General features: G+C 43.5%; 3 protein-coding genes across 7 annotated transcripts in view; 1 reads left to right on the top strand and 2 right to left on the bottom strand.

Annotated features, from left to right (window-relative positions):
• Nucleotides 1-71,493, top strand: part of PTK2B (protein tyrosine kinase 2 beta) — a 236,739-nt gene extending 165,246 nt beyond the window's left edge. For 2 of the 4 annotated variants that reach the window (XM_077489227.1, XM_077489228.1), the window contains 25 exons: nt 285-425; nt 1,996-2,070; nt 3,674-3,775; nt 4,247-4,361; nt 8,180-8,219; nt 8,887-8,936; nt 9,048-9,098; nt 17,579-17,676; nt 19,228-19,312; nt 19,862-19,962; nt 20,935-21,050; nt 22,412-22,512; nt 25,458-25,547; nt 25,949-26,153; nt 31,270-31,378; nt 33,484-33,558; nt 37,560-37,685; nt 37,829-37,990; nt 39,770-39,895; nt 42,115-42,153; nt 50,940-50,967; nt 53,072-53,118; nt 54,857-55,000; nt 57,820-57,900; nt 66,144-71,493. In XM_077489227.1, the coding sequence (XP_077345353.1) occupies nt 285-425; nt 1,996-2,070; nt 3,674-3,775; nt 4,247-4,361; nt 8,180-8,219; nt 8,887-8,936; nt 9,048-9,098; nt 17,579-17,676; nt 19,228-19,312; nt 19,862-19,962; nt 20,935-21,050; nt 22,412-22,512; nt 25,458-25,547; nt 25,949-26,153; nt 31,270-31,378; nt 33,484-33,558; nt 37,560-37,685; nt 37,829-37,990; nt 39,770-39,895; nt 42,115-42,153; nt 50,940-50,967; nt 53,072-53,118; nt 54,857-55,000; nt 57,820-57,900; nt 66,144-66,359 (2,523 nt within the window). In that variant the 3' untranslated portion in view covers nt 66,360-71,493. The remainder of the gene's footprint in view (nt 1-284; nt 426-1,995; nt 2,071-3,673; nt 3,776-4,246; nt 4,362-8,179; nt 8,220-8,886; nt 8,937-9,047; nt 9,099-17,578; nt 17,677-19,227; nt 19,313-19,861; nt 19,963-20,934; nt 21,051-22,411; nt 22,513-25,457; nt 25,548-25,948; nt 26,154-31,269; nt 31,379-33,483; nt 33,559-37,559; nt 37,686-37,828; nt 37,991-39,769; nt 39,896-42,114; nt 42,154-50,939; nt 50,968-53,071; nt 53,119-54,856; nt 55,001-57,819; nt 57,901-66,143) is intronic. The other 2 variants (XM_077489230.1, XM_077489229.1) reach the window with 2 other exon arrangements.
• Nucleotides 71,494-83,090: 11,597 nt separating this feature from the next.
• Nucleotides 83,091-248,328, bottom strand: CHRNA2 (cholinergic receptor nicotinic alpha 2 subunit). 2 transcript variants are annotated; one of them, XM_077489225.1, is made up of 7 exons: nt 248,005-248,328; nt 230,117-230,440; nt 170,526-170,677; nt 151,523-151,567; nt 122,506-122,615; nt 112,326-113,364; nt 83,091-83,666 (listed from the first exon to the last, which is right to left on the bottom strand). In XM_077489225.1, exons 2-7 carry the CDS (start codon nt 230,184-230,186, stop codon nt 83,541-83,543), a joined length of 1,542 nt encoding a protein of 513 aa, XP_077345351.1. In that variant the 5' UTR covers nt 230,187-230,440; nt 248,005-248,328; the 3' UTR covers nt 83,091-83,540. The 2 variants fall into 2 exon arrangements, with proteins under 2 accessions (XP_077345351.1, XP_077345352.1); XM_077489226.1 differs by lacking the exons at nt 170,526-170,677; nt 230,117-230,440; nt 248,005-248,328 and adding an exon at nt 125,686-125,772 and having other exon boundaries at nt 151,523-151,554.
• Nucleotides 248,329-279,483: 31,155 nt separating this feature from the next.
• Nucleotides 279,484-288,358, bottom strand: part of LOC143989186 (uncharacterized) — a 223,147-nt gene continuing 214,272 nt past the window's right edge. Inside the window, exon 3 of the mRNA XM_077489224.1 lies at nt 279,484-282,101. Within this exon, the coding sequence (XP_077345350.1) occupies nt 281,945-282,101 (157 nt within the window). The 3' untranslated portion in view covers nt 279,484-281,944. The remainder of the gene's footprint in view (nt 282,102-288,358) is intronic.

Below are 288,358 nucleotides of genomic sequence, written 5' to 3'. Positions count from 1 at the left end.
CCCACCCTTCCTCCATACAGCAGCACTGGGAGAGAGAGAGGTAGGACTGGAGATGTCCTGCATGAACATGAACTGACAGCAACACACAGACAGGAAGGGGAGCAGAGAGGTGACCTCATCAGTCTGTCACTTCTCCTTCACTCGTCAGTCACAGGCTGCGGCTGGAGTGGTGACCTAGCTTTGTTGAGTAACAGCCACAGAGAAAAGTTTTTGTTACGACAGGTTTACTTTAACTGTGTAAATTTAGGACGATCATAAGGCCTGTGTCTCTGTTTTGTGAACAGCCCAAGCAGTTCCGTAAGATGATCCAGCAGACGTTCCAGCAGTATGGCTCTCTGAGAGAGGAGGAGTGCATCATGAGGTTCCTGGGCACGCTTTCCAGCTTCACCTCCATCGACCAAGAGACCTATCGCTGCGAGTTGGCGGTGAGTTCCTTCATGACGCAACCAGACAGTGCACTCATAAGAGAACCAGGTTAGGAGAAAAATATGGAGGCACCTTATGAAAAAGATAGCTGATAGCTCCTTGGCTGTCATACTAACTCTCTGACTCTCCGAATTTTCTGAATCTCTGTTCCAACGCAAGTTCTGACTCCAGGTGATGCACATTTTCTGGATCAGTATCTTGGAAAGCATTGAAAACAGAAGACCAGTGTAGTGCAGGCCATCAGGCTCTGCTAATCTCCTCTGGGTTCTCTTCCTATTTGGGTGTCCAAGCAGCCAGGCACACAACAACTCGGATAGTCTCACAACTCAATGACCAGGCAAGGGATGTACTTTTATGCTTTAATGCTTGTTGAACTTGGTTGGAGTGCAGGGTAGGCTTTGGGATTTTTCCGAATTTAGTGCACAAAGAAACCAGAGGAAATTTGTTGCCTTGTCTACACTCTTCAGGATGATTCCCCTCTTGGCAAAAAATGGGGGGGGCAGCCACCCTGGGACTCCAAGCGAAGGAAAGGTCTCAACCCAACAGCCCTGGAGTAGATATCAAAAGCAGCAATCTCTAGGATCCTATATTCAGGACTATACTCACAATGTCCCAGTGTAGTTAGATGCCTCCATCCAATATTGACCAGACACTTCTCCTGTAAGTCATCAGGTCAGATCCTCAGTGAACCCCCTTGATTTGTCTCCAACTGCTTCCAGTAAATAGGCCCTCCCAGCTCTCACTGAGCTAGGACCTCGATTAACTCCTGCCGACTTCGACTTCACTGCCCAGAAGGGCAGCAGCACTTCAGGCTGGGATCTTCTCCTCCTGGACAAGAACCTGGCTGCTCCAGGCCTCAAGCTATTTATGCACCCCTCAGCCACCTACTGGGCATTCTCCCTCAGGAATTGGCTTAGACCACCTAAATATTCAGGCAAAGCGTCTGCCTCTTCTAATCCACTACATTCTAGAATCCACTAGAAAGCAGGGAGAAGTAGTTGAGCCTTAAGCCAGTGAGACCTAGAACAGCAAATAATAATTAACACACCGCTTTAATGTTTACAGAAGAGCCAGAGAACTCGATTTACCTAAGCCGCTCTAGCAACTTATTCTAGGAGGGTGCTGCACCAATATAATAGCAGTGTAGTTTATTAAGTATTTCTTGATGAATGTGGAGGAGGTGCTCCTCTGCATTTTCTGGCCAATGATTACTAATACTGGAGACGGTCTTGGCTACAGTAAGGCGTCTATTTATAAAACATTTGTTGGACGATTGTCACAAGAATTTGTCCAGGTTGCATGAATTGTTTCCTTTTTGTTATCAGCTCCATCTATTGGCTAAAATGTGGTAAATTTTACTGAAATTCCTCAATCAGCTAGATGGAGCTGGCCATTGTTTGATAAATAGGACCCTTAATGTTAGTGTAGAAACGTTTCTTCTTCGGGATTCGAAATGTCCACCTTTAAATGATTTAATGGTTCTAAAGGAGATTTGATAATGTGCAAGTAAACCAATGAGAATCCCTTTAGCTAATGGAATATTAAGTATTTATTGTTTTCTTTCACCAGCAAGGGTGGAGCATTACCGTGGATCTGGTCATCGGCCCAAAGGGCATTCGACAGCTCACTACCAAGGACTCAAAGGTGACCCAAATTCTACCACTGTATGTATAATGGGCCATGGAAAGAATGTGGACCCTATGCATGAATTCAAAGAGGTTTACAGGTGCTTTATTATGGAAGGAGTAGAATCATCCAGCAATGCAGAGTATTCCAGGAGAGGAGAGTTATAGAAGAAGGAGTAGAGTCCTCCAGCAATGCGGCGTATTCCAGGAGAGGAGAGTTAGATAGAGAAAGGAGCAGAGTCCCCTAGCAGTGCAAAGTATTTCAGGAGAGGAGAGTTGAATAGAGGAAGGTGCAGAGTCCTCCAGCAGAGCGGAGTATTTCAGGAGAGGAGAGTAAAGCCCCATACACATGATCAGAAATTCTGCCAGCAAAAGTCAGATGAGAGAGGAGAGTTATAGAAGAAGGACTAGAGTCCTCCAGCAGTGCAGAGTATACCAAGAGATAAGAGTTAGATAAAGAAAGGTGCAGAGTCCTCCAGCAGAGCAGAGTATTTTAGGAGAGGAGAGTTATAGAAGAAGGAGTAGACTCCTCCAGTAGTGCAGAGTATTCCAGGAGAGTAGAGGTAGAGAAAGGAGCCAAGTCCTCCAGTAGTGCAGAGTATTCCAGGAGAGGAGAGTTAGATAGAGAAGGAAGAAGAGTCCTCCAGTAGTGCAGAGTATTCCAGGAGAGGAGAGGTAGAGAAAGGAGCCGAGTCCTCCAGTAGTGCAGAGTATTCCAGGAGAGGAGAGTTAGCTAGCGAAAGAAGAAGAGTCCTCCAGTAGTGCAGAGTATTTCAGGAAAGGAGTGTTAGATAGAGGAAGGAGCAGAGTCCTCCAGCAGTGCAGAGTATTTAAGGAAAGGACTGTTGGATAGAGGAGGGAGCAGAGTCCTCCAGCAGCGCAGAGTATTCCAGGAGAGGAGAGTTATATAGAGGAAGGAGCAGAGTCCTCCAGCAGCGCAGAGTATGCCAGGAGAGTTGAGTTAGATAAAGAAAGGTGCAGAGTCCTCCAGCAGAGCAGAGTATTTTAGGAGAGGAGATTTATAAAAGGAGTAGAGTCCTCCAGTAGTGCAGAGTATTCCAGGAGAGGAGAGTTAGATAAAGGAGCAGAGACCTCCAGCAGTGCAGAGTATTTCAGGAAAGGAGTGTTAGATAGAGGAAGGAGCAGAGTCCTCCAGCAGTGCAGAGTATTTCAGGAAAGGAGTGTTAGATAGAGGAAGGAGCAGAGTCCTCCAGCAGTGCAGAGTATTTCAGGAAAGGAGTGTTGGATAGCGGAAGGAGCAGAGTCCTCCAGCAGTGCAGAGTATTTCAGGAAAGGAGTGTTAGATAGAGGAAGGAGCAGAGTCCTCCAGCAGTGCAGAGTATTTCAGGAAAGGAGTGTTGGATAGCGGAAGGAGCAGAGTCCTCCAGCAGTGCAGAGTATTTCAGGAAAGGAGTGTTGGATAGAGGAAGGAGCAGAGTCCTCCAGCAGCGCAGAGTATTTAAGGAAAGGAGTGTTAGATAGAGGAAGGAGCAGAGTCCTCCAGCAGCGCAGAGTATTTCAGGAGAGGAGAGTTTATACCTGTGGAGACACATTTGGTACTCAGAATATCGATTTTATAATCCATATCACAATCAGTGACAGAGATCTCTTTGCCTCCATAGCCCACGTTCCTGGCAGAGTTCAAGCAGATCAAATCTATCAAGCTTTCCCAGCAGGACGATAATCGGGCACTGCTACTGCTGGGGATCTCAGGGTCCCCCCAGGTAAGCTTTTTTGCAGTTAAAGTCCCTACATATATTTCACATCATCACAATACCTTCTAGCTGCTAGAAAGCAAGCGATTGGCTAAGCATGTAACATGCACACCCCATGCCAACCATGAGCAGCCAGAGCAGGAGGGCTGGGATTTGGCACTTCACCCATTCAGTGGCATGTTTTATAGTTGATTTTCTTAGAAAGCAGCCACAGCCTGAGTAGATACATAGAAGAACTTTGTGTGGAAGCAGCAGCCTCTCTGCGGAGGTCCAACACACCCCTTACTGAGTAAGAGCTTTTCCAATCAGTAAAGGTCACATTTCCTGCTGAGGGGGTGTATTGGGCCTCTTCAGAGGGACCGCTGCTTTCACACAAAGAGCAAGGGTCTTGTATGTTTTAGGTTATCACTTTATCTGTAGATGTGAACTGACATTGCATAAAACTAACACAAATCCTACACTGTTGTGTTTGTGGAGCAGCTAAACATCAAAACCCCTTCATTAGCCGTGGCTGAAAACATGGCCGACCTCATAGATGGATACTGCCGGCTCCAGAACGGGTCTACAGGGTCGCTTATTGTCTATCCTGGAAAAGGTGAGAACACCTATGAAATATAGTCCCCAGTCTCCAACCTCTCCTATGAAGTGTCCCCAATCTCCAGTCTCTCATATGGCATGTCCCTAGTCTCCAACCTCTCCTATGATGTGTCCCTAGTCTCCGACCTCCCCTATGACATGTCAGCAGTCACCAACCTCCCCTATGACATTATGTCCCCAGTCTCCAACCTATCCTATGACATTATGTCCCCAGTCTCCAACCTATCCTATGACATTATGTCCCCAGTCTCCAACCTCTCCTATGACATTATGTCCCCAGTCTCCAACCTATCCTATGACATTATGTCCCCAGTCTCCAACCTCCCCTATGACATTATGTCCCCAGTCTCCAACCTATCCTATGACATTATGTCCCCAGTCTCCAACCTATCCTATGACATTATGTCCCCAGTCTCCAACCTCTCCTATGACGTGTCTCCAATCTACAGTCTCTCATGTGGCATGTCCCTAGTCTCCAACCTCTCCTATGGCATGTCCCTAGTCTCCAACCTCTCCTATGGCATGTCCCTAGTCTCTAACCTCACCTATGACAGGTCCCTAGTCTCCAACCTCTCCTATGGCATGTCCCTAGTCTCCAACCTCACCTATGACAGGTCCCTAGTCTCCAACCTCTCCTATGGCATGTCCCTAGTCTCCAACCTTCCCTATGACCTGTCCCCAGCCACAACCTCTCCTATGGCATGTCCCTAGCCTCCAACCTTCCCTATTACCTGTCCCCAGCCACCAACCTCTCCTATGACATATCCCCAGTCTCCAACCTCTCCTGTGACATATCCCCAGTCTCTTACCTTTCCTATGACATATCACAGTCTCCAGCCTTTCCTATGGCATATCCCCAGTCTCCAACCTTTCCTATAACATATCCCTAGTCTCCGACCTCCTCTATGACACGTCCCCAGTCTCCAACCTCTGCTATGACATAATGTCCCCAGTCTCCAACCTCCCCTATGACATTATGTCCCCAGTCTCCAACCTCCCCTATGACATTATGTTCCCAATCTCCAACCTCCCCTATGACATTATGTTCCCAATCTCCAACCTCCCCTATGACATTATGTCCCCAATCTCCAACCTCCCCTATGACATTATGTCCCTGGTCTCCAACCTCTCATATGACATGTCCCCAGTTTCCAACCTCCCCTATGACATTATGTTCCCAGTCTCCAACCTCCCCTATGACATTATGTTCCCAATCTCCAACCTCTACTATGACATTATGTCCCCAGTCTCCAACCTCTACTATGACATTATGTCCCTGGTCTCCAACCTCTCCTATGACATGTCCCTGGTCTCCAACCTCTCCTATGACATGTCCCCAGTTTCCAACCTCCGCTATGACATTATGTTCCCAGTCTCCAACCTCCCTATGACATTATGTCCCCAGTCTCCAACCTCTACTATGACATTATGTCCCTGGTCTCCAACCTCTCCTATGACATGTCCCTGGTCTCCAACCTCTCCTATGACATGTCCCCAGTTTCCAACCTCCGCTATGACATTATATCCCCAGTCTCCAACCCCTCCTTTGACATGTCCCCGGTCTCCAACCTCTCCTATGTCACGTCCCCAGTTTCCAACCTCTGCTATGACATTATGTCCCCAGTCTCCAACCTCCCCTATGACATTATGTCCCCAGTCTCCCACCATCACTGTAGAAAGCAGATAGACATTTCCTGTTGCATGTCTGCAGTCTCTGACAGCTCTCTGTAGCATTACATTTGCTGAATTTTATGTGTGGCCCTTTGATGATGTCAGAGGCCACACCTGGGCCCCCTCTATATTAAGAGTTGACCACCATTGCTCTAGTGAAAGATCATATACAGTGCCTTGAAAAAGTATTCATACCCCTTGCAATTTTCCACATTTTGTCATGTTACACCCAAAAACATAAAAAAAAATTATTGGGAAAAGTTTTTCCACATTTCTTACAAATACAGTAAATATGTGAAAAGTGTGGCGTGCATTTGTATTCAGCCCCATTGATTCTGATACCCCTAACTAAAATCTAGTGGAACCAATTGCCTCCAAAAGTCACCTAATTAGTAAATAGAGTCCATCTGTGTGTAATTTAATCTCGGTATAAATACAGCTGTTCTTTGAAGCCCTCAAAGCTTTTTTTAGAGAACCTTAGTGAACAAACAGCATCATGAAGGCCAAGGAACACACCAGACAAGTCAGGGATAAAGTTGTGGAAAAGTTTCAAGCAGGGTTAGGTTATAAAAAAAATATCACAAGCTTTGAACATCTCATGGAGCTCTGTTCAATCCATCACCCGAAAATGGAAAGAGTATGGCACAACTGCAAACCTACCAAGACATGGCCGCCCACCTAAACTGACAGGCCGGGCAAGAAGAGCATTCATCAGTGAAGCAGCCAAGAGGTTCATGGTAACTCTGGAGGAGCTGCAGAGATCCACAACTCAGGTGGGAGAATCTGTCCACAGGACAACCATTAGTCGTGCACTCCACAAATCTGACCTTTATGGAAGAGTGGCAAGAAGAAAGACATTGTAGAAAGAAAGTCATAAGAAGTCCCGTTTGCAATTTGCGAGAAGCCATGTGGGGGACACAGCAAACTGGTCAGATAAGACCAAAATGGAACTTTCTGGCCTAAAAGCAAAACTCTATGAGTGCTTTCACACTGGGGTGTTGGGGGTGTCGTCGGTAAAGCAGCGCTATTTTTACCGTCATTTTAGCGGCGCTATTCGGTTGCTAGCGGGGCACTTTTAACCCCTGCTAGCTGTCGAAAAAAGAGTTAAAAGCGACACAGCAGCAGCGCTTTGCCGGCAGTTTGGCGGCACTGCCCTTTGATTTCAATGGGCAGGGGCGCTTTAGAAGCGTTTTTTTTTTACCGTCCTGCCAGCGCACAACTCCATTGTGAAAGTACTCAGGCTTTTACACTGGAGTGACAGGAGAAGCTAATTTCTTCAGCAGGGACAGGGAAACTGGTCAGAGTTGACGGGAAGATAGATGGAGCCAAATACAGGGCAATCTTAGAAGAAAACCTGTTAGAGTCTGCAAAAGACTTGAGACTGGAGCAGAGGTTCACCTTCCAGCAGGACAACGACCCTAAACATACAGCCAGAGCTACAATGGAATGGTTTAGATCAAAGCATATTCATGTGTTAGAATGGCCCAGTCAAAGTCCAGACCTAAATCCAAGTGAGAATCTGTGGCAAGACTTGAAAAATGCTGTTCACAGACGCTCTCCATCCAATCTGACAGAGCTTGAGCTATTCTGCAAAGAAGAATGGGCAAAAATTTCACTCTCTAGATGTGCAAGACTTGCAGCTGTAATTGCAGTGAAAGGTGGCTCTACAAAGTATTGACTCCAGGGGGGCTGAATACAAATATACCCCACACTTTTCACATATTTATTTGTTAAAAAAATTGGAAAACCATTTATCATTTTCCTTCCACTTCACAATTATGTGTCACTTTGTGTTGGTCTATCATATAAAATCCCAATAAAATACATTCACCTTTTTGGTTGTAACATGACAAAATGTGGAAAATTTCAAGGGGTATGAATACTTTTTCCAGGCACTGTAGACATGGAGCCCCTATGTGTACAGAACCAAAGAGGCCCCAGAACTGGACTGCAAATGATAGGCATGCTTAGGGCGGTATGCAGCAGCTCCAGCCATGCATTCATGTTTATAACAAAAACACCAGAACCAGTGAAAACTGTAGATACCATATAAGACCATATAAGGAGTTTTACCCAAATTCTAGAATATTCCCCTGGTCTTGCTTTGTGTTCTAATTCCCATATTGCTGTTTTTCCCCTTCACAGAGAATGAGAAGAGGATCAGCCTGCCAAGGATCCCCACTCAGTAAGAACAGCAATATGATCTACATTCCATGTGTGTCTTTTACTGTCATTTGAAGCTGAGCTCTGGGCGGATATAAATTATTGCATTATTGCAGCTCTGTAATCATTAATACTTCATGAAATATATCTTTTAAATACAAGTACCTGAATTTGACCCGATGTTAGCCTTTGCAGTCCTTGTACAGCTGGGCTCGGACTGGAAAAGGGAGAAGCAGCACCACAAGGAGCCAAAACCATATGATACTCTTGGTACTTGAACGTGTTGCTGCATAAATGTCCACTAGATGGCAGTGCAGCATATAGTCAAAATTCTATTTTTTTTTTAGGCAAAGTTTAGACATTTGGCAAGGTTGCCGTGCCTCTAAAAAGCGATCTGTGTTCAGACCGCTTTTCAGAGGCATTTAGCAGGCAGTGAGAGGCGATATTGTTGCCTGTTTTAACCCCATAAATGCCACACCACAACACAGCAACTGCGTGCATTACCTTGAATGGCTCTAGGTTGCTACTGGCAGGCAAATATGATGGGGAATCATTTTTGAAGCCTTTGTTTTTAAAACCCCACCCCCAAACCGTGAGTTGAAACAAGCCCTTAGTATTTTTTTCTTTATTGTGTAGTGACCATACATCATGTTCTCATGAATAATGCAGAACTCTACATTGCTGTACAGGGATGTCCCCGAGGAGAGGAGGTCACGGCTGGAGGAGGGGAGCAGTTTTGGTGAGTTGTCCTGTAGACAGGTTCTCTCTTGGCTTGTCCCACTGTCTCTGATAGGAAGACACATCCATCCTGTAAGAACGAAGGTGACAACTGTATTCAATCTTGTTTCAGAATCTGACATTTATGCGGAGATTCCAGAAGTGTCGGAGCAGAAGTCTGCCGGTACGTACAAGAAATCTCCACTAACTTCTGTAGACCAAAGCTGTAAGATGATCCATCCAAAAGTGTATGTGTGCTATAGAACAGCCAACCATCTCCTAGAAAAGATGGCGCTTAAAGTAGATCAGGAACTCAACGTGGATCTCAACAATCACTGCTCTCAGATGATGGTTTTGATGAAGTTTACTTTCCAAACGTTCCCATAGACACACTCCTAAACCTTGTGGACAGCCTTCCCAGAAGAGTTGAAGCTGTTATAGCTGCAAAGGGTGGGCCAACTCAATATTGAACCCTACGGACTAAGACTGGGATGCCATTAAAGTACATGTGCGTGTAAAGCCAGGTGCCCCAATACTTTTGGTTATATAGTGTATGCGTGCTATAGAACAGCCAACCATCTCCTAGAAAAGATGGCACTTGAAATTGTTCAGGAACTCAACAATCTCTGATCCCAAAGACGGTTTTGAAAGTTTCCTTTCCAAGCATTCCCATAGACACACTCCTAAACCTTGTGGACAGCCTTCTCAGAAGAGTTGAAGCTGTTATAGCTGCAAAGGGTGGGCCAACTCAATATTGAACCTTACGGACTAAGGCTGGGATGCCATTAAAGTTCATGTGTGTGTGTAAAGGCAGGTGTAACAATACTTTTGGTTATATAGTGTATGCGTGCTATAGAACAGCCAACCATCTCCTAGAAAAGATGGCACTTAAAGTAGATCAGGAACTCAACGTAGGTCTCAACCATCACTGCTCTCAGATGATGGTTTTGATGAAGTTTCCTTTCCAAACATTCCCATAGACACACTCCTAAACCTTGTGGACAGCCTTCCCAGAAGAGTTGAAGCTGTTATAGCTGCAAAGGGTGGGCCAACTTAATATTGATGTGTTGGTGTATCAAAGGGGTAGTAAACGGCGCACACCTGCTACTAATATGTGCAAAATGCCAATCAAGAAGAAATCCAGTAATAAAATACCGCAAAAACTAAATACGTGATGATCCGTGGATAAAAAATTATTTCATACCTAATACAATGTTATTAAAAAGTGCTAGATACAATACACTAGGTGTTATTTATGAACCCAAAAATTACAAAAACATAATGACACAAAGACCAAAAATATATATATAAATTCAAATGTCAAAATCGCATTCCTATGTTGTATGCGATTTGGAAATCGCTGAGTGGAGCTATATTGCACATGTATGTTAAAATCCAGCAGCAGAAAAATATAAGCAAAAAAATCTCATCAAATTGCAATCTTATACTCCGTGCGATTCTAAAATCGCTACGTGGAGGTATGACGTAAGTATATAATGCAAGTCCCACAGTAGGATGTTATAAGCGAAGAAAAAGTGAAAATCAGAAAAAACGGTAAAAATGTCTTTAAAAACGAAAGTGACAAAAGTGCTTCAGTGCTTCAAAATTTCCAGGATGATGACCGGTGCATTAATAGTAAAAATTCTCACTCACCAGCTCCCCATCCCCGTATGGGGTTAATGCGCCTCCACAGTGTGAGCCCCTGTGTCGCTGCTTTAAAGCTGATAATAAAGTGGGGCAGACATAGTGTAATCCAGTTTAAAATGTTTATTTAAATGTTTAAAATCGCTACTCACATATGTAAAATGGAAACCGGCATTACAATCATTCAAAACGATGCTGTGTGTTTGAATTCGCCGCCAATACCGCTGTGTACGAGTGGAAACACCTGAGGCCACGCCCTACGCGTAGAAACAAATTTATATATATAAATTCAAATGTCAATGCGATTTTGACATTTGAATTTATATATATATTTTTGGTCTTTGTGTCATTATGTTTTTGTAATTTTTGGGTTCATAAATAACACCTAGTGTATTGTATCTAGCACTTTTTAATAACATTGTATTAGGTATGAAATAATTTTTTATCCACGGATCATCACGTATTTAGTTTTTGCGGTATTTTATTACTGGATTTCTTCTTGATTGGCATTTTGCACATATTAGTAGCAGGTGCGTGCCGTTTACTACCCCTTTGATACACCAACACATCATTCACCTTTCGGGGTGATTTTAATAGGTAGTGGCAGCCCCTGTCTTCACCACTAGGGCACTTACTCACTTATTTATTTATTTCATTTTATTTTTTATTTTTTCATTTTATTTTTCACTTCTTAATCACTTTGAATACTTTTTCACTCCACCACATTTTATCATTTTAACAGATTTAGGGTCCATAGCGCACCTTTACACCTTTTTGACCTTTTCAACTTAATATTGAACCCTACGGACTAAGACTGGGACGCCATTAAAGTACATGTGCGTGTAAAGCCAGGTGCCCCAATACTTTTGGTTATATAGTGTATGCGCGCTATAGAACAGCCAACCATCTCCTAGAAAATAGGCACTTAAAGTAGATCAGGAACTCAACGTAGATCAGGAACTCAACAATCACTGCTCTCGGATGACGGTTTTGAAAGTTTCCTTTCCAAGCATTCCCATAGACACTCCTAAACCTTGTGGACAGCCTTCCCAGAAGAGCTGAAGCTGTTATAGCTGCAAAGGGTGGACCAACTCAATACTGAACCCTACGGACTAAGACTGGGATGCCATTAAAGTTCATGTGTGTGTAAAGGCAGGCGTAACAATACTTTTGGTTATATATTGTATGTATGCTATAGAACAGCCAACCATCTCCTAGAAAAGATGGCACTTAAAGTAGATCAGGAACTCAACGTAGATCAGGAACTCAACAATCTCTGCTCCCGGATGACGGTTTTGAAAGTTTCCTTTCCAAGCATTCCCATAGACACTCCTAAACCTTGTGGACAGCCTTCCCAGAAGAGTTGAAGCTGTTATAGCTGCAAAGGGTGGGCTAACGCAATATTGAACCCTACAAACTAAGACTAGGTTGCCATTAAAGTTCATGTGTGTGTAAAGGCAGGCGTAACAATACTTTTGGTTATATAGTGTATGCGTGCTATAGAACCTCCAACTATCTTCTAGAAAAGATGGCACTTAAAGTAGATCAGGACTTCTACAATCTCTGCTCCTGGTGACAGTTTAGAAAGTTTTTCCTTTCCAAACATTCCCATGGACACTCCTAAACCTTGTGGCCACCCTTCCCAGAAGAGTTGAAGCTGTTATAGCTGCAAAGGGTGGGCTAACGCAATATTGAACCCTACGGACTAAGGGTCCTTTCACACGGGGCGGATCAGTTCTGATCCGCCCCGTGGATATCCGTTTGCTCAGCGGGGATCACTCCGTCGATCCCCGCTGAGCAGGGAGATGACAGGTCAGTCTCTGCACACTGCGCAGGGACGGACCTGTCACAGCGCCGCTCTCCCCTATGGGAGATCGGATGACGACGGACCGCAGTGCCCGTCGTAACCCGATCCGATCCGCAGACGGATGGAAAAATAGCTTTTTCCTCCGTTACACTTTTTCGGATCGGAGCGGGTCGGATGTCAGCGGACTTGTCACCGCTGACATCCGACGCTCCATAGAGCTCTATGGAGCACCCGTTCAGGTCCGCCTGAAAAACTGACAGGCGGGCCTGAACGGGACGTCAGTGTGAAAGGGGCCTAAGACTAGGTTGCCATTAAAGTTCATGTGCGTGTAAAGGCAGGTGTCCCAATACTTTTGGTTATATAGTGTATGTGTGCTAAAGGAACAGTCAACCACCTTCTAGAAAAGATGGCACTTAAAGTTGATCAGGAACTCAACAATCTCTGCTCCCGGATGACGGTTTTGAAAGTTTGCTTAGAAGAGTTACAAAGTAAAGATTGAAAAGCAGAGAGAATAATGCTCATGGAGGTTCTGAGCATAGCGGGTGTACTAGGGGAACCTAGTGTCAAAAGTGGGGGCTTTTAAGATCCAGTCCTCAAACAGTTGCCATGTTGGACCTCCAAAAATACAAACATTTTACATATCAGCACATTCTCTTAGGAATTTATAAACAAAACACTTAAATACAAGAGACATTCAATTCTGTTATTTTGGAACACCTTATCAGCTTGACCACAACCCAGACTCTTGCTGCAGAGCATAAAGACTAACTATCTTTACTAATTACAGTATATCAAGACATTGCATGAAGAGAACAGCAACTTGTTCTAAAAAACATACACTATATTGTCAAAAGTATTGGGACACATGCCTTTACACACACATGAACTTTAGTGCCACCTCATCCTTAATCTGTAGGGTTCAGTATTGAGTTGGCCCGCACTTTGCAGCTATAACAGCTTCAATTCTGGCCTGGCTCACAGTCTCCACTCCTTTTCATCCCAAAGGTTTTCTATTGGGTTGAGGTCAGGACTCTGTGCAGGCCAGTCAAGTTCCTGCACTCCAAACTCGCTCATCCATGTCTTTATGGACCTTGCTTTGTGCAGTGGTGCTCAGTCTTGTTGAAACAGGAAGGAGCCATCCCCAAACTGTTCCCACAAAGTTGGGAACATAAAACTGTCCAAAATGTCTTGGTATGCTGACGCCTTAAGAGTTCCCTTCGCTGGAACTAAGGGGCCAAGCCCAACTCCTGAAAACCCCCCACACCATAATCCCCCCTCCACCAAATGATTTGGACCAGTGCACAAAGCAAGGTCCATAAAGACATGGATGAGTCAGTTTGGGGTGGAAGAACTTGACTTGCCTGACCACAACCCGATAGAACACCTTTGGGATGAATTAGAGCAGAGACTGCAAGCCAGGCATTCTCATCCAACATCAGTGCCTGACCTCACAAATGCGCTTCTGGAACCGTGTCCTGTAGTCTGATGAGACCAAGATAATAAGGAGCGAGGTTGGGACTTTGTATGAAGCATGCAGTTAGGAAGCAAAAATACACTATATTTCTTTAGTAATGTTATATTTATTTTAATATTGCACATGTATACACATAAAAGGCACAGATATACATCAAAGGCACAGTGTTTCTTAATTCACCTTGATATATTACACGTTCATCCAAGTATACTGAAATTAGACACGTTGCATAAAGTAAATAAATCTATGTTGTAAACACATGATTGCAGCATTTGGATCTCGGCGCGTTTCGTGGCTATGCATAATAGATGTCTACAAGAGATATAGTAAAACAAACAATAAATCTGACTTACATAAGAAGAGGGGGAGGGAAGGGAAAAACCATCCACCCATACTAACAGGCCGATTATGGGTGAAATGTGTGGTAGCGAGCACTTGGGTTATTGAGGGCATCGTCTAGCATGGGAGCTGAGGCGGCACAACATATGGCACAGCAGCAGGAAGACATGAGAGAGGGAGTGTGACTGAGAGGATGGTCCTCACCAAACAATGGTGATATAACTCAGTGAAGCATGGTGGTGGGAGTACCATGGCCTGGAACTTGACTAGCCTGGACAGAGTCCTGACCTCAACCCAATAAAACACCTTTGGGATGAATTAGAGAGGGGACTGTGAGCCAGACCTTCTTGTCCAACATCAGTGCCTGACCTCACAAATGCGCTGGAAGAATGGTCAAACATTCCCATAGATACACTCCTAAACCTTGTGGACAGCTTCCCTAGAAGAGTTGAAGCTGTTATACAGTATCTCACAAAAGTGAGTACACCCCTCACATTTTTGTAAATATTTTAGTCTATCTTTTCATGTGACAACACTGAAGAAATGACGCTTTGCTACAATGTAAAGTAGTGAGTGTACAGCTTGTATAACAGTGTAAATGTGCTGTCCCCTCAAAGTAACTGATTAATGTCTAAACCGCTGGCAACAAAAGTGAAAATGTCCAAATTGGGCCCAATTAGCCATTTTCCCTCCCCGGTGTCATGTGACTTGTTACTGTTACAAGGTCTCAGGTGTGAATGGGGAGCAGGTGTGTTAAATTTGGTGTTATCACTCTCACTCTCTCATACTGGTCACTGGAAGTTCAACATGGCACCTCATGGCAAAGAACTCTCTGAGGATCTGAAAAAAGGAATTGATGCTCTACATAAAGATGGCCTAGGCAATAAGAAGATTGCCAAGACCCTGAAACTGAGTTTAGCACGGTGGCCAAGACCATACAGCCATTTAACAGGACTACCAAAGAAGTTGAGTGCACCTGCTCAGCATCATATCCAGAGGTTGTCTTTGGGAAATACGTATGAGTGCTGCCAGCATTGCTGCAGAGGTTGAAAGGGTGGGAGGCCAGCCTGTCAGTGCTCAGACATTACGCCGCACACTGCATCAAATTGCTCTACATGGCTGTCATCCCAGAAGGAAGCGTCTTCTAAAGATGATGCACAAGAAAGCCTGCAAACAGTTTGCTGAGGACAAGCAGACTAAGGGCATGGATTACTGGAACCATGCCCTGTGGTCTGATGAGACCAAGATAAATGTATTTGGTTCAGATGGTGTCAAGCATGTGTGGTGGCAACCAGGTGAGGAGTACAAAGACAAGTGTGTCTTGTATACTGTGTGTGTGTTTGTGTATACTGTGTGGCCCCATAATCTCCTATTGCCCGGGGGCCCCATGAGTTGTTAGTCCACCCCTGCCTACAGTCAAGCATGGTGGTGGGAGTGTCATGGTCTGGGGCTGCATGAGTGCTGCCGGCACTGAGGAGCTACAGTTCATTGAGGGAACCATGAATGCCAACATTTACTGTAACATATTGAAGCAGAGCATGATCACCTCCCTTGAGAGACTGGGCCGCAGGGCAGTATTCCAACATGATAACAACCCCAAACACACCTCCAAGATGACCACTGCCTTGCTAAAGAAGCTGAGGGTAAAGGTGATGGACTGACCAAGCATGTCTCCAGACCTAAACCCTATTGATCATCTGTGGGGTATCCTCAAACAGAAGGTGGAGGAGCGCAAGGCCTCTAACATCCACCAGCGCCGTGATGTCATCATGGAGGAGTAGAAGAGGACTCCAGTGGCAACCTGTAAAGCTCTGGTGAACTCCATGCCCAAGAGGGTTAAGGCAGTGCTGGAAAATAATGGCAGCCACACAAAATATTCACACTTTGGGCCCAATTTGGACATTTTCACTTAGGGGTGTACTCACTTTTGTTGCCAGCGGTTTAGACATTAATGGCTGTGTGTTGAGTTATTTTGAGGGGACAGCACATTTACAATTTTATACAAGCTGTACACTCACTACTTTACATTGTAGCAAAGTGTCATTTCTTCAGTGTTGTCACATGAAAAGATAGAATAAAATATTTACAAAAATGTGAGGGGTGTACTCACTTTTGTGAGATACTGTAGCTGCAAAGGGTGGGCCAACCCAATATTGAACCCCTATGGACTAAGACTGGGATGCCATTGTGTGTGTACAGGCAGGTGTCCCAATACTTTTGGTAAAATAGTGTATCTGTGTGTGTGTGTGTGTATATATATATATATATATATATATATATAATGTGTAGATATATATATGTGTGTGTATGTGTGTGTATATATATATATATATATATATATATATATATATATATACATATATATATATACTTTTTTTTTCTTTTATGTATATATAATGTGTGTGTAGTAAACATATTTACAGTTCTAAAGATGCATCAGTTGCAAAGGATTTCTGTCTGCTTGTTTCTTGCAAAACTATAAATCTTCCAAAATCTGGCGCTTTTTTCATTTTTTTTAAGCTGTAAATGGTGGTGTTTTGCTGTCACCTGGTGGTTATTGGCAGTATTGTAATATAATATGTAGAAAAAATATATATATTTTTTTTTAGGTACGCTAAATCAGTTAGGGGTGTATTTATAAAATATCGACATAGCAATAAGCCCGGTGAAAGTGCATGCACATGTATTCTGTGCAAATCGGGAAATAGAAAACACATGCCCTGTGCAGGCCAAATGTTTTTTCATTGATTAAAAACACAAAATATTTCATTTGGTTACTAGATGGTGCTAACTTCTAGATTGTAAGCTCTAACGAGCAGGGCCCTCTGATCCCTCCTGTATTGATTTGTATTGTAAGTGTACTGTCTGCCCTCATATTGTAAAGCGCTGCGCAAACTGTTGGTGCTATATAAATCCTGTATAATAATAATAATAATAATATCAAAGGAATAATACTTAGAGCCATCTAGTGGTCAGATTAGGTATTTTCAGTTTTAAATGAATAAAAATCAATTGTTCAGCTCAGGATCTAGCCTAATAACATTGTTTTTTTTTTTTTTTGCTCCATTCGCACAGAACGAAAGTACATGCACTTTCACTAGGCTAATTTATTACTATTATTTTTTTTAATAAATAAATACACAATAATGGTTATTTGCCATAGCAGCCTATATTTTTTGGCAAAAACTTCCAAAATGTGCAGATAAAAAAAAAAAATAAAACATAAAAATAAAACAGTCACATGGCTGAATTATGGAAACGCACACAGTGAATTGAGAAGGATGTTCCCTAAATACACCAGCTTCATACTTGGATGGTTTTAGTGGTGTTGCCTTGTTGTACTCACCAATGGACGGTCAATGGATCAGATACAATGATGGTGTGTTGCTTGTTCATGCAGGGATTCGCTACACAATCAGTCGGGATGACGTGGTGCTGGGCAGGATCCTTGGCGAAGGTTTTTTTGGAGAAGTGTATGATGGTGTATATAAGAATCAGGCGAGTATTTCTTTATGGCAGCTCTTCTATACTTTCCTAGGAACATAGATTGGATGTAATAATTCCTGCACACCTATAGATTCCTATCATAAGAGTCCTAGGGGGATGGGCAGGATACAGAGTAATGGCGGTGTACTTTGCGTATAGCAGAACTATGGTTATATTAGCGCCAAGCTGTATTTAAGGGGTTAGTACACCAAAAACATATGGGGGGTTTTTAGCAGCCAAAAGATTATTCAAAGATTTTTAATTAAAATATTTTATTGTATCAAAAAGAAATTTGACAGTTACATAAGAGTTGTGAAAAATTGTGTTCTGGCATTCACATGAAAATGACAAAACCACCCATCAAGATGAACATTTATATGTAATTTTAGTAAGTTTGCATTTTATTGCCAAAGAATGATCTTCCACATAGAACGCCTACGCGTTTCGACCCTTCTAATTGTGGTCTTCTTCAAGGGGGCATTTTATTCTATGCGGAAAAAAAAGGAATTCTTTTTCATTTTGATAATCATTTGATTTACTTTCCCATGTATTTAATCGCACAAAATGGAAATAGAGAGGTTCCCTCATGGGTTTTTTTTTAGCAGCCAAAAGATTATTCAAAGATTTTTAATTAAAATATTTTATTGTATCAAAAAGCAATTTGAGTTGAGAGGTATAAGAACATAAGGACACTGTCTTACCCTGAAGGGTCCCGGTGTGCTTGACTAGGGCCAATTTAGATGGGAGCCAATTAACTTACCAGCATGTCTTTAGAGTGTGGGAGGAAACTAGAGTACCTGGAGGAAACCCACACAGGCACAGGGAGAACATGCAAACTCCAGGCAGATTGTGTTGTGGTCGGGATTTGAACCAGCGACCCTTTTGCTGCTAGGTGAAAGTGCTAACCACTAAACTAGTTTGCTGCCCAGTTAGACAGTTACATAAGAGTTGTAAAAAATTGTGCTCTGGCATTCACATGAAAATTACAAAACCACCGATCAAGATGAAAATCTATATGAAATTTTAGTAAAATTGCATTTTATTGACAAAGAATGAACTTCCACCTAGAACTTCTACGCATTTCGACCCTTATAATTGTGGTCTTCTTCAAGGGGCATTTTATTCTGTGCAGAAAAAAAAGAATTATTTTACATTTTGATAATCTTTTGATTTATTTTTCCATGTATTTAATCGCACCAAAAAAAAATGTATATTTACCAATCAAGACAATGGAAGAGAGAAAAACATGTCCTATAGCCAGAGATTTCTTTTAAAAGCAGCCCATTCCAGTAATCCCAAAGACATTGATGTATCGTCACCAGTCACCACACATCAATGACAACACATCAATGACGACACATCAATGACGACACATCAATGTCTTGAAGCTGCAGCAAGTCACATAGAGCCCACCTCATATCCTGGCATGGGGACATCCTTTTGTTAATTACTTTTATTTAAATATTTTATTATCATGCAGATGGGGGAGCGAAGGAACCAAGGATGACAAAATATAAGCAGATTCAACTTCAACTTTAATGAAATCTTCTTTTCTTATCGTAGAAGGGGGAGCGACTCGGTGTGGCGGTGAAGACTTGTAAAAAAGACTGTGCAGCGGACGTCAAGGAAAAGTTCATGAGCGAAGCCTGTAAGTACCCCAGTGATCACGCTATACAGTGTAACTTTGTAGCGAGTCATGAGGTGAGAGGCTGCTGCAGGTTTGGACTGATCTGTGTCAGGCATTTGTGAAAGCACTGCACAGGCACCATGAGTTACATGACCTTGTCACCTCTAAGTTGGCATCTCAGTATAGAAAGTATATGGTGATTCCCGAACAAAAATGGTGCCGTCCTTCTGGAACGGCACCACCATCATTCCATTTTATTGCACAAAACTTCATTTGTAAACGTATTTGATCTGGTGTCTATGGATTGCATGGGTTGTTACCGATATGTGGTGAAAATTTCATGTATATATATTTGCATTGTTATTAGTTTTTACTAATTTTAGGTGCAGCATTGGTATAATTTCAACAACTTGTTTTGTTAGTATTGTGGCGCCGACATCCAACACTTTCCCCCTCACCTTTAGAAATATATTTACGTAGAAAATGGTGACATTTTCGATACTTATTTTAACCGCTGTATACTGTATATACATTTACTTTGTATCATTGATTCTTATTTTCCATTGATAGATCTGATGAGAAATCTGGACCATCCACACATAGTAAAACTCATTGGCGTCATTGAACAGGACCCCATATGGATTGTAATGGAGCTGTACCCATTTGGAGAGGTAACGGTTAATTACATGGTGTTTGGCATCCATAGGAGATCAAAGTTAAAGGGCCACTCCACAAAAAAGTGAGATTGTACCTATAGGAGTTCAGTGGGCACCTGGTTTCTTATATGTTCCTCCAACTTTTGTGTTCCAGAGCATCCCGTTATATTCACCATAATATATACTAAAGAAAAAAAACAGCAGGGCTGGTGGGAGTCCCTCATAATGGGCACAGCAGGTGTACAGACCTGGGGTCCCAGCACAGGGCTGGTGGGAGTCCCTCATAATGGGCACAGCAGGTGTACAGACCTGGGGGCCCAGCACAGAGATGATGGGAACCCCTCATAATGGGTATAGCAGGTCTACTGACCTGGGAACTCAGATCAGGGATTGTGGGAACCCCGCATAATGGGTACAGCAGGTGTACAGTCATGGGAACTCGGCACAGGGAAGATAGGACTCTCATAATGGGCAGAACGGGGGGGTGTAGACCTGGGAACTCAACACAGGGATGGTGGGAACCCCTCATAATGGGTATAGCAGGTCTACTGACCTGGAAACTCAGATCAGGGATTGTGGGAACCCCGCATAATGGGTACAGCAGGTGTACAGTCATGGGAACTCGGCACAGGGAAGATAGGACTCTCATAATGGGCAGAACGGGGGGGTGTAGACCTGGGAACTCAACACAGGGATGGTGGGAACCCCTCATAATGGGTATAGCAGGTCTACTGACCTGGGAACTCAGATCAGGGATTGTGGGAACCCCGCATAATGGGTACAGCAGGTGTACAGTCATGGGAACTCGGCACAGGGAAGATAGGACTCTCATAATGGGCAGAACGGGGGGGTGTAGACCTGGGAACTCAACACAGGGATGGTGGGAACCCCTTTAAAATGGGCACAGCAGGTGTACAGACCTGGGAACTCAGCACATAGATGGTGGGAGCCCCTCATAATGGGCACTGTGATTTTCTTTTTCTGCAGCTCGGCCAGTACCTGGAGAAACACAAGAACACCCTCCAGGTCATCACCATGATCAACTACTCATTACAGATCTGTAAAGCTCTCGCCTACCTGGAAGGCATAAACTGTGTCCACAGGTAACACAAAAAAGTAAAACAAAATCTGCTATTTACCACATATGAGTGGACACGCCAGGGAAAGAGCCCATCTTACGGTATGAGCAATGCCTAAGGTGAAGCTTTCGAAAGTAGCCAAGTCTTATCATATCTTATTGGACCATCTTGCAGTGTATGAGAGGACATTCTAGGGAATACGGCCCATCATACAGTTTGGACAACACCTTAGGTAAGGGTTCTTACTAGCCTTTGACAGCAGCCAAGTCTTATCTTATGAAACCATCTTGTGGCATACAAGGGGACATTCTAGGGAATGCGGCCTATGTTATGGTATGGGCAACTCCTTAGGTAAGGGTTCTTCCTAGACTTTGACAGTAGCCAAGTCTTATCATATCTTATAGGACCATCTTGTAGTGTATGAGAGGACATTCTAGGGAATAGGGCCTATCATACAGTTTGGACGCCTTAGGTAAGGGTTCTTACTAGCCTTTGACAGCAGCCAAGTCTTATCTTATGAAACCATCTTGTGGCATACAAGAGGACTTTCTAGGGAATAGGGCCCATCTTACAGTTTGGACAACACCTTAGGTAAGGGTTCTTACTAGCCTTTGACAGCAGCCAAGTCTTATCTTATGAAACCATCTTGTGGCATACAAGGGGACATTCTAGGGAATGGGGCCCATGTTACGTTATGGGCAAACGCCTTAGGTAAGGGTTCTTCCTAGACTTTGACAGTAACAAAGTCTTATCATATCTTATAGGACCATCTTGTAGTGTATGAGAGGACATTCTAGGGAATAGGGCCCATCATACAGTTTGGACAACACCTTAGGTAAGGGTTCTTACTAGCCTTTGACAGCAGCCAAGTCTTATCTTATGAAACCATCTTGTGGCATACAAGAGGACATTCTAGGGAAAGGGGCCCATCTTACGGTAGGTAAGGGTTCTTCCTAGACTTTGACAGTAACCAAGTCTTATCATATCTTATGAAACCATCTTGTGGAGTACAAAACTACATTCTAGGGAATGGGGCCCATCTTACGGTATAGGCAACACCTTAGGTGAGGGTTCTTAGTAGCCTTTGACAGTCGCCAAGTCTTATATCTTATGAAATCAGCTTGCTGCATACAAGAGGACATTCCAGGGAATGGGGCCCATGTTACTGTTGGAACAATGTTTTAGGTAAGGGTTCTCACTAGCCTTTGACAGTAGCCAAGTCTTATAATATCTTATGAGACCATCATGCAGCATATGAGAGGACATTCCAGGGAATGGGGCCCATCTTACAGTTTGGGCAATGCCTTAGGTGAGGGTTCTCACAAGCCTGTGACAGTAGCCAAGTTCTAGGAGAGTTTGGTAAGCTTCTTGTCTTGTCTTCTCAGGGACATTGCTGTCAGGAATATCCTCGTTGCCTCACAAGAATGTGTCAAACTTGGAGACTTCGGCCTTTCGCGGTATATTGAAGATGAAGAGTATTACAAAGGTCAGGACTTCCACCAGATCATAATCTATATAAAGACAATTAACTAAGGCTTGAAAAACTCAAAAAAAATAGAGGACACCTATTGGTTCACTTCACTCCTTTATATGTCACATTGTATCCCCACTGAGGAGATTTGCCCTCTGTTTGTTCTGTCACCAAGAAAGAAAGTGATAGGGAATCCAAAAATTTACAGCTACACCTGGAACAGGAAACCAGGGGCAATCTTCCAATGGGGGCACCTGTACTGGTAACAAGTCATAGGTGGGATTTTCCCTAATTTCAGGAAGTGACTTACTACCTATTGTATCTTTGGGGACTAGACGTTAGGGTAACTCCTTCCGATAGACACAAAGACTGCAATAAAAATAAAATAATTAAAGACATTCAAACTATTTGTACACTAATTAAAGAAAACTTTAATGGAGTCACGCTTTAAATTCTGCTTTAAACACCCTGCTTGTCATGACTATAGTATAACAGATGTTGCCTGTTCTGCTAACCAGCCACCCACTCCATACCTTTCCCCTTCCCATTAAAGGAGACCACACCTTTTTGGAGTAAATTAGTGGCTGTAGCAGCCCCTTTATTAATCAAATCAATAAATTAACATATAAACCAAACATCTCAAGAAACATCTGTTAACTGGAAAACTGAACGTGTTGGTCTTCTGCAGGACATTACCCCTCCCCACCCCATTAACAGAACGATCAACCATACACTGCGGTCGTACTACACTGTAAACTAGGCCTCAAGCTGACATGCTAGCTCAAAGACAACCAACTATTGACCGCAGTGCACCCATTCACCAGATTCCATATAAACCATAGTTATATGGAATATCACCAACGAGCCCATATCTCCAATGGGTCCCGCATCACCTTCTCTGTGGGGGGGGGGGTATCTTCCTTCACCTGCACCGACCAACACCCGCCAACCGCTACGGCATCCAGCAAGCCAAACCGCTGTAAAGTAAAATAAGTTAGCACCTACGCACGGCACCCCAATTTTCTCAGGGAGGAAGGGTGGGAATCTTCTTCCTTCTCCGACTGACGCTGGGGCGGGATGACCGCTCCGTTACTTCATCCTGGCTCTGCCCCCTCCCCCCCCCCCAGTCCTATCACCTATCTCCACGTCACTTCCCTGTTATCTCCACTCATGCCAGCCCTGCTCCTATGTCTTGGGTCTTAGCTCCGGGCTGTTCTTGAGAGGACTGGGCTAGGGACAGTGAGGACAGTACTAATATGATATGTTGACCTGGTGGCCTTGACTGGAGATACCTCACCATTCAGACCTTAATCAGAATGGGACCTACAGTCAGTGACACATGGTGGGTGTTGTATACGTATGTATCTGCTCCCCATTCAGACCTGTAATAAAAACTGGCAGAGGGAGGGAGGTCTTCCAGTACTGACTACTCTGAGGCTCTGAGACTGCCATTTTCAACCTTTTCCAGGAACTTTTGAATTAACTTTCCGATCTTGGGGAACCTCTGCTAAAACTTACATCTACAACTCATGATACATTAGTGTGATGGTCAGTGAGAAGTATGCTCCTTACACTTGTGGCCATTGGGAATAATGCCCCCCTTACAGATGGCAACGATACATGTAGATAGATACGTGTAGCAATAAACCTTGTTCATTAGGAAAGCCATTACTTTTGACCATGCCCACCAATCACCGTGCCACTATGGTACTTTTGCTAGCCTACAGCAATCCGTCCTTACCCTATAAGGAACTCAACCACCTCTACTCACGGTGAAGGTTTTGAAGGCTTATTTAGAAGAGAAAAGTTCTAAAGTTAAAAGTAAATATTAGAAAGTGAATGTGGAGATCCTCAAACATGGCAGGTGACTTCATGATTAGGGATGAGCTCAAAATTTAGTCCAACACAAGTTTAAAATGTGTAAAACGTCACTTCCAGGTCCTCGTGTCACTTTCCCTAGGCAGTATGGCCAGGAAATAAGCGAATAGAGCAAGATCTGATCTGTCTTATAGACCCTTGATGTCTCATTAAAAAGAATTTGTCACAAAAAAAATAACACATAAGGGACTTTTTGTCCCATATGTGATGAAAAATAAAAGTTAGTAAAAAAATAAAATAAAAAGTGTAAATAATTAAAGTTACATCCAAGCACTCAACCTCCTCCCACATACATGCAGGTATAAATGTAAATGGACCCATTGGGGGGGGGGGAGGGTACCTATGCACAAAAATATTGATTGTGCTGCACATGTTACACATTACTACACGTGTCAGAGTGAGTGCAATAATTCTAGACCAATTATTAAGTTAAAGTGAAAGTCCAACCTATTCCTGAATAAGCTTAAATCTGCTCCCACACTCCTTCTAAACCCTATTCTATCTACCCCGTGAAAGGAAAATGTCTATACTTACCTATTCTGAGAGCGACCCAGTTCAGTCAAATGATCTCCCCAGCAGTTGGCTTCAGTGAAGACGAGGAGAGATTGCCGGCAATCAATGCAGAGCCTGGGCGGTGATGTCACCCATAGACCCATATGTGGTAGCTGTTCTCAGCTGTCCCTCCTCTACACTGAAGCCGCCGCTGACAGCTGGTCATGTGACCGGAGCACCCTCAGAATAGGTAAGTATACACATCTTCCTTTCACGGGGCAGATAGAATAGGGTTTAGAAGGGGAGTGGGAGCAGATTTAGGCTTAGTTAGGAATGAGCTGGACTTCCACTTGAACTCTAAAGTGATGACCTGTAGGGGCTTTTAAAGTGTTGCCAATATAAAATATAGTGTACTGAAGTTTGTCAAGTTTGGGGATCTATTTACTTGGAGCAACACCATCTTTTATATTTTATAGATAAAATAGGGAAATCTATTGTCTTCTTGTCTTTTTTTTTTAGTGGCGTTAAGAGTTAGATGTCTCTTGTTGTTCAGCTCTCATCCTCTCTCCTCTCTCTCTCTCTCTCTCCAGCTTCGGTAACTCGGCTCCCAATCAAGTGGATGGCTCCAGAATCCATCAACTTCCGCCGCTTCACCTCGGCCAGTGACGTCTGGATGTTTGGTGAGAAATCAGGGTCAGATGAAGTGGTCTGATCTCTAGCCGCTTCTTGGAAGCCCAGAGGAGAGAAAAGTCATGACTCTAAGTGAAGTAGGGTAGGTCATTAGTGGATTGGTGGAGTTAAGGGACCACTTGGAAGCAGGGGCCTTTAGGAAAAGAGTCCATGGTGTGGAACATAAGGTCGCTGCAGCCAATTTTATTCAAAAAAGTCAGAAACAAGTTGGTGCATTTGAGTTTTTTTCAGGTGGAACTCTAGTTATGTGAAAAGCTCACATCGTGCAGTGAAATCAGTGTAAGCCATTTCAGTCCAGTAGAGGAGTCAGTACAACTGTGCAATACGGAAGGGAAGGCCAGAGGTCTTTTATATACGGTGTGAACCCGTCTTCTATTTTTTTATGTTTCAGGGGTCTGTATGTGGGAGATTCTCTCGTTCGGCAAGCAACCGTTTTTCTGGCTGGAAAATAAAGACGTTATCAGCGTCATCGAAAAAGGAGACCGTCTCCCCAAACCTGAGGTCTGCCCGCCAACTTTCTACACGTTAATGACCCGCTGCTGGACTTATGACCCCTCGGAGAGGCCCAGATTTACAGAACTAGTCTGCAGTCTAAGGTAATCATCAATTCTCACTCCGCCATGAACAGAACCTTATGAAAACCAGAATATGAAATGAAGTAGCATGTAGGTGGGGTGCATCATGGTGCTGCAGCAATAACCTACGTAGTCCAAGTGGGATGAAAGAACTCGTACTAAAATAATGCAAAGACAGTTCACAATAAACCCGGTGGGAAGACTGCCCAACTAGGAACACTCACCATTCCAACAGCATGTAGAGCAAGTTTCAGACAAACTGACAGCCTGTTAGGAGGGGCAGAATGCCCAAGTGGGAAGATGTCCACAGAAGATGCAAGTCTTATACTTTTCCTCCTCATCAGGAACCTTTCCCTGACGCTAATTCTGTCCTTACCTGGCAGAGTACCTGTCCTTATTCTACCTACTCGTCAAGCCTGGGAGCCAGGGCCTTAAATGGGCTCTGCCTGACCCAAGATGGCTGCTAAGGTCACATAGGGTGGCAGCAAAAAATGTCATAGCTTCAACAGTGACAAAGGAAACCATGGAGGAACTATGTTCCTCTTGACTTCCTCTCTAACTGTGATACTGGAGGACACTATCCTACTGACACCAATAAACTGATGGGCTAGTCTCCCCTAGAGTCCGCTATCTTACTGACACCAATGAATTGTGGGTCTATTCAGCCCTGGGGGCCACTGTTCCATTGGCACCAATCATCTGGGGGGCATTCTACCCTGGGGCCCAGTATTCCAATGACACCAATGCTTTGAGTGGCTATTTTCTCATGGACACTAATGTCCCACTGATACCAATGGTTTGAGAGAAAGGGGACATTCTCCCCTGGGTCCCACTATTCCATTGACGCCAATTATTTTGGGGCCCTTTTCCCCTAGGGCCAACTTTTTACCAAATGATTTGGGGCTATTCTCCCTTGGGGACCACTGTTCCACTGATACCAATGATTAGAGGGTCCACTCTCCCATGGGGCCACTATTCCACTGACACTATTAATTTGGGGGACTTTCTGCCCTGTGGACACTATCCTACTGACACCAATGAATTATGGGGGCTATTTGCCCCTAGGGGTCCCTATTTCACAGAGATCAATGGTTTGGGAGAGGGGGCTTTCCTTTATTATTAATCATATACTATTTGATATATTTTTTAAAATCTATTATTATATCAGGCAAATACATTATTAAAGAGAGAAACAGTGATCACTAGGTTACAGTATATAGAAGGCATAGTAATCACATGTTTGGTAACCATGATGACTAGTTCCCAATCTCTAATGTGGACCAAAGCGGTCAGTGGCGGATGGGTTTGACAGTATTGGTTGCTAGTTGTTAAAGGGAGGATATTTATAAAGGTATCCTAAGCACAGGGCATCATGCAGAGTGATATGGAGAGAATCAGTCTGCTGCTTCTCTTACACTGTCCAATCACAGGCTGGGGGAAGAGTAAGACCTGTAAGTGTTACCAAACTCTAGCAGAGAAAACTGAGTCTCCTTGTCTGCTAGATAGGGCTGTGATATGTGTGAATCTCAAGGCTGGATGGACAGAAATTGAGTTTCGCTTTAATGGGCTTGCTGTGTGGCTCCATCACACATGGTTCCAGGCCGGGCCATCTGGTATGACGTTCATCCAAAAACTGAAAGCCTGAGAGTCACAAGGATTTATGATTTCTGGTAGACGTGTAGCTCGGAATAGCAGTGTAATATTGTTGGTTTATAAAGATAATTTTTCAAAGTGTATGGAATGTCGTCATTTGTATTTGTCTATTTATGGCACAAAGATTGGATGCTGCATTTTCTGCCCCTCGCCATCGCTGATTGTAAATAGGCCGCCATCAAATGACTGGAATAATGACTTTGCCAATGCGATGATCGATGGCTGCAACATCATGGAAAGAGAAGATGGAGATGGAGATGAGAGAGAAGATCAGCAATCTGTTTCCAAATATAAACCTTCACTATGTCATTAGACAATACATGGAGCATGCGTCTTTCATTAAAGAGAACCTGGCCTGGGAGGCTTACTGTATGTAGGCTGCCATTGGTGCTCTTACCATCTCAAATGATAGTTGCCTGTCCATTGGTTTTAAAACCTGTTTCAAATCTTTCTGACGGACACGAGTCCGGTCGAAAAATCAGTTGGTCTGTATGCTATGCTAGATGCGGATGAAAACCGACGCTAGGGCAGCTATTGGCTACTGGCTATGAACCACCTTATTCTAGTCATCACGTTCAAATCCGTCGGACTTTGGTGTGCTTGTGTGTGGCCAAGTCCGTTCATTCGGAAAGTCAGTCGGAACTCCGCTGAAAAGTCAGTCGGGAAGACCAGCGGACCTAGTCTACCAGAAAGTCTGGTCGTGTGTGAGTGCCATAAGTTGCTGATCTGTAATAAGCATGCAGAGATACAAGATGTGAGTTTTTTTATGCTTTAGGGCTGGGATCTCCAAACTATGGCCCTTGGCCACATCCGACCAACTACAAGATTTTATATGCCTATGCCCCCCCCTCCCCCCTGCAAGGGTCAGTGGCTTGTCCCTGCGCACAGATTGAGGTTTTAGATCAGCTGTTAGAGGCTGCTCATGGTCTCTGCTTTGACCTGATGTAAGGGGGAACTTTGGTGTGGACCATAATGTGAGAGGGTTCTAATGGTGTAAGAGGGACCATAATGTAAGAAGGGAATCTAAGAGGAACCCTAATATAAGGAGGTCTCTGATGGGAACCCTGATGTATAGGAGGGATATGATGTAAGGGGGACCCAGATGAAGGGGAGGGGACTATGGTGGGGACGCTAATGTAAGGAAACTTCTGGGGACCCTGAAGCAAGGGGGGACTCTGATAGGGACCCTGATGTAAGGGCGCTCTGATGGTTACCTTGATGTAAGGGGTCTGTAATGATTACTCTGATGTAAGTGGGACTCTGAGAGGATCCCTGATATAAGGAGGAATCTGATGGGGACCCTAATGTATTGGGGGAAGTTGATGTAAGCAGAACTCTGATGGGGACCTTGATAGAGGAATGACTCTGACATAAGGGGGGGCTTTAATAGGGACCCTGATGTAAGGGTGTATTCTGATAGGGACCTGATGTAAGGGGTGCTCTAAAGTAAGGAGGCCTCTAATGGGGACCTTAATGTAAAGTGGATTTTTTTTTTTTTTTTGGCCTGTGAATATTTGTAAAATATACAATGTGGATCTTGTCCTGAAAAGTTTGGAGACCTCTGCTTTAGGGCGCATCCAGCATATACTGTATGTAACATTTTACCAGTTTCATCACACCTTTGGAAACAGTAAGGTGAGTAGTAGGGGATGTATTTAGTTGGAGTTTTCCAGAGAGAACATATTGAAAGCCCCTGGTTGTAGAGGTCTAGATCTTTCACAAGTCCAGCTTGCCCACTGCCTTGCCCAAGCATGTGACTTCATTATGAAGACAAAGTTGGACCTTATCCAAATATTCACAATGGTGTTTATGAGTCGCTGATCTTGCATTCTTATTTAGATCAGGTACTAATTCTACCTTCACTTGCTGCATGTTTTTTTCCAGGCCAGTGACTCAAAAACCTGAATTTTTTTTTAATGAATACTTTTACATGGTACAGTAGAGGATGTCAATGCACAGTCTTGCCACAAAGAGTTAATTCACCTCTGAACAATCCTTGTCTTTCTTTAGTAAGATAAAAAAAACTACACACAAATAAGTTTGTGTCCCCACATCCCCCACTGCTGTGACTGACATCTGATTTCTTTAATCTCGTGAATGGAATGAAAGAGAGGGAGTGTATTATGATTTCAGCTTCTCATCCTTCCTCATTTCTTCTCCAGCTCTCCCAGGATTGGCTGCTCCACACCTCAGCATGATTGGAAATGCTGAAGTCATGTGGTGCCTTTTCTGAGTTAAGACTGGATGTTACTCAAAACTCAGGAATAGGGGAGTAGGAGAGTGGGTGGGGGGTCTTGTGACATCACGACCCACGAGCTCCAGCAAAGAGACCCACACACCGATTCCAGAGTTTTGCGGGGCTCTTACTGCTGAAGGGGGACACATTTTCAAGGTAGGGATACATGCAGGAGGCTTGCCATTAGTGCCATTAGTTTATACTGGGTGAGTGGTGGGTTTACATCCACATTAAGGTTTCTTGGCTGTCACTTTGCAACTCGAAGTTTCAGCTCCCTCCATAAATTCTCTATAGGATTAAGTTCTAGGCACTGGCTAGGCCACTCCATGACCTTACTGTCCTTCTTGTTGCCTTGGTGGTATGTTTTGGGTCCTTTTCATCCTGGAAGACCCATCCACGACCCATCTTCAGTGTTGCAACTTCTGTGCGATTTGTTGACATTCGGCGCACTAATTTCCTCTTACTATTTATTTGGTTGAACTTGAATAATTATGTGGTGCATTTCTTAAATTGGTGTTCCATGCAACAGATATCTGGGGCCACACCATTAGATTATCTGGCCCGTTGAGTTTAGATGTTTCCAATTAAGGGTACTGTTAATATTGCAACATCAGATTGGTGAAGGCGCTTTTCTGTTCTGGCATGACTGTGCCTCTTTGTACAAATACATGGTTTGGATAGTTTGGGTTGGAGGAATTAAAATGACCTTCAGAGAGAACTGACCTCGACCCTACTTGAACACCTTTGGGAAGAATTGGAATGCCAATTGTGATTCAGGTCTTCTTGTCCAACATCAGTGCCTGATCTGAACCCTACTGAACACCTTTGGGATGAATTGGAACGCCAATTGTAATTCAAGTCTTCTCGTCCATCATCAGTACCTGACCTTAAGAAATGCTCTTTTGGCTAAATGGACACAAATTCCCACAGACATTACGTACAATTGTGTGCTTCCAATCTTTGTGGCATTAGTTTGGTGAAGGCCCTTTTCTGTTTCAGTATGACTGTGCTCCTGTGTATAAAGTCAGCTCCATAAAGACATATGACTGTGCTTCTGTGTACAAAGTCAGCTCCATAAAGACGTGGTTTGACCATTTTGGTGTGGAGGAACCCAAGTGGCCTCCATGGAGTTCCAATTTCCAATGCTAAAGCTTATATAAGATTTTAGTGATTGTGTTAATGTAAGAAAAAAAATAGAACATGACCACCGGGTACAATCTAATATTCTCTATTACTATCCACCTACAGTGACATCTACCAGACAGAGAAAGAGATAGTGAGGGATAAAGAGAGGAATAACCGCCTACGGCCGCCGAAGATTATTGAGCCTGTTCCCATGCACGAACCACCGCCAAAGGTAAAATCGACAAATGGGTTCATAGAAACGACAGCTTAGTAGTAATCTCCAATCTATATTTTGAAGCCCAACTAGTGTCAAAACAGAAGGTATTCACATGTCTCAATCCATTACACATCTCAAAAATAAGAGGAGCCAACATCACTGCTTGGGTCCCAAGCCCTTCTCCATAGAAGCCATGGTTTCCATACACTGCACTGATGATGGCCAAAAAGCCTGAAACAGTTGTATGCGGTATAGAATAAATGGCTCTATAATATTGGGCTATATGTATTTGTACCATACAAAAGAGGTTCTGGAAATCCATTTGGCTGATGGAACCTAAAGCAATGATTTGCATTGCTCTGTCCACTGGCCTAAAATTAGGAATAATCCTCTTATTTTTCGATATATGTGATTGAACAAGAAATGTGAATAAGTTCAGTGTTATGAAGACTTTCCAATGCTACACACTGATCCAATTGGAGGCTTTTGATTCTTATAGGCCCTTCTCGTCATAACCTAAAGTATATGGTTTTTCTGTCATGTTGGGTCCCAAACCCTACTCCATAGAAGCCGTGGTTTTCATACACTGTACGGATGATGGGCAAAAAGCCTGAAACCGTTGTATATATTCTGCAATAAATGGTTTTATAACATTACGGTAGGCTATATGTGCCTGCATGGTTGTATTGTCCTGTTTTTAGTTTTCAATTAAGTGGAAGACAAAAACATTTCATTACCGTCTGTGGCCCCAGTTTGGGTAAATTCTCCTCTCTTTCTATGTGGTCATTGAGGAATGAAGAGAGGGGGAAACTTTCCAACAAGGACAGATATAAAAACCTGAAAGAGGTTCATACCCTTCACCATTCTATTGAAAAATATAAAAATTAATTTTGGCTAGAGGTCCACCTCATTTCTTTTTGGTTTTTGGTGCCAGTTGGCACCAATTGGGAAATTTCTCCCCTCATATTCAGCCTGAATTATCACATAGCAAAGGGGACATTTTCCAAGGACAGCAAAAAAAAAAATGACTGAAAGAGGTTTGTACCCTTCACCATTCTACCAAAACAGAAGCTTTTTTGGCTGGGGATCCTCCTTGAGTTTCTATCTGGGGAGATCTGTCCTCATTTAATTTTAGTTTTTTGGTGCCAGTTGGTAAGTTCCCCCCTCACTTTCTGCCTGATTGACCACATAGGAAGTGAAGGGGAAACTTCCCCCAAGGACAGAAATATAAACCTGAAAGCCATTTGTGCCCTTCACCATTCTTTCCAAAAACAGAATTTTTGGGGGCTTAGAGGTCCTCTTCATGTCTGGGGTAATTTGTCCTCCTTTCCTTTTTGGATTTGGTGCCAGTTGGGTAGTTTTCCCCTTACTTCTGGCCTGAATGACCACATAGCAAGCGAGGGGAAAACTTTCCAAAAAGGACAGCAATAGAAGCCCGAAGGAGGTTTGTACCCTTCATCATTATTTTTTAAAACATAAACTTTTTTGGCTGGAGGTCCTCCTTATGTCTCTATCTGGGGAAATTTGTTTTGATTCCCTTTTTTGGTTTTGGGTGCCAGTTGGGATTCTCCCCCCTCACTTCCTGCCTGACTGACCACATAGGAAGTAAGTGGGGAATTTCCTAATAAGGACAGCAATGAAAATCTGAAAGAGGTTCATACCCTTCACAATACTATCCAAAACAGAAACGTTTTTAGCTCTTTGTGTCTCCATCTGAGGAGATCTGTCCTTATTTCCTTATTGGTTTTTGGTGCCAGTTGGTAGGTTTCCTCTTCACTTCTTGCCTGAATGACCACATAGAATGTATCCTTCACCATTCTATCCAAAAATAGAAAAAGTTTTTAGATGGAGTGTCTCTCCGGAGAGATTTGTTCTCATTTCCCACAGTGTCAATGGGACGGGAAAGTCTTCCCCAGTTTGTCCAAAATTAAAAAAAAACTAAAATTTGGTTAGCTGGGGCTCCACCTTAAGGCACTGGCATGAAGCAGACATTTGTAGTCTACTGATGTAAAATATGACATTGAACTGTGTTTGAGAAGATTTGTAACATTAGAAATTACTTTGTAACTTTTTACAAAATGTGTATATACAGTTTATACCTGTATATTTTCTTTTTTTAGCCAAGTCGACCAAAGTACAAGGCAGCTGCACCTGGGAACTTGGGGAATTTACTGGCACCAAAACTGCAGTTTCAGGTTAGTATCGGCCACCATTAATTTATAAGAAGACCAAATCAATTTACTGGTGGTGCACTGGATGTCCGTTCTGCTGTCCCATGTATGTCTGGCCAAAATAAAATCTGTGAATTTCTGCAATATATGTACATTTCCCTATGTGTTGTTTTTTCAACCACTTAAGACTTGGGTGCTATTTTAAAATGGTGGTCCCTGTTAGGCACAAACCAAGTTTTCCAGGCCTGGTGGCACTGTCCTCTTGCACTCCTGCTACAGTATCTTTCAGGCAACTCCTGCTGGACCAGGGCCGTGGCCCACCTGTTGACCCGACGGGGCCCAGCCCCGATACTGGGATACTGCCTGTACTCCTTTTCTCGGAAGCCCTACCTCCTCTACAGCAATTTTCTTCTGTGCTTGAAAATAATCGGTCTGCAACACCACCAGCCATGCTCCATAGTGACTCATCACGGTGGGTCGCTATAAGGATGGACAGCAGCTGGTATTTAATTTCTTGCTGTTCAGCAGCACTGACGTCATTAGGATGGAGAAATATGTGGCCACAATGAGGGCATGAATGTGTCATTTGCTGATAAGAAGCCGCAAATGTAAAGACATTTCCGAGTTAAAAGGAAAACCTTATCGGAAAGTGTCCGGTGCCCTCACCGATCCTCCGAGGTGTAGAAGTGAATTTCTGATGAGTTCCACTTCAAAGACTCAAACTCCTGGCAGTCTCCCTAAATGTCATTTATTTTCAATTAGTGGTACGGTGCCCAACGCGTGCTGTCTCCATGGCGTGATGGTAATCGGGGGGGGGGGGGGGGGGGGGGAAATAAAATTCAACATTAAAGCTGAAAAAGTTAACAAATGCCGGAGGACCATGATCTGTGACCTGCATGTGGATGGTAGTAATCTAATGGCCAGGGACTCTGTCTTATCTTAGGGTACCCCTAGAAATTGGACAGCACCAAACTAATACTAAATGTATTTTTTTTATTTTTATTTAAATGACAGGCATAACTGGATTATTTGGTGTTCTTTTTATCTTAAAGGTTAGATTTTAGATGCAAATATTTTTAAGTCAAACGTTCTTTGTGTCTGTAATAAACCAGTCTTGCAAGAGACGGCCGTTGACAGAATTTAATTTTTTTAACATGTTTCAAACATAGCTCTAACGTAGCTCTAATCCCTAGCTAGGTCATAATATTATTAGTAAATTGTTAAAAAGATATTTTAATAATGATAGTCAACCTTATTAGCTTTTGTGGTGTCCAATTCATTATTAAAGCTTACCAGTGGCATTTGAACCCACATAGGTGTGCCTCCAAGTCCACCACCTTAACCACTTGGCCATCTTGGCTTTTGTATAGTGGTAGCATATACTTGGTGTTGAGTAAAAGAAACTCTAGGGCATTCTTTCTCAATCTTTTCAACACAGAGGAACCCTTGAAATAACTTTCCGATCTCAGGGAACCCCTACTAATAATTAATAGGTATAGGAGAATTGTATGGGATTTTTAAAGGTTCAGAATAAGGTACAGAGATCTCAAGGAGTAGTATAAAAGGTTTTATTAAAAGACAGAATAAAAAGTTGTTAAACAATTATGGCAAGTACGTTTCAACAGAATTTTAGGAATACAGCACTTTGAAATGGAATCCCCAACATGTTTCGCCCATGTTTCAGGCTTCTTCAGGGGATGCTGTCCAATAGTGGTACAATCCCTCTATTGAGAAAAAAATATACATATAGTAATCGCATCAAAAATCTATCTAACCACTTAAGGACTGCCTCACACCGATATACGTTGGCAGAATGGCACGGCTGGGCACAAGGACGTACAGGTACGTCGCCCTTTAAGTGCCCAGCCATGGGTAGTAAAAAAATAATTATTAATAAAAATGCCATAAAACTATCCCCTATTTTGTAGACGCTATAACTTTTGCGCAAAACAATCAATAAATGCTTATTGCGATTTTTTTTCTTTTCCCAAAAATATGTAGAGGAATACGTACCGGCCTAAACTGAGGAATCTATTTTTGTTTATAGCGCAAAAAATAAAAACCGCAGAGGTGATCAAATACCACCAAAAGAAATCTCTGTTTGTGGGAAAAAAAGGACGCCAATTTTGTTTGGGAGCCACGGCCGCGCAATTGTCAGTTAAAGTGACGTAGTGCCGAATCGCAAAAAGGGGCCTGGTCCTTTAGCTGCATATTGGTCCGGGGCTTAAGTGGATCATATAATATACATACACTTATTTATTCACTCCTTTTAGAAATTATTTTTCAATACAAAATGATTTTAACATACATGTGCACATTCAATTCGACGACACCATTGCTTACCCAAGTCTCTTGAAATATTGTATACTATGATCAAACCACTATATGGGTCAAGATGTCTGCCAGCGTCAAGGAAACCATGAACTATAGGTGACCATGGGGGGCATTCAGGGACCAGCTACAATAAAAAAATTATAATTAATTACTTTCAGTGTCAATAAAATTGGAATGAATCTCCAGAAGAAGAAAACAAGTATATAGAGAAGAGGTCAACTTCCAAAACTAAGTTTTGCAGTGAACTCAATACCCAATATAGACTGTCTGCGCAGTTCATATAAACATTCATATAGACAAGAACCTGGCGTCTTGCAGTAGCATATGTGTCCCTGTGGTTTCAGCAGCGTTTGATGGCTGGAACAAGCGGCCTTAAATACCCCCCATCCGGCCAATCAGGCCAGATGCAGATGAAAATGCCGTGCCGTGCATGTGCAATCTACGTCACATCCACCGCTTAACCCGTCGCCTCTGGGTCCCAACGCCCAACCCAAGAGAGGACAAAAGGGCTCCATCTGATGGTCGGAGGGGGATAGTCCCTCTCAGGGCAATAATGAGCTTTAGAACAATTGGAAAAAAAGGGGAAGACAACGAGAGGCACAAAGACAGCATGGTGAACCGGGCGTTGTCCAGAAACCTGGATCAAATGCCCTGGACGTCCATATGGTCACCCCAGGTGCTCAATGGCAACCCAAGCAGCAGGCAGATTTTCCCATCGCTAAACAAATAATGTTACAAATAAAAAAAAGGAAAAGGAAAGGAAAAGAGAATGGGTTGATTTTAAAGGGGCAGAATAATGTCGTCAAAAGGGAAAGAGCACATATATTTACAATAATCTTCAAAAAATTTTCAAGAAATTCATAACAAGGTAGAGTAACAGTTCATAAATAATTATTATAATTATTCCAGGTGGAATAAGGATGACCAAAAATCGGGTCAAGAAGAAAGATAAGGAGAGGCAGTAAGGGGACAGGGTGAGGAGAAGGGTTTGTGGGGGGACGAGGAAGGGAAGGGGGGAAGGGGGAAGGGGGGAGGAGAGAGGAAAATGCTGTATCCATAAAATTGTGTTAAAACGTACTTGCCATAGTTGTTTTTTAACATTTTTTTTTATTCTGTCTTTTAATAAAAGCTTTTATACTACTCCTAGAGATCACTGTACTTTATTCCGCACCTTAAAAATCCCATAAAATTCTCCTATACCTATTTAACCAAGGGATGTGGTGCTAATAATATGTGGTTTGCCCGTGGTTATAAAGTCCATTCTCTACTAAAAATTACTGTATCTACATCTCATGATACATTAGTGCGATGGTCAGTGGGAAGAATGCTCCTCACACTTGTGGCCATTGGGAAGAATTACCCCCTTACATATAGCTAAAAAGATCACTGGTGTCAATAGGCATTTATCTGAGAGGCAAAAATTGCTCATTGTTCAATGAACCCCTGACAACCTTTGGAGGAACCCTGGTTGAGAACCCTGCAGGGTTTACACAGAGCCAAGGGTTTCCTTTATGAAGTCTAACATCGTTCAGATTTTTTGTTGCGTCCAGCCCTAAACACTTATGCTTGGATGCCGAGCCGCTTTTGCTACATTTGTGTATTCGTTGTGCTTGCTTGTGTATTACTGCTCTGTCTGCACTTACCAATGCTGCTAATTGTCTGTGTCTGTGCCCGCACCTTTTCCTGCACAGGTGCCCGAAAGTCTGTGTGCCAGCTCTCCTACGCTCTGTAGCCCCACAGAGTACCAGTCTCCAATTGACTCCACTCGCAGCCCACCACTCCTGCGCCATAGCATCATCAAACGTCGTAGTATGAGGGTAAGGCTTGCATGCTTTGCACTCCCATTTTGGTGACGAAGGGTATTTTAGCATGTGTGTGGTCTGTTGTGGTGACCTGGCCATCAGTTGGTCTTCAATGTTTGGAGCTCAGTGTCTTTCATTTCTATCAACGTTTACTGAAGGAGGAGGACTTTGTGAAGCCCAGTAGCATGGAAGAGGCTCAGAAAATGTGGGAGAAGGAAAGAGCCAAGATGTTGCAGGTCATGAATCGCCAACAACAGCAGATGTTCGAGGATAACAAATGGCTGAAACATGAGGAGCAATCGCTGGTCAACAACCTCAAGGTGCGATTTATAGATTCTGTATTGCATTGTCAGGCTTCCTTCCTATATTAATTGAAATCGTGAAATGGCCAACTTTTTGCTTTACTGCATTGCTGCATTAACATTTGAAAGAGGATTTGGTTGGAGTGATGTTTTGATATAAGGAACTTCATCGGTAAAGATGATGTGGAGAACTGTAGGCTTAGTTGTGTTGCAGTAGAGGTTAGTACCAGTCAGTACATGGGCTACATTTTATATTTTACAAAAACTGAGCAGGCCTGAAAAAGAATGCATTTTATAAATTAATAATTATAACTTAAATGAATGAATAAATGCCCTTCAAGAAATAACTTAACATCATAGTCCCCCTTTCACATCAGAAGCCTCCACCAAAACTTCAGAGCCCCCCTTGCATCAGGGTCCTCCTTTTACATCAGAACCCTCCCTCCCATGAGGGTCAAAGTACCCCCTCCCATGAGGGTCAAAGTACCCCCTCCCATGAGGGTCAAAGTCCCACCTCCCAGGAGGGTCCCCTGTTCACATCTGAGCTCCCCTTTCACATTGAAAGCCTCCTTCATATCTTCAAGTCTTGAATATATGCTGGCACTTCGATAAAATCCACAAGCAGATAGCCCTTTTTTTTTAGAAGAACAACGCATAAAATCTGCACAAAAAGGTCAACGTGTTGGGGATGTTAGGCCTTTATCATGACAGTCTCTACAGGGCTCACAGCAGCTGACTGCCTGAGCACCTGTGTATACATTCGGTTTGATTAGGGGAGGCGGTAGCAGCACTGTGTGTTTTGCTTCCTTCATATCAGAGTCTTCCTTTCACGTCAGAGCTCTCCTTCATGTCAGAAGCCCCCCCATCACATCAGAGCCCCCCACATCAGAAATCTCCCATCACATTGGAACCCCCTTCACATTAGAGCCACTGTGTTTCCCTGGCTCTGCACTCCCTCTTGGCTGAAACAGGACTGGCATGACAGATGCTTCTGGGTAGAGGGGAGGGGGATCAGTGAACAGATGTCCCCCCTTCCTACTAAGAACCCAGAAGTTGATGTTTAAAATGTCACTTCTGGGTCCAGCTGTCACCTTAGGCTCAATAGCGGACAGGGGAGACATCAGGGGTCTAAAAGACCCCTGATGTCTCTTTAAAGGGAAAAAAGAGAGGTGGAACTGTGCTACGGATTTATATAACCCAAAAGGTGCCTTTTTGTATGCTGCGGGGTTGGAACGATTTATTCCACCCGTGGGTGGGATAAAATATAGGAATGAAATCTCTTTAAAGGGAATCTTTCACTAATCTTTCACTAAAAGAAGCATCACATTGGGGAATTGCTGTCCCCTATGTGATGAACAATAAGTTAAAAAAGTGTAAGGTTACACTTAAGCAACCCTCAAAACTTTTTTTCAGTCCCCCCACACACACATACAAAGGTAAACACATGCATTGGGGGCCCCTAATCATGAAAATGTTTATTGGACTATGGTGGTCATTTAAGTAGGCTTTGATGCTGGAAGGTTGCTCGAGCGTCTGTATCAAGTAACCGTCATGATTGCCTCTCACAATGGTCATATGAGTCCTGCTGGCTCCCGCTCAAAAGTCATGACGCTCTCAGCACAGAACCTCAGGCACAGAACCTTAAGCCACCGTAGGCTCTAACGGTGGTCACACGGCCATTAAGAGATTAAAATGAATAATGGTTTTGGGTCACGTTTAAATTTTGTTGTATTTTGCATATTTTAACACATTTTTGTGATTTTAATGTAACTTTTGTTTTAAAAATGTAAAAAACAGAGGGAATTTAACAGAGAGATGCAGCCAAAGCACAGGATTCATGGGTCATTGAGTGCCTCTACTCACTTCCTCTTCCAACTGACACCCACCGAACAGACAGGAATTGAGGGAAATTCTGTCCAATGGGTACAAAAAAAAACTTATTTTTTTTCGCACAATAGGCAAAACTTTTTTTTTTTAATTTTGGGTAGAGTAAGGGAGAGTTATAACCCATGCATTTTTTTGTTTTTTTTGGTTGCTATTAGTGTTCGATTGGGGAGATTTACATTCACTTCCGGTCCCAAAACCAGGAAATTATAGGAAAATCCTGCAAATTTGGGAAATCCCTTGGGGCCCCCAGGTCACCAGAACTGTCCCCATTGGAAGATTTCCCCTCTATTAGTTCTTATTTTCTTTTCAAAATTTTGGATTTTATTTTTACCTTCAATAGTAATTGTAAATGGGACTTTTAGAGGGCAGCCAAAAAAAACCCAAAAAAAACCATAAGAGGTGTTCTAATACCTCTTTACTCTATCCAAAAAACAAAACAAAAAAAAGTTTTGCATTTAGTGATACTTTTAGTTTTTTATTTTTTTATTTTAGACATTACAAAAAAATGTAATTGATTTGGATTTTTTCCCTTTTTTATTTTTATTTTTTAATTTCGAATTATGTGTTGTATTCATTTTTGTGTAATAAAACATAGGGATTAATTCTTTTTGCTGAAAACTGGAGAGTGGAAAATCTGGTACAGCTGTGCATGGTAGCCAATCAGCTTCTAACTTTAGCTAAAACCTGGAAGCTGATTGGTTTCTATGCAGAACTGCACCAGATTTTGCACTTTTCAGTCTTAGTAAATCAACCCCATAGTGTTTTATGCTTTGAAATTCATTGGTTATTGTTGTTATTTGAATAAATATTAAATCCCACACTTAGAACCTAGACTGTGGCTGCTGCCTTACCCCAATTCCCTACCAAAGGTGGAGAATATAAGTAAAATGGATAGAAAGCGGTATGGGTGGTGCCACCCATACTTCATTAAATCCATTTTATTGGTGTTATTTACTTATTACTTAGGTCAACCACTGGCATATCTCTATTAGGCACCATTCACCTGTTGAAGTTCTGTATTGAAGGGTGGTTGGGTTTGTCCTTGGATGACCCAACATTTTTTAATTGCTGGTCTTTTTTTATATATATATGTATAAAATCTCTAGCCCCTGTAATACCATCTCTAGATAATTTGCAGTATTTCTTCCCTTATGGGGCTCCTTTAAAGTCCATCCCCAAAACCAAACGCACCCATTAAGGTGATCAAACATGAGACACAGCTGATGAGAAGGAGAAGGAGAACAGATAACGGTGAAGCCCAATTTACTTCAAAAACCCAGCTGTGTCTGCTGAATTTCTATGTATGACCCTTCACCCTTCCAAGATTTGCAGAGCTTTGAGGAGCTTAACAAGTAGGCTATCCGGCTCATTAATTAGGCGGTTGGGCTCGACCTGTTCCTTACGTATTCCTGGTCTCCAGCGAGCACCCTCGTTCCTGGCTGCGTTTAGGATGGACGGAGAATGGAGGGGCATGTAATTGCCTGTGGAATATTCAATCAGCTTGCTCTGATACGGCGAAAAGACCGCAATTCTGAGTCGAGGAAAAAACATAGAAAATCTCTGAATCCCTGAGGACCTAGCTGACTTTAGAGGTGAAGTTTTTAAATTATAGGGGTCAGCGCAGACTGAGAACGGAGCTTTATAATACATGATTAAAATCTGTCATGGTGCAAGGCATTGTACAAGACGCAACTGCGCTCGGAAAGGTTAAAGGAAGCCTGAAAAATACACTGGACTGGCCAACTGCCTTCTAAAGGCATTTTCTTAGAAGGATAGCATCACGTACCTTCATGGGAAATCTGAGATGACAAGGACAGCCTCTCTTACTGCTCCAGTCCAACCACCACTGGGTAGGAGGACAGGAAGTGTAGGGATGACGGAGTATCAAGTGCACGTTTTGTGTCCCTAGGACAGAAAATGAAGAGAAAGAAATCTCACCAACGGGTCAGCAGGTTAAACTATTCCCTACACTATTAAAAAAAAAAAAATTGGGGGATTTTGGTAAACCATGAAAAAGAATGAGAAAACAAACTTTAGAATGATTATATAAGACATGATCAAAAGTATGCAGGTCTGAAACCTCATCTCCATCATACAAGTCCATGGAGATGCTACAGAAAATCCCATTACTAACCAGGGTATGGTGACTTGAACAGCAGGATTGCATAAATAAATATTTATATAAAACACTGCTCATAGCATTTTTTTTCATTCAGGGTAAAACAGTACTTATATGTTCTATATTTTGTCTTTAGGATCAAAATCAGAAGAAGAGTGAAAAACCACCTGAATTAGTAAGTATTCATTTGGACTTCATAAACTTTCTGTAACGCCAACACTAACCCTCCCTGTAACCCCAACACTAACCCTCCTTGTAACCCCAACACTAACCCTCCTTGTAACCTCAACACTAACCCTCCTTGTAACCTCAACACTAGCCCTCCTTGTAACCTCAACACTAACCCTCCTTGTAACCCCAACAGTAACCTTCCATGTAATCCTAACACTAACACTCCCTGTAATCCCAATAGTTGCCCTTTCAGTAACCCCAACACTAACCCTTTCAGTAACCCCAACACTAACCCTTCTTATAACCCGAAGCCCTTATACACACGGTCGGAGATTCCGACAACCAAATCCGTCGGATTTTGTCCGTCGGATTTTGTCAGATGGATCTTGTCCGAAACTGTTGCATACACACGGTCAGACAAAGTTGTCGGAAAATCCGATCTTTTAGAATGTGATGACATAATTTCGTTACGATGGGACTACGTTCAGGCTAGTAGCCAATAGCTTTGATGTAGGAATTTGATCTGAGCATGCGTGGCACTTTGTCCGATCGGAATTCTCTACACATGATCGGAGTATGTCCGATCGGAGCAGTTTGTCGGAAAATATTTCCAGCAAGTTGGAAAATTTGGTCTGACGGATATTCCGACTGAAACAGTCCGATGTATACCACACACAGTCGGAATATCCGACAAACCACTCCGATCGGACACATTCTGACGGAATCTCCAACCGTGTGTACAAGGGCTAACACTAACCCTCCATGTAACCCTAACACTAACCCACCCTATAACCATGACACTAACACTATCTGTAACCCCAACACAAACTCTTCCTATAACCTTAACCTTCCCTGTAACCCTAACACTAACCCTTGCTGTAACCCTATGGCAGAAACCATGAAATCAGACCGAAGGAAGTACAGTTAAATCACATATGTTTAATAATAAAAGTAAAAGAACAAACGTAGTCAAAACATAGCCAAAGTTCAGTAACCGGAACAGATAGTCCGCCAAGCCAGAAGTCAGGGATCAAGGTAGTGGAACAGCAAGCAGGATCTGGAGCCAGAAGGGATGTCAGCAAAGCCAGTCTTTAAACAGGAACGCGAGAGACAGTTTTTTGTGATGTGACCAAGGTGAAGGCAGAGATCCTCTGGCCTAGACGGCTTAAGTAGGCAGGACTGACGAGCAGGACCAACAGCTGAGTAACTGTGGAGAGAGATGGGAGCTGGCAATTAGCCGACAGCTGAGAGGCCAGCTCATAGAAGGAAGGGCTGAGCCCAGCCCTGACACCCTAACACTAACCTTCCCTTTAACCCCTAATACTAACCCTCCCTATATTCTCTAACACTAACCTTTCCTGTAACCCCTAACAATAATCTTCTCTGTAACCCCTAATGCTGACCTTCCCTGTAACCCCAACACTAACCCTCCCTGAAACCCCAACACTATATCTCCCTGTAACCCCAACATTAACCTTCTTTGTAACAGAAAACTAACCCACCTTTATGTAAACGTATCCCTTATTTTTCGTCCTCCCCTATCCTGTATAGGGATGAGCTCGGTGTTCGGCTCAAACACATGTTCGACTCGAACATCAGCCGTTCGTCTGTTCAGCGAATTCAGAACTTTGTGGGCCGTTCACACCAAACCAAAATGGCCCACAATACACTACGCCATTGCAGTGCATTGCTGGCTCATGATTGGCCAAGCATGCACTGTGACCCCGCATGCTTAACCAATCACAGTGCCGGCAGCGAGGAGAGCCATAATTGGCCACAGGCAGGATGCCTGTGGCCAATTATAGCTCAGGGGGTTTAGTACATGCCCCACACTATATAAGGTCGCCAGCGCGGCGGCCTTGTGTAGTGTGTTCCGGCGTGCAGGGAAAGAGCTAGCTAGGCAGGCACAGTGTGTTCTTTTCTCAGGCATCTGCAGGAGTTAAAGTGGGTGTTGTGTGCCTCCAGCACAGTATACACCTGTATCTACCCTTTTATGCTGGTGTTCTCTAATACAGGCATCTGCAGGAGTTAGTGGATGTTGTGTGCCTACAGCACAGCACAGTATACACCTGTATCTACCCTTTATTGCTGGTGTTCTCTCATGCAGGCATCTGCAGGAGTTAGTGGATGTTGTGTGCCTCCAGCACAGCACAATATACTCCTGTATCTACCCTTTTTTGCTTCACTTCCTGTGCCATAGCCAAAACAGGGAGTGAGTGGAAATCCCTCCAAAGTGAAGTAATCAGTGGGTCATTAGAACTAGTGTCCCCGATGAAAGATTTCCCCTGTATATTCAGACTCACATGCCTAAAAGTAAATAAATCAATTATATATATATATATATATATATATATATATATATATATATATATATATATATATATATATATATATATATATATACATATATATATACATACACACAGTGCCTTGCGAAAATATTCGGCCCCCAACCTTTTGCCACATTTCAGGCTTCACATATCACATAAAGATATCAAATTTTAATTTTTTGTGAAGAATCACCAACAAGTGGGACACAATTGTGAAGTGGAACAAAATCTATTGGATTTTTGAAACTTTTTTAACTAATAAAAAAATGAAAAGTGGGGCGTGCAAAATTTTTCGGCCCCCTTGCGTTAATACTTTGTAGAGCCACCTTTTGCTGCGATTACAGCTGCAAGTCGCTTGGGGTATGTCTCTATCAGTTTTGCACATCGAGAGACTGAAATTCTTGCCCATTCTTTCTTGCAATTGGATATTTTAAACTTTTTTAGCAAATAAAAAACTGAAAAGTGGTGCGTGCAAAATTATTCGGCCCCTTTAATTTCAGTGCAGCAAACTCACTCCAGAAGTTCAGTGAGAATCTCTGAATGATCCAATGTTGTCCTAAATGACTGATGGTGAAAAATAGAATCCACCTGTGTGTAATCAAGTCTCTGTATAAATGCACCTGCTCTGTGATAGTCTCAGGGTTCTGTTGAAAGCGCAGAGAGCATCATGAAGACCAAGGAACACACCAGGCAGGTCCGTAATACTGTTGTGGAGAAGTTTAAAGCCGGATTTGGATACAAAAAGATTTCCCAAGCTTTAAACATCCCAAGGAGCACTGTGCAAGTGATCATTTTGAAATGGAAGGAGTATCAGACCACTGCAAATCTACCAAGACCTGGCCGTCCCTCTAAACTTTCAGCTCAGACAAGGAGAAGACTGATCAGAGATGCAGCCAAGAGGCCCATGATCACTCTGGATGAACTGCAGAGAACTACAGCTGAGGTGGGAGAGTCTGCCCATAGGACAACAATCAGTCGTACACTGCACAAATCTGGCCTTTATGGAAGAGTGGCAAGAAGAAAGCCATTTCTCAAAGATATCCATAAAAAGTCTCGTCTAAAGTTTGCCACAAGCCACCTGGGAGACACACCAAACATGTGGAAGAAGGTGCTCTGGTCAGATGAAACCAAAATCCAACTTTTTGCCCACAATGCAAAACGATATGTTTGGCGTAAAAGCAACACAGCTCATCACCCTCAACACACCATCCCCACTGTCAAACATGGTGGTGGCAGCATCATGGTTTGGGCCTGCTTTTCTTCAGCAGGGACAGGGAAGATGGTTAAAATTGAGGGGAAGATGGATGCAGCCAAATACAGGACCATTTTGGATGAAAACCTGTTGGAGTCTGCAAAAGACCTGAAACTGGGACGGAGATTTATCTTCCAACAAGACAATGATCCCAAACATACAGCAAAATCTACAAAGGAATGGTTCACAAATAAACGTATCCAGGTGTTAGAATGGCCAATTCAAACCACTCTGTCCAAAAAGATATCTACAATAACCTTAAACCACTCTACAGAGGAAACACTCAACTCGCTGAACAAGGCATTACTGCAATCAGCGGACTCGGTAGCACCAAAACGCAGGGCACTCATCAGGAAGAAAAATGCTGGATGGTTTAATAGCTCCCTCTCCGTACTAAAGCAAGAACACAGAAGAGTGGAAAGAACATGGAGAAGAAATCCCACCGAGGAAAACCTATTTAACTACAAAGGTCTCACAGAGAATTATCGGAAAGCAATCTTCAAAGCCAAAAAGGACCACTTCTCATATACAATCTCAACGGCCGCAAACCAACCACGGGAACTGTTTAGACTGGTTAATCAATCAATGAATCCGGTGTGCCTAGAACCCCCAGAAAGCGAATCCCAGGATTACTGTGACAAACTGTCGAATTTTTTCATCGATAAAGTCAAAACCATCAGGGAAACAATTTGTCAGAAGAAAACATCCAACCTCAGCCAGCAAATACATAAAGAGGATGTCTGCACCAACATACCGCAACCGCCAAAATTTTCACTATCCCCAATTACCGTAGACACCGCAAAAAACATCATTAATAAACTGCGTGACAGTACCTCACCTATTGACATCATCCCCACAAAACTACTGAAAGAATGCTCCGACATCGTGGCTCCAACCATAACCCACCTCATAAACCGATCATTCCACGAAGAGATTGTTCCCAGCATCCTCAAACAAGGCATTGTCAAACCTCTACTCAAGAAACCAAACCTGGACCCTCAGGATCCAAACAACCGTAGGCCAATTACAAGCCTCAACACCATTTCTAAGATCATGGAGAAAGCTGTAGTACATCAGCTACAACTTCACCTGGATACTCACAAACTCCTGGACCCGCTGCAATCAGGCTTCCGCCCGGGTCATGGAACAGAAACAGCTCTCCTCAAGATTTGGGATGACGCCCTCGAAGCAGCAGATGACGGAGAGCCGTGCCTCCTCGTACTGCTAGACCTAAGTGCAGCGTTTGATACAGTAGATCACAATACTCTACTCGTCCGCCTCACAGAAGTAGCCGGAGTCCAAGACATAGATCTCCAATGGTTCGCGTCCTTCCTAGGAAATCGGTCACAGACAGTGAAACTAGGAAAATTCCTCTCCGAAACTCGGGCAGTCACCTGCGGAGTCCCTCAAGGCTCTCCTTTGTCACCCGTTCTCTTCAACATTTACATTCGCCCACTCCTTCAAATCATCAGATGCTCAGATCTCTGCTTCCACTCTTACGCTGACGACACGCAACTTTATTTCCAGATCAATGAAAAAAAGATCACCAACAACAACTTGAAAACTGCCTCAAATCAATAGAGGACTGGATGACCACCAACTCCCTCCAGCTGAACGAATCAAAGACAGAGCTTCTTATCTTACACCCAAATCATAAGCCCGCAACCAAAACCTCCTGGTCTCCACCAACCGTCTTTGGGCAGACTATCTCCCCAAAGACCAAAGCGAAGAGTCTCGGGGTTATTTTAGACGCACAAATGTCAATGGATGCACAAATAGGATTTGTAGTCAGTCGATCTCACCATCTGCTGCGCATGCTTCGCAGACTCATCCCTTTTATCCCAAAGAATGACAAAGCAGTGGTAGTTGGAACAATCATTAATTCACGACTGGACTACGCAAACTCGCTTTACATAGGATTACCACAATATCAACTTGCGCGATTACAACTGATCCAAAACACGGCGGCAAGGCTGATAACAAGAAAGAAACCCTGGGAATCCATCTCTCCTTCGCTGAGGAGCTTACATTGGCTAACCGTAAAAAATCGGATCACGTTCAAGACCCTTTGCCTCACCCACAAATGCGTGCATAGAGAAGCTCCGCAATACCTAATGGAGAAAATAAATCATTACACACCAAACCGCAGTCTTCGATCAGCCAACAAAAACCTCCTCCTCGTGCCCAAAGCCCGGTATAAATCCAAGGGTGATCGGAGATTCGCTGTCCAAGGGCCTCGGCTATGGAATGCTCTACCAATCAACATCCGCCTGGAAGAAAATCACCTGGCTTTTAGGAAAAAACTCAAGACCTTCCTCTTTTAGCAGATGATCAAAGCTCGCCACAGCGCCTAGAGGTGATTCAGTTCGCATTGTGCGCTATACAAGTATTTCATTCATTCATTCATTCATTCATTCATTCAAAGTCCAGACCTGAATCCAATTGAGAATCTGTGGAAAGAGCTGAAAACTGCTGTTCACAAACGCTCTCCATCCAACCTCACTGAGCTCGAGCTGTTTTGCAAGGAAGAATGGGCAAGAATTTCAGTCTCTCGATGTGCAAAACTGATAGAGACATACCCCAAGCGACTTGCAGCTGTAATCGCAGCAAAAGGTGGCTCTACAAAGTATTAACGCAAGGAGGCCGAAAAATTTTGCACGCCCCACTTTTCATTTTTTTATTAGTTAAATAAGTTTCAAAAATCCAATAGATTTCGTTCCACTTCACAATTGTGTCCCACTTGTTGGTGATTCTTCACAAAAAATAAAAATTTTATATCTTTATGTTTGAAGCCTGAAATGTGGCAAAAGGTTGAAAAGTTCAAGGGGGCCGAATACTTTCGCAAGGCACTGTATATATTAGTTCCTTGAAACCTTCCACATTTTGTCATGTTACAACCAAAAACATAAATGTATTTTATTGGGATTTTATGTGATAGACCAGCACAAAGTGGCACATAATTGAAGTGGAAGGAAAATTATAAATGGTTTTCCACATTTTTTTTACAAATAAATATCAGCCCCCTTTTACTCTGATACGCCAAACTAAAATCTAATGGAACCAATTGCCTTCAGAAGTCAGCTAAATAGTAAATAGAGTTCACCTGTGTGTCATTTAATCTTAGTATAAATACAGCTGTTCTGTGTAGCCCTCAGAGATTTGTTAGAGAACCTCAGTGAACAAACAGCATTATGAAGGCCAAGGGACACACCAGCCAGGTCAGGGATAAAGTTGTGGAGGCGTTTAAAGCATGGTTAGGTTATAAGAAAATATCCCAAGCTTTAAATGTCTCACATAGCACTGTTCAATCCATCATCCGTAAATGGAAAGAGTATGGCACAACTGCAAACCTACCAAGACATGACCGTCCACCTAAACTGACAGGCCGGGCAAGGAGAGCATTAATCAGAGAAGCAGCCAAGAGGCCCATGGTAACTCTGGAGGAGCTGCAGAGATCCACAGCTCAGGTGGGAGAATCTGTCCACAGGACAACTATTAGTCGTGCTCTCCACAAATTTGGCCTTTATGGGAGAGTGGCAAGAAGAAAGCCATTGTTAACAGAAAGCCATAAGAAGTCCTGTTTGCAGTTTGTGAGAAGCCATGTGGGGGACACAGAAAACATGTGGAAGAAGGTGCTCTGATCAGATACAGTAAGGCCAAAATTTTACTTTTTGGCCTAAAAGCAAAATGCTATGTGTGGTGGAAAACTAACACTGCTCAGTACCCTGAACACACCATCCCAACCATGAAACATGGTGGTGGCAGCATTATGTTGTGAGGATGCTCTTCTTCAGCAGGGACAGGGAAACTGGTCAGAGTTGATGGGAAGATGAATGGAGCCAAATACAGGGCAATCTTAGAAGAAAACCTGTTAGCCCTTGTACACACGGTCGGACATTCCGACAACCAAATCCGACGGATTTTGTCCGAAACTGTTGCATACACACAGTCAGACAAAGTTGTCAGAAAATCCGATCGCACTTAACGTGATGATGTTATTTCGTTAGGACGGGACTACGTTCAGGCTAGTAGCCAATAGCTTTGGTCTAGGAATTTGATCTGAGCATGCGTGGCACTTTGTCCGATCGGAATTCTCTACAGATGATCGGACAAAGTTGTTGGAAAATTTTATAGCCCAACTGGAAAACTTGGTCCGTCGGATACTTCGACGGAAACAGTCCAATGGAGCCCACACACTGTCAGATTATCCGACAACACGGTCCTATCGGACATTGTCCATCGGAATGTCCGACTGTGTGTACAAGGGCTTAGAGTCTGCAAACGACTTGAGACTGGGGGTGGAAGTTCACCTTCCAGCAGGACAACGACCCTAAACATACAGCCAGAGCTACAATGGAATGGTTTCGATCAGTGGTCTCCAAACTGTGGCCCTTTGCTTGCCTTTATCCTGCCCTTGGAGCACTATTCCTCCCACTGATATGAGACACTATTCTGCCATCTGACACCAAAAAAAGGGCACCATTTCACCCAACGACACCAATAATGGGGGCACTAAGCTTCCCTAGGATAGCAATAATGGGGCACCATTCCTCCCCCCAATACCAAATGTGGCGATGTTTACTCCCACTGATGCCAGGACAGTTGCTACTCCTGCTGGCCACAATTCAGCCCTCCTAAAGTCTGAAGGACAATAAATTGGCCCTTTGTTTAAAACGTTTGGAGACCCCTGGTTTAGATCAAAGCATATTTATTTGTTAGAATGGACCAGTTAAAGTCCAGGCCTAAACCCAATTGAGAATCTGTGGCAAGACTTGAAAATTGCTGTTCACAGACGCTCTCCATCCAATCTGACAGAGCTTGAGATATTTTGCAAAGCAAAATGGGCAAAAATGTCCCTCTCTAGATGTGCAAAGCTGGTGGTAGAGACATCCCCAAAAAGACTTGCAGCTGTAATTGCATTTAAACGTGGTTCTACAAAGTATTGACTCCGGGGGGGCTGAATATAAATGCACCCCACACTTTTAAGATACTTATTTGTAAAAAATGTTAAAGACCATTTGTCATTTCCTTCCACTTCACAATTATGTGCCACTTTGTGTTGGTCTATCACATAAAATCCCAATAAAATACATTTACGTTTTTGGTTGTAACATGACAAAATGTGGCAAATTTCAAGGGGTGTGAATACTTTTATATATATAAACTGTATATATGAAATACTTTCTAAAATATATTTCTTTCTTTCAGGCACCTACAGAAAAAGAAGTCGCATACAGTGAGTACTATGCTATTGCCATAAAAAATATGAATGTTATACTCAGCGCTGCTCCAGTAAACAATAAACACTAATACAATATATAATAAAGTGCCTACAACGGCATAATCAATAGCATGATATTACTTAACAATATAAAGTGCTCAGTGCAATTATAGTGCAAAACAAATAAAGTGCAATCATATAGAGTCCATCCATATGGTCATATGGTGTGTTGAAAAATACACAGTTGGTGTAGATCTTGGTGACACTCCATGCTCCCCTCCTGGGTCCCCACTCACCAGCAATAATCTTTAGATGCGCCTGTTATTAAATTTGGAATGGCGTTTCCCATTAATGGCTAGGGCTGTTGAATGTGATCAGTAAATGGGTGAGAATAACACCTTCCTACCATAGATATATTAGAGCCGTCTGGTATATCCTATATCCAAATATAGTTATTACCTTCCCAACTTTCCCAGTGATCATATATCCATTTTAGACGTATGGCAATGAAGAGAAAGGGGTATATAGTGCAATACTGTAAATTTTATTCATAAAAATCCAAAATCATTACACTTGCATCAAAATTTTTTAAATTGTGCAGAAAAAAACACCGCCTTGGAATGCAAACAACCGTTACTAGGTCTCCTCATCTTGGCGCGTTTTGCACCTCCCACTGGGCGTCTTCTGAAGCTAGTGGCGCTTGTGACTGGTTGCCTTTTATGCGTTACTACTACAACCGGTAACACCCTACTACTCACTAAGTACACAGTAAAAATTTCCATCACTTCCTGTCTCCGCCGGAACCGGAAGTGTTGTTACCGCCACCGCAATATTAAAGGGGTTGTAAAGGTTTGTTTTTTATTTTTTAAATAGGTTCCTTCCGTCATTTTTTTCTGGTTCATTAAAGGGAAAACCATGCATTTTAAAGCACATTTGAAAAGTGTATTACGGTATATGAGGAGGAAAGAGGGACAGAGGGACATTGCTCCAAATCAGGGACAGTTAGGAGCTATGCAGGTAGGGGTGGTTTACTAACATAGGGGGAAACCTTTATATCAGTGCCCCCTTACATTTTTGTATTCACTCTCCCCTTACATCAGTGACCCCCCCTCAGACTGGCCTGGTGGTGCTGTCACTGACTTTCTCTCAGGTGCACTGTGCAGGGCTCAGTCAGTTGGCTCCAGCTCAGTTTTATCCTATAGTCTCCTCTCCACAGTCCACACAAGTCTGACTTCTCCCATGACCCCCATCCCGGCAGCACTCCCTCTCTTGACTCCTCTCCAGACTCCCTCAGAGACTGCAGACAGGATATGAGATGGTCAGAGACTGCAGACATGATACAAGAGATGGTCAGAGACTGCAGACATGGTACAAGAGATGGTCAGAGACTGCAGACATGGTACAAGAGATGGTCAGAGACTGCAGACATGGTACAGGAGATGGTCAAAGACTGCAGACATGGTACAAGAGATGGTCAGAGACTGCAGACATGGTACAAGGGATGGATGAATGCAGCCCACTGTACATATGAATACAGCCCACTGTACATATGAATACAGCCCACTGTACATATGAATGTAACCCACTGTACATATGAATGCAGCCCACTGTACATATGAATGCAGCCACACTGTGCATGGCACTCACCATGGCATTGCCTCGTTTAAACACAGCAGGTATCTCCCGCGGTGTGTGTCACAGAACAAACAGGAGCTGGGTCTGTGTACGGCTGTGCTGTAGCAAGGTCCCGCCCCCCTAGACCGGCTCCTGTGATAGGTGAAACACTGATTCAATGAGTGTTCTATCTACTATCACACGAGCTGGCCTAGGGGGGCGGGACCTTGCTACAGCACAGCAGAACACAGACCCGGCTCGGATGATGGTGTGAAGTTTCGAAGGAAAAAGTAAGTGAACCAACAATGCACTAGCTTAAAGGAACCTATTTAGAAAATAAGAAACAAAGCTTTAAAACCCCTTTAATAAATTCTATGCATTCAATATATATATATATATATATATATATATATATATATATATATATATACATACATCAAGTCAAGTAATACTGATAACTTGTTGTCCTGTGTGTATCATTCTGACCCATTCATTGTCTCTACAGCTGAGTTCACGGTGCCGCCACAGAAGCCTCCCAGGCTTGGAGCGCAGGTAAGTGCCCGATGGAGAAATGTGATTTAGGGTCCTACCGAAAGCAATGGACCTAGCTAAAAAGATGTAAAATAAAATATAAAAAAGTAATAAATGGCAGATTATCAGTCCTTAGATGTGGTGGCGACGTTTGTTTTCTTTTTTATTCCTCCTGATCCTGCCAGTAACACACTTCCTGTCCTTGGTGACAACGCTCACTCCCAGTATTGTATCTATGGAGGACTTTTTGTCCCCTATGTGACGAAAAATAAAGTAAAAAAAAATTAGACAAGCACTTAAAGCGGACCTCCACCGTGAAGTGGAAGTTCCGCTCATCTGATCCCTCACCCCCTCCGGTGCCACAATCGGCACCTTTCAGGGGGGAGGGGGGTACAGATACCTGGATAATCCAGGTATCTGCACCCACTTCCGGGACAAGCTAGCCGCAGACGCCCCGCCCCCCCCCCCGTTGTGTTCTGGGAAACACACAGTTCCCAGGACACAGCGGGGACCAGTAAAGACACGCAGCGCGACTCGCGCATGCGCAGTAGGGAACCGGGCAGTGAAGCCGCAATGCTTCACTTCCCGATTCCCTGACAGAGGATGGCAGCGGGGGCAGCAGAGAGACGAGCGATTGCTCGTCATCTGCCGCCGACATCGCTGGACCCTGGGACAGGTAAGTGTCAATTTATTAAAAGTCAGCAGCTGCAATATTTGTAGCTGCTGGCTTTTAAGATTTTTTTTAAAGGTGCAGCTCCTCTTTAAAAACACCTCTTTTTAAAAAAAATTTGAGCCCCCTCCCCCCACCCACACATACTGTACATGCATGTATAAATGTAAATGCATGTGTCAGGGGCACCTACATGTAAAAATGTCGGTTGTAAAGCACATGTCGGATATTGCCACGCGTGCCAGATTGGGATCAATAATTCTAGGCCTTTAGGGGCTTTTAAAGCATTGCCTATAGAAAATATAGGGGAACTAACTTGTTGTTTCACGGGTGCATGACATTTAAATTGGGTGTTAATTTATACTGAGCAAACTTATCTTTTATATGTTATCAAAAAAAATTGGTAATATATTTTGTTTTGTGTGCTCTAAAATTAATGTTACTGTATTTTTTTCTAAATATTCAAAAGTTTATTGTATTTTATACTAAATGTTTTGTGTTTCATAAACTATTGCGCTAATATTGTGTGACACAAAAATTAGAAATACCGCTATTTTATTCTCTAGTGTGTTTTCTTTAAGAAAATATTTAATGTTTGGGGGTCTTACTTAATTTTCAGGCCTAAAATAAATTATTATTTATTTATTTTTTATGCAAAAACAGTCCTGGCAGTGAAATTATAAAAATGTAGGGAAAAACCTTAATAAAAAAAAATAAAAAAATAAAAGACGTCAATATACCTATTGTTTTGCTCTGCAAAATTTACCTGTGGAGGCTACCAGAAATCCAGTGCTTTGCTAGGAACGCTGATGTGGGGGGGATTTGTGTTGGAAGGGGGGATGAGGGAAGAGGATTTGTGCTACATGGGAGCTCATACATCTTTGGGGGGGGGGGGGGGGCGCAGTTAGGTATGTTTGCCCTGGGTTTTAGATGACCTTGTCCAGGTTCTCCTGGGAAATCGTGATCGTTCATGAATTTTCCCATTAAGCTTGTCTGTGGAGGGTGGTACAATTCTCGCTCATACCTGCATGGATCATCCAATGGAAACATACTAACATGCGTCATGGTTGTTTTATTTTTCTCTCCCAGTCTCTTCAGCCGACGCCAACAGCTAACATCGATCGTACAGATGATAACGTCTATCAGAGTGTGATGGAGCTGGTGAAATCTGTCCTACAATTAAAGAACGACATCTACCAGATCCCTCCTGAGGAATACGTTGGTGTGGTGAAGGTGAGAATGGAGATCATAGTACAAGTTTATTAAAGTAGGGGGAGGCAACCCTGCCGAGGTGGAGATCTACCTCAACAACATGGTAGGGATCAAGGATCACCGGGGTGCAGCTTTAAAAGAAAATAACCAAGTAAGGATTAAAAATGACCTGTTTGAAGAGTTTAGGGGTCAATAGTAAGTAACACAGAGTGCAGAGGTCAGCAGTAAATAATGCAGGCTTAAGATGTCAGTAGGAAGGCATAGAGTTGGGCCGAACATCCCCCCGTTCGGCTCGCACCAGAACTCCCGAACATATAAAAAGTTTGGACCAGAGACGCAAACTTAGTCTATGGGACAGAATTTGAAAAAAATCAAAAGTCCCCATTTTGAAGGTTTATATGTAAGTTATTGCCCATAAAAAGGGGTATGGGGTTCCGGGTATTGCCCTGGGAGACATGTATCAATGCAAAAAATGCAAACCATTTTTTTAAAATAGGATTGTTTTTACAGGTTCAGTGATTTTAATGATTCCTTTAAATAGAGTGCCTGGGGGGGGGCCTTAGTCTGCCTGTAAAGTGGGGTATCTGTAGCATGCATGGAACCTACTGCGTAAATTACAGTATTAATACCATTAATACAAAAACGTTAAAAAAAAAGTCATGGGTGCCCCCCCCAATCCACACCAGACCCTTATCCGAGCATGCAGCCTTGCAGGTCAGGAAAGGGAAATGACTCTATAGACTCATGTTCCTACCTTTTTCAACCTCATAGTCAAAACCAACATCAGAATCAAGTAATGGCTGTGTATTGTAAAGGGGCAAGTGGCTGACACTTTGTTCAAATAACTCAGCTGACGCCTCCATGCCTGATGCTGGGGCTATGGCAGAGTAGTTGTGGATAAGGAGGTAGGATAAGCCACTCTGGCAGCTGCAGTGAACTGTGCAATAGTCTCAGCTTGGGTGATAGAGGATGAGGAGGATGCTGATGGTCTAGTAAGCCAGTCCACTACCTCCTCTGTATGCTGTGGCTGGATAGCACGGGCAACATTTCTAAACAGAGGAAATGATGCCCTGCCTGAGGACAGTCCATGTCCACCTTTGTCTGTGGACACACTTTAACTTGAGTACTCACTCCACTGACACACTACAATATACTGCAGTAAAACTGCACTGATGCACTGCAATATACTGTGGTAAATGTGCACCAATGCACTGAAATATACTGCGTTGAATGTGCACTAACACACTGCAGTATACTGCGGTAAACGTGCACCAACGTACTGAAATATACTGCATTAAACGTGCACTAACGCACTGAAATGTACTGCATTAATTCGGCAGTAAAGTGCACTAAGAAACTGAAATATAGTGCATAAAACGTTTAGTACTGCAATGAAATATACTGTGTTAAACATGCACTAAAGCACTGAAATATACTGCGTTAAACGCGTAGTAATGCACTGAAATATACTGCGTTAAACGTGTAGTAACCTAATGAAATATACTGCGTTAAACGTGTAGTAACCTAATGAAATATACTGCGTTAAATGTGTATTAACGCACTGAAATATACTGTGTTAAATGTGCACTAATGTACAGAAGTACACAGAGTTAAACATGCACTAAAGCACTGAAATATACTGCGTTAAACGCGTAGTAATGCACTGAAATATACTGCGTTAAAAGTGTAGTAACGTAATGAAATATACTGTGTTAAATGTGTATTAACGCACTGAAATATACTGTGTTAAATGTGCACTAATGTACAGAAGTACACAGAGTTAAACATGCAGTAACACACTGAAATATATGGTGTTAAACGTGCAGTAACGCACTGAAATATACTGCATTAAACGTGCAGTAACGCACTAAAATATACTGCATTAAACGTGCACTAACGCAGTGAAATATACTGCCTTAAACGTGCAGTAACAAACTGAGATACACTGCTGTAAACGTGCAGTAACACACTGAAGTATACTGCATTAAACGTACAGTAATGCACTGAAATATACTGCGTTAAATGTGCAGTAATGTACTGATATATATTCTGGTAAATGTGCAGTAACACATTGAACTATACTGTGTTAAACCTGCACTATCGCACTAAAATATACTGTGGTAAACGTGCAGTAACACATTGAAATATACTGCATTAAACTGCAATAATGCGCTGAAATATACTGCATTAAACTTGCAGTAACGCACTGAAATATACAGAGATACAGCCTTAAATGTGCACTAACACACCGAAATATACTGCGTTAAACACACTGAAATATAATATACTGCGTTAAACATGCACTAACAAACTGAAATATACTGCTTTAAACGTGCACTAATGCACTGAAGTACACTGCGTTAAACATGCACTAACGCAATGAAATATACTGCAGTATACGTGCAGTAACACACTAAAATATACTGCAGGAAACAGGCAATAACGCACTCAAATATACTGCAGGAAACCTGCCCTGACCAAATAAACTGACACACTACACTCACACTGCACCATCACTAGATTCACACTAAATGGACACTAAAGTAAAAATGAATGGTCACACTACTCTCAAACTGAACTATCACTAGATATTCTACACTGACAATAGAATCAGACTAGTATATATATAGTAGGACTATATATATATATATATATATATATATATATATATATATATATATATATATATACGGTGTATATATAGCACACTAACTCATTAGCAGCACTGAATAAAGCCCTGTTCTATCTCTCTCCACACCAAAACCAAAATGTTTTATGATGTTTTATAGGTATGCCTGTATTTTTGGAATTAGATGTCTCATTTTATGTCCTCTTTCCAGAATGTGGGGCTTGTGCTCCGAAAGCTCATAGGCAGCGTGGATGAGATTCTTCCATCTCTACCGCAGTCATCACGCACAGAGGTACAATATTTTTCTAAAGAGATCATGAAAATAGAACTTTTATGCCACGTACACACTATTGGACTTTACGGCAGACTTGGTCCGGCAGACAACAATCCGTCAGACAATTCGTATGTGGACTCTAGAAACCTAGAAATAAAACATGTTTCAAATCTATTAGTCCCATCTAAAGTCATCACGTTCAAAATGAACGGACTTTCGAACTGACTTAGTCTGGTCCTGTGTGGCCAAGTCCGTTTGTTCAGAAAGTCCGTCGGACCCCCGCCGAAAGTCCATCGGGAAGACCGTCGGACCTAGCCTGTCGAAAAGTCTGGTCGTGTGTACGCGGCATTAGATGCATGTTATTTACAAGTTTTTTTCACTGAGGGTCATTTATTATGAAGGTTAGAGTGTATGTAAAGCCAAAACAGTTTCTTTTGACAAATGTTCCAGTGATAACTGTCCAACAGGGGATTTCCCCCAGTTTACAGGATGGGAAGTAAAGGTAAAAGACTCAAATAGGACACTGATAAAAAAAACTGACAGGTTTTTTGCTTAGATAACCTAAAAATCAAACATTTTATTACCTCTACTGCAAAGAAGAAGATATGGGGGTTAATAATAATAATAATAATACATCTTATTGGTATTTTTATTATTATTAATAACAACAATAATAGTTATTATTATGTATTTTATCTGTTCTAAAAGATAAAATAAAAACAAAGATTATTATTATTATTATTATTTAATATTATTATAATTATTATTATAAGAAGTAGTAGTATTATGTTCATTTCTAGAATTATTTAAAAAAAATACAAAAGTATAATTATTATGAATTATTATCATGTTAATTTGTGTCATCTAAAAATACAATTTAAAAATGAATAACAATTATAAAAATGATGATGATGATGAATTTACATGATTATGTTATACAATTAAAAATAAATAATAACAATAACATTATTATAATGTATTGTATTATGTTCATTTCTATCATTATTTAAAAATATAAAAATATAAGCAAAGATTATTATTATTATTATTATAAGAAATAGTAGTATTAGGTTCATTCCAATAATTATTTAAAAATTAAATACAAGATTATTATTATTATTTTTATTATTATTATTATTTTATGATTTATTATCATGTTCATTTGTGTTATCCTTTAAAAATAAAATAAAAGATGAATAATAATTATAACAATAATGATGATTATAATAATGTTCATTTGTATGATTATGTAATAATAAAAATAAATAAAAGATAAATAATAACAATAAAAATAATAGTGTTGGTGTTGTTATAATAATAATATGTAGTAGTAGTATTATATTAATTTCTATAATTTAAAAATAAAAAAATAAATACAAGATTATTATTATTATTATTAATATTATTTATTATGTTCATTTGTTTCATCATTTAAAAATAAAAAAAAGAATAATAACTATAACAATAATAATGTAGTAAAATAAAAGATAAATAATAACAATACAAATAATAGTATTATTATTATTATTATTATTATTATTATTAATAATAATAATAATAATAATAATAATAATAATGTGGTTGTTAATATTGTAATTGTTTTTATTTCAAGATTAATAATATATGTTTTATTATTATTATTATTACAATTGCTATTGCTCCTAATATTGCTATTATGATTGTTGTTGTTATTATTATTTCAATAATTATTATGGTTATTATTTATTTGTTTATTTTATCTTTTAAAATAATTATACAAACAAACATAATTATTATTTTTATTGTTTTAATATTATTTTCTTCGTTAATTCGATCATTTTTATTGTAGGTATATCAAAAATACATAACAATACAAACGTGCCTTGTCTGCCCGCGCAAGAGCTGCGACTGGCAACATAAATGTACATACACAGCATAAGCAAAGGGGAAGGGCCTCCTTCTCAAATGGGTATATCCAACTTAAACAAAACATATATGCATTTTGGGGGGAAAACCCATTACTGCCAAGGTGGTCAGGACCTTTATGTCAACACCTCCTTAGTGGGCAGTCCTGACATCGATAGGCATCCAAAGAAGTCTGGAAAATCCATCAAAAGGAGAAAACCAGAGCAGAGGAGCAAGACAGGGGAGAGTGGCAAAAGTAAAATAGAAAAGAAAGAAGAAGGGTAGGGACCCGGGGTCACCCGAGACATCAGCTAGAGCCGACCCACACTTGTCAGGGGGAGATCAGGGAAGGCATACGCCAACCATGGTTCCCAGACCTTGAGAAACTTGGCGAGTGTGTTGTGGAGAATAGTAGACATTTGTTCATTTAGCATCATGATGGTAAGACGGTCCCTCACTCCCTGGAATGGGACTGTCACTTTTTTTCCAGGCCTGGGCAATCATCCTCTTGGCTGCTTTGAACAAGTAATATGTCAATCTTTGCTGATGAGTGAATAGGCCCAGAATGGGGCAGTGCTTCAAAGCAAATTTGGCCTCCTTCTGAGTATTTAAATGGAACAAGGAACACAGCAGACCAAACACTCAGGACCAGCAGCCCACCAGTCGAGGACATGGCCACCAGATATGTAGAGCATCCTCATGATGGCCACACCCCCAGAAGCAGCAATCACTATAAGTCAGATTAGCATGGGCAATACGGGCTGGAACCCAATACCACCATAATAACACTTTATATGCTGCCTCTAAAGTGGCAGTATTAAAATAAACATTTAGCAATTGAAGACTAGGCCTTGCGCCAATCTGCCGGTTCAATCTCCATACCCAGATCTCGCTCCCACTGAACCACATAGGAAAGTGAAGTTAGAGATGATCATCGACCATTCAAAGACGCATAAAGAGTAGGAATAAAACCCAAAGAACCTGGAGAGTGCTGGCAGATATGCTCAAAAGTGTTTTTCTGAAACGTATAAGAGGAAGCACGTCGGAGAGAAGCTATCCAGTGTTGGAGCTGAAGAAAACAAAAAACTCTTGACTGGGGAGCATTTTAGAATTTACAAAAAGCACTCCAGGCCAGAGGAGACCGGGTAGTCAAAAAATGGTGTACATGGGTAAAACCATGCGAGATCCACCAAACGAATGCCTGAAGCTGCTCCAGCCTGGGAGGAAATATGTTTGTTGGTAATAGGTAACAAGTGCAGAAAGGGGGACATAAGGGAGCTCGAGTACCTCACTGAGTCCCATAGCTTCAGATTATGCTGCATTAATGGGCTCAAGGCCCAAGGACCTGGTTTCTGCGGAAGCCATAAATGCCTGTATAGAAAGAGGGGCACAATTAGAAAACCCCAAGAACACCCACAATGGAACATCGGAGGAGGCGTGGAGCAGAGTCAGTTGGGAGGTTTGGGAGGTCAGATAATATTTGAAGATATGGGAAACCCCCAGGCCCCCCTGTAATCTATGTATAAAGAGAGTTGATATGGCCTATCCAAGACAGGTGTGAGAACTGCCATGACTGCTTGAGAGCTGTCAGTGATAATTAGTAAGGGATAATAATTGGCAGCAAACAGAGAGGAATAAGTAGGGGTCAATCAGACTCCAAGGTAGTCAATGGACGAGGACACCCAGTGAAAAGGAAAGTCGGTATCCAGAGAGATGTTTAAAGCTACAGATTTTTCCAGATTGATACAAAGGCCCGATATAGCTGAGAAATGCGCCAACAGGCGTAGCAGATTGGGAAGAGTCGTTAAGGAATTGGTCAAGGTCAGGAGGGCATCATCTACCAAGAGGCTCAATTTAAAGTTATGGCCTGCATACGGAACTCCAGTCGCATTTGGATCTGCCCAAAGTGCGAGCACCAGGGGTTCTACTGCCAAGAGAAAAAAGGCTGGGGATAGAGGAGAGCCTTGTCTCTTACCCCTGTAGACAAAGAAAGGCACAGAAAAATACCCGTCATATTTGACCAAAGCTGTAGGAGTAGAATATAAAGCTATCCAGGTCAGCGTGGCTTCACCAAAGCCCCAACAGGAGAGTACAAATTGTAGGTATTCCCAAGACAAGGTGTCAGAAGCCTTGTAGATGTCCAAGGAAAGAAGGAAGCCAGGGATTTTCCGATGATGTATATGGATGAGGTGGACAACTTTATGGACCTTGTTACTGGCCTGTCTTCCTGGGACAAAATCCATGTGATCCCTGTGTATCAGTTGGCACATATATTCATTGATGCATATGCTCAAAAATGTCCCTAAGATCATCAGATGCTCGTTTAGAAGGCCTGAGGTTCACTTGCATCTTCCGATGTCTTGGGGATCATCGATATATGGACCATAAGGGCATCAGATGAGGGCATCGATCCGTGTTTCAGATAGTTAAAGTAGTTGGCTAGGTAGGGAGCCAACAGGGTAGAAAATGTTTTGTAATGTAAGCCTGAAAACCCGTCCAGGCCTGGAGCTTTGAAGGGCTTTAAAGATTGAATTGCTCTGAGAACTTCAGGCTCTGGGAAGTTGGCATTAAGGGCATTGTGAGCCCCTCCTGGAAGCTTAGGAAGGTTCAGTTCACGAAAGAACTGTTTAGCTTGATGTAGAGGAAATAGGCCTGGCTTGGCATAGAGTGAGGAAAGAAACTCAGAGAAGCCAGATAAAATCTGTAGAGGATTGGAGGTAAGACCCCCCATCAGCGTCCGAACCCGAACTGGTCTATGCTGTTTTCCCACAGAGTTCCGGTTCAGTTTTTTGGCCAACATGGGCCCAGGTTTATCAGCGTATGTATAGTTACTTGTGTTTGGTCCACTGCAAAGCCTTTTCAGCTCGAGAGGCACAAAGGAGATATAAATCCATCGTCATTGTATCGCGAGCCCTCCTATGTGCTGCAGTGGGGTGTGCCTTCCAAAGTGCATCCACTGCCGCCAAGAGAGAATGAAGTTCAGTGATGCAAAGTTTCCTGTCCCGTTTACGTGGGGAGCGAGCTGGATAATGTGACCATGAACTGTAGGCTTATGGGCCTCCCACAGGGACACAGGCGAAGTAACCGAGCTTACGTTGTCAGCAAAGTATATTTGGTTTGAAAACTGGATATGCTGACAGGTGGCTTGACTAGTCAAAGGTGATTCATTAATCCGCCAATGTAAGGGGTGTTTGGTGAGGCCCAAAAGGGAAACAAGAAAGACCAAGGGGTCATGGTCAGACCATGGTGAGAAAGGGGTAGAGATCCTGCGAACTAGTGGAAGACGATGTACTTACATAAAAACATGATCAATCCTACAAAATTGGTCATGGGGATGGAGCTCCCTCCAGACGCCTATCAAACCAAGTATTTGGAGAACTGTGCACACTTGAGCCTCATTCGACAGGTCATGAGAGGGAGAAGCCCCTTGTACATATTGTCTGTCTATGGCTGAATTGAGGGCAATGTTAGAATGGCCCATGAGTAGGAGTAAGCCCTTCTGGTGTTGGGAGACCACCCTACAGAGGTGTGAGAAAAACCTGTGTTGGAATTTATTAGGTGTGTAATAGAAAACAATGGTAATGTCTTGGTCCCATAAAGTGCCCTGTAGAAGTAAGTACCGACCAGTAGGATCTGTAATCTCCAGTGCACAAGTGAAAGGAAGATTGCATTTGAATGAGATCAAAACATCTCTGTTATTTAGTTGCCAAGGCAGTATAGAACAATGGGTAATGCGGGAAGAGAAACTGAGGGTAGGAGGACTGAGCAAACCTGGCCTCCTGCAAATATACAATATTCACTTGAGATTTAAGGTGGTGGAATACCTTAGATCGCTTAAGAAGCAAATTGAAGCCATGGATGTTTTGTGAATGAATTTTTAAAAGGGGAGTAGCCATGGCGGGAAAAAGTGAAAACGCTCATCAGCAAAAGAAAGGACGACCAAAGTCCCTGTCAATAAATGGCTCATGTTCAGGTGAGGCCCAGGACCCTGGGAGAAGAGAAGCAAGGGGGCGAGGGAAGAAAAGAGAAAAAAAGAAAAGAGAAAGAGAGAAAGGAAAGAAAGTAAGACAAATAGTAGCTGTAGACAAAAAAACACCAAATAGGTGGAATGCATCCCAACAATAGAGGATGTCCAGGGGGGTAGCTCCACCACCAGACACATGGCTGCAAATGTTAGTGCAACAGTAGCTCCCATGGAGAGAAAAATAAGGCAAAAGAAAATTGCAGACTATAAATTTTGGAACCCAGCGTGCATGGGAGGGGTGGAGATAAAAAGCTAAGGGGAGGGGCCAGGGGCGGGAGGGGCCTAAGGATTTAGGATAGAGAAGGGGGTATGCATCATGGGTATAAAAAGCCCCCCTAAAAATCTGAGGGAAGAAACAAACAGAACAGTAAATGAACTCTGAGTAGTAGCAATATAGGAGAGTTGGGGGGGGGGGGAGGGGTCAGTCTCATTGCATTGCCCGCAGTAGACTTTAGGGCTAACCATTGTGAAGCAAAAAGGCAGAGCTTAGGCTTAATGATTGGGGGGGGGAACCCAGGTCAAAGAGTAAAGATCAACAGGTGGCAGCAAAACCCCATGGGGAGGTCTGCAGTGCATAGCAAAATCCTTAAATCCCAATAAGGATCAGGAAGCCCCTGTATCACAGGTACAGTCTGAAGATATGAGTTCCTTGAGGGTAAGGTGTCAATACCCATGAAATGCAGGATGAGATCACCGGTGTAAGTCAACCGCTTGCAATACATAAGTAGAGACAGTCTTCTGAGGAAGAAAATGGCGGCCATCAGGGGGCCCCGTTGAACAGGTACCTTTAAAGGGTCTTTCCGGAGCTCAGAACACGAACGTTCGCAACAGGGTAACAGTAATGGTAATAATAGGCACACAGCCAAACTCACGAAGGTCCTTCAAAGTGGTCAGTCTGGAGGTGAGCGTGGAGGGCTTGATCACGAAGGTGTGCAACAGCGAGAGCTCTTGCGGCCCGGGACCTCTGGCTAAGCTGGCTAGAGGCCCGCTGGGATCCCAAGTGCTGCAGGCTGGACCCAAACCGGAGCCTCCAGAAGGAGATGTAAGGCTTTAAATGTTGGCTGGGCCTCCTCAGTGTTGCTGATAGAAATGAATGACTCTTGCCTTGGAAGTCGCAGATTAGTCGCAAGGGGAAGTCCCAGGTACTTGATATGGCAATTCAGAATGGAGGTGAATGGTTTTAATTGGCACGTTTTCTGTAGAGTGATCTGTGAGAGATCTGAAAAGAGCTCATAACAATCGGTGCCCCTGGTAACATAGCTCTGATTTATTTCTAGCCACCATCAGCAGGGTCTCCTTCATGTGATAATAGGTGAACTTAATGATAATGTCTCTAGGGGGCCCGTCTTGTCTCTTCAGGCCCCAAGATGCAATGAATGGGGGCAAATTCAAGGCTGTCTTTGGGTATGGCAGGCACCAGTTCTTGAAACAGGACTGTCGCAGTGGAGGCGAGATCAACGATGGTCTCAGGGATACCACTCAGATGCAGGTTCCCACGACGAGAGCGGTTTTCAAAGTCGTCAAGCCGCAACAAGGCGGATGCCAACTCCTTCTTGAGGTCAGACAGATCTTGTTTGTGATTTTCTGACCATGATAGCAGCGTCCATCTTGTCTTCTAGGTCGTTTGTGTGATTCCCCAATTCACGGATCTCTTTCATGAGGTGGGTTGCGAGTTTGGTAGTAGCAGTTGATAACTCTGCCTGCAACATTGTTTTGAAGTGCCCCAGTAGCTCAGCATCCCTCAATGGTGGATTCTGTGGTGGCAGTGGATGGTGCAGTCATAGTGCTCTCAGCTTCAGATCTGCCTCACCTGTCAGCAAGGCCTGGAGGAGCTTGAGGCTCGAGGGCAGGGCTTCTGGTGAGTCTGTGGGTGGAGAGGCCTCATCTTCCGGGTCGCATGGCTTGGTGCTGGAGGAGAGTGCCGTGTCGGTTCTTCATCCCATCGGTGCGGGGGAGGATAAGGGAGCAGAAGATGGCTGCAGTGTAAGGAGAAGGCAGGATAGCTGCAGAAGGCCCAATGTGTCCAATGGGTGAGGAGCTGGATTACCGTGAGTCCATCTCACACACTGCACATGAGTGCCCCCGTTTTAATATAATTTTCAAGCAATGATGCAAATGAACATGAAAATAAAATAAGTTAATGAATAATAATAATAATTAAAAAAAAAATGTTGAATTTTTATAATTTATATTCATAAAACTTTAACTTTGAATAAGTTTCCAGAAATACAACATCATCAAAAATATTGTTATAATATGGTTTCTTTTTTTCTTTCTTTTTTTCTTTACCAACAAACTGTAATTTTTTTTTTTTATGTTTCCTAAACATCTTTCATTTTATTTTTTATCCCAGATCGAAGGAACACAGAAGTTGCTTAGTAAGGACTTAGCGGATCTGATCAGCAAGATGCGCCTGACTCAGCAGAACGCCGTGACATCGCTAAGCGAAGAATGTAAGAAGCAGATGTTGACGGCTTCCCATGCGTTGGCAGTGGATGCCAAAAACTTACTGGACTCAGTGGATCAGGCTCGAGTAAGAGCCAACCTCGCCAAGGTGGAAGCGGAGTGACTCCACGTACGACTGCAGGAAGGAACACAAGTTTCATGGAGTAGTCACTCTACTTTATCGGCCATATAGGCAGCGAGCGCTGCTAATGTGAACCTAAACCTCAACTATCGATGGGACCAACAATTCAGCTTGAGTTGTCAAATCAAACTTGAGGACACGTAAAAGGAAAAAAAATAAAAATTAAGTTACTATGAAACGTATGGGTGGCAATTTAAAGTTTGTAGAGAGGTATTTATTTTGTACAAAAAAAAACAGACTTTGACGGTACATTTTTTTTTTTTTTTGTATTTTGATCTCTACGCAACTTACCCCCAGCTTTGTCAATTTTCTCAATTGGATTGGACTTTGTTTATTGGGCTTCCTTGCAATTCCATTAATGTTTTTACTTCTTTCTTTCTGTGTTTTTAATAACTACTAAATGTATATTTTACCAGCAAGACTTTTTCTGTTCAGAAGTGTTTTTCCTGTTATATCTCTAAAGAAAAAAAAGTGTGATGCCAAACAAACTCCATGAACCATGACGGGGTGTAGTCAAAGCATTTTATTGTAGGCTAAGGTGTAAATCATTTAAAGTGACCAATCCTCACCACAAAACAAGAAGCAAAAACAAAGAGAACAAAAAAAAAAAATATATATATATATATATATGTATATGTTGAGCACCAATTTCAAAATTGTATTATTTTGCAGCTTACCCATCCTTAGAAATGGTGGCTGCATTAGTTTCCATTTTTTTCAGGCCAAGTATATTTTCTGCAAATATCAAAAAAATAATTTATGATCCTGAGGCTCAGCTTCACATGTGGGTATTACCTAGGGCAGTCTGCATGCAAATGCAACCTGCTTAGGGCTTTTCACTCCTCCAGATTAACACCCACCAATCAAGAAATTTTTTATATTTTTATAACTTCTCCTAAGAAGCGTCACCCTGCCAGGCCCCTTCCCCACAAGTCATAACGTGCCCGCATTGCATAGAGAAGGATAGAGACCCAGTGATGGCATCACTGGGTCTAAAATAAGGTATGCAATAAAAACAGGTTTTTATCTACAAATTTCACAAATGGTAAAAATAAACAGGGTCACTTATCCAGCATTCAAAATAATAGAATATATAGGACCAAGGCGCTGCTATATAAAAATATAACATTTAAAAAAGAAGGCAAAACAGTTCCAAGAGAGTAGGTTTTTTCCAGGTTAAAGCGGAGTTCCACCCTAAAGTGGAACTTCCGCTCATCGGAATGCCTCCCCCCTCCGGTACCACAATTGGCACCTTTCAGGGGGAGGGGGGGTGCAGATACCTGTATAATCCAGGTATCTGCACCCACTTACGAGAATAGCTAGCCACAGATGCCTCCCCCCCCCCCCCCCCTGTTGTGTTCTGGGAAACACGCAGTTCCCAGAACACAACGGGGACCAATGAAGACGCGCAGTGCACTTGCCCATGCGCAGTAGGGAACTGGGCAGTGAAGCCGCAACGCTTCACTTCCTGATTCCCTGACAGAGGATGTTGGCGTGGGCAGCCAAGAGATGAGCGATTGCAGGGGGCACCCTGGACAGGTAAGTGCCCATTTATTAAAAGTCAGCAGCTGCAGTATTTGTAGCTGCTGACTTTTAATATATGTATTTTTTTAAGGTGGCCCTCCTCTTTAAGCAGCGCTCAAAAAACAAAAACTCATAAAAATAAAAATTTTAATTAAGTTAAAAAAAGTATGAGCAAAAAAGAACTATTTTCAAATTATTTATTTAATATTATTTAAAATGATAAAAATTATAAAAAAAATTTAATACCCAACATCAGGACTGTCACAATTTTTATAATTTGAAATAGTTATTTTTTGCTCATACATTTTTTTTTTCACTTAATTTTCATTTTAAATTTTATGAGTTTTTGTTTTTTGAGCGCTGCTTAAGCTGGAAAGAACCTACACTCTCGGAACTTTTTTGCCTTCTTTTTAAATATCTACAAATTTCATTGGCATGTTGATGAGGGAGGAAGGAACGCTGTCTTAAAGGGGTTAAAGAAAAAAAATCCCCTTAAAGATAACCCTGTTGCCAGGTCAATAATTTCAACAGGTGGTCAGTGCAGTCAATAAGATGTAGTATAGGGGTGGGCACAGACACAATATGGATCATGATGTCATGTCATAGATAGAACATTGCAATATTGTTGCAAGAAAATAGTAAATTAATCATACTTATTTCTCCTGTTTTTCTATTGGATAACTTCCATAGTAGGAAACAATATTTGAAAAATATATATATTTTAGGAGATCCATATATCATTAGATTATTGTTGTGTTTTCATGGTGGTGATTTGTAATGTCACTTTTACAGTTCCCTTCATATCTTTCTGTATTTGTTTTTATTATTTTTTATTATATATACAGATGTTTAAATGTGCCCTCTAGTGGTCACACACTGTAGGTCTTCGACAACATTGCCGGAATTCCTTCAAAAAGACCCATTGAAGTCACAGGAATAGATATGCACTCAGACATCCTTTGTTCTAGCAAACTCCATTTTCACATTCCAACATGCGTTTTCCTGTTACGTTAGTTGTGCAAGATGTCTGAATATGTCTGTGCAGTCCAATAGGAGCCAGAGCTGCCCACAGCACTTTGTAATCCAACAGGCTTGGACAGACACACCCCTCTCTAGTCAGACACGCCCCCATTTCTTCCTCCACACTACAAGTTCATTTAAGGAGGCTTGTGCTGAGGGGTGTGGCCATTACTCACCTATGCCAGTACAGAGCACTTAAATGGGAGGGAACTGAGCAGCTTTTCCAATAGGATCAACTGGATAGACCTGTGTTCTTTTTTTCAACCTTATTAACTATGTAAACATTTTTTTTTTCATAAAAATTATAATATACAACAGTATAAGGCTATAGGAGGGGGGAAAAAATGTGAGATTCCAATTGCCACTAAAAGAACTCTAAACTCAGCCAAAAGTGCAATATTAATTTTCAAGATTTTACAGAAATATGTGCAAAAATAATATAGTGAACCTTTTTTTGTATCTAGAAAGATAATCCAAGATGTGAATATAGATTACGTTATTGTTGTTGCACAAGACTCTCTGACGCTCCTGTAGAGATAAGAAGGCAATTGTATTAATTTGACATCCCCGTCATGTCTGGTAATGGTTGTCTCCCATTGGTGCTGTGGATTATATATATATTGTTATATGTGCAGCGCCATCTAGTGGTTAAAGGGGGCAAGCTTCTCTCATGCACATTGGAGGGGGGTCCATTGGAATCCAAGTGCCATGATGTATGATGGAAAAGGAACCGCACATATATTTTTTTCTTTTTTTTGTCTCTGTGGCTAGTAAAACCACGAGGACCCCAAAAAACAAAGTGTTCATGCACCCAGATAGTGGTTGATTCTGTGAAATTGTAGTTAGTTTTTGTTAAGGGGACAATTAGGATATCAAAAGTACTTCCTAGAGCAGTGATTCTCAACCAGGGTTCTGTGGAACCCTAGGGTTCCTCCAGAGGTTGCTAGGGGTTCCTTCAGCATTGGGAAATGTCTGCCTCTTAGATAAGTTCCCACTCACACCATTGATCTTTTTAGCTATCTGTAAGGAGGTAAATCTTCCCAATGACCACACGTTTAAGGACCATTCTTCTCACTGACCATCACACTAATGTATCATGAGTTGTAGAATTCTAATTTTTAGCAGGGGTTCCTCGAGACCGGAGAACTATTTCAAGGGTTCCTCTGTGTTGAAAAGGTTGAGAAAGAATGTCCTAGAGTCTCCGCTAAAGAGAACCATTCAGGTTGACTCAGCTAGGCTTATCGAGAGTGTGTGATGTTTTGCGGTCAGACTTGATCTATTGGGCCACTTAGGGAGTGCCCGTAGAAGTAGAAGTGCCCATAGACACGACTTTTGGGGCTGGTTGGAGAAGCTTGCCCAATTTTGTGTTCCATGGCACTGGGACTGCCTACATTCCCCAAAAAACAAAGTGTTCATGCACCCAGATAGTGGTTGTTACTGTGAAATTGAAGTTAGTTTTTGTCAAGGGGACAATTAGGCTATAAAGAGTGCTTTCTAGAGTCTCCTCTCAAGGACCGTTTAGATTGACTCAGCTAGGCTTATTGAGAGTGTTATGTTTTGCGGTCAGACTTGATCCATTGGGCCGCATAGGGAGTGTCCATAGAAGTAGCAGTAGAATTGCCCAGGGACGCGACTTTCGGGGCTGGTTGGATAAGCTTGCCCAATTTTGTGTTCCATGGCATTGGGACTGCCTACATTTAATTTCATCTCTCTCCTCCATGAAAGCTTTTGGAGATACTGGCTTTCTAGGTCTATGGCTTGCTGTAGGAATTGCTGGTGTGCAATACAACTAGGCAGGAAGAAGAGTATGAAGGCACAACTTATTACAACGTCATTAAATCACACAATTTTTTTAATGAAAGCAATATAAGTATCTGAAAATAGACTCTTGTGATCCCTAACATAGCAGATCGCAGACTGGAAGAAGAGGGAGGGCCAGGGCCAAGAGTTAATCGGTTGTGTTGAATGTAAATGTGTGGAGAATAGGCTGATAGGTGGGGAGACCAGATTGAGGTAACCTTATCTGTCTTCTGCTGCTCTTTCACCATCCAGACTGGGGACTTGGAGGACACCACATTTTTCTTTAGCTGAAAGTGGTGTTGTCTACCTGGCTGTGTTGTGTGGAGGAGCCATGTAGCTTTCAGGGCTTAATGGACAGAAATGTTGGCAAGTAAAACGGCTCCCGTACATGTATTCATCTGCCAGCCGTTCTGTTTTATTGAGTAAATACAGTTGACTCAATGTGGTGGTAGGTTGACTTAGGGCTGATCCCATAAAACATAAATGAGAAAATAGGATGCTGGATCTCCTTTCATTGCCTGGTTGACTATAAGTGTTTACATTGCAAATTTTGTACTATATTTTGTTAGTGATACTGTATTATACTTTATGTTCGTTATATGGGATTGCGCTGTATCTTATCTCGTGCCTCATTTCTTCTTTGTATCAACTGACTCGGAGGCCATTTCAAAGAGATTTATGAGTAGACTGTATATTTGGGGGTAGGGTTGAAACTGATGTAAATAATTTTTACTTTTCATCTATGACCTACTAGTAAATTTCTTTATATGTATGTAAAGGTTTGAGGAATTTATTATAATTAAATATATAACTTCAACATATGGGCTCACCCCCCCCCCCCCCCCTTTCCTGCGCCTTCCTATTGACTGGTACAAAAGCCTGCCATAGTGATAGGCCAATAGAAATGGTACTAATGTCAGGTGGTTTACTCCACTTACCTTAAAGGATCTGGTCAGTGGTTATCCCAAAAATGTTATTTAAGTTCCAGATGGAGGTAGTCCCTGGCTTTTTATCATTTTGGATACCTCAAAAGTGAGATCTTCCAACCATAATTCTTGACTCTCTTCCTGTCTAACTTGAAGTTTGTGTGTCCCAGGCTCCTGTTACATTCCTGTGAAGACGTTAAAGCTTACCCAAGGCTATGTGTAGGTGCATATTACCTCCACCTTCCTGACTGCATATAAAGCCCCGTACACACTATCAGATTGTCTGCTGAGTTTTTCCTTCAGATTTACCAAAACCATATAATATGAGGTCAAACCTTAGAGTTTCAATGTGTATGCAATCAGGCAGGCCCTTTACTACATGGTTTTGGTAAATCTGAAGGAAAAACTCAGCAGACAATCTGATAGTGTGTACGGGGCTTAACAGAGCTCAGATCTGGCCATATGGGTGGTTTTACATGTTCCCAAACAATGTACTTAGAGATCTGGGGTAGCACTGGAGAAGTAAGTTCACAATGCTTACTCAATGGCATACTATTATCAAACTTTTAGATAAAGTCAGATGAAGTGTACAATGAACTTGCTGTTTCTATATAGCCATATTTAGTGAACTCAGGAGTCAAAGGGTTCTCACTATTGCTTAGGGGATTTTCCATCCAAGTGATCAAAGATCACTTTATGGGAAAAAATATGTGCCCAATTAATTGAGTTCAGGTGTTTCCAGTGAAGGGTACTGTTATTTTACAACATACAAAGACATTGTAGACAGTTGTGCTCTTCCAACCTCATGGTGCCATTTTTGGGACCAAAATGTTCCGCATGACTGTGCCCCCATGCATAAAGCCAACTTTATAAAGACATGGTTTGACCAGTTTGGTGTGGAGGAAATCAAGTGTCCTGCACAGAGCCCAGACCTCAACCCTACTGGAAAAACTTTAGACCTCAACTCTGCTGTACACCATTGAGATGAATTGGAACGCCAATTGTGAGTCAGATCTTTCCATTCAACACCAGTGCTTGACCAAATGGGCACAGATTCTCAGAGATACAGTTAAAAATTCTGGGAAAAGCCTTCCCAGAAAAGTGGAGGCTGTTTTGGCTCCATTGGGAGTGTCTCCATATTAATGTTTTGGAATGAAGTCCAATAAGCTTGTATCTTTGTGAATGCCAGGGATTCATAATGTCTACCACATGCAAGTATTGCAAAGGGTTCAAGGAACACCATACTCTGGAAGATATCTGGTCATCTACAGCCAGATTTTGCCCATGAGAAGGGCGTTGAATGGGACCCTGAAACTAATCTGCATCTTTTTTTAGAATCAGGTTCATAAGATATGGGATTTAGGTTACAGGCAGCCAAGACTTTTCATGTTTGGGAGACAATTTACACCGATAACCAGGAAGGATCTGTCACCTGAGCCTAAAAGTGGATATGTTCATGTTTGATTGAAGCATCCATTTAAGAAGTTTTCACAGATAAAGCCCAATGTGATCAATGTTGAGTTTCTACAGATATAGGATCTTTTTACATGTTTCTTTAAATGGCATTAGCTATTCTGATATAAATACGCTTGTATTGTATATTAATTGTACCTTTTACATCTGTTAGTTCTACTGCATATGTTGTTGCTATTACCGTCTGTGAATACCTTTGATTCTATGGTCTGTACTTAACATTCTTTTAAAGATTTTGTAAATATATTTGTAATCTTGAAGATGTGTCTGGTTCCGTCTCTTTTTGATTATTTGGGATATTATCATTACAGGTGTTTATTTAGTGGTAACAATGTATGCTGTGCTTTACCTATCCTGTACATTTACATCAGTCCCTGCTTCAAGGAGCTTACAATCAAAGATCGCTATCGCACATACATACTGTACATGTAGTAGGGACAATTTTGACAGGAGCCAATTAACCTACCAACATAGCATTAGAGTGTGGGTGGACACCCATGCAAACTCAGGAATAACATGCAAATGTCATGCATATAGCATCCTCACCAGGATAGATAATTATTACCGGGGAACTGTGACAACAGTTTGGGGAAGGTCCTTTTCTGTTTCAGCATGAATGTGCCCCCTGTGTACAAAGCCAGCTCCATAAAGACATAACATGTTGAGTTTGGTATGGAAAAACTTTTGTCCTACACAGAGCCCTGACATCAGCCCTACTGAACAGCTTAGGACCTCAGCCCCACTGAATAGCTTAGAACCTCACCCCTACTGAACACCTTCAGGCCTCACCCCTACTGAACACCTTCGGACCTCAACCCTACTGAACCTTTTGGACCTCATCCCTACTGAACAGGGCTTTGGAGCTCAACCCTACTGAACAGCTTTGGACCTCATCTCTACTGAACACCTTCGGACCTCAACCCTACTGAACGTTTTGGACCTCGTCCCTACTGAACAGCTTAGGACCTCAACCCTGCCAAACACCTTAGGACATCAGCACTACTGAATACCACAAATGGGTAGAGATTCCCACAAACTCACTCTAAAATCTTGTGGAAAGTCTTCCCAGAAAAGTGGAGGCTTTTTATGGGTCCATTAGGAAGGGAGACTCCATATTAATGCCCATTGTTGCCAAATGGGAAGCCCAACAAGCTCATATCTTTGTGATGGTCAGAAGTCCACAAGCAATACACATATTAGGACCAATTTATACTGGAGTGAATTAACTTATCAGCATAGAATTGGAGTGTGGGAGGAAACCCACACCAACACAGGGAGAAGATGCAAACTCCATGCAGATAGCATCCTGACCAGGATAGGTAATTATTCATAAATCATGGACTATGGGTCCTGTTTGATGGCACTTGTCATTTCTGGTCAACTTGAGTGGGCAATTTTTTAAACGGAATTATAGGCAGGTAAACAATGATCACCATTTAATACGAAAGGAAGCTGTTACATTTATATTTACACAGAACTACTGCTCCATCAATGTCCAATCACAGGCTGGGAGTGGGAAGGTGACCTAGCTGTATTGCTTAGCCTCATTGGGGAAAAAAAGTTGGGTCAACACCAGGCTGTGTTGTGTGGCAAAGTTATGTAAATCTAAGGATTGGATGAACAGGAATACAAATCCTCTGGCAGGTAACATATCTTCCCTGTATGTATTATGAAGGTGTATTCAGCTGTATTCAGTTATTCGTTTTTGTATCCTGTTGTACATTGTTCGCTGCCAGTGAATTGTGTTAGGACACAGAGGCTGTTCCGATGTTCATCTGGCCCAATGATGGCAGCTCTGCACAGCGTGCATTTGTTCTACTGCCCAGGGACCTGGAACCAAATCAGATGGTGAGATGTGGGAGCCAAATGTTCCTTTAATGAAAGAAGTCACCTCTATACCTGGTAACACAGCCAGGGTCTGCTGTTTACTGTCACATAGAATGACAATTATGCGGATAAGCAGTCACTGAAGAACACACACATAATTACCAAACTAAAATGGATTCATAATTGAGCATTCAAATTCCCACTGCTAAAATTAATAAGAGACGAAAGGAAGTTTATTCCTCTCATCTTACTCTCTTCTTGTTTGTTCCTTTTTCTTCTTCTTACTTAATTTTATTCTCCTTTTTTTTTAATTTCTTTGTTCTCCCCCCCCCCCCCTTTTTTTTCTTTCTCATTTAACTTTCTTCCATCTCCCGCTCATTTCTTCCTTTCTCTTCTTCTTCTCTCATTCCTTGTTTCCTTCTTTATTTCTCTTTTCCTTTTGTCATTCCATTGTACTTTCCTGTCCTTTGTTCCTCTTGTTTTTCTCCTTCCCTCCTCTCCTCCTTATTTCCTATTTCTATTCTTCCTGACCAACTCTCCCTCTCTTCTAGCCTCTTTTCCTCACCTCCCTCCCTTCCTTCCTTCCTTCCTTCCTTCTTTCTTCCTTCCTCCATTCCTCTCTTCTTCCGTCCCCCCCCCCCCTTCCTTATTTGCATTTTCTCTCATTTCCTTTATTCCTCTCCTCCTCCTGCTCCCTCCCTTCCTTCCTTCCTACCATTTTCCCTCCCTTTCCCGCTTCCTCTCCTCACTCTCTCCCTTCCTTCCTCTCTCTCTCTCCCTACTTACTTTCTTCCTCTCTCCCATCTTCTCTCTCCTCCTTCTTTTCTTCCTTCCTTTCTCGTTACCTTCCTACCCCCTCCTTTTCTGCCTCTCTCTCTCTCTTCTTTCCCTCCTTTTTTCATGTTCCCTCTTTTCCTTTCTTTCCTCTCTTCCTTACTTCCGTCTTCCCTCCTTCCTGTTTCCTATCCTAACATCCTTGCCTCCTCCCTTTCTTTATTTTTTAATTTTTCCTCATTTCCTTTCTTAAAAGCTACTATATTTCAAAAATTCATTACCGTCGTCCTGTAAATTTACAAAAACAATTTAGCAGAAAATCTAAGGCAACTGTGGATTTTCATGGTACGGTAAGGACTCACATAAACTTGAGTATAAAAAAAGATATAAATTTATTTAGAATCAACAAACACAATTCTATTTAAAAAAAAATCCTTGAAAGGAAATGTACATAATACATACAGATATATCTCTAAATGGAAAATCTCCACATTGAGGAAAAAAGAATGACGATCAACTTTGGCGGGGTGAACCGAAACATGCCGAGGTATGAATCAGCTTGATCGTCATCCTCTTTTCCTCAATGTGGGAGGATTTCCTTTAGAGATATATCTGTATGTATTATGTACATTTCCTTTCAAGGATTTTTTAAAAACAGAAATTGTGTTTGTTGATTCAAAATACATTTATATTTTTTTTATACTCAAGTTTATGTGAGTCCTTACCGTACCCTGAAAGTCCACAGTTGCCTGGGATTTTCATTTCCTTTCCTCCTCTTTTTTTTTTCCCTCCCTCCCTCTTTTCCATTCCTGCCTTTCTTACTCCCTTCTGGCTTCTCTCCCTTCATTTCTCCCCACCTTCTTCCCCCTTCCTAGCTTTTTCCCTGTTCTCTTCTTTACTTTCTCCTCCATCCTTCTCTTCCAAATCTCTCCCTTCCTTTGTTCCTCTCTACCCTCTTTATTTCCCTTTCCCTTCCTTCCTCACTCCCTCCTCCCTTTCTTTTTTTTTACTCCCTCCCTTCCTTTCTTTTCATTTTCCCTCATTTCCTTTCTCCATCTTTTTCTTCCCTCCCTCCTCCCGCTTTTCCTTGCTGCCTTTCTTACTCCCTGCCTCTCTCCCTTCCTTTCTCCCTAGGCTATCTTCCTTCACTCCCCCCTTCCTACCTTCTTCCTTTTCCCCTTCTTTCCTTTCTTCCTCTCTTCCTCCATCCTTCCCTTTCCCATCTCCCTCCCTTCCTTTGTTCCTCTCTTCTCTCTCCTCCTTCCTTACTTTCTCCTCCCCCTTCCTTCCTCTCTCCTTCCCTTGCTCGTTACCCTTCCTACCCCCTCATTTTTTGCCTCTCTTTCTCTTCCTTCCTCCTTTCTTTAATTTTCCCTCTTTTCCATTCATCCTTTCTATCCTCCCTTCCTTCCCTCCTTCCTTCTCTCCTGTTTCCTATCCTAACATCCTTCCCTCCTCCCTTTCTTTTTTTTCTCCCTGTCTTTCTTTTTTCATTTCCCCTCATTTCCTTTCTTCCTCTTTTTTTCCCCTTCCTCTCTCTTTTCATTCCTGCCTTTCTTACTCCCTTTCTGCTTCTCTCCCTTAATTTCTCCCCATCCCCCCCCCCCTAGCTTTTTTCCTTTTCTCTTCTTTCCTTTCTTCCTCCACCCTTCCCTTCCCTATCTCCCTCCCTTCCTTTGTTCCTCTTCTCCTCCCTTTCTTCTCTTCCCCTTCCTTCCTTCCTTCTTTAATTTTCCCTCATTTCCTTCCTTCCTCTTTTCTTCCCTCCCTCCCTCTTTTCCTTCCTGCCTTTCTTACTCCATTCCTGCCTCTCTCCCTTCCTTTCTCCATATCTTCTTTCACCCCCCGCCTATCCTCTTCCTTTTCATTTCTTTCCTCCATCCTTCCCTTTCTCATCTCTCTCCCTTCGTTTTTTCCTCTCTCCCTTCTTTCTTCCCTTCCTGTCCTTTCCCTTTCCCCTTCCTTCCTTCCTTCTATCCTCCTTCTCTTCCTGCCACCCCCTCTCCTCCCTTCCGCTCTTTCTGCGGCCTTTTCTCCCTTCCCTAGTGGTTAAAATGAAGATTTTTAATAAATCGAAATGTGTCAGGATTCAACACACGTCAAAACTTGGCTATTATAACAGTTATTATGGAACATATGTATGTGGGGTGGTTTTGACGTGTTAGAAAATATTGGGCCAACCTTGGCCATATAGATTTTTCAGCCTCAATGACAATTTCCATGTTTCAACAAAAGAGTAAAGAATATTTTTAACATTTGTGTTTTGGTGCCCTAAACATTCCAGTATGTCTTGTAATGTTTTTTTTTTTTTTGTAACAATTATCAGAAATGAGGCATCCTGACAATCAATGGACTGTATTTATTATCTGACATCAGTCTAATTATGATGTCCTTCACAAGAATTTGCTTTTGAAAAAAAAAAAAAAAAAAAAGGACATGACCCCTATACCTGTAGCATCTGGCAGAGATTCTGATGCTGGTTGAGCATGTTAGACCTGCATACTGATTACAGTATAAACTGTACTGTACATCTTCCATAGTCCTATCCGGGGTGTAGAGAAATGAAAAATGACCACTAGATGGCAGTGTTTACATGGATAAAACAAAAAAAAAACTAAACAAAAAAAAAAAAATATATATATATATATATATATATATATATATATATATATATATATATATATACACTGTGCATTGTCCTCCAAAAATTCTTCATCAAAACTGGAAGTAAATAGCAAACAACATTTAAGATGTGCTGAAGAAACTTCCTTTGTAAAATTGTGGTTGGCACAGGAATTATAAATAAATAGCACTCTGTTATATTTGTATCCCTTCCTATCTCTGCTCATTATAATCCATAAGATCTATCCATACACCAAGATACAATGTTTACTGAACTTCATTGTTCTAAAGGCATTTGTGTGCTGAAACCAAACCCCATAGAAAATGGTGGTCAAAAAATAAAAAAATAAAATACCCATTTTCTGGATAATAAGAAAGGGGGTGTCAAAAATAGCACATGTGGTGGGGTGGGCATTGCACTAGGAGACTAGCAGCAATGTATATATATTTATTTTAATTCCATTCCATGAGGAGCTTAAAGCCAAGCATTAAACATTCCCAATTCCATTAAATAACATGCCTGGAGCCCGATCCGGCCTGTGAGGAAACACATTTCTGCGATTTACTGACGGCAGCACTGACATTTACAAAGGAAAAAATATTTAAAATTGCCTGCAAGTTATATTTTCCTCCTGGGTTCTTTAGAAGCTGGCAATGAAATGTCATTTTCTGGCAATTTTAACTAAATAAAAAAAAAAATAGTTAAAATATTTACTAAAAATAAATATTTTAAATTTCCCGCAAATGACATTTTCCTGCTGGGTTCTTTAGAAGCTGGAAATGAAATTTCACTTTCTGGCAATTTTAACGAAAATATAAATATTTAGTTAAAATATTTACAAAAAAATACTTTTAAATTGCCTGCAAATTCCATTTTCCTGCTGGGTTCTTTAGAAGCTGGCAATGAAATGTCACTTTCTGGCAATTTTAACGAAAATATAAATATTTACTAAAAAAAATATATTTGAAATTGTCTGCAAATGACATTTTCCTGCTGGGTTCTTTAGAAGCTGGCAATAAAATGTCACTTTGTGGCAATTTTAATGAAAATATAAATATTTAGTTAAAATATTTACTAAAAAAAATACTTTTAAATTGCCTGCAAATGACATTTTCCTGCTGGGTTCTTTAGAAGCTGGCAATGAAATGTCACTTTCTGGAAATTTTAACGAAAATATAAATATTTCGTAAAATATTTACTAAAAAAAATTATTTGAAATTGTCTGCAAATGACATTTTCCTGCTGGGTTCTTTAGAAGATGGCAATGAAATGTTATTTTCTGGCAATTTTAACTAAATAAAAAAATATTTAGTTAAAATATTTACTAAAACTTTTTTTTAAATTGTCTGCAAATTACATTTTTATGCTGGGTTCTTTAGAAGCTGGCAATGAAATGTAATTTTCTGGCAATTTTAACTAAATAAAAAAATATTTAGTTAAAATACTGGGCATTTTCAACCCCTTCCTGCCCAGGCCAATTTTCAGCTTTCAGCGCTGTCACACTTTGATGCGGTCATGCAACGTTGTACCCAAATTAAATTTTGATAGTTTTTTCCCCCACAAATAGAGCTTACTTTTGGTGTTTTTTGTCACCTCTGCATTTTTTATTTTTTTGCGCTATGAACATAAAAAGAGCATTCATTTTGAAAAAAAAACACAATATTTATTACTTTTTGCTATAATAAATATCCCATTTTTTTCTTTTTTAAAAAAACTTTTTTCCCCTTAGTTTAGGCGGATATATATTCTTCTACATATTTTTGGTTAAAAAAACAAAACAATAAGCGTATATTGATTGGTTTGCGCAAAAGTTCTAGTGTCTACAAAATGGTGGATAGATTTGTAATTTTTATTATTTTTTTTAATACTAATGGCGGCGATCTGCGATTTTTATTGTGACTGTGACATTGCGGCAGACAGATCAGACACTTTTGACACTATTTTGGGACCATTGACATTTATGAACTGATCAGTGTTATAAAAAATGCACTGATTACTGTATAAATGTGACTTGCAGGGAAGGGGTTAACACTAGGGGTCACTGCAGGGGTTAAATGTGTGTCCTAGGGAGTGAATCTAACTGTGGGGGAGGGGACTGATGAGGGGAGGAGACCGATCAGTGTTCCTCTGTACAAAGAACATCTGATCAGTTCTCCTCTCCCCTGACAGGACGTGGATCTGTGTGTTTACACACACAGAGATCCACGTCCCGGCTCTGTTACCAGGCAATCGCGGGTGCCCGGCGGACATCGCGGCCGCCGGGCACGCGCACCTGGTCCCCATCGATGCGGTGAGTGTGCGCGCACGCCCTCTCCACAATGCCAGGAAACAGAGGGAGTCATATGACGCCACCAGGAGGGAGGAACAGTTCCTGCCACCGTCATTTTACAATACGGCGGTAGGGAACTGGTTAAATTGCTTGCAAATGACATTTTCCTGCTGGCTGCTTTAGAAGCTCAAAATTAAATGTCATTTTCTGGCAATTTTAACTAAATAAAAAAACATTTAGTTTAAATATTTCCTAAAAATTTTTTTTTAAATTGCCTGCAAGAGACTTGTTCCTGCTGACTTCTTTAGAAGCTGGCAATGAAATGTAATTTTCTGGCAATTTTAACTAAATAAAAAAACATTTAGTTTAAATATTTACAAAAAAAAAAAATATATATATATTATTTTAAATTGCCTGGAAGTGACATTTTCCTGCTGGCTTCTTTAGAAGCTGGCAATGAAATGTCATTTTCTGGCAATTTTAACTAAATAAATGTCACTTTTTCTGTAGCACATCCTGGGGCAAAAAGGACCAACATGTTTGAGTCTCCCCCCCCCCCCCCAATTGCATACCCTTTTAGCCTAGCATGGATTTAAGGGGTACCCCATTCAAACAAAATACGTGTGTGGGGGGCCCCCCTGATCATCTATGCCAAACTCTTAATCCTGGCATACAGCCTGCCTGGCAATGAAGGGGAGGGGGTGAAAATGAACTCCCCCTCCCTCCTAAACCATAAGAGGCCACATACCTCAACATGGCGATGGTGGGAAAGGGGGGGGGGTGCCCTGTGCCTGATGATTACAAGGGCCTCTATTTTAAAGGAGATTTTAAGATTCTGATAAGCCCTCAACTCACAGACCCCCCCACAAACACTGGACCAGGGTTGTGGGGGTCTTTGAGTCGAGGGCTTATCAGAATCTTGAAATCCCCTTTAAAATAAGGATCCCCCAAGATACTGCTTCCCCCTATGTGAATGAGTAGGGGTACCCCTACTCATTCACACACACACACACACAAGAAAAAATATAACCTGGATATACCTAGAGGGAGTTACAGTATGTGCAGCTAGAGAGTGTTATACGTCACTAGAGGGAGTTGTGAACCTTTAGGGGGCGTTGTGTACCACTTGGAGGAGTTAAATTCCAATAGAGGGAGTTGTTTATGACTAGGGACATTTGTGTACCACTAGGGGAGCTCTATACCACTAGGGAGAGTTTTGTACAACTAGGGAGAGTTGTGTACCACTAGGGGATTTTTGTACCACTAGGGCAGCTGTATACCACCAGGGGGGGTTGTATACCAATAGAGGGAGTTGTTTACCCCTAGGGAGAGTTGTGTATCAATAGAGGGAGTTGTTTACCACTAGGGGGAGTTGTATACCAATAGAGGGAGTTGTTTACCCCTAGGGGGAGTTGTATACCAATAGAGGGAGTTGTTTACCACTAGGGGGAGTTGTATACCAATAGAGGGAGTTTTTTACTACTAGGGGGAGTTGTATACCAATAGAGGGAGTTGTTTACCACTAGGGGGAGTTGTACACCAATAGAGGGAGTTGTTTACCACTAGGGGGAGTTGTGTACCAATAGAAGGAGTTTTTTACCACTAGGGAGAGTTGTGTACCATTAGGTGGAGTTCTGTACCACTAGGGGGGGGGGGGGGGTTGTATACCAATAGAGGGAGTTGTTTACCACTAAGGGGAGTTGTATACCAATATACCAATAGAGGGAGTTGTTTACCACTAGGGAGAGGTGTGTACCAATAGAGGGAGTTGTTTACCACTAGGGAGAGTTGTGTACCATTAGGTGGAGTTTTGTACCACTTGGGGGGGGGGGTTGTATACCAATAGGGGGAGTTGTTTACCACTAGGGGGAGTTGTATACCAATAGAGGGAGTTGTTTACCACTAGGGGGAGTTGTATACCAATAGAGAGAGTTGTTTACCACTAGGGAGAGTTGTGTACCAATAGAGGGAGTTGTTTACCACTAGGGAGAGTTGTGTACCATTAGGTGGATTTTTGTACCACTAGGAGGGGTTGTATACCAATAGAGGGAGTTGTTTACCACTAGGGGGAGTTGTATACCAATAGAGGGAGTTGCTTACCACTAGGGAGAGTTTTGTTCCATTAGGTGGAGTTTTGTACCACTAGGGGGAGCTGTATACCACTAGGAAGACTTGTGTACCACTAGTCTTATTAGTATTTTTCTCACTTTTGGGGTCTGCAATGCAGGAAGATTCTGCGGAAGTTGAGACTATGGCGAAGTATGAATAATTCTAAATTTGTAAATCACATTTCAGATGAAATAATGTTTGTAAATGTCGTTGCTCGTTATGGTCATGGACAGGTATCGGTTCCATCTTGGAATATTTCCACATCCAGATGATTGGAGATAATATCCCCGAACCAGCTCAGTACCGATGTGATGAGCTCAGACAGGACTATTAAACATTCACTCCATCAGTCAACACTGCTAAAGACATTTTGAGGCCAGATATTAAGTTTAATATTCTTTACTAAGTTGCAAAAAGATTCCTTGCTCTAAAACCGTCAGGACCCAAATATTCTGGCTAACAGATCTCACACTGACAGTAATGTTGTAGTTAAAGCCAAGGCACATGAGCCCCACAATTCTCCCCTCAATTCCCCGATATGCTCCTCATTTTTTTCCCCATTACGGCTAAAACCTCACAAAGCAATTCGAAAAATGGAGGAGCCAGATTAACTAATCTCATTCATTTTTTTTTATTCATGAGCAAAATTGCCTTGGGGAGTAACCATCCCATTGTTCCTCGGGGGCGGAGTCAGTGGTGCATGCTTTTCAAAGCCGCTGAGTCCGAGGAGCCTAAGATGTGAGCTGCATTGTCCTCCCCGACATCAGCTCTTGCTAGAGGCAGGAAATGAAGACGGGTCGAGCAATTGTGATAAAATCCTAGATCATCCCAGCCAAGAAGGGGGGCAGAAATAGTCCCACTGTTCCTAACAAACAGACAATGATGAACATCCACAGGAATATCCGGTCTATGACCATCGCCACGTACTTCCAGTCTTCTTTCACCTAGCAAAAAAAAAAAGAGATAGATGTAAATAAAAAAGACTCTTAAAAAAATAGATACAATTTAAAAAATTGCATAAGCTTAAAGGGAACATGCCACAGCATAATTTCGGGCACTTCTATAAATTTATTCATTTTGAAGGGGAAGGTTCTGAGGCTTATCATCATAGACCTGGTCTGACTACCTAGTACAAGTCACTGATGAGGAATGGACATAGAGCTAGTTAGGTTCTCATACTTGTTCCAGAAACATTTAGATATGCCTAATTAAGACACCTTGGGGTGTATTTATAAAAATGTGAGCAAAATTTAATGTTACTAGGCTATTTTTCTAGGTCGGCTGTTTTTCATTCATAGGAATAGCTTGAAAACGGGAAACTACCACATTATGGCCACTAGATAGGGCTGTTTATATAAATACTTATTTAGTATGATTGTTAGCTCCATCTAGTGGCCATTCGGTAGTATTTCCTTGATTTATGCTATCCTTATGCTGTATGTACATTGAAGATAAGCCACAGACCCTAGCTATGGGCCAGATAAAATCTTGTAATGGGCCACAGTTTGGAGACCCCTAGTCTAGATTGTTTCTGTGGCCATCATGAACACAGGTGAAGTTGCCATATTCCTAATCTGGTAAACAATGCTCCAGTGGATATCCATCTTAATTGGTAAAGACGTAGAGCTTTTGCCATGGACAGCCCTGTCCATTCAACTCCCTCCAGCATTCCCCAGGGCACCCAAGCCCCAGAGGAGGATAAACCATAAGAGGATTACACTTCAGTTTAAAGGGTTAACCCTCACCAGTTTAACACTGCAGTAGAATATAAGGACCCAATTTGGCTAAAGTGGCCCAAGTGCATCAGTACAGGCATAATGGTAAGAATTCTGCCTACTTATCGCCATGGGAAGGTACACAATCAGATAGGCCACCCCAAGCAACCAAGCCCACCCAGGAGGAAGGTGAGAAGCGGTGATGACCTCCAGTGTGCTTTATAGGATATGCTGCCGGTAAGTGTTGACTTCATCTGCATACCGTGTTTACCTGTTCATATGAAATCCAAAACTTTCTTTAGGCTTAAACATGCACCAGATGCTTCTAGGCAATGTAGAACACTGAACACCAAAGGTGGAAATGCATTCATTCCAGCAGCAAGGCGAACAATTGGTTTTATTGTACTGTTTTCATCAGTATAAAAGCTGCTTTAAAGAGGATTTCATTGAAAACTTGGCCTTGAGTTACATATTCTGTGGCAGGGAATGATTCATGTGCACTTACCCTCAATGGAATATCTGCTTATTCATTGCTTCTAAATCTCACCCAGAAGACTGGTCTGCTCCATGGGCATCTCCCTGAGCTGGTATAGAATAATGTAGACATGTATTCCTACCAGCAGAGAATATCTGAGGTTTCTTAGAATTCTCAGCATCATTAACCTAATTTGGACTTTATGTTTTTTTTTTTCTATAGGACTTGTCCCTACCACTTTAACTATATAGGCGATATAGGTATCTGTCACAGGCCAACTGATTTTGGAGACCCTCCAAACCCAGGACCATTTCTATCCCTGGGTGAGCTGTCATTACCTGAGAGTGGCAGGTTCGGGTTCAGGGAAAGAATTGATTTAACTTATTGTAGAAGCATGTGTAAGAAAACCCTGAGTCACCAGGCTTTGGATCTTGGCATCCCTGCTGCATGAGCATGCAAGAATATTGGTGTCTCATTTCACAGCAAGGAGCGACATGATATCCTCACTATATCTCTGCGGGGCCTCATTTATTCACACGCCGTAGCATAGCTAGTAGTAGTTAGCCACTTTCATCTGGGCTAGTTCTGTAACGTTGAAGACATTTCACAGCTTTCCAAGCCACTTCTTCAGCTCCCAGACCAGTGATGGTGAACCTTGGCACCCCAGATGTTTTGGAACTACATTTCCCATGATGATCATGCACCCTGCAGTGTGGTTGAGCATCATGGGAAATGTAGTTCCAAAACATCTGGGGTGCCAAGGTTCGCCATCACTGTCCAGAGCAACCAGTCTAAGCCTTTTTATCCTAGAGGAGCCATTTAAATAATTTCAAGGTCTCAGGGAACCCTTGCTAATTTTAAATCATCAGTGTTTAGTGGGAAAATTGTCCCTTAAAATGGTAATCAGTGGGAAGAATGTCCCTTACATTGGTGGTCAGTGGGAAGAATGTCCCTTACATTGGTGATCAGTGGGAAGAATGCTCCTTACATTGGTGATCAGTGGGAAGAATGCTCCTTACATTGGTGATCAGTGAGAAGAATGTCCCTTACATTGGTGATCAGTGGGAAGAATGTCCCTTACATTGGTGATCAGTGGGAAGAATGCCCCTTACATTGGTGATCAGTGGGAAGAATGCCCCTTACATTGGTGATCAGTGGGAAGAATGCCCCTTACATTGGTGATCAGTGGGAAGAATGCTCCTTACATTGGTGATCAGTGGGAAGGAGGAGGAGGACACACCCAAAGAGCTCTCTGTGAGAACCACCCATTTTTCAAGCCTGGGCCTTGCCTGCTAGCTCGGCCCAGGAATAATGCCTGATCCTGGGGGAGGCCCTGAGATGGATCCCCCTGATGACACGGGGCCCAGTGAGGAGGAGGTGGAGGATCTGTCTGTGGGTCCGGGCCCTGGTATGGATGCCAGCGTTTTCAGCCTTAAGGTTGTTAATCGCTTTAGGGCGATTGGGAGAGCGGAGGAGAAACTTAAAGTTTTGAGAGTGGAGCTTAAAAACTTCAAAGCCAAATACTTCCAGGCCTGGAGTAAGAATCGCACCGCCATGAAGCCTGAGCTACAGGAATTAGAGGAAAAAGTAAAGCAGCAAACTTTATTGTTGGGAAAACTAAAAGAAAAAAGTGGAGCATTTAAAGAAAAGTTTGAAAACGAGAGAAGGTTTGTCAGCCAGTCCTCATCGTGTTCAGTGGATCAGCCTCAGCATATGGATGACCCGGGTCCATCTGCCTCTGCTCCTCTCCCCCCATGTAAGGCCTTGGAGTCGCCGGCGGCAACCAGCCAGGGGGTTGAGAGTGAGAATGGCACCCTGACCTTCATCCAGAGGATGGAATCCCCCCTGAGAGGAGACAAGCTTGTAATGTCTGATAATCCATCAGAGGTCCCGGAGGATGTTCAGAAGAATCAGCCAGGGAATGAGGATGAACCTGCACCAAATCCCCTGAACATGGATGTTGCTGCACCCGCATGTGCTGAGACCTGTAGTTCCACTACCACATTTGCTGCATGTGTTTCACACACTGTGTCTGACACCTGCAATGTGATTGCTTCACCTGAGCCTCTCTGTGTTCCAGCAGAGCTGATTGATTCTGGTGGGGGAGGGGGTCAGAATACTGCACCATGTGCAATGGAAGCCATGGATGTGTCAGTCCAGCCTGCACTGTCCTCTGCAGAAAGTCCTGTCCTGATGGAAGAGAACAGGCCAGATGAAGATTCCACCAGCACAGCAATGGGAACTGACACTGCTGGGAAGACTGCAGGACATGTGAATATACCAGCAAGTATTAACAATGGCAGTCATGATAAAACAATGAATGTGGTGGGTGGTGGTGGTGATGGTGGAGGGGTTAATACTGCTGGGAAAAGCAAAGATGACATTTCTCTCTCTGCTCAGAGGAAAGACTCATCGATTGTACAGACCAAATCTGTACAATCGATATCTGCTAAAGATGTCTCAGACAGTTCAAAACACACAAATATCTCTTCTGCTGGGAGGAATATGGGGAGTTATGCATCTGTTGTGGGGAGTCGCACCAAGGAGGGTGGGGGGAATACTGTAAATATTGGTGGTCACAATATAGGGGGTTTTGGTGGTGGGTATAGGAGGAGGAATGTGGTTCAGTTCAAGTGGGAGGGGGAGGGGACCCCACCAGTGAGGGGGAGGGTGGCAGAGTTGATTTTGGAAATGGGGTTTAAAGCTGTGGATATTTTTGCTTTGATTTGCCCAGTGGGGAGTTATGAATTTGATTTATCTTTTGTAAAACCTGAGGGGTTGGATTTATTTTGGGAGCGACATAGGAGGTGCCAGGGCCTTTCGCAGTGGAGTGGTTTGGTGCCAAAGGTGATTTCCAGGCAGCCTCTGATAAAATCGGTGACCATCCTGGTGCGTAACGAATCCATACCAGAGGCTGATTTGATAGTATGGCTACGCCGATATGGTGAGGTCCTCACTCCACTGCGGAAGGTCCTGGATGAGCATGGGATATGGACAGGGGCCTGGACGGTGTCACTAAAACTGGGGGTGCTGGGCAATGTAGTCCAACATCTGCCCTGCTCAGCTTTTCTGGGAAGAGATCGGCTGACTATTTTCTACCAGGGACAGCCCAAAGTCTGCAATAAATGTGGTGAAAAGGGCCATTTTGCCTCTACCTGCACGCGTAAAAAGTGTTCGCTATGCCAGGGTCTGGACCACTTGGCGAAAGATTGTACCCAAATTCGGTGCAATCTGTGCCAACAGCTTGGCCATCCTTACAGTAAGTGTCCAGAGGCTTTACATAACCTGCAAGGATTGGAGGCTGAGCTGCAGAGGCTGGATAAGGAGGATCAGGCCGCTGTAACTGTTGTTGTCCCTCCTGTGTCAGTTCCATCTGTTTCCCCTGGTAATGTTGTCCCTGAGTCTGTCCCTCCTGTGTCTGTTCCATCTGTTTCAGGTTCTGTTCCCCTTGGTAATGTTGTCCCTGAGTCTGTCCCTCCTGTGTCAGTTCCTTCTGTTGCTTCAGATTCTGTTCCCTCTAGTGATGTGGTCCCTAAGTCTGTCCCCCATGTGGTTGTCCCTATTCCTGCTGTACGTAGGTCCTCCAGACTAGCGGAGGCTGCTGGGGGGGCAGGTTTAGCGGATCTTCCTTCTCAGCCTCCAGTCCCTGTCCCTCGGCAGCGCAAACGTGGTCAGGGGAATGTGGGGGTGCTGGATGGGGGTGGGGCGGATGGAAGGGTGTCCATATCCCATGTCTCACCCTCTGTTGAGGGGGATTCAGATGATGAGGGGTGGGAGACGTTTAGGAGGAAGAAAAAGAAGAAGAGGAAGACAAATAAAGTAGTTATTTCTTCCTCAGAGTCGGACCCAGGAGGGGTTCCTCCTGGTAACCCTTTTTCAGTTTTGTCGGGTGATGGGATGTCTGATTTATCTTTTTCTTTATCATCCATGGATGAGGGGGAGTCACATAGTTTGAAGAGAGCTGTTTCTGGTGATGAGAGTGTGGCAAAGGTTAAGAAACGACTACCCCAATCATCCTGATGGCAGTTCCCACTCCGATAAAGGTGGCGACCATTAATGTCGCCAGCATGAAATCTGCAAGAGCTCGTGATATTGCCTTATTTTTGCTCAGCGAGTTTGATGCCGAGATTTTATTTTTGCAAGAGACCTGGCTCAATACTTTGGCCGATGTCCATCTAGCAAAAAGGGAGTGGAGATGCGGTCCCTCCTTTTGGTCTCTTGCGGCAGAGCCCTGCAGCGGAGTTGCGGTCCTTTTTAAAACCGATATGGTAACGTGCCGGCGGGTAATTGAGGTAGAGATTGGGAGATGCATGGTCTTGGACGTCTCTGTTAGGGGGCAGGACTTGCGTCTGATTAATATCTATGGACCGCAGTCAAGATGGGGCAGGAAATGCCTCCTCACAGAGATCAAGCCCTTCCTTTTTACATCCCAGCAGGTTGTCTTTGGAGGTGATTTTAACACCATAATTAGGCCTGAAGACAGGAGAGGCTCCATAGACAGGCTGGCGTATGATAGCGTTTTTCTTAGAGATATGGTGAGACAAGCAGGCCTGGTAGATGTGCATATTAAGCACTGCCCTGGCAGCACGGGATTCACATTTCAGAGAGGGAATAGTCAGAGTAGGATAGATAGGTTTTTTTTAAAGGAGAACTCTGCTTTCTCGGCTCCTGAGTTGAGGGCGGTGGAGTTCTCTGACCACTGTATGCTGTCTGTGACTCTGAATGCCTCGGACACTCCACCCAGGGGAAGGGGTACCTGGAAACTGAATTCGGCTCTCCTGGAAGACGTAGAGGTAAGACAATCCTTTGAGGTTTTTTTTCAGGCACAGGTTTCTATTCTGGACTTTTGCAGCACTAAGTCAGAGTGGTGGGAACTTGTGAAACAAAGGGCGATTGGACTTTTCAAGGCCATAAGTAAGAAGAAGCAGCTTGGTATGTACATTGCCTACCAGCATTTGCGGAGGAAGCTTGATCGTCTTGTCTCGTATAGAGGAGATCCAGGGGAGATCTCTGAGGTCAAGTTTCTTCTTAGAAAGTGTCAATACGACCGGCATGCCTCCTTGGTTCTGGAGAGGGATTATGGAAAATATCACTCGCCTGATCCTTACCAGAACTGTAAGCAAGGCATAGCAGTTAAGACGGTCATAGGCCTGAGGGATAGTACGGGTTCCCTGGTGAAGTCCAGATCAGGGATCCTGGAGATCTTCAGATCATATTATGCAGACCTTCTGGGAAGAAAGGACCTTTGTCGGGACAAGATGGAAAGCTTTCTGGATTCTACTCCAGGATTGGGAAATGGTACATTGCCTTTGATGGATTTGACAGAACCAATTTCAGTGGATGAGGTAGTTCATGCTATAGAGAAGCTGGCTACCAAAAAATCGCCTGGGCCAGATGGGTTGACAGCTGAATTCTACAAGTGTTTTAAGTCCATTCTGGCTCCCTTTTTAGCGGAGGTTTATAACAGCTGTCTAGAAGAGGGTTCGCTCCCTCCCTCCATGAGGCAATCCGCTGTGATTCTTCTGTCAAAAGGTAAAGACCCCTCAATGATTGAGAACTGGCGCCCCATCAGTCTTCTCAATGTTGATAGAAAGATTTTGGCGAAGATTCTTTTTTGGCGCTTGTCGTCAGTGGCAGGCGATTTGTTGTCCAGTCATCAGCACTGCTCGGTCCAAGGTAGAAGTACCTTTTCAGCGGTTTTAGCTGTCCGGGAGGCTTTGGAACGATGCAGGGCTGCTGGATGGAGAAAGTACTTGCTGGCATTGGATCAGGCGAAGGCTTTTGATAGAGTCAATCACGAGTACCTGTATTTGCTACTTGGTAGATACGGCCTGCAGGGGAGGTTTATAGATTGGCTGAAGACATTATATAAAGGGGCTGAGAGCTTCCCACTGGTTAATGGTTGGGTTGGACGGCCTTTTGAGGTTGGCTCTGGTGTGCGCCAGGGATGTCCTCTGAGCCCCCTGTTATATGTATTCGCAATCGACCCCTTCATAAGAAGGCTAGAGAGTGGATCTTTGTGCGGGGTGCCTTTGGGCATTGCTGGTGTGCCACCTTTGAAGGTCGTGGCCTATGCCGATGATGTGTCTGTTATTGTCTCTGGAACGGAGGAGGCGCAGGAGGTGGTCTCTATGATAGAGCAGTACACGGAGGCTTCTGGTTCTAAAGTCAACCATGAAAAGAGTGAAGTTTTCTGGATGGGTGAGGAAGGTGAAAGCTTCGAACTTCCGGATGCCTTCCCAGAGCCCCAGCAGGAAATTAAAGTGTTGGGCATCAAATTTGGTCCTGGTGACTATGGTCATCGAAATTGGGAAAGCAGGTTGGTGTGTGCCAATGCCAAAGTAGCAAGTTGGAAGAAATGGAAGCTTTCATTGAGGGAGAGGGTTGACTTGATCAAAACGTACCTGGTCCCAATTTTTTTATATGTCAGCTTCGTCTGTATCTTGCCAGTATCTCTCTATGCAAGGGTGTACAGCTGCTTTTTCCAACTGTTATGGGGAAGTAGGCTGAACCTGATCAAACGCAATGTAACTTACCTGTCTAGGCGGGAGGGTGGCCTAGGAATGGTCAACCCAATAGTTTTCTTTTCTCTGCTGTTTTTAAAGTACAATCTTGGTAACATGCTAGCAGAGAACCCGCCGGGATGGGTGGGTATTTTTCAATCTTGTTTTAGGCCTTTTCTGCGATCCTGGGAAGATGGCGGGCCAGTGAAAAGTCTGAGAGTCCGACATGGCAAGCTCCCGGCTTATGTTGCCCCGTGTCTGAAAATACTTCGGCAGTGGCAGGTGACAGTGGAGGATATCAAGTCCCTCCCCAGGAAGCTTCTGGAGAAGAGGATTTTGGGCTCTGCTTTCAGTGTGTCACGGGCCTTAAGGGATTGCCCAGGCTCTGTAATGAGGGAAGGGTTGCGTTTAATCAATTTAGAAAGAATCCCCTTGAAGTTTAGGGATCAAGCCTGGCTCGCCTTCCATGGAAGGCTCTATGTGAGAGGGAACTTGAAGCATCGCCCTGTGGATGATCGGGATTGTCCTAGAGCGGAGTGTGTTGGTAAAGTGGAGTCTATGGACCACTTTTTGCTCCAGTGTCCCTTTAACATAGAGGTGTATAAAAGGGTGGGGAGGGCTCTAGGCATCCCCTTTTTCTATCGCATGAGTTATGCGGAGTGGGTGTATGGGGCATTCCCGACTCACTGGGATTTTGATTTGGATACACTGTTTTTAGTTAGTATAGTTGTCCGTTACTTCACATGGAATGCACGGTGCCAGATTACCCTGCGGAAGAAAGTCCTCTCTGTTGAGGTGGTGGTGCACGATATTCTGGGTGAGGTTGGGAAAATTCGGGGTCTTGAGAAGGGCAGGGAGCCTCGGGCAGTCTGGATAAGGGCGTGGAGGAATATCAGACCTGCCTTTGGTGAACTGCCCATCTCTGGGTGAGGAGCTCTTTTCTTTTTCTGGTTCTTTCACTCCCTTAGCTTTTTTTGGTTAGTATCTTCTTTTTGAAGAAGGGCTGCATGCATAATGGGTACAGGTTTGTTTCTTAACCTCACAAGTTTGATGTCTGGTGTAATGGTGTGAGTCGTAATAGGATTTATGTTATTGCTGTAAAGTATTTTTTTTTTTGGTTTGAGAGCAGTTTTGCTATATTCATTTTAATTTATGTAAATATGTATATATTTATGTATATTTATATATTGTGATTTTATGCTTAATGATTGCAAGACTTTTAATAAAGAAAAATTGGGAAGAATGCTCCTTACATTGGTGATCAGTGGGAAGAATGTCCCTTACATTGGTGATCAGTGGGAAGAATGTTCCTTACATTGGTGATCAGTGGGAAGAATGCTCCTTACATTGGTGATCAGTGGGAAGAATGCTCCTTACATTGGTGATCAGTGAGAAGAACGCTCCTTACATTGGTGATCAGTGGGAAGAATGTCCCTTACATTGGTGATCAGTGGGAAGAATGTCCCTTACATTGGTGATCAGTGGGAAGAATGTTCCTTACATTGGTGATCAGTGGGAAGAATGTCCCTTACATTGGTGATCAGTGGGAAGAATGTCCCTTACATTGGTGATCAGTGGGAAGAATGTCCCTTACATTGGTGGTCAGTGGGAAAAATGCTCCTTACATTGGTGATCAGTGGGAAGAATGTTCCTTATATTGGTGATCAGTGGGAAGAATGTCCCTTACATTGGTGATCAGTGGGAAGAATGTTCCTTACATTGGTGATCACTGGGAAGAATGTCCCTTACATTGGTGATCAGTAAGAAGAATGTTCCTTACATTGGTGATCAGTGGGAAGAATGTCCCTTACATTGGTGGTCAGTGGGAAAAATGCTCCTTACATTGGTGATCAGTGGGAAGAATGTTCCTTATATTGGTGATCAGTGGGAAGAATGTCTCTTACATTGGTGATCAGTGGGAAGAATTCTGCTTACATTGGTGATCAGTGGAAGGAATTGTCCTTACATTAGTGATCAGTTGGAAGAATGCTCCTTACATTAGTGGTCAATGGGTAGAATATCCCTTATGTTGGTGGTCAGCGGGCACAAAGCTCCTTACATTGGTAATTAGTGGGAAGAATGTTCCTTACATTGTTGATCAGTGGGAAGAATGTTCCTTACATTGGTGATCAGTGGGAAGAATGTTCCTTACATTGGTGATCAGTGGGAAGAATGTCCCTTACATTGGTGATCAGTGGGAAGAATGTCCCTTACATTGGTGATCAGTGGGAAGAATGTCCCTTACATTGGTGATCAGTGGGAAGAATGCTCCTTACATTGGTGATCAGTGGGAAGAATGTCCCTTACATTGGTGATCAGTGGGAAGAATGTCCCTTACATTGGTGATCAGTGGGAAGAATGTCTCTTACATTGGTGATCAGTGGGAAGAATGCTCCTTACATTGGTGATCAGTGGGAAGAATGTCTCTTACATTGGTGATCAGTGGGTGGAATTCTCCTTACATTGGTGATCAGTGGGAAGAATGCCCCTTACCTTGCTGATCAGTGGGAAGAATGTGCCTTACATTGGTGATCAGTGAGAAGAATGTTCGTAACATTGGTGATCAGTAGGAAGAATGATCCTTACATTGGTGATCAGTGGGAAGAATGTCCCTTACATTGGTGATCAGTGGGAAGAATATTTCTTACATTGGTGATCAGTGGGAAGAATGCTTCTTACATTGGTGGTCAGTGGGAAGAATGCTTCTTACATTGGTGGGTAGGATGCCACCTTTGCAGATGGCTAAAAAGATCATTAATGACATGCTGCTGGCTTTGTATCATTGGACCTGGAACTATAAAGAAATTAAATGAGTGGTTAATCAGCCACAGGTAAATGAACACCGAGCAACCTCTGGAGGAACCCTAGTTGAGATTGGTAGTCCTACAGCAGTGATTCTTCACTTTTTTTCAGTCAAGACACCCTTTAAAATGATCTCCAGGCACAGCATTATAAAAGGTAAAAAACTAAACTAATAGATTTACATATCTCAGCAGCAGGGCCACCCTGTGTAAAGGTGATTCATTCCCCTACCTTTGGCACATTGGTACCAACTAGTATTCTAGTGTTTCTCTTCTCCCTCAGATTCTCTCCCTTACTCAGCTAATGTAACCCTAGTGCTGACATTGGGGGATAGAGGAGAGGCAATCAAGGATGCTGTACAGATGCCTGACGTCCTCCATATCAACCAATGACATAATCGGTGGATATGGGCAGTGCCTGGCCCAAACAGCGCCCATGCTGCACAAAAAAAAAATGGGGATTTGTGTAACAAAAGGGCAAACTTAATCCATTAGCTGGCTTGTTGGCAATTTGTGGCAATTTCTATGCATTTTGCCAAGGCACTCTTGAAGAACACAGAAGGCACCCTAGGGTGCCACAGGACCTTGGTTGACAAAGGCTGTCCTAGAGTATCAAGGAGATACTCATCAATGCACTGAGACAGAAGCTTGGAAATCCTAAAGACCCAACACCCAAACACAAGCAGAGAAACTTTGTATATGCAGTGCAGTGGACTAAGAAATTGAAAGACCTATAGATTGGGTAGACAAAACAACCTCTCAACAATGGACCCAACATATATGGGCAAATTCTACAGGTCATGATTTCTGTCTTCTTATACCTTAAGGAAAAGGGACAATCTTTGGAGGACAATGGGGTGCACATTTAGGACAAAGGGGGCAACTGGTTTGCCATATGCATGAAAGAGGTCATCTATGTCAAAATGAATCAACTATCTCTGAACAGGTTGGGGTCTTCAACACCATTTGACAAGACAACAATCTGCACCTTTACCCATGAAATTCCAGATATTAACACCTATGCAGATTTCCTAATACCAACAGTGGAATTATGCAACTAGAACAAAGCGGTTCCTCAGCTTTTACACATTCCATCTTTTTATTGGGAAATCGAAATCTCTTAATTCCATGGTGACAGGATTAAGCTATTTTAAGGTGTGGCTATAAATGTTGGGGTATCTTCTTGATACTCTAGGAACTTAAGAAATTATTTGCTAAGCTACGGAACATCTTCAAAATTAGAGAATCAGTCAAAGTTATTTTATTCCAAATTCAGTAAATAATTCACCAAATCTTAAGTTTGAATCCAACTGCAATAAAGTCCATGGGGTGTAAATTAATGTTAATAGTCATATAGGGCCCTCTGGGCGACTGCTAGGCAACCTGATGTCACCCAAGTGGCAGAAAGAAGCTGGGAACACTGGTGGGGGACATTTGTCAATGCCAAAAAAGAAAATGGTTTGGGTGTTCTTCGGCTTCAAATGTGACATAGAAAGGACAAAAATGAAGGTTTAAGGGGTGCCTTGCTGTGTTATGGAACCAGCACAAATTTCAGGGGCAGCTTCAGTGACGGCATTTCCTAATAATGGTGGGGATCCTTCCACTGCCCATAACAGTTTCACAAGTTGTAGCCCTATGTAAGGATAATTTAAGTGGTGCTGCTCAGAGCTCCTGTAACATAGCCACAAGCTGCCACCCCTCCTCCTTTCTCCCTTCTATAAGCCCGAAGAAAATCCCATATAATTTAGAAAGGGCTGAAGTTCTCATTTTTTTGGATTCACCTTCTTATGAATTGCATGACTGCTCTTGGGTCTTTTTGCACTGCCAACAAAGAGGTACCTCTAGCCAGTTTACATTCTTTTGTACCTAGTAAGGGCGGCAGCTCTATTTTATTTCTTTTTTAGGAAAAACACAACCCTTTGGCTTGTGTTTCCACTCTTAAGACTGTTGGCATTGCCATCAAAATTGGCATCGTCACCAACTGTGGTGCCACTGGTCAATTTTTAATGTCACATATATGAGAGCCACAGATCTTTATAAAACCTTGCCTTCAAATTGAGATATCACAAGTAAACCTTTCTCTCCCATAATTAAGAAGCCTAAAGGGCTAAAGCTCTAATTCATTTAGAAAGACATATCCATGTGGGAAATCTCTCTGCTTTTAGGCCTGTTGGCATTGCAAACAATCTGTTGTGCCACTGGCTAGTTTTTACGCATTCATATCTCTGAGGGCTGTAGCTTTAATTTTGTTTTAGAAAGACATCTGCCTGTGCCTGAGGACTCTGCATTTTCCTGTTGGGGTTGCCATCATGCTTTAATGCCACTGGCCATTTTTTACCCTTCCAAACTTAAGGGCAGAAGATCTAAGTTTCCCGTGGCTTGTGTCTCCGCTTTTAGACCTGTTGGCTTTGCTGTAAATTTGTGGTGTCCCTGGCCAATTTTTACCTTCCCAATGCTAAGGGCTTCCAGCTCTAAGTTTTTTTTTTTTAGAAATACCGTGCCCTCTAATCTGTCCAAATCTAAAATAAGGTACCTAGCTAGCTAAAGTGTAGCGTTTACCTTCCCTTTGTAATCAACAACTCAAGCACAATTTACTAAATCACCTACCCTCTTAAAATGAGGAGGTGACTTATCCACATTCCACAAATTAATGGTTGCCATGAGGTTCCAACCAGGCTAAGTAGAGCACTGTGAGTGGGCATCAAATTTTGATGGCTGCAAATTCACCTGGAATTTAAAAATTTGAATGAATCCAAATGTTATTCCTAATCCTCACTTTCAGAGGAGCCACCAAAGTTGTTGCAAGTATATGTGGTGTCACATGAAAGTATACAATAGGTATGGGGCCACATACTGTAGATTATAATGGGTGATGTAGTGACAAAATAGATGTTGCCATAATAAATACACCATATGACAAAAAGTGTGTGTACACCTGACCATCATGCCTACTTTATGGCCAAAGGTAAGTGGCTACCCCTCCAAATAATTGAAGGCAGGTGTTCCACAGAGTACAAATAGACAATTGTGCTCTTCCAACATTGTGGTAACACTTTGGTGAAGACCCTTTTCTGTTCCGGCATGACTATGCCCCTGTGGAGAAAGTAAGCTCCATAAAGACATGGTTTTATGGCTTTGATGTGTAGGAACTCAAGTCACAGCCTTGATCTCAACCCTACTGAACACCTTTAGGATGAATTGGAATGCCAATTGTAAACCAGGTCTTCTCATCCAACATCAGTACCAGACCTCAACCTACTGAACACCATTGAGATGAATTGGAACACCAGTTGTAAGCCAGATCTCATCCAACATCAGTACCTCACTTAAACCCTACTGAACATCATTGGGATAAATTGTAAAAATGATTTTGTGACCCAGGTCTTTTCATCCAACACCAGTACCAGGGGCATCGCTATGGGGGTGCCAGAAGTGTGGAACGCACACAGGTGACACCCGCCAGAGGGATGACACCATCAAGTAGGAAGTGATATCTGACTGCGATGGTGTCACCCTCATCTGTGAAAGCACATGGATCGGCGTGCTGTCACCAACCACTTTATGTACAGCCCTGGTCACTGTGTGCACCCCAAACTAACCTGCCCAGCACCCTGCAGGGTACTGTGGCAGGCTAGAAATTAGAGAGCCGATGGGGGGTGGGTGGGGCCTGTGACACCATGTTTTACCGCACCAGGTAACACCAACCCTATTGTTGCCACTGATCAGTTCCTGGCCCTAACCCTACTTTAAGGATGAAATATAACAGCAGTATTTAACCAGGTCTTCTCATCCAACATGGGGGAGGGGGGGTAAAAAGGAGATTGCAGCAGAGAAAGATCAGGCCCTCTACCTCTACCAGAGCTGTAAAGCTGAGTAGAGGTCAAGACCGGATAGACAGAAATACAATTCCTTTGGCAGGAGAAACAGCAATTGCATTTGTATTTCATCTGTGCATTAGGCTGTTTGCCTGGAACTTGGTTTTCGCTTGTGGACAGGGCTAGACTGGCAGCATAAGGATTAAGTCATCAGCACTGCAATTTAGGGTTTGCGAGTTCACATTCTGCATTAGATGGTAGCATGATGTTTCTGGCAATTATGCAGAAATTTCTCTGGGTGCAATGATTAGGCCGGGAGCAGCAAGCAATCTGACAGATGTATCTGAGACAGCTGTGTGTGCCCGCTGACGACCCAGGGAGACAAATTACAGCGCTGCAAACATGTGGGATGGGGGGGCTATCTCCTGACTAATACCATGTAAGAAAATACCTGTTCTGGGATCAGAATTTCACAACAGACCTTCAAAGGTAACCTGCCATGAAAGAAACATGGTGGCTTCCATTGCTAACTTTTCCTCTAGGAAATGCTGCTTTCCTGGCCGTCATGTTAACTGTTTCACTTTGAGTGGCTGACCTGGAACAGGTATGCCAATAAAGACTAATTACTTTTTTTAAGAATTCTTTATATTTTTTGCAGGACTAATGACTTTGCTGTGAATTTACAGATCTGTGTACTCATTCTGGGCCAATGAGTCAGAAATAATGAAAAATGGAAAAAGAGATTGCGCTATGGGTAAGGCAAATATACCGTAGGTATGAGCTGCCTCTACCTAATATTACCACCCAACGGGTGAAATAAACTGGTGAAAAAAGAAAAAGTAGACTTGGCGCTATACTTTTAAGACATAAACAATAGTAAATTATAAATGGTATTGTGCTCCTTGTAGTTCAACTTGTATATTATACTTGTGTCAAAAAATAAAATGGAAAATAGAAATAAATATAAAAGGTGAAAATGCACAATACAAAAAGAGAAAATCTCAATAGTGACAAGTCCCCTAAATTGGGGTTGAATTTGGGTGTGATATTACCACACGAGAGAGAATGACGTTGTGGTGACAAAACGCGTAGGGCATGTCCATAGGATGCACACTCTCTACAACTAGCTGTAGCTGCCAGCGGATGTTTTTATGCTTTGGCGTTTTTACATTTATATAAATGTGAGTACAATATTTTTAATTTAATAAAATTTTTGTGGAAACGGTTCACACTATGGATACTCTTCTTTTCCATTGAGAGCTCAAGTGAAATTTTCCCAGCGGATGACAAAACGAACCCCCCAGAGAATCATCAAACAGCGACACAGGGGCTTACACTGTGGAGGCGATCCTACCCCTGCAGGGGCAGGGTATCTGGTGTCAGTATTTGGCACACGCCGCGGGATAGATCTTTATTTGTGGTCACACATCTTCTGCACAAGCTACTTTTACATTCTTTGGGACTTTTTGAACTCCTATTAGCGTTTTCTTGCATTTATATAATCGCATGTTTCCTGGCGGTTCATTGGATGGCTTCACTCTTTTGCATTATATGTATTTTTGTTACATGCACTTATGCATAAGATTTTTGTAGTGTGATTTTAAAGGGTTTTCATTTATATACACGTATATTGATAATATTACACACTTATTTTTTTTTTCCTCTCACATGCAGAAATAATTAAGCCAGAGATTTAGAATAACAGCCAGGAAAACAGCATTTTCAGAAGGAAGTCCACAACAGTAGCCTCTATGTTTCTCTTTTACTTTAAACAATCTCAATTATAAAATAATATTATTATCTTATATTCAGCACCAACAAGAATGATTATTGATTATTAATTAATAATTATAATAATTATTATTAATGATTATTGATGACCTTGTCAGAAGACCATGTCAACTGCAATAAAAAGATTCTTGATGGAAGTTCCCTTCAATAAAAAAGCTGATGTGCTCGCCTCTCTGGCATGCCCACGCCTCCTACCTCCTCGCCAATCCAGCACCAGAACAGGTGTCTCCATTGAATGACTTCTACTCAACTTCTGCTCCAGTGACAACCATAATATCCAATTTCCCATCTTGGTGACAATGGCCACCAGGGAAGATCAAGTGGTTTTTACGTTAGATCTCACATAATTAGAGACTTATTGCGATATAAGTGATTAATGAGGGGGGCTGGCTCCCCCTTAGAAAATTTTCTAGCCAAAAATCATTTAGGCTAATAGATATTCCTTAGATCCTGTAAGATCAAATGGTTTTAACGTTAGATCTCACACAATTTTAGAAATATGCCACATAAAAATAAAGATATTAGGTGGTACATAAGGACGGGTTGACCACAACCCCCCCCCCACATGGAATTTTCTGACCAAAAATCATTCAGGCTAATAGATATTCGTTAGATTCCAGTAAGATTAAGTGGCTTTAACGTTAGATCGCACATAATTTCAGAGATAATCATCATGAAAATAGAGATATTAGGTAGTTCATAAGGACGGGTTGCCCCCCCACATGCAATTTTCTGGCCAAAAATCATTCAGGCTAATAGATATTTGTTAGATCCGGGAAGATCAAGTGGTTTTAACGTTAGATCTCACATAATTTCAGAGATATTCCACATAAAAAAAGAGATATTAGGCGGTACATATATAAGGACACCGGTCCAAGCGTCAGATCTTTCCCACTCCTTCAGCTGGGGCCTTCTGTTTTTGTACCAGGCTCTGGCAGGCTGGTCTAAGCATGGGGTGTACATTTGTAGTTGAAGTGCCTGGCTCCGGAACAAGAGGTGTCAAGCAGCACAGCCTTCTGACAAGATCAGTATTGGTTCCTATGATGAGAGAGCTTTTACTGGCCCCTGGTGGGCGAAAACAGACCACTGCCAGAGTGTCAAATGTCTTGGCTTTCCCAGCCACATAGGGATGGAAGGTCAGCTTGACCAGTAGATAGTCATCATAGGGGAAGTTCTGAGTCACAATGCACCATATCTCCAGCTCTTCCAGCTTCTGCAATGGCAGGTGCTTGAGGTGCCTGTCATAGAAGTCTCTGTAGAGAAGGGTCACTTAAGCTCCAGTATCCAGAAAGGTCTTGGTGTAGACTCCCTTACTTTGATGGGAACAACAGGAGAAGGTCCCAGCTTGTCAGGGAGCATGGAAGAAGTGGTGGCCCTGTCCTGTTCGGTGGTTTGTTTCCGCACTCCTCTCTTGCAGAGATTCTGATCGGGCTTGAGTCGAAGCTAAGTTCTGGGAGTCTGGTGTGCATTGACTCTCCAACGCTGGGCAGCGTGTGTCAAAAGGAAACGGCAACCCTCTGCAAGGGTTTGGACTTCCACTACTGTCTCTTCACGTCATTGGTTTTGGAGCCAGCTGCCATAGATGGGCACCTTACCTCTGAAGTTTCCCTCTGAAGTTTCCCTCTGGCTTCTGGCACTGTGCTTCAGGCTTCACTGGGCTTGGACACACCTGTTGATTAATGTCCCACATAATTTCAGCATACCTCGGTAGGTGCGCTCAATGGCACTCCTCACTGGTACACGTGAAAATGCTCATTATCAGCTCCAATATAGACATTAGTATGAGTATCCGTGCATCGCTACCAAATATCCATAATATCCCTGTAATTATGGGTAATCAAACAATAAAATCACTTGATCTTACGAGATCTAACGAATATCAATTAGCCGGGGTGATTTTTGGCCAGAAAACTTGATAAGAGGGGGACCCTCATTAATCACTTAATAAGTCTCTAATTATGTGAGATCTAATCTCATCCTTATGTACCACCATCTAATATCTCTATTTTTATGTGAAATATCTCTGAAATTATGTGAAATCTAACATTAAAACCACTTGATCTACTGGCTCTAATGAATATCTATTAGCCCGGATGATTTTTGGCCAGAAAATTGCATGTGGGGAGGGCCAACCCATCCTTATGTACCAACTAATATGTCTACTTTCATGTGGTATATCTCTGAAATTATGTGAGATCTAATGTTAAAACCACTTGATCTTACCAGAGCTAACGAATATCTTTATCCTGAATGATTTTTGGTCTGAAAATTGCATGTGGAGGGCCAACCCGTCCTTTTGTACCACCTAATATCTCTATTTTTATGGTGAATATCTCTTAAATTATGAGAGATCTAACGCTGAAACCACTTGATCTTACCGAATCTAACGAATATCTATTAGCCTGAAAGATTTTTGGCCAGAAAATTTGTTAGGGGGGGCTTCCCCCCCCCTTATTAATCACTTAATAAGCTGGTCCGGACTGTCCTACAGGGATACTGGGAAATTTCCCAGTAGGCCGCTTGCCCTGTGGCTGCTTTGAGCTGTGGCTGCAGTGCAGCGCTCCGCTCCCTCCCTCTCTCTCGCCTCCTGTGTGTATAACGGAACTGGGTCTTTGTTTGGCGGCCGCACTGTTACAAGGTCCCGTCCCCCTAGACCGGCTCGTGTGACAGTAGATTGAAGGTTCCACCTATCACACGAGCAGGTCTAGGGGGGCGGGACCTTGTAATAGCGCGGCCGCCGAACACAGACCCAGATCCGTGATACAACGTGGGAGATATCCGCAGTCGCTGTGTCTGTATTACAATGGTGAGCCTGCATTACACAGTAAGGCTGAATGTTCGGGCACAGTGAGAATGGAATGGTGGGCACAGCGAGGCTGAATTCACAGGCACAGGCTGCAATGGTGAGCACAGTGAGGCTGAATTCATGGGCACAGGCTGCAATGGTGGGCACAGCGAGGCTACATTCATGGGCACAGGCAGCAATGGTGGGCCCGGCAAGACTACATTCACGGGCACAGACAGCAATGGTGGGCACAGCGCGGCTGAATTCACTGGCACAGGCTGCAATCGTGGGCACAGTGAGGCTGAATTCACGGGCACAGGATGCAATGGTGGGCACAGTGAGGCTACATTCATGGGCACAGGCTGCAATGGTGGGGAAAGTGAGGCTGAATTCATGGGCACAGGCTGCAATGGTGGGCATAGTGAGGCTAAATTCATGGGCACAGGCTGCCATGGTGGGCACAGTGAGGCTACATTCACGGGCACAGGCTGCATAGGTGGGAACAGCCAGGCTGAATTCACAGGCACAGACTGCAATGGTGGGCACAGTGAGGCTGCATTCAGGGGCACAGGCTGCAATGGTGGGCATAGTGAGGCTGAATTCAGGGGCACAGGCTGCAATGATGGGCACAGTAAGGCTGCAATGGTGGGCACAGTGAGGCTGAATTCATGGGCATAGTGAGGCTGCAATGGTGGGCACAGTTAGGCTGCATTCATGGGCACAGTGAGGATGCAATGGTGGGCACAGTTAGGCCGCATTCACTGGCACAGTGAGGATGCAATGGTGTGCACAGTGAGGCTGAATTCACGGGCACAGTGAGTCTGCCTTTACGGGCACAGTGAGGATGCAATGGTGGGCATAGTGAGGCTGCATTCATGGGCACAGGCTGCAATGGTGGACTCAGTGAGGCTTCATTCACGGGCACAGTGAGGATGTAATGGTGGGCACAGTTAGGCTGAATTTACGGCACAGGCTGCAATTATGGACACAGTGAGGCTGAATTCATGGGCACAGGCTGCGATGGTGGGCACAGTGATGCTGCATTCATGGGCACAGTGAGTCTGAATTCATGGGCACAGTAAAGCTGCATTTGATAGGCACAGTGATGCTGCATTGATGGGCAGTGAGGCTGCAATGATGGGCACCGTGAGGCTGCATTGATGGGCACAGTGAGGCTGCATTGATGAGCACAGTGAGGCTGAATTCATGGGCACAGTAAAGCTGCATTTGATGTGCACAGTGATGCTGCATTGATGGGCAGTGAGGCTCCATTCATGGCAGTGAGGCTGCAATGATGGGCACAGTGAGGCTGCAATGATGGGCACAATAAGGTCACATTTGATGGGCACAGTGAGGCAGCATTTGATGGGCACAGTGAGGCAGCATTTGATGGGAACTGATGAGGCTGCATTGATCTCCTGTATCATGTCTGCAGTCTCTGACCATCTCTTGTAGCATGTCTGCATTCTCTTACCATCTTTGGTATGATGTCCTCAGTCTCTAACCATCTCCTGTATCATATCCGCAGCATCTGACATCTCCTGTATGATGTCTGCAGTCTCTGAGGGAGTCTGGAGAGGAGTCAAGAATGGGAGCACCGCCGGTATGGGGGTCATGGGAGAAGTCAGACATGTGTGGACTGTGGTGAGGAGACTATAGGAAAAAACTGGAGCCAACTGACTGAGCCCTGCATTGTGCACCTGAGAGGAGGTCAGTGACAGCGCCACCAGGCCAGTCTAAGGAGGGTCACTGATGTAAGGGGGGCGTGAATACAATAATGTAAGGGGGCGCTGACCTGATATAAAGGTTTCCCCCTTATATCAGTAACCTCCCCCCCCGCCTTACTTTAGTGTATTCTTTCTGCGCAAGGTGGTCTCTGGTCAACAGAGTGCGTTTCAAGTTCCTGGTGCCCCCCTTGATGATTGACCACTGGAATTTGCACATATATATATATATATGTATATATAGAAAGGCCAGTATGGTGGCCTGAAATTATGGGAGGAGCCCGGTGGTGTATATAACCAGCCGCTCGCCCATCTTCCTTGTCGGTTCCGGTGCGCGATATCTGATACGTCAGATATCAAGGGCCGACTATCCACACCAGACGCAGCGTGCCGTTCGGCAGTTCCCGCGTTATTCGTCTTCAGATTTTGACAAACCCGTCTCGTCCATCAGCGTCCGTAGGTTCGCCGTCGTCGTACCCATCGAATTTGTCGCTACGCCTCGGGCCGGCTGTCGCAGGTAGGGCTTCGGCACCCTCTCTTTCATTATGTTTTCGATGTACCGTCACCACGCTTGTACACACGAGCCGCTCGGTTCTTTCATATCGAATGTTTCGGTGGCTTCGTACGCATGTCACTATATGCTACTTTCGACATAGTCGTTATCATTATTCGACACGTTCGATTACGCCACGTCAGGCGATACATTTTGAAACTGTTCGATTGCCCGTGCATTTCTATTTTTTCCGGTCGAATCGTTCGACTCACAACCGACTGCTTGTTACGACAAGGCAATCAGTCCTCACGTTTCACTTGCTCTGCTCGAATATGTCTCTTCATTTATGCAATTATGTTATATGTCTCATTTCATCTCGTTCAATCATTTCAGTCCCAGTCATTTCTACCGCTCCAAATCATTTCTGTCACTAGTCGCGCTCCGGCGCGAATCCTGTCGCACCTCTGGTGCACCGATTCGCTTTGAAGTGCCCCAGGGTTTGGCCTCATTTCTGTACATGCTCCAGAGACGGAATCACTCGCAGGTTCACGCACGGTCCCTGATTCTTGTCTTTGTCATGGCATACCATTTCTGTCACTTATTACGCTCCAATTCGAATCCTGTCGCATTCCTCTATGCACCGATTCGTCCTGGTGCGCCCAGCTGCTACGCCTCATTTCGGTACATGCTCCAGAGACGGATTCTTTGTAACCTACAGTCCAGTCGTTGAATCCTGTCTCTGTCATGGGACATCATTTCTGTCACTTATTACACTCCAAATCAAATCCTGTCGCATATTATTATGCACCGATTCGTTCTGGTGTGCCCAGCTGCTACGCCTCATTTCAGTACATGCGCCAGAGACGGATTCTTTATTTGCTACCGTCAGTCCAGTCATTGAATCTTGTCTCTGTCATGGGATATCATTTCTGTCACTTATTACGCTCCGATTCGAATCTTGTTGCATTTATTTGATGCACCGATTCGTCCCGGTGTGCCCAGCTGCTACGCCTCATTTCAGTACATGCTCCAAAGACGGGATTCGTTGTTAGGTGCATGGGCTCTTCTCCTGATTCTAGTCTTTGTCATGGGTTTCATTTCATTTCACCTATCACGTTCCGGTACGAATAGTCACATTTAGGGACCAATTCGTCCCGGCGTGCCCCAGGAATGGCCTCATTTCAGTACATGCTCCAGGTTCCGTTTCGTGCTCGGTCGCAAGTTTGTGGCATGGCGATTCGGGTCTCTGTCATGGCAATTTCACTCATTTCACGCTCACGTGTCGCTTCCCGCTTCTAGTCCAGTTGATTCTTCAATGTTGGATTTTTGTCGGGGGACTCTTGCTCGTCAGCCTCATTTCGAAAGAAAAGGAAAAAAAAAAAAAGAGGGAAAAAAAAAAAAAAAGGGGGGGGGGGTTTAAAAAAAAAAAAAAGGGAAAAGAGGAAATATATAGTATGTATATATGCAATAAAGGGGGTGATTCCGGGGAGAAGAGAAGAGAAAAATTCATTTATTTCTTTCAAAAAAAAAAAAAAAAAAAAAAAGGGGGTGGTGTCGCTTTTATCTCATGTCTGAAGTCTCACCTCCACTGTTAGCTGGCCTTCGTTAGGTGGGAGTCTCAAACAAACTTCACCTTCATCTCCTCAGGTCAGTCGAGTTCAGTAGGTCCAGCCTGCACCTGGTCGGACGGTGCCTCCTCAGGTAAGCATAATCATCTAGCAGGGGAAAACGCCCTTCAGCAAAACGTCCTTCGTTAAAACAGGTATTTCTTTAGCAGTCTCCAACCAGTTGTAATCCATGTCACCCCTTATAGGTCCGTATTAGGAGAAAAACCCGCATCAGAGGGCTTGTAGCCTCGTCAGACCCACGTTCTGCCACCATGTCCCAGGCTGGCAGTGAGGACCTCACGGCTCCATTGTCTCCATCCGTTTCAGAAGATGGCAGCCAAAGGGCCTTCAGGGCATGGACTATTCCCAGGCTAACAGCCGAACTGAGACGCAGGGGAGTGCCCTTTCCAGCAACAGCCAGGAAGGCAGAGCTTTTCCGGCTCCTGTTTCCTCCCCCCGCGGCGGTGGAGGCTTCTGCTCAGCAGGCCTCCTTAGGCTCCATCGCCTCTTCTATCTCGCAGCTCCACACCATGGTGTCATCCATCACGACCTCGATGTCAGATCTGCAGGGCCGAGTGGCCCTCCTCGAGACCCAACCCTCTGTTTCTCCGCCTGTACCAGCATCCCTGCAAGTTGTTAGTCCTCCTGCAGGTATCTCCGGAGGTGCACCAATAGTGTACCCATCTCATTTGGTGTCAGCAAACATCAGGAAGGACATCTTAGAGGGCAAGGACGTCAATTTGGCTTCCCTTCTGATCTCAATTCACGAGCTGGCAGAGAATAAGGCCTATACTTGGGGGGACGTATCAGTGGTCCTCAAAGCCAAGGATCCCAGATTAGATAGGAAACTCTCTGTCACCGAGTTTACCTTAGCCTTCGGCATGATGAGGGACATCATTTGCTCAGCCTCCCCTGCCAGGAGGGAGGAGCTGGATCGGTACCTCCATGTGGTAGTCGACCTGGGCTACAAGTACGGCGGGTTTTCATTTTATGACTACCACCGATCCTTCTCCGCTAAAGCAGCCGCCAGGCTCTCCCAGTTCCAGACCCCTACGGATTGGAGCACCATGGACACCGAACTGTTCTGCCGCCACTTCGCGGGGCTACGGTCCCCTCTGTGTGCAATCTGCCAATCAGCAACACATACTGCGGCCTGGTGCGCTACCTCAGTGGCAGCCCCGCCCTTCGACGGTCCGTCTACCTCGGGTACCGCTCAGGGCCTGCAAGCACCAGCTCGCCCGCCACAGACCGATAAGCTAGGGCGCCCAGTTAAGACCATGGGCGGTGCTCCGATCTGCAATAATTACAATAGTGGGTCGTGTAATTTCAGCCAGTGTAGGCTGCTCCATGTGTGTACCCAATGTCATAGAGCTCACCCCCGGCTCATGTGTGAGATCAAGCAGCTCAAAGGTCCTGACTAAGCCGGCTCAATGTGTCATGGCTTAGCGTCTACCTGTCCGGCCACCCTACCCCCTCACTGTCCACCTTCCTCGTCCAGGGCTTCACGGAAGGCTTTCACACTGGACTCATCTCTCTCCCTCACCTCACGCACGAGTGCCAGAACCTCCGCTCAGCAGCCACGGATGAACAAGCCATTGATCAACTGCTGCAATCTGAACTAGATCAGGACTTTGTCATCGGCCCTTTCGTTCAGCCCCCGTTCATCACCTGGCGAGTCAGCCCTATTGGGCTTGTCAAGGGCAAGTTCTCTAATAAACTCAGATTGGTTTATGATTTGTCAGCGCCTCATTCCTCTACGGTCCCCAGCCTCAATTCCCTTATTCCCTCTGAGGAGTTCTCCCTTAAATATGCATCAGTAGATATGGCCATCCAGGCCATTCTTAAGACAGGCACAGGTACCTGGCTTTCCAAGGCCGACATCGCAAATGCTTTTAAACTTCTTCCTATCCATCCTTCCCTCTGGTGCTGGCATGGAATCAAGTGGAAGCAGCGGTACTACTTTGCCACTAAGCTCACGTTCGGGTCCAAGAGTAGTCCTTGGCTCTTCGACACCTTCGCGCAGGCTCTTGCTTGGATCTTGTTACACGTAGTCCAGTGTCGGGAAGTCATTCATTATCTGGATGACTTCCTGCTGATAGAGCCGCCTGGCTCGCCTCCACAAGATCTGGGTAAGTTGAGGGTAGTCTTCAATAATCTTAATGTCCCCATTGCCGAGCACAAGGTGGAGGGTCCGTCGCAGGCCATCACCTTCCTCGGGGTCAGCCTAGACACTAACACTATGCAGGCCAGCCTTCCCCCGGATAAACTGACCCGCATCAGGACGGTCCTGAGGGACTTCACTCATGCCAGGACTTGTACCAAGAGACAGCTTCAGTCCCTTCTTGGTATGCTCAATTTTGCGATGCGCATCATCCCCCAAGGGCGCTCGTTCGTGTCACGCCTGTTAGCCTTATTATCCCACTCTCAGGACCCGGAGCAAGTACTCAGCCTGGATTCCGCGGCCGTTGCAGACCTAGCCATGTGGGAGGAATTCCTATCTTCCTGGAACGGAGTGTCCCTGTTCGTCCCCTCCGTGTCCGCCCTTTCACCTCGGGTGGTGACCGACGCGGCGGCCTCCACGGGCTTCGCGGCAATCTTTGGCAACCTCTGGCTCGCAGCCCCCTGGCCTCCACAGATACTGGCTATTCCTGGCTTCACTGAGACGTCCTCCCTATTTGAGCTATATCCCATTGTAGCCGCTGCACACACCTGGGGCCGCAGCTGGTCGGGCCAGACGGTGGTCTTTTCTACAGATAACCTGGCCACTGCGGAGATTGTTAATAAAGGCAGGTCCAGGTCTCTACAGATTATGTCCTTCCTGCGGCGACTGACCCAGCTCTCATTATTGTTTCAGTTCAACCTTCATTGTTCTTTTGTCCCCGGCAAGTTTAATCAGGCGGCGGATGCCCTCTCCCGCTTTAACTTTGTTTCATTTTTTGATCAGGTGCCCGGAGCCGGACCAACTTCAGCAGCTATCCCGGACTGGTCTCAACTGACCTTGGATTAGCCCCACACTTGTCAGCAGCGACTCAATTTATTGATCACTCCCTCTCAGACAATACCCGCAAGGCCTATCAGTCGGCCTGGAGGGCCTTTACTCGCTTCACATCATCTCACAATACAGAGTCCTCCCGGGTCAAACAAGTCCTTGCCTTCCTTTCCTACTGCCATTCGGACTTGGCATTGTCCTTCAACACAATCCGATTGTACTTGGCCGGGGTACAACACTTCACGTCCCTCCAAGACCCTACCAAGCCCTCCTTATTCACCTGTCACGCCGTCCGAGCTCTCATGCGCGGCATTCAGAAACGTCGGCCGGTTTCCAGCATCAAACGGCTGCCTATCACAGGCGAAGTGTTTAGGGACATGTCAGACATTCTGGCCTCCTCACCTTTCGGTCTCCATGTCAGTGTCGTCCTGCAAGCAGCCATACATCTGGCCTTCTACGGCTTCTTGCGGCCAGGCGAGTTTACCTGTACTAGCCCCTCGGCACGCATGCTGTGCAAGCACCATCTAGTCAGGTTCGAGGACCATTTCATCTTACATTTAGCGGTTTCAAAGACACAGCAGCTTGGTCCAGGTACGGACATACATCTCTACAAGACCTACAACCGCTGGTGTCCGGTTGCCGTCCTCACCCGCTTGCTGACCCTTTTGGCTGATCAACCAGGGACTGGCCCACTTCTGCCCTTTCACTCAAAACCTCTCAACACAGCCCAGTTCATGGAGCATGTCAGGATACTCCTGGGCATCCTTCACCTCAATCCTGCGCACTACTCGGGACATTCATTTCGCATCGGGGCAGCTTCAACGGCCTCCCGCCAAGGAGTCCCGGTCCATATTATCAAAAAGTTGGGTAGATGGAAGTCCTCCTGTTTTGCCCGTTATGTACCCAATCCGCAAATTGAGATGGCCCAGGCCTTTGTCAAACTTACCCAGTAACAGTCTTGGTTCAATAAAAATGCATCCCCTACCTGAGTGTTTTGCCCCCTTATTTTGGTATACCGTACGTTAGACCAGGGCACACTTTCAGGTCCATTTCAAGTAGCGAGTTTATGTTGTCCTTGTCTATCATCCTTATCCGTATCGGTCAGAGGGCTCTTCACCATAAATAGAAAGGCCAGTATGGTGGCCTGAAATTATGGGAGGAGCCCGGTGGTGTATATAACCAGCCGCTCGCCCATCTTCCTTGTCGGTTCCGGTGCGCGATACCCGCCCACCCGTCCCCTTTATCAGGCCTTCACTCTAGCATACTCCTCATACGAGGACTCATTTCACCCATTTCATATTCATTTCATTTTAAGGTATGCCCCCTTATTTTGGTATACCGTACGTTAGACCAGGGCACACTTTCAGGTCCATTTCAAGTAGCGAGTTTATGTTGTCCTTGTCTATCATCCTTATCCGTATCGGTCAGAGGGCTCTTCACCATAAATATATATATATATATATATATATATACATAAAGCCCTATGTGCTTTCATATCTGTCTTATCTATATATAATATACTCTTCAAATGTGCTTTAAAATACATGGTTTTCCCTTTCATGAACAAGAAAGTTATGCTGTTGGGCTGGTATGAAATTTTTTCCAGGGCTGGTTTTTATTCCCAGTTCGGCCCTGTTAATAAGTCTCTAACTATGTGGTTAAAACCACTTGATCTTACCAGATCTAACAAATAGCTTAAAAATGGCTAACTGTTTGGTCAATTTTTTGATAAGGGGGGGCTGATGACGGGTTAGCCCCCCCAGCAAATAACTGTTAATATCGATTCTTCTGTGTGAGATCTAACGCAAACCACGGTTGATCTAACCTGAACTAACAAAGGTCTAACAAACTGCATAAGATTTTTTGGTCAGAAACTCCACACATGATACAAGAGATCAATGCAGCCTCACCAGTGCCGTCAGATGCAGCCAGCCAGTGTCCCCATTGCAGCCAGCTAGTGTCCCCATAGTGCAGCCAGCCAGTGTCCCCCATATTGCAGCCAGCGTGTCCCCCATATTGCAGCCAGCGTGTCCCCCATATTGCAGCCAGAGTGTCTCCCCCCCTTGCTGCCAGAGTGTCTCCCCCCCTTTTAGCCAGAGTGCCCCCCCTTTTTAGCCAGAGTGTCTCCCCCCCTTGCAGCCAGAGTGTCCCCCCCCTGCAGCCAGAATGTCTCCCCCCCCCCTGCAGCCTGCCTGTGCAGGGAAGAGAGGAGAGCCACCTCCGCCGCCTGTTTGATAACAGCACCGGGAACATCACAGCTTTCATTTCAATAGTCCAATCCTGGGACGGATGATCCGTCTATCAAAGTGCCCGGACAAAGGGGAGGGGTTGTATGTGACGGCCTGGCCGGGAACACACAGCTATTGAATGAAAACTGTGAGGTTCCCGGCACTATTATCAAACAGGCGGCCGAGGTGGCTCTCCTGCACTATAGGACACCCCCATGATGGGTGGCACCGGGAGGGGGGGGGGGCTCTCAGAGCTCTCCTCACTGATGTAACTTGAGCTTTCCACCCCCTGCTTTTCAGGGCTGAGAGATCCTGTATAAATTGTGCATTTTGAATGGCTGTAGGGCAGGGATATGCAATTAGCGGACCTCCAACTGTTGCAAAACTACAAGTCCCATCATGCCTCTCCCTCTGGGTGTCATGCTTGTGGCTGTCAGAGTCTTGCTATGCCTCATGGGACTTGAAGTTCTGCAACATCTGGAGGTCCGCTAATTGCATATCCCTGCTATAGGGGAAAGAGAGATGTAGATAAATAGGTACAACGTATGGCGTTTCATCTCTGTGTATCACCTGAGGCCTCTCACTTCACTGGGGATATGTAAGGGTTTACAACCACTTTAGGTGACTTCATTTTGACCACACATTTTTCATTTTATATTCAGCCATGTCATACTTACTGAAAAGTCAGCATCTTCAGCCCTCAGGTGATCCGCTATGTAGTGAACACCCTCTAAAGCTTTTAATATACTTGGGGAGAGCAAGAAATTGGATTCGGTGTTCTCCGCTTTGTTTTGACGAGGGGTCTGGCATTGTCCCCCAGGCACTGGGTGGTTATAGTCATATCGATACTGAAGGTTATGGTTGTGGGTTGACACATGATGGACGTGACATGGCTGCAACTCCACTTCTGGCTCCCCCCACTTCTCGTCCACATCTGTCTCCATCCAATATTTAGAAGTACTGAGTTTAAGCTCTGGTGTGTCGTACTGACTGATAATTTCCCCCACCGGAGCCGGCGGCCTCTTCATGAAAAGCCATCTTGGTATGTGCTCCAGAAAGACAGAACGAACCCAAAGAGGCATCTTGTGAGTACTTGGAGATCGATGATGGACATTCAACACAAAGACAGTGATGACTATAGAAAGCGTGACAAAGATCATGGTGAACAGGAGGTACTCCCCAATCAACGGGATAACCAACGACGTGGATGGGATGATCTCTGTAATCAGTAGAAGGAACACAGTTAGAGATAACAGCACTGAGATACACAACGTGATCTTCTCACCACAATCCGATGGTAAGTAGAAGACAAGGACAGTAAGGCAAGATATCAAGAGGCACGGGATGATTAGATTAATAGTGTAGAACAAGGGTAACCTCCGAATGATGAAGTAGTATGTGATATCAGGGTAAATTTCCGTGCAGCAATCATATTTCTTAGAGTTGTATGTCCCAACGGCATTGACAATCGCCCACTCGCCACTCTCCCAGTAGTCCTTCAGGTCCACGTTGCGCTCCATGCTCTCCAAGTCAATGTTGGCTTTGTCATACGTCCAAGAGCCAAACTTCATCTTGCAGCTCTGTTGGTCAAAGGGAAAGAAGGTCACGTCGATACTGCAGGAGCTTTTGTAGATGGCAGGTGGGGTCCACTGAACCTTCCCTGTGTGGAACAGGTGCGCTTTGGTCATGTGGGTGATGGCGAACTCTCCATCGGCGCTGTGGAAAGAATAGATGTTTCGTAAGTTGTTGAAACAAAAATGTAGCGCTGACTGTACACAATTCATTAGTAGAACTAGAGGCAAAACATTTTTGGATAATGATTAAAAAAAAAAAAAGTTTTGTCCTTAGTTATACTATAACAACTAGACAATATAGAAAGAAATAATATGGGCATGAAACCTTTAACTGGTAGATGTGTTACCCGAAAAGTTCTAAAAAACGAAATAAAAATCTAAAACCAAGTTGCCATTTTCAACAGCTCCAATGTGCCATGACTGCTGGCATGGCCCCATTGACTTGAACAGACAAATTTGATAGTTGTCAACTCAACATGCTGGCGTTAAATTTGAAGCAAATCATCAAGGTCACGGTATGCAAACAACGCCCTTTGGCTGATAGTAGGCTTTCGGTGGGTGGTAAAACCACAGATCAGCTGCCTATTTTTACAGCCAACTCCTGTGAAAGAGGTCTTATGCAGGGGCGGACTGACCATTTGGCCACTCGGGCACTGCCCAAGGGCCCCGGGCCACTAGGGGGCCCCATCAGGTTTGCCAGCCTCAGTAAAACCAGGGACAGTATGTAAAAATCTGTGTTTTTTTTACATCTCTCTCTGAAATGTCCCTTACCGACATCATTTTGATCCTGAGATTATAGCTGCCCCACCTCTCCAGTACCTTCTCAGCCAATAGAAACATGTCTGTGTATACTGTGTGTACATGCATGTGTATACTGTGTGTGTGTGTATACTGTGTGGCCCCATAATCTCCTATTGCCCGGGGGCCCCCATGAGTTGTCAGTCCGCCCCTGGTCTTATGCCACTTACACAGGACCAGACTTTTCCACAGCAAAGGTGCGATGAAATGAATCCATCAGACAATTCGATTGTGTGTGGGCTCCATCGGACCTTTGCTGTCCAAAAAATCTGACGGACTTTAGAAATAGAACATGTTTCACATTTTTCCACCGGAACTTCGCCGGATCCAGTTCCTATGGAGAAATACACACGTCTGTATGCTAGTCCGATGGACGAAAACCGAGACTAGGGCAGCTATTGGCTACTGGCTATGAACTTCCTTATTCTAGTGCGGTCGTACGTCATCACGTTCAAATCCGTCGGACTTTGGTGTGATTGTGTGTGGCCAAGTCCGTTTATTCGGAAAAGTCTGTCGGAACTTCGCCAAAAGTCTGTCAGGAAGACCGTCGGACCTAGTTTGGCTGGAAAGTCCGGTCGTGTGTACGCGGTATTAAAGTTGACCTTCACACTCCTTTTGAAGATTGCATATTCTGGGGGCCCCCCCATTAACACATCTGGAAAAATGTTGGGGTTTTTTTTTTGGGTAGCAAGTACCTGTTCCATAAGGAGCTTGGTCCCACTTCCTTATTGCTTGCCTAGATGGGGATGAAGTTTGATGGGTGTTTTTGGTTCAGCACCTTATACCTTTCAGTTTTAGTAGCCTACACTAAAATTATATATATTTTTTTATTCACAGGGGTGTATATATATATATATATATATATATATATATATATATATATATATAAAAATGCATATCAGCAAGAACATGTACATTTGCTATGTGCGAATGGGGCAAAAATATATATATATATATATTATTAGGCTTTTTCCTGTGTTATTTGAATGTTTATAATTGATTTAAATATGAAAATACTGAAATTGGCCACTAGATGGCACCATGTATCCTTTGTCGCTTTCTTTGATGTAAGTTCCTTTGATGCTTAGAGCCATCTAGTGGCCAAATGTGGTATTTTTCTATTTTAAATACAAAGAAAAACATCAAACTATAGGCCTTTTTGGCCCATTTGCACAATAAAAATGTACAAGCATTTTTATTGGGCAAATTGCTATGGGATTTATTTTATAAAAACACCCCATAGGGCTTCCAAGTATGTGGTTTTAAGATAAATTCAGGGAACACTCCGGATATTTAAAGTGGTATTAAATTCAAAAACCACATTTGTTCTGTGCCAATGTGGCAAAAAACGAATATTATTCGGCTGTTTCCTGTGTTTGAATGTTTTCCGTTGATTTAAACTGGAAAATACCACATTTGCCCACTAGATGGGACTAAGTATCACTGTAAATTCATTTGATACTTTAGAGCCAATGAAAAAAACTTTTAGCTAGGACAGGAAAAAGCCTAATAACATGCCTTTCTGGCCCATTCGCACAGAACAAATGTGAATGCGAATGTGGCAAAAAAAAAATTAAAAAAATCATTGGCTATTTCCGGTGTTTGAATGCTTTTCATTGATGTAAACTGGAAAATGCCGCATTTGGCCACTAGATTGGCCTAAGTATTATTTTAAATTCTTTTGATACTTAGAGCCATCTATTGGCCAAATGTGGTATTTTTCCTTTTAAAGCAATGAAAAACATTCAACTAGCACAGGAAATAGCCTAATAACATTCCTTTTTTTGGCTCATTCGCACAGAGCAAATGTATAGGCACTTTTACCAGGCAAAATGCTATGTGATTTTTTTCTTTTATATATATATATATATATATATATATATATATATACACCCCATAGGGCTTCCAAGTATGTGGTTTTAAGTTAAACTCAGGGAGCATTTCCAGCATTTAATGTGGTATTTAATTAAAAATCCACATTTGTTCTGTGCTAACGTGGCACAAAAAAAAACACAATTATTATTAGGCTGTTTCTGGTGTTTGAATATTTTTCGTTGATTTAAACTGAAAAATACGTTGGTCACTAGATTGGACTAAGTATCATTTTAAATTCTTTTGATACTTAGAGCCATCTAGGGGCCCAATGCAGTATTTTTCCCTTTAAATCAATGAAAAACATTCTAGCACAGGAAATAGCCTAATAACATTCCTTTTTTGGCTCATTTGCACAGGTACACTTTTACTGGGCACATGGCTATGCAATTTTCTTTTTTTTAATAAATACACCCCATAAGGCCTCCAAGTATGTGGTTTTAAGATAAACTCAGGGAGTGCTCCTGGCATTTAAAGCCGTATTAAACCCAAAAATGTAATATATTGCAACTTACCAATTATTAGGTGTGGTGGCTGCATTATTTTATTTTATTTTTTTCTCACGTTTGGTTGGAAACAGTGCATATCCTTTAAGCCTTTGGCTTCATATAGAGCATAGCGGAGATCTCCTTTAAGATCTATCTGCCTTTGCCGTGTGGGTGTCTGACACACTTTACATTCCGTTGAACAATAAGCGTTGGGGACGCGCTCCTGATTTAGAACAATTATCAGGCCCATGGTGGATTTTGACAAAACCGTCTACCTCGGGTCATGATGAATGCTGGTTGGCAGAGGGTCTATTCTTGGCGAAAATTTCTAGGCGACTTATTTTAAGCAGCACGGGATCTGCGGCGGAGTCGGAAGGAACGTAATGAGTTTTTTCCGAGCGTTAACTAATTTGCTTTCGAGAGACAAAGATGTGAAAATGTTTCCTAGACCAAAATAAAATCAAAAAATCAACCCCGGGCCGGGCTCTGGAGGGCAGATGCTTTGTAGTACAAGTTACTTTCTATTTATAAGACACCCCCCACCCACCCCACAACACCACCTCCGGTGAGAGAATATTACAATCCCAGACTATTAATACTGACTGTGGAAACATCAATGTGAGATTGTGGATCAGATTCTGGGTGCTGCTGGATGGAGTCGGAGGGATGGAAAGAGAAGATTACGGGAGAGGTAGGGGGGAGGGAACCAGGCCAATGATGGGGGACAGTGGCGGCTGGTGCTCAACATTTTTAGGGGGGCGCAAACAAACTGAAAAATTCTGAAAAAAAACCCTCATCAATTGCAGCCTCACTTTGTCCATCAAACACAGCCACTTCGCCCATCAAATGCTGCCACTGTGCCCCAAATGCTGCCACTGTGCCCATCGAACGCTGCCGCTGTGCCTCAAATGCTGCCACTGTGACCATTAAATGCTGCACTGTGCCCCAAGTGCTGCCACTGTGCCCTTTAAGTGCTGCCACTGTGCCCATTAAGTGCTGCCACTGTGCCCATTAAGTGCTGCCACTGTGCCTCCCGCCCGCCGTCTGCCCGGCACTTACCTTGTCTCTAGTGTCCAGTGAGTGAGGGCAGCAGGTGGCGAGCGGTGTCTGGTGTGCTCCAAATCTGACCCCGATGTCTTCTCCTGCGCTCCTCCTCTCGTCTTCTGCAATGATTGGACGCTTGGTAGGCATCCAATCACAGTGCCTAAGATTTCAGCCAATCAAGTGACAGGTAACACAGACCTGGCAACCTGATTGGCTGAGAGGCGGGTCAGTGTTAGGGAAGCGCTTCTCTAACACAACACTGTGTAAACAGGGAACGCACAGCAGTGTGCCTGCTGTTTACCCTTTTGGAAGCCTATTAGAGCCCACGGCTCCTATCAGAGCCGACAGCTCTAACCACGAAACCCCGCCACTGTAATTCAGATGCCCGTCGCCCGACAAGGACACCTGAATAGGGGGCGGCAGCGGCGACAATAGATATGCATGAATCTATCTACTGGTAATAGAGCAGTACAGGAAAGGGGGGGAGGCAGTGCTCCCGCACCCTCTGTGTACGCACCGCCGCTGGGGGGAACATTGTCATGTCAGAGGGTCAGTCCACATGAAAGTGAGGTTTGGGTTGAACGTTATAAGAGTCTGGCTTCTTATATATCCTAGAGAACCCCTCATAATGGGCACAGCAGGTGTGTAGACCCAGGAATTCAGCATGGGGACGTTGGGAACACCTTTTAATGGCAATAGCAGGTTGCAGACTCAGAAACAAAGAGCAAAAGATGGTGGGAACTTCTCATAATGGCCACAACAGGTGTACAGACCTAGAGAAGGTAGGAACCCCTAATAATGGATATAGCAGGTATAAAGAGCCAGGGTTTCAGTGCAGAGATAGTGGGAACCCCTCATAACTGACACAATAGGTGTATACATTAGGAAACACAGAGCAGAGATGGTGGGAACCATCACCATTTTGTGGAAGTCCCTCATAATGTGCACAGCAGGTGTACAGACCCTGGAGCCCAGCACAAGGATGGTGGGAATCCCTCATAATGGGCAGAGAAGGTGTACAGCCCCTGGAACTCAGTACAGGGATGGTGGGAACCCCTCATAATGGGCACTGCAGGTGTACAGACCTGGGAACTCAGCACAGGGATTTTGGGAATCCCTCATAATGGGCACAGGAGGTCTACAGCCACTGGAACGCAGCACAGGGATGGTGGGAAACTGCCATTCCACTCCTTGACAGCGAGGTGTGAGGTTGCTTGCTAGTTCCTTTGCTCCTGTGCTTCCAGAGACCAGGGGCTAGAGTTGCTTCTCTGCCCCAGGAGGGATGCTGGATCCCGGGGAGGACCCAGGCGGGGGTCCCCTGGCTAGGCCTGTGGAAGATTCTGTGCCTGGCCAAAGGAGTGATAAGTCCCTGCCTGGCTTTAGATTTTGCTGCGTTTTGGGGTTTTTTTTTCTTTTTCTTTTTTTTTTACACTGTGGTTGCCTAGCAATCAGATATATACAGTGAAAAAAAAAGAAAAAAGAAAACGCAAACCGCAAATCGCAGCAAAATCGCGGTAAAACGCGGTAAAAAAGCGGTACTTGCGTTTTTGCTGCAGGTACATTGACTTCTATTACATGCAAAACGCTGCATTTTGCATGTAAAAAAGTCCCGACCCTTTTCAAAAACACAGAGGCACAAATATGCATTGATGTGAACATGTTCCATAGGAACCCATGTTAAAAAATTTCCCTGCATTTCTGCAAAATGCAAAATGCATCAAAAAACGCGTTAGTGTGAATCAAGCCTAATAGGGCCAAATTCTGACCAAGAAATCCAGTCTGATCTGTATTAATCTGACTCCCACGGGCCCCCTGCCCAAAGTGACTCTGTCACAGACAGTTTGTGTGCACTATTTACTAAGAAGAATTCCTCCTGCATTTATCTTAGTGGACTTAGTATATTTATTTACACATCGGATGGTCACATTGGCACCTTTTCTTGAATATCGGCACTTGCACTTTAATGCACATCAGTTTTTTCTTTATTTATGCGTTATTTCATATGTGTTGTGGCACATTCTGAAGGTGGACCCCGATATAACGGGGCACTGTAGAGGACTCTAATGTAAAGGGGGCTCTGTTGGGCACCCCGATGTAAGAGGGACTGATGGGGACTCTGATGTAAGGGGGCCTCTGTTGGGGACACTGATTTATAGGGGAACACTGATGCAGACTCTGATGTAAGGGGGGCTCTGTTGAGGACCCTGATGTATAGAGGAACACTGATGCAGATTTTGATATAAGGGGGGCTCTGTTGGGGACTCCGATATAAGGGGCACTCTGATGTAATGGCTCTTTAAAGTAAGGAGGACCTGATGGAGACTGTGATAGGAAGCCTGGTGTAAGGGCAGAGCCTGACTGGGACTATGGTGTAATGACACTCTGATGAGGACTCTGATGGGGACCCTGATATATATAAAACTGATTTTTATTTTTTTCGGCCTACGAATATTTATAAGATAAGATGTAGCCCTTGTACTGAAAAGGCTGGAGACCCCTTGCTCTAAGGTTACCATTTTTGGGCGAAAAAATACCAGCCTGATAATAAAATTGCCAAAAAGTCCAGGCCGGGTGGTAACCCAGGTAGGTGGCGCTGTAGTATCTACTGCGGCAGACTTTAGAAAGTTTGTCAGTCGACTCACTCCTGACACAATAAATATGTCATTATGAATTATTAGGCTTCCTAAGTGTGTCTCATGCCAGGGTTGGGGGATAATTGCTTTGTTATGCAAAACAGCGGCGCTGAGCCGTACTGACAGGCGTCACGGCGGCTCCCTCTGAATTGAGCTCATTATAGAGCTAAACTCATTTGACATTGGATAGACTAAAGCAATTCACAAATGCAGTTCCGGCACAGTCTGAGTCTGGATCAGGTGTGTCATGTTATATATTTGTATCATCATTGTGTGACTTGGGTATATTTCTAATGTTTATTAGACAAGTTGTATCATATGTCTTTGCTGAGGTCTTATATATCTCTTTTCAGATCTCTTTTATGTATGTGAGTCAATTAAAAGGAAAGCATAGTCCCTTTCTTCCATTTTCCTTTCCCTTCCTTTCCTTTTCTTTACCTTCTTCCCTCCCTCCCTTCTCTCTTCTCTTCCCTTCCTCCTTTCCTTCTCTCCTCCCTTCCTTCCTCCGTCCTCCCTCCCTTCCTTTCTCCCTCCCTCCCTTCTCTCCTCCCTTACCTCCTCCATTCTTTCCTCCTCCCCTTCTCCCCTCCCTCCCTCCCTCCCTTCTCTCCTTGCTTCCTCCTTTCCTTCTCTCCTCCCTTCCTTCCTCCCACCTCCCTCCCTTCCTTTCTCCCTCCCTCCCTTCTCTCCTCCCTTACCTCCTCCATTCTTTCCTCCTCCCCTTCTCCCCTCCCTCCCTCCCTTCTCTCCTTGCTTCCTCCTTTCCTTCTCTCCTCCCTTCCTTCCTCCCTCCTCCCTCCCTTCCTTTCTCCCTCCCTCCCTTCTCTCCTCCCTTACCTCCTCCATTCTTTCCTCCTCCCCTTCTCCTCTCCCTCCCTCCCTCCCTCCCTTCTCTCCTTGCTTCCTCCTTTCCTTCTCTCCTCCCTTCCTCCCTCCATTCTCCCCTCCTCCCTCCTTTTCTCCCTTCTCTCCTCCTTTCCTCCTTCCCACCTTCCCTTCTCTCCTTCCTTTCCTCCCTCCCTTCTCTCCTCTCTTCCTCCTTTCCTACTCTACTTCCTCCCTCCATTCTCTCCTCCCTATATCCTTCCCTTCTCTCCTCCTCCCTTCCTCCTTCCCTCCTTCTGTCCTCCTCCATCCCTTCTCTCCTCCTTTCCTTTTTCCCTTCTCCCTTCTTCCCTCCCTTCTCCCCTACCTTCCTCCCTCCCTCCCTTCCTTTCTCCCTCCCTTCCTTCTTCCCTTCTCCTCCCCGTTACTCCTTTCTCCCTCCCTTCTCTCCTTCCCTCCTCTCCACCCCTTCTCTCCTTCCTTCCTTCTCCCCTCCCTCCCTCTGTCCCTTCCTTCCTTCCTTCCTTTCTCCCTCCCTTCCTCCTTCCCTTCTCCTCCCTGTCACTCCTTTCTCCCTCCCATTCTCTCCTACCTTCCTCCTACCCTTCTCTCCACCCCTTCTCTCATTCCTTCCTTCCTTCTCCCCTCCCTTCCTCTGTCCCTTCCTTCCTCCCTTCCTTTCTCCCTCCCTTGTCTCCTCCCTTCCTCCTTCCCTTCTCTTATCCCTCCGTTCCTTCCATCCTTCCTATACAAGACCATTGGATGTTGGGAACCCCCCATAATGAGCACAGCAGGTGTACAGACCTGGGAACTCAGCACAGGGATGGTGGGGACCCCTTATAATGGGCACAGCAGATATACAGACCCAGGAACCCAGCACAAGGATGGTGGGGACACCTCATAATGGGCACAGCAGATATACAGACCCGGGAACTCAGCACAGGGATGGTGGAAATCCCTCATAATGGGCACAACAGATATACAGACCCAGGAACTCAGCACATGGATGGTGGGAACCCCTCATAATGTGCACAGGAGGTGTGCTGACCCACAAACTCACTACAGTGATGATGGTGGTAACCCCTCATAATGGACACAGCAAGTGTACTGATCCGCAAACTCAGCTCAGGTTGGTAGTAACCCCTCATAATGGGCAGAGCAGGTATACAGACCCAGGAACGCAGCACAGGGATGGTGGAAACCCCTCATAATGGGCACAGCAAGTGTACAGACATGGGAGCTCTGCACAGGGATGATGGGAACCCCTCATAATAGAGAGAGGGGGAGTAGATATGCAATATTGTAGTGGGTATTGTCCTTCTTTTCTTATCTTTTTCCTCTTCCTCTAGCCTTTTTGCCCAATGGATCTGCATTGCTGGCTGACATGATTGATGTCGGATCTACATTGTGGCACATTGTGTGTTAATTTAAACAAAGGCCTTTTTCTGTGTTTTTATTTAATATTTTTTGAATGACTAATCAAGGGTACTATGTAGACCTGGCACAGGGCACATTTGTATACCTTTCCTCAAGTCAATTATGGAACCCGATTTTGATCTTCTTTACTGAATAGTGTGAAAAAATAAGTGTCCATATACAGTATGGGACTGCTTTGGCTCTTACTTGTTGTAAAGGACGATGTCCGGAATCCATATCATCTCTGAAGGAACGCGGATGGACGTGACGTTATCATAATCCGCTGGGTTCCATTGGAGCTTGTAGTCATTCCATTCCTAAAAAATAATACAAGTACGGTGAATGGCATTTGAAACCTGCCTTTGTTTATTTTTTTTTATTAAAAAACATACACCAATCAGCCATAACATTAAGACTACTGACCCATTATCCCATTACAATGACATCTGGAAGTGGGCAGGATACATTAGGCAGCAAGTGAACATGTTGTCCCTGAAGTTGAAAAATGGCATCACAGTTTGTTGTGTATAGGGCTGAGGGCACCACTGAGAGCCTGAGCCGGCTGCTTCCACCCCCTCCACAGCCCAGTGCTCCAGTGAGTGCTGGAGGGGCAGAGCAGACAGCTCTCTGCTCAGGGAGCTCTGAGAACCGAGTGAATGGCAGTGTTTGATCGCTCGGTTCTCAGCCTTACAGCTGGTGGTGGTACAGATACAGCATCAATAAGTATGATTCTAAAATAAATGAAAAAATCTCATACTTCAATTTTAAGCCCTGTGGGTGAGGTGAAATGAGTAGCACTCCAAAGGAACAGCCCAGGTGTAGAGAAGCGTAAAAGCAGCTTCAGCCCGACTCCCCCCCCCCCCGACGTGCTCCCCTCCCACAGGGCTTAGTCTTATGATTGTGGGTGGGGTGAAATGCATTGCACTCCAAAGGAGCATCCTGGGTGTAGAGAAGGGTAAAATCGGCTTCATACCGATTCTTCCCAGGCTAAGTTCTCCCAACGTGTTTCGTCCCCAGGGGTTAGTCTTATGACTAAGCCATGTTAGTGGGATGAAAGTTGTGGCACTCCAAAAGAACAGTCCAGGTGTACAGAAGCATAAATGCAGCTTCAGTTCGACTCCTCCAAGGCTACGTTCCCCCAACCTGTTTTGTCCCCCCCACAGGGCTTAGTCTTATGACTAAGCCCTGTGGGTGGGGTGAAATGCATTACACTTCAAAGAAACAGACCAGGTGTAAGGAAGAGTAAAAGTAGCTTCAACCCGACTCCTCCCAGGCTACGCCACCCAACGTGTTCCTCCCCACGGGGCTTAGTCTTATGACTGTGGGTGGTGTGAAATGAATTGCACTCCAAAGGAACATCCTGGGTGTAGAGAAGGGTGAAAGCGGCTTCAGTCCGATTCTTCCCAGGCTAAATCCCCCCAATGTGTTTCACCCTCTCACAGAGATTAGTTAGAGAAGGGTAAAAGTAGCTTCAGTCCGACTTCTCCCAGGCTATGCCACCCAACATGTTTCACCCCCCCCCCCCCCGCAGAAGTAGAGAAGCATAAAAGCGACTTCCCAAGGCTATGCCTCCCAATTTGTTTCATCCCACCTACAGGGCTTAGTCTTATGACTAAGCCCTGTGGGTGGGGTGAAATACATTAAACTTCAAAGAAACAGATCAGGTGTAGAGAAGGGTAAAAGGAGCTTCAGCCCGACTCCTCCCAGGCTACTCCACCCAACGTGTTCCCTCCCACAGGGCTTAGTCTTATGACTGTGGGTGGGGTGAAATGAATTGCAATCCAAGGGAACATCCTTAGTGTAGAGAAGGGTAAATGTAGCTTCAGGCCGACTACTCCCAGGCTATGCCTCCCAATGTGTTCCCCCCCCCAGAAGTAGAGAAGTGTAAAAGCGGCTTCAGCCTGACTTTCCCCCAGACTAGGCCTCCCAATCTGTTTCATCCCACCTACAAGGCTTAGTCTTATGACTAAGCCCTGTGGGTGGGGCGAAATACATTACACTTCAAAGAAACAGATCAGGTGTTGAGAAGGGTAAAAGTAGCTTCAGCCAGACTCCTCCCAGGCTACGCCACCCAACGTGTTCCCTCCCCACAGGGCTTAGTCTTATGACTGTGGGTGGGGTGAAATGAATTGCAATCCAAAGGAACATCCTGAGTGTAGAGAAGGGTAAAAGTGGCTTCAGTTCGATTCTTCCCAGGCTACGCCCCCCCAATGTGTTTCACCCTCTCATAGGGGTTAGTTAGAGAAGGGTAAAAGTAGCTTCAAACCGACTCCTCCCAGGCTATGCCTCCCAACTTTTTCACCCCGCCCTTCCCCCCCAGAAGTACAGAAGTGTAAAAGCGGCTTCAGCCCGACTTCGCCTAGCCTATGCCTCCCAATTTGTTTCATCCCACCTACAGGGCTTAGTCTTATGAATAAGCCCTGTTGGTGGGGTGAAATGCATTACACTTCAAAGAAACAGACGAGGTGTGGAGAAGGGTAAAGGTAGCTTCAGCCCGACTCTTTCCAGGCTACGCCTCCCAACGTGTTTGTTTCCCCCACCCAGGAGTAGAGAAGTGTAAAAGCGGCTTCAGCCTGACTTCCCCCAGGCTATGCCTCCCATTTGTTTCATCCCACCTACAGGGCTTAGTCTTATGACTAAGACCCGTGGGTGGGGTGAAATGCATTACACTTCAAAGAAACAGATGTGGTTTAGAGAAAGGTAAAAGTAGTTTCAGCCTGACTCCTTCCAGGCTACGCCTCCCAACATGTTTCGTTCCCCCACCCAGGAGTAGAGAAATGTAAAAGCGGCTTCAGACCAACTTCCTCCAGGCTACGCCTCCCAACGTGTTTTGTCCCCCCAAAGGGCTTCGTCTTATGACTAAGCACCTGTGGGTGGGGCTAAAACCGTTGTCGCATTCCATCCTCTTACTTTACATGTGTGTGCACAGAGCCAGCACAGGCTTTCCTAGCGCTGGGGTCACTGGAGTATTAAAGGATGACTGCTCGGAGCGGCACTCAAAGTTAATTTATAACACAAATGGTTAACTCTTCCAGCACAGACTGCTGGAGCATGCCCAACCACACGAAGCATAAGCAGTAACAAGCCGCGTGCAGGCGCATTCACCAAGAAGGAAACATTTATTCTGAAGAGCTCACAGAAATGTTTAATTACCGCAACCCCAGAAGTATACCCGGGCCTCTTGGTTCCTTTTACTGTATACCCCTCTCACCATAAGCTGACTGATTATCCTGTCTCATTAAAACAAATACATATGTATTAAATTCAACCCTGTGCTCAAAGCTACAGAACGATTGCAGAAGATGGAAGTGTAAATGTAATTTCAGGAGACACTAATTAAAAGTTGTTGTTGCAAAATTTGCCGCTTGTTGATTTGCCTTCACCCACCCGCAGATGTGCGAAGAAGCCCATTTCACAGGCTCGTGTGACTCATAGACAACACAAGAACCGTCTGCAGCAAATTGAATTTGCGGTCTAAAAAAAAAAAAAAAAAAAAATAGAACACTTCAATTGCAACACAATAACACAATTTCTACTCTCATTCTGACTTTACTCTTTTTATCCAGCAAACAAGCTGACCTGGAGATCAAAGAGAACCTCGGTCAGAATAGAAATAAAAAAAAAACAAACAAAAAAAACAATAAATGTATACAGAGTATCCGGACTATTGCTCCATTGTGAGCTGCAGAGGGACCTCGCAAATTGCATGCTAAATTATCATCAAAATCATTAAATATATATTAAAACAGTGTAAAATTGATGTCCCCTCCAAATAACTCAACACACAGCCATTAATGTCTAAACTGCTGGCAACCGAAGTTAAATTAATAATAATATTTAATAAATAATAATATAATAATAATATTTATTAAATGTGTTTTTTAAATGTAAGCACCTGAATTTGACTTGGGTTTAGACAAACTGCAGGCATATATAAAAGACACAATTTAATGCAGCCGTTTATTCAATGAAAATAATAATTATTATAATAATATAAATATTATTATAATATGTATTATATTATAGTATATTATAATAAATATTATAATAATATAACTATAATATAAAGAGTGCATTATAAATAATATAGTAGTAATTCATTTTAGAAATATATTATTAATATACAATACAATACATATTAAATATATATAATAATATACATATTAAAATAATATACATTATAAATAATATAGTAATAAAAAATTAAGAAGTGTGTTTTTAAAATGCAAGCACCTGAATTTGACTTGGGTTTGGATAAATTGCAGGCAGATATAAAAGACACCATTTAATTCAGCTGTGTATTAATTAAAAATAATATTTAATATAATAAATATCAGTTTAATATAACTATAATGTAATAAATGTATTATAAATAATATAGTAATAATTCATTTTAGAAATATATTAGCAATATAATACATATTAAAATAATATACATATATTATAAATAATATTGTAATAAAAAATTAATAAGTGTGTTTTTTAAAATGCAAGCACCTAAATTTGACTAGGGTTTAGATAAATTGCAGGCAGATATGAAAGACACAATTTAATGCCGCTATGTATTAATTAAAAATAATATTTAATATAATAAATATTAAATATCAGGTTAATATAAATATATTGTAATAAATGTATTATAAATAATATAGTAATAATTGTATAAATATATTATCAATATAATACATATTACAATAATATACTTATATTATAAATAATATAGCAATAAATATTTAATAATTGTGTTTTTAAAATGCAAGTACCTGAATTTAACTTGTTTTAGATAAATTGCAGACAGCTATAAAAGACACAATTTAATGCAGCTATGTATTCACTGAAAATAATATTTACTATAATAAATATTAGATTAATATAACTATTATATTATAGTTATATTATTATAATAATAATTATAGTTATATTATAACATAGTAAATATTATAATAATATAACTATAATATAATGAGTGCATTTTAAATAATATAGTAATAATTAATTGTATAAATATATTATCAATATAATACATATTACAATAATATACATATATTATAAATAATATAGCAATAAATAATTAAGAATTGTGTTTTTAAAATGCAAGTACCTGAATTTGACTTGTTTTAGATAATATGCAGACAGCTATAAAAGACACAATTTAATGCAGCTATGTATTCACTGAAAATAATATTTAATATAATAAATATTATATTAGTATAACTATTATGTTATATTATTATAATAGGTATTATATTATAGTTATATTATAACATATTAAATATTATAATAATATAACTATAATATGAGTGCATTTTAAATAATATAGTAATAATTGTATAAATATATTATCAATATAATACATATTACAATAATATACATATATTATAAATAATATAGCAATAAATAATTAAGAATTGTGTTTTTAAAATGCAAGCACATGAATTTGACTTGGGGTTAGATAAATTGCAGGCAGATCTAAAAGACACAATTTGATGCAGCTATGTATTAATTAAAAATAATATTTATTATAACAAATATCAGTTTAATAGAACTATAATGTAATACATGTACTATAAATAATATAGTAATAATTAATTTTAGAAATATACTATCAATATAATACATATTACAATAATATAACTATGATGTAATATATGTATTATAAATAATATAGTAATAAAATAATTTAATGAATATATTATCAATATAATATAATACATAATACAATAATATAAATATATTACCCCGTTTCCCCGAAAATAAGACCTAGTGTGATTGTCGGTGATGGCTGCAATATAAGCCCTACCACCCAAATAAGCCCTAGTTAAAGCGGGAGTGCGCCGGGAGTCCGCGTTTTTTTTTTTTAAAAGCCAGCAGCTACAAATACTGCAGCTGCTGACTTTTAAAATAGTGACACTTACCTGTCCAGCGCGCCCGCGATGTCGGCACCCGAAGCCGATCTCTCGATCGTCTCTCGGGTGCTGCCGCCGCCATCTTGGGTATGGGAATCAGGAAGTGGAGCCTTTCGGCTTCATTTCCCGGTTCCCTACTGCGCATGCACGAGTCGCGCTGCGCAATAAGGATGGACCCGCTGCCTCTGGGATCTGTGTGTTTCCCAGCAGGTAGCGGGGGACTTTCGGAAAGGGGCGTAATCTACGCCCCTTTCCGCAGAGAGCTATCCCGGAAGTGGGTGCAGATACCTGTACTGTACAGGTACCTGCACCCCCCTCCCCCCGAAAGGTGCCAATTGTGGCACCGGAGGGGGGGAGGAATCCAATGAGCGGAAGGTCCACTTTAGGGTGGACCTCCGCTTTAAAGTCCTTGTAGGTCTTATTTTCAGGGTAGAGCTTATTTTTGCGGAAACAGGGTAGGGCTTATTTGGGGGGTAGAGCTTATATTGCAGCCATAACCGACAATCATGCTAGGTCTTATTTTCAGGGAAACAGGGTATAAAGCACCTGAATTTGACCTGGGTTTAGATAAATTGCAGGCAGCTATAAAAGACACAATTTAATGCAGCTGTGTATTAATTAAATATAACATTTCCTATAATAAATATTATAATAATATAACTATAATATATTTATTAAACAAATTACTACTATATTATTTATAATATATTTATATTATTGTATTATATTAATAATATATTTATTAGATTATTTATTACTATATTATTTATAATATATTTGTTATATTAGCAATATAATGTAATACATTTTACAATAATATAAATATATTGTAAATAATATAGTAATAAATAATGAATAATTATAACAACTAATAAATGTTTTTATTTTTTTATTTTTTATGTAAGCACCTGAATTTGACTTAGTATCAGATTTTTGCAGCCCCTGTACAGCAGAGCTCATAAGCCCGTGTACACACGGTCGGACAATCTGTCGGAATGCGTCTTATCGGACCGTGTCGTCAGATAATCCGACTGTGTGTGGTATGCATCGGACTGATTCCTTCCGACCCAATTTTCCAACATGTTGGAAATATTTCCCGACCAACTGGGCCGGTCGGACCTAATCCAATCATGTGTATAGCATTTTGATCGGACCAAGTGCCACGCATGCTCAGATCAAATTCCTACATCAAAGCTATTGGCTACTAGCCTGAATGTAGTCCCATCGTAATAAAATGACGTCATCACGTTCTGAAAGATCGGATTTTTCGCCAACTTGGCCCGACCGTGTGTATGCAACAGTTTCGGACACAATCCGTCGGACTAAATCCGACGGACAAAATCAGACGGATTTGGTTGGCAAAATCTCTGACCGTGTGTACAGGGACATAGAGGGCAAAGAGAAGCAGAAAAGGTGGGTGTGTTGCGGTGCAAGGGGCATGCTGATAAAGGGAAGACTGAAGCCGTGTTGCTTCCTCCTCTTACTGTCCAATCACAAAGTAGGGTGGGTGTGGGAATAGCTGTAAGTGAAAGTGAAACTGCAGCAGAGAAAGAACAGGGCCCCTTTTCCTGGCAGACAAAGCTGTGCTGTGCAAATCTCAGAACTGTATAGAGAGCAATACAAATCTTTTGAACAGATAAAACAGCAATTACACGTATTTCATCTCTAGGTGTAGCGATTTCCCCGGAGTCCAGCTGCAGCGTAGTTCCTTTAGCCTGAATCCATCCTTATTTACTGCTTCAGTGAAACCTTATTTGCTTTGTCTCTTTATATTGGAACGGCTCCCCTGTCCGCTCCAATCCCCAGTGCGGCTCTCAGGTAGCAACAAGTAAAACTCAACAATCATGCAACAGATGGCGGCTGCCTCTCCTGTGCCCGGCTATCCAATCGAAGTGTCTGCAGCGATTAAAGCTGAAGTTTAATGTGATTATATCTTGTCATTCCCTAGTTCCTCCGCACCCCACTCTCATTAACGTGCTAATCACAATAATAAAGAAAATCTTTCCGTTTTTCGTTACATACCTTATCCACTTGAAGACTAGGCTTTAAGCCCCCCCCCTCCCCCCCCCCCCCCCGTTTACATCGGCACAATGTCAAATTGCATGCCAAATCGCAGCCTATTGCTGGCAATGGCACTGTCACCATCGGTGCGACGCCGACTTTGCGGCACCACGCCGATTTCCAAAAGTAGTTCCTGCGCTACTGTTGGCGACTTCGGGGGCAATGCCAATAGACGTTTGTGCAGGAACCCGCACAGATGTCTTTCAAACCGCCCCTCTCCCCCCCCCCCACTCCCCCAACAAACTTGCACTGAAATGCGGGTTTGAAATTGTGTGAGTTCAGTGTGAGCTTACCCTCATTGCCAATTTTTGTTTTACAAGTTTTAAATCAGTACTAGTACAATTACTTACAACCCCCCAAACATTGTATATATATATATATATATATATATATATATATATTTTTAGCAGAGGCCCCAGGGAATAAAATCGTTGCAATTTTTTATGGAAAGTTTTATTTGCGCAGTGGTTTTTCAAATAAAAAAATAATAATAAATAAATACACTTTAATGAAGTAGGGATGAGCCTTACGTTTGACTCCAACATCAGGTGTTCGCCTGTTCAGCGAATACGGAACATTATGGAGCGTTCCCGGCAAATGTGAGCGCAACGGAATGCCCCATAGTTACGCACCTGACCGGCATGCTTTGGCCAATCACAGCACGCTCTGCTGAGAGAGCCATGATTGGCCAAAGGCACCCTGCCCAGGGGGTTAAGTCCACGCCCCACACTATATAAGGCTGCTTACACGGCGGACCTATATAGTATAATTATGAATGAAGAGAGATTAGGCAGGTTAGTTAGTGGCATGCAGGCAGTGTATTTGATATATACTGTATATACAGCCTAGTATTTGTATGTGTGTGTATATATATATATATATATATATATATATATATAGATATAGATATAGAGAGAGAGAGAGAGAAGATATATCTCTATCTATCTATCTATCTATCTATCTATCTATCTATCTATCTATCTATCTATATATATATACAGTGGGACGGAAAGTATTCAGACCCCCTTAAATTTTTCACTCTTTGTTATATTGCAGCCATTTGCTAAAATCATTTAAGTTCATTTTTTTCCTCATTAATGTACACACAGCACCCCATATTGACAGAAAAACACAGATTTTTTTTACATTTTTTGCAGATTTATTAAAAAAGAAAAACTGAAATATCACATGGTCCTAAGTATTCAGACCCTTTGCTGTGACACTCATATATTTAACTCAGGTGCTGTCCATTTCTTCTGATCATCCTTGAGATGGTTCTACACCTTCATTTGAGTCCAGCTGTGTTTGATTATACTGATTGGACTTGATTAGGAAAGCCACACACATGTCCATATAAGACCTTACAGCTCACAGTGCATGTCAGAGCAAATGAGAATCATGAGGTCAAAGGAACTGCCTGAAGAGCTCAGAGACAGGCACGGGTCTGGCCAAGGTTACAAAAAACATTTCTGCTGCACTTAAGGTTCCTAAGAGCACAGTGGCCTCCATAATCCTTAAATGGAAGACGTTTGGGACGACCAGAACCCTTCCTAGAGCTGGCCGTCCGGCCAAACTGAGCTATCGGTGGAGAAGAGCCTTGGTGAGAGAGGTAAAGAAGAACCCAAAGATCACTGTGGCTGAGCTCCAGAGCTGCAGTCAGGAGATGGGAGAAAGTTGTAGAAAGTCAACCATCACTGCAGCCTTCCACCAGTTGGGGCTTCATGGCAGAGTGGCCCGACGGAAGCCTCTCCTTAGTGCAAGACACATGAAAGCCTGCATGGAGTTTGCTAAAAAAAACACCCGAAGGACTTCAAGATGGTGACAAATAAGATTCTCTGGTCTGATGAGACCAAGATAGAACTTTTTGGCCTTAATTCTAAGCGGTATGTGTGGAGAAAACCAGGCACTGCTCATCACCTGTCCAATACAGTCCCAACAGTGAAGCATGGTGGTGGCAGCATCATGCTGTGGGGGTATTTTTCAGCTGTAGGGATAGGACGCCTGGTTGCAATTGAGGGAAAGATGAATGCAGCCAAGTACAGGGATATCCTGGACGAAAACCTTCTCCAGAGTGCTCAGGACCTCAGAGTGGGCCGAAGGTTTACCTTCCAACAAGACAATGACCCTAAGCACACAGCTAAAATAACGAAGGAGCGCCTTCACAACAACTCTGTGACTGTTCTTGAATGGCCCAGCCAGAGCCATGACTTACACCCAATTCAGCATCTCTGGAGAGACCTAAAAATGGCCGCCCACCAACGTTTACCATCCAACCTGACAGAACTGGAGAGGATCTGCAGGGAGGAATGGCCGAGGATCCCCAAATCCAGGTGTGAAAAACTTGTTGCATCTTTCCCAAAAAGACTCAATGCTGAACAAAGGGTCTGAATACTTAGGACTGTATGATATTTCAGTTTTTCTTTTTTAATAAATCTGGAAAAATGTCAACAATTCTAGGTTTTTCTGCCAATATGGGGTTCTGTGTGTACATTAATGAGGAAAAAAATTAACTTAAATGATTTTAGAAAATGGCTGCAATATAACAAAGAGTGAATAATTTAAGGGAGTCTGAGTATATACAGCCTAGTATATGTATATATATATCTGCATCCTGTAATAAAAATAAGGATGACAGGTCCTCTTTATGGAGAGGAAAAATTATCTTTTGCTTTAAAAAAAATAGTTACCTTCCTAAACCGTATGTGGCGTCATGACGTCACTTTGGTCCTTCAAGGCCATAGAGGCGAACAGAGACAATCTGGGCTCTTTTCGCCTCTGTGATCAGCAGGGTGCACCGTTGGAGCGTTTTTCCCTGGCGCACCGGTAAAAATGATAGCCCACCACTTCTGAAAGCGATCCAGCTGTTAATGAGCCACTTGGACTGCTTTCATGAGAAAGCTGAAGAAAAAAAAACACAAGGGTTATGACTGATAGCTTCAGCCATAACCCCAGTAAACCACTTGCAAACCTGCAACTTATATATACGTATTGCGGTCAGCAAGTACCCTGCAAGATAATGATTCCTTTGGCTACAAAATGCTACCGGGTCTGGTCATGTGACTATTCCAAGGCTCTTGCAGGGGAGAGGGGGTGATCGATATGATCACATGACCATGCCCTTTAATATCTCATTCCTCTATAGAACTCATCCAGGAGAGCTCTGACAGTAAATTGCTATTCAAACTCTGAGTGGTTTTTGCAAATGGAAAAAGGGGGATGGTTGGAGACACAACACTTTGATGTCATGACAATTTAAAAATCGCAGAGCCGACTGATTCTACTGCTGAGTAAGCAGCTGTGTGAATGAGACGCTCAGAGCACTGTCATCCTGTGGAGCCACCTCTGTTTTGTGTGAGGGTCCCCGTCATCCCACATTGTTCTACAGACAAGCCATCCGTATCCTCACATATCAAACATCTTTAGTATTTTCATCTGAAGTCTATGGAATGTCAGCAGAGAGAGTAAGATCAATGGGACTGAGTTTTCGCCATCATTAATTATTGCCTTACAGATGGAAATTAGGAACGTATTTTCATTGATTTACCAGCAGCCACAAAACTGAAAACACAAACCATAGCTGGCCTCTACGGGAATGTATGTAGCTCCAGACACTTGATTATATGTACACTGACCAATAGGTGGCACTCTGTCATGCTTCCTCTTGCCCACCACTTCTGCTGATAGTCATTGGTGAGCTTTAGAAGGTGGAAGGGGCAGACCAGAGCTTGACTCTCTGAAATCTGTATATAGTGGAGTTTCCTGGTGTTCGGAGGGTCTTTATCAGCTATTCTCAACCAAGTTTCCATAAAAGTCTGGAGTTCAACTGGAGATTACAAGGGGTTCCTTGTGCTGTAGCTGATTGACCTTTCATTTGATGGTGTCTGCATTTTTCTGGGGCCAATAACACTTGGCAGAGCCAGCAGCTTAACATCAAGGATTGTTTTAGCTGTCTGTATGTGTGACCACCAAAGTAAGGAAGATTCTTCCCACTGGCCACCAATGGGCATTCTTCCCACTGACCGCCAAAGTAAGGAACATTCTTCCCATTGGCCATCAAAGTAAGGGGCTTTCTTCTCACTGAGCACCAATGTGAGGAACGTTTTTTCCACTAGCCATCAAAGTAAGGGGCATTCTAGCCACTGACCACCACTATAGGGAGAATTTTTTCGATTAGACATCAATGCAAGGAGCATTCTTCCCACTGATCACCAATGTAAGGGACATTCTTCCCACTGATCACCAATGTAAGGAACATTCTTCCCACTGATCACCAATGTAAGGAACATTCTTCCCACTGATCACCAATGTAAGGAGCATTCTTCCCACTGATCACCAATGTAAGGAACATTCTTCCCACTGATCACCAATGTAAGGAACATTCCTTCCCACTGATCACCAATGTAAGGAACATTCTTCCCACTGATCACCAATGTAAGGAACATTCTTCCCACTGATCACCAATGTAAGGAACATTCTTCTCACTGATCACCAATGTAAGGAGCATTCTTCCCACTGATCACCAATGTAAGGAACATTCTTCCCACTGATCACCAATGTAAGGAACATTCTTCCCACTGATCACCAATGTAAGGGACATTCTTCCCACTGATCACCAATGTAAGGGGCATTCTTCCCACTGATCACCAATGTAAGGAACATTCTTCCCACCGATCACCAATGTAAGGAGCATTCTTCCCACTGATCACCAATGTAAGGAACATTCTTCCCACTGATCACCAATGTAAGGAACATTCTTCCCACCGATCACCAATGTAAGGGACATTCTTCCTACTGATCACCAATGTAAGGGACATTCTTCCCACTGATCACCAATGTAAGGAACATTCTTCCCACTGATCACCAATGTAAGGAGCATTCTTCCCACTGATCACCAATGTAAGGAACATTCTTCCCACTGATCACCAATGTAAGGAACATTCTTCCCACTGATCACCAATGTAAGGAACATTCTTCCCACTGATCACCAATGTAAGGAACATTCTTCTCACTGATCACCAATGTAAGGAACATTCTTCTCACTGATCACCAATGTAAGGGGCATTCTTCCCACTGATCACCAATGTAAGGAACATTCTTCCCACTGATCACCAATGTAAGGGACATTCTTCCTACCGATCACCAATGTAAGGGGCATTCTTCCCACTGATCACCAATGTAAGGAACATTCTTCCCACCAATCACCAATGTAAGGAGCATTCTTCCCACTGATCACCAATGTAAGGAACATTCTTCCCACCGATGACCAATGTAAGGGACATTCTCCTACTGATCACCAATGTAAGGGACATTCTTCCTACCGATCACCAATGTAAGGAACATTCTTCCCACTGATCACCAATGCAAGGAACATTCTTCCCGCTGATCACCAATGCAAGGAACATTCTTCCCACTGATCACCAATGTAAGGAACATTCTTCCCACTGATCACCAATGTAAGGAACATTCTTCCCACTGATCACCAATGTAAGGAACATTCTTCCCACTGATCACCAATGTAAGGGACATTCTTCCTACTGATCACCAATGTAAGGGACATTCTTCCTACCGATCACCAATGTAAGGAACATTCTTCCCACCGATCACCAATGTAAGGAACATTCTTCCCGCTGATCATCAATGTAAGGAACATTCTTCCCAATTTTTCTTTATTAAAAGTCTTGCAATCATTAAGCATAAAATCACAATATATAAATATACATAAATATATACATATTTACATAAATTAAAATAAATATAGCAAAACTGCTCTCAAACCAAAAAAAGAAAATACTTTACAGCAATAACATAAATCCTATTACGACTCACACCATTACACCAGACATCAAACTTGTGAGGTTAAGAAACAATCCCGCACCCATTATGCATGCAGCCCTTCTTCAAAAAGAAGATATTAACCAACAAAAGCTAAGGGAGTGAAAGAACCAGAAAAAGAAAAGAGCTCCTCACCCAGAGATGGGCAGTTCACCAAAGGCAGGTCTGATATTCCTCCACGCCCTTATCCAGACTGCCCGAGGCTCCCTGCCCTTCTCAAGACCCCGAATTTTCCCAACCTCACCCAGAATATCGTGCACCACCACCTCAACAGAGAGGACTTTCTTCCGCAGGGTAATCTGGCACCGTGCATTCCATGTGAAGTAACGGACAACTATACTAACTAAAAACAGTGTATCCAAATCAAAATCCCAGTGAGTCGGAAATGCCCCATACACCCACTCCGCATAACTCATGCGATAGAAAAAGGGGATGCCTAGAGCCCTCCCCACCTTTTTATACACCTCTATGTTAAAGGGACACTGGAGCAAAAAGTGGTCCATAGACTCCACTTTACCAACACACTCCGCTCTAGGACAATCCCGATCATCCACAGGGCGATGCTTCAAGTTCCCTCTCACATAGAGCCTTCCATGGAAAGCGAGCCAGGCTTGATCCCTAAACTTCAAGGGGATTCTTTCTAAATTGATTAAACGCAATCCCTCCCTCATTACAGAGCCTGGGCAATCCCTTAAGGCCAGTGACACACTGAAAGCAGAGCCCAAAATCCTCTTCTCCAGAAGCTTCCTGGGGAGGGACTTGATATCCTCCACTGTCACCTGCCACTGCCGAAGTATTTTCAGACATGGGGCAACATAAGCCGGGAGCTTGCCATGTCGGACTCTCAGACTTTTCACTGGCCCGCCATCTTCCCAGCATCGCAGAAAAGGCCTAAAACAAGATTGAAAAATACCCACCCATCCCGGCGGGTTCTCTGCTAGCATGTTACCAAGATTGTACTTTAAAAACAGCAGAGAAAAGAAAACTATTGGGTTGACCATTCCTAGGCCACCCTCCCGCCTAGACAGGTAAGTTACATTGCGTTTGATCAGGTTCAGCCTACTTCCCCATAACAGTTGGAAAAAGCAGCTGTACACCCTTGCATAGAGAGATACTGGCAAGATACAGACGAAGCTGACATATAAAAAAATTGGGACCAGGTACGTTTTGATCAAGTCAACCCTCTCCCTCAATGAAAGCTTCCATTTCTTCCAGCTTGCTACTTTGGCATTGGCACACACCAACCTGCTTTCCCAATTTCGATGACCATAGTCACCAGGACCAAATTTGATGCCCAACACTTTAATTTCCTGCTGGGGCTCTGGGAAGGCATCCGGAAGTACGAAGCTTTCACCTTCCTCACCCATCCAGAAAACTTCACTCTTTTCATGGTTGACTTTAGAACCAGAAGCCTCCGTGTACTGCTCTATCATAGAGACCACCTCCTGCGCCTCCTCCGTTCCAGAGACAATAACAGACACATCATCGGCATAGGCCACGACCTTCAAAGGTGGCACACCAGCAATGCCCAAAGGCACCCCGCACAAAGATCCACACTCTAGCCTTCTTATGAAGGGGTCGATTGCGAATACATATAACAGGGGGCTCAGAGGACATCCCTGGTGCACACCAGAGCCAACCTCAAAAGGCCGTCCAACCCAACCATTAACCAGTGGGAAGCTCTCAGCCCCTTTATATAATGTCTTCAGCCAATCTATAAACCTCCCCTGCAGGCCGTATCTACCAAGTAGCAAATACAGGTACTCGTGATTGACTCTATCAAAAGCCTTCGCCTGATCCAATGCCAGCAAGTACTTTCTCCATCCAGCAGCCCTGCATCGCTCCAAAGCCTCCCGGACAGCTAAAACTGCTGAAAAGGTACTTCTACCTTGGACCGAGCAGTGCTGATGACTGGACAACAAATCGCCTGCCACTGACGACAAGCGCCAAAAAAGAATCTTCGCCAAGATCTTTCTATCAACATTGAGAAGACTGATGGGGCGCCAGTTCTCAATCATTGAGGGGTCTTTACCTTTTGACAGAAGAATCACAGCGGATTGCCTCATGGAGGGAGGGAGCGAACCCTCTTCTAGACAGCTGTTATAAACCTCCGCTAAAAAGGGAGCCAGAATGGACTTAAAACACTTGTAGAATTCAGCTGTCAACCCATCTGGCCCAGGCGATTTTTTGGTAGCCAGCTTCTCTATAGCATGAACTACCTCATCCACTGAAATTGGTTCTGTCAAATCCATCAAAGGCAATGTACCATTTCCCAATCCTGGAGTAGAATCCAGAAAGCTTTCCATCTTGTCCCGACAAAGGTCCTTTCTTCCTAGAAGATCTGCATAATATGATCTGAAGATTTCCAGGATCCCTGATCTGGACTTCACCAGGGAACCCGTACTATCCCTCAGGCCTATGACCGTCTTAACTGCTATGCCTTGCTTACAGTTCTGGTAAGGATCAGGCGAGTGATATTTTCCATAATCCCTCTCCAGAACCAAGGAGGCATGCCGGTCGTATTGACACTTTCTAAGAAGAAACTTCACCTCAGAGATCTCCCCTGGATCTCCTCTATACGAGACAAGACGATCAAGCTTCCTCCGCAAATGCTGGTAGGCAATGTACATACCAAGCTGCTTCTTCTTACTTATGGCCTTGAAAAGTCCAATCGCCCTTTGTTTCACAAGTTCCCACCACTCTGACTTAGTGCTGCAAAAGTCCAGAATAGAAACCTGTGCCTGAAAAAAGTCCTCAAAGGATTGTCTTACCTCTACGTCTTCCAGGAGAGCCGAATTCAGTTTCCAGGTACCCCTTCCCCTGGGTGGAGTGTCCGAGGCATTCAGAGTCACAGACAGCATACAGTGGTCAGAGAACTCCACCGCCCTCAACTCAGGAGCCGAGAAAGCAGAGTTCTCCTTTAAAAAAAACCTATCTATCCTACTCTGACTATTCCCTCTCTGAAATGTGAATCCCGTGCTGCCAGGGCAGTGCTTAATATGCACATCTACCAGGCCTGCTTGTCTCACCATATCTCTAAGAAAAACGCTATCGTATGCCAGCCTGTCTATGGAGCCTCTCCTGTCTTCAGGCCTAATTATGGTGTTAAAATCACCTCCAAAGACAACCTGCTGGGACGTAAAAAGGAAGGGCTTGATCTCTGTGAGGAGGCATTTCCTGCCCCATCTTGACTGCGGTCCATAGATATTAATCAGACGCAAGTCCTGCCCCCTAACAGAGACGTCCAAGACCATGCATCTCCCAATCTCTACCTCAATTACCCGCCGGCACGTTACCATATCGGTTTTAAAAAGGACCGCAACTCCGCTGCAGGGCTCTGCCGCAAGAGACCAAAAGGAGGGACCGCATCTCCACTCCCTTTTTGCTAGATGGACATCGGCCAAAGTATTGAGCCAGGTCTCTTGCAAAAATAAAATCTCGGCATCAAACTCGCTGAGCAAAAATAAGGCAATATCACGAGCTCTTGCAGATTTCATGCTGGCGACATTAATGGTCGCCACCTTTATCGGAGTGGGAACTGCCATCAGGGTGATTGGGGTAGTCGTTTCTTAACCTTTGCCACACTCTCATCACCAGAAACAGCTCTCTTCAAACTATGTGACTCCCCCTCATCCATGGATGATAAAGAAAAAGATAAATCAGACATCCCATCACCTGACAAAACTGAAAAAGGGTTACCAGGAGGAACCCCTCCTGGGTCCGACTCTGAGGAAGAAATAACTACTTTATTTGTCTTCCTCTTCTTCTTTTTCTTCCTCCTAAACGTCTCCCACCCCTCATCATCTGAATCCCCCTCAACAGAGGGTGAGACATGGGATATGGACACCCTTCCATCAGCCCCACCCCCATCCAGCACCCCCACATTCCCCTGACCACGTTTGCGCTGCCGAGGGACGGGGACTGGAGGCTGAGAAGGAAGATCCGCTAAACCTGCCCCCCCAGCAGCTTCCGCTAGTCTGGAGGACCTACGTACAGCAGGAATAGGGACCACCACATGGGGGACAGACTTAGGGACCACATCACTAGAGGGGACAGAATCTGAAGCAACAGATGGAACTGACACAGGAGGGACAGACTCAGGGACCACATTACCAGGGGAAACAGAACCTGAAACAGATGGAACTGACACAGGAGGGACAACAACAGTTACAGCGGCCTGATCCTCCTTATCCAGCCTCTGCAGCTCAGCCTCCAATCCTGGCAGGTTATGTAAAGCCTCTGGACACTTACTGTAAGGATGGCCAAGCTGTTGGCACAGATTGCACCGAATTTGGGTACAATCTTTCGCCAAATGGTCCAGACCCTGGCATAGCGAACACTTTTTACGGGTGCAGGTAGAGGCAAAATGGCCCTTTTCACCACATTTATTGCAGACTTTGGGCTGTCCCTGGTAGAAAATAGTCAGCCGATCTCTTCCCAGAAAAGCTGAGCAGGGCAGATGTTGGACTACATTGCCCAGCACCCCCAGTTTTAGTGACACCGTCCAGGCCCCTGTCCATATCCCATGCTCATCCAGGACCTTCCGCAGTGGAGTGAGGACCTCACCATAACGGCGTAGCCATACTATCAAATCAGCCTCTGGTATGGATTCGTTACGCACCAGGATGGTCACCGATTTTATCAGGGGCTGCCTGGAAATCACCTTTGGCACCAAACCACTCCACTGCGAAAGGCCCTGGCACCTCCTATGTCGCTCCCAAAATAAATCCAACCCCTCAGGTTTTACAAAAGACAAATCAAATTCATAACTCCCCACTGGGCAAATCAAAGCAAAAATATCCACAGCTTTAAACCCCATTTCCAAAATCAACTCTGCCACCCTCCCCCTCACTGGTGGGGTCCCCTCCCCCTCCCACTTGAACTGAACCACATTCCTCCTCCTATACCCACCACCAAAACCCCCTATATTGTGACCACCAATATTTACAGTATTCCCCCCACCCTCCTTGGTGCGACTCCCCACAACAGATGCATAACTCCCCATATTCCTCCCAGCAGAAGAGATATTTGTGTGTTTTGAACTGTCTGAGACATCTTTAGCAGATATCGATTGTACAGATTTGGTCTGTACAATCGATGAGTCTTTCCTCTGAGCAGAGAGAGAAATGTCATCTTTGTTTTTCCCAGCAGTATTAACCCCTCCACCATCACCACCACCACCCACCACATTCATTGTTTTATCATGACTGTCATTGTTAATACTTGCTGGTATATTCACATGTCCTGCAGTCTTCCCAGCAGTGTCAGTTCCCATTGCTGTGCTGGTGGAATCTTCATCTGGCCTGTTCTCTTCCATCAGGACAGGACCTTCTGCAGAGGACAGTGCAGGCTGGACTGACACATCCATGGCTTCCATTGCACATGGTGCAGTATTCTGATCCCCTCCCCCACCAGAATCAATCAGCTCTGCTGGAACACAGAGAGGCTCAGGTGAGGCAATCACATTGCAGGTGTCAGACACAGTGTGTGAAACACATGCAGCAAATGTGGTAGTGGAACTACAGGTCTCAGCACATGCGGGTGCAGCAACATCCATGTTCAGGGGATTTGGTGCAGGTTCATCCTCATTCCCTGGCTGATTCTTCTGAACATCCTCCGGGACCTCTGATGGATTATCAGACATTACAAACTTGTCTCCTCTCAGGGGGGATTCCATCCGCTGGATGAAGGTCAGGGTGCCATTCTCACTCTCAACCCCCTGGCTGGTTGCCGCCGGCGACTCCAAGGCCTTACATGGGGGGAGAGGAGCAGAGGCAGATGGACCCGGGTCATCCATATGCTGAGGCTGATCCACTGAACATGCTGAGGACTGGCTGACAAACCTTCTCTCGTTTTCAAACTTTTCTTTAAATGCTCCACTTTTTTCTTTTAGTTTTCCCAACAATAAAGTTTGCTGCTTTACTTTTTCCTCTAATTCCTGTAGCTCAGGCTTCATGGCGGTGCGATTCTTACTCCAGGCCTGGAAGTATTTGGCTTTGAAGTTCTTAAGCTCCGCTCTCAAAACCTTCAGCTTCTCCTCCGCTCTCCCAATCGCCCTAAAGCGATTAACAACCTTAAGGCTGAAGACACTGGCATCCATACCAGGGCCCGGACCCACAGACAGATCCTCCACCTCCTCCTCACTGGGCCCCGTGTCATCAGGGGGATCCATCTCAGGGCCTCCCCCAGGATCAGGCATTATTCCTGGGCCAAGCTAGCAGGCAAGGCCCAGGCTTGAAAAATGGGTGGTTCTCACAGAGAGCTCTTTGGGTGTGTCCTCCTCCTCCTTCCCACTGATCACCAATGTAAGGAACATTCTTCCCACTGATCACCAATGTAAGGGACATTCTTCCCACTGATCACCAATGTAAGGGACATTCTTCCCACTGATCACCAATGTAAGGAGCATTCTTCAATATGACTACCAATATCAGAGGCATTCTTCCCACTGACTATCAATGTAAGGAGTATTTTTCCCCCTGACCACCAATGTATAGGGCCATTGGGCTCCATTCACAAAAACGATTGCATGCAGTACTTAGATGTTTTCCCAAATACTGCATGCGATCCAGAAAATGTCAATTTACCGCATAAAGCAAAAATGCTTGTTAAATACTGAATAAAGCGCAGTTAAAGTCAATTCACAAAAGGAAATACATTTTTTAAAAAGAATGTAGTAGATAAGTCGTGGTCCAGGCATGCATTAGTTATGGAACCAGTTACTGACATCCTTGACATACAGTAAAAAACATGATTTTTAAGGAGCTAGTGGCTGTCTCATCCTTAACGACGGATGTGTCATCAGCTGTCAGCGGGGTTCCCTGCTGACAGCTGAATGTAAGCAAAAGAATTGCCGGCATTTAAAAATTAAGAAATAAAAACAGGGTACGTCTCCCCCCAGTATGGATTTTGAGGGGAAACACCAAAGATTTTTTTTAAATGCCGTGCCCCCCTCAAATGCATATCAGACCCTTATTCAAGAATGCAGCCTGGCAGGCCAGGAAAGGGGTGAAACGAGTGAGCAACCCCCCTTCCTGAACCATACCAGGCCACATGCCTTCAACATGGGGAGGTGCTTTGGGGTGGGGGAGGGCCTCTTTTCCACAACCCTGGTGGGTGGTTGTGGTGGTCTGCAGGCATGGGGCTTATTGGAATCTGGAAGCTCCCTTTAACAAGGGGGGGGGGCCCAGATCCTGCCCCCATGTGAATGAGTAGGGGTACATTGTGCCCCTACTCATTCACCAAAAAAAGTGCTCAAAAAGTAAATAAAAACCCACACACTGTTTTTGACAAATCCTTTTAAAAAATAAAAAATGTCCCCCAGTGTAGATCAATCATCAATCAAGATGAACGCCACTCTGTCGATCCACAAAAAAATAAATGGCCCAGTCGATTATGTCACAAGGGGGAGGGAGTCACCCATGATGTTATTGGGTGGTCCCACCCCTTAGTTTATTTAGCGGTGGAGCTGTCAGATGGCAGGAGCCAGCGTTGGTGTGGACCTCTTTTTAAAAACATTTTTTAAATAGCGTATCTTCTGAATGGTCAGAAGTTATTAGTATGGTACCCCAAGGCTCTGTCCTGGGACCAATCCTGCTTAACTTATTCATAAACAATATAGAGATTGGGATAAATAGGTCAATCTCAGTGTTTGCTGATGGTACAAAGATAAGCAGGGCAATACCTTTACCAAAATAGAGGGGTGGGCAAACACATGGCATGGCATGAGGTTCAAAAATGTAAAGTAATGTAATTGGGGGAAAAAAATATAAATGCCAGTTACTTTCTAGGGGGAGAACCTCAGAGGGAATCGAGGATGGGAAAAGATCTGGGGGTCCGAGTAGATGACAGGCTCAGCAATTGCATGCTGCAGCAAACAGAGCCAGTAGAATATTAGCTTCCTTAAAAAAGGGATTTACTTCAGCGGTAAAAGTTTAATTCTACCACTTTACAAAACTCAGTTTCAGCCGCATCTTGAGTATGCCATCCAGTTCTGGTCTCCAGTGCTCAGAACAAAGGTTCTGGAACTGGAGAGAATCCAGAGAAGGGCAACAAAACGAATGAGAGGGCTGGAGGAGTTACGAGCAGTGCAGGCACAAGGTCATCTAGAGCCCAAGGTGAACATGCCAAATTGCGCACCCCCCCCCCCCCCCCCCAAGATGTATGAGCATTATGTGTCAGCAAAAATCCACAGAAACACTGGGCACTAATCTGCATGCTTACTTCCTAAGTGTAAATCTCCCCTCTTTCCAGTACAAATCCGCCCCCCCTACTGAATTATCCCCTCTCGGCACAATTCCCCCCTCCCCCCATCCTCCAAATGCTCCCCTCAAAAAAAAAATCAGTCATTCTAGCTCAAATCCTCTACCCCCCCCTCCCAGAACAACTTCCCCCAAATCCCTCCTCCTAGCACAAAACAAAATCAGTCATCCTAGCTCAAATCCTCTAACCCCCCCCCCCAACACAAATCCCCCTAAATCACCACTCTTAGCACTAAAGTTTCCCTCCTAGAATAATACCTACCCCCTGCCACCACCCAAATCCCACCATCCAACACAAATCCCTCCCCCCAATCTCCTTGTGGTGCCCTCTCACCTGAGGTAATACCCCAGTGCCCAGGGCAGCTGCCCCTCGTGCCCAGGGCAGCTTCCCCTCCTGCCCACCCCTTGCCCCGCCCCTGGTTACGAGGAATGACTAAAAACAATAAACATATTCTCCTTTGAGAAGAGACACTTAAGAGGAGATATGATCATAATATACAAATATCTTAATGGTGATTCTAGCATAGGGAGGAAACTATTCAGCCTCACGTCACCCAAGAAGAATCGTGGCCACTCAATGAAGGTGATACGGTATTGTTAGCAACACAGCAGTGAGTGTGCTTTTCTGGCTAACAGAAGCCAGTGTTCTAAAAAGGCTGGAAAAACGTAATGTGAACATATCACCAGGACCAGAGAGCTGGCACCTGAGAGTCCTCAAAGAAATTAGCCAGGTCATTGCTAGACTGTTATTCCTAATCTTTAAGAAAAGTTTACTGACTGAAATAATACCAGCGGATTGGCATAAAGCTACCGTACGATATTCAAGAATGGGCCAAGATATCTGGATAGATATCTGGAAACTACAGAATAGTCAGCCTTACATCAATAGTTTGTAAACTATTGGAGGGGATGGTAAGAGACCATACCCAGGAATTTGCAGAAAAGAATAGTATCATTAGTAGTATCCAGCATGGGTTTATGAAAGATCGTTCTTGGCAGACAAACCTATTAATTTTCTATGAAGAAGTGAGCTGTAATCTGGATAAAAAAAAGTCTGTGGATGTAAAGTATCTAGACTTCACCAAAGCAAAGCTAATTAGGGGAATCGAGGCTCCCAGTTATGAGGAACGACTAAAAACATTAAACTTATTTTCCCTGGGGAAGAGACACTTAAGATGAGATATGGTTGCAATATACAAATAACTTTATGGTGATTCAAGCATTGGAAGGAAACTATTCAGTCTCAGATCATGGCAGAAGACACGTGGCCATTCAATGAAGTTTGATGAGAAGCAGTTCATCCTTAAACTGCGTAATGTTTTTTTTTTCTTTTTTACTGTTGGAGCAGTAAGGATGTGGATTTCCCTTCCACAATTGGTGGTTTTAATGGGTACTGTTGCTAATTAATTAATTATAATTTTTTTTTTCAAATGGGCATGTTATTGAATACAACATACAGGGTCATGGGAAGTGGTAGTGACATAGTACACACACCCACAGGTTGAACTGGATGGGCTGGTTTCTGGTCTAGCGGTGTGTCTACGGGAATGTTTGACCATTCTTCCAGAAGCGCATTTGTGAGATAATGCACTGATGTTAGATTAGAAGGCCTGGCTCGCAATCTCTGCTCTAATTCATCCTAAAGGTGTTCTATCTGGTTAAGGTCTGGACTCTGTGTAGGCCAGTCAAGTTCCTCCACCCCAAACTGGCACATCCATGTCCTTATGGACCTTACTTTGTGCACTGATCTAAATCATTTGGTGGAGGGGGGATTATGGTGTGGGATTGTTTATCAGGGGTTGGGCTTGGCCCCTTAATTCTAGTGAAGGGAACTCTTAAGGCATCAGCATATCAAGATATTTTGAACAATTTCATGCTCCCGACTTTGTGGCAACAGTTTGGGGACGGCCCCTTTCTGTTCAATCATTACACAAACATTACACATCACACTAGTGCACAAAGCAAGATCCATAAAGACATGGATGTGTGAGTTTGGGGTGGAGGAACTTGACTGGCCTGCACAGAGTCCTGACCTCAACCCAATAGAACACCTTTGGAATGAATTAAAGAAGAGATTGCAAGCCAAGGCCTAACCTCACAAATGCGCTTCTGGAAGAATGATGAAGCATTCCCATAGACACTTCGATCAGAAAGTAGGTCCATATTTATGCCACATCCCTTGATATGATGCATCAAAACTATATTTATAGTAAAAAGTGTGGGACTTTTGAGGCACAAAATTTGAGTAAAAAATATAACATTTTATTTAATTTACTTAAAATTGAACACATAGTAATAACAGACTTAAAAAATCTATAAAATTCTCTCTTTTTTTAATTACCAACCATCTGCCTAATGGATCACCTCCCAGTTTCACCATGATAGCAGGAATGACTTAAATGTTTAATCAATTATTATGGCTGCAATATAGAAGGTAAATATTACATGCAAACTATGATCTATCCTTAGAACCAAGGTACGTGTATTTTAGCTCTTGATGTAACCCCCGGGAAGGGAAATATATGCATCTTTGGTTATAAGATAGCAAGTATATCCATGGACCTTTATATATTTGGGTGGAGAGGGGGGAGAGGCAGTATAACCATCAATAGTGACCCCACCAGCCCTTCCTTCTCTGAGCTGGCCGCTCAGCTGTCGGCTAATTGCCAGCTCCTATCTCTCCACAATGACTCACCTGTTGATAATATCCTGCTCGTCAGTCCTGCCTACTTAAGCCGTCCAGTCCAGACGATCTCTGCCTTTGCCTTGGTAACATCTATGGAGACGCTCTCCTGTGTTCCTGTTAAAGACTTGCTTGGCTGACATTCCTTCTGGTTACAGATCCTGCTTGCTGTTCTACTACGCTGTTCTCTGGCTCCCTGACGTTTTGGCTTGTCAGACTATTCGTTCTTGAACTCTGGCTATGCTTTGATAACGTTTACTCTGTTTTTTTATTATTATTAAACAAGTGTGGTTTAACTGTACTTCTGTCTCAGTCAGATTCATGGTTTCTGACAGTAGGCGAAGGCCATGAATTCAAAAGATTCAGTCAATCCACTTGTTAGTAATATTTTTTCCAGATTGGATGAGCAGGATCACCGTATGGATCATTTTGCCATGGTGTTACAAACACTCCCGAGTCGCATAGCTCACCTGGAATCTCCCACTGTGGCTGCTCCGATACAACCTGTGTTGTAGGCCGTCCCTGCTGCTGCTCCAGTCTCTGTGCGGCACCCGCCTTGAGTATTACCTCTATAAGGGGTATGTCTGGTTCTGCTCGGCTTCCCCAGCGATTTGGGGGTGATCCAGTACAATGCAGATGGGTTTTCAACCAGGTTGAGATATACTTTGGGATATTTCCCATGGAAAAGTAGGTTTCGTGATATCCTAGTTTCTGAGAGAGCCTTGGCCTGGGCAAACCCTCTATGGGAGAAGCAAAAAAAACGTTGTCTTGAGTTACCCTGAGTTTGTGGCTTCTTTTAAATGGGTATTTGACATTCCTGCACACTCCGCTTCTGCTGTCAAGTGCCTCATGTCCATCAGAGTACAAGAACTGTTGCCGATTACACAACTGAATTCCGTACTCTGGCAGCAGAAGTTGAGTATAACATTGAGGCTACTTTTTCTCATGGTCTCTCGGATACCAGGATGTGATAGCAGCCCGAGATATACTCACTGAGCTGGAGAAGTTGATCATGTTTGTCATCCTCATTGACTCCACACTCTCTTTTAAGGAGCGCTTGCGGAAGCCTCCTGTACATTTGTCTCCGAGCTTTGCATTCCCACCCTTGCCTCCCTCACCTCTCATGCCTCCTGGTACCAAGTCGGTCAGTGAAGATGAGGGCTTCACGCATCTCTCTGCAGGTGAGAGAACCCTTAGGAGGAGGGAGAGATTGTGCCTTTATTGTGGCCAGGCAGATCACTTTTTGAAGTCTTGTCCTACCCGTCTAGGAAACGGACATTAGGTGGTGTTGTTTCGTCCCCAGTTATCCAGAAGGATAAGCCCCTAGTTTTGGTTACTATTTTTTGGGCTGAGTCGGCTTTCGAGATACAGGCTGCAGGCTTGTTCATTGATGCAGCCTTTGTATCAAAGCACTCAATTCCACTGCAGCTGCGTGACACTCAACTTGCCATTGAGGCTCTTGACGGGAGACCTCTACAGCCTGCCCTTGTGACTCATGAGACTTTTCTGTTGTCCATGGCCATAGGGGCTCTTCTCCATGAGATAATCAAATTCCAAGTTATTTTCTCACCTAAGTTTCTGCTGGTTATTGGTTATCCTTGGTTACAGAGGCACAACCCCTCTTTTGATTGGCTTTGTGCTGAAGTTCTCTCCTGGTCGTCACAATGCAGTAAGACATGCTTCCAGAAGGTAGCCACGGTGCTGTGCACCTCTTCACTCTCCTCCCGGCTGGAGGAGTACCGTGATTTTAGCGATGTCTTTGAGAAAGGTCAAACTGGTAGTTTGCCTTCACACTGGTCGTATGATTGTGCAATTGACCTTCAACCTGATGCCATACCCCCTCATGGCCAGGTTTACCCTTTGTTGGTCTTGGAGGATAAGGCCATGGAAGAGTATGTTGCAGACACACTTTCTCTAGAAATCCTCGTCTCCTGCTGGTGTTGGTTTCTTCTTTGTGGAAGATAGTGGTGAAACTATAGGGGTCTCAATCGTTTCACATTTAAGAATGCCTATCTGATTCCATTGATTACAGAGTTATTTGACCGCCTCAAGGGAGCAACAGTTTTCACTATGCTTGATTTGAGAGGGGCATATAATCTCATGAGGATTAAGAAGGGCGACGAGTGGAAAACTGCATTTAATACGAGAATGGACTATTATGAGTACCTCATAATGCCTTTTGGCCTTTGTAATGCCCCGGCAGTTTTCCATGAATTTATTAACAATGTCCTCTGAGATTTGTTGCCGTTATGTGTGGTGGTTTATCTCGCCAATAGCCTCATATTTTCCAAGTCCCTGAAGAGACACCACACAGATGTCTGTCGTGTGCATCAGAAACTAAGAGAGAACAATCTCTATTGTAAATTGGAGAAGTGTAAATTCCATTGTGAACAGGTTAAATTCCTGAATTATGTCATTTCCACTGCTGGTTTTTTGATGGACCCAGAGAAACTTTCAGCTGTCCTACAGTGGCCCCAAGGTGATTGTGACTGTCTCGGACAGAGGTAGCCAGTTTGTGTCCCGGTTCTGGTGAGTCTTTTGTGCACAGGTGGGAATTCAGCTTGCTTTCTCCTTTGTGTATCGCCCGTATTCTAATTGGGTCGCAGAAGGAGGCAATCCGTCCTTGGAGAAATTCCTATGTAGCTATGCTTCTGACCAGCATAACAACTGGTCAGACCTCTTACCGTGGGTGGAGTTCGCTCACAATAGTGCCTTGAATTATGCTTCCCGATTGTCCCCGTTTATGGCGAACTATGGTTTCCAACCTTCCACGTTGCCTGACTCATTTATTCCTGCGTTAGAGGAGCATCTCTGTGGTCTTTGTTCCACTTTGGCACAAGTCCAGGAGGCTTTGCGACATGCTAATGATAGGTACAGAATCTATGCTAACCGCAGGCGCCTGCCTGTGCCTTCCTACCAGGTTGGGGACAGGGTCTGGCTGTCATCTCGCAACCTCCAACTTTGTGTTCCCTCTCTGAAGTTCACACCTCGGTTTATTGGGTCTTTCCCTATTCTTCGCAGGATTAACGCAGTGGCTTACGCATTAAACCTTCCTTCTAATATGCGTATCTCAAATGTATTTCATGTCTCCTTTTTAAAACCTTTGGTCTGCAACCGCTTTACCACCTTGGTGCCTTATCCTCACCCTGTACAGGTTGAGAACCATGAGGAGTATGAAGTACATTCCGTTGTTACAGTAGCTGGTGCATTGGAAAGGGTACGGTCCAGAAGAAAGCACTTGGGTCTCATCCTCGGATGTACATGCCCCTGTCCTCCTCTGTGATTTCCATAGACGTTTTCTCCTCAAGCCTGGTGGTCCTCTGAGGTAGAGGGGTCATTGAGGAGGGGGTACTGTCAAGGCTGGGCTCAGCCCTTCCTTCTCTGAGCTGGCCGCTCAGCTGTCAGCTAATTGCCAGCTCCTATCTCTCCACAGTGACTCGCCTGTTGATGATAATCTGCTCGTCAATCCTGCTTACTTAAGCCATCCAGTCCAGATGACCTCTGTCTTCGCCTTGGTCACATCTCTAGAGATGCTCTCCTGTGTTCCTGTTAAAGACATGCTTGACTGACATTCCTTCTGGCTCTAGATCCTGCTTGCTGTTCTACTACGCTGTTCTCTGGCTCCCTAACATTTTGGCTTGTCTGACTATCCATTATGGTTTCTGAACTCTGGCTATGTTTTGACTATATTTACTTGGTTTAACTTTTTTTATTATTATTAAACAAGTGTGATTTAACTGTACTTCTGCCTCAGTCTGATTCTTGGTTTCTGACAAAAACATGCCAAAAAGCCAAGAGTCAATGCAATATAAATGAATTAATAATGGTAAAATAAAATTCATAGACAGTACTCATAGTACATGTAAGCTAAGGAAACTAGTGAAACTACTAAACAGATAAATAGATAAACTATACTGAAGGTTGGAGGGGGAGAGGGTCCCCTCTGGGACTTCCATGCTATATATATAGGCGAACCATGAGGGAATTACCTGGGTGCACGTCACAGTCCCTGGAGAGAAGCCTTGGCATGATATGTGGAATTATGTTAATATTGATATGACCATGTATTTAAAATAAATTTTGTCACTCTGTTTAGATGGCAGTAACAAAAGTCTGTTATCTCCTGATGAAGAGGACCATGTCCAAGAAACGTGTTGAGCAGAAAGACTATGTTGTACAAATCACTGCAGTGGTTGGAATTGACCGTTTTATAACTGCATTTAAAAAAAATAAAAATAAAAGTCTGTTATTATTATATGTACAATTTTAAGGAAATTAAATAAGATGTTATATTTTTTACTCAAATGTTGTTGTGCCTCAAAAGTCCCACACTTTTTACTATAAATATAGTTTCGATGTATTCCCATAGACACACTCCTAAACCTTTTGGACAGCCTTCCCAGAAGAGTTGAAGCTCATATAGCTGCAAAGGGTATGTATATAAAATAATAAAATATAATTTATCATTTTATTTGGCCTACCTGTTTTAGCCACACATTAGTTGTCATCATTTGATTTTTTTCATCCTGAAATCAAATGAAAAAAAATTGAACAACATTGAAAAAAATAAAATAAATACATTAGTCATCTGAAAATAAATATGAATCTCGGAGTGAAGAAATATATCTCAATTGAAATCAGCAATAATCAGGTCAAACTCAACATGAGCACAGCATGTCCCCGAACATCTCACGCCTCACCTCGTACCACTGCTGCCTTATCGTCCCCGTCAGCCGGCCCTCTCTCTGTCCACCAGACCTCAGCCTTATTTATGTTTGAGGCACCCTGGTAATTGTACTTGGAGCCGGGCTTTGTGAGATCTGCATTTTTTTTTTCTCAATTCCAGCGCGTTGAAAGCATTTTTTTTTCATTTACAGCGAGGAGGAAGAGAGTGATGGAAAAAAAAAAAATAGGAAGCCCATTTAATGACTTGAGCCAGGCAGACGGGGAAAAAAAAAAAAAGAAAGAAGAATGACTTATCTACAAATTGAGGATCCCCAACCAAATATCTCATTACCCCGCTGGGTGCGCCCGGCGACATAAATAAAATAACAAAATCCTTAAAGCGTCCAGGGGGGGAGCTTATTAATATTTATAGCTGTAAAATGAAAGGATGGAAAAAGGCGGCTTCAATATTTATTATATCTGTTGATTTGTACTTGGGGTCCAGCCAAGCGTGTGCTGAGCTGAGGAGGTAATATTAATACCGGTCATTATTTATTACTTTTTTTTAATGTGTGTGGATCATTGGGAGGAAGTTACTTTTCTTGCAGTAGGCAGATCAGAGAGTGACAGTTGCAAAAGAGGATGGTAACCAAGCAACAGCGGAACTCCGGGACTCGGGATTCCTTTGTTGCAATGTAACAAGTGTCCATTAACATTGCTGTAATTGGCAGGATGAGACAACGCGAGGAGGCATTCGGTGGACAATGGATTTATCCATCGATGGAGGAGGAAAAAAAAAAAATAATAGTTTAATGCCTTGCGCTGTGATTTTGTAGAATTAGTGTTCTGCATTTTACCAACACACAATAAAAAGGACAACATAAATTAAATTAACAACAGCTGGTATACTTTAAAACGGCCTATCATATACCTCTCTGCGCCAAACTAAGACCTTCATACACCTCCCAAAATTATATATATATACTCACGTATGTGAGCCCTCTTAAACAGTGAACGCACACACGTAAATAAAAGAGTATATATATATATATATATACATATATACATGCACATATACACTTCCCTTCAAGCGGATACCTGCATATGTAATAAATGCTAGAACCACACTATATTTAATAGTAACTGCTGAGTATATTAAAACCCAGCAGAGCGGACAATAGTAGCAGCCATTAAAAATTTTATAAAAATATATAAAAAAAGGTTATACGAACAATTCATCCATATATACGAGAATATCAGTATAAAAACAGCGCTTATTTCTATAAAAAAAAAAAAAAAGTCCTTTGTAGAAGTCGTAATAAACAAAAAAAATCACTAGACAGTTCCAAAATGTGCAGATAAGGTGCCTATAGTGATCTAATCAACGTTGTAAGGTGATCAAAGGTGCTGCCAAACTTTCTTCCACCATAAACCGGGAGTGCTTCACCACATGCGATGCATACCCCCCTCGGGGGTTAAACTCACCAGACACAGCTGATAAGATAAGCCTTAAGGAGTAATCACTTCAATGGATATAGTAATATTCATATATATCTCCCTTTGGCGTTGCAGTCACAAGTAGTCCTCCAAGTATATCATAGAAATGAAACAGAATATATACATAGCATAATACTGTTTTATTTTTTAAAAGGTTTGACACATATCAGCAAAGTCACCCACTTCAATATATGCGTACATTAACAAAGAGTAACATCAGCGTTAAAATCGTGTACTTCACCGAATTAGCAATTCCAGAACCATTCACCAGTGTTCCCCTGTATACACTGGGTATCACTTCCTGGTCCGTGGTTAGCGGTGGAGCGCACACCTCACTTCCGGTAGCGTCGTGTAGGCCACGCCCTGACGCGTTTCGTCACTTCCGACTTCAACCGAGGGCGTGGCTACACGACGCAACCGGCCAATATATATACAGCCCGCCCTCTCTCCGCAAGCCAATCAGACAACCACACAATGTCCAGCCCACACGACGCTGCACATCGTCATGGAGACCGGACGTAAGCAGCCTGACAGTACAATGCGAGGAGGAACTATAGCCAAAAGCAAAAACGATCGTCGCATACGTCGCGATCTGTTAATTGCAAAGGCAAGTCAAACATTATGAACATTATAACCTGAGCAGCACATAACACAAAAATCCCTAAAAAAATATATATGAAATTACAGTTAAAAAAATATCCTCAATTTATAAATAACTATAAAACTCACAGTAAACAAGGATAGCATAGGAGGAGGATAAAAAAGGATATAAAAACATCAATTAATCCCTATATGTGTATATAGTTTAAAGCCAGAAACTTTCTATACACATAAAGGTTTCTAGATTATCTCTCTAAAAAGCGGCTCTCTCAGAGCCAGAATATATATTTTATATATCATCAAAAATATATGTATATGTATATACAACAATTCCTGCATATATAACAAAACTGCATCACATATCATCCTGAGACCAACGCCCCAGTCAAAAATGGAATCTTAATTGTATTAAAAGGAGCCGTCATCCCCAGGGTGTTTATTATCACTATGGGGTGCCATATTGAGGGGCTTCATACTAATTAGAACTCCTTTCAACACCAAAGCAGAAAATCACAGAAAAAATCGTAAGCGGAAAAGGAAACATAAAAACTAGAAATATTTAAAATCATCAACGTATTAAAACTGTTAAGAGTATTCCAAATATATTAAAAACTATTATGAATATTGCACATTTCCTTCTAACAGAGGTAATCATTCTATGCCACTCCCAATCCCCATAATCACCAGCCCTAATCCAAAAATTTAATGTTGCCTAATGTGCCAGTCATGGGGTAAATACAGTGGCAAGACACCAATCGATGTCAGAAAACCTCTCTATGTATATCATAATAGTCTATAAGAGTGGGTGTGGGTAAATCAAGATACTTTATGGAGGTAATGTCGCAGCACATGCAATACCCTTCATATCATGGATGTCTTTATTATTCAATTCGTTGATATCGAATACCCTCCCAGCCCACTAAATAATATTAAAATAATTACATTAAAATATTATAACATTAGAAAAGCAGGCTCAGTCAAAGATTTAATAGTCACTGATAAAACAATTAATATCTAGGTCGACATTTAACCCCTTTGGTGTTAGAGTGTCAACCAAATATATCCATTCCGTTTCGTGTTTGGATAACTCTCGTACAAGGTTTTTTTGTTTATTACGACTTCTACAAAGGACTTTTTTTTTTTTTTTTTTTTTTTTTTTTTTTTTTTATAGAAATAAGCGCTGTTTTTATACTGATATTCTCGTATATATGGATGAATTGTTCGTATAACCTTTTTTTATAAATTAAATTAAATTGATAATAATAACATAGGAATTTGGCTTCATGATTGCGGTTTAAGTACTGAAATCCCTGTCTTTATATTAAGCTGCTACACACTAAGGGTCTATTTAAAAAAAAAAAAAAAGTGCTGGGTGAGTGCCTCAAGCATTTGCACAGCTGCCATGAAATATTACCATAATATGTCTAATATGAATTTTCATATAATTTTCAGTTCCATCTAGTGGCCATAAAGCAGTATTTTCCTGATTAATGTACTTCAAAGAAATTCCGCATTATGGCCACCAGATGGATCTGACGATCATAGGAAAATAAACATGCTAAAACATGTTTTATTTTTTATTTTTATAAATAGTCCCCTAAATGTCTATGTGAAAAAAAAATGCAATATGCTGCAACTGCCATAGGAGCTGGTAAATTTAACTGGTTCTTTCCCAAAACAGTGCAGAGGCCACCATTCACACAAGCAACAGTCCATTCTCTCTGGCTCCATTAAACAGTTAATGCCGCGTACACACGATCGGAAGTTTTGGTCAGAAAAATCTTGGATGGTTTTTCCGACGGAATTCCGCTCAAGCTTGGCTTTGCATACACACGGTCACACAAAAGTTCTCGGAACTTTCGACCGCCAAGAACGGGGTGATGTACAACACTACAACGAGCCAAGAAAATCAAGTTCAATGCTTCCGAGCATGCGTCGAATTGTTTCTGAGCATGCATAGGAATTTTGCGCGTCGGAATCGCCACAGACGATCGGAATTCCCAATCTGAACTTTTTCCGTCTGAAAAATAGAGAACCTGCTCTCAATATTTTGCTGGCGGAAATTCCCCCAGCAAAAGTCCCATGGAGCATTCACACGTCGGAATTTACGACCAAAAGCTCTCATCGGACTTTTGCTGGTGGGATTTCCAATCGAGTGTACGGGGCTTAAGTGGTGATGGTGAGCCTTGGCACCTCAGATGTTTTGGAACTATATTTCCCACGATGCTCAAATACACTGTAGAGTACATGAGCATCATGAGAAATGTAGTTCCAAAGATCTGGGGTGCCAAGGTTCACCATCACTGGTCTAGGGCATGTCTTTCTTATGATTTATTGCTGGTAGAACCTGTAACAGGAGAGGGGTTGGGGTGGTACGGAATGCGCCAGAAATGCTGACTGGTAACAGAAGGACGCACTTCCCTTAGCAGTCTCTAAACCAGTACTGAAGGGGAAAACCTGAACTGAGACCCCGTAGGAGCAGTCTCAAAGGAAGAGCTACGGCAGGCCACCAAGAGTAGAACTGCACACAGTCACTAGGGTCTTGAGCTTGAGCTCACGATTTCCCATGGATGCTGCACGCCTCCCAGCTCCCACCAGGCACTCTTCAATGGCTCCTCCAGACCCAAATCCTTAGCTTCAGAAGTATATAGAAATAGCTCCCCCCAGCTCTGCTATAGCTGGGAACTTGATGACCAGCAGCAGACTTCAGCAGAATTTCCTCAAAAGGGCCAGCAGCCCCTGAGACAGGAAATGTCTACAGCAGGATTAGACCAGGCCGCAGACTATTTATGTTCTCCAGCCACCTACAGGGAACACCTCCCTAGGGATTGGCTGAAGCACAATACATATTTGGGCTGCCTATTTGACTTTTCCAGCCCTCTATGTTCTGGATGTTCAGGGAGCCTCTAGAGTGCAGGGGGGAACAACCAAACCTGCAGCCTGTGAAATAAAAGAACAGCCTAAATAAATCAATATCTGCTCCAATGACTGCAGAGGAGCCAAAAATGCATCCTATATTAGGAGGGTGCTACACTGCATATGTGACAGCTCTGGACCAAGGTGCAGTCTGGTGTCCCTGGAGGTAAGTTAGCATCTGTTGTCCTTCAAGGAGGTATGTGGATGATGAAGGTTAGATGTGGGTAAGCTGTCTTCGGGTTCTGGCTGTGGCTGCCAGTGCAGATTTTTTTTTCTGAAATTAAATGATGAAAAGTCTCCAGGTTTTCACCACAATTTTGGGGAATGGAAGCTCTCAATTTTGCTTGCCCACCTACAAACTCCAGTGATGGAAATCTGACCCTGGCTTCCATATTTGCCAATACCAGTTTTTGGATAGAGTGAGGAAAAGTTATAATAGTTATAATATAACCCCCATGTTGGAGGTTATTTTTCCAGTCACTGAAACCAATGCTGGGGGCCATTGGTGTGTCTACTTACACCAATGATGTTATTATTGTGTCCACTGACACTACTTCTGTAAGTTATTATTGTATCCACTGACCCCAATGCCAGGGGGTATTATTGAATCCACTGTTACCAATGCTGTGGGTTATTATTGTATCCACTTTTACCAATGCTGGGGGTTATTTTTGCATCCAGTTGCTTCAATGCTAGAGGTTATTATTGCATCCACTGACACAAATGCTGGGGGTTATTATTGTGTCCACTGACACCAGTGCTGGGGGGTTATTATTGCATCCACTGACACCAATGCTAGGTGTTACTGTTGTGTCCACTCACACCAATGCTGAGGGTTATTATTGTGTCCACTAACACCAATGCTGGGAGCTATTATTGTGTCCACCAACACCAACACTGGGGGTTATTATTGTTTCCATTGACACTAATCCTCTCCGCTGCCTTTGATACAATTGGCCACCCCCTCCTCCTCAATTTCCTTCTTCTCCATGGCTCTCTGTTGGTTCAAATATTGCCTATCTCACCGTACCTTCAATGTCACTTACAACTCCACTTCCTCCTCTCCAACTACCTTTATCATTGGTGTCCCCCAAGGTTCTGTCCTTGGACCTCTACTATTCTCGATCTACACATCATCCCTGGGTCAACTAATAACCTCCCATGGCTTCCACTACCATTTATATGCCAATGACACCCAAATCTATCTCTCTACACCTCAGCTCACCCCATCAGTCTTCTCAGGTTTCACTAATTTACTAGACATATCAGTCTGGATATCACATCACTTCCATAAACTGAATCTATCTAAATCTGAGCTCATAATATTTCCTCCCCCATGTGCCCCTTCCCCTGATCTCTCTGTCAAGATTAATGGCACAACTATCAGTCTGTCCCCACATGCCAGGGTGATAAAGGTAACCCTAGACTCTGAACTGTCCTTTTCCAATCCCTGTCCAAATCATGCCGCCTAAACCTCTGCAACATCTCTAGAAAACGCCCCCTTTTAACCAATGACACCACCAAGCTTAATTCACTCCCTAGTCATTTCTCACCTCGGCTATTGCAACTCCCTCCTCATTGGATTACCTTTACATAGACTATCCCCCCTTCAGTACATAATAAATGCTGCTGCAAGGCTCATCAACCTTACCAACCATTCAGTGTCCTCCACCCCTCTCTGCCAATCCCTCCACTGGCTTCCAAACACCCAACAAATAAAATTCAAAGTACTAGCAATAATTTACAAAGACATCCACAATTCTACCCCCAGTTACATCACTAACCTAGTCTCAAAATACCAACCAAGCCACTGTCTTCGGTCCTCCCAAGACCTCCTGCTCTCTCGCTCCCTTGTCACCTACTCCCATGCTCGCCTCCAGAAATTCCCCAGCGCTTCTCCCATCCTTTGGAACTCCCTACCCTAATCTATCCATCTTTAGACAGTCCCTGAAAACCCTCAGCTATTACCTTTTGTATCAAGTGACCCTCCCTCATAGATTGTAAGCTCTAACAAGCAGGGACCTCTGATTCCTCTCGTAGCAAATTGTAATGTAACTGTAATGTCTGCCTTTAAGCTGTAAATGGTTGGCGCTATATAAATCTTGTATAATAATAACAAAAAATAATAATTCTGTGAGTTATTATTGTATCCACTAACACCAATGCTCAGGGTTATTATTATGTCCACTGACACCAGTCCAGGGGGTTATTGTGGCATCCACTGACACCAATGCTGGGAGTTATTATTGAGTCCAATGACACCAATGTTGATGGTTATTATTGTGATGTGAATGCTGGGCATTATTATTGCATCCACTGACAACAATGCAGGGCATTATTATTGCATTCATTGACACCAGTGCTGGAGGTTATTATTGTGTTCACTCATACCAAAGCTGGGAGTTAACATTGTGTTCACTGACACCAATGCTTGGGTTTATTATTGCAGTCACAGACACCAATGCTGGGGGTTAGAATTGCAGCCACAGACACCAGTCCTGAGGCTTTGATATTGCAGTCATGGATATCAATTCTGTGGGTTATTATTGTGTCAATTGATACCAATGCAGGGGGTTATTATTGTGTCCACTGACACCAATGCTGAGGGTTATTATTTGTGTCCCCTGACACCAATGTTAAGGATTGACTTTAAAGACAATGGCTAAACCTCCACATCTCCCAGATAGAAATGTTATTGCAAGTATTCCCACTGACTGACCCATATTCAGGGATAACACCTTACATTGACCTTTCCCAAGCACAGTCCTAGCAGGAAAACAACTGCGGCCACTCACCAAAGCATTAGGCAACTGCAAAATTCCATAGCGATGGGGGTAGCTTCTCAAACTGCTGGTAACCAAAAATGGGGATGCTCCCGCTGTTTCCAACATAAAATAGGCCTTTTAGCCCTTGTACACACGGTCGGACATTCCGACAACAAAATCCATCAGATTTTTTCCGACAAATTTTATCCGAAACTGGTGTTGCATACACACGGTCGGAAAAGTTGTCGGAAAATCCGTTCGTTACGATGGGACTACATTCAGGCTAGTAGCCAATAGCTTTGGTCTCGTAATTTGATCTGAGCATGCGTGGCACTTTGTCAGATTTGAATTTTCTACAAACGATCGGACAAAGTCAGATCGGATCATGTTGTCAGAAAGTTTTATATCCAGCTCTCAAACTTTGTTGGTCGGACATTCCGACGGAAAAAGTCAGATGGAGCCCACACACAGTCGGATTATGCGACAACACGGTCCGATCGGACATTTTCCGTCGGAATGTCTGACCATGTGTACAAGGGCTTACCCTTAAGAAAGCAACAACCGCAACCCATGTTCTACTAGCAGATGTCCACCTGAATGAGCCTACAACCTTGTTGGTACCAATTGCTTTGATGCCCTCAGTTCCCTCAGTGTGTTTACAACTCGATACCGACAAATATGAACATTTGAATTGTGCTGTGATGATGCTACACTTACTCATCTTCCCTCTTATTCTTCACACAGATGTTATGGTGTCTACGGAATGGAACCAAGAGTCTCATGTTTTTTACATTGGTCCTTCTTGTGTGTTTTGTTACCAGTTGTTTTCCATTTTTGTCCCCAAGTATTTCGAGATGACATGACCTCACACTCTACGGTTTATAGCAGTCTGCAATCAGGAGGATGTTGAATTCCATTTGTAACAGCGGTTTCTTTACATTACAGGGCCATAAGAGGTATTTAGACCTTTCATTCCATCTAGAACAAACACTCAGCCACTTCTCAACTGACTCACCATCATCACAAACATGGTACTTAAATGCTGGTCAATTAATGCTAAAGGACTGAACAGCTCATACAAACATAAAGCCCTCTGAGATGACGCTTGTAAAAACCCTAGAAATATAATCGGTGTCCAAGAAACTCACTTCCAAGTTGACAAACTATCGATTTTCAAGCATAAACAATTATCTTATTGCTATTAGAGTCTGTGAAATCAATAGTACACAATAGTAAATGTATACGCTCCTAATACAAGGCAAATTCTGTTGTATAGGGGGACTCATGGGAAAAGTGGGGCTTCTGATGTGAGGAGAGGATTCTGTGATAAAGGGAACTTGCTGAAGTGATGGAGGGACTGTGACGTGATGGGGCAACTATGATGTGATGGTTAGGGGACTGTGACGTGATGGGGCAACTATGATGTGATGGTTAGGGGACTGTGACGTGATGGGGCAACTATGATGTGATGGTTAGGGGACTGTGACGTGATGGGGCAACTATGATGAGATGGTTAGGGGACTGTGACGTGATGGGGCAACTATGAACTATGATGTGATGGTTAGGGGACTGTGACGTGATGGTGGAAACAGATAGTCTTATCACCCTTTTAGCCCTGTTGACCATAGTGGTAGACCTTTATTCAGCTAATTATAGAAACTATAGTGGCCCATTTGTTTTCTGTTAGATTAATGATAATTAGTCAGTGAAGACCAGTTAATGACCCCTGACGTCTTTGAAGTAATTGTCAATGTCTATAGTGCCTATACATGGAATGCTCTGAAAACACTCCACTGCCAGCGGGATGAGTGGCTCTGACACTCCAAGGCAAACCTTTCAGTCTAAACATGACTTGTGTTATTGGCGTAAGCGATTGACCCAATATGTCACCTTTGTTGTTTTTCTTCCCTTTTCCCAGGTCATTACCTCTTTTTTTTAATATATATTAAATTAATTTTGAACTATGCTTGACCTGATACTTTATGGGAATGGTCTGTATTATGTAGACATGTGCATATCGTAAATCTGTATTATATGCTATAAGTCTCTACCAAAATAGTGATCTGTAGTCATGCTTTCAAGGGTTTTTCAACCATGGTGCCATTTAGGCTTATTTCCTGGAGTGCCGCGAGCATTAGATCTAGTTTGCTCTGCATCAGAAATGGATGAGGGGACTCTGTGATTTGGTGGTGGGTTCTGTGGTGATGGTAGACTCTGATGTGATGGATATATTCTGATAAAATGGGAGAACTTTGTCGGGGGGGGGGGGGGGCTTTAGTGTAATGGGGGGGGGGGTTCTGAGGTATAGAGAGGACTTTGATGTGATGGGCGGACTCTGATGTGTAGGGAGACCTCTGATGTGATATGGGCCTAAAACGTGAACAGGGAATCTAATGTGAAGAGAGGTCTTTGATGCTCTGATGTGATGGGGAACCTCGGACTCTGTGGTGATGGGGTACTCTGTGGTGATGGGGGTGGGGGTGGCAGACCTTTGATGTATAGGGGGTACTTTGATGTGATGGGGAGGACTATAGTGTGTAGGGAGACCTCTGATGTAATGGGGGTCTTTGGTGTAACAAAATTCAGGTGTGAAGGGGAAACTTTGATGTGATGTAGAGATCTTTGACTCTGTGATACGAGGACTTTGAAGTGACGGAGGGCCTCTGATGTATAGAAAGGACTTTGATGTGTAACGGGGGACTCTACTGTGTAGGGAGACCTCTGACGTGATGTGGGCCTAAGACGGGAATAGGGAATCTGATGTGAAGAGAGGGCTCTGATGTGATGGGGGCCTCAGACTCTGTGATAAAAGGACCCCGTGGTGATAAGGCATCCTCAGATGTATAGGGTGTACTTTGATTTGATTGGGGGACTATAGTGTGTAGGGAGACCTCTGAAGGAATGATGGCCTCTGGCACAAAAGCGGGAATTCTGATGTAAAGGGAAACTTTTGATGTGATGGTGGGACCTCTGATTTAAAGGGGGACTTCTGATGTGATGGGGGAAACTGACATAAAGGGAGATCTTGGTGTGATGGGGGAACCTCTGATGTATTGGGGGGACACTGATGTGAAGGGAGATCTTCATGTGCTGGGGGACCTCTGATGGGATGGAGGAAACTGACGTGAAGAGAGATCTTGTGGTGATGGGGGGCCTCTGATGTAAAGGGGGATCTTAATGGGATGGGGAACACTGACGTGAAAGGGGACCTCTGATGTGAACGAGGGGTCTCTTATGTTATGGGGGGCAGCCGATGTGATGGGGAACCTCTGATGTGATCTCTAATGTGAATGAGGACCTTTAATTTGATGGGGAGGTCTCTGATGTAATGAGGGACCTCTGATGTGATGAGGAGGCCTCTGATTTAATAGGGGACCTCTGATGTAATGGGGGACTTCTGATGCGAAGGACGGACCTCTGATGTGAAGGACGGACCTCTGATGTGAAAGACGGACATCTGATGTGAAGGACGGACCTCTGATGTGAAGGACGGACCTCTGATGTAATTGGGGTGACCTCTGATGTGATGAGAGGGACCTCTGATATGATGAGGAACCTCTGATGTGATCTCAAATGTGAATGAGGACCTCTAATTTGATGGGGAGGCCTCTGATTTAATGGAGGACGCCTCTTATGAAATGGGGGACCACTGATGTGAGGGGGGACCTCTGATGTGATGGGGAGGCCTCTGATTAAATGGGGGACCTCTGATGTGGTGGGGGACCTCTGATGTGATTGGGGACCTCTGATGTGATGGAGAGGCCTCTGATTTAATGGGGGATGCCTCTGATGTAATGGGGGACCACTGATGTGAAGGGGGACCTCTGATGTGATGGGGAGGCCTCTGATTTAATGGGGGACCTCTGATGTGATGGGGGACCTCTGATGTGATGGGGAGACCTCTGATTTAATGGGGGACGCCTCTGATGTAATGGGGGACCACTGATGTGAAGGGGGACCTCTGATGTGATGGGGAGGCCTCTGATTTAATGGGGGACCACTGATGTGAAGGGGGACCTCTGATGTGATGGGGAGGCCTCTGATTTAATGGGGGACCTCTGATGTGATGGGGGACCTCTGATGTGATAGGGGACCTCTGATGTGATGGAGAGGCCTCTGATTTAATGGGGGATGCCTCTGATGTAATGGGGGACCACTGATGTGAAGGGGGACCTCTGATGTGATGGGGAGGCCTCTGATTTAATGGGGGACCTCTGATGTGATGGGGGACCTCTGATGTGATGGGGAGACCTCTGATTTAATGGGGGACGCCTCTGATGTAATGGGGGACCACTGATGTGAAGGGGGACCTCTGATGTGATGGGGAGGCCTCTGATTTAATGGGGGACCACTAATGTGAAGGGGGACCTCTGATGTGATGGGGAGGCCTCTGATTTAATGGGGGACCTCTGATGTGATGGGGGACCTCTGATGTGAAGGACGGACCTCTGATGTAATTGGGGTGACCTGAGTCTGATGTGATGTGGGGGGCCTCTGATGTGATGGGCTTCTGATGTGAAATTAATTTCATCGCGACAGTTGTGTGCAACCATCCTAGACTCAGGTTTGACATTGATAAGTAACATTTAATTTTTTTTTAAGTTTTAGACTGGGGTACCTCCAAGATTTACTTTTAAAGGGTACCATGACTTGAGAAACAGTGATCTATGTCATGAAACCAATAAAACTAGTTTTAAACTAATGAAGATATGTTACCAAATGGTGTACATTTGATTGTCACCTACTGCTATCAATCCATTTGTGAAATAACATGTAGCTTACTCAACATTATTGCACTGCAATGTCACGCAGGTCAGCCTTCATTTATCCAATGCTCCATATTCCTCATCCTTTTTTGCTCCTTTTACTGAACATGACAGCCGCAGTGAACACCATACACACCAGTAATTGATAGATTACACGTGTATTGAACTGTGTAGGATTTATTTCATATTAATCACTGCCTGTTCACACATTCAGCACTCATAGATCTGCAGTACAGGCAAAAAAAGGCACGTCTCCCTTAATGTATAGCCGCTGAGATATACTATGTTAGATGACTATGGAAATTAGCGGGTAAGGTGATGTACTCAACAGCAATAGGAAAGAAGACGAATTATAGAGGTTAGTGCTCTATGCAAATCTAAAAACAATTTGAGGACTCATGCACACAGCATAAAATTCATAGCATAAAATATAAAATATATAAATAAAAGGTTAAATGTAAAGGTTGGAAACAAACTGCTTTTAAGGATAATTAATTAATAATAATAATAATAATGATAATAATTACAATTATGATTATTATTATTCAGGATTTATATAGCACCAAGAGGGTTAAGAGGGCCCTGCTTGGATAACAGAAACGGTATATACAAAAGAAATTAAACAGATTTTTTAAAACATTACGTATTGTGCCGCCTATGTTAACGTTAACTTTAATAATTGTTATTTTATAATTTTAGCATTTTTTTGTAATGTTATAAATTTTTTTAATGAAATTACATATATATATATATATATATATATATATATATATATATATATATATATATATATATATATATATATATATATAGTACATACAGGATATATATAACTATAAAGGAAAAATTTTATATATATATATATATATATATATATATATATATATATAAAATTAATGAATCAAAAAGAAGCCTCTTAAAAATTTGAAAGTCGGATACAAACTGATTTGAGGGTAATTATTAATAATAATTGATAACAATATTAATGCAGAAAGAAATAAAGGGAACGGGCCTTTAAGGAATGAACACAAATAGCTTCATATTAAAATATCATGATATGTTGAAAATAATAATAATGATAAATTGTGATAATTGATAATAATTACAAACATTATAATAAATTATGATACATAATAATAAATGTATGTAAATAAATTCAACTTTTTTTATTTTTATTATTCATTGTGGGTATTCCAGAGAAATTACATACATGATGAGAAAGGCGCCATAGAAAAGAGTAATGCTGCATGGGGATATGGCGTGACGCAATGAGCAGAAAGCGTCGGCCTTCTACCTATTCACATTCTGTTACTATGGAAGTGTATTGGCGGTATTGGGCACACAATGGTTGTTTATCCGTTTTCTATCATAGCTCCTTCTGTACTGCTTGATAACGTATAAAAAAAAAAAAAATCAAATCCTTATGTGCGGGATTACGAGATAAATCCACATTGCTGGGTAATTGTGTACACCGGACTGACTCAGAATAAAAGCTTCATTTCAAGGATTTGCCATGGTGACTACGAAACGATATGTGTTGGGAAAGTGCACTTCTATGAAGACATCAGCGTACATCATATATACTGTGTCAAAATCATCAGAACATCAGACCTCTGCTTCCACTCATACGCTGATGACACTCAACTTTACTTTCGCATCCCCGGGCAAAAAGACCATCATCAACAACTAGAAAAATGCCTCACCCTGATAGATGACTGGATGACCTCTAGCTCCCTTAAACTCAACGAATCAAAAACAGAGCTTCTTATCCTACACGCAAACCAAAATTCCCAAACCAAGACCCCTTGGACACTACCCACCATCTTTGGACAGAACATCTCGCCAAACGCCAAAGCCAAGAGTCTCGGAGTCATCTTTGAACCTTTAGAAATGACAATGGATGCACAAATAGGATCAGTAGTTAGTGGATCTCACCATCTCCTCCGCCTGCTACGTAGACTCATCCCCTTCATTCCAACAGAGGACAAAGCAGCAGTAGTTGAAACAATCATTAATTCATGACTCGACTACGCAAACTCCCTCTACATAGGACTACCTCAATATCAACTTGCGTGCTCACAACTCATCCAAAACACAGCGGCAAGACTGATAACAGGAAAAAGCCCTGGGAATCCATCTCCCCTTCCCTGAGGAGCCTACATTGGCTAACCATAAAGAATCGGATCACATTCAAGACCCTCTGCCTCACCCACAAATGCATACAAGGAAATGTTCCCCAATACCTTCATGAGAAGATAACACACTACATACCCAACCGCAGTCTTCGATCATCCAAACCTAAACCGCCTCCTCATTCCCAAATCCTGCTACAAATCAAAGGAAGAACGAAGATTCACAGTCCAAGGACCACGGCTATGGAACGGTCTACCGACTTACAGCCGTATGGAAGAAAACCATCAGGCGTTCAGGAAAAAACTCAAGACCTACCTCTTCTAAGAAGCTAGAACACAGCTGATCAAGCGCCTTGAGGCGATTACGTTCGCAATTGCAGCGCTATACAAATCATTCATTCATTCACTACGTAACACCCAACCCCAGCCAAATGGTTTTCTAGGCTTCTTAGAGATGAAGGCTCTGCGCCCATTCGACCCTTTCCAATGTGGTACTTTGCAGCCCACGTTATGTATGTTGCAGTGGACTGAGTATTTTCACCCTATAACAGGAAGTTCTTGAATAAAGACCTTCATGGTAGGATCACCAGGGACTTTATTCAGAAAAGCTATAGATTTAGAAAAAGAAAAGTGTATTGAAAGTCGCATTTGGGCTTTACCTAGGGTGGACTGCATGCAATAACATCCTGCCTAGGATCCACCACTCCACCAGGCTGGCCTCCATCCATCATCGGGGGCCAAGACAAGGGGTGGGCAGGAGGGGTGGCTGCCCTGGGCACAGTGGTATCATGTGAGGCGGGGGGGGGGCAACACAACGAGGTTAGGGGGAGGGGACTTTTGTTGGGAAAGGGAATTGGGGGAGGGGGGGAAATATAAATTGTTCAAGGAGGGAATATTTGGGGAGGTGTGCTAGGAGTGGTGTTTTAAGGAGATTTGTATTGGGAGGGGGGGAGAAGATTTGTGCTAGGAGGGGGGTTTTGGGGGTTTGTGCTAGTAAAGGTCATATGGTGGGGGGATGACTCGGGGTATTTGTGGTAGGAGGAAACTTTTTTTTTGAGGGGGGGGGGGGCTCTGTGGGATTGGAGAGAATTTGTGCTGGAGGGGTTCAGAGTGGGGAGAGGATTTGTGTTTAGAGGGGAAATTTGAGGGGGAGAGGATTTGTACTAGGAGAGAGTGAATTTTTATTGGGATGAGGGGCAATTTATGCTTAGGGGGTAAGCATGCAGATTAGTGTTCAATTTTTTATTTTTTTGGGGGGAAGGGGGGGGGGGTTTGCTGATACATAGTGATCATACATCTTGGGGGGGTTGGCAATTTGTCATTTTTTCACTGGGCACTAGATGACCTTGTCCCAGCACTGCCCATCAATATGATATTTGCATAACTCCTCCCAAGAGCAAGTCCACTGCTTACACCAGGATGGAGGGCTTGACTGGTAACAAAGCGGAGAAAATTGTTCTATGTATTTTTTTCATTTGGTTGATAAAAAATCAGCTTCTTGCAGATTAAGCCTTAGGCTCATTCACTCCATCGTGGTTTTAATACAGAGCCTTAGGCTCCAGCCTTTAGTGCTGACGGGAGACATTGGTCTTCAACAAGCCTTAACTCAGGTCCCCTAGTGCATTCTGCTGTCATTTTATCAATCAGGGCGCAGTGTAAGCCAGTTGTTAAAGAGTGAGGTTGGGAAGCCGGCCGTGGCATCCTTAACAACCGATGAGTCACCAGCTGTCAATGGGTTTCCCCCCTTTGGGTCTGGTATGGATTTGGAGGGGAAGCCCAAAACAAAATAAAAAAAACAAAAAACGGCATGGGGTCTCCCCCTGAAATCCATACCCAAACTCTTATCCAGGCATGCGGCCTGGCGAGCACCCCCCTCCTCCTGAACCATACCAGGCCACATTGCCTCAACATGAGGGGGTGGGTGCTTTGGGGCAGGGACAGCACGTGACATCAGAAGGGCCGGTGCCACCGGGTGATGTAGCCAGGTGCCGCTGCCCTTTGCCTATATAAGAAATGTCAAACCATAGAGTGAACAAATGGCGAGAGCCAAAAGCATTTTTTTTTTTCGGGTCTGGCGGGACTGAGATCGATGATGAATTTACATTGAGGGACAATATTTTTTTATTTTTGAATAAAGGGTTTGTCAAAAATTGTCTCTTGTGTTTATTACTTTTGAAAACTTTTTTTGGTGAATGGGTAGGGGTACTGTGTACACAATACCCATTCACATGCGGGGGGGGGGGGGGCAGGCAGGATTTGGAGGCCCTCTTGTTAAAATGGGGCTTCCAGATTCCAATAAGCCCCGCCACCCACAGATCCCGACAATCACAACCCAGGGTTGTTGGGAAGAGGCCCTTGTCCCCTTGGCCTCAAAGCACCCACCTCCCTTTTCCTGACCTGCCAGGCTGCATGCCCTGGATAAGGTTCTGGTGTGAAGTTTGGGGGGGACCCCACGCCATTTTTTTTTACATTTTGCCATGGGGTGCCCTTCCAAATCCATTCCAGACCCGAAGGGCCTGGTATGGACTGTGGGGGGACCCCGTGCGGTTTAAAAAAAAATAATTTTAATGGCCGGGTGCCAGAAATTGCAACTGCGGGTCATTTTAAATGTGATTTAAATCTTTTTTTTTTTATTTAGAAATTTAATTTCTGCTGTAGCTTGTTTTATGAATGCTACAGATGCGTTACTTTACAGGCACATTAAGGGGACCCCCCAGGCACTATATTTAAACACATTTTTAATTTTTATTGTTGTACTTTAAGCATAATTAAAATCACTGCTTCTGAAAAAATTATTGCTTTTAGTATTTTTTTTTTTTATTATTGATACATGTCCCCCAAGGCAGTACCCTGACCCCCATACCTCTTTTATGGCCAATTATTTGCATACAAGCCTTCAAAATGGGCACTTTAATGGGGTTTTTCCGTTCGGGTTAGAACAGTTCCCTTGTTTCGGGAGCTCTGCTGTGAACATCACATGGGGGTGTTCGGCCCGTCTCTAGTGATCATTAACCACTTTCAGACCGGACCAATTTGCTGGTCAAAGACCAGACCACTTTTTGCGATTCGGCACTGCGTCGCTTTAACTGACAATTGCGCGGTCGTGCAACGTGGCTCCCAAACAAAATTAACGTCCTTTTTTTCCCACAAATAGAGCTTTCTTTTGGTGGTATTTGATCACCCCTGCAGTTTTTATTTTTTGCGCTATAAACAAAAATAGAGCGATAATTTTGAAAAAAACGCATTATTTTTTACTTTTTGTAATAATAAATATCCCCCAAAAATATATAAAAAAACATTTTTTTCCCTCAGTTTAGGCCGATACGTATTCTTCTATATATTTTTGGTAAAAAAATCGCAATAAGCGATTATTGATTGGTTTGCGCAAAAGTTATAGCGTTTACAAAATAGGGATAGTTTTATAGCATTTTTATTAATAATTTTTTATTATTTTTTTTTTTACTAGTAATGGCGGCGATCTGCGATTTTTATTGTGACTGTGACATTGTGGGGGACCCATCGGACATTTTTGACACATTTTTGGGACCATTGTCATTTATACAGTAATCACTGCTATATAAATGCAGTGATTCCTGTGTAAATGACACTGGCAGTGAAAGGGTTAACCAGTGGGTGGCAGTGTAGGGGTTAAGTGTTCCTAGGGGTGTGTTACTAACTGTGGGGGGGTTGGGCTTTCATTTAGTGTACACTGATCTCTGCTCCAATCACATGGAGCAGAGATCAGCGTCACTAGTTGCTAGGCAGAATGGAAAAATGTTGTTTATACAGCATTTCCTCCATTCGGCCGCTCCGTGAGACGATCGCGGGGATGCCCGCGGCGATCGAGTCCGCGGGTCCCGCGACTGGACTCACGGGGGTCCCGACCAGCGCGGGAGCGCGCCGCCGGCGGCGCGCTCCCGATGGCACGGCGGCAACGAATATTGGACGTACATGTACGCCAATATGCCTGCCCGTGCCATTCTGTCGACGTACATCGTCGTGCGCTGGCCGGGAAGTGGTTAAAGCCATTTGAGTGGGTTGGCCCCTCAAAACTAACCTGAGAAAAGGGATTCATGTGCCGAAATACTTTGGCCATCATGAAGGACATTAGCAGTTTAGAGGATTGATCAGTATTTCACTCACCACATCTATGAGCTGGGCAATAGACAATCCAAACTTGACAATGACGACATCTGAGGTATTTGGTACTGGCCTGGACCATCGATTATACCCTCTGAATAGGCTCTTGAACAGTCGTTCTTCTGCGTGAGTGCGCGTCCTCTGCAGACATGACACTGATGGATAAGGAGACCAAGTTCACAATTAGTTATTAGTAACCAGCCACTTAAGGACCAAACCTTTCCGGCACTTTTTGATTACAAGTAAAAATCAGTTTGTATGAAAGTATCGGTCACCTCTGTTTATATATATATATATATATATATATATATATATATATATATATATCTTTAATACACTGTGTGTATATATATACATATAGGGGATTCCTTTCCCAGGGAGTGCCTTTTTATGTTGATTATTCTATCAGTGTTATAGGGGATCACTGCCTCAGCTCCCGGGGCTAATGACCCACCCAGCCGGCCCTTGCCCTCCATTACCCGTGCCCAGATTCATGATTGGTCTGTAAGTATGAGTGGGGGACTCACTCTTGTGCTATTCCTTTTAATTATTATCCTATCGAATACTTACCTTTAATACTTCTATAGACATCTATACTGCATCTTCTCCTCGAGTGGCAACGTAGCCACGAAACGCGTCGGGCTATCTGATGCCTTCTATGCTACTTTTATATACTACCTATAACATGTTCTTTTGGATTCTACCAGTTTGAATACAAATGATGTCTATTAATGAGACACGCATTAACCACTTGCCGACCGCTGCACGGCGATATACGTCGGCACAATGACAGCGGTGGGCAAATGGGCGTACCTGTAGGTCCACTTTAATTGGCGGGGCTAGCGGGTCATGCACGTACAGCGTGACCGTTCCCACGGGACTTGATGTCAGCCGGTCTCCCGTCGATCGTGTCACGGAGCCGCAGAACGAGGAAGTGCGTATGTAAACAAGGCATTTCCACATTCTGCCTAGTGACATGACAGAGATCACTGCGCCCTGTTATCGGGAGCAGGGATCGCTGTCATGTGAGTGGAAGCCCATCCCCCTACAGTTAGAATCTCTCCCTAGGACACACTTAACCCCTTGATCGCCCCCTAGTGTTTAATCCCTTCCCTGCCAGTGTCATTGACACAGTAATCAGTGCATTTTTATAGCACTGATCGCTGTATAAATGACAGTGGTCCCAAAATAGTGCCAAAAGTGATCCGATGTGTCCGCCATAATGTCGCAGTCACGATACAAATCGCAGATCGCGATCATTACTAATAAAAAAAAAATTATAATAAAAATGCCATAAAACTATCCCCTATTTTGTAGACGCTATAACTTTTGCGAAATGGGAAGAAAAAGTGTAGGAATGCCGCTAGCCCTCTGACCCAATGGAAGGGAAAATATGATATATTAATATGCTTGCTATTACATACATAAGTGCTATTACATAAAAAAGTGGCGTATAAAATCGGCCTATGAAATCCAAAAAAAGAGAACTAGAAAAACACATGTGCTGGGAGAAGGTGCCAGTGAGTTTATCCATGCTGGTAATAGTTTTGCACTCACTGGATGCCCTACCCCCCCTGGGGTGTTGCGCTTTCACAGTGTAAGCCCCATGTGTAGCTCTGAGGATTCAACTGGAACCTTTCTCCTTTGGCATATTCTGGCACTCTATCGGGTTATCCCATATAGAAGAGAGGAATGTCCATAGTGTGATATTGTTTAAAAGGCTGATTTATTAAAACTAGAGTTGTACTCACATTTGCCAATGAGAACAATATGCAACAGTAACAAAATTGTAGCAGGTGCCGATATAAACGAGCTGCCATGCCCTGATCGAGAGTGTGTGAAGACGTTCTATGGCCACTCCCTACGCGTTTCGTCATCAAGACGTCATCATTATGTTGGTATGCTGATATGCTATTATACTACTATGCTTCTATACTACTATGTATTATATTATGGAATTAAAGTTTCCTTGTTTTTCTATATTATAGTGTATGTATTTTGTCACTATGTAATATATATGGTCACAATTATGGTTTATCCACCAGACATCATTGTGCGTTGCTGCCTCCCTGGCTGCATATTTCACCGAAATTCCCAAATTTTGTTGCTCTCATATACCTAAAAATCAGTATAGCTACAGTTTTTAATGCAGAAGCAATTAAGAGTAGGCCATTTCAGTATAGGAGAGGAGCTTTCACAACTGTGCAAGACTTAAGAGAAGGCCAGAAGTCAACCACCCCACCCGGAAGAAAGCCACCCAGCACCTAGGGCGAAGATGACAAATCACCCCTCTCTCCTCTGTAAAGTGCGCCTCCGTTTCTCTTACCCACGTACAGATTTCACCATAGCTTTCCATCTAAAAACACTGCACCTGGGGCATCCCTCCCTCCTGCCCCTCCCTTGCCCTAGCCCTGATCCCATCACTACTATACAGGGGCGGACTGACAACTCATGGGGCCCCTGGGCAATAGGAGATTACGGGGCCCCCAGGCAATCAGAGATTATGGGGCCACACAGTATACAATCACACAGTATACATATAAATGTACACACAGTATACACAGACATGTTTCTATTGGCTGAGAAGGTACTGGAGAGGTGGGGCAGCTATAGTCTCAGGATTTTTAGACCAAAAGGATGTCGGTAAGGGACATTTCGAAGACAGATGTAAAAAAAACACAGATTTTTACATACTGTCCCTGGTTTTACTGAGGCTGGCACCCTGATGGGGCCCCCTAGTGGCCCCCGGGCCCTCGGGCAGTGCCCAAGTGGCCAAATGGTCAGTCTGCCCCTGCTACCTTTTTAGCCATAGTTGACGCTAGAGCCGGAGTTCGGCTTTAAGGGAGTTTCATCCCGTAAATTGCAACGCTTGTCACACGTTCCTAATCTGTTGATCACTTGCGCTTAGGGTGTTGCGGAATTATCTGTGCGCTGTGGCGTGTATAGAAAGGATTAGTCGGTTCCATTGTTCTCCGGGGGGCCGTGGGTGGACAATTTGATGTGGATGCTGCTCAGAAATTCTGCTACAGTGTACAGTTCTTTTCTGTCTTTTCTTTAATGTATTTTTCAGTTAACCAAATAAACTTTCTTTATTGGTCCCCCCCGGAAGCCAAAAGAGCAAATACAAAGACAACACATGTTTATATCATGATTTACCTGTCCAAAGATTGGAAGAATAAAGAAGATGTCACCCCATTTCCTATTCCTGGTATATTCTTGCTAGACCATGTACTTGTATGAGAAAGTATCCTGTTCTCTTTGTGTTGTTTCCCTTGTGCAAAATCCCTGGTGACCCTGCCATCCCCTCTAATTACCTTTTCCAAACTGACCACGCTAGGCATGAGAGCACTTTCATCCCAGTGTGGTCATTTTTTCCTCCAATGATCATACTTGTGCTAACATGCCCCCACCTGCACACCCATTCACTGGGAAGATCAGTGTGCTGCTGTTTCTCCACTACCAGCTCTCCAAGCCCCTTATGCAGTGGTGTCACTGCCTCCCCCTCTCCAGAATCTATGGACTCCTGGTGAACGTCACCACAGTGCTGCGACACTCTCCATCCTCTAATTTCCCCCAATGATCATACATGTGCTAACACACCCCCACCTGCACACCCATTCACTGGGAAGATCACTGTGATGCTGTTTCTCCAACACCAGCTCTCCTAGCCCCTTAAGCAGCGGTGTCACTGCCCCGCCTCCTCCAGAATCGATGGACTCCTGGAAAATGTCACCACAATGCTGCAACACTCTCCATCCTCTAATTTCCTCCAATGATCATACTTGTGCTAACACGCCCCCACCTGCACACCCATTCACTGGGAAGATCAGTGTACTGCTGTTTCTCCACTACCAGCTCTCCATGTCCCTTATGCAGCGGTGTCACTGCCCCGTCTCCTCCAGAATCTATGGACTTCTGGCGAAAGTCACCACAATGCTGCAACACTCTCCATCCTCTGAAGACACCCAAGTACCTCTCACCCATCAGCCCCAGGCTCCATTCTCATCTAAGTGTTCCGTGAACCAGGGACGGCCCGTCCATTAAGGGCGCACGGGCGCCGCCCCCCATATCCATGCATTCGGCCCCTTTCAGGACACTGGATGTATGAATTCCAATGGGTGCGGGTGTTTTTTTTTTGAAGCACCTGATTAGAGCCAGAGGCTCTAAAAGGCTGCAAAATAGGGTGGGCTAGGAGTACAGAGAATGCGCTCCGAGCCCACCCAGGTGTGTTTAATATCGAATTATTATTCCCTATAGTAACATTATAATACTCCTCCTGGCCAATCAGGAAGCGGGAAGCAGACAGCAAGCAAGCGAGGGGGGGTTGAGGTGCCGAGAGGGGGAGGTGGTCGTTTGCCCCCCCCCCCAAAAAAAAAAACCCCACCAGCCGAACTTGCCCATTTGTGTATGCTCAAGGAATGCGTGAAAAATGCACACCAGGCTTGCATTGCCATTCATTGTTCATGGCAACCTAAGCAGATGCATGTTTTTGTTTGCCTCAGAAGGCGCGATGAAGGCTGCCACTGCTTTCAATCAGAGCTGCTTTCAATCAGAGCCAGTAACGAGGGGGTGGGGGTGGGGTTGAGCCCCACTCTGTGTTTATTTAGGACACTCAGAGTGGGACTCAGGAGCGAGCACTTACAAGTGCCCCCCACAGCAAGCGGTTTGCAATGGGGGCACTCGGGGGTGGAGCCATCAGCGCCAGTGGGGGGAGAGACCCCAGAAGAGGAGGATTGAGGCTGATACGTACACTATGTTTGTTATTTTAAGAAAAAACATAGGCTCAATCCACACCTGTGCGATTTGTCAGGCGACTTTGGACATCAAAGTTGCACCCCATTCTTTTCAATGGCACCGGTTCCAAACGGTGCGAATTAAAGTTGCGGTACGACTTTTAATGCGGCTTTGTTCCATAGGATGTACAGTTGCATCAAAAGTCGTAACAAAGTTGCCCTCCAAAGTTGCACTGGAAATCGCGTAACTTTGTAGACGTGCGAATATGAATGGAGTTTACAATGTATTTATGATACATTGTTACATTGTATTCAGTCAATGCCACTTGTAGACTGGAAGTGGATTCTACACTGGAGTGGCTACATTTTGAGACTCCCCCTAGTGTGTCCCCAAGACAAACATGTGTTACCCTTTTTCTCTTAAAGTCCAGGTTATTATTACTAAGAATATCTAAACTTGCTCCCAACCTTTTTTTTAATCCTATACTAACTACCCTGTAGAGCAGGGGTCACTAAACGTTCTAAACAAAGGGACAGTTTACTGTCCTTCAGGCTATAGGGGGACCAGGCTGTGGCCAGTCGGAGTAGTAAATGTGCCAGTGGGAGGAATAGTGGCCCATCATTGGTATCAGTGGGAGGAATAGTGGCCCATCATTGGTATCAGTGGGAGGAATAGTGGCCCATCATTGGTATCAGTAGAAGGAATAGTGCCCCGTCATTGGTATTAGTGGGAGGAATAGTCCCCCATCATTGGTATCAGTGGGAGGAATAGGGCCCCGTCATTGGTATCAGTGGAAGGAATAGTGCCCCATCATTGGTATCAGTGGAAGGAATAGTGGCCCATCATTGGTATCAGTAGAAGAAATAGTGCCCCGTCATTGGTATCAGTGGGAGGAATAGTGCCCCATCATTGGTATTAGTGGAGGAATAGTGCCCCATCATTGGTATCAGTGGGAGGAATAGGGCCCCGTCATTGGCATCAGTGGAAGGAATAGTGCCCCATCATTGGTATCAGTGGGAGGAATAGTGCCCCGTCATTGGTATCAGTGGAAGGAATAGTGCCCCATCATTGATATCAGTGGGAGGAATAGTGCCCCGTCATTGGTGTCAGTGGGAGGAATAGTGCCCCATCATTGGTGTCAGTGGGAGGAATAGTGCCCCATCATTGGTATCAGTGGGAGGAATAGTGCCCCATCATTGGTGTCAGTGGGAGGAATAGTGCCCAATCATTGGTATCAGTGGGAGGAATAGTGCCCGTCATTGGTATCAGTGGAAGGAATAGTGCCCCATCATTGGTATCAGTGGGAGGAATAGTGCCCCATCATTGGTATCAGTGGGAGGAATAGTGCCCCATTATTGGTATCAGTGGGAAGAATAGTGCCCCATCATTGGTATCAGTGGGAGGAATAGTGCCCCGTCATTGGTGTCAGTGGGAGGAATAGTGCCCCATCATTGGTGTCAGTGGGAGGAATAGTGCCCCATCATTGGTGTCAGTGGGAGGAATAGTGCCCCATCATTGGTGTCAGTGGGAGGAATAGTGCCCCATCATTGGTATCAGTGGGAGGAATAGTGCCCCATCATTGCTATCAGTGGGAGGAATAGTGCCCCGTCATTGGTATCAGTGGGAGGAATAATGCCCCATCATTGGTATCAGTGGAAGGAATAGTGCCCCATCATTGGTGTCAGTGGGGGGAATAGTGCCCCATCATTGGTTACAGTGGGAGGAATAGTGCCCCATTGTTGGTGTCAGTGGGATAAATAGTGCCCCATTATTGGTGTCAGTGGGAAGAATTGTGTCTTATTGTTGGTGTTGGTGGGGGAGGAATAGTGCCCCTTCATTGGTGTCAGTGGGTGGAGGGATGCCCACCATTGGAAACATTAGCAGGAATAGTGCCCCATCATTGGTGTCAGTGGGTGGAGGGGTGCCCCATCATTGGTGTCAGTGGGTGGAGGGTTGCCCCATCATTGGTGTCAGTGGGTGGAGGGTTGCCCCATCATTGGTGTCTGTGGGTGGAGGGGTGCCCCATCATTGGTGGCAGTGGGTGGAGGATTGCCCCATCATTGGTGGCAGTGGGTGGAGGGGTGCCCCATCATTGGTGTCAGTGGGTGGAGGGGTGCCCCATCATTGGTATCTGTAGGAGAAACAGTCCTCCATTGTTTGCATTAGTGACCAAAAGCCAGGTAAAGGCAAGCGAAGGGCTGCATCTGGCCTAGGCCACAGATGGGGGACCACTGTTGCAGACGTAAGATGCTTATACTTACCTATTCTCAGGGTGCTCTGCTCTGGTCATGTGATTGGCTCGCAGCGGCAGCTTCAGACGAGAGGAGACACAGCTGACAATGGATGCCTCATAGTAAACCTATGTGTGATGTCACCACCCACGCATTTCAGCCATTGTGTGCTCTCTCCCCAGAAAACGGCCACTGTGATGTCATGTGAGGGCACCAGATCACCAGAGAACAGGTAAGTATCTTCCTTCTGGTATATGAGTTAGACGGGGGTGGGGGCAGATTTAAGCTTAGTTAGTGATAGGATGGACTTCCAATGTAAGTCATGGCAGATTTATTACTGAACAAACAGAAGCTGAAGGGGTTTAATAAAACGGTTAGTTCTGTATGAGAATGCATTTTGTCTTGTCGCCGTGGACCACAATCCCTTAAGCTGCTCTATCTAATTAATTAGGACATTTTTGATGTCTACTAATTAGGAGCAATGGCATTTGAGAGCCAACCCTAGAAGACAGCCTTGGAGAAGACCCTAAATCTCATCTAACCTGTGCCAGGCTTCCCTTCCCGGAAAAAGCTTCTTGATGATAAATGGCTTGAATTTGCCGCAGAGGATAAAGAATGGAATGGATTCTCATCTACAAGGCGTGACAGCCGGAGAGGCCGGGTGATGAATAGACTTTGTGGGATCCAACGCAAGTCATACATATAGAAGTCTGTTTTTCATTTTCGTCTCCTGGACGCAGAGCTTCCCCAGAGGACAGGAGGACGCAGCCAGGACAAACATGGCAAAACTGACCAATCAGATCTTTCCAGTCTATCTAGGGGGGATCTGAGGGGGCAAACACTTTGATACAACTTCTAATAATGTATATTTGGTATGTAAAAGAAGATGAACAGAATGTATATTTCTTGGTGACCTCTGCATTGAGTTCCGAGATGTACACATCTGCTATGCCCATTTTGAGGGGTTGCCACCAGGGGCGGTTCATTCATTAAGGGCGCACGGCTGTCGCCCCCCCTCTATCCACGCTATCTCCAATATGATGAATCACGGCTGCCGCGGCTACCCCCTATTCATGCGTCCAGCCCCTTTCATGCAGGCGCATGAATTATAGCTTCAAAATAGCGTGGGCTCGTGGCAAAGAGCATTGCGCTTGGAGCCCACCCAGGTGTGTTAGCAAATCAAATGAATATTCACTTTTCTAACACTGAATTGTCAATCAGGAAGCGCGGGTCTGATACCCATTCCCAATTGCCTGAAAGGTCAGGCAATCCTATTGGACACCTAGGAGGAGGGGGGGGATACACTGCGGAAGCCGTCGTGATCCACACCACAAGAGGAGGCAGAAAGCTGCCAGACATGCTTCCCGCTAGCTTCCTAGATAGGGGGTAAGTGAGGGGCCTTAATGTCCCGACTGTCCTCCGGGGGGGCTGGCTGTTTGTGTCCCCCCAAAGAAAAAACGACCAGCCTCCACTGGTTACCATCATCACTTTGCTGAGTTCTCAGGTCTGAAAACCTTCTGCTCCCACGTTATGAGGGATTTCCATCATCCATGAGCGAAGTTCCTAGGAATGTACACCTGTTGTACCCACTATGAGGAGTTCCCACCAACTCTGTGCTATTTTCTTGGGTATTCACATCTGATGTACCCATTATGAGGGGTTATTAGGGGTTCCCACCATCCATGAGCTGATTTCCTTGGTGTGTGCATCTGCTTTACCCATTATTTGGGGTTCCCATTATTCACGAGGTAAGTTCTCAGGCCTGTACACCTGTCGTGTCCATTATCAGGGGTTCCTACATGCCTGTGTTGAGTTCCTGGGTCTGTACATCTGCTATTCTCATTATTAGAGGTTCCCACCATCTATGAGCTGATTTTCTGGGTCTGTACACCTGCTGTGCCCATTATGAGGAGTTCCCACCATCGCTGTGCTGAGTTTCCAGGTTTACACACCCTCTGTGCCCATTATGAGAGGTTCCCACCATCCCTGTGCTGAGTTCCCAAGTCTGTACAGCTGCTGTGCCCATTATTAAGGGTTCCCAACATCCCTGTGTTGATTTCCTGGGTCTGTACACCTGCGGTGCCCATTTTGAGAGGCCCCCACCATCCCTGTGCTGAGTTTCCAGTATGCCTTCTGTACCCATAATGAGGTGTTCCCACCATCCATGATCTGATTTCCAGGGTCTATACACCTGCTGTGCCCATTATGAGGGGTTTCCACCATTCCCGAGATGAGTTCTCCAGTCTGTACGCCTGCAGTGCCCATTATGAGAGGTTCCCACCATCCCTGTGCCGAGTTATTGGGTCTGTACACCTGCTGTGTCCATTTTGAGAGGTGCCCACCCATCCCTGTGCTGAGTTTCCAGGTCTGTGCGCCTTCTGTACCCATTATGAGGGGTTCCCACCATCTATTATCTGATTTCCGTGGTCTATACACCTGCTGTGCCCATTATGACCACCATTCCTGAGATGAGTTCTCAGGTCTGTACACCTGCTGTGCTGTGCCCATTATGAGGGGTTCCCACCATTCCTGAGATAAGTTCTCAGGTCTGTACACCTGCTGTGCCCATTATGAGGGGTTTCCACCATTCCCGAGATGAGTTCTCCAGTCTGTACGCCTGCAGTGCCCATTATGAGAGGTTCCCACCATCCCTGTGCCGAGTTATTGGGTCTGTACACCTGCTGTGTCCATTTTGAGAGGTGCCCACCCATCCCTGTGCTGAGTTTCCAGGTCTGTGCGCCTTCTGTACCCATTATGAGGGGTTCCCACCATCTATGATCTGATTTCCGTGGTCTATACACCTGCTGTGCCCATTATGACCACCATTCCTGAGATGAGTTCTCAGGTCTGTACACCTGCTGTGCCCATTATGAGGGGTTCCCACCATTCCTGAGATAAGTTCTCAGGTCTGTACACCTGCTGTGCCCATTATGAGGGGTTTCCACCATTCCCGAGATGAGTTCTCAGGTCTGTACACCTGCTGTGCCCATTATGAGGGGTTCCCACCATACCTGCTGGATTTTTATTGTCCTTTTATCAAGGAGAACATAACAGAAGGAGCTGGGAACACACAAAGATGGATGGAGACATCCAAAACAATCCCAGGTGGTCAGAGCCGGGAATAATAGTCAGGAGGTCTCTCTGTTGTAGTGTCCAAGACTTGTAAGTAGCCAGGCACTGACTCATCCCACCAGGCTCCATCTATAACTGAACTATGATTTTTTTTTAAGCAGAGGGACACTAAAGGTATATTGAGCAGACCCCCTGACTTTAGCGCAGTGCGGGCATCTCCTTATCCACATTAGTAACTCTCATATAAACTTTAATCGTTGCCTAGAAAAGTTCTTCAGAAAGTTTGTTTGGCTGCAGATGAGCGAACAGCTGACACCACATGACACTAAAAAGGACAATCATCTGCTTTAATGCCTCTCACCGGAGACCGCGTCACGTTATTTATTTATTTATTTTTGCATCTTTTCCCATCACATTTTAATGACCGCAGCCGAAAATAAACCCGGCGAATTCCCACAAGCAATAATCACATTCTAAACACGGGCGTTTTTGAAAGTCAGATGTGATAAGGACAAATTCTTTGACGGAGCACGGCGCCCTGCGCGCACATCCAGACGCGGCTCGTTTGAGTGTTAAAGTTTAATGAACAGCTCGGTTTGGTATTTGTCCCCGACGATCGGGCAGCTGTCATCTTAGGCTAGTTATGGGGGGGGGGAGGGGGGAGCCCGTGGGGGATTCGATGGATGGATTTTTTTTTCTTTTTTTCACGGTTAATTGAAATTTTCATCGCAGCCACATGGCGTCTTATTCAAGGCATATGGCTTGTGTACGGAAAAAGGCATTAACCTGCACAGCTTCCCTCTATGATCTGCACGGGATTGTCAAACCTTTACATTTTGATTAAAACTTCAAAATAATAAATGTGAGGACAGTTTACATTTTAAAGGGCCGGTAAACCTAGATCAACAAACTTACTTAAAGCATAGCTCCCAACTGTCCCTGATTTCGAGGGATTGTCCCTGATTTGGAGCAACGTCCCTCTGTCCTCCTCATTTGTCCCTCATTTTGGTCTGATCTATATAGTTGTATATAAAATGCACTATTTATCTTTCAAAAAGTGATTCCCAGTGCTAAACCTTTCATCCAATTTCTAAATTGCTGCATTTGTACATTTTAAAAGCCAATATAAAGGAATATTAAAAAAACAAAAACCTTTGTGGATTTAATTAAACTTTTTTTTCTTGGTTAGTTCTCCTTTAAGGGGTGTGGCAGGAGGGCGTGTCCTATGCCTACATACATTTGCTAGTAGGTGTCCCTCATTCCCATATCAAAATGTTGGGAGGTATGCTTAAAGTGGATCACTAGTCAGGGAATGAAGTCTGGCCTGATCACTTCATGCTGGCCCTTTTTGCAGGTATAGCCATGTAAATCATTAACAATAAGTGTCTATACCAGAGGTGTCAAACTCAATTTTACTGTGGGCTTGCATTGGCCGTATGGCCGGTTGTATCTGTAAGACTAGATGTCCAGAGCACCACATCCCCCCACCTTACATCAGGTGTCAAAAGCCCACCCACCATCAAAAGTCCCCCCCCCCCCCAACTTTACAGTGCACTCCCTGGAAAAATCTGGGGCTGAGTTGGGAAGCAGAAAGTGCAGGGTCTGCAGGAGGACCAGAGGAGGGCTGTAGTCAGCTACTAAAGACTAAGACCAGGGGTAGCAGGGACAAGTGGGTGCTGTGGCTGCACAGATAGGTACAGGATATGGAGGGGGGAGTTCTGGACTCCTCTCTGCTACCAACTGCTGAGATGGGGGCAGGGACAAAACTCTCCTTTGTATTTAAAGTAAAGTGCAGGATCTGGAGGAGGCGTTCTGTCCTCCTCTCTGCTGCAAACTGCTGAGACAATGTGGGGGCAGAGACTAGGGGGGTGCCGGAGAAGAGGTGCAAGGGCCACATGAAATGGCTTGAAGTGCAGGATTCAGCCTGCAGGCCTTGTGTTTGACACATATGGCCAATGGCATCACTAGGGGGGCCAGATGGGGCCCTGACCCCCCAACATTATGCTGTGCCCCACCATGTGCCCCCTGCCCCCCCAATTAAATTTTTTTTTTTTTTACAAAAAGGCAATGTCTTTTTGTTTGCATTCGTAGCGGATGCGCCGGATCTTACTTGAGCCGTCGCTGGAATAACACAGTCTCTACTGAGAGGGAGAGTGTCCCCAGTCAGCTCCTGCGGGTGATTCCTCCCCCTCCCTCTGCTCGCTGACGCTGCATAATGCGAGCGCTCACACAACCATGGCCGCCAGATCTGCTCCTTCCCCTGCATCCTCATTGGCAGGGAGAAGAGGGAGTTGCAGGAAGGACTCCACCAGGACTCTCAGTTATTGAAAAAACAGACTGATTTCTCCCGTCCTTAGGACAGGAGAACCAGCCTGTAAATTCCAAGAGATGCCAGAGCAGCGCTGTCAATAGCAGGGGCAGGACAGCAAGAGGAGGCTGGGGAACCCCACAGTGGCAGAACACCAGGGCCCCAGTGGCAAGACAACCTTTGCAACCCTGATAGTTCTCCCACTGCTTTGGACCCTTATATTTTCTTGGTATGCTGGTGACATATATTGCTTGTTTTCTGCCACCCTGGGGGGCCCCAATACAGTAGGAAGGGAGCTCACTGCAGAACATATGAAAGGGCCCGTTGTGGGATCGTGGTAAAGGGGCCCAGGAGAATATATATATATATATATATATTTTTTTTTATATATATATATATATATATATATATATATATAAAATTGCATTTTATAATTGCCCCCTACTTTTGTCCCATGTGCCCCCCCCTAAATATGAAAGCTGGAGACGCCACTGCATGTGGCCTGTACTCTTTAAAATCCAGTACAGCCCTCTCTCACCCTGCTCTGCACATGCTCATTTGCTCTCTATTTTAGGCACTGTGCCTAAAATCAGAGCCACTAGCCACTAAACTCCAAACTTCGTGTGGCCTTCAGGTTAACACAACTACAGTGTGTAGAGAGCTTCATGGAATGGGTTTTCGTGGCCGAACAGCTGCATCCAAGCCTTACATCGCCAAGTGCAATGCAAAGCCTCGGATGCAGTGGTTGCCGCCACTGGACTCTAGAGCAGGGGTCTCCAAACTATGGCCCTCCAGTTGTTCAGGAACTGCAATTCCCATCATGCCTAGTCATGTCTGTGAATGTCAGAGTTTTACAATGTGTCATGGGACGTGTAGTTTCGCAACAGCTGGAGGGCCGTAGTTTGGAGATCCCTGCTCTAGAGCAATGGAGACGTGTTCTCTGAATGACAAATCACGCTTCTCTGTCTGGCAATCCGATGGACATGTCTGGGTTTGGCGGCGGTTGCCAGGAGAATGATACTTGCCTGACTGCATTGTGCCAAGTGTAAAGTTTGGTGGGGGGGGGGGGGGATCATGGTGTGGGGTTGTTTTTCAGGGGTGGGTTTGGCTCCTTAGTTCCACTGAAGGGAACTCTTAAGGCGTCAGCATACCAAGACTTTTTGGACAATTTCATGCTCCCAACTTTGTGGGAACAGTTTGGGGATAGTCCCTTCTTGTTCCAGCATGGCTGTGCACCAGTGTGTTCAAAGACCATGCAGTACACCATGTTTAGAAAAAAAATAAAAAATTTGGTCCATAAATTTGCCAGGACCACGATCTTCAAACCTGAAGGATTCCCAGAAGGGACCTACAGTAATGGCAAATCTCAACCCTCATTCCAACTGCTGCTTGCAAGCTTCGGTAGGCTTCAGCACTGCTTGAAGCTTATTGAAGGTGGCAGTCAGCACTCCTTTTAGGATCTGTTTATCACCTCCATACTGGAACTGAGGACAGCTTTTAAGGCTTTAAAAGAAAACGGACAAATCTTGCCGAAATCCTTATAAACATTTTGCAAAAGCTTGCCGTACAATACTCTCGGCTTGCTTATCTTGACCTATGATGCTGAAGGATATAGCAAAGAAATTCTATTTTCGGCTCCTTCAGCCCCTGAGCCTGTCTGTAAATATAAAGCGATAGATTTATTAGTATTTAGTAAGCGGCTCTGACTGGCATCTGATTCCCCATGAAATGAGTTTAAAGATGTAATTAATTATAACTGGTTAGCGAAGTGTGACTCTCCATGCTCAGCTCTGCCTCTGTGATGGATTCCACAGCTCAGTAACTGTTACATTAGAACTGAATTAACAATACTTTTTTAGCACACTTATTGTACACAAGGCAATTGAGTCGTCTTTAATCTAAACATAAAAGTGGAGAAAAGAATATTAAGCAGTTCGCTTCTCTACCCTCAGGGCTGGATTAACGTAGGGGCTATTGGAGCTGCAGCTCCAGGCCCCTACCTTAATATAGGCCCAGCCACCCAAAAAGAACACACTGCTCAAGAAAAGCAATGGGCCAACAGAGTTCTCCCCTGATGGGCCTTGCATTATGCATGCATCGCTTGGGCAGGGTGGTTGGATTGATAATGGGAACCTCATGAGCAGTCCTAACGGAAGACTGGTGCACGCCAATGCAGGGCTCTTGCAGAAATCTGGGGCTTCCATAGTGTTAGGCCAGCTCGGCTGCACTCTTTCAGCTCAGAGTGCACGCCAATGCACGGCCCTTACGGCAACCTGGCAAATCAAATGCCAGGCTTCCCTTGTTTGCATGTGCCCTTTAGAGTTTGGGCTCATGCCAACACAGGCTCTTAGAAACACAGAAGGGTGCCCCGTAAAAGGCCTACCAAAATCCTCAGCACCAAGCACATGATGCTCTTAATCCGTCCCTGTCTACCCCTATAACCAGGGCGGCCCAAGACATTGTGCTGCCTGGGCCCAGGATCCAAATGCTGGGGGGGAGGTAGACTCAGGCAGGGGTGGTAGGGGTTTTAGACACAGGCGGGGGGGTAGGGAGGGGGTTAGATGCCAGCACGCTAAGCAGGGGTTTTACACACAGGCAGGGGTGGTAGGGGGCTAGACACAGACAGGGGTTATAGGGAGGGGGTTAGACACAGGCAGGGGTAATAGGAAGGGGGATTAGACACAGGCAAGGGTGATAGGGGGGTTAGACACCGGCAGGGGTGGTAGGGGGGTTAGACACAGACAGGGGTGATGGGGGGGTAGACACAGACAGGGGTGATAGGGGGTTAGGCACAGGCAGGAGTGGTGGAGACTGGATTAGTGACGCTGGCACTTTCTCTCAGTGGCAGCCGCGCCCATAGCGATCCCTCTTTCAAAATGGGGTCTCTGCTCAGCAGAAAGCCCCTCCCCCTTTACGCTGTTGGCCGTCAGCCTATCAGCTGACGTTTTCTTGTCAGCAGCAATGGGGGGGGGGGGGGGGGCGGATGGGCGGGTGGCCAGCTGTGCGGATCTGGCAGCGAGTGCTCTGCCATTACCTCTAATAGCAGTGGCGCTGGGACATCCACACATTGGGATAAGGAGAGGAGCGGAGCAGGTGGGCAGAGTAGAGCCCGATCGGGCGGGACCACTGTCTTCTTGTTCGTCAATGTGTCGCCCCTCAGAACCTGCCGCCCGGGACCAATGGTCCCATCGGGTCCCATGGTAGGGCCGGCCCTGCCTATAACCCACTATGGAGCAGAGCAATTTTTAAATTTCTGCTATGAGCCTGTTAATTAATGACAACGTTGTTGGAGATAACAAAGTAATACATATATATACAGTTGTGCTCATAAGTTTACATACCCTGGCAGAATTTATGATTTCTCTGGCATTTTTCAGAGAATATGAATGATAACACAAAAACGTTTCTTTCACTCATGGTTAGTGTTTGGCTGAAGCTATTTATTAATTATTAAACTGTGTTTACTCTTTTTATATCATAATGGTAACAGAAACTTCCCAAATGACCCCGATCAAAAGTTTACATACCCTGGTTATTTTGTCCTGATAACATGTACACAAATTGACAGTCGCAAAGGGGTTTGAATGACCCTGATCAAAAGTTTGACAGCTTGAAGTATTTTGTGGTATTTGTGGATGAGGCTCTTTATCTTCTAAGATGGTAAAGCTGCCCATTCCTCTTGGAAAAAAAGCCTCCAGTTCCTGTAAATTCTTGGTCTGTCTTGTATGAACGCCACGTTTTGAGATCTCCCCAGAAAGGCTCAGTGATATTGAGGTCAGGAGACTGAGATGGCCACTCCAGAATCTTCACTTTATTCTGCTGTAGCCAATGACAGGAAGACTTGGCCTTGTGTTTTGGATCATTGTCATGTTGGAATGTCCAAGTATGTCCCATGAGCAGCTTCCTTGCTGAAGAATGCAAAATGTTCCTCCAGTATTTTTTGATGACACACTGCATTCATCTTGCTATCAGTTTTGACCAAATTTCCTGTGCCTTTGTAGCTCACACATCCCCAAAACATCAGCGAACCACCACCGTGTTTCACAGTATGAATGGTGGACCTTTCATCATAGGCCTTGTTGATCCTCTCCAAATGTAGTGTTTATGGTTGTGGCCAAAAATCTCAATTGTGATCTCATCACTCCAAATGACTTTGTGCCAGAAGGTTTGAATCTTGTCTCTGTGCTGTTTGGCGTTTTGTAAGTGGGATACTTTGTGGCATTTGCGTAGTAATGGCTTTCTTCTGGAGACTCGACCATGCAGCCCATCTTTCTTGTGCATCTTGAAACAGACACACCACATGTTTTCAGAGAGTCCTGTATTTCAGTTATTTGTGGGTTTTTCTTTGCATCCCAAACAATTTTCCTGGCAGTTGTGGCTGAAATTTTAGTTGGTCTACCTGACAGTAGTTTGGTTTCTAGAGAACCCCTCATTTTCCACTTCTTGATTAGAGTTTGAACACTGCTGATTGGCATTCTCAATTCCTTGGATATCTTTTTATATCCCTTTCCTGTTTTATACAGTTCAACTACCTTTTCCCACAGATCCTTTGACAATTCTTTTGCTTTCCCCATGACTCAGAATCCAAAAAGTCAGTGCAGCACTGGATGAAAGATGCAAGGGTCTGTCAGGAGTCCAGAAACTCATTGACCTTTTATACACACACACCAATTACAAGCATACAGACCACAGGTGAGGATGGTTACCTTTAATAGCCATTCAAACCCCTTTGCGACTGTCAATTTGTGTGCATGTTATCAGGACAAAATCACCAGGGTATGTAAACTTTTGATCGGGGTCATTTGGGAAGTTTCTGTTACCATTATGATATAAAAAGTAAAGAGTAAACACAGTTGATTGATAATAAATGGCTTCAGCCAAACACTAACTATGAGTGAAAGAAAAGTTTTTATGTTATAATTTATATTCTCCGAAAAATGGCCAAGAAAGCATGAATTCTGCCAGGGTATGTAAACTTATGAGCACAACTGTATAACCATTTTAGGACAAATAAAGCTTCTTTTGGTGATTTTTTTTTTCTTGGAAATATTTTTTTTAAAGCAATCCATAGACAAAAATAGTAACAAAAAGAAAAAGGGCACATCTTTTCGGCTTTAATCGGCATTAGTTAAAAATTGTGTCACTGTATCTAAAACGTTGTTATTATTATCATTATATAGGAGTTACATAGCGCCATCAGTTTGCCCATAAGGGTAAACAGCACAATTACTATACAATTTAACCACTCCAACTCCAGAAGTCCCCCCCCCCCCCCCCCTGACCAGGCCATTTTTTGCGATATGACACTGCGTTACTTTAACTGACAATTGCGCGGTCGTGCGACGCTGTATCCAAAAATTTTATAAAATAAAAATTAAAATTAATGTCCTTTTTTCCCTCATAAATATTATTATTATTATACATGATTTATATAGCGCCAACAGTTTACGCAGTGCTTTAAAATATATGGGGGGGGGGGGGGGGGGACAGGACAATTAAAGTACAATGCAGAAGGTACAGGAGGGCCCGGCTCGTAGAGCTTACATTCTAAAGGGAGGAGGTGGTGGTACAAAAAGTATCCCACATCCCTTTGGTGCCATTTGATCCCCTCTGCAGTTTTTATTGTTTGTGCTATCAACAAAAAAATACAGACAATTATAAAAAACAAAAAACAAAACAAAAAAAACAATATTTTATCTTTCTGCTATAAAATAGGCCCAATAAAACATTTTAAAATAAGTAAAATGTCTTTATCAATTTAGGCCAATATGTATTCTGGTACATGTTTTTGGTAAAAAAAAAAAAAATCCCAATAAGCGTATATTGCTTGGTTTGTGCAAAAGTTATAGCGTCTACAAAGTATGTGACATTTTTATTTATTTATTTATTTGTTTATTAGTAATGGTGGAGATCAGCGACTTATAGCAGGATTGTGATAGTGCAGAGGACATTCTGACACTGACAGACACTTTTTGGGGATCAGTGACACTAATACAGTAATCAGTGCTAAAAATATGCACTGTCACTGTGCTAATGACACTGTCAGGGCTGGGCTCAGCCCTTCCTTCTCTGAGCTGGCTGCTCAGCTGTTGGTTAATTGCTTATTGATAATTGATATCCTGCACGTCCGTCCTGCCTACTTAAGCCGTCCAGTCCAGAGGAGCTCTGCCTTCGCCTTGGTCAACATCACAGAAACTGAGACGCTCTCCTGCGATCCTGTTCAAGACTTGATTTGCTGACATCCCTTCTGGCTCCAGATCCTGCTTGCTGTTTCACTACATTGATCCCTGACTTCTGGCTTGGCTGACTATCCGTTCCGGTTACTGAACTTTGGCTATGTTTTTTGACCTTGGTTCTTTTTACTTTTAATATTAAACAAGTGCGATTTAACTATACTTCTGTCTCGGCCTGGTTTTATGGTTTCTGACACACTGGTTGGGAAGGGGTTAACATCAGGGGTGATCAAAGCGTTAAATGTGTGCCTAGGTTGTGCTTTCACACTCTGGGAGAGGTGATTTGACTAGGGGGAAGGTAAAGATCCTTGTTCCTGCTTAGCAGAAACACAGGTTCAATGCCTTGCCTTCTGACAAAACAACAATCTGCCTCATTTACATAGGCAGATTATTGTTCTGCTTGTGTCCTGTGTAATCGGGGGATGCCGGTGGACATCGAGTCCGCGGCTTCTGCTGTGTGTAATCACAACAGAAGCGGGTCACTGGCGGCCTGTGTGCGCACCCCAGACCTGGAAGTGTCAGATCACGTATGTGATCTGGCACAGAGCAGCCACCCTGCTGCAGTAAATGTATGTTGGGCTGTCCGCAAGTGGTTAAGCAATCCATAGACATAAATAAAAAGAAACATGTTTTTTCTGCTTTGATCAGTATTTGTTAAAAAATGGTGGTGCTGTATATAAAAAGTTATGATTATTATTTCTATGCAGGATTTCTATAGCGCCAACAATTTGTGCAGCGCTTTACAACGTTAGGGCAGACAGTACAATTACATTACAATTTAATACAGGAGGAATCGGAGGGCCCTGCTCGTTAGAACTTACAATCTAGGAAGGAGGGTCAAGTGATACAAAAGGTAATAACTGTGGGGGATGAGTTGATGAAGAAACCAAAAGTGCAGTTATTAGGTGGGGGCAGGATAGACCTCTCTGAAGAGAAGGGTTTTCAGGGATCATCTAAGCCCTTGTACACACGGTCGGAGAATCCGTCGGAATGTGTCTTATCGGACCGTGTTGTCGGATAATCCAACTGTGTGTGGTATGCATCGGACTGATTCCGTCGGAATATCCGTCGGATCCAATTTTCCAACTTGTTGGAAATATTTTCCGACCAACTGGTTTGATCGGACATACTCCGATCATGTTTAGAGAATTTTGATCGGACCAAGTGCCACGCATGCTCAGATCAAATTCCTACATCAAAGCTATTGGCTACTAGCCTGAACGTACTCCCATCGTAACGAAATTACATTTATCACGTTCTGAATGATCGGATTTTTCGACAACTTAGTCCGACCGTGTGTACGCAACCGTTTCGGACAAGATCCGACGGACAAAATCCGACGGATTTGGTTGTCGAAATCTCTGACCGTGTGTACAGGGGCTAAGAGTGGATAGAGTAGGAGATAGATGGACAGATTGGGGGAAGGAGTTCCAGAGGATGGGAGAAGCTCTTAAGAAGTCCTGGAGGCGAGCATTGGAGGAGGTAACAAGGGAGCTAGAGAGCAGAAGGTCTTGGGAAGAGAATGATTAAGTTGGTATTTTGAGACTAGGTTAGTGATGTAGCTAGGGCACAAAGTTGTGGATGTCTTTTTAAAATGTTAGTTTTTTTAATTTCATTTGTTGGGTGAGCGGAAGCCAGTGCAGGGATTGGCAGAGATAGCCTACACTGAGCAGATGGTAAGGTGGTTGAGTCTGGTGGCAGCATTCATGATGGACTATATGTGTGTGTGTGTGTGTGTATATATATATATAATACATATAATTACACAAACACCAATTACACACACAGTGTGCAGTGTGCATATACAGTGCCTTGATAAAGTATTCATACCCCGTGAAATTTTCCACATTTTGTCATGTTACAACCAAAAATTCAAATGTATTTTATTCCCTCTCTATTTTCCTTTTCTCCTTTTAAAAAAATCAAGAGCTCTCAAAAGGTAGAAAATAACTGTAGGCTATGTTTTGCAATATTGTTTTTTTTTTTGGTCTTTTTTTTACTTCTTCTCAACAGTGTAGTTTATCTCTGTGGATCATTCATATAGCTTATGGTTACTTTCCAACTGTATTTTTTTTTTGCCATGCAATACTATGTTTTGTATTTGAGAATTTCTTGTTCTTAAAAGAAAAAAAAAAAGAAAAATTGGAAAAAAAAAAATCGGCAGTAATATAAATAGTTCAGGGGAGAGGGGAGAAAAGCAGTGAATTATCTGATATTATATACTGATCAGTAAATGGTTAAATAGGAACAAATTTTATTTAAAAAAAAAACACTTTTTTTTTTACTTGACAGATGCTTTAACTGATATTACATACAGAAGGACGCTCATCACTTGGATCTGCAGATACATGAAACAGTAGGAAAAAAAGTAATAATGTTTATTTTACAAAGAAAAATCTGCTCCGCGCTAAAATTGTTAACTATGCGACTCCACCGCTATTGCCAAGTAACAAAGTTACATCTCAAATATTCACATGCAAAACAGTAGACTTAAAAATTAGAAACCAATATTAGTGAACAACCAATGAATAGTGCTTGTGAGGTCGCAGAAAAAAAAAACAACAAACAGAAAACAAAACGAGTTTGTTAAAAGTCATTCCCTAAAAGAAGTGCTAAATTAATCTTCCACAAGACCAATCAAAATAAATGCGTGCAATGAAAGTGTTCACTCCGCCACTGCGCGCTCAAAAAGACAAACTCTCGCCTCCTTAGTTGGATCCTTACACTGTTATAAACGGTCACATTGGACAGCTTTCCCTTTAATTAGCTGGGATAGGCTGCCCTGGAGGATTACAAATTCTCCCTATCCTCAGAGCCAGATCTAAGAGTACACCATTGGCAACCAGAAAGAAGGACAAACAAGCCACAGGGCTCCCTATTTGTATCATAAAAAATGAATAGTTTATTAAAGTACACTTGCATTAGACCAGATGTAACAATCGCTCTGCATGAGTGACCGGCAGCAGCAATTCTCCCTGCTACTTACTGCAGAATTGTGGCGTGGGACAGTTTTTTTCTTTGTGGTTTTTGAAAGTTTTTTTTTTTTTTTTTTTTTTTTTAACAACTTTGGGTACCCCAGCTTCACATGTACTTATAGTAGTGGTGAGCGCAAGTATTTGATTGTCATACCAATATTACTTTGTATCTCTCTATCTCCAGTCTGATTGATGCTTATAAACAATGTTACTTTATCGATCTCCCATCTGATCAAGGTTTATAAACAATGTCACTTTGTATCTCTCTATCTCCCATCTGATCAATTTTTATACACAATATTATTTTGTCTCTCTCTATCTCCTGTCTGATCAATGTTTGTAAACAATGTTTCTTTGTATCCCTCTTTAGATCTACCATCTGATCAATGTTTATAAACAATGTTACTTTGTATCTCTATATCTCCCATCTGATCAATGTTTATAAGCAATGTTACTTTGTATCTCTATATCTCCCATCTGATCAATGTTTATAAACAATGTTACTTTGATCATACTGTAGATAGAGAGATGCAAAGTAACATTGTTTATAAACATTGATCAGATGGGAGATATAGAGATACAAAGTAACATTGTTTGTAAACATTGATCAGACATGAGAAAGAAGGATACAAAGTAACATTGTTTATAAACATTGATCAGATGGGAGATCGATAAAGTGACATTGTTTATAAACATTGATCATACTGTAGATAGAGAGATGCAATGTTTATAAACAATGTCACTTTATCGATCTCCCATCTGATCAATGTTTATAAACAATGTTACTCTGTATCTCTCTATCTCCAGTCTGATCAATGTTTATAAACAATGTTACTTTATCAATCTCCCATATGATCAAGGTTTATAAACAATGTTACTTTATCAATCTCCCATATGATCAAGGTTTATAAACAATGTTACTTTATCGATCTCTCATCTGATCAATGTTTATAAACACTGTCACTTTAACAGTGGATTAAACACAACATACTAAAGACCAGTCATGACTGAATTTACAAAAAATTCTGCACATTTTATTTGGTCTCTAATGGTAATGCCTGTGCAGGCTTATTTATGTCAATTTGAGATTCTAGGGTCAGAGGTCACCTAGGGATTGACAGCTCCTTCCTTGTTAGATGCCTAACCTCACCTGCTAGTGTCTCATTACTCCAGAGCATTGGCTTTTGGGGCTATAGCCCAGAATCTGGGGCCCATAGCCCGAGTCTCTGCAGGGATCCCCAAGGGGAGGGGAGGCTCTCTGGGGACCCTGGTGTATGTGGGAGGCTCTCTGGGGACCCTGATGTAAGGGTGGGCTCTCTGGGGACCCTGATGTAAGGGTGGGCTCTCTGGGGACCCTGATGTAAGGAAGAGGCTCTCTGGGGACCCTGATGTAAGGGGGGCTCTCTGGGGACCCTGATGTAAGGGGGGCTCTCTGGGGACCCTGATGTAAGGGGGGGTCCCTCTGGGGACCCTGATGAAAGAAGGAGGCTTTCTGGGGACCCTGATGTAAGGAGGAGGCTCTCTGGGGACCCTGATGTAAGGGGGTGCTCTCTGGGGACCCTGATATAAGGAGGGGCTCTCTGGGGACCCTGATGTAAATGGGGGGGGCTCTCTGGGGACCCTGATATAAGTGGGGGGTTCTCTGGGGACCCTGATGTAAGGGGTGGGCTCTCTGGGGACCCTGATGTAAGGATGCGCTCTCTGGGGATCCTGATGTAAGGAAGAGGCTCTCTGGGGACCCTGATGTAAGGGGGGCTCTCTGGGGACCCTGATGTAAGGGGGGCTCTCTGGGGACCCTGATGTAAGGGGGGCTCTCTGGGGACCCTGATGTAAGGGGGGTCTCTCTGGGGACCCTGATGAAAGAAGCAGGCTCTCTGGGGACTTTGATGTAAGGAGAAGGCTCTCTGGGGACCCTGATGTAAGGGGGTGCTCTCTGGGGACCCTGATGTAAGGGGGTGCTCTCTGGGGACCCTGATATAAAGAGGGGCTCTCTGGGGACCCTGATGTAAGGGGGGCTCTCTGGAGACTCTGATGTAAGGGGGCTCTCTGGGGACCCCGATGTAAGTGGGGGGGCTCTTGGGGGACCCTAATGTAAATGGGGGGCTCTCTGGGGACCCTGATATAAGTGGGGGGCTCTGGGGATCCTGATGTAAGGGTGGGCTCTCTGGGGACCCTGATGAAAGAAGGAGGCTCTCTGGGGACTCTGAAGTAAGAAGGAGGCTCTCTGGGGACCCCGATGTAAGGGTGGGCTCTCTGGGGACCCTGATGTAAGGGGGGCTGTCTGGGGACCCTGATGTAAGTGGGGGGGGCTCTCTGGGGACCCTGATGTAAGGGGTGGGCTCTCTGGGGATCCTGATGTAAGGGGTGGGCTCTCTGGGGATCCTGATGTAAGGGGTGGGCTCTCTGGGGATCCTGATGTAAGGGGTGGGCTCTCTGGGGACCCTGATCTAAGGCTGGGCTCTCTAGGGACCCTGATGTAAGGGTTGGCTCTCTGGGGACCCTGATGTAAGTGGGGGGGGCTCTCTGGGGACTCTGAAGTAAGGAGGAGGCTCTCTGGGGACCCCGCTGTAAGGGGGCGCTCTCTGGAGACCCTGATGTAAGTGGGGGGCTCTCTGGGACCCTGATGTAAATGGGGGGCTCTCTGGGGACCCTGATGTAAGTGGGGGGCTCTCTGGGGATCCTGATGTAAGGAGGAAGCTCTCTGGGGACCCTGATGTAAGGGGGGCTCTCTGCAGACCCTGATGTAAGTGGGGGGGCTCTCAGGGGACCCATATGAAAGAAAGAGGCTCTCTGGGATCCCTGAAGTAAGGAGGAGGCTCTCTGGGGACCCTGATGTAAGGGTGGGCTCTCTGGGGACCCTGATGTAAGGGTGGGCTCTCTGGGGACCCTGATGTAAGGGTGGGCTCTCTGGGGACCCTGATGTAAGGGGGGCTTTCTGGGGACCCTGATGTAAGTGGGGAAGCTCTCTGGGGACCCTGAAGTAAGGAGGAGGCTCTCTGGGGACCCTGGTGTAAGTGGGGGGCTCTCTGGGGATGTATACACACGCACGTATATTACTGTATATACATGTGTATGCCAGCCCAAGCCTATGACTTTCTTTACTACGCTGCTATGGGCTCTAGCCCCAGATCTTTTGTAGACCTAGCAATGCCCCTGCTCCAGAGGATTTAATATGGTTTCAAATAACAAAGCCCTGTGGTTAGGAAAATTATACACAACTATCTGACTTTGTTTAAGGATGACAAAATCTATTTCAACACAAAATGAAAGTAGTTGAAATTGCACCGATTGCATTTTTCCCACGTTTGCTGGCTAAAAATTAATGCAGAAAATAAATTAAATTAAAATTATATATATATATATATATATATATTATAATTATTGTATATAGACAGGCTTGCATATTCCATATATATACAATAATTATTGGCAGGCTTCTTTCATGCATTCAGTGTAACTATTTCATTTTTGCCTGTCATTTGAGATGCATTAAACATTTCTAAGCACCGTTCTGCAAAGCTAAGTTGATATTTATTGGGGTGAGGTTATATTGGAAATTAAACAAAGGTTTGAGTCTGTCAACCTTCATCCAAGTGTAATATTACAAGGGGCTTCGGACAAGCTGTGGAAACACATTACTGATAAGAGATTTGGTTGCCCTTGAAAGTGATTAAGTTAATCGGGTATTGTGCTGGGATCAATTGGATGGGCTGAGGTCCTGAAATTGGACCCAATGCTAAAACATGCTTGCTTCCTATTGTACGAATGATAACTGCACTGCCCACTGTCTCTGCTGGACTCTTTGTCATAGAATAATTCGGGGGGCTTCCGATACCTCCACCTTTAAAAAAAAAAAAAAGAAACACGATCGATTTCATTGTACTTATGTTTGTGTGTATAAATGCAACAAAAAATAACACTATAGACATATATGCTAGTATAGTACGAGTATATAACATATACTATCCTCACTCTTCAGATATAACAAGTGACATCAAAGATATAATAATTTTAAGACAGTGCCGGGTGAGCTGATACATCTCCTCTGGCATTGTCCCAAGCTCCATAGATACTGGAGGGGGGTTCTCGCCATGCTTAACCATGTATTCCAAGCAAATGTTCCTCTTGATCAGATGTGTTGCCTTTTGGGCATATTGGACGGGGCAATTCCAGAGGAAATGATGAGGGCGGCATTCACTAGAGCTTTCTTCCAAGCTAGGAAAATAATACTTATGGGATGGAAACAGGGCCGCCATCAGGGGTTACAACTGTTACAACTGTTAACGGTTACAACTTACAGCTCTTACAACTGTAAGGGGCCCCGGGGCCCGAGGGGCCCGCCCGGACCAGAAGAAGGCAGGATGGGTGAAGGAGATCCATGCTGTGCAGTACAGCAACACTCTCACAGTTTCTGCTGTTCTTGTGTCATTGACTCAGATATAGAGCTCTTTACTGCCACCTCTGGCTACTATGTGCATGTGCACCCCTCGTGTGACAGTGATCTGCCTGTACTGTGCTTCTCAGCAACATGTCAACTTTGTAAAAACGAGCTGGGACCAGGTAGGAAGCTACAAGTAGGGGCTGTGATGGTAAGGGAGGGGGGCTGTTTGTGTACAGGGAGGGGCCAGAGGCTTGTGTGCGTACAGATTTGTGTATGTGGGGCTGCCATATATACAGGTGTGTGGGGGGGGGGGGGGGGCCGTGGCTGCAATATGTACAGGTGTGTGTGTCCTGTTAAAACTGGTGACCTCACAAATGTACATCACCACACTTTCAGATATAAGAGGTGACATCATAGATAGATGACATCACCGCTCTCCAGATATAAGAGGTGACATCATAGATAGATGACATCACCGCTCTCCAGATATAAGAGGTGACATCATAGATAGATGACATCACCGCTCTCCAGTTAAAAAAAAGGTGACCTCACAGATGTACATCACCACTCCAGATATAACAAGTGACATCATAGAGTTAACAGATGCCATCACCACTCTCCAAATAAAACTGGTGACATCATAGATATAATAAATGATATCCCTGCTCTCCAGTTAAAACTGGTGACCTCACATACAGTGCCTTGAAAAAGTATTCATACCCCTTGACATTTTCCAAATAATTTTATTTTACAACCAGAAACATAAAATGTATTTTATTGGGATTTTATGTGATAGACCAACACAAAGTGGCACATAATTGTGAAATGGAAGCAAAATGATAAATGGTTTTCCAAATTTTTTTACAAACAAATATCTGAAAAGTGTGGCGTGCATTTGTATTCAGCCCCCTTTACTCTGATAGCCCTAACTAAAATCTAGTCAAACCAATTGCCTTCATAAATCACATAATCCATAAATAGAGTCCACCTGTGTGTAATTACTATAAATACAGCTGTTCTGTGAAGCCCCCAGAGGTTTGTTAGAGTACCTTAGTGAACAAACAGCATCATGAAGGCCAAGGAACACACCAGACAGGTCAGAGATAAAGTTGTGGAGAAGTTTAAAGCAGGGTTAGGTTATAAAAAAAATATCCCAAGCTTTGAACAAGCTTTGACTGTTCAATCCATCATCCGAAAAGGGAAAGAGTATGGCACAACTGCAAACCTACCAAGACATGGCCGTCCACCTAAACTGACAGGCCGGGCAAGGAGAGCATTCATCAGAGAAGCAGCCAAGAGGCCCATGGTAACTCTGGAGGAGCCGCAGAGATCCACAGCTCAGGTGGGAGAATCTGTCCACAGGACAACTATTAGTCGTGCTCTCCACAGATCTGACCTTTATGGGAGAGTGGCAAGAAGAAAGCCTATTTTGAAAGAAAGCCATAAGAAGTCCCATTTGCAGTTTGCGAGAAGCCATATGGGGGACACAGCAAACATGTGGAAGAAGGTGCTCTGGTTAGATGAGACCAAAATGAAACTTTTTGGCCTAAAAGAAAAATGCTATGTGTGGCGGAAAACACACTGCACATCACCCCGAAAACATCATCCACACTGTGAAACATGGTGGTGGCAGCATGTTGTGGGGATGCATTTCTTCAGCAGGGACAGGGAAGCTGGTCAGAGTTGATGGGAAGATAAATGGAGCCAAATACAGGGCGATTTTATCAGAAAACCTGTTATGGTCTGCAAAAGACTTGAGACTGGGGCGGAGGTTCACCTTCCAGCAGGACAACGACCCTAAACATACAGCCAGAGCTACAATGGAATGGATTAGATCAAAGCCTATTCATGTGTTTAGAATGGCCCAGTCAAAGTCCAGACCTAAATCCAATTGAGAATCTGTGGCAAGACTTGAAAATTGCTGTTGACAGACGCTCTCCATCCAATCTGACAGAGCTTGAGCTATTTTACAAACAATTATGGGCAAAAATGTCACTCTCTGGATGTGCAAAGCTGGTAGAGACATCCCCAAAATGACTTGCAACTGTAATTGCAGTGAAAGGAGGTTCTACAAAGTATTGACTCCGGGGGGCTGAATACAAATGTACACCACACTTTTCACATATTTATAAAAAAAAAAAAGTGAACCCATTTATCATTTTCCTTCCACTTCATGATTATGTGCCACTTTGTGTTGTTCTATCACATAAAATCCCCAAAAATACTTTTACCTTTTTGGTTGTAACATGACACAATGTGGAAAATGTCAAGGGGTATGAATACTTTATCAAGGCACTGTATGTACATCACCACTCATCATTTATAATAACTATTAAATCGTCTATTTATCCACCATTTTGTGTTGTCTTGCAAACCATGTGCTTCACTTAAAGTCCCAACTCCCTTTCCTTCAAATCGCTAGCAATTTGCCCGCGTGCTGAAAAATATATAGTCATATTGACAGGGATGGAAATACACGACCTTACCAGGCCGTAATTTCATTTAAAGTCCCAAAAGGTTTCCCTCTCCCCCTCTTAAAACCCATCATTTATAATAGGTAAAAATCATAGAGATAATAGATTACATCACCACTCTCCAGATAAAACTGGTGACATCATAGATATAACAGATGGCATCACCACTCTCCAGTTAGAACTGGTGACTTCACAGATGTACATCACCACTCTCCAGATAGAACAGGTGACATCATAGGTATAATAGATGACATCACCACTCTCCAAACTTCTTTCCTAACCAAATATTATACAGAGGGTGCTGTGATGTTTTCAGGAAGCTTTGTACAGCACCTGGCCATTGCCTCCCACCAGCCATGATTTGCCTGTATAGCGAATAGCATAGCGAATCGTAGAGACCCAAGGATGATGTCACTTGGTCTAAAATCAGGTAATGAAAAAGTAAAGGTTTTATACAAAAATGTCATTCAAATGATAAAGGGGGGGGGGGGGGTGTAACTGGGAAGGCATAATATAACCAGATAAAACTTTAGCTTTAAGTATTTATTGTGTGGAGCCCCGTAGGTAGACATCCACCTTCCTGGGATTCTCTTTATGCAGTCTCCTCCTGTGAACCATTTATAATTCCTCTACAGATACAGAATTATTCATGTTATTCAGATATTTGCAATAGGAGAATAAAAGAATGTGATGATGTCCCTCGGTGAACATCGGAATCCGCAGGGACATCTATGTATCACAATTCAGAGAAGAGCGTATCGCGTACACCGAGTACTGTCTACACTCACTGGTGCTACCCTATGTGTCCCTCCAGGCAAGAACCAAAATCTCTTTGTGTATAGCACTGAACATATAAATAAAAATGAACTCCCGGCAGATAGAAAAGACACAAATGAATGCAATCCTGTAACCGTTTATACATTATAATATTATTAGAGTAATTTAGTAAAAGCAAGCAGTGTTAGGTACCTGAATTTTACTTGGTATTAGCATCTTGTAGTCCATGAACAGCGGCACTCATACTGGGAGAGGGAGAAGCAGCACAAGAAGAAATGTAGGTGCGCTGTAGTGCAAGGAGCATGCTGATAGGAGGAGCGAGCAGAGTGACAGCGAGATTACCTCATCAGTCTGCTGCTTCTCCTCTCACTGTCCAGTGAAAGGCTGGGGAGGGACAAGCCCTGTGTTACTGATTTGCAGTAGATAAAAATCAAATTACCTGCCATGTGCTCTGTGGTAGAGATGTGTAAATCTAAGGACTGAAAGGATAGAAATTACAAGAAGAATCCCTTTTGCAGGGAGAATTTATTTTTTATTTTTATCAGAGTCATATTAATGGAAACTTATACTGAGAAATTGTTAGAAAACCTGCCATTGCTGAATTCTCATTTTGAACAGTGAGGCCTGTGAGATTTGGATGATCTCATCCATCTTTGTGTGTTCCAGCTCCACTTGTTGCCTTTTTCATAATGTAAAAGTAAAAATAAATTCTAGAAGGGACAGTGGGAACTCCTCATAATGGGCACAGCCGGTGTACAGACCTGGGAACTCAGCACAGGGATGGTGGGGACCCCTCATAATGGGCACAGCCGGTGTACAGACCTGGGAACTCAGCACAGGGATGGTGGGGACCCCTCATAATGGGCACAGCAGGTGTAAAGACCCAGGAACTCAGCACAGGGATGGTGGGAACCCCTCTTAATGGGCACAGCAGGTGTAAAGACCCAGGAACTCAGCACAGGGATGGTGGCAAGCCCTCATAATGGGCACAGCAAGTGTAAAGACCCAGGAACTCAGCACAGGGATGGTGGCAAGCCCTCATAATGGGCACAGCAGGTATACAGACCTGGGAACTCAGCACAGGGATGATGGGAACCCCTCATAATGGGCACAGCAGGTGTACAGATCCAGGAACTCAGCACAGGGATGGTGGCAACCCCTCACAATGGGCACAGCAGGTGTACAGACTTGGGAACTCAGCACAGGGATGGTGGAAACCCCTCATCATGGGCACAGCAGGTGTACAGACCCAGGGAATCGGTACAGAGATGGTGGGACCCCTCATAATGGGCACAGCAGGTGTACAGACCCAGGAACTCAGCACAGTGATGGTGGGAACCCATCATAATGGGCAAATTAGGGGTACAGACCCAGGAACTCAACAAAGGGATGGTGGGGAAAACCTGATAATGATCTGTGTTACCTCAATGTGATAGTGTAAGGGCCGGTTCACACTGCAGGCGATGCGAGGCGACACCGACTTGCCTCGCCGCGACCTGCCGCGACCTCAGCGGCAACTTGCAGATGACTTCTGTATAGAAGTCAATGCAAGTCGCCCCGAGGTCGCCCGAAAGTAGTACAGGAACCTTTTTTCTGAGTCGGAGCGACTCGAGTCGCTCCTCTCAGAACGGTTCCATTGTACAGAACGGGGGCGACTTGTCAGATCGAGGCGAGGCAAGTCGTGTCGCCTCGCATCGCCCGCAGTGTTAACCGGCTCTAAATGAGTACTTAACCCCCTCCTGCCATAAATGTCGGCTTTCCACTGGACCCTATTGGGTGTCCCTACATGAGGACAGGGAGCTCATCCCCTCTCTGAGTACATGCAACCTCTTCGAAGGGGCCCCTGCATGCTCTGCACATGCAATTCACTAATAGCACTGACAAATCCAATGTTTGCCCAGCTGAAAAAACAACACGTTCAGCTCCACCAAACTTTCCATTACCTGCTTATCGTATATTATTTTATTTATTTTTTTATAATTTTTTTTTTTTTTTGTTCCATAAAGTTTTTATTAAGAATAAACAGTGTACAAGTGTGATATAATGTAATGCAGGGTGATTGTCTTACTACTTACTACTAGTTTATTAATTAAAATTAAATTAAGTCTATCAAAAAATAAATTTCTTCTTTTTTTTTTTTTTTCATTCAGTAGTAAGAATTGAAATTTCTTGCTTGTTAGTAGTATAGAGGATATAGAAATATGTTTGCTTTTTAATTAAAATGGAAGGGGGAAAAAAAAAAAGTCAAAATAAAGGCAACCAAAAGCATTTTACCTTCCCATTAAAATGAATACAACCAGTGTATTAAAATATAAAAGTAGAGTACTTAAATAATCAAGAATTACCAACAATTGTTTAACATTGGTATTCATTTTTTTGAAATATTGAATTTGTTAAATTGCAATCACTGTTCAAAAATATACAGCATATCTCCTAAAACCCCTACACTGTGGAGTTCTAGTCCAAACATGTCAGTATTATTGCATGTACAGTAAGTGCAGGTAATATGCCTCCTTAGAGGCGGGCCCATGATGCCCTGTGCTCAAAGGCTTGTGAGGATCTCCTCTGCCCTTAAAGGGGTTGTAAAGGTTTTTTTTTTTTTTTTCTAAATAGGTTCCTTTAAGCTAGTGCATTGTTGGTTCACTTACCTTTTCCTTCGATTTCCCTTCTAAATGTTTTTTTCTTTGTCTGAATTTCTCACTTCCTGTTCCTCCTCAGTAAGCTGTTCTGGCTGACTAAACACCGATCAGATGATGGTGTGAAGTTTACTGAGGAGAAACAGGAAGTGAGAAATTCAGACAAAGAAAAAAAACATTTAGAAGGGAAATTGAAGGAAAAGGTGAATGCAATAGCTTAAAGGAAGCTATTTAGAAAATAAAAAACAAAGCTTTACAACCCCTTTAACTACGTCAGATCAGACCAAGATCGGTCTGATCCCATGCAAAAAAGACACAAGTCCATCAAATCCAACCTATGTGTGTGATTATATGTCAGTATTACATTGTATATCCCTGTATGCTGTGGTTGCTCAGGTGTTTATCTAATAGTTTTTTTTTAAATAATCAACGCTCCCCGCTGATACCACCATCTGTGGAAGGGAATTCCACATCCTTGCTGCTCTTACAGTAAAGAACCCTCTACGCTGTTTAAGGTTAAACCTCTTTTCTTCTAATTTTATTGAGTGACCACGTGTCTTTTTAAACTCTCTTCAGTGAAAAAGTTTTATCTCTTTTGTGGGGTCACCAGTATGGTATTTTTAAATTGAAATCCCCTCTCAAGTGTCTCTTCTCCAGAGAGAATAAGTTTAGTGCCCACAACCTTTCTTCATAACTAATGTCCTCCAGACACTTTATTAGCTTTGTTGCCCTTCTTTGTACTCGCTCCATTTCCAGTACATCCTTCCTGAGGACTGGTGTCCAGAACTGGACAGCATACTCCAGGTGCGGCCGGACCAGAGTCTTGTAGAGCGGGAGTATTATTGTTTTATCTCTTATTATTATTATTCAGGATTTATATAGCGCCAGCAATTTATGCAGCGCTTTACAATCTCTGTCTCTATCTCTGGAGTTTCTCGTTACTAAAATCTTGTATATAGTCCCTTATCATCACCTCCAAGAGCTTGCATACTATTGATTTTAGGCTAACTGGTCTGTAATTCCCAGTCTATAAAAAGATTGTCAAGACACTGAAATTGAGCTGTAGCATGGTGACCAAGACCATACGGCTATTTAACAGGACAGGTTCCACTCAAAACAGGCCTCCCCATGGTCGACCAAAGAAGTTGAGTGCACGTGCTCAAAGTCATATCCAGAGGTTGTCTTTGGGGAATAGACATATGATTGCTGCCAGCATTGCTGCAGAGGTTGAAGGGGTGGGGGGTCAGCCTGTCAGTGCTCAGATCATACACCGCACACTGCATCAAATTAGTTTGCATGGCTGTCATCCCAGAAGGTGATGCACAAGAAAGCCTGCAAACAGTTTGCTGAAGACAAGCAGACTAAGGACATGGATTACTGGAACCATGTCCTGTGGACTGATGAGATCAAGATAAATTTATTTAGTTCAGATAGTGACAAGTGTGTGTGGCTGCAGCCAGGTGATGAGTACAAAGACAAGTGTGTCTTGCCTACAGTCAAGCATGGTGGTGGGAGTGTCATGGTCTGGGGCCGCATGAGTGCTGCCGACACTGGGGAACTACAGTTCATTGAGGGAACCATGAATGCCAACATGTACTGTGACATACTGAAGCAGAGCATGATCCCCTCCCTTTGGAGACTGGTCCGCAGGGCAGTATTCCAACATGATAACGACTCCAAACACACCTCCCAGATGACCACTGCCTTGCTAAAGAAGCTGAGAGTAAAGGTGATGGACTGACCAAGCATGTCTCCAGACCTAAACCCTATTGAGCATGTGTGGGGCATCCTCAAATGGAAGGTGGAGGAGCGCAAGATCTCTAAAATCCACCAGCTCGGTGATGTCATCATGGAGGAGTGAAAGAGGTCTATACTGGCAACCTGTGAAGCTCTGGGGAACTCCATGCCCAAGAGGGTTAAGGCAGTGCTGGAAAATAATGGTGGCCACACAAAATATTGACACTTTGGGCCTAATTTGGACATTTTTACTTAGGGGTGTACTCACTTTTGTTGCCAGCGGTTTAGACATTAAGGCCGGGTTCACACCGCTGCGATGCGGGAACGCCGCGAATCCGCGGCGTTTTCCCGCATCGCACACCTCCCGCCGGCAGTTCACACTGCCCTATGCGGACGGCTGGGAGTGTCAATGATATGTTAATGACACCCCCAGATCCGTCCGCATATCGCAGTGCGATCTGCCGACTCACACAGGAATCGGATCGCATGGTGTGAACCCCCATGCGATCCGATTCTGTTGCGGACCAAAAAAAGGGTCCCGTGCGAGTTTGCTGCGGGAGCGATGCGAATTCAGCCATACTATCTGTATGGCTGAACTCGCATCGCTACGGAGATCGGATGTGATTTGCGGTGCGAATCACATCCGGATCTCCCCCCGCAGCAGTGTGGCTATGTGTTGAGTTATTTTGAGGGGACAACAAATTTACAACAAATTTACACTGTTATACAAGCTGTACACTCACTACTTTACATTGTAGCAAAGTGTCATTTCTTCAGTGTTGTCACATAAAAAGATATAGTAAAATATTTACAAAAATGTGAAGGTGTGAGGGTGTACTCACTTTTGTGAGATACTATATATATATATATATATATATAAATATATATATACTGTGAGGGGTTAGCTCGGTAGCGGGTGTGTGTGACCCCCTGGATGGGTTCACAACACGAAGTCAGGCACAGCAGACAGCGGTGTAGGTTCAAAAAACAAAAGGTCCGGTTTATTTTTGCTACATGCAGTGATACATATAACAGCCAAACAAAATAAAACAAGAAAATAAATCCTGGTCAGCTTGACCTCTAACTACACACGTAGACTCCCTGTCTAACAACTGGGTGCAGCCTTGTGCTGCCCCAGTCCCTGTCTCTATTGTAGGGGTTTGCCACACAGGCGTTAACTCACCGCACAGAACAGATCTCAGACTCCCCAGTCTATACACACAAAACTGGTTCCAGGATGGAGCATCTCCCTATGCATGCTGGGGTTTTTTGTAGAGGTCTTAATGAGCCCACTTACTACAGCTGGGCTCATTAACTCTTCCCCTCTAATTGTAAAAGTCTGCATAAAGCCTGAATCTAGGGCACACATATTTCCCATCCTGAATACAACCAGGTGATTTTACCTGCGTGCTGCCACAATATATATATATATATATATATATATATATATATATGTATATATATAAATATTGTATGCTGGACTGTAATGAATCTGTTTTATTATTTTAACTAGTTCTCCAATGTATGTATTGAGATTTTTATGTGTTGACCAATAAACCGATATTTAATTTATAGCCTATATCTATATATCCAGTGTTAAGCCTCATTTTAAGAGGATAGAACATATATGAATGTATAATATACAACATGTGCAATGTGCTGGTATAATAATGTACAATATACAATATGTGGAAAGTGCTGTTATAATATTAATAACTGTAATAAATAAAAACGACAGCAGTATATTGATGATTTGTGAGCTCGCTATTGGTTTTCTCTACTTTAAAGCCTATGTTCTAATCCATTTTCATAGTACTTCTCTTCTGAGATCTATATAACCTCTAAGTAATCCCTCGCCTTGCTCAGGCGGAATCTCAAGCAAATTAGATTTTGATTTATAGGGTTTTATTTTTACGGCATGAAAAGTAGCAGTGCGGCGACTCCTGATAAGCAGAGGAATCACTCAGCGTTGCTCCTGAAGTGTCTCAGAGACCCGAAATAACTTTTCCCAGCCAAGAGATTTGGAGCAGAGATGGAAGGATTGAGTGAGTCACGAGTCAGATTAGACAGGTTGACAGCGGCAGAGGAGTAATAGATGGATCCCTCTAGACACAATGGAATATGAGCTCTGTACAGGTTAATAGACACATGTCATGTATCTCAGTTATGTAGGCCAAAAGGCCAACCTAATTCTGCCATGTAAAGACGCTGCTCTGCGCTATCGCTGCACTACTCAGATAAGTAAATTTAGAGGGGTATGTCATTTATTAAAGGAAGTCTACAGAGTATTCCCAGGGGTTGGTTTAGTACTGCAAATTGCAAAACATAGAAGAAAGATTTTCTTGCCTTTCATATTTTACTGTCCTACTGCTGACTAGGATGACTGCCTAATAATAGGCATGGACTGATTAAAGCATAACAGCCAGGTAACCAGCATTTTTTAGAAGAAGGCCATCTAAAACTTTAAAGCTGAACCATTGGCGCTATATAAATCCTGTATAATAATAATCAAAAATGCTCCCTTGAAGTGGAGCTGCCCTCACACTGCAAGACTTAAACACTACAGCCCCGGACCAATAAACACCTTAAGGACCAGAGGTCTTTTTCCAATTTCGCACTGCGCTGCTTTAACTGGTAATTGCGCGGTCATGCAATATTGCACCCAAACGAAATTTGCGTCCTTTTCTTCCCACAAATAGAGCTTTCTTTTGATGGTATTTGATTGCCTCTGCGATTTTTATTTTTTGCGATATAAATGGAAAAAGAGCGAAAATTTTGAAAAAAAACGATATTTTCTTCTTATTGTTATAAGAAAAATCGAATAAACTAAATTTTAGTCATACATTGAGGGCAAAATTTATTCAGCCACATGTCTTTAGTAAAAAAAATGTCAATAAGCGTATATTTTTTGGTTTGCGCAAAAGTTATAGCGTCTACAAACTAGAGTACATTTTCTGGAATTTACACAGCTTTTAATTTATGACTGCCTATCTCATTTCTTGAGGTGCTAAAATGGCAGGGCAGTACAACCCCCCCCAAATGACCCCATTTTGGAAAGTAGACACCTCAAGGAAATTGCTGATGGGTATGTTCAGGGCTGGACTGGGACAGAAATTCGGCCCTGGACGTCATCCAGACCGGCCCACTTACGTTTTGAGTGTCCCATCAGCCCCCTTACATCAGATTCTCATCAGCAGCCCCCTTACATCAGAGTCCCACCACCAGCTCTTTACATCAGAGTCCCACCACCAGCTCTTTACATCAGAGTCCCACCACCAGTTCCTTACATCAGAGTCCCACCACCAGTTCCTTACATCAGAGTCCCACCACCAGTTCCTTACATCAGAGTCCCACCACCAGTTCCTTACATCAGAGTCCCACCACCAGTTCCTTACATCAGAGTCCCACCACCAGTTCCTTACATCAGAGTCCCACCACCAGTTCCTTACATCAGAGTCCCACCACCAGTTTCTTACATCAGAGTCCCACCACCAGTTCCTTACATCAGAGTCCCACCACCAGTTCCTTACATCAGAGTCCCACCACCAGTTCCTTACATCAGAGTCCCACCACCAGTTCCTTACATCAGAGTCCCACCACCAGCTCCTTACATCAGAGTCCCACCACCAGTTCCTTACATCAGAGTCCCACCACCAGTTCCTTACATCAGAGTCCCACCACCAGTTCCTTACATCAGAGTCCCACCACCAGCTCCTTACATCAGAGTCCCACCACCAGTTCCTTACATCAGAGTCCCACCACCAGTTCCTTACATCAGAGTCCCACCACCAGTTCCTTACATCAGAGTCCCACCACCAGTTCCTTACATCAGAGTCCCACCACCAGTTCCTTACATCAGAGTCCCACCACCAGTTCCTTACATCAGAGTCCCACCACCAGTTCCTTACATCAGAGTCCCACCACCAGCTCCTTACATCAGAGTCCCACCACCAGCCCCCTTACATCAGAGTCCCACCACCAGCCCCCTTACATCAGAGTGTCCCCCTCCCACATGTACTCACGGTTCTAAAGGCAGCCTCTCTTCTTCCTCTCTCCAGTCATGTGATAACAAGCGATAGGGGAGAGAGGAAGGAAAGTCTGCTGACCGTGTCTATCTCCCCCTGCAGGCTGGAGGGAGCAGAAAGCCTAATGCTCTCTCCAGCATATGACGGAAGCTGCTCCTCCTGACAGGAGTGAAATCGCGATCACTCACTGTCAGAGAGGAGCGGCTCCAGGACTGCACCAGACCGGCCCACTGAGCCATCGGCCCACCGGGAATCTCCCGGTAGTCCCGATGGCCAGTACATGCCTGGGTATGTTGAGCCCATTGAATATTTATTTTTTTTGTCCTAAGGGATTGAATAATGACAAAAAAAAAAAAAGAATTTTACAAAAAGTTGTCACTAAATGATATATTGCTCACACATGCCATGGTTATATGTGGAATTGCACCCCAAAATATATTCCGCTACTTCTCCCGAGTATGGGGATACCACATGTGTGGGACTTTTTGGGAGTCTAGTCGCGCACGGCACCCCGAAAACCAATCACCACCTTCAGGATTTCTAAGGGTGCAAATTTTTGATTTCACTCCTCACTACCTATCACAGTTTCGAAGGCCATAAAATGCCAAAATAGCACAAAACCCCCCAAAATGACCCCATTTGGAAAGTAGACACCCCAAGCTATTTACTGAGAGGCATGTTGAGTCCATGGAATATTTTATATTTTGCCACAAGTTGCGGGAATATTACAAACTTTTTTTTTTTTGCACAAAGTTGTCACTAAATGATATATTGCTCACACATGCTATGGGCATAAGTCAAATTACACCCCAAAATAAATTATGCTGCTTCTCCCGAGTACGGGAATACCACATGTGGGGGACTTTTTGGGAGCCTAGCCACGTACGGGACCCCAAAAACCAAGCACTGCCTTCCGGATTTAAATATAAAATGCTACCAAAAAACTGTTAGCGATCGCAGGGATCAGGCCTGACTCTGCGATCGCTGCAGTTATGTGTTTAGTGCTTTGTAAGTGACAGTGATCGATCGATACTGCACTTGGGTGGGCTGGGCAGAGGGGCAAAACGCAGGTGCTAGCAGGTATCTGGGCTGATCCCGCTAACAATGCGTTTTTTTGGAACCCTGAACTGCTGGGGACGCTAGTATAGATCTGATCAGATCAGATATTGATCTGTTCAGATTCTATACCACTACAGGAGGTTTATGCTTTGCGTGTGGGTGTTAGCGGTACTGGCACTAACCTAGCGCTGCCTGGGGCGACGCAGACCCTGACCCTAAAACCTAATTGATATCACCCGCCGGGTGATCAGGGGGTTAAACCTTTATTGGGTAATAAATGGTGGGTGCCCCGATGCTATAAAAAGCAAACTAACCAGAGTCACCCGTAACACTTATACGGTGATCAGTGGTGAAAGGATTAACTAGGGGCAATCAGGGGGTTCAAATTTTTATTAGGTAGTATATGGGGGTCCCTGGCACTATATAAAAACCTAACGGGGAACCTAAATAACTAACTGGCTAACCAGCGTCACCAGTGACACTTATACTGTGATCGCTGGTGAAAGGGTTAACTAGGGGCAATCAGGGGGTTAAAACCATTATTGGGTAGTATATCGGGGTACCTAGCGCTATAAAAACCTGGCGGTGAACCTAAAAAAAAACTAGCTACCTAGTGACACTAGCGACACTAATGCAGCGATCAGAAAAATGATCGCTTAGTGACAGTGGCAAAAGGGGGTGAAAGGGTTAACTAGGGGCAATCAGGGGGTTAAAACCATTATTGGGTAGTATATCGGGGTACCTAGCGCTATAAAAACCTGGCGGTGAACCTAAAAAAATAACTAGCTACCTAGCGACAGTAGCGACACTGATGCAGCGATCAGAAAAATGATCGCTTAGTGACACTGGCAAAAGGGGGTGAAAGGGTTAACTAGGGGCAATCAGGGGGTTAAAACCATTATTGAATAGTATATCGGGGTACCCAGCGATATAAAAACCTGGCGGTGAACCTAAAAAAATAACTAGCTACCTAGCGACAGTAGCGACACTGATGCAGCGATCAGAAAAATGATCGCTTAATGACACTGGCAAAAGGGGGTGAAAGGGTTAACTAGGGGCAATCAGGGGGTTAAAACCATTATTGGGTAGTATATCGGGGTACCTAGCGATATAAAAACCTGGCGGTGAACCTAAAAAAATAACTAGCTACCTAGCGACAGTAGCGACACTGATGCAGCGATCAGAAAAATGATCGCTTAGTGACACTGGCAAAAGGGGGTGAAAGGGTTAACTCTAGGGGCAATCAGGGGGTTAAATCTTTATTGGGGGGTGATAGGGGGCTACCCTGGACCTAACACTAACTGCCCTGACAGTTTTAACTGTTACAACTGACACTGAATGCATTGATCAGTAAAGAAATGATCAATGCAATCAGTGACACTGTGACTGGGGGGGGGCGGGGGGGATCAGGGGGCGATCGGGGGGGGGATCGGGGGGGGTTTGTGTACCTATGTGTACCTATGTGTCAGTGTAGTGTTTTGGTGCACTTACTTTTAGTCTTCTCCTCGTAGTCCGGTCAAAAAGACCGCCCCGAAGAGAATGACATCACTTCCTCCTTCCTGTGTAAACAATACACAGTGGGAGGAAGCTCGTCATTGGCCAGGAGCGATCCAGAGGGGGTGGCCAGAAACCAACGGCCATCCCCTCATCACGGATCGCTCCTGGAGGGAAACGGACCACCGTATCCAGCGGGAGGGGGTCCGATCGGACCCCCCACCCGCTGGAAGGCAGGCGCGTACATCTACGTGCTTGTGCCTGCCTGTGCCATTGCGATGACGTATAATGGCAATACGGCGGTCCTTAAGTGGTTAAACATTACTTTAGGTCTAGGGGACTCGATAAAGCAGTTTTACTGACCTGTTCCCCTACTTTCACACTCCTATGTAGTAGAAGAATTATATTTTTAATTATAAACCTTTGTTCTGAAGTTTATGTGTGTCTGTGGTGGTACAGTAATTGAGCATCTTTTGCAATTAGTAGGCTCTGATGTGTTTGTGTATCTGTAATTGTCAGTGGAACAGTAATTGAGCATTTTTTAAAGTGCACAAGGTCTCCTGCACTATTAGATCAGTCCTGCCTATCCCACTTCCTCTGTGCTGCTAGACAGTCCATGCTGCTAGACCGGTCCCCACAGCCTCTTCTCTCCTGTCACAGGTCTTCTGACATCATCAAGAGCAAAGAAGAGAACTATAGCCTTGCAATGGATGTGAAGTTGCTGTCAGGGCTGGGGTCAGCCCTTCCTTTTCAATGGTGGCCCCTCAGCTGCCGGCTAATTGTCAGCTCCTATCTCTGCACAGTTACTAAGCTGTTGATGATATCCTGCTCGTCAGTCCTGCCTACTTATGCCGTTCAGCCCAGTGGATCTCTGCCTTCGCCTTGGTCAACATCACAAGAGACAAGCTCCTGCGTGCCAGTTTAAGGACTTGCTTTGCAGACATCACGTCTGGCTCCAGATCCTGCTTGCTGTTCCACTACATTGATCCCTGACTTCTGGCTTGGCTGACTATCCCTTCCGGTTACTGAACTTTGGCTATGTTTTGACTACGTTTGTTCTTTTTACTTTTATTATTAAACGAGTGTAATTTAACTGTACTTCTGTATCAGTCTAATTTCATGGTTTCTGACAGTTGCTGAGGGGCAGCCCAATGCCAGAGCAATGGGGAGCACCATCTACTGGAGGATCAAGTAAATAAAAGTGCTTTTCCCAGTTCCCTAGACCGAAAACTCACATTTAACCCTTTAAAAAGGTAACCCCACTGTATGGAAGGATTTTTACTTTCCATGGAGCTGGACTTTAACCAGCTTAGCTGCCTCCTTTTGGACCAGACTAAACTCCCCATACTATATATTCTAAGTACACGGAAGGTTAGAGATTCTTCACCCGATTTTTAACCACTTGCTGACTGCCTCCTGTAGCTTTACTGCTACAGTGTGGCTTGGCTATGCAGGATCACGTGTATACACTATATTACCAAAATGCGTTGGGGCGCCTGCCTTTACACGCACATAAACTTTAATGGCATCCCAGTCTTAGTCCGTAGGGTTCAGTATTGAGTTGGCCCACCCTTTGCCGCTATAGCAGCTACTGCAGCAATTCTTCTGGGGTTGTCCACAATGTTTAGGAGTGTGTCTATGGGAACATTTGACCATTCTTCCAGAAGCACATTTGTGAGGTCAGGCACTGATGCTGGATGAGGCCTGGCTCCCAGTCTCTGCTCTAATTTATCCCAAAGATGTTCTATCGGGTTGAGGTAAGGACTCTGTCTTTTTGGACCTTGCTTTGTGCACTGGTCCAAATCATTTGTGGAGGGGGGGTTATGGTGGGGGATTGTTTTTCAAGGGTTGGGCTTGACCTCTTAGTTCCAGTGAAGAAAACTCTTAAAACATGAGCATACCAAGACATTTTGGACAATTTCATGCTCCCAACAGTTGTGGGATGGCCTCTTCCTATTCCACCATGACTGCACACCAGTGCACAAATCAAGGTCCATAAAGACATGGATGAGCGAGTCTGGGATGAAGGAACTTGACTGGTCTACACAAAGTCCTGACCTCAAACTGATAGAACACTTTTGGGATGAATTAGAGTGGAGACTGCGAGCCAGGCCTTCACGTCCACATCAGGGCCTGACCTCACAAATGCACTTTTGGAAGAATGGTCAAACATTCCCAAAGACACACTCCTAAACCTTGTGGACAGCCTTCCATGAAGAGTTGAAGCTGTTATAGCTGCAAAGAGTGGATCAACCGAATATTGAACCGTACGGACTAAGACTGGGATGCCATTAATGTTCATGTGCGCGTAAAGGCAGACGTCCCAATACTTTTTGTAATGTAGTGTACATGCGATTTGCATTTACAGGTAGGGGGCATGCGCCACCCTGGCTGGGCTGTCGTTTGCTACAGCACAAGCCGATCAGTGGGTCCCGGCCAATGACTTATGGCTGGAACCCGCCGATTGGCAGAAATCCCAAGCATTTGTAATTATGGGCAGAATTGTGGTGATTCCGTTCGCGATTCCAAATCTCCAAGTGTGAATGGAGCTTAGAGCCACCAATTCTACTCAAACCTGCCTGCGATGTGTGACTTTGTGAGCCTAGAGAAATGGGAACTTATACAACACAGTCCTCAGAAAGGAGCTGCACCACTGACCCCTGCACCACAGAGCTCAAACTAAGCTACACTGAGTGAACTTCCTTACTTTATCACAGCTGCAGTGTTGGCTGGACACCATTAATAGTTGTCTGATAGGTTTCAACTATTGCCTGGGACTGCTCTATATCTTCATAAAGAATTCTATCTCCATCTCTCCTACAGGTTTCCGATTTCTCCCGGCAGCTTAGCAACATGTACGGCTGGGTTGAGCCTGCTAGATGAGGACTCTGGAGGGAAACCGGCATCGGCTCCTCGGGAAATGATGAATAGAATTGGTGTGCACAATTTTAGAAGCAGATTGTTTTCCGACAGTTTCGTCAAAATAAGTGAATAACCAACTTGTGTTTGAGTGACACATAAAATACACTTCTTATATATTTTAGACATACGATTTAAGGGAATCTATACTGTAATTCAGTGGGTGTACATTTTATCTTATTGTTGTAATGTTTAAACAGTCAATTGTAACTTTAACATTATTATATGTTGTATGCTGTATAGCTAGCTATATTAGGTTTCAAAACTCTATTTAAAACCAATACATTGTAGGGCTATGCGGCTGGCATTGCCCAGATCATGAAAGGTTCGTTCATGCAAACTAACAATGACCACATATAGATTTATGCATAGGCAACATACACCAGTCAGCTATAACCTTATGACCATTAACAGATTGAGTGAATAACATTGATTATCTCAGTACCAGTGGCGGCTTGTCCATAAGGGGCACAGGGGCGCCACCCCCCAGTTCATGTGCCTGGCCCCTAATCTACATGCAGGGTGCCAGGCGCTTGGATTTCAATTTGATTAGAGCCTGAGGCTCTACTTGTCTTCAAAAAAGGGTGGGATCGGGGCGCAGAGCACTGCGCACTGAGCCCACCTAGTTGTGTGACGATAGCAAATGAATATTTGCTATGGTCTTCCAGATTCTCCTCCTTGCCAATCAGGAAGCGGCTCCTGAGACCAGATTGGCCAAGGAGTCTTTGGAATCCCTGGCCAATCGGGTCTCAGGACCCACTTTCTGTTAAGCCGGGAGTAGAAATGCAATGGCTCTGGCTCTTCCTTCCCCCTGCCTTCTAAGGTAAGGCCTCCGATCTGAGGCAAAAAGGAAGTTCTGGACAGCCGCACTCCGGAACATAGCCTTTATTTGTAAAAAGTCCAACAGATACAAGCCACAGCAAAAAATGAGACAAACGAGCTGAAGCATTTCACACTTAACAGTGCTTAGTCACATGACTAAGCACTGTTAAGTGTGAAACACGTCAGCTCGTTTATCCCATTTTTTGCTGTGGCTTGTATCTGTTGGACTTTTTACAAATAAAGGCTATATTCCGGAGTGCGGCTGTCCAGAACTTAATATTTGCCTCATGCCGCAATATGCAGAGATGGACTCAGGCATGTTTGGGATCCTAGTCCCAACCCACCTGCCCGATCCCACCAGGAAGCCAACACTGCACACCGCTATTCACAGGCATTGGCACATGGTCTGTACAGCTGCAGAGCAGGAAATGTCTCACTGCCTGTGATTAGTGGTGTGCAGTGCGGCTTCCTGGTGGGATCGGGTAGATGGGTTGGCACTAGGATCCAAAACACACCTGAACCCATCTCTACTACCTAAACATTGTTTCTGGCCAAGTACACCCTTTCGATAAAACACCATACCACACTGCAAAAATGGTTCAAGAATGGTTTGAGGAACACAACAAGTTCAAAATGTTGACCTCAACATTTTTCACATCTCAATCCAATAAAGTATATGTGGGATGTGCTGGAAAAACAAGTCAGATCAATGATATCCTGCACTCACAACATGTCTTCAGTCTTTAGCCCAGTATCATTTGACTTGGAAGACTGAGGACATCTAGTGGCCGATTAGGAGGACTGAAAGATACAGCACCAGAAAGTAGTGGAATATTGCATCCAGCCCTACTGTAGGAGGACCTTTCAAAAGAAAGTGCCAAGCGTTAGTTTTAATAAAAGGCTCAAGACTGCCCTCCTGTCTGCTGGAGCAACCAAACCGATGGCCCCTACACAGACTTTTGTGGATTAGTGTACAGTGTCCTTACAGATCACAAACCTAACAACTAGCAGAAAAAGGCATCAGCTTGCCTTAAATTGGCCATATTCATTACAATGCTTTAGTTTACAACGTCCATGCAATATGCTTTAGATTTACCAAAACTGCGTCATTTAGAGGCCCAATCCTTAAAATCTGTGTAGCACCCTCGTCCTAAAAGTAGGGCCACAGGTAAATTTAATTATGCTGGGTGGTAGCCAGCCTGGGTAATTTGTGTTTAGAGGTCAAATGGCTTCCCTCCTAATCCCGTTTAGCTGTGGTTTCTCCCTTCTGTCAGTAGGTGGTGCTGTTGCCTTTGACATTAGTGTGATGAGCTACAGTGAGTTCAGTTTATGAGTAAACATACCTGTCTCAGCCAATCAAATTCGCCACTATGAATGCTGGGTAAATGTATTTATTTGGGAGTAGTCAGGTGATCGGGGCTGCGGCCCGGGTGTATGTGTGTGGAACAGCTCCTGGCTGCTAGGCCTGAAGCCTGAGGCCTATCCAGGTGGTCTCCTGGCTGCTAGGCCTATCTGAGGCCTAATCGGGTGTTAAAGATTATGCAGAGGAAAGCCTGCCAAAGATCCAGGAACCATTCGGAGAGGGATGGAGTTCTAAGGAAGCACCAGAGGGGACTCTTCATGAGCTGGGGGCTATGAAGTGGCTGGGAGGACTTCAAGAGAGAATTCATCCAAGGGAATCTGTGTATGAAGCTGTGAATAAAGTTCACTTACTATAGGAGACAGGCTATTATACAATGTACAGATGTGCCGGTTCAGCTTTAATGGTTTATAAACCCTTGTGTTTTTTTCACCTCAATGCATCCTATGCATTAAGGTAAAAAAACTTCTGGCAGTCACTGCCTCCCCGCCCCCCGTTTTACTTACCCGAGCCCCATAATATTTCCCTCAGCGTAGATGTGCTGTCCCTCTCTGGATGGGATCCCAGCTCTTGATTGGATATATCCTGCTGTCTATCTAAGGACATGGGTGCCAGTGTCTGGCATTCATGTCTATGGACACCGAATGCTGGACTAGGGAGTGCGCCCGCAAGGTAACCCTCCCGGGAGAGCGCTTCTCCTAGGGGGTTATCTGATATGAGGAGGAGCTGCAAGAGCCACTGAGGGACGCCAGAAGTTGAGGATCGGGCCACTCTGTGCAAAACGAGCGGCACAGTGGAGGTAAGTATAACATGTTTGTTATTTTAAATTAAAAAAAAAACGAGCCTTTACAATCACTTTAAAGGCTCTTTTTCCTGTACTGCTGTCTACCTTATCTCACCATTTTTGTCTAAGGAGTCTGCCAATCTGCCTATTTGCTGATTGTTAGTAAGAGTGCCCCATGCCCTATCCCCTCTCTCCCACATTTTTCCTGTTGTGAGAAATAAACTTCTCCTTGTTTAATAATAAAAGTGACTGGCCCCCAACTTTCTTTCTTGTTCATCACCCACTATGCCTAGTAACCTGCACCCTGAGGAATTATGTCAGGCCTCCCTACCTCAGGTAATCACCACCAGGCTCCCAGAAAATTTGGGTAGGCGCTACACCTGTATTCGATTTAGGCAAATTCTTGCACTGCATGGATGTTGGTAGACCTAAAGGGGATTATACAGGCAATTTCAATTCTTTAGTCTTCTAGTTGCCCCCAAAAAGCATTGGGTATTTTATATGATCGTACTTTGAACCATTAAAACTATTTGAACTCTTTCATCAGTTGGTCTGGTGCTCTTTTGTTTGACCTCGGTGAAAAAAAATCTAATGGTTCACTCATGCTCTAATGAGATGTCCTATGGACGCCGGAGCGCACACTTGGAGTAGAAGTGGACTGGTAAGGAGGAAGAAGCCAATCATTTAACCAGGGGATTGGTCAAGATTTACATCTCCGTTCACAAGGACAATTTTCCTCATCTTCACTGGTAAGTACAAGTTTCCAATATGGTAAAATAGCATTTGGGCTATATCTATATTAAATTAAAGTAGAACTACGGGCTAAAATATTTTTTTTTTATTTTAGATAGATTAATGGATGGCTATAACCCCTGTCAGATTTAAATTTTTTTTTGTCATCTGTGTCCCTTTGGGGAGTTTTACGTTCACTTCCTGTCCCGTAACCAAAACAGGAAGTAAAAATCCTTGAAAATTAAGGGAATTCCTTGGGGACCCCCAGGTCACCAGAACGAGTGTTCCCACTGGAAAATTTCCCCTCTATTACTTTTCTGGGGACAACCTAAATTGGGATTTTATGTTATCTTCACTTTTGATGATAATGGCAAACATGACAAATAGAGAGGGTGAATCTCCCTAATGGGTGCACAGACAACAATAGAATCCTAAGCCCTTGTACACACGGTCGGAGAATCTGTCGGAATGCATCTTATCGGACCGTGTCATCAGATAATCCGACTGTGTGTGGTATGCATCGGACTGATTCCGTCCGAATCTCCGTCCGACCCAATTTTCCAACATGTTGGAAATATTTCCCGACCAACTGGGCCGGACGGACCTAATCCAATCATGTGTAGAGCATTTTGATCGGACCAAGCGCCACGCATGCTCAGATCAAATTCCTACATCAAAGCTATTGGCTACTAGCCTGAATGTAGTCCCATCGTAACGAAATTACGTCATCACGTTCTGAAAGATCGGATTTTTCGCCAACTTGGCCCGACCGTGTGTATGCAACAGTTTCGGACACAATCTGTCGGACTAAATCCGACGGGCAAAATCCGACGGATTTGGTTGGCAAAATCTCCGACTGTGTGTACGTGGGCTAATAGGTGTTCTAATCTCCAAAACTAAAAATAAAAAAAAAGTTTTGCTTTTAGTTATACTTTAAATAATCTATATAATCTGTAACCCTAACTAACCTTAACCCTAACCCCAACCCTATCTCTAATGCTAACCTTCACTCTAACAATAACTCTAATGCCACGTACACATGACCGGACTTTGCGTCAGAAAAGGTCAGACGGAATCATTTCATCGGATATTCTGGTCATGTGTGGGCTTCATCTGACTTCTTTTTTTCAAAAATTCTGACGGACCTAGAAATAGAACATGTTTTAAATCTTTCCGACTGAATCAATTCCTATCTGGAAAACCGCGTGTCTGTATGCTATTCCGACGTACCAAAAATGAAGCATGGGCAGCTAATGGCTACTGGCCATTGAACTTCCTTTTTCTAGTCCCGTCGTACGTCATTGCGTTCTAAACAAACGGACTTTGGTGTGATCGTGTGTAGGCAAGTCTGTTTCAGCGGAACTCTGTTGGAAAGGCGGTCGTGTGTAATTCTAACTTTAATCCTAGCCCTAACTTTAACCTCAACTCTAATTCTAATCCTATTCCTAACTCTAACTGTATCCCTAATGCTAACCTTAACTCTGACCCTAACCCTAACTCCAAACCTAATTCTAACTTTAACTCTAAACCTAACTTTAACTCTAACCATGACCCTAAAACTAACCTTAACTCTGAGCCAAGCTCTAACCCTAACTCTAGCCTTAATCCTAACCCTAATTCTAACCCTAACTCTAACCCTTGCCCTAACTCTAACCCTATTTCTAAATCTAACCTTATCCCTAATGCAAACCTTATCGCTGACCCTAACTCTAACCTTAACTTTAACTCTGATCCTGTCCCTAACTCTAGCCCTAACCCTAACCCTAACTCTAACTCTAACCCCAACCCTATCCCAAATGCTAACCTTTACTTTAACCATAACACTAACCCTAATTCTAACTCTAATCCTAACCCTACCTCAACTCTAATTCTAGTCATTTACCTAACTCTAACTCTTTCTCTAATGCTAACCTTAACTCTGACACTAACTCTAAACCTAATTCTAACTTTAGCTCTAACCCTAACCTTAACTCTAACTCTAATCCTATTCATAATGCGAACCTTAACTCTAACTCAAACCCTATCTCTAACCTTAATCCTAACCCTAATTCTAACCCTGACCCTAACTCTAACTCTAATTAACTTCAACCCTTACCCTAACTCTATTTCTAACTCTAACCTTATCTCTAAGGCCCCTTTTACACTGGGGCGCTTTGAAGGCACTACATCGCTAAAAATAGCGCCCGCAAAGCGCCCTGAAACAGCCGTTGCTGTCTCTTCAGTGTGAAAGCCCAAGCGGTGCGCTTGCAGGATGGTCAAAAAAGACCTGCAAGCTTCATCTTTGGAGCCCCGTAGGAGCGGTGTATTTACCGCTCCTAAAGCGCCGATTCCCATAGAAAACAATGAGGCAACGCTGCAAACCCGCCTGCAAAGCGCCGCTGCTATTTTAACCCTTTTTCGGCCACTAGCGGGGGTTAAAACTGCCCTGCTAACGGCCACATAGCGCAGTTAAAACAACGGTAAAGCGTTGCTAAATATAGCGCCGCTTTACCGCCAGCGCCCGCAACACCCCAGTGTGGAAGTAGCCTAACTAATTTTATGCCCACGCTAACCTTAAATCTAACCCTAACTCCCATTCTAACCCTAACCCTACCTCTAACACAAACTCTAACCTTAATTCTAACCCTAACTTTAATTCTAACTTTAGCACTGACTAACTATCACCAACTCTAACCCTAACTCAAACTGGAACCCCAGTTGCACACCAAAGCCTATACTTCCTATCACCTCCAATAAGATCACAGCTGACAGGAAACAATTGCACAGTGAGGGGCTTACCCCCCTGACAACACTGGGCCCTGATTGGCTGCTTGGGCCCCAAATGCTACATTACAGGGTGGCAGATGACATATCAGGTGCTTCTCCATACCTAGATGTACTAGGAGCCTTGGGGAAGGGTAATGATGATTGGAATGGGGGGGGGGGGGGTAAGTAGAGGCTCCGGAGGGTGCCTAGGACAGGGTGGTGGGTGTGTATAGATTGTTTTGGGTCAGGTTTGCTTTAAAAATAACAATGAAGCAGGATGCAAGATGCAGTGGCTTCACTGTCACACTGTCGGAGTTCCTGAAAATAAGAAAATCTATTGTAGTTAGAGAAACACAATTAAAGCCAACGAGCCTCCCTGTATTCAACGCAGGTGCAGCTTTCTCCACTCCGACAGATGCTTCCCATTCATTGAGCACATTTATTGCTCCACCGAACAATCGTTTCCAGGGAAGGATATTTATTCCACGTTGAATTAGCATAAAATAACTCTCACCACCCTCCGAGTCCATTTTTAAAGCAATAACATTGCAATGATCATATGGTGCCTTTTTATTAAAGTAAACCTTTCATAAGACAAACACGGGGGCTGCCATTAGTAACTTTTTATGAAAATGCCTGGCTGCTTTGGTGGCTTTGGTGGCCTCAGTACTTTCTGGAACATAAATAATCAGCAGCATTGAAAAGGGCATTACTCGGGCCTCCTGGATGAAGCTCATAGACAGTACATGTATACCCCAAACTTTTCTCTTTTACTTTTGGTTAGAGGCGGGGAAGGTTTGGATGGGTGTGTGGGGGAATCCCCTGAGATCCGCTAACTTTTAACCAAAAAGTTTGTAGGTTCATGGTCAGACAACCTATAATATACATTTTCCTGGTGAGCTGAGTCACAAGGGCCAATCGTTTTTTGGAATAATTAACTCCCCTTTTCCATAAAAGTATATGGCGTTCATTGGTACATTAATACAAGGCTTTTGGCAATGGTACATAGCTGCCATGGTAGTGCCTGGATTCTCAACGAATTTGTTTGACTATAGATTGCTTACCGTTACCAACCAGAACTGTAAAAGATCCACCCCCCGCCTCTATAGCTTTTAATGGGGTTCACAAACTTTGAGAATGTTTCATGAAACTGTTTTCGCAAACTGAATCCCTAGTTGAAACCCCTGTCAGGTATTTATTGCTGGGAAAGGAGTAGGAAATGGAGCACAGACTGGAGGAATCATTGTCCAGCTCAGTTTTATGTATGCATTCAATAACCAGAATCAATGCATTTTGAGGGTTACAAAGTCCATGCCTGATCAGAGCTTAGAAAATTCAGATGGCATCAGGATGATTGCTGTTGTGTTTCTTGAAGGAAGTTCAATTCCTTTAAAAATTGACGGTTATCAAGAGTCCTGAAGCAGAATAGTCATATGACAACCCAAACGTTGGATTTCCCATCACTTTATGTAACGTAGATGATGGTGGCCAGATAATGGATCTCCTACACTTCCTTGCAAAAGTATTCATACCCCTTGACATTTTGACATTTTCCAGATTTTTTCATGTTACAACCAAAAACGTACAGTAAATGTATTTTATTGGGATTTTATCTGATAGACCCGGGATATGCAATTAGTGGACCTCCAGCTGTTGCAGAAGTTCCATGAGGCATAGCAAGACTCTGACAGCCACAAGCATGACACCCAGGGGCAGAGGCATGATGGGACTTGTAGTTTTGCAACAGCTGGAGGTCCGCTAATTGCATATCCCTGTGATAGACCAACACAAAGTGGCCCATAATTGTGAAGTGGAAGGAAAATGATAAATGGTTTTCAAAATTTTTTACAAATAAATATGTGAAAAGTATGGCCTGCATTTGTATTCAGCCCCCCTTTACTGATACCCCTAACTAAAATCTAGTGGAACCAATTGCCTTCAGAAGTCACCTAATTAGTAAATAGAGTCCATCTGTGTGTCATTTAATCTCAGTATAAATACAGCTGTTCTGTGAAGCCCTAAGGCCGGGTTCACACTGGTATGACACAACAGTTGTACCACTTTGGATTCGACTTTGCCCTGGGACATGAAGTCCGACATGCGTCTGACTTCAATGAACAGGGATCCCACTTTGATCACTGACAATACCAGGCAATGTGAATCTTTAGGGGGAACTCCACACAAAATTAAAAAAAAAACCCAGCATGGATTCGTCTTCAAGGAGCATGCCAGGCCCTTCAGTCTGGTATGGGTTTTAAGGGGAACCTTTTTCTTCGGCGTGGGGTCCCCCCCAAAATCCATACCAGACCCTTATCCGAGCACACAGCCTGGCAGGTCAGGAAAGGGGTTAGGGACGAGCAAGCCCCCCCCCCCCGAATCGTACCAGGCCGCATGCCCTCAACATGAGGGGTGCGTGCTTTAGGGCAGGGGGGCCTCCCCCCACCTCAAAGCACCTTGTTCCCATGTTGATGAGGACAAGGGCCTCTTTCTGACAACCCTGGCCGTTGGTTTCGGGGATTGCAGGCGGGGGGGCTTATCGGAATCTGGAAGCCCCCTTCAATAAGGTTTATTGTACTCCTGCCCATTTGCCTAAAAAAAAAGTGTCAAAAATAAAACGCAGTGCACGGGTTTTTAAAGTAATTTATTAAGGCACCTCTGGTGTCTCTTCTGACTTTTTCTCCCATCTCCAGTTTTTCTGCCTCCTCCGCTGACGTCTTCTGCCTCTGTCAGTTCTTCTCCCCTCTCCGGGTCTTCTTTGCTCTCTCTCTCCGGGTTCTTCTCCTGCTGTCTGCTGTCTTCTGCCTCTGCTGGGTCTTCTTGCTCTTTTGCTGGATCTTTCGGCAGGGTCACGTGTGACTCCGCCCCATGCCAATATAAGTAGCGGCACACTGTGCACCCAGCGGTGAGAGAGTGGGAGAGAGCTTTGAGTCAACATCGGAAGAAGAACAGAGGGAGAAGACAGCAGAGAAGACAGCGGAGAAGACCGGGCAAAAGAGCGAGAAGACAGCGGAGAAGACTAGGAAAAAGAGCAAGAAGACAGCGGAGAAGACCCGGCAGAGGCAGAAGACAGCGGACAGAGGGAGAAGAACTGGAGAGAGAGAGTGGAGAAGACCAGGAGAGGGGAGAAATCAGAAGAGATGCCGGAGCTGCCTTAATAATCTTAATAATCTTTAAAAACATGTGTACTGCGTTTTATTTTTAACACTTTTATTTTTTTTTTAGGTGAATGGGTAGGGGTACAATGTACCCCATGCTCATTCACATAGGGTGTGGCGCTGGGATCTGGGGGCTTCCTTGTTAAAAGTGTCTTCAGGATTCCGATAAGACCCCTGCCTGCAGACTCTGACAACTCACGCCCAGGGTTTTCAGGAAGAGGCCCTTGTCCTCATCAACATGGGGACAAGGTGCTTTGGGGTGGGGGGAATGCCCCCGTATCAAAGCACCCATCCCCCCATGTTGAGAGAATGTGGCCTGGTACAGTTCAGGAGTGGGGGTCGCTCGCTAGCCCCCACCCCCTTTCCTGACCTGCCGGGCTGTGAGCTCGGAAAAGGGTCTTGTATGGATTTTGGGGGACCCTCGCGCAGTTTTTTCAGCGTGAGGGTTCACCCTTAGAATTCATACCAGACTGAAGGGCTTGGTATGCTCTTAGAGGGGCGTGGAGTTGCCATTCAAGATCATCAGAGCACAAGTTGCATGCCAAAGACAGATCAGTTAAGATGGCTTTGATCTGACTTCAGTGATATTCAGTGGGCTGAAGTAGGATCAAAGTCGGACAAAAGTAGTGCGGGGAGCATTTTCAAAGACGGACCGACTTGTGTCAGACCAGTTAAGACGGCTCCCATACGGAAACATTGATTTTCACACGTCATGCGACATGAGCTCCCAATGTCGGAGCGTTTGTCGTACCAGTGTGAACCCGGCCTATCTAGTGTAACCAATTGCCTTCAGAAGTCACTTAATTAGTAAATAGAGTCCACCTGTGTAGAATTTAATCTCAGTATAAATACAGCTGTTCTGTGAATCTTCCAGAGGTTTGCTAGAGAACCTTAGTGAACAAACAGCATCATGGAGGCCAAGAAACACACCAGACAGGCCATATTCGATATATGCGGCAGAAAACTAACACTGCACATCACCCCAAACACACCATCCCCACTGCGAAACATGGTGGTGGCAGCATCATGTTGTGGGGGTGCTTTTCTTCAACCGGGACAGGGAAGCTGGTCAGAGTTGATGGGAAGATGGATGGAGCCAAATACAGGGCAATCTTAGAAGAAAACCTGTTAGAGTCTGCAAAAAACTTGAGACTGGGACGGAGGTTCACCTTCCAGCAGGACAACGACCCTAAACATACAGCCAGAGCTAAAATGGAATGGTTTATCTCAAAGCATATTCATGTGTTAGAATGCTAAGCAGAATGAGCAGAAATGTCACCTCTCTAGATGTGCAAAGCTGGTAGAGACATCCCCAAAAAGACTTGCAGCTGCCATTTCAGTGAAAGGAGGTTCTACAAAGTATTGACTCCGGGGGGCCGAATACAAATGTACCCCACACTTTTCACATATTAATTTGTAAAATATGTTGAATTAAAAGATAAAACATTTAACATTTTTCCTTCCACTTCACAATTATGTGCCACTTTGTGTTGGTCTATCACATAAAATCCCAATAAAATACATTTACGTTTTTGGTTGTAACATGACAAAATGTGGAAAATATCAAGGGGTATAAAGAGTTTTTCCAGGCACTGTAGCTAGGGTCACTGACAGCAATAAAAACCTTGACAATAGACAAGTTGGTAGAACGGGAAGGATAAGGCTTGGCATCCAAATGCTGGGGACAGCTCTCTGTTAGGGTGGGTGTCATTGGAGGTCCCTAAGAATGAGAGTGTCACAAGTATAACCACCTCAGCTCCAGGCCACTTCTGACACTTTTTGTTCACATGTAACAATCAGTTTTCTGTTGCTAGAAAAATCTTTTAGAACCCCCAAACATTATATATTTTTAAAGCAGAGGCCCTAGAGAATAAAATTGGTGGGCTTTGTGATTTTTTTAATCTCATGGGGTATTTGCGCAGAGGTTTTTTAAACGCAATTTTTGGGTTAAAAAAATACAGTGGTTTTTAATTTAAATGCAAACAAAAAAAAACACAAATACATAACCCAATATTGGTATTTGCGCAGAGGTTTTTCAAACGCAATTTTTTTGGGGGAAAAAAATACACCGGTTTTTAATTTTAATGCAAAACAAAAACACAATACATAACCCAATATTTTTGTAAAATTTAAAAGATGGTGTTAGGGAGAGAAAATAGATACCAAACATGCCATGCTCTAAAATTGCGCATGCCCGCCCAGCGGCCACAAAACAACGTAATTTTTACTATCCATAGATGATGCTCTAAAAGCTTTTACAGGTTACCACTTTTGATATACAGAGGGGGTCTGGAGCTAGAAATACTGGCCATGATCTGACTTTCACGGTGATACCGCACATGTGTGGGATGATCGCTGTGCGTGTTCCGTGCGTGCAGGAACAATGCCAGCAGGCACTTTAATTTTTATTTTATTTTTTATTATTAATTTATTATTATTTTTATATTATACTGGATCTACGCGTTTCAATGGGCCTTCCACTTTAACAGGATCAACTATGCCGCTGTTACAAGGATATTCAACCACCATTGGTATTAAGATTTTACCCTACGGCGGAAGAGCATCCACCGGCCGTGGGAAGACCCTGGAAAAAAACGCTTATAAATGTCCAGATAGCAAATTATATGGAATCACTCATCGAGGGGAGCTCAAGCGACCCAAATCAGGTCAACAATTCTGTCTTCCCACTGACACAGAGCAGAGGACCAGTCCTCTCAGTAAATGAAAACGCCCCCCAACCGGAAGTGGGAACAAGCGGGAGCAGGGAGCACTGGCTTCGGATGACATGAAAGCCTGGGATTGGCTAAACCTGTCTCTGCACTCTCTTTCTCCTTCTGAATGGAGAAAAAGCTACATTGTATGTTTATCTACTAATCATAAGAGAAGAATGTAAACAACTGTAAAAAAGCCTGTGTGCAAAAGAAAAATAATAATTAATAATAATAATAATAATAATAATAATAATAAAAATAATATTATTATTATTATTATTATTATTATTATTAATAATAATAATAATAAAAGAGCTAGATGAAGGTTTGATGCAGATTAGTATCAGGGTCAGCGTCAGGGTCACAGGTTAGAGTCAGTAAGTTTTTGAGCTGGATAAAAAAAAAACATTTTTATTTAGTGTCTGTGTTATCGCAGGTTAAAAAAATTCATAAAAAACAAAAGCACCAAAATGCGCACTATTACATATATTTATTTGGTAATGTCCCAAATATCAGGGGTAGGGGAATTATTTTGGGTTGTTTGTTGGTGGTGGTCATGTAATTTAATGTTTTATATATATATATATATATATATATATATATATATATATATATATATATACACATATACACATACACACATACACACACACACACACACACACACACACACACACACACACACAGAGAGAGAGAGAGAGAGAGAGAGAGAGAGAGAGAGAGAGAGAGAAAGAGAGAGAGAGAAAGAGAGATAGATATTTTTTAAAACTATTTTGTGCAAAAAAATCTGTAGATATTGTTACCATTTATTACCAAACAAATCCCACAAAAACACCACAGTGCGCACTCTAACACATTTGCTAGTGTGACAAATGTCAGGAGTAGGAAAATTTATCTTGGGTTGTTTGGTGGTGGTCACATAATTGAAAAAAAAATTATACAGCTATATATTTTAAATGATTTTTTAAAACTATTCTGTGCAAAAAAAAAAAAACACACACACACAATCAATAGATATTGTTACCATTTGCTACCAACCCCCCCACCGCAAAACACAAAAATGCGCACTGTAACATATTTGCTAATATTACAAATGTCAGGAGTAGGAGAATTTATTTCGGGTTGGTTTTTGATGGTGGTCATGTAATTGAAAAAAAATGCAGCTATATTTAAATGATTTTAAACAACAATTTTGTGCAGAAAAAATTCAGGGGATATTGTTGCCATTTACTACCAAGCCTCCCCCCCCCCCCCACACACACACAATATTTTTTTAAACTACTTTGTGCAAAAAAAAAATAAAAAAAGTAAAAAAAATGTAGATATTGTTACCATTTTCGAAAACCCCCATAAAAACACCAACGTGCGCACTTTAACATATATTTGCTAATGTTACAAATGTCAAGAGTAGGAGAATTTATTTTAGGTTGTTTGTTGGTGGTGGTAACATAGTTGTAAAAAAAAAAAATATACAGCTATATATTTTAAATGTTATTTTAAAACTATTTTCTGCAACAAAAACACACACAATCAGTAGATAATGTTACCATTTGCTACCAAAACCCCCCACAAAAACACCACACTGTAACCTATTTGCTAATATCGCAAATGTCAGGAGTAGGAGAATTTTTTTTTTGGGTTGGTTTTTGATGGTGGTTGTGTAATTGTGAAAAAAATACAGCTAAATTTAAATGATTTTTAACAACAATTTTATGCGCAAAAAAAAATTCAGGGGATATTGTTGCCATTTGCTACCAACCCCCCCCCCACCCCCCCCCAAAAAAAAACACACCAACGTTTGCACTGTAACACATGTTTGCTAATGTCACAAATGTCAGGAGTAGGAGAATTTATTTTGGGTTGTTTGGTTGTGGTTGTGGTCACATAACTGAACAAAAAATATATATTTTTCTCAATTATGTGACTACCACCAACAAACAACCCAAAAGAAATTCTCCTACTCTTGACTTTTGGGAAATTAGTAAATATGTGCTACAGTGCGCACGTTGGTGTTTTTGTGGGGGTTTTTCTGGAAGTAAATGGTAACAATATCTACATTTTTTTTTTTGCACAAAATGGTTTTAAAATCTATTTTAGGAATATATAGCTGTATATTTTTTTTAAAACTATTTTGTGCAAAAAAAAAAAAAAACACACACATAATCACAGTAGATATTGTTACCATTTGCTACCAACCCCCCCACCCAAAAAAAAACCCACCAAAGTGCGCACTGTAACACATTTGCTAATATCACAAATGTCAGTAGGAGTAGGAGAGTTTATTTTGGGATGTTTTTTGATGGTGCTCATGTAGTTGAAAAAATTGTGCTGGTCGAAAGTTTGTCATTGATTTAAAATGGAAAACACACGTTTAGCTACTAGATGGCGCTAAGTATCATAGCAATTTTAAATGATACGTAGTGACACCTACTGGACAAGTGGGTTAAATTTATTTTAAACCAATAAAAAAAAACCTCCGACCATTTGTCCACTAGATGGTGCTAAGTATCTCATGAATACTTAGTGCCCTGATACGTACTATGATACTTAGCGCCATCTAGTAGCCAAATGCAAACATACCAAGCATGCCTGGACTATGGCTAGAACCAGGAGCTTCCAAGGACATGGTCCTGGTAATCATTGCCAACCCCTCATGCCACAGCATGAAACATGGAATTCCCCCTGTGTATGTGTGGCAGTAAAAGGGTGGCTGTTAATGTCTATATGCCACATATATCAGAGAAGCACAACCATTAGGTCTGATGTCTCAGTAAAGAGAACCCGTCACAGCAAAATACAGCACATAACCTTTCTGAGAGCAATAAAGATCATTAAAATAAGTAACATATCAAAATTTGTATTTGATAAACATGGGTCCTATTATCATGTGACAGCTCAGGGATGGTGGCAACCCCAAATAGTGGGCACAGCAGGTGTACAGACCCGGGAACTCAGCGCAAGGATGGTGGCAACCTCTCATAATGGGCACAGCAGGTGTGTAGAGCAGAACATTTTTTATTGAGAATAAGTAGTGACCCCCTAGAACCCTTACATTAGAGTAGTATGAGGAGTGACCTCCCCTGAATTTGAAATGAAAGGAGAATGAGGGTTTCCCCAATTAATCTTACATTAGAGGAGTATGAGGAGGTGTCACCCCAGTGACTCCAAAATTAGAGGAGTTTGAGGAGCTGTCACCCTGGCTTTGATACTAGAGGACTATAAGGAGAGCCCCCCCCCCCAACTTTGACCATAGAGTAGTATGAGGAGGGGCACCCTGACTTTTACATTAGAGCAGAGTGAGGCGTAACCCCTGATTTATATATTACTGTATGAGGAGTGACCCTGTGACTTATACATTAGAGGAGTATGAGGATGCCCCCTTGATCCTTACATTAGAGGGGCATGAGGAGTAACCTTCTGATTCTGATGAGTGGTCACCTCCCCCACTCTTGCATTAGAGAAGCATTCCCCCCTGACTCTTACCTGTGGTGTCCCCCCATGACTCTTACCTGTGGTGCCCCCCCGTGACTCTTACCTGTGGTGCCCCCCTGACTCTTACCTGTGGTGTCCCCCCATGACTCTTACCTGTGGTGCCCCCCCGTGACTCTTACCTGTGGTGCCCCCCTGACTCTTACCTGTGGTGTCCCACCATGACTCTTACCTGTGGTGCCCCCCCGTGACTCTTACCTGTGGTGCCCCCCCATGACTCTTACCTGTGGTGCCCCCAATGACTCTTACCTGTGGTGCCCCCCATGACTCTTACCTGTGGTGCCCCCAATGACTCTTACCTGTGGTGCCCCCCCATGACTCTTACCTGTGGTGCCCCCCCATGACTCTTACCTGTGGTGCCCCCCAATGACTCTTACCTGTGGTTCCCCCCTCTTGACTCTTACCTGTGGTGCCCCCCTCATGACTCTTACCTGTGGTGCCCCCCAATGACTCTTACCTGTGGTGCCCCCCAATGACTCTTACCTGTGGTGCCCCCCAATGACTCTTACCTGTGGTGCCCCCCTATGACTCTTACCTGTGGTGCCCCCAATGACTCTTACCTGTGGTGCCCCCCATGACTCTTACCTGTGGTGCCCCCAATGACTCTTACCTGTGGTGCCCCCCCATGACTCTTACCTGTGGTCCCCCCCATGACTCTTACCTGTGGTGCCCCCCAATGACTCTTACCTGTGGTGCCCCCCATGACTCTTACCTGTGGTGCCCCCCCCACATGACTCTTACCTGTGGTGCAGGCTGTCATATAACAGAAGAGTCGGGTGAGTGAGATAAGTGCACACAGTCTGTAGCCCATCCTGATGGTTGAGGTGTTACTGTTCTCTTCCAGAGCCCCCCGGGGCCCCTAACCAGAGCTCACATCCAGTACAGGAGCCGTGCCGTTCACCGGAGCCGAGCTGTCCATTAGCCGGGAGGTGGGAGCTGTCCACCGTGCTGAACTGATACTCTGACCGGCCGGCACAACGCTGCCTGCAGTGCTGAGATCCTCCACCGGGAGAGTCCTTCACCGGGAGAGTCTTCCACCGACCGTCCGCAACCCGGAGAGGAGACCTGAGAACATACAACAATACTCACGTTACTACATACACCCCTTCACTGCCGGGATACAATACTCACATTACTACATATACCCCTTCACTGCCAGGATACAATACTCTCGTTACTACATACACCCCTTCACTGCCGGGATACAATACTCACGTTACTACATACACCCCTTCACTGCCGGGATACAATACTCACGTTACTACATACACCCCTTCACTGCCGGGATACAATACTCACGTTACTACATACACCCCTTCACTGCCAGGATACAACAATACTCACGTTACTACATACACCCCTTCACTGCCGGGATACAACAATACTCACATTACTACATACACCCCTTCACTGCCGGGATACAACAATACTCACATTACTACATACACCCCTTCACTGCCGGGATATAACAATACTCACATTACTATATACACCCCTTCACTGCCGGGATACAACAATACTCACATTACTACATACACCTCTTCACTGCCGGGATACAACAATACTCACATTACTACATACACCCCTTCACTGCCGGGATACAATACTCACGTTACTACATACACCCCTTCACTGCCAGGATACAACAATACTCACGTTACTACATACACCCCTTCACTGCCGGGATACAACAATACTCACATTACTACATACACCCTTTCACTGCCAGGATACAACAATACTCACATTACTACATACACCCCTTCACTGCCGGGATATAACAATACTCACATTACTACATACACCCCTTCACTGCCGGATACAACAATACTCACATTACTACATACACCCCTTCACTGCCGGATACAACAATACTCACATTACTATAAACACCCCTTCACTGCCGGGATACAACAATACTCACATTACTACATACACCTCTTCACTGCCAGGATACAATAATACTCAGATTACTACATACACCCCTTCACTGCCGGGATACAGCAATACTCACGTCACGTTACTACATACACCCCTTCACTGCCGGATACAACAATACTCACATTACTATATACACTCCTTCACTGCCGGGATACAACAATACTCACATTACTACATACACCTCTTCACTGCCAGGATACAATAATACTCAGATTACTACATACACCCCTTCACTGCCAGGATACAACAATACTCACATTACTACGTACACCCCTTCACTGTCAGGATACAGAAATACTCACATTACTACATACACCCCTTCACTGCCAGGATTCAACAATACTCACATTACTACATACACCCCTTCACTGCCAGGATACAGAAATACTCACATTACTACATACACCCCTTCACTGCCAGGATTCAACAATACTCACATTACTATATACACCCCTTCACTGCCAGGATACAATATTCACATTACTACATACACCCCTTCACTGCCAGGATACAGAAATACTCACATTACTACATACACCCCTTCACTGCCGGGATACAATAATACTCACAATACTACATACACCCCTTCACTGCCAGAATAAAGAAATATGCATTCTCTGCACATATACATTTCTCACATTACTATATTATGCCTTCTCTGCAATTATATTATATCGATCATATTACTATAGTAACCCTTTCCTTGCAAAGCCACAATATTGCTTGTATTAGTATATTAACCCTTTCTCTGCAAAGGCACAGTATTGCTCGGCTTACTATACCAACCCTTTACCTGCAAAGATGCAGCATTTCTTTTTTTACATTGTTAACCCTTTACCTGTAAAAAGATGCAGCATTGCTCACGTTACATTATTAACCCTTTCCCTGCATAAGATACAACATTGCTTCCATTACTGGGGGAGGCTACTGGATTAACCCTTTCATTGCAATATACTACACTGTTTACCTTACTGGCTTAACCCTTTCATTGCAATATACTACACCGTTTACCTTACTGGATTAACCCTTTCATTGCAATATACACAGTTTACCTTACTGGATTAACCCTTTGCTACTGTATACTCCATGGTTCACCTATATAATTAACCCATCACTTCCCTGTACAACATTTGTCTGAACCCTGCCACTGTCTGTGTTATCCCGCCATACTTACATTAGAGGAGATACTGGATTATCTCTCTGTCTGCTCCATGCAAAGGTATTCATCACTAGTTTAACCCCTTCATTGCATTAGACTATATAGTTCACATTAACTGTATATTGCAGTATATATTGTTCATATTACATATTTAACCCCTTCACTGTATTGCACAAAGCTGCTCACCTTCCTGGAGGTTTCACTGGATTAACCCCTTCACTGCCAGCTACGATCCCATTATTTGGTTTTAAACTACAACAGTATATTAAACTTGAGGTTCACAAATATTATTCCAAACATTACTCTGATTACTAGTATCACCCTCAAATTAACCCCTTCTTTTCATTTTACTCCATCCAACATCATTCATGTTCCTGGAGGCAGATTGATCCATTTACCGCACTATAAAAAAAAAATTTGACTCATGCATACCAAAAGTGTTTCCAGATTAACCCCTTCACTGCACCAAGTACAAAATGGGTGGCTGGATTAGCACCATCTCTGGTGGATCCAGCATTAATTGCATTACCAGAGAGACTACAAAATGAACCCCGTCATTGCTCCATACAGTATTTTGTTCAGATTACTAGATTTTCTACTGGATTAACCCCTTCACTACAGTATACAAGCCATGCTCATGTTACTGGGTTAAGCCCCTGCTCTACATTGCATTAAACTGTTCGCATTGCTCACATTACTAGCGTTACCCTCAAATTAACCCCTTCTTTCTATTTTACTCCATCCGGCATTATTCATGTTCCTGGAGGCAGATGAATCCATTTACCGCACTATAAGAAATTACTCATGCATACTAAAAGTGCTGCCAGATTAACCCCTTCACTGCACCAAGTACAAAATGGGCTGTTGGATTAACCCCGTCTTTGCTGGCTCCAGTATTAATTACATTACCAGAGAAACTACAAATGTAACCCCTTTATTGCTCCATACAGTATATTCTTCACATTGCTAGATGTTCTCCTGGATTAACCCCTTCACTGCAGTATACAAGCCAGGTTTACGTTACTGGGTTCAGCCCCTGCTCTACTATTCACTTAGCTGGAGGTTCACACGTTGTACTCCAAGTATTGCTCACATTACTAGCGCTACCCTCAGAATTAACCCCTTCTTTCTATTTTACATCCAGCATTATTCATGTTCCTGGAGGCAGATAAATCCAGTGACCGCGCTATAAAACGTTACTCATGCATACCAAAAGCGCTGCCAGATTAACCCCTACCCCGCACCAAGTACAAATGGGCTGCTGGATTAACCGCATCTCTGCTGGATGCAGCATTCATTGCATTACCAGAGAAGCTATAAAATTAACCCCTTCATTGCTCAATACAGTATATTGTTCAGATTACTAGATGTTCTGCTGGACTAACCCCTTCACTGCCGTCTACAAGCCATGCTCACTGTATCAAACCCCTGCTCTACAATGTATTAAACTGTTCGCTTTGCTGGAGGCTTGCGGATATTACTCCAAGCATTGCTCCAATTACAAGTGTTGCCCTCCAATTAACCCCTTGTTTCTGTTTTACCCCCATCCAACATTATTCATGTTCCTGGAGGCAGATGAATCCATTTACCAGCACTATAAAAAAAAAAAATGACTCATGCATACCAAAAGTGCTGCCAGATTAACCCCTTCACTGCAAAATACATTGTTCACGTTACTAAATGTGCTGCTGCAACTTCTGTGACTGACCCAGCATTGTTCATTTTACCAGATAAACTACAAAATTAACCCCTTCACTGCTCTATAGATTGTTCAGATTAAACATGGATTGAACCCTTCACTACAGTATATAAACCAAGTTCACATTACAAGTGTTCACATGGCTCGAGGTTCGCACACGATACCCCAAACATTGCTCACATTACTAGTGTTAACCTCAAATTAACCCCTTCATTGCATTTCATTTAAAGGAACATCGTTCATGTTCCTGGAAGAGATTCATCCATTTACTAAACTATAAAAAAAAGAAATAAAGTGCTGTCAGATTAACTCCTTCGCTGCAGAATAAATAGTTCAAACTAGAAATAGCTTGCTGCTGGATTAACCCCTTCTCTGCTGGATTCAGTATTAATTGCATTACTAGAGAAACTACATAATTAACACTTTCACTGCTCTGCAAATTGTTAAAATTATTAGATGGCCTGCTGCATTGATGGACTGCTGGATTAACCCCTTCACTACGTTATACAAGCCATACTCCAATTATTGGATTAACCGCTTCACTAAACGGTATACAAGCCGTACTCACATTATTAGATTAACCCCTTTAGTATTCAAGCTTTATTCACATTATTGGATTAACCCCTTTACTACAGTATACAAGCCTTATTCACGTTATGGAGTTAACTCCTTCACTACAGTATACAAGCCTTATTCACATTATTAGATTAACCCCTTCACTACAGTATACAATCCTTATTCATATTATTGGATTAACCTCTTCACTACAGTATACAAGCTTTATTCACATTATTGGATTAACCCCTTCACTACAGTATACAAGCCTTATTCATGTTATAGAGTTAACTCCTTCACTACAGTATACAAGCCTTATTCACATGATTGGATTAACCCCTTCACTACAGTATACAAGCCATATTCACATTATTGGATTAACCCCTTCACTACAGTATACAATCCTTATTCACATTATTGGATTAACCCCTTCACTACAGTATACAAGCTTTATTCCCATTATTGGATTAACCCCTTCACTACAGTATACAAGCCTTATTGACGTTATGGAGTTAACTCCTTCACTACAGTATACAAGCCTTATTCCCATTATTGGATTAACCCCTTCACTACAGCATAGAAGCCTTATTCACATTATTAGATTAACACCTTCACTACTGTATACAAGCCATATTCACATTATTAGATTAACCCCTTCACTACGTTAAACAAGCCATATTCACATTATTGGGCTAACCCCTTCACTAGAGTATACACGCCTTATTCACATTATTGGATTAACCCCTTCACTACAGTATACAAGCCATATTCACATTATTGCGCTAAACCCCTGCACTACACTACGTTCATGTTGCTTAAGGTTCAAGCATATGACCCCAAGCATTGCTCAGATCACTAGTGCTACCCTCAAATTAAACCATTCTTTTCATTTTACTTCATCTAACATTAATCGTGTTCCCAGAGGCAGATTCATCCATTTACCACATTCTACAAATGTTTTCATACATACCAAAAGTGCTGCCAGATTAACACCTTCACTGCTCAATACATTGTTCAGATCACAAAATGTACTGCTGGATTAACCCTTTCTCCGTCAGATACAGCATTATTCATATTGCCAGGAAAACGACATAATTAACCTCAATTCACTGCCCGATATACTGTATTGTTCTATTGGATTAACCCATTTCCTCCTAGATAAATAATCATTCACATTACTGGAGGAGCTTTGGGGTTAACCCCTTCCCTACTAAGTTACAGAACATGCTCATTCATAACCAATTTGCTTGCCAGGAGGGACATTGTTCATGTTATTGGATGTGCTCTCAGATTAACCCCTTCTCTGCACCATACAAAATGATTCATATTTCTTCACTGTGCTATGTATTTTCCACATTACTGGAAAGACTATCGCTCATGCTACTGGCGGCGACAGTGGATTAACCCCTTCCCTGCTGGAAACAACATTGTTATTGCCAAGATTAACCCTTCCTAGTCAGCATTGTTACAAGACTGCTTTAGAGTAACCTCCTCAAGCGTTCACATCACTGAAAAAGCAGATGTATCACCCACTCCACCGGACTAAAGCAGGTTTGTGGAACATTGATTTTATTTTATTGTTTTAATACTAAAAGATAGATAGATAGATAGATAGATAGATAGATAGATATGGAGAGATAGATAGATAGATAGATAGATAGATAGATAGATAGATAGATAGATAGATAGATAGATATAGAGAGATAGATAGATAGATAGGTAGATAGATAGATAGATAGATAGATAGATAGATATAGAGAGATAGATAGATAGATAGATAGATAGATAGATAGATAGATAGATAGATAGATAGATATGGAGAGATAGATAGATAGATAGATAGATAGATAGATAGATAGATAGATAGATATAGATAGATAGATAGATAGATAGATAGATAGATATAGAGAGATAGATAGATAGATAGATAGATAGATAGATAGATAGATAGATAGATAGATATAGAGAGATAGATAGATAGATAGATAGATAGATAGATAGATAGATAGATAGATATAGAGAGATAGATAGATAGATAGATAGATAGATAGATAGATAGATAGATAGATAGATATGGAGAGATAGATAGATAGATAGATAGATAGATAGATAGATAGATAGATAGATAGATAGATATGGATAGATAGATAGATAGATAGATAGATAGATAGATAGATAGATAGATAGATATGGATAGATAGATAGATAGATAGATAGATAGATAGATAGATAGATAGATATGGAGAGATAGATAGATAGATAGATAGATAGATAGATAGATAGATAGATAGATAGATAGATATGGAGAGATAGATAGATAGATAGATAGATAGATAGATAGATAGATAGATAGATATGGAGAGATAGATAGATAGATAGATAGATAGATAGATAGATAGATAGATAGATAGATAGATAGATATGGAGAGATAGATAGATAGATAGATAGATAGATAGATAGATAGATATGGATAGATAGATAGATAGATAGATAGATAGATAGATAGATAGATAGATAGATAGATATGGATAGATAGATAGATAGATAGATAGATAGATAGATAGATAGATATGGAGAGATAGATAGATAGATAGATAGATAGATAGATAGATAGATAGATAGATAGATAGATATGGATAGATAGATAGATAGATAGATAGATAGATAGATAGATAGATAGATAGATAGATAGATATGGAGAGATAGATAGATAGATAGATATGGATAGATAGATAGATAGATAGATAGATAGATAGATAGCTATGGAGAGATAGATAAATAGATAGATAGATAGATAGATAGATAGCTATGGAGAGATAGATAGATAGATAGATAGATAGATAGATAGATAGATAGATAGATAGATAGATAGATAGATAGCTATGGAGAGATAGATAGATAGATAGATAGATAGATAGATAGATAGATAGATAGATAGCTATGGAGAGATAGATAGATAGATAGATAGATAGATAGATAGATAGATAGATAGATAGATAGATAGCTATGGAGAGATAGATAGATTTGCTGAACATCAGCTCCAATCTCCAACTTTCTGAAGCCAGAGAAGAAATCCGTCATTCTGAAGACGGTAATTAAATAGTGACGGGTATAGATAGATAGATAGATAGATAGATAGATAGATAGATAGATAGATATGGAGAGATAGATAGATAGATAGATAGATAGATAGATAGATAGATAGATATGGATAGATAGATAGATAGATAGATAGATAGATAGATAGATAGATATGGATAGATAGATAGATAGATAGATAGATAGATAGATAGATAGATAGATAGATAGATATGGAGAGATAGATAGATAGATAGATAGATAGATAGATAGATAGATAGATAGATAGATAGATAGATAGATATGGATAGATAGATAGATAGATAGATAGATAGATAGATAGATAGATAGATATGGAGAGATAGATAGATAGATAGATAGATAGATAGATAGATAGATAGATATGGATAGATAGATAGATAGATAGATAGATAGATAGATAGATAGCTATGGAGAGATAGATAAATAGATAGATAGATAGATAGATAGATAGATAGATAGATAGATAGATAGATAGATAGATAGATATAGAGAGATAGATAGATAGATAGATAGATAGATAGATAGATAGATAGATAGATAGATATGGATAGATAGATAGATAGATAGATAGATAGATAGATAGATAGATAGATAGATAGATAGATAGATATGGATAGATAGATAGATAGATAGATAGATAGATAGATAGATAGATAGATATGGAGAGATAGATAGATAGATAGATAGATAGATAGATAGATATGGAGAGATAGATAGATAGATAGATAGATAGATAGATAGATAGATAGATAGATAGATAGATAGATATGGAGAGATAGATAGATAGATAGATAGATAGATAGATAGATAGATAGATAGATAGATAGATATGGAGAGATAGATAGATAGATAGATAGATAGATAGATAGATAGATAGATAGATAGATATGGATAGATAGATAGATAGATAGATAGATAGATAGATAGATAGATAGATAGATAGATATGGATAGATAGATAGATAGATAGATAGATAGATAGATAGATAGATAGATAGATATGGAGAGATAGATAGATAGATAGATAGATAGATAGATAGATAGATAGATAGATAGATAGATATGGATAGATAGATAGATAGATAGATAGATAGATAGATAGATATGGAGAGATAGATAGATAGATAGATAGATAGATAGATAGATAGATAGATAGATAGATAGATAGATATGGATAGATAGATAGATAGATAGATAGATAGATAGATAGATAGATAGCTATGGAGAGATAGATAAATAGATAGATAGATAGATAGATAGATAGATAGATATGGATAGATAGATAGATAGATAGATAGATAGATAGATAGATAGATAGATAGATAGATAGATAGATAGCTATGGAGAGATAGATAGATAGATAGATAGATAGATAGATAGATAGATAGATAGATAGATAGATATGGAGAGATAGATAGATAGATAGATAGATAGATAGATAGATAGATAGATAGATAGATATGGATAGATAGATAGATAGATAGATAGATAGATAGATAGATAGATAGATAGATAGATATGGATAGATAGATAGATAGATAGATAGATAGATAGATAGATAGATAGATAGATAGATAGATATGGAGAGATAGATAGATAGATAGATAGATAGATAGATAGATAGATAGATAGATAGATAGATAGATAGATATGGATAGATAGATAGATAGATAGATAGATAGATAGATAGATAGATAGATAGATATGGAGAGATAGATAGATAGATAGATAGATAGATAGATAGATAGATAGATAGATATGGATAGATAGATAGATAGATAGATAGATAGATAGATAGATAGCTATGGAGAGATAGATAAATAGATAGATAGATAGATAGATAGATAGATAGATAGATAGATAGATAGATATAGAGAGATAGATAGATAGATAGATAGATAGATAGATAGATAGATAGATAGATAGATATGGATAGATAGATAGATAGATAGATAGATAGATAGATAGATAGATAGATAGATAGATATGGATAGATAGATAGATAGATAGATAGATAGATAGATAGATAGATAGATAGATAGATATGGAGAGATAGATAGATAGATAGATAGATAGATAGATAGATATGGAGAGATAGATAGATAGATAGATAGATAGATAGATAGATAGATAGATATGGAGAGATAGATAGATAGATAGATAGATAGATAGATAGATAGATAGATAGATATGGAGAGATAGATAGATAGATAGATAGATAGATAGATAGATAGATAGATAGATAGATAGATATGGATAGATAGATAGATAGATAGATAGATAGATAGATAGATAGATAGATAGATAGATAGATATGGATAGATAGATAGATAGATAGATAGATAGATAGATAGATAGATAGATAGATAGAGAGAGATAGATAGATAGATAGATAGATAGATAGATAGATAGATAGATAGATAGATAGATATGGATAGATAGATAGATAGATAGATAGATAGATAGATAGATAGATAGATAGATAGATATGGAGAGATAGATAGATAGATAGATAGATAGATAGATAGATAGATAGATAGATAGATAGATAGATAGATATGGATAGATAGATAGATAGATAGATAGATAGATAGATAGATAGATAGATAGATAGATAGCTATGGAGAGATAGATAAATAGATAGATAGATAGATAGATAGATAGCTATGGAGAGATAGATAGATAGATAGATAGATAGATAGATAGATAGATAGATAGATAGCTATGGAGAGATAGATAGATAGATAGATAGATAGATAGATAGATAGATAGATAGATAGATAGATAGCTATGGAGAGATAGATAGATTTGCTGAACATCAGCTCCAATCTCCAACTTTCTGAAGCCAGAGAAGAAATCCGTCATTCTGAAGACGGTAATTAAATAGTGACGGGTATAATTGCTGATCGTAGAAGTGAAATCTCAGAACAGTTGGACACCCTGCCATTTGTTTACAGAGAAAACTTCATCTACCTGTATGTACCTTCTTCCTCGGCATCCTGGTGACACCCGGACAGTACCCGAGCAGCGCTAGACCACAGGAGAGTCTGGGGAAAGCACAAGACTGAAGCAATTTAATGAATGTTTAAATGTATCCTCTCTCATCAGGTGATAGTACCAGCACTTCGAAGGCCAAATAAAGCTTCAGTTTAAATAATGTAAACACCCCCCAGTAAGAGCAGACAGTGTGCAAAGTCTTACAGTTCTCTAATCGTTTACAAAGCAGTCACAGTTGGAGTAGAAAAGACTGTCCACTGGCAGCATTCTGCAGGGGAGGATCCTTTCTCTCTGGGTGGAAGCAGTGGTCTCTCTGCAGAGGTCTGACATACTCAATACTGCATTAGACCCAGAGCTCTGAAATCTGCAAAACTAACTCTCCCTGATTAGACAGCTCTAGCTCTGACTCAGTGAGGGGGGGGGGGGGCATCTTAGATCTTTGCAGAGAGATCACTGTGTGGAAGAAATGATCTCTCTGCACAGTTACCAGCTGGGTCAGATCTATAGTTCTATCATTCAACCTGGGTCAGACCTACAGTTCTATCACCAAACCTCATGATCCCTGCTGATTGGAGAGCTCTAGCTCTGATTTATCAGGAATAACCTTGAACCTCTGCAGAGAGACCACTGATTCCACACAGAGGGCTATCAGTCACAGCCAAGCAGTAGAACTTGTCCCCTGCCAGCATGCTGCAGGCAAGAACTGATGCCTTCTACAAGGAAGCAGTGGTGTCTCCGCAGAGATCTAACATATTCCTAAGACCTGCAGCCAGCAAACCTCATGTTGCCTGCTAATTGCACTGCTCCAACTCTGACTGAGCAGGGGTCACCTTGGCCCTCTGCAGAGAGACCACAGATTCCACGCAGAGAGCAAACAGTCACAGCCAAGCAGTAGAGCTTGTCCACTGCTAGCATGCTGCAGGCAAGAAGAGATGCCTTCTACATGGAAGCAGTGGTTTCTCTAAAGAGGTCTGACACATTCCCAGCTGAAGTGAAGATCTATAGCTCTGCAATCAGCAATCCTCCTGTTCAAGCTCCAGCTCTAACTTAGCCGAGCCAATGTGGACTTCTGCAGAGGGACCACTGCTTCCACACAGAGAGAAAGCACGCTGGCAGGGGGACAGGCTTTTTTCTACTCAAAGTATAAACAGAAAAATCAGTGCTACTACCCATACACCACATAGATAGCAGAGCTCCCGGGTGCTCGATCCACAATCGCTGGCTGAGTAGAGTAATGTCGAAAAAATTATCCGCATTCCGGTTGTTGCTCTTAAAATGTCTTCATTTTATTGAATAGCCACAGTGAACAAACACAGATTAAGTCAGTTAACGCGTTTCAGCCTATAAGGCCTTAGTCATTATGACTAAGGCCTTATAGGCTGAAACGCGTCAACTGACTTAATCTGCCTTTGTTCACTGTGGCTATTCAATAAAATGAAGAAATTTTAAGAGCAACAACCAGAGTGCGGATAATTTTTTCTACATTTCTGAAATCAAGGACCTGAAGTGCAGACCACCAATGCAAAGTTTATTGGAGGCGCCCATATCTTAGTGGGGTGCCATGGGCATGCGCCCTAAAGGAAATATATATATATGTTGCCTATCCTTATCAAACCAAAGCCCAATACTTAAAAGTATGGCAGTCCTCCCACCAGTGCCGGGACACAGTCATCCAGTTCCCAGGGCAAAGATGCCCCCTTCCCCTAGGGTTATGGTCAGGATGCCCCAATCCCTGCAATGAACCATTGTGCCCAGGGCAGCCTCCCCTCCTGCCCCCCCCCCACGCTCCTTGTCCAGGTTCACTTTAAGTGATTATGCCAGCTTGGTAACATGGCACCAAAAAAAAACCAATATTAGGTCCAGTAGCAGTTAACCAGTTGCAGTCAAGTTCCTAATTACAAAATGCAACCCACCTCCGTGTGGAATAATTCTGTAGAATGGCCAACTCTTTCTGCTGCATTCAAGTCCATTTATAAAAATGTCTCAACCGTGACAAATACTCCTCGCAATGTGCTTAATATGTTAATATAATCCCCAAAATGTGTCGAATATGTTTATATAATCCCCATATTGTGCCTAATATGCCTATTTCCTATAACTGGCAGCTCCACCTAGTGACCCCAGTGTGTTATTTTCCTGATTGAGGTATTTTGGGAGAATACCACCTTATGGCCACTAGATGGCGATGACAAGCATAGAAAACGAGCATATTAGACACAATACAAGGATTATTGTAGACGACGGTGCGATAAGCTGAGACACCCCGCGCAGAAAAGTTTTTATAAATGGATACCTTAAAATGGTTCTAAGTTTTCCCTTTTAGATATTTATGAAGGCCTGTTTGGGTTATTGCATATAACCTTTTTGCACTGATTGGATAGAAATTGAATAAATCCAAATTGATTGGATAGAAATTGATTATATACAAATGAATTGGATAGAAATTGATTATATTCAAATGTATTTGATACTAATTGATTATATAGAAATGAATTGGATACAAATTGATTATATAGAAATTGATTGGATATAAATTGATTATATAAAAATTAATTGGATACAAATTGATTATATAAAAATTAATTGGATACAAATTGATTATATAGAAATTGATTGGATATAAATTGATGATATAAAAATTTATTGAATACAATTTGATTATATACAAATTAATTGGATACAAATTGATTATATAGAAAAATAATGGGATAGAAATTGATTATATACAAATTAATTGGATACAAATTGATTTATATTCAAATGGATTGGATATAAATTGATTATATACTAATTAATTGGATACAAATTGATTATATAGAAATTGATTGGATATAAATTGATTATATAAAAATTTATTGGATACAATTTGATTATATACAAATTAATTGGATCAAATTGATTATATAAAAAAATAATTGATAGAAATTGTTTTAATACAAATCAATTGGCTACAGATTGATTATATACAAATCGATTGGATACAAATTGATTATATACAAATTAATTGGATACAAATTGATTAAATTCAAATTAATTGGATACAAATTGATTATATAAAAAATAATTGGATAGAAATTGATTATATAAAAATTGATTTATATACAAATGGATTGGATAGAAATTGATTATATACTAATTAATTGGATACAAATTGATTATATACAAATTAATTGGATACAAATTGATTATATACAAATTAATTGGATACAAATTGATTATATATAAATTAATTGGATACAAACTTATTTCATATAAATTGATTGGATAGCTTAGAGAGGTCATCATATTTACATAATTAGAGTAGATAAAGTTGATCGTACAAAGATTGTGTGGGCAGATTGTAACATATAAGTCTGTTTTGCTCATAGGGACTTAGGGGAATCCTTCAGGCTCGGGTCACACTGGTGCGGTGCGGAAGACCCTGCGAATCCACTGCGAGGTCCTGCATCGTACCTGAATCGCAAGCAGTTCCCACTGCCCTATGTAAACCACTGGAAGTGTCAATAACAAAAGTTAATGCCCCCCTCCCCCCGATTGGTTCGCATATCGCAGTGTGAACTGCCAATTCAGACAGGAATCGGATCGCATGGGTGCAGACCAAGAAAAAAGGTTCCTGCGTGACTTTGGTCCGAATGCGATTGCGATATCAGCCATACTGTTTGGCTGAATTCGCATCGTACAGACATCGCATGTGCTTTGCACAGCAGCGCGGTGCGGATCACATGCAATGTCGCACAGCGCACCAATGTGAACCCAGCCTCATTGAGAGAAATACAAAGGCTGCCATTGCTGACCTCCCAAAATGACCCCTTGCCTGGCTGTCTTTTGATTTTAAGCCCCCTGTTGACACCAGTGCGACTTCAGGTTGTGACATGCGATTTACAATTCCCGTCTGAAGTCGCATCTACTGTCTTTCTATGGCACCGTCTTAATAGGTTGTGACTTGAAGTAATGCGATTTTGAAAAATAGCTCCTGCACTATTTTTGGCGATTTCAGGTGCGACTGGCATTGACATCTGTGCCTGAAATAGCACTGTCCTGGGGGGTTTGGAATCGCACAAAAAGTAGCGCGATAACAAATCTGTGGGGGGGCTAAGACACGGATTGAACCGCAATAAGACTGCAGGACAAAAAGTGAGGCAGCACCGTGGCTTAGTGATTAGCGCCTCTGCCTGGCAGCACTGGGGTCCTCATTTTAAATCCCAACCATAATGCTACCTGCATGGAGTTTGCATGTTCTCCTTGTGCCTGCGTGGGATTCCTCCAGGTATTCTGGTATCCTCCCACACTGCAAAGACATGCTGGTAGGTTAATTGGCTCCTGTCTAAATTGGCCCTAGTATGTGAATGGGAGATAGGGACCTTGGATTGTACACCAGTTGAGGGTTAGAGACTGATGTAATAATATATGGCTTCTTGAACACTGCTGTAGTGTTTTTAGAAATACATGATTTTTTTTTTTTTTACTGATGTGAATGCAAGCCATTGTTTTCAATGTGCCTGTGAAAGGCATGCGCACGGGGTGTGCCAGATGTGCCTGGGCACACCCTAATCACCCCGTGCAGCACAGATTCCCCCTGCTGCCTGACTGCAGAGAAAGGGACTGGGGAATCTCTGCCCTCAGTCCCTTTCTCTGTCTCAAAAGTAAAACTTCAGGGGTCTGTCTAGACCACTAATATTTCCCCAAAGCTCCTAAAAAAAAATGTATAAAAAAAAAAGAATTTAAAAAAATTATAGTAAATAATTTTTTTTTATAAAATTGTAAAAAAATTATAAACATTTATTTAATAATAAAAATAAAATACTGACACCAATCTCTGCCTTCCCACTGCCTTCCAACACCATCCTCTGCCCTACTGTCATGTCCTCTGCTCTACTGGCAAATAAAATACAATTGTAAAAAATAATTAAAAAAATAAAATAATAAAAATAAGCTACTGACACCAATCTCTGCCTTCCCAACACCATCTTCTACCCTACTGTAAAAATCCACTGCTCTACTGGCAAATAAAATAAAATTGTAAAAAAATAATTTAAAAAAATAAAAATAAACTACTGCCACCAATCTCTTGCATTCCTGACACTGTCCTCTGCCCTACTGTCAAAGTCCACTGCTCTACTGCAAATAAAATAAAATTATAAAAAAAAGAATAAAAAAATAAATAAAAATAATAAAAATAAACTACTGCCACCAATCTCTTGCCTTCCTGACACCGTCCTCTGCCCTACTGTCAAAATCCACTGCTTTACTGGCAAATAAAATAAAATTGTAAAAAAAAAAAATAATAATAAAAATAAACTACTGACACCAATCTCTGCCTTCCTGACACCATCCTCTGCCCTACTGTCAAAGTCCACTGCTCTACTGGCAGATATAATAAAATCGTAAAAAAATAAAAAATAATAAAAAAAAAATAAAAAAATAAACTACTGCCACCAATCTCTTGCTTTCCTGACACTGTCCTCTGTCCAACTGTCAAAGTCCACTACCCTACTGGCAGATATAATAAAATTGTAAAAAAAAAAAAATAATAATAATAAAAATAAACTACTGCCACCAATCTCTTGTCTTCCTGACACCGTCCTCTGCCCTATTGTCAAAGTCCACTGCTCTACTGACACTTTCCATGTTTTAACACCTTTTAAAATGTTTATGTTTATTTATAAGAGTGTGTGTGTATGTATATAAATATATATATATATATATATATATATATATGTATATATATATATATATATATATATATATATATATATATATATATATATATATATATATATATATATATATATATAAATATATATATATACACGCATATATATATATATATATATATATATATATATATATATATATATATATATATATATATATATATATATATATATATATATATATATATGTATCTATATATATATATCTATATATATATATATATATATATATATATACACACACACATACATACATACACTGTGGGCACACACCATAATGAGCTTGGGGGTGCACAGAGTGCCATGCTTATAGGTCAGTAAAAAAAGGGTTTGCACCCCCAAGCTCATTATGGTGTGTGCCCAGAGTGTGTGTGTGTGTGTGTGTGTGTGTATATATATAATCTATCTGTGTGTGTGTGTGTATATATATATATATATATATATATATATATATATATATATATATATATATATATATATATATATATATATATATATATACATACACACATACATACACTTTGGGCACACACCATAATGAGCTTGGGGGGACACACCCGTTTTTTTACTGACCTATAAGCATGTACACATGCCATGCTTATAGGTCAGTAAAATAAATACAGAAATATGCGTCACCGGGCAGCATTTTATGCAGGTACACGCGTATGCGCGCAAATACACGCGTACACACATACAAGGTTAATTTGAAGAGATTAGAATTGCATTCTGGGAGTTTGAATTTATTTTACGCAACTACACGCAAAATAAACGCAAGGGGTCTCTGCCAGGAATACTGATGTGCAAACATCAGTACCCTGCGCAAGTACCCCATATGTAAAGTGCTGCGTACATTTTCAGCACTATATAAATACCTTTAATAAATACAATTTAAAAAGTCAGCGTTGCAGTCACCTCTTTTAATTGCTTTTTGAGGATAGCCTCTGAATTGGCTTGTCAGCCAGGAAAGAAGTATTTCCAAGACAATGGTACCCTCCATGCCTCCTGAGTGCAGATTTGCTGTAACTTTCCTGGCTGCATAAATGCTAAAAGTAAAAGCAATTTCTACTCTGTTTCAAACTGGCTTCAGATCTGCTGCTTATAACAAGACCCCTACATTTGCAGCTATCTATTACTTCCCAAAGCCATTATAAAAAAAAAATAAAAAAAATAATAATAAAAGAAATGTCTGTAAAGCATTCATGTCTCATAGTCCCTGATTGTCGGGCAGCTTCAAACAATCCCTTTTCTCTGTGTGAGAGCAGCACAGCTGTAGTAAAGGGTGATTTATACAGAAGATTACAGCCTATAGATCCTCCACACATCTAGCAGATAATGAGCCTCCCCTACAACTTGCCCATTTAGGGGGAATCAGCCCCACTACAGACCTGCTCTGGGGAAGCCAACTGTCATATCTCAGCTTTGATGGCCACCAAGGGGGTCTTACCTGCAGCTTCAATCCAGTTTTGTTGGAGCTCAGCTCAAATCCCAAATCCAAACCAAGGATAAGACCAGGGATCAAGGGTAATATCCCCCCCCCAAAAAAAGAGAGAGAGGATCAGGGTGATCCAAAGATAGGCAAAGTTTTTGGAGGAGGTCCTGAAGAGGAGACTAGGTTGCTGTCCTCCAAGCAGAAGCTGACTACTACCTGAGATGGTGTTGAGGCTTTCAGGCAGTTGGTGGTACTTGCGGAGCCTGGATGAAGCATCTCCAGACCTGACCATGGATGGATGGAGGAGGAGGAGCAAGAGGAGAACGCTTCAACCTGTCACAGGCTGCTCTACAAGGCAAGGGGGGTGATGAGGTGGGAGAAAGTCCTCTGTCCATGGTGCTGTTAACTCATAATAGTCCTGAATGTTGAGAGAAGCTCAATTACTAGTGCAGGTGATTCAGATACATTGGAAAGTGAAAGCTTACTCTAGCATAGTAGAACAAAGAATGTAGAAAAATAAATAAATCTGGTCACAATTTGCATGAGGCAAGATTTGTCCAATTTGGCCAGCTTGGGCAGACTGGTCACACACCCTAGGCAGCAACACATGTCCCTTTTGTAATGGGCAGAGGGGCACTGATTTGGATAGATCTGCATGCATTGCTTGATTTACCCTGATACTAGATAAGGAGGGGGTGATGAAGTGGAGGAAAGTCCTGTGTCTATGGTGCTGTTAACCCATGACAGCCCTGAATGGGGAGAAGCTTAACTGTTAGTGCAGTTGGTTCAGATAATGTGAAAAGCAAAAGCTTACTCTGGCATAGTAGGTTAAAGAATGTAGAATAAACCCAATTCAGAATTTGCTGGTCACAGTTTGCATGGGTCAAGGTTTGACCAACTGGGTCAGTTTGGGCAGACTGGTTGATGGTCGCACATCCTAGGCAGCAACAAATGTTCCTTTTTAGGAGGCATTGTATTGTCTGATTCAACCTGCTACAAGCTGCTCTACATGGCAAGGGAGGGGTGGTGAGGGTGGGGGAAAATCCTATGTCCATGATGCTGTTAACTCATGAGAGTCCTGAATATTGGCAAGATGGGCAGGAGACACTTCATTGCTAGTGCAGTTGGTTCAGATAATGTGAAAAGTAAAAGCTGACTCTGGCATAGTAGAATAAAGAATGTAGAATAAACCCAATTACGATTAGGCTGGTCACACTTTGCATGGGACAATATTTGCCCAAATGGGTGAGTTTGGGCAGACTGGTTGATGGTCACACATCCTAGGCAGCAACAGATGTCCCTTTTTTTTAGGAGTGGGCACTCAAATGGATAGGTTTGCATGCATTGCTCTACAGGCAGCTCTACAAGGCAAGGAGGGTAATGAGGTGGGGAAAGTCATGTGTCCATTGTACTGTTAACTTGACAGTCCTGGAGAGAAGCTGTGCAGAAGACACTTCATTGTTAATGCAGTAGACTCAGATAACGTGAAAAGCGAAAGATTACTCTAGCACAGTAGAAGAATTATGCTCCGTACACGCGGTTCAAATTTTCCGACGTAAAATGTGCGATTGGAGCTTGTTGTCGGAAATTCCGACCGTGTGTAGGCTCCATCGAGATTTCCGTCACACAAAATTTGAGATCTGGTTCTCAAATTTTCCGACAACAAAATCCGTTGACGGAAATTCCGATCGTGTGTACACAATTCCGATGCACACATGCTCGGAATCAAGCAGAAGAGCCGCACTGGCTATCGAACTTCGTTGCACGTGTTGTATGTCACTGCGTTCTTGACGTGCGCAATTTTCCGACCAACTTTGCCTGACCATGTGTATGCAAGACAAGTTTGAGCCAACATTCGTCGAAAAAAAATCCATGGATTTTGTTGTCGGAATGTGCGATCAATGTCCGATCGTGTGTACGGGGCATTAAAGATAATAGGAGAAAAGATAGTAGGAGAATTTAAGATAAACCCAATTCGCAATTTGCTGGTCAGGTATATGAGACAAGAACCACACAACTGGATCAATTTGGTCACATATCAATGGCAGAAAGAGATGTCCCCAGGATCGGGACAAGGGGTGGGTGAGAGAGATGCCCACCCTGGGGCGCAATGGTTTACTGTAGGGATGGGGCGCCTTCCTTCTGTTAGAAGGCTGACAGAAGAAATGACAATGGCAGGGATCTAGTCAAGTGAGGGACTGCTGGGCATAGGATCCTCTAAGCTTACAGATCATGAAGGTAGGGCATCATGAATGTGCAGTTTGGCATCTTTGCCCTGGGCGCTGGCTGATCTTGTCCTGGCAATGGGTGTCCCTCTTTGGGGGTGGGAGCAGGTCGCTCAGTGCAGGTAGCTTAGATAATGTGAAAAAGTGAAAGCTTCCTATAGCAGGGTAGAATAGAGAATTTAGAATAATACCCGTGTACAATTTTCTGGTTCCAATTTGCAAATTTCGCTCAACGACGTCAATTTTTGCAGACTAGTTAATGGCCACAGATCTCTGGCAGCAACAGATGTATCGTTATGGTGGCAGAGGGGCACTCGATCGGATAGGTTTGAATGCATTGGCATTGTTTGATTCAACATGCAAGGCAAGGAGGAAGGGGGGTGATATGGTGGGGTAAAGTCCTATGTCCATGGTGCTGTTAACTCATGACAGTCCTGAATGGTGGGCAGATGTGCAGGAGACACTTCATTGCTGGTGCAGCAATTGTAAAAAGTGACAACTTACTCCAACATATTGGAATAATAGAGAATGCAGAATAATTTGATCCAACTGGGTCAATTTGGGCACAGTGTTTGATGGTCACATACAGTCACAACCGATACCACTCTTTGGGCAATTGATGGGATAGGTTTTCATGCATTGTCTGATTCAACCTGTCATAGGCTGCTCTACAAGTCAAGAAGGTTTATGAGGTGGGGGGGTCCTACCTCAATGGTGGTGCTTTTAACCCATGCCAATCCTTAATGGGGGGAATCTATGCAGTAGGCATTTCATTGCCAGTGCAGGAAGATCAGGGAAGGGAAAAAAAAGAAGAAAAAAAAGCTTACTCTAGAATAGTAGCCTGGAGAATTTAGAATAATACCCATGCTTGCGCCAGTTTGCATGAGACAAGTTTCACCCAACTAGGTCAATTTGGACAGACTGGTTGATGGTCACACATTTTTGATAGCAACAGACGTCCCATTTTTGGGGGCAGGGGGGGCACTCCATGGAATAAATTTACATGCAATATCTGTTTCAACCTGCCACAGGCTGCTCTACAAGGCAAGGGGTATGGTGAGGTGGGGGAAGTCTCATGTCCCTGGTGCTGTTAACTCATGATAGTCCCGAATGGTGGGAAGCTGAGCAGAAGACCCTTTGCCGGTGCAGTTGGCTTTGACAATGTGAAAAGTACAAACTGACTCTAGCCTGGTAGAATAAAGAACATAGAATAAACCCATATCACAATTTGTTGGTCAAATACGAGGCAAAAATTGCCCAACTGGGTCAATTTGGGCAGACTGGTTGATGGTCACATTCCTATAGCAGGAACAGATGCCCCTCTTCAGGGAGGTTGGGGGCAATCAGTCAGATATTCTTGTATGTTTGCCTGATTCAAAATGCTACAGGCTGCTCTAAAATGCAAAGGGGGTGATGAGGTGGGGGAAGTCTCCTGTCCATGGTGCTGTTAACTCCTGATAGTCCCGAATGGTGGGAAGCTGAGCAGAAGACCCTTTGCCGGTGTAGTTGGCTTTGACAATGTGAAAAGTATAAACTTACTCCAGCCTGGTAGAATAAAGAACATAGAATAAACCCATATCACAATTTGTTGGTCAAGTACAGGAGACAAGAATTGCCCAACTGTGTCAATTTGGGTAGAGTGGTTGATGGTCACATACCTATAGCAGGAACAGATGCCCCTCTTTAGGGAGGGAGGGGGCAATCAGTCAGATAGGTTTGCATGCATTGCCTGATTCAAAATGCTAAAGGCTGCTCTCCAGGGCAAAGGGGGTGATAAGGTAGGGGAAAGTCCTCTGTCCATGATGCTGTTAACTCCTAAACAGTGGGAAACTGTGCTGGGGACATCTTATTACCAGTGTAGGTGGTTTAGATAATGAAAAAAGTGGTTTGTTGGTTGGTTACATAAGACAAGAATTGTCCAATTAGGTCAATTTGGGCAGACTGGTTGATGGTCATGCATGGTCACAACAGATGCCCTTACAATAATACCCATTGACAATGGTGGTCAAAATTTGTATGAGACAAGATTTGTCCAGTTGGGTCACTTGGGGCAGACTAGTTGATGGATGAATATGGCAGCAACATATGTCTCTTATTAGGGGTGGGTTTACTTAATCGGATAGGTTTGCATGCATTGCCTGATTCAACCTCACACAGGCTCCTCCACAAGGCATGGGGGGTGATGATAAGGTGGGAGAGAGTCCTTTGCACATTGTGCTCTTAATTTATGAAAGTCCTGAATGATGTGAAACTAGGTTACCTAGCACCCAGGGCGAAGGTACCAAACTGTGCCCCCCCCAAATGTATAATTTTGTGTCAGCAAAATCACCCCCAAAAAAAAATCAAACCCTAATCTTCACGCTTACCCCCTAAGCATACCATAAATTCTCTATGCAAGCCAAAGCTCTTCCCAAACAAAAAATTTCCCTCCTCCCAGGATTAAAAATCCATCTCCTGGTGAAGTCCCCCCTTCCAACATAAATCTTTGCCCCCCCCCCACATCCTCACTCCCAGCTCAAATCCTCTCTCTCCGCTAATCCCTCCCCCCATCTAGCATAATCCCATACCCACCCAATCACCCCTCCTAACACCAATCCCCCTCCATCATCTCTACTCCTCCCCCCAAAATCCCCCTTCCTAACACAAATCCCACCCCCAAATAAATTTCCCTCCCAGCACAAATTCCACCCAGAGCACAAATCCCCCCTGCATTACCCCTCCTAGCCTCCTAGCACAGTCCCCCCCAAATTTCCCCTGAAGCTGCTGTAACTACTCCTGTCAGCTTGTAGTGGCAGGAACTCTTGTTGTGACACCCCACCCCATGTCCTATATATATATATATATATATATATATATATATATATATATATACCCCACCTCAGATGATACCAGCTGCCCCATCTGCCCACCCCATGTTCTGGCCCCATATATATATATATATTGGCATTGGGCAGTCATAATTGTTCATTACCTGTGCAGGCTCTGCTTCCTACTTACTAGTGCTCTACACTGATTCTGCATTTGTGGCACCACTGATTTTGCCAGGGACTGCTAAGAGACCACAATATCACTCACCTCACTCACCTTATGAGCTGACACTCCATTGCTGTTGCCTTGCTGGTGGGGGGAGGTTCTGTCACAAATCTCTTCAGCTATTTTGTTTGTGATGATTTGGTGCCAGCAACAAACAGGATCCCAAGTCTGCCATATCCCTTGAAGGACCCATTCTCACTTCTGTGCATTCCTAACATATTTTTTGCATTGCATTCACGCACGTCACCTGCATTCTGCATGATTTTGATATGTAGTTAAGTGCCAAGTTATAGAAGGTCCTTAATGCTTCTTGCTCCTTTTTTTTTTTTTGCTGTGATGATCTTACATTCAGCACTAGAGGGCGCCAGAGATGTGCACGGCTCCTTTTCCAGTATCTGTGCCTATTGCATCGGTCACTCTGCAGTTGCATTGGGCCAATAAACTATGGATGTAATTTACTATCCGGTCGCAGCTGATGTGTAAAAATGCAATAAATCTGTTTATGAAAAGACCATCGAAATGATTTAAATTCAAATAAAGCCTGGGCTTCAGTGCATTTAGATAAATGAGCTTTTCCCGGAGAAATCGTTCAGCGCGCAGTGATCGGATCCACTGCCCCATCTATTTAGATTGTTCTAATGGATACTCTGTTTTGACGACAATAAAAGATGAATCTGACGTTGATTTGAGTTTGGCTATAACATTTATTAATGCAGAAGGATTTAAAAGCGCTCCCCAGTCAAATATGGAAATGTTCGCGTTTAAAGCGATGGCTCAATAGTCAAAGATGTGTCCACCTAAAAGTTTTATTTCAGTTGTTGGGTGGAGAAGGCTTCCCTATGCATCATAGGCCTCAAAGCAATATTTTGGATTCCCCCTTCAAAGTTAACTGCCAGGAAAATGAGAGTTCCCAGCTAGGAAAATGACATCTCCCAGCCAGGAAAATGACAGTTCCCAGCCAGGAAAATTAGAGCGCTCAGCCAGGAAAATTATAGCTCCCAGGCAGGAAAATGAGAGTGCTCAGACAGGAAAATGAGAGTGCTCAGACAGGAAAATTACAGCTCCCAGCCAGGAAAATGACAGCTTCCAGCCAGAAAAAAGCCAGAGAAATGACAACTTCCAGCAGGCAAAATGGCAGTTCCCAGCCAGGAAAATTACATCTTCTATGAGGCAAAATGGCAGCTCATAGCTAGGAAAATGAGAGTACCCAGTCAGGAAAATGAGAGTGCCTATACAGGAAAATGACAGTTCCCAGCCAGGAAAATGACAGTTCCCAGCCAGGAAAATTACAGTTCATAGCTAGGAAAATGACAGTTCCCAGATAGGAAAATGAGAGCACCCAGCCAGGAAAATTACAGTTCCCAGCCAGGAAAATTAGAGTGCCCATACAGGAAAATGACAGTTCCCAGCCAGGAAAATTACAGTTCCCAGCTAGGAAAATGACAGTTCCCAGACAGGAAAATTAGAGCACCCAGCCAGAAAAAAGACAGCTCCCAGCTGGCAAAATGACAGCTCCCAGCCAGAAAAAAGACAGCTCCCAGCCAGCAAAATGACAGCTCCCAGCCAGAAAAAAGACAACTCCCAGCCAGAAAAAAAGACAGCTCCCAGCCAGCAAAATGACAGCTCCCAGTCAGAAAAAAGACAGCTCCCAGCCAGCAAAATGACAGCTCCCAGACAGGAAAAAGACAGCTCCCAGCCAGAAAAAAAGACAGCTCCCAGCCAGCAAAATGACAGCTCCCAGCCAGAAAAAAGACAGCTCCCAGACAGAAAAAATACAGCTCCCAGCCAGCAAAATGACAGCCCCAGCCAGAAAAATTATATCTTTCAGCCAACAAAATGCCAGCCCCAGCCAGAAAAATGATATCTTCCCGCCAAAAAAAAGACCGTTCCCATCCGACAAAATTACATTTTCTGGGCCAGAGAAAAGAGAGCTTCCAGCCAGCAAAATGACAGTCCCCAGCCAGGAAAATAACATCTTCCTTTCAGAAAAAGACAGATCCCAGCCAGCAAAATGACAACTCACAGACAGAGAAAAGACAACTCCCAGCCAGAAAAAAAGACAGCTCCTAGCCAGCAAAATTACATTTTGCTGCCAAAAAAAAATGGAATTTTCTAGCAAGAGAGAAGACAGCTCCCAGCCAGCAAAACGACAGCTCCCAGCCAGCAAAATGACAGCTTCCAGCTGGCAAAATGGCAGCTCACAGCCAGCAAAATGACAGCTTCCAGCTGGCAAAATGGCAGCTCACAGCCAGCAAAATGACAGCTCCCAGCCAGCAAAATGACAGCTTCCAGCTGGCAAAATGGCAGCTCACAGCCAGCAAAATGACATCTTCCTGCCAGCAAAATTATATCTTTCACTGACAAAAAAGGTGGCTCCCAGCCAGCAAAATGACAGCTCCCAGGCAGTAAAAATATTATATATTATAATATAATATCTTCCAGCCAAAAAAAATACAGCTTCCAACCAGCAAAATTCCAGCTTCCAGCTGGCAAAATGGCAACCCCCTCGGGCAAAATTACATCTTTTGGCCAGCTCCCAGCCTGAAAAAAGACAGCTTCCAGCTGGAAATATGACATTTTCTAGACCAGGGGTAGGCAACCTTTTGAGCACAGTATGCCGAAAAATGTTTTTAAAGAAATTTAGTGTGCTGATTTTATAACAAAAAAATGTAATCTTCACACTCTCAATCAGGAAAATAATTTTTTATAAAGTAAATGCTGTAAACTACCGTATTTGAGTGATAGTGACTAATTAACATAATGCACTCTTATGCCTTGTATCAGCCCCAATTCCTGTACCTCCAATCCTCAGATCAGCCCCAATTCCTGTACCTCCAATCCTCAGATCAGCCCCAATTCCTGTACCTCCAATCCTCAGATCAGCCCCAATTCCTATACCTCCAATCCTCAGATCAGCCCCAATTCCTATACCTCCAATCCTCAGATCAGCCCCAATTCATATACCTCCAATCCTCAGATCAGCCCCAATTCCTATACCTCCAATCCTCAGATCAGCCCCAATTCCTATACCTCCAATCCTCAGATCAGCCCCAATTCATATACCTCCAATCCTCAGATCAGCCCCAATTCCTATACCTCCAATCCTCAGATCAGCCCCAATTCCTATACCTCCAATCCTCAGATCAGCCCCAATTCCTGTACCTCCAATCCTCAGATCAGCCCCAATTCCTGTACCTCCAATCCTCAGATCAGCCCCAATTCCTATACCTCCAATCCTCAGATCAGCCCCAATTCCTATACCTCCAATCCTCAGATCATCCCCAATTCCTATACCTCCAATCCTCAGATCAGCCCCAATTCCTATACCTCCAATCCTCAGATCAGCCCCAATTCCTATACCTCCAATCCTCAGATCAGCCCCAATTCCTGTACCTCCAATCCTCAGATCAGCCCCAATTCCTATACCTCCAATCCTCAGATCAGCCCCAATTCCTATACCTCCAATCCTCAGATCAGCCCCAATTCCTGTACCTCCAATCCTCAGATCAGCCCCAATTCATATACCTCCAATCCTCAGATCAGCCCCAATTCCTATACCTCCAATCCTCAGATCAGCCCCAATTCCTATACCTCCAATCCTCAGATCAGCCCCAATTCCTGTACCTCCAATCCTCAGATCAGCCCCAATTCCTGTACCTCCAGTCCTCAGATCAGCCCCAATTCCTGTACCTCCAATCCTCAGATCAGCCCCAATTCCTATACCTCCAATCCTCAGATCAGCCCCAATTCCTGTACCTCCAATCCTCAGATCAGCCCCAATTCCTGTACCTCCAATCCTCAGATCAGCCCCAATTCCTGTACCTCCAGTCCTCAGATCAGCCCCAATTCCTATACCTCCAATCCTCAGATCAGCCCCAATTCCTATACCTCCAATCCTCAGATCAGCCCCAATTCCTATACCTCCAATCCTCAGATCAGCCCCAATTCCTGTACCTCCAATCCTCAGATAAGCCCCAATTCCTATACCTCCAGTCCTCAGATTAGCCCCAATTCCTATACCTCCAATCCTCAGATTAGCCACAATTCCTATACCTCCAGTCCTCAGATCAGCCCCAATTCCTGTACCTCCAATCCTCAGATCTGCCCCAATTCCTATAACTCCAGTGCTCAGATTAGCCCCATTTCCTATACCTCCAGTCCTCAGATCTGCCCCAATTCCTATACCTCCAGTCCTCAGATTAGCCACAATTCCTATACCTCCGGTCCTCAGATCAGCTCCAATTCATGTACCTCCAATCCTCAGATCAGCCCCAATTCCTATACCTCCAGTCCTCAGATCAGCCTCAATTCCTATACCTCCAGTCCTCAGATCAGCCCCAATTCCTATACCTCCAGTCCTCAGATTAGCCCCATTTCCTATACCTCCAGTCCTCAGATTAGCCCCAATTCCTATACCTCCAATCCTCAGATCAGCCCCAATTCCTGTACCTCCAGTCCTCAGATCAGCCCCAATTCCTGTACCTCCAGTCCTCAGATCAGCCCCAATTCCTGTACCTCCAGTCCTCAGATCTGCCCCAATTCCTATACCTCCAGTCCTCAGATTAGCCACAATTCCTATACCTCCAATCCTCAGATCAGCCCCAATTCCTATACCTCCAATCCTCAGATCAGCCACAATTCCTATACCTCCAATCCTCAGATCAGCCCCAATTCCTATACCTCCAATCCTCAGATCAGCCCCAATTCCTGTACCTCCAATCCTCAGATCAGCCCTAATTCCTGTACCTCCAATCCTCAGATCAGCCCCAATTCCTGTACCTCCAATCCTCAGATCAGCCCAAATTCCTATACCTCCAATCCTCAGATCAGCCCCAATTCCTATACCTCCAATCCTCAGATCAGCCCCAATTCCTATACCTCCAATCCTCAGATCAGCCCCAATTCCTATACCTCCAATCCTCAGATCAGCCCCAATTCCTGTACCTCCAATCCTCAGATCAGCCCCAATTCCTGTACCTCCAGTCCTCAGATCAGCCCCAATTCCTGTACCTCCAATCCTCAGATCAGCCCCAATTCCTATACCTCCAATCCTCAGATCAGCCCCAATTCCTGTACCTCCAATCCTCAGATCAGCCCCAATTCCTATACCTCCAATCCTCAGATCAGCCCCAATTCCTGTACCTCCAATCCTCAGATCAGCCCCAATTCCTGTACCTCCAGTCCTCAGATCAGCCCCAATTCCTGTACCTCCAGTCCTCAGATTAGCCACAATTCCTATACCTCCAGTCCCCAGATCAGCCCCAATTCCTGTACCTCCAATCCTCAGATCTGCCCCAATTCCTATAACTCCAGTGCTCAGATTAGCCCCATTTCCTATACCTCCAGTCCTCAGATCTGCCCCAATTCCTATACCTCCAGTCCTCAGATTAGCCACAATTCCTATACCTCCAGTCCTCAGATCAGCCCCAATTCATGTACCTCCAATCCTCAGATCAGCCCCAATTCCTATACCTCCAGTCCTCAGATCAGCCTCAATTCCTATACCTCCAGTCCTCAGATCAGCCCCAATTCCTATACCTCCAGTCCTCAGATTAGCCCCATTTCCTATACCTCCAGTCCTCAGATTAGCCCCAATTCCTATACCTCCAGTCCTCAGATCAGCCCCAATTCCTGTACCTCCAGTCCTCAGATCAGCCCCAATTCCTGTACCTCCAGTCCTCAGATCAGCACCAATTCCTGTACCTCCAGTCCTCAGATCAGCCCCAATTCCTATACCTCCAGTGCTCAGATTAACCCCAATTCCTATACCTCCAGTCCTCAGATTAGCCCCAATTCCTATACCTCCAATCCTCAGATTAGCCACAATTCCTATACCTCCAGTCCTCAGATCAGCCCCAATTCCTGTACCTCCAATCCTCAGATCTGCCCCAATTCCTATAACTCCAGTGCTCAGATTAGCCCCATTTCCTATACCTCCAGTCCTCAGATCTGCCCCAATTCCTATACCTCCAGTCCTCAGATTAGCCACAATTCCTATACCTCCGGTCCTCAGATCAGCCCCAATTCATGTACCTCCAATCCTCAGATCAGCCCCAATTCCTATACCTCCAGTCCTCAGATCAGCCTCAATTCCTATACCTCCAGTCCTCAGATCAGCCCCAATTCCTATACCTCCAGTCCTCAGATTAGCCCCATTTCCTATACCTCCAGTCCTCAGATTAGCCCCAATTCCTATACCTCCAATCCTCAGATCAGCCCCAATTCCTGTACCTCCAGTCCTCAGATCAGCCCCAATTCCTGTACCTCCAGTCCTCAGATCAGCCCCAATTCCTGTACCTCCAGTCCTCAGATCTGCCCCAATTCCTATACCTCCAGTCCTCAGATTAGCCACAATTCCTATACCTCCAGTCCTCAGATCAGCCCCTATTCATGTACCTCCAATCCTCAGATCAGCCCCAATTCCTATACCTCCAATCCTCAGATCAGCCCCAATTCCTATACCTCCAATCCTCAGATCAGCCCCAATTCCTATACCTCCAATCCTCAGATCAGCCCCAATTCCTATACCTCCAATCCTCAGATCAGCCCCAATTCCTGTACCTCCAATCCTCAGATCAGCCCTAATTCCTGTACCTCCAATCCTCAGATCAGCCCCAATTCCTGTACCTCCAATCCTCAGATCAGCCCCAATTCCTATACCTCCAATCCTCAGATCAGCCCCAATTCCTATACCTCCAATCCTCAGATCAGCCCCAATTCCTATACCTCCAATCCTCAGATCAGCCCCAATTCCTATACCTCCAATCCTCAGATCAGCCCCAATTCCTGTACCTCCAATCCTCAGATCAGCCCCAATTCCTGTACCTCCAGTCCTCAGATCAGCCCCAATTCCTGTACCTCCAATCCTCAGATCAGCCCCAATTCCTATACCTCCAATCCTCAGATCAGCCCCAATTCCTGTACCTCCAATCCTCAGATCAGCCCCAATTCCTATACCTCCAATCCTCAGATCAGCCCCAATTCCTGTACCTCCAATCCTCAGATCAGCCCCAATTCCTGTACCTCCAGTCCTCAGATCAGCCCCAATTCCTGTACCTCCAGTCCTCAGATTAGCCACAATTCCTATACCTCCAGTCCCCAGATCAGCCCCAATTCCTGTACCTCCAATCCTCAGATCTGCCCCAATTCCTATAACTCCAGTGCTCAGATTAGCCCCATTTCCTATACCTCCAGTCCTCAGATCTGCCCCAATTCCTATACCTCCAGTCCTCAGATTAGCCACAATTCCTATACCTCCAGTCCTCAGATCAGCCCCAATTCATGTACCTCCAATCCTCAGATCAGCCCCAATTCCTATACCTCCAGTCCTCAGATCAGCCTCAATTCCTATACCTCCAGTCCTCAGATCAGCCCCAATTCCTATACCTCCAGTCCTCAGATTAGCCCCATTTCCTATACCTCCAGTCCTCAGATTAGCCCCAATTCCTATACCTCCAGTCCTCAGATCAGCCCCAATTCCTGTACCTCCAGTCCTCAGATCAGCCCCAATTCCTGTACCTCCAGTCCTCAGATCAGCCCCAATTCCTGTACCTCCAGTCCTCAGATCAGCCCCAATTCCTATACCTCCAGTGCTCAGATTAGCCCCAATTCCTATACCTCCAGTCCTCAGATTAGCCCCAATTCCTATACCTCCAATCCTCAGATTAGCCACAATTCCTATACCTCCAGTCCTCAGATCAGCCCCAATTCCTGTACCTCCAATCCTCAGATCTGCCCCAATTCCTATAACTCCAGTGCTCAGATTAGCCCCATTTCCTATACCTCCAGTCCTCAGATCTGCCCCAATTCCTATACCTCCAGTCCTCAGATTAGCCACAATTCCTATACCTCCGGTCCTCAGATCAGCCCCAATTCATGTACCTCCAATCCTCAGATCAGCCCCAATTCCTATACCTCCAGTCCTCAGATCAGCCTCAATTCCTATACCTCCAGTCCTCAGATCAGCCCCAATTCCTATACCTCCAGTCCTCAGATTAGCCCCATTTCCTATACCTCCAGTCCTCAGATTAGCCCCAATTCCTATACCTCCAATCCTCAGATCAGCCCCAATTCCTGTACCTCCAGTCCTCAGATCAGCCCCAATTCCTGTACCTCCAGTCCTCAGATCAGCCCCAATTCCTGTACCTCCAGTCCTCAGATCAGCCCCAATTCCTGTACCTCCAGTCCTCAGATCTGCCCCAATTCCTATACCTCCAGTCCTCAGATTAGCCACAATTCCTATACCTCCAGTCCTCAGATCAGCCCCTATTCATGTACCTCCAATCCTCAGATCAGCCCCAATTCCTATACCTCCAATCCTCAGATCAGCCCCAATTCCTATACCTCCAATCCTCAGATCAGCCCCAATTCCTATACCTCCAATCCTCAGATCAGCCCCAATTCCTATACCTCCAATCCTCAGATCAGCCCCAATTCCTGTACCTCCAATCCTCAGATCAGCCCTAATTCCTGTACCTCCAATCCTCAGATCAGCCCCAATTCCTGTACCTCCAATCCTCAGATCAGCCCCAATTCCTATACCTCCAATCCTCAGATCAGCCCCAATTCCTATACCTCCAATCCTCAGATCAGCCCCAATTCCTATACCTCCAATCCTCAGATCAGCCCCAATTCCTGTACCTCCAATCCTCAGATCAGCCCCAATTCCTGTACCTCCAGTCCTCAGATCAGCCCCAATTCCTGTACCTCCAATCCTCAGATCAGCCCCAATTCCTATACCTCCAATCCTCAGATCAGCCCCAATTCCTGTACCTCCAATCCTCAGATCAGCCCCAATTCCTATACCTCCAATCCTCAGATCAGCCCCAATTCCTGTACCTCCAATCCTCAGATCAGCCCCAATTCCTGTACCTCCAGTCCTCAGATCAGCCCCAATTCCTGTACCTCCAGTCCTCAGATTAGCCACAATTCCTATACCTCCAGTCCCCAGATCAGCCCCAATTCCTGTACCTCCAATCCTCAGATCTGCCCCAATTCCTATAACTCCAGTGCTCAGATTAGCCCCATTTCCTATACCTCCAGTCCTCAGATCTGCCCCAATTCCTATACCTCCAGTCCTCAGATTAGCCACAATTCCTATACCTCCAGTCCTCAGATCAGCCCCAATTCATGTACCTCCAATCCTCAGATCAGCCCCAATTCCTATACCTCCAGTCCTCAGATCAGCCTCAATTCCTATACCTCCAGTCCTCAGATCAGCCCCAATTCCTATACCTCCAGTCCTCAGATTAGCCCCATTTCCTATACCTCCAGTCCTCAGATTATCCCCAATTCCTATACCTCCAGTCCTCAGATCAGCCCCAATTCCTGTACCTCCAGTCCTCAGATCAGCCCCAATTCCTGTACCTCCAGTCCTCAGATCAGCCCCAATTCCTGTACCTCCAGTCCTCAGATCAGCCCCAATTCCTATACCTCCAGTGCTCAGATTAGCCCCAATTCCTATACCTCCAGTCCTCAGATCAGCCCCAATTCCTGTACCTCCAATCCTCAGATCAGCCCCAATTCCTATACCTCCACTCCTCAGATCAGCCCCAATTCCTATACCTCCAGTCCTCAGATTAGCCCCAATTCCTATACCTCCAGTCCTCAGATCAGCCCCAATTCCTGTACCTCCAATCCTCAGATCAGCCCCAATTCCTATACCTCCAGTCCTCAGATTAGCCCCAATTCCTATACCTCCAGTCCTCAGATCAGCCCCAATTCCTGTACCTCCAATCCTCAGATCAGCCCCAATTCCTGTACCTCCAGTCCTCAGATCAGCCTCAATTCCTATACCTCCAGTCCTCAGATCAGCCCCAATTCCTATACCTCCAGTCCTCAGATTAGCCCCATTTCCTATACCTCCAGTCCTCAGATTAGCCCCAATTCCTATACCTCCAGTCCTCAGATCAGCCCCAATTCCTGTACCTCCAGTCCTCAGATCAGCCCCAATTCCTGTACCTCCAATCCTCAGATCAGCCCCAATTCCTATACCTCCAATCCTCAGATCAGCCCCAATTCCTATACCTCCAATCCTCAGATCAGCCCCAATTCCTGTACCTCCAATCTTTAGATCAGCCCCAATTCCTGTACCTCCAGTCCTCAGATCAGCCCCAATTCCTGTACCTCCAATCCTCAGATCAGCCCCAATTCCTATACCTCCAATCCTCAGATCAGCCCCAATTCCTGTACCTCCAATCCTCAGATCAGCCCCAATTCCTGTACCTCCAATCCTCAGATCAGCCCCAATTCCTATACCTCCAATCCTCAGATCAGCCCCAATTCCTATACCTCCAATCCTCAGATCAGCCCCAATTCCTATACCTCCAATCCTCAGATCAGCCCCAATTCCTATACCTCCAATCCTCAGATCAGCCCCAATTCCTGTACCTCCAATCCTCAGATCATCCCCAATTCCTGTACCTCCAGTCCTCAGATCAGCCCCAATTCCTGTACCTCCAATCCTCAGATCAGCCCCAATTCCTATACCTCCAATCCTCAGATCAGCCCCAATTCTTGTACCTCCAATCCTCAGATCAGCCCCAATTCCTGTACCTCCAATCCTCAGATAAGCCCCAATTCCTGTACCTCCAGTCCTCAGATCAGCCCCAATTCCTATACCTCCAGTCCTCAGATTAGCCACAATTCCTATACCTCCAGTCCTCAGATCAGCCCCAATTCCTGTACCTCCAATCCTCAGATCTGCCCCAATTCCTATAACTCCAGTGCTCAGATTAGCCCCATTTCCTATACCTCCAGTCCTCAGATCTGCCCCAATTCCTATACCTCCAGTCCTCAGATTAGCCCCAATTCCTATACCTCCAGTCCTCAGATCAGCCCCAATTCATGTACCTCCAATCCTCAGATCAGCCCCAATTCCTATACCTCCAGTCCTCAGATCAGCCTCAATTCCTATACCTCCAGTCCTCAGATCAGCCCCAATTCCTATACCTCCAGTCCTCAGATTAGCCCCATTTCCTATACCTCCAGTCCTCAGATCAGCCCCAATTCCTGTACCTCCAGTCCTCAGATCAGCCCCAATTCCTATACCTCCAGTCCTCAGATCAGCCTCAATTCCTATAGCTCCAGTCCTCAGATCAGCACCAATTCCTATACCTCCAGTCCTCAGATCAGCCCCAATTCCTGTACCTCCAGTCCTCAGATCAGCCCCAATTTATGTACCTCCAGTCCTCAGATCAGCCCCAATTCCTATACCTCCAGTCCTCAGATCAGCCCCAATTCCTGTACCTCCAGCCCTCAGATCACGGTACCCCCTGCTAATCTGCCCCACCTCTGTACCCCCTGCTCATCTGTCCCACCACTGTATCTCCCTGCACATTTGTTCCAACGCTGTACCCTCATGCTCTTCTGTCTCACTGCTGAACCACCTTCTCACCTGTCCTAAAACTGAACCCATCCGTTCATCTGCCCCACCACTATAACCCCCTTTCTCATCTGCCCCACCACTGTTCCCCCTGCTCTTCTGTCCCACCGCTGAACCCCCTTCTCATCTCTTCCACCACTGTACCCCCTGCACATCTGCCCCTTCATCGTACCCTCCTGTTCATCTGCCCCACTGCTGTACTCTCTTCTCATCTATGATATGCAGAGTGGTGAAAGGAAGCAGAGATGAGACACATCTACCTGTCCTGGCACACTCATCCTGCTCATCCGCCTCTCACATCCAGCCCTAGTGCTGGTATGGGATGTATGGGATGTACATGATGTATGTGATGTATAGGATGTACGTGATGTATGTGATGTATGGGATGTATGTGATGTATGGGCTGTACAGTATATATGTGATGTATGGGATATATGGGATGTATGTGATGTATGGTGTGTATATGATGTATGTGATGTATGGGATGTATGGGATGTATAGGATGTATGTGATGTATGGGATGTTTGTGATGTATGGGATGTATGGGATGTTTGTGATGTATGGGCTGTACAGTATATATGTGATGTATGGGATGTATGGGATGTATGTGATGTATGGTGTGTATGTGATGTATGTGATGTATGGGATGTATGGGATGTACGTGATGTATGGGGTGTTTGTGATGTATGGGATGTATGGGCTGTATGTGATGTATGGGCTCTATGTGATGTATGTGATGTATGGGATGTATGTGATGAATATGATGTATGTGATGTATGGGATGTATGTGATGTATGGGATGTACGTGATGTATGGTCTGTATGGGATGTATGGGATGTATGTGATATATGGGATGTATGGGATGTCACATACAAGCATCTGAAATGGATGCACAATGATGAGCTCAGGTCAGGGCCATTTTCGGGAAGCAGTGTGCCTGTGTGCAGGATCATAAGTTGGGCCCCCCACAGCGGTGCCGAGTGCCACAGTAAAATTGGTTGTGAGTTTAATTGCGCTGAATACTGGCTGTGGCTTAAAGGGACACAGAGTGCCAGGGTTCAGTAGTAAGTTACGCAGAGATCTGAGGTTGGGAGTAGGTGATGTAGAGGTTGGTAGTAGTAGCTGATGCAGAGCTGAGGGGTCAGTAGTAAGTGCCACATACACACAAATATTATATATATATATATATATATATATATATATATATATATATATATATATATATATATATATATATAATTTTATTTTTCAGCAAAGTTCCCAGAAGCTCAACAGTAATTTCACAAACTATCACCTGATTGTGGTTTTCTCACAGTGAAATCTCTTCTTTCTGAGATTGGTAGTGGCAACCAAGTGAGTCATCTTCCTCCAGATGGTGAGTGGGGCTAGCAGGACTATGATTGGCTTTAGCAGAGGCCCATGACAGTCCTTCTCCTCTTGGAAACAGGGACCGCCCCCCGTAGAAGAATTTCACCCAGGTGGGCTTGGACCAGTGGTGGTGCATCCATAAGGGCGCACGGGCGCTGCCCCCTCTCTCCTGCTACCCCCTCTATCACCAATAAATGGATTCATGCATTTCATGAATCTATCTATGGCCCCCACTGCCACCCCCTATTCAGACGCCCGGCCCCTTTTCGGGTGCAGGGTGCCTGAATTACAGTGGAGGGGGTGGGTTTGAAGCACCTGATTAGAGCCATAGGCTCTAATAGGTGTCAGCTGTGTGTTAGAAAAGCAAATTAATATTCGCTTTCCTATGTTACCCGTCACCTGATTGGCTGAAATGACAGCCGCTGTCAATTATAGCAGAGGACGGGAAGAGAAGACGGGAGAAGACATTGAGAAGCTGTCCCACCAAGACAGGTAAGTGCAGACGGCGGGCCGGTGGGAGGCACACTGACAGCATTTGATATGGCACAGTGGCTGCGTTTGATGGGGCACAGTGGTGGCAATTGATGGGCACAGTGGGAGCAATTTATGGGCATAGTGGTGGCAATTGATGGGCACAGTGGAAGCAATTGATGGGCACAGTGGCGGCAATTGATGGGCGCAGTGGCTGCAATTTATGGGCACAGTGGCTGCATTTGATGGACACAGTGGCAGCAATTGATGGGCACAGTGGCTGTGTTTGATGGCACAGTGGCTGTGTTTGATGGGCACAGTGGCAGCAAATGATGGTCTCAGTGGCTGCATTTTATGGCACAGTGGCTGCGTTTGATGGCAGAGTGGCGGCAATTGATGGGCACAGTGGCTGCGTTTGATGGACACAGTGGTGGCAATTGATGGGCACAGTGGCTGTATTTTATGGCACAGTGGCTGCATTTTGATGGCCCATTGACTGCATTTGATGGGCACAGTGGCGGGCGATTGATGAGCACAGTGGCTGCGTTTGATGGCACAGTGGCTGCGTTTGATGGGCAAAGTGGCGGCAATTGATGGGTACAGTGGCTGTGTTTGATGGCACATTGGCTGCATTTGATGGGCACAGTGGCTGCGTTTGATGAACACAGTGGTGGCAATTGATGGGCACAGTGGCTGCGATTAATGGGCACAGTGGCTGCAATTGATGGCACAGTGTCTGCGATTGATGGGCACAGTGACTGCAATTGATGGGCACAGTGGTGGCAATTGATGGGCACAATGGCTGCGATTGATGGGCACAGTGGCTGCAATTGATGGCACAGTGGCGGCAATTGATGGGCACAGTGGCTGCGATTGATGGCACAGTGGCTGCGTTTGATGGGCACAGTGGCGGCGATTGATGAGCACAGTGGCTGCGTTTGATGGCACAGTGGCTGCGTTTGATGGGCAAAGTGCCGGCAATTGATGGGCACAGTGGCTGTGTTTGATGGCACATTGGCTGCATTTGATGGGCACAGTGGCTGCGTTTGATGAACACAGTGGTGGCAATTGATGGGCACAGTGGCTGCGATTGATGGGCACAGTGGCTGCAATTGATGGCACAGTGTCTGCGATTGATGGGCACAGTGACTGCAATTGATGGGCACAGTGGTGGCAATTGATGGGCACAATGGCTGCGATTGATGGGCACAGTGGCTGCAATTGATGGCACAGTGGCGGTAATTGATGGGCACAGTGGCTGCGATTGATGGGCACAGTGTCTGCAATTGATGGGCACAGTGGCGGCAATTGACGGGCACAGTGGCTACGTTTGATGGTACAGAAAGGCTGCAATTGATGTTTTTTTTCAGAATCTTTCAGTTCATTTGCACGCCCCAGCTGCCACTGGCTTGGACTCATGTCTGAACACACCTGAGCTTATCCCTAGTGATGAGTTTTGTACTGGGGGGGGGGGGGGGGGCTGCTACAAAACTGACCTACCTGACATACACTGACCTACCTTATCCACACTGACCTACCTGAGACACACTGACCCACCTGACACACACTGACCTACCTGACACACACTGACCTAATGGGGCTAATAACAGAACTGTGCATGCCTGAGACCCGGGGCTTTTTGGGGCTCCAGCCCCCCCCCTTCCGACGCCACTGGCCAGTGATGTCACTGGCTGCATTTAATCTAAATATCTCCTAAACGGTGCACATTTAGGAAATTTTTTCACTACCTATAGGCACACCACCCAACATTTTGAGATGGAAATGAGGGACACCTACTAGCAAATGTATGTAGGCATAGGACTTACCCCCTGCCACACCACTTAAAGGAGAATTAACCAAAAAAAAAAGGTTAATTAAATCTACAAGTGCTTTTTTTTACCACTACTATTCCTTTATATTGGCTTTTAAAATTTACAAATGCAGCAATTTAGAAATCAGATGAAAGGTTTAGCGCTGGAAAACACCTTTTTAAAGATAAAAAGTGCATTTTGTATACAACTATATAGATCAGACCAAAATGAGGGACTAATGAGGAGGAAAGAGGGACAGAGGGACATTGCTCAAAATCGGGGACAGTACCTCGAAATCAGGGACAGTTGGGAGCTATGCCTATAGGTAAGCCTTAGTTTGCTTCCTCTTTACGTCAGACCTACAGCTGCATTTGAATGCTACTGACCACCCTAGATAATTCCCACTGAACCTCCAAAATTGAATAAAAAACGTATTTAGGCTTACTATAATTATATACTATAAAAAAAATATATATATTTGTGGCTACATCTCTTGTCTCTTTTTATGAAATCCCGCAGATTTGGGTCTAAAGGTCTAAACACAATACGTGTTCACATCAGATATTCTGTGCTTCCCTTTTATCAATACTAACCACCTTTATCGGGCTCTAACCTGTATTATTCTCTTTGATGGCAGATGCCATATTAGTCCTCCTTTCATAGAGCCAAACCAAAATGAATCTTTCATTCCTACCGCCAGCTGGGGTTGTTAGAGCTTTAAATTGAATTAAATATATAATACTTGGTAGAATACTGTTTTTTAAATACTATATATTATATATGGTATGTATGCAATAAACTAGATATATATTTATATACAGTGCCTTGAAAAAGTATTCACACCCCTTGAAATTTTCCACATTTTGTCATGTTACAACCAAAAACGTAAATGTATTTTATTGGGATTTTATGTGATCGACCAACACAAAGTGGCACATAATTGTGAAGTGGAAGGAAAATGATAAATGGTTTTCAACATTTTTTACAAATAAAAGTGTGGGGTACATTTGTATGGCGCCCCCCGGAGTCAATACTTTGTAGAACCGCCTTTCACTGCAATTACAGCTGCAAGTCTTTTTGGGGATGTCTCTACCAGTTTTCTACATCTAGAGAGGGACATTTCTGCTCATTCTTCTTAGCAAAATATCTCAAGTTCTGTCAGATTGGATGGAGAGCGTCTGTGAACAGCAACTTTCAAGTCTTGCCACAGATTCTCAATTGGATTTAGGTCTGGACTTTGTCTGGGCCATTCTAACACATGAATATGCTTTGATCTAAATCATTCCATTGTAGCTCTGGCTGTATGTTTAGGGTTGTTGTCCTGCTGGAAGGTGAACTTCCGGCCCAGACTCAAATCTTTTGCAGACTGTAACAGGTTTTCTTCTAAGATTGCCCTGTATTTGGCTCCATTCATCTTCCCAACAACTCTGACCAGCTTCCTTGTCCCTGCTGAAGAAAAGCATTCCCACAACATGATGCTTCCACCACCATGGTTCACAGTGGGGATGGTGTGTTTAGGGTGATGTGCAGTGTTAGTTTTCTGCCACACATAGCATTTTGCTTTTCAGCCAAAAGGTAACATTTTGATCTCATCTGACCAGAGCACCTTCCACATGTTTGCTGTGTCCCCCACATGGCTTCTCATAAACTGCAAACAGGACTTCTTATGGCTTCCTTTCAACAATGGCTATCTTCTTGCCAATCTTCCATATAGATTTGTGGAGTGCACGACTAATGCCGCGTACACACAATCAGACATTCCGACAAAAAAATCCTGGATTTATTTCTGACGGATGTTGGGTCAAATTTGTCTAGCATACACACGGTCACACAAATGTTGTCGGAAATTCCGAATGTCAAGAACGTGGTGACGTACGGCAAGCTGAGAAAATTGAAGTTCAATAGCCAGTGCGGCTCTTCTGCTTGATTCCGAGCATGCGTGGGATTTTGTGCGCCAGAATTGTCTACACATGCTTGGAATTTCCAAAAACGGATTTTGTTGTGGGAAAATTTGAGAACCAGCTCCCAAATTTTTGTTGTCGGAAATTCTGACAAAAAATGTCTGATGGAGCCTAAAAACGGTCGGAATTTCCGACCACATGCTCACATCGAACATTTGCTGTCAGAAATTCCGATCGTGTGTACGCGGCATAATATTTGTCCTGTGGACAGATTCTCCCACCTGAGCTGTGGATCTCTGCAGCTCCTCCAGAGTTACCATGGACCTCTTGGATGCTTCTCTGATGAATGCTCTCCTTGCCCGGCCTGTCAGTTTAGGTGGACGGCCATGTCTTGGTAGGTTTGCAGTTGTGCCATACTCTTTCCATTTTCGGATGATGGATTGAACAGTGCTCCGTGAGATGTTCAAAGCTTGGGATATTTTTTTATAACCTAACCCTGCTTTAAACGTCTCCACAACTTTATCCCTGTCTGGTGTGTTCCTTGGCCTTCATGATGCTGTTTGTTCACTAAGGTTCTCTAACAAACCTCTGAGGGCTTCACAGAACAGCTGTATTTATACTGAGATTCAATTATACACAGGTGGACTCTATTTACTAATTAGGTGACTTCTGAAAGCAATTGGTTCCACTAAATATTAGTTGGGGGTATCAGAGTAAAGAGGGCTGAATACAAATGTACCCCACACTTTTCACATATTTATTTGTGAAAAATTTTGAAAACCATTTATCATTTTCCTTCCACTTCACAATTATTTGCCACTTTGTGTTGGTCTCTCACATAAAATCCATTTACATTTTTTGGTTGATATATGGCAAAATGTGTAAAATTGCAAGGGGTATAAATATGTTTTCAAGGCACTGTATATATGTATATATCCTCAGAGATCTTTGCCATGAGGTGCCATGTTGAACTTCCAGTGACCAGTATGAGAGACTGAGAGCGATAACACCAAATTTAACACACCTGCTCCCCATTCACACCTGAAACCATGTAACACTAATGAATCACATGACACCAGGGAGGGAAAATGGCTAATTGGGCCCAATTTGGACATTTTCACTTAGGGGTGTACTCACTTTTGTTGCCACCGGTTTAGACATTAATGGCTGTGTGTTGAGTTATTTTGAGGGCACAATATAGTTACATTGTTATACAAGCTCACTACTTTACATTGTAGCAAAGTGTCAGTGTTGTTAGATCAAAAGATATAATAAAACATTTACAAAAATATGAGGGGTGTACTCACTTTTGTGAGATACTGTGTGTGTGTGTGTGTGTGTATATATATATATATATATATATACATAGAGAGAGAGAGAGAGAGAGAGAGAGAGAGCGAGAGAGAGAGAGAGAGAGAGAGAGAGAATAGGCTCTGTAGGGGATGAGGTTTCTGGAGGGGGTCACTTCAGGAGGCTGGGGAGAATGTGGGTAACTGCAGGGCTGAGCTGCTGTGGAACACTGTTGGGGCACCATGGGAGGCTGGAGGCTCTGCTGCAAGCTAGGGGCAGTGTAGGTGTTTGGCTGGCACTGTGGGGATTGGGGACTCTTATGCCGCGTACACGCAATCAGACTTTCTGTCATAAAAGGTCAGACGGTCTTCCCGACGGACTTTCGGCGGAGTTCCGATGGACTTGGCCACCCACGAACCAACTACGTCCTTTCGTTTAGAATGCGATGACATAAGACGGGACTAAAAAAGGAAGTTCAATAGCCAGTAGCCAATAACTTCCCTTGCGTCTTATTTGGTCCATGGGACCACCATACAGACAAACGGTTTTCCCGATAGGAATGGAGTCCATTGGACAGATTTGAAACATGTTCTATTTCTAGGTCCGTCTGATTTTTTTCATGAAAAACGATCGGATTATCCCACACACGATCAGATTGTCTGACAGACTGATTCCGTCGGACTTAGTCTGCCGGAAAGTCCGTTCCTGTGTACGTGGCATTAGGGGGCCTGGTGTTTACTGTGGGCCACTATGGAAGGTTGGGTGCCACTTTGGAAACTGGGAGGCACTGTGGGATGTTGGGGGATTTGCAGCTAGATGAAGGTCTAGGACAGGGGTCTTTAAACTATGGCCCTCCATTTGTTCAGGAACTACAATTCCCATTATGCCTAGTCCTGTCTGTGAATTTCAGAGTTTTACAATGCCTCGTGGGATATGTAGTTCCGCAGCAGCTGGAAGGCCGTAGTTTGAGGATCCTTGGTCTAGGACAGTGATGGCGAACCTTGGCACCCCAGATGTTTTGGAACTACATTTCCCATGATGCTCTGGCACTCTGCAGTGTACTGGAGCATCATGGGAAATGTAGTTCCAAAACATCTGGGGTGCCAAGGTTCGCCATCACTGGTCTAGGAGGAGGGAGGCTGTGGCCTGGCAGTGGGCCGTGGCCCACACTCGTTGAGAACTAGTCTAGGCCACCTAGAGACATTAAACATTAGTACAAGCATGAACAACCCACCAAGTCCCGAGTAATCATTCTAATCAAAGATTTTTTATACAGATGTTCTGGATCGCACCAGGCAAGTTTGCATGGAGGAAGAAGCATTGGGGGAATAAGCGGTCTTTGGTGAAACAATAGTAATATCCATGGAAAAACCTATAGTTGAAATCAATTTGCCCTGTGTAGGGCTGGCTAAAGAGTATTGGTCATTGAGGAACCTACAATCATACACATACGGTATTCACTGATGCAATTTTCGAACAGCAATATCAGTAGATCAGTTTCCTAAAATAGGAAATGGCGGTAGGTTTGTAAATCAGGATCAGGGCCTGGATTTTATCATTGGAGCCTATGTACTAGGGTTGCCAACATAAAAAGTGATCAGCTTCCCATTATTAGGTATAAAATAGGGTTATTAGTTGGGTTGCCACCTCATCCCTTTAAACCCGAACACATATGAATTACACAGGTTCTGAGGCTAATGCAGGCGAGGCACCAAGTGAGTTTCATTACCACCTTAATCAGCCACAGAACCTGAGTAATTAATATGTGTTTGGTTGTAAAGGGTTTTGGTTTTAAAGGGATGAGGTGGCAACCCTACTATGGACACACAAGCTTTATCACCCAAACGAACCCCCACCTGCAAAGATGACCTCTTCTACACAGAACATTTTCTTGTTTTGCTGGTTTTATACATTTATTAAAAAAATTATGCTGTCAATATATTTCAGATTATACAACCCAATTTAGATTATTGAGACTGTGTAAAGGATACATTTTTATGCCAACCAATGTGTTTCATGGTATCAAACTGGCCACTTCTTCAGAAAATAGGATGCCATTATGCATGTTGGTTTTGATATTTACAATTGATATCAGTTATTTCCCAAACATTCAGGAAAATACCTCTTTTGTCCTCCCCTGTTTTGAGACATTTGGGGTTGTTTTCTACTACATTGCCTACCCTGTACTCTGACACAAAACTGGCACAAGTGTTAAGTGTAACCTACACTGGTACCCGGTATGCAGTGGCCTTTAGAGGGTTGCATATGGACAATGCTGGGCGGGTGAGTCTACTATTAAAGCTCAATGCAGTGGACCAAGTAAGGAGGGGATAGAATAAAAATTAACCCAGGGGGGTGTTAATGCATACCTAAAGGTGCATTAGTGCACTGCAACGCAATCAGCCCTAAAACTTTCATAAATAACTCTTTTGTAAGTTTCTTGTTGACTTTCCTCCTGATTGGGATGTACTTTGATGTGCACTCTTCCCGTGTTAATCATCGAGACTCATTAGTACATTCCGAAATTGAATTTTAAGACTGATTCTTAATTCGTTTTTTATCTTTAATTCATACCGGGGAGAGAGAACCATTTTTTACACTTTCGACTTAACGAGCGTTGTGTCTTAATCTATGTCAGACAAGACGGCAAAGTAAATCCCGTGACGCTCCGTATAATGTTGTAATCAACAAAGCTCTCTGTTTAGCGGGAGATCTTCTATCGGAATGATGAGAAAATTACTCAGCGATGGAGGGAGGGGAAGTGTCAATGAACTAAGAGAGGAGCCTTTCAGACAAAACTTCTTCTCACCCGTGATTGCCACGGTCGCACAAGAGGCGTCTGGGGAAAAAACGTCACAATGGGTCAAAGGTCTCATTGAACGGCACAGTACATCTCCACTCAATGTGATGACATCCGCCCAAGAGATGCACAATGTATGTCCTCAGCAAACAAAATATACATTTTTATTTTTGTCGTACAGCTCTGAGTACAAAAGTTGCAAGGACAACACACAATAATTGTTGTGGTCCGGCCTCAACTGAACTAATATTTATCTGTAATCACAATTATCCAAAAGACATAAGATAAAAAAAACAATATATATTGTATTACATGTACACAGGCATAAGTATTAAAATTACTTCAATTTTCACAATCGGACATCGAACTGGACCTTAAAGTGTACCTAGAACCAAAAATGTAATATATTGCATGTGGTGGCTGCATTACGTTTCAGGCTTCTTTACTTCATCATTTTTACCTGGTGATCCTTCTAGTAACAACTCCTAGCCCTAGGACGACAATGCTCATTCACTACACTGTATCTATGGAGGGAGCCATGGTTGTCACAAAGGCTGGACTTTAATTATGTTTTTCTTCCTCAATCCTACTTGTTTCTCCTGAAATGCTCTGCACTGCTGGAGGATTCTGCTCCTTCCTCTAAAGCCTCGTACACACGATTGGATTTTCCGCAGACAAAACCTCAGACTTTTGTCCGAAGGCGTGTTCCTGGATTTTGGCTTGCATACAAACGGCAAGGAATTGTCGGCCAACAAACACAAACATACGTACTATGTGTTTTTTCAGGTCTGTAGCACCACCTTTCTGATAATCTCATGTTAGTAGAAGTGTTGATTCGCGCTTTTCATTTTGCGCTTTTCAGTTCATTTCTGAACGGCCGTTTGTCAACCAGCCATGTTGCGGAATCGAAGGAGATAACGTGTTATTTATTATTGGCCTTGGAGTTATTGCTTTGACCCAAGTCCAGCCCAGGAACAGGAGGAGGAGGATTTCTTGGACCAAAAATTGGTTGCTTTATTAATCGTGATCAATTATGTCATATGCCTTTACTGCGGGAGCTCCATGAGAATAATCCGGATGATTTTCGGAATTATCTCAAGATGAGGGACCCCTGCTTTCACCAAAGCTTGGCATTGTTGACCCCCTATATTAAGAAGCAGGACACATGCATTAGGCTTTTATTTTATTTTTTTGTTGAATAACAATGATTTGATTTGTTATATTTTCTAGATTTTTGGATGCATAGAATGCACTTTTTGGTTAAGTTCTATTGGCAGAAAGCATGTCTAATTTTATTTGTTTTCTTTTTTTAAAGCACAATAAAAAAATTGTGAAGAATAATACTTGGCTATGTGTTTTACTTCAAATGACAGTTTGGGAGTAGGCAGTTACATTTAAAAAAATACAATGTAAAATTCACAAGGGACACCAACATAGTTGTATCTTTGATCTTAAAAACTACGGGATAATGGTGTTGTGGTAACTTGCATCAAATAATTAATAAATAACAAGCACTGATGATATCACTAGAAAAAAAAACCTTTGAAAATACGTTTGCCACTCCATCAGTATCACCAGCAAAGCAGCTTCATTATTATCCCATTAAAGAAGAAGAGAATTGTGCGCTGCATTTCGTGATTTCATAATTTGCTGCGTCACAAATGTTAATTCTCCATTACGAACGCTAGTTTACAAGATCGGCCGCTTCCAGCTCGTCCTTGCTTCCGAGCATGCGTCTTTATACTTTGGACATTTTGTCCGACGGACTTGTGTACCCACGCTTGGTCAAAAACAGACATTTGTCCGTGGAAAATTTTAAAACCTGTCATCCAACATTTGTCCGTGGAAAATCTGACAACAATTGCCCGATGGAGCGTACAAACGGTTGGATTTTTCACCAACAGCCTGCCATCACACAATTCCCATCGGAAAATCTGAGTGTGTGCACAAGGCTTTACTTTCCTCTACTGAAATGCTTTCTACCGCTAACTCTGCTCTCCTTAAACAATTTGCACTGCTGGAGGGCTCTCCTTCTTTCTTTATCTAACTCTCCTCTTCTGAAATACTCAATATTCAGTACAACTAGAACATGAACTAGTACAGGGGTATAAAAGAGCCTTTTATCAATTCACAAGTACATCAAAACTCAACTGGTGGCATCAAAAAACTCTCCAACCGAAGCACTAAAGCCTTCTTAGAACAAAAGGTCTTCACATGTCCCATTCCATCACATATCCCAAATATAGGAGGTCTAGTCCTCATTTCAGGACAGTGGGCAGAGCAAGGAGGACGTTTTGTCCCTTCTCATCCTAACCTTCATGGTTATAATGTCTCATTGGGTCCATAGACCTACAGTACTCCATAGAAGCCATGGTTTCCATGCACTGTTGATGGCCAAAAAGGGTGAAACATGCAGTTTGGAAACGGGATTCTATCACCTTAGGCTATATTTCTATCCTACATCAGCCCACTGCCCTTAAAATGAGGATTAGCGCTCTTATTTTTGGGATATATGAAGTGGGACGTGTGAATGCCTTTGCTTCTCAGTAGGCTTCACTGATTGGGTTGCAGGGCTTTTTGGTTCCTTTAGTCCATTTTCACCATAACCTGCATGGCTATACTGTCTCATTGGGTCCATAGACCTACTCCATACAGTGACATGGGTGGGTGGGGGGCAGCCAGTGCAGTCGCCCCGGTCGTAACATTTAGAGGGGTGCAAGCATGTACCGGTGCCACCATACGGCGGCCTAGGCATCAGGTAACCTAAAACCTCCATGCTGTACCCTCTCTCCTTCTGAGTGCAGCATGGAGGTCTTAGTTTTTAGCTGCTGTCACTGAGAAAGCAGGAAGAATGGTTCCAAACATACAAAGGAGGGTGGAGCAGTGGGCGGATTCAGATTCCAAATTTGTGCAGACAGTGAGCACCATGCCATGCATGCGCGGGGGGTGTCAGGCCTGGGGTGTCGTGGAGGAGGTTCCCCACTGGTTGCTGCAGCTGCCATGGGAAATCTTGCTGTAGATATTCTCCTTCCTATGTGTGATACAGCTAACCCTCCTGTCTCTGGTGCTGCAGGACAAGTTAGATGTGGGGGGGGGGGTTGTGTGTGTGTGATGGGGGGAGGGGGTTATCTGGTGAGTGTGATCAGAGTGGGGGGATCTGGAGGCGTGATCAGAGTGGAGGGATGATTGAGAATCTAGGGTTGCCACCTCCCCTATAAACCCAAACACATAAGAATTGCACAGGTTCTAAGGCTAGTTTAATGCAGATAAGGCACCAAGTGAATTTAATTACCACCTCAATCAGCCACAGAACCTGTGTAATTAATATATGTTCAGTTTTAAAGGGATGAGGTGGCAACCCTAGGAGGATCTAGCGATGTAATCACAGTGGAGGGATCTGGTGGGGTGATCAAAGTAAAGGGATCTGAGGGGATCTGGAGATGTAATCAGAGTGGAAGTATGGGGGGGGGGGGGTCTGGGGGTGTTATCAGAGTGGAGGGACCTGGGGGGGTGATCAAGGTGGAGGTATCTGTGGGGTGAGATCAGAGTGGAGGGATTTGTGGAGATCAAGAGATTTGATCAGAGTGGAAGGATGGGTGGATCAGGGGGAGTAATCAGAGTAGAGGGATATGGGGAGGGATCTGGGGTCTGATCCGAGTGGAGGGATATGGTGGTGTGATCAGAGTGGAGAGATATAGTTCAAGATCCGGGGGTGTGATCAGAGTGGGTGGAATCTGGGGGTGTGATCAGAGTGGAGGAATGTTGGGGGGAATCTGGGGGTGTGATCAGGGTATTTGGGGGGGTGTGATCAGGGTGGGGATATTTGGGGGGTAAGATCAGAGTGGGGGAGTATCTAGGGGGTGAACAGAGTGGGGGTATCCTGGGGGGTAATCGGGGGGTATCTGGGGGTGTGATCAGAGTGTGGGGGTATTTGGGGGCTTGACCGGGTGTGGGTATATGGGGGTGTGTGATCAGGGTGGGGGGTGTGAACAGAGTGGGGGTATCTGGGGGGTGTGTGATTAGGATGGAGGTATCTGGGGAGTGTGATCAGGGTGGGGGTATCTGGGGTGGGGGTCTCGGGATGTGGTCAGAGTGGAGGATTCGGGAGGGGGGATCTGGGCTGTGATCAGAGTGGGTGTATCTGGCGGTGTGTTCAGGGTGGGGGTATCTGGGAGTGTGATCAGAGTGGGGGTATCTGGGAGTGTGATCAGGGTGGGAGTATCTTGGGGTGTGTGATCAGGGTGGAGGTATTTAAAAGTTCACAGGTTAGGGGGTGAAAATTACTTGCCTTGTCCCGGGCGTTGATAACCCACGCTACTCCACTGACTCCATAGAAGCCATGGTTTTTCACTGTTGATGGCCAAAATGGGTGAAACATGCCATTTGGAATCAATGGCTCTATCATGTTAGGCTATATATCCACTATACACCAGCCCACTGCCCTGAAATGAGGATTAACCCTCTTATGTTTGGGATATATGGAGTGGTACATGTGATAACCTTCTCTTCTAAGAAGGCTTGACTGATCGGGTAGGAGGACTTTTTGGTTCCTTCAGTCTCTTCTCACCATAACCTGTGTGATTATACCTCCCCTCTACACACGTATATATATATATATATATATATATATATATATATATATATATATATATATATATATATATATATATATATATATATATATATATATATATATATATATATAGCTATTCAGTTTGTCGTACTTTTACTAGCTTTGACTCTTTTTCCAATGAATGCTAACATTTCAGCAGCTGTGTCCCCCCTGTACAATGGGCTCATTATTCACACCTCCATCCATTCCCGGCACTGCGTTCTTGCTTTCCTGTGGATGAATAGGTACATAACATTACGGCGAGTACATGATGTACAATGAAATCTGATTTCTTATTGCCGGTACTTTCATAAGGCCGGTAAATTCACATTGCAGATTTGCATTTATATGGAATGAAAAGATGAATTTGAGAAGAAAAAACATGGCAGGTATAGTACAACATTTACCTTAAGGAGAATAAAACCTTTGTGTGCCTAACGAGCTTCCCATGTAATGCAATATGTACAAATCGTCATAGAGTTCTCTTGCTCCCAATGCGTCATCAAGATTGATGGTCCAAACACTTGATCAATGTTTATCTGACATTGAGTGGCAAGATATTGCCAGTATATATGAGTACATAGGAGCCCCGGCAGGAAATCAGTTTAGAAGGAACCATTTTATTACCAAAACGATTAACGTAAAGTAATCTTCAATTTATCAAATGCGCTAATCACAGCGAATAGCTAAATGCACAGATGAAATACATAAAATATATTAGGACCTTTTTTACCTTCCAAAAGGTTTGCATTTCTGCATTTTCTTCTTCCAATCTGGAGGATTACACAGCTCTGCCACAAAAGAAAGCCCTCTCTGGCATTGCAGGAGACCTCATTTTAATCTGTTGAGTCACACAGGTTTTGTCTCACAGTAAGCCAGTGGCTGGCAGGATTGCAGATGGTTTGTATGTGTAACCTAGGTTTGCCACCTACACATGGTTTGGAGCTCCTGGGTTTGTGACTGATATGCAGGAATCTGTACTGGGTCCTGGAGCCCAGAGAGTTTGTAGAGCTCTGGATAGGATAAAGCTTCAATTCCTAGGTCTTCACTGTCCCTCGTAGCTAGACCTCCTCAGGCATGTACTGCCCATCGGGACTACCGGGAATTTCCCGGTGGGCTGATGGCTCAGTGGGCCGGTCAGGTGCAGTCCTGGAGCCGCTCCTCTCGCGATTTCACTCCTGTCAGGAGGAGTAGCTGCTGTCACTTACTGGAGAGAGGATTAGGCTTTCTGCTCCCTCCAGCCTGTAGGGGGAGATAGACAGCCGGCAGACTTTTCTTCCTCTCTCCCCTTATCACTTGTCAATTATCGTGACTGGAAAGAGGAACGAGATGCCTTCAGAACTGTGATTGCACCTGGGAGGGAGAGGAGAAGGAGGACACTCTAATGTAAGGGGCTGCTGATGGGGACACTCTGATGTAAGGGGGCTGCTGATGGGGACACTCTGATGTAAGGGGGTTGCTGATGGGGACACTCTGATGTGAAGGGGGTTGCTGATGGGGACACTCAGATGTGAAGGGGCTGCTGGTGATGGGACACTCTGATATGAAGGAGGCTGCTGGTGATGGGGACACTCTGATGTGAAGGGGGCTGCTGGTGATGGGGAACACACTGATGTGAAGGGGGCTGCTGGTGATGGGGACACACTGATGTGAAGGGGGCTGCTGGTGATGGGGACACACTGATGTGAAGGGGGTTACTGATGGGGACACACTGATGTGACGGGGCTGCTGATGGGGACACACTGATGTGAAGGGGGCTGCTGATGGGGACACTCTCATGTGAAGGGGGCTGCTGATGTGGACACTCTGATGAGAACACACTGATGTGAAAGGGGATGCTGGTGATGGGGGACACACTGATGTGAAGGGGGCTGCTGGTGATGGGGACACACTGATGTGAAGGGGGCTGCTGATGATAGGGACACACTGATGTGAAGGGGGCTGCTGATGATGGGGACACACTAATGTGAAGGGGGCTGCTGATGATGGGGACACACTGATGTGAAGGGGGCTGCTGCTGATGGGTACACTCTGATGTGAAGGGGGCTTCTGATGGGGACACTCTGATGTAAGGGGGACACTGTTGGGGACGATCAATATTAAAGTGGGCCGGTCATGATGAAGTCCAGGGCCAAATTTTTGTCCCAGTACAGCCCTGGACCTCCTTAGTCTCAGCTGTCCTCAGGTCTTTATATACAAAAGCTGACTAATGTTCAGGGCTCTTTATCTCTGCTATGGAAGCTTGCTGCTGGGTGAAAAGGCCAAGTACTGACAAAACACTAAAAAGGTTCATGTGCTACCTGTTAGTTTTCTGGGGAACCCATAAGCATCTGACATGAAGTTAGTTAGATTTACTAAAACTGGTGCACACGGAACCTGATCGGAAACCAATCAGCTTCTAACTTCAGTTTGTTTGATTAAGCTTTGTCAATAAGCCCCAGAAGCTGATTGGTTAAAATGTTACAGCTGCACCAGTTCTAGTAAATCCCCTCCAGAGAATGGAACAGTAAAGCATAACTACTACCAGCAATGATAACCTTTCATAGAAGTACACGTAGCTGCATCATGTCTATACAATATATATATCATTATAAAGGTTAAAACATTTTTAAAAACAAGAATTTTTACATTAAACATATATTTTCCAGGTGAAAAACTAGACATTAGACAATGATATCATTTAAATGGGCTTTTCTATTTTTTTTTCTCTGAAATCTATTGAAGTGGAGTAAACTCAGAATGAACAGGCTACATGCGATCTGACCCCCCCTGCAGAGTATCTAATTCCTGCCTCTTGTGTGGTTTACTTCTCTGTATAGACGTACAGTCCTCCTGCACCCTCCCTTCCATGATTGTATTATTGAGGGATGGTAGGATATGATACCAGTGCTGGAAGGCTGTATAAAAATTATACGACATATATGGTTATATTTACTAATTTAAATGGCTCCTGATTTCAAAACAGTATCCACAGCACAGAAGTTCTTTTAGAGAAAGTGAATTGGGCATCTTGTCGCAGCGAAAGTTGGACAGGCCCATTGGGGGGGAAGGTTGCGAACGGTCAAGATTTGAGGTTGTTTCTGTAGACCAGGGTTGTCATCCTTTCCAGCTGTTTTTCCATTAGGAGGTCCAGGTCTTGGGAGGCCTTGTCCAGTTGCTCGGCCAGGTGAAATGTGGTGTCCAGCAGCTGATCCATCATGAGAAAGTTTTTCTTCAGTCTACGCAACAAAGAAAAAAAAAAATCATAATTTTGTAAAAATATTTGCAATTGTTTTAATAGGTACAATGTGATAGGTTTGCATACATATTGGTTGTCCTCTTCTAGATGCTTCAATTATCTGGTATGGATATAGAGCATCTGATCCATTATTTGGTATGCCCCCCCCCCCCCCCCAAGGTACCGCCATCCTGGCACATTAACAGATACACTGAAGATCTCTGGCCATGTTTTCAGGTCATTGTAGAGCCTTGGGTACATCTGCACATGTGCAGGAGATTATCTGTACATGCGCAAAGATGGCATGGTTTCGGGACTCTTCATAATAGCTATCTTGGGCATGCAGAAGGAAACCCATGCTTACACCGATGCTCTGGGAAACCCATGTGCGCAGACATATATATATATATATATATACTCACACACACACATATAGTACATACACAGTATAATATTAATATATATGTTTGGAAACATTTGGAAAAGTCTTAAATTTATACATATATATATATATACATACATACATACACAGTATAATTTAAATATATATATATATATATATATATATATTACACAGTATAAAAAAAAATATATATATATATATTTATATATATATATATATATATATATATATATATATATATATATATATATATATATATATATATAATAATTTATATTATAAAGTTATATATATAATTTATATTAGACTGTGCATGTATGTGTGTGTATGTATGTATATTAATATTATACTGTGTATGTACTATATGTGTGTGTGTATATATATATATATATATATATATATATATATATATATATATATATATATAATTGGGAGGGGGGGCGGAGGAGGCAGGGCAATATAGCAGTTTAGGGTAAAGGGCTGGCTTTGGGGTAACAAAGTAATACATATATAATTTTTTTTTTTTTTTTTTCAGAACAAGCAAGACTTTCTTTTGGTGATATTGTCTTCCAATAATGATTTTATTTTTATGCAATCCATAGACAACAGACTTTGCAAAACGAAAAAAAAAAAATCTATTTTTAACAGCGTTAGTTAAAAACCCGTGTGTTACTGTATATTTTACACATTTTGTATTTATTTATATTTTATTTTTTTTAATTTTTTTTTACATTAAAGATTTTTTACATATTTTTTTTAATTCATTTATATTATTTGTTTTAGAATTTTATTTTTATTATATTTTTTACATTTTATTTTATAATTGGTCCTGTTTAAAAGGGTTGTCGAGGTTTTTCACCTCAATTAATTATATGTATTAAGGTGAAAAACCTCCTGTGATGCAGCAGCCCCCCCCCCCCCTCCTTTTACGAGCCCCGTAACTCCAGCGACAGGATTGAGCACACCAGCTCCGGTCGGTGTCTCGGGTCCTGATTGGATAGATTGATAGCAGCGCAGAGATTGGCTCCCGCTGCTGTCATTCAAATTCAATGATGCAGGCGGGGCTGAGTCCTGCTGTCTGTGTCAATAGACGCAGCGGCAGGACTCGGGAGTGCGCCCGCACAGGTGTCCAGAAGGAGAGCGCTTCTCCAGGGGGGCACTCGAGAAGAGGAGACAGGAGTGCCGCGGAGGGACCCCAGAAGAGAAGGATCGGGGCCAACTGCAAAGGGGAGGTAAGTATTATATGTTTGTTATTAAAAAAATAAAAAATACAAGGGTTTAGTAACCCTTTATTCACTAAAATTGTGATTTTGATACAAAGCATTGCGAAGTGTAATAAAGGCTTTTTATTTTGTGTTTTTTTTATTGCTGCACTTACAAATGAATGAACCAAATGAACTAATTCTGGACCGGCTCACGCCGATATACGTCGGTACTTTGAAGAGGAATATCGTTATGGCAGCAGCTCGCTACCATAACCCCGGTATCCTCTTCTTCGGGGAGCGGTCCAGTTTCAGATAAAAGTGGTCTCTGCGGCGGATTCGCTGCAAGATTACTTTTATGGGCGGTGGGAGAGGGGCCCCTCCCGCTGCTCTCTGGTGCCCTCCACCATTTACCAGAGCTGCCGGCAGCGGTGGAGGTGATCGGATCCTTCTCGGTGTTAGGCATGGAGATGAGTGAGGGGGAAGATGGGCTCCACCAGTCGCCATACCATTCCAGGTCAGAAAAGCTACATCCAAACGTCACATCCGCCCATAGCTCATAAAGGGACACTTTTTAATTTTTTTCCCCCCCAAACGACAATTTTATTTATTTTTTTATTTCATTGCATTTTAGTGTAAATATGAGATGTGAGGTCTTTTTGACCCCAGATCTCATATTTAAGAGGTCATGTCATGCTTTTTTTTTTCTATTACAAGGGATGTTTACATTCCTTGTAATAGGAATAAAAGTGACACCATTTTTTTAAAGTACAGTGTAAAAAAAAATAATAATAATTTTAACGCACCCCATCCCGCCGAGCTTACGTGCAGAAGCGAAGGCATACGTGAGTAGTGCCCGCATATGAAAGCGGTGTTCAAACCACACATGTGAGGCATCGCCACGATCGGTAGAGCCAGAGCAATAATTCTAGCCCTAGACCTCCCCTGTAACTCAAAACATGCAACCTGTAGAATTTTTTTAAACATCGCCTATGGAGATTTTGAAGGGTAAAAGTTTGTCACTATTCCACGGGCGGGCGCAGTTTTGAAGAGCGGCATGTTGGGTATCAATTTTCTCAGCGTAACATTATCTTTCACAGTATAAAATGAAATTGGGCTAACTTTACTGTTGTCTTATTTTTTTTCAAAAAAAAGTGCGCTTGTAAGACCACCAGTGTGACAGAAAGTATTGCAACGGCCGCCATTTTATTCTCCAGGGTGTTAGAAAAAAATATATATAATATTTGGGGGTTCTAAGAAATTTTTTCACAAAAAAAAAATTTTTTTAACTTGTAAATACCAAATCTCAGAAAGAGGAGTGGTTAATAAAAAAATAAAATAAAAAAAAATAAAACGTATATTAATGGTTAGAAAATTATAAATAAAAAAAGAGCGTGTAAATGATAGTTAAGGGGAGTCAGGGAAGATAGAGCTAATCAGGGCTGATTAAGGTAAACTAAGAGTTAAATATATTGACTAAAAACATCATAAACTGCCTGAAGCTTATCCCTTTGATCTGCAGATGAATGAAACAGAGAAGATACAAATGTAGCAATGCTAGCTACTTTGTTTCTCTGTTTTTTCATTCTGAACAAGGTTTATAAATACTTTTTCATACAATTTTTTTATTTTTTTATTTTTTGCAGCTACAGCTAAAGATTTTACCCACCAATTGCCGAAGGGAAGGCGCAATGGAATAAAAGGGCAGGGCATGCTACACATGGCCGCTGTACATGGATAAAGTCTTCTTGGGCGTGTGCAGCATTCCCACTGTTCACAAGTGATTAAAGTGAAAGTTGCATGAGGCTCGATGTGGGTAAACTTTATTTAAATCAAAAACCTTTTAATGCGTCCAGCATCCAACAGTGATCACAAAGGTAATCGCTTACTGTGTGGATAGGATGGGAGAGGATGCACTGCAATGGGGGAGGGGGGGGGGGTGGATGGTGCCAGGGCCGTCTTTAATATTGATTGGACCCTGGGCAAAACTTTTCTTTGCCCCCCCCCATGCAGTTTCGCTCTCCACCTGCTCTGAGACATACAATAAATAGAAGCTAGACTCAAAATCAGTTTACTGAATCAGATCAGGCAGCTATTGAGATTGGTTGCCAGAGGTTACAGTGTATCATTACCGCTCACTGACTGGTTGCTAGAGGTTGCAGCACACATTACGGCTCACTGATTAGTTTCTAGAGGTTACAGCACATGATTTCTGCTTGTTGATTGGTTGCTAGAGATTACTGTGGATATGATCTCGGGGGGGGGGGGGGGGGGCATGATATACATATCAATGCCGCCGGCCGCCACTATTTACATATGAATTCAACCGCTATTTACATATCAATGCCACTACTATTTACATATGAATGCTGGTAATTTACAAGTAAACACAGGGTCTGCAGGTGAGTCATCTGTACACAACAATAGGGCAAAGCTGGGCAGCATTAGTAGCAGCACTTCACACTGAGATATCAGGACACATCACAGGACTAAAACCTCAAGGGATAAGAGAATTTAAACCAAGATAGTTGGCAAGTATGTGGTAGCTGCTTTAGGCCCCACAACAATGACAGGCCCCTTTTGCCCTGCCTTAGGCTGGGTTCACACTGGAGCGATGCGGGAATGCCGCGAATCCGCTGCGTTTTCCCGCATCGCATGCCTCCCGCCGGCAGTTCACACTGCCCTATGCGGACTGCTGGGAGTGTCAGTGAAACCTTAATGACACCCCAGATCAGTTCGTATATCTCAGTGCGATCTGCAAACTCGGACAGGAATCGGATCGCATGGTGTGAACACCCATGCAATCCGATTCTGCTGCGGACCAAAAAAAGGGTCCCGTGCGAGTTTGCGGCAGGTGCGATGCGAATTCAGCCATACTATCTGTATGGCTGAACTCGCATCGCACAGAGATCGGATGTGATTTGCACTGCAGTGCGGTGCGAATCACATCCGGTTCTCGCTGCCGCAGCGGTGTGAACCCAGCCTTAAACACGGCCCTGGATGGTGCACAGTGAGGATGATCTGTGCGTGGGGGGGGGGGGGGGCAATCCCCTGTATGACTCTCTGTGCAGCAGCTGAAAGCAGCGGGAGGGAGAGGAGGAGAAGCTTGCTTTCAGCTGCTACAGGCTGAGCTGTACAGGGCATTGGTTCCTCTAATTGTCCTCTACCCACCGCAAAAACCTAATGTGACAGTGAGGCCAATTAGGCCCCCTGGAGCATTGGTGGGGTCACCATTGAGATCCCTGAAGCTCCACCAGGGGTCCCGACTGACTTTTCAGCGGAGTTCCGATGGACTTCCAAGCGGACTTGGCCACACATGAACGGACTAAGTCCGCTTGAAAGACCGTTTGTTTTGAACGTGATGATGTAAGACGGGACTAGAAAAGGAAGCTCAATAGCCAGTAGCCAATAGCTTCCCTTGCGTCGTATTTGGTCTGTGGGATCAGCACACAGATGAACGGTTTTCCTGATAGGAACTGAGTCCATCGCACAGATTTGAAACATTCTATTTCTAGGTCCGCTGGATTTTTAAAATGGAAAACGATTGGATTAGCCCACACACGATCGGATTGTCCGATGGACTGATTTCGTCAGACCTAGTGTGCCAAAAAGTCTGGTCGTGTGTACGGGGCATTAGGGGTATATAGACATGTACAATTCGTTTCTTTCTGAAATCAGTTTTTATTATTCTTTTTTCATTTTTTTATTAGAAAATTTGAAAATTCATAAATTCGAAAATTTGAAAACGAAAAAATCGAAAATCTGGAATAATAACTAACTATTAAATTATAGGTATTGGAATCTCCTTTCAAATTTGTCTATTACGTCAGGCCCCTTTCACACTGGGGCGGGGGCGGCGGTGTCGGCGGTAAAGAGTCGCTATTTTTAGCTGCGCTTTACCGGCGTATTTGTGGAGGTATTCGGCTGTTGGCGGGGTTCTTTTAACCCCCGCTAGTGGCCGAAAAAGGGTTAAAACCGCCTGCAAAGCGCTGCTGCATTGGCTCTTTGCCGGCTGTATAGCTGCGCTCCCCCATAGATTTCAATGGGCAGGAGCGGTAGATACACCGCTCCTTCACCGCTCCAAAGATGCAGCTTGCAGGACTTTTTTTAGCGTCCTGCCAGTGCACTGCTCCAGTGTGACAGCCTTCTGGGCTGTCACACTGGAGTGAATCGAGCGGCTCTTTCAGAGCGCTTTGCAGGTGCTATTTTTTAGCGCTGTAGCAGCTGCAAAGCGCCCCAGTGTGAAAGGGGTCTAAGAAATACGAAATTATCCGAAATAACGAATGACAAATCTAAACGAATGCAACGTAACGAATTAATGATGATAAATAATAATAATAAAAACTTTTTATTATTATTATTTATTATTAATTTGTTCCGTTTCACTTGCTTGGATGCGGCATTCGTTATTTCGTATCATTTGTAACTTTGGATAAATTCGTATTCTTTACGTTCACTAAGGCCCCTTTCACACTGAGGCACTTCTAAACTGCCAGTAAAACATGGAGCGCTTTTGAAGAGCTTTTCAGGCTCTTTTGAAGTGCTTTCCATTCATTTCAATGGAGAGGGGCGTTTTTTCACCGCCCTGACAGCCCACCGCCTCAGTGTGAAAGCATTCATTGATTTTAATTAAAAATCGTTTTTGGTGAGCTT

This window comes from Lithobates pipiens, unplaced genomic scaffold, assembly GCF_037356315.1.
Source record: "Lithobates pipiens isolate NorthernLeopardFrog02 unplaced genomic scaffold, aLitPip1_a1.2 Scaffold_18, whole genome shotgun sequence".
In the NCBI taxonomy this organism is placed as follows: domain Eukaryota; kingdom Metazoa; phylum Chordata; class Amphibia; order Anura; family Ranidae; genus Lithobates; species Lithobates pipiens.
The sequence above is the reverse complement of the archived record's forward strand: the minus strand, read 5'-3'. Positions and strand labels throughout refer to the sequence as shown.

Bases quoted from the DNA above. Each gene is read 5' to 3' on its own strand.
- CHRNA2 (XM_077489225.1), bottom strand. From the start codon at position 230,186: ATGGGCTACAGACTGTGTGCACTTATCTCACTCACCCGACTCTTCTGT. The intron at 151,568-170,525 runs GTGAGTGAAATA...ATTTGATTTCAG, and splicing joins TTGCCCAGCTCATAGATGTG to GATGAAAAAAATCAAATGAT. The intron at 83,667-112,325 runs GTAAGTATGACA...TTTTTTTGCTAG, and splicing joins CTGAAGATGCTGACTTTTCA to GTGAAAGAAGACTGGAAGTA.